The sequence below is a fragment of the Oncorhynchus mykiss genome, chromosome 5 (genome assembly GCF_057628025.1).
Source record: "Oncorhynchus mykiss isolate SJ-2025 chromosome 5, ASM5762802v1, whole genome shotgun sequence".
In the NCBI taxonomy this organism is placed as follows: Eukaryota; Metazoa; Chordata; class Actinopteri; order Salmoniformes; family Salmonidae; genus Oncorhynchus; species Oncorhynchus mykiss.
Window position 1 is genome coordinate 51,985,205 of NC_143026.1, and position 288,358 is coordinate 52,273,562.

The 288,358-nt window shown below is 33.4% G+C and overlaps 2 protein-coding genes, 1 non-coding gene and 1 pseudogene across 4 annotated transcripts; all 4 read left to right on the forward strand.

Annotated features, from left to right (window-relative positions):
- Window positions 1–12,387: 12,387 nt before the first annotated feature.
- LOC118964752 (U7 small nuclear RNA) lies at window positions 12,388–12,442 on the forward strand. Its single transcript, XR_005051945.1, has one exon. It is a non-coding gene; the product is annotated as a U7 small nuclear RNA (small nuclear RNA).
- A 16,321-nt stretch (window positions 12,443–28,763) lies between these two features.
- LOC149983509 (uncharacterized) lies at window positions 28,764–30,218 on the forward strand (annotated as a pseudogene).
- A 6,002-nt stretch (window positions 30,219–36,220) lies between these two features.
- On the forward strand, window positions 36,221–57,938 carry LOC110524007 (protein phosphatase inhibitor 2). 2 transcript variants are annotated; one of them, XR_016496133.1, is made up of 7 exons: window positions 36,244–36,808; window positions 43,071–43,178; window positions 51,513–51,584; window positions 51,876–51,919; window positions 52,194–52,285; window positions 54,804–54,968; window positions 55,692–57,938. XR_016496133.1 is itself a non-coding variant. In XM_090235143.1 (6 exons), exons 1-6 carry the CDS (start codon window positions 36,672–36,674, stop codon window positions 55,703–55,705), a joined length of 588 nt encoding a protein of 195 aa, XP_090091269.1. In that variant the 5' UTR covers window positions 36,221–36,671; the 3' UTR covers window positions 55,706–57,938. The 2 variants fall into 2 exon arrangements, 1 of the variants encoding a protein (XP_090091269.1); XM_090235143.1 differs by lacking the exon at window positions 51,876–51,919 and having other exon boundaries at window positions 36,221–36,808.
- Window positions 57,939–58,479: 541 nt separating this feature from the next.
- LOC110522961 (arf-GAP with coiled-coil, ANK repeat and PH domain-containing protein 2) lies at window positions 58,480–181,816 on the forward strand. Its single transcript, XM_090235144.1, is given in 26 exon segments — window positions 58,480–58,847; window positions 98,993–99,050; window positions 101,795–101,914; window positions 102,918–102,971; window positions 106,554–106,630; window positions 107,950–108,133; window positions 114,419–114,463; window positions 114,567–114,662; window positions 140,263–140,337; window positions 146,535–146,546; window positions 147,843–147,902; window positions 164,544–164,656; window positions 165,636–165,687; window positions 167,224–167,324; window positions 170,436–170,541; window positions 170,932–171,140; window positions 171,581–171,650; window positions 172,455–172,549; window positions 173,001–173,203; window positions 173,730–173,831; window positions 174,222–174,314; window positions 174,535–174,770; window positions 176,461–176,570; window positions 176,954–177,064; window positions 177,283–177,344; window positions 180,769–181,816. Coding segments are annotated over 26 exon segments (2,604 nt in total). The 5' UTR covers window positions 58,480–58,794; the 3' UTR covers window positions 180,876–181,816.
- Window positions 181,817–288,358: the final 106,542 nt, after the last annotated feature.

Here is a 288,358-nt window from a genome sequence, read left to right on the forward strand (position 1 = left end):
ACTTCAACTGTAGGTCCTGGATGGCAGGAAGTTTGGCCGCAATGATGTACTGGGCCGTACGCACTACCCTCTGTAGCGCCTTATGGTCAGATGCCTAGCAGTTGCCATACCAGGCAGTAATGCAACTGGTCAAGATGCTCTCGGTGGTGCAGCTGTAGAATTTTTGTTGTTGTTGTTGTACTTTTTACCCCTGTTTCTTCCCAATGTCGTGATATCCAATTGGTAGTTACAGTCTTGTCCCATCGCTGCAACTTCCGTATGGACTCTGGAGAGACAAAGGTCGAAACACGGCCCTGCCAAGCCGCACTGCTTTAAACACTGCTCCCTTAACCCGGAAGCCAGACGCACCAATGTGTCAGAGCAAACACCGTATAACTGGCGACCAAAGTCACTGTGAATGCGCCCAGCCCGCCACAGGAGTCGCTAGAGTGGGATGGGACAAGGACATCCCTCCTTTTCCTATTGTCCACGATCAGCCTTTTTCTCTTGCTCACATTGAAGGAGAGGTTGTTGTCCTGGAACCACACTGCCAGGTCTCTGACCTCCTCCCCATAGTCTGTCTCATCGTTGTCGGTCATGAGTCATGCTTGGCCATGCAGTCGTGGGTGAACAGGGAGTACAGGATGGGACTAAGCACACACCCCTGAGGGCCCCCAGTGTTGAGGATCAGCTTGGCAGATGTGTTGTTGCATACCCTTACCACCTGGAGGCTGCCCGTCAGGAAGTCTAGGGTCCAGTTGCAGAGGGAGGTGTTTAGTCCCAGGGTCCTTAGCTTAGTGATGAGTTTTGTGGGCAACATGGTGTTGAACGCTGAACTGTAGTCAATGAACAGTTTTCTCACATAGGTATTCCTTTTGTCCAGGTGGGAAAAGGGCAGTGTGGAGTGCGATTAAGATTGCGTCATCTGTGGATCTGTCAGGGCGGTATGCAAATTGGAGTGGTTCTAGAGTTTCCGGCATGATGGTGTTGATGTGAGCCATGACCAGCCTTTCAGGCTTCAGGGAGTTGTAGCGATGAGACAAGATAGTAGCTACTACAACAATTGGACACCACGAAATTGTGGAGAAAAAGGGAAAAAAAAATAAATAAATGTCAGTTAAGACACTTGCCAGTTGGTCCGTGCATGATTTGAGTACACGTCCTGGTAATCCGTCTGGCCCCGCAGCTTTGTGAATGTTGCTTTGTTTAAAGGTCTTGCTCACATCGGCTTCAGAGAGTGTGACCACACAGTTGTCCGGAACAGCTGGTGCTCTCATGCATGCTTCAGTGTTGCTTGCCTCGACACGAGCACATAAGGCATTTAGCTCGTCTGGTAGGCTCACATCACTGGGCAGCTTGTGGCTGGGTTTCCCTTTGTAGTCCATAAAAGTTTGCAAGCCCTGCCACATCTGACAAGCATCAGAGCCGGTGTAGTAGGATTCAATCTTAGTCCTGTATTGACGCTTTGCCTGTTTGATGGTTCGTCTGAGGGCATAGCGGGATTTCTTATAAGTATCCGGATTAGTGTCCCGCTCGTTGAAAGTAGCAGCTTTTAGCTCGTTGCGGATGTTGACTTAATCCATGGCTTCTGGTTGGGATATGTACGTATGGTCACTGTGGGGACGACATTTGATGATGAAGCCGGTGACTGAGGTGGTTTACTCCACAATACCATTGGATGAATCCCGGAACATATGCTATGTCTGTGCTAGCAAAACAGTCCTGTAGCATAGCATCTGTGTCATCTGACCACTTCCGTATTGAGCAAGTCACTGGTACTTCCTGCTTTAGTGTTTGCTTGTAAGAAGGAATCAGGAGTATATAATTATGGTCAGATTTACCAAATGGGGGGTAGAGTCTCTGTGTGTGGCGTAAAGGAGGTGTAGAGGTTTTTTTTCAGTTGCAGTTTCTTTTCGTCTGGTTGCACATATCAAAATGGCTCTAACTTTACATTTGGCCTCACCTTTACCCAGTGGAACATTAATATCAATATTATTTAGTTTCAAAGAAAGCTCTTTTGGCTAACTGGTCTACAATTTCATTCCCTTCAACACCCAAATGTGCTGGGACCCAGCAGAATCTCACTACTTCTCCGTCTCAATTCTCCATAATAACATTAATACCTCCAATAGTAGATCATTCCTATTAGATTTACCTGATGATAAACTTTTCAATACAGACAGAGAATCTGAGCACACCATAATTCTAATAGGTTGTACATCCTCCACCCACTGGAGGGCAACTACTATCGCCAACAGTTCAATTGAGTATGTTGACAGTTCATCTGTTAGTCTTCTACATATTTGTACACCAAATTCAGAATTGTAAACACCCGCTCCTGTGCGTTCACTATCTGGGTCCTTGAATCCATCTGTAAAAAGCATTAAAAAATCATAAAAACATCTACCAATGTAATTGTCAACCAGTTTCCCTATATCACTGACTTCTGAACAATCTTTGCTATGTCAAATGTAGGCGACAGTCCGCAATGATTAAAACAGTAACACGTTGATAGTCATGGTCATATGTAAAACATTTATGCAGCGTTTGGCACCGTGCATCTCCGACATCAATTAAAGATTAATACCTCAACTGAATAATGAGGAAATGATCAAATGATGGTGTAATGCGTTATTGTTTCAAGTTAAAGACATGGCAGCTTATTGAAATGGAGTGAATGTATTGTAACTGTAATGATTGTCGTCGGGAGAAGGAGAAGAGGACCAAAGTGCAGCGTGGTACATATTCATAATAATTTAATAAAGAATGAATACTGAACAAAACAACAAACCGACAAACAAACAGTTTTGCAAGGTGCAACAAAAACGCTAAACAGAAAATAACTACCCACACCCATAGTGGGAAAACAGGCTGCCTAAGTATGGTTCTCAATCATAGACAACGATTGCCAGCTGCCTCTGATTGGGAACCATACCAGGCCAAACACATAGAAATAGAAAACATAGAACACAAAACGTAGAATGCCCACCCCAACTCACACCCTGACCAAACTAAAATCAAATCAAATCAAATTCGTACATCAGCTGATATCTCAAAGCCCCCAGTCCACCTGGCCGTGCTGCTGCTCCAGTTTCAACTGTTCTGCCTTATTATTATTCGACCATGCTGGTCATTTATGAACATTTGAACATCTTGGCCATCTTCTGTTATAATCTCCACCCGGCTCAGCCAGAAGAGGACTGGCCACCCCACATGTGCTCTCTCTAATTCTCTCTTTCTCTCTTTCTTTCTCTCTCTCGGAGGACCTGAGCCCTAGGACCATGCCCCAGGACTACCTGACATGATGACTCCTTGCTCTCCCCAGTCCACCTGGCCATGCTGCTGCTCCAGTTTCAACTGTTCTGCCTTATTATTATTCGACCATGCTGGTCATTTATGAACATTTGAACATCTTGGCCATGTTCTGTTATAATCTCCACCCGACACAGCCAGAAGAGGACTGGCCACCCCACATAGCCTGGTTCCTCTCTAGGTTTCTTCCTAGGTTTTGGCCTTTCTAGAGAGTTTTTCCTAGCCACCGTGCTACTACACCTGCATTGCTTGCTGTTTGGGGTTTTAGGCTGGGTTTCTGTACAGCACTTTGAGATATCAGCTGATGTACGATAAATACATTTGATTTGATTTGATTTGATTTAGACCAATTTGGGTTTCCAATCTTTCCAAAAGAATATGGTGATCGATGGTATCAAAAGCAGCACTAACGTCTAGGAGCACGAGGACAGATGCAGAGCCTCGGTCTGATGCCATTAAAAGGTAATTTACCACCTTCACAAGTGCAGTCTCAGTGCTATGATGGGGTCTAAAACCAGACTGAAGCATTTCGTATACATTGTTTGTCTTCAGGAAGGCAGTGAGTTGCTGCGCAACAGCCTTTTCTAAAACTTTTGAGAGGAATGGAAGATTCGATATAGGCCGATAGTTTTTTATATTTTCTGGGTCAAGGATTGGCTTTTTCAAGAGAGGCTTTATAACTGCCACTTTTAGTGAGTTTGGTACACATCCGGTGGATAGAGAGCCGTTTATTATGTTCAACATAGGAGGGTCAAGCACAGGAAGCAGCTCTTTCAGTAGTTTAGTTGGAGTAGGGTCCAGTATGCAGCTTGAAGATTTAGAGGCCATGATTATTTTCATCATTGTGTCAAGAGATATAGTACTAAAACACTTGAGCGTCTCTTGATCCTAGGTCCTGGCAGAGTTGTGCAGACTCAGGACAACTGAGCTTTGAAGGAATACGCAGATTTAAAGAGGAGTCCGTAATTTGCTTTCTAATAATCATGATCTTTTCCTCAAAGAAGTTCATGAATTTATCACTGCTGAAGTGAAAGCCATCCTCTCTTGGGGAATGCTGCTTTTTAGTTAGCATAGCGACAGTATCAAAATGGAATTTTGGATTGTTCTTATTTTCCTCAATTAAATTGGAAAAATAGGATGATCAAGCAGCAGTAAGGGCTCTTCGGTACTGCACGGTACTGTCTTTCCAAGCTAGTCGGAAGACTTCCAGTTTGGTGTGGCGCCATTTCCGTTCCAATTTTCTGGAAGCTTGCTTCAGAGCTCGGCTATTTTCTGTGTACCAGGGAGCTAGTTTCTTATGAGAAATGTTTTTAGTTTTTAGGGGTGCAACTGCATCTAGGGTATTGCGCAAGGTTAAATTGAGTTCCTCAGTTAGGTGGTTAACTGATTTTTGTCCTCTGGCGTCCTTGGGTATACAGAGGGAATCTGGAAGGACATCAAGGAATCTTTGTGTTGTCTGTGAATTTATAGCACAACTTTTGATGTTCCTTGGTTGGGGTCTGAGCAGATTATTTGTTGCAATTGCAAACGTAATAAAATGGTGGTCCGATAGTCCAGGATTATGAGGAAAAACATTAAGATCCACAACATTTATTCCATGGGACAAAACTAGGTCCAGAGTATGACTGTGACAGTGAGTGGGTCCAGAGACATGTTGGACAAAACCCACTGAGTCGATGATGGCTCCGAAAGCCTTTTGGAGTGGGTCTGTGGACTTCTCCATGTGAACATTAAAGTCACCAAAGATCCAAATATTATCTGCTATGACTGCAAGGTCCGATGGGAATTCAGGGAACTCAATGAGGAACGCTGTATATGGCCCAGGAGGTCTGTAAACAGTAGCTATAAAAAGTGATTGAGTAGGCTGCATAGATTTCATGACTTTGTAAATTGAAATTTGCTATCGTAAATGTTAGCAACACCTCCGCCTTTGCGGGATGCACTAGTGTAGCCAGGAGGTGAGGCCTCATTTAACACAGTAAATGCATCAGGCTTAAGCCATGTTTCAGTCAGGCCAATCACATCAAGATTGTGATCAGTGATTAGTTCATTGACTATAATTGCCTTTGAAGTAAGGGATCTAACATTAAGTAGCCCTATTTTGAGATGTGAGGTATCATGATCTCTTTCAATAAGAGTCGGGAAGCAAGTTCAGGGAGTGAGTACAAAACAAGAAACACTAACAGCACACAGACAAGAAACAGAAACAATGATGCCTGGGGAAGGAACCAAAGGGAGTGACATATATAGGGAAGGTAATCAGGGAAGTGATGTAGTCCAGGTGAGTCTGACGACACGCAGGTGCGTGTAAAGATGGTGACAGGTTTGAGCCATAACAAGCAGCCTAGTTTACTGTAGAATACTTTACTACACAACACACTGTAGTATCCCCCTCAACGGTGTAGTTCTTACTAAATAATTTTGTAGTATACTGTAGAGTACTATACTACATACTACTATCCCTCGATCATGTAGTGCTTACTATAGAATCTTGTAGTATACTGTAGAATACTATACTCAACACTGTAGTATCCCTTGAGCATGTGTAGTGCTTACTTTAGCATTTTGTAGTACTCGGTGATAATGCAGAGAAGCCGGTGTTTGGAGGATATATTGGCAAGTGTGTTGTTAGAAAATTGCCTCTGTGAATTCAAAGTGCCAATAATTATATCCTCCTAACACCGGCTTCGAGGGCATTATCACTTTTATACAACTGGTTACCAACATAACAAGAATAAGGATGGACATGTTTTCATTAAAAAACGTTATTTTTATGAATTTATTCATACTATTTCATCCTTCCACAAGATATGGTCCGGACACAAATATAGGGTTGCTATCCAAGCCGGCGTTCTATCGGTTTGGGTTGGCTGAGAGAACGACCCAGTTGTTCAGTCTTTTTGTTCTATATCTATGGACGCCACCCAGTTGTTCGTTGTAAATGTTCCATTGCCATACTGGCTGGAATCATTCTTATCCCTTGCTTGCTAGCCAACTACGGCTAACTTACAGTCACGTCAAACAGTGTAGCCAGAATAACAGCAGTAGCGCATTTCCATTTGTTTAAACAGTTTTCTAGGGACATTTATTTGGACATATCCACAACAAAGAGCTTATGAGGCGCGATTTTGCCTGGCATAGTAAATGTGCTCTCTCGTCAGGACACTTTTGTTCGGAGGAGCTAGCCAACAACACAGCTAACACAATCACTTCAAAGTGAAGCTGGAAAGACTGCAAACTAGCAGCATTTCGTTTCGTTTGACCTTTTTTTGTATATATCATAAAAATTATGCCAGCTGATTCATGATTTCGACTGGCTGAAAAACGCTGCCTGCCTGTCTGTCTCATCCCGACTCGCGACACGTTTATTACTATGCAACAGCTGGAAATCTAATTTGAATATTGAAACAATGCTGCAAATGTCAGAGAGACAGACAGGTCGGTTTATGCAAATCTCCGCTGTAGTCTAAATCAAATGTGAGATAATTTCTAGTTGCTTTTTATAGTGGACGTTTATATAAATTGCCTGGTTGGGCTGATGAGATAGTGGATTGCGCAGTCAGATGGAACAGAGTAAATAGGCATTTTTAACATAGATTTAGCCAGTGGTAACTTCATAGATTTAGCCAGTGGTAACTTGTGGAATAGACACTGGCTGGAATGCGGTTTTAACCAATCAGCATTCAGAATAAACCCACCGTATAATGGACAATACTATACTACACACTATAGTATCCTTCAATCATGTGTAGTACTTACTATATAATTTGCTGTAAACTGTAAATTCTACAGTATTATCCGTTAAAAAAACACTGTCGTAAAAAACAAAGGTGTCCGCAAAAACAGTACAGCTGTCACGTATTAACAAGGTGGGTGGAATCAGGCGCAGAGAGCAGGTGCAGTGAGTCGATAGTTTATTCTCCGGAACCAAACACGGTCAACCCAAAATACAGGGTGAAATAATCCAACACAGGATTAAATATATCGGAGCAAATAACCAAATACGTATTCACGAAAACACATGAAACCAAAACAATCCCGCACGAAACAAGGGCGGGACAACCTACTACATATAAGGACGTCAATAAACTAAAATACACACAGGTGAAACTAATAAGACAAAACCAACAGACAAACGAAAAAGGGATCGATGGTGGCTAGTAGGACGGTGACGACGACCGCCGAGCACCGCCCGAACAGGCAGGAGAGCCAACTTCGGCGGAAGTCGTGACAGTACCCCCCCCCCCCCCTGACGCGCGGCCCACGCAGCGCGCCGCCACCGTCCTCGAGGACGACCCGGAGGACGAGGTGCTGGGCGATCCAGGTGGAGGCGGTGGAAATCTCTCAGGAGAGAAGGGTCCAAAATGTCCCTCACCGGAACCCAGCATCTCTCCTCCGGACCATACCCCTCCCAGTCCACGAGGTACTGTAGGCCCCCCACCCGGCGTCTCGAATCCAGAATGCCCCGAACTGTGTACGCCGGGGACCCCTCGATGTCCAGGGGGGGCGGAGGGACCTCAGGCACCTCACCTTCTTGCAGGGGACCAGCCACCACCGGCCTGAGGAGAGACACATGAAACGAGGGGTTAATACGGTAATACCTAGGAAGTTGTAACCTGTAACACACCTCGTTTATTCTCCTCAGGACTTTGAACGGCCCCACACACTGCGGCCCCAGCTTCCGACAGGGCAGGCGGAGGGGCAGGTTCTGGGTTGAGAGCCAGACCCTGTCCCCCGGTGCAAATACGGGGGCCTCACTGCGGTGCTGGTCAGCGCTCCTCTTCTGCCGTTCGCCCGCTAACCGTAGTGAGTCCTGAACGGCTTTCCATGTGTCCTTGGAGCGCTGTACCCATTCCTCCACCGCAGGAGCCTCGGTCTGGCTCTGATGCCATGGGGCCAGGACCGGCTGGTAACCTAACACACACTCAAAAGGAGACAAGTTAGTTGAGGAGTGGCGTAGGGAGTTCTGAGCTAGTTCAGCCCAGGGAACATACCTTGCCCACTCACCAGGCCGGTCCCGGCAATAGGACCGCAGAAACCTGCCCACCTCTTGGTTTACGCGCTCCACCTGCCCATTACTCTCGGGGTGAAAACCTGAGGTTAAGCTGACCGAGACCCCCAGTCTCTCCATAAACGCCCTCCATACTCTGGACGTGAATTGGGGACCCCGATCAGAAACGATGTCCTCAGGCACCCCATAGTGCCGGAAGACATGGGTAAACAAGGCCTCCGCAGTCTGCAGGGCCGTAGGGAGACCGGGCAACGGGATGAGACGACAGGACTTAGAAAACCGATCCACAACGACCAGGATCGTAGTACTTCCCTGGGACGGGGGAAGGTCGGTAAGAAAGTCCACCGATAAGTGTGTCCACGGCCGTTGTGGAACGGGGAGGGGTTGTAATTTCCCTCTAGGCAGGTGCCGAGGAACCTTGCTCTGAGCACACACGGAGCAGGAGGAGACATAAAATCTCACGTCTTTAGCTAGCGTGGGCCACCAGTATCTCACTCTCACACTCCGCACTGTCCTCTCGATGCCAGGATGACCCGGGGAGGGGAGAGTATGAGCCCACCGAATCAGCTTGTCCCGGACCCCCCTCGGTACGTACTGGGTTCCTACTGGACAGTTGGGGGGGGCCTGCTCTGACCGTGAGGCCTCCTCTATCTCCGCGTCCACCTCCCATACCACCGGTGCCACGAGACATGACGGTGAAATGATGGGCGTTGGCTCAACGGGCCGCTCCTCGGTATCATAGAGGCGGGACAGCGCGTCGGCCTTGGTGTTTTGGGAGCCGGGCCGGTATGAGAGGGTAAACCGGAACCTGGTAAAAAACATGGCCCATCTAGCCTGACGTGGATTTAGTCTCTTCGCTGCCCGGATATACTCGAGATTACGATGGTCAGTCCAGATGAGAAAGGGGTGTTTAGCCCCCTCAAGCCAATGTCTCCACACCTTCAGAGCCTTGACTACAGCTAACAACTCCCGGTCCCCCACATCATAGTTTCGCTCCGCTGGGCTGAGCTTGCTCGAAAAGAAAGCACAAGGGCGAAGTTTGGGTGGCACGCCCGAGCGTTGGGACAGCACGGCTCCGACCCCAGCCTCGGACGCATCCACCTCCACTATGAACGCTAAAGAGGGGTCCGGATGCGCCAACACGGGCGCATTGGTGAACAGCTCCTTCAAACGAGTGAATGCTCTGCCCGCCTCTGCTGACCAGCGCAAGCGCACCGGTCCTCCCTTCAGCAGCGAGGTGATGGGAGCAGCCACCTGACCAAAACCCCGGATAAACCTCCGGTAGTAATTGGCAAACCCTAAAAACCTCTGCACCTCTTTCACCGTGGTCGGAGTCGGCCAATTACGCACGGCTGTAACGCGGTCATCCTCCATCACCACCCCAGAGGTGGAAATACGATATCCCAGGAAGGAAACGGACTGTTTGAAAAACTCACATTTCTCCGCCTTGCAATACAGGTCATGCTCCAGCAGTCGCCCAAGTACCTTACGCACCAGAGACACATGCGCCGCGCGTGTGGCAGAATAGATCAAGATGTCATCGATGTACACTACCACCCCCTGCCCGAGCAGGTCTCGGAGAATCTCGTCTACGAAGGATTGGAAGACGGCTGGAGCATTCTTCAACCCGTATGGCATGACGCGGTACTCATAATGACCAGATGTAGTACTAAATGCAGTTTTCCACTCATCTCCTCCCCGGATACGCACCAGATTTTACGCGCTCCTCAGGTCCAGTTTTGTGAAGAAGCGCGCCCCGTGAAATGATTCCACCGCCGTAGCGATGAGAGGTAGTGGGTAACTAAACCCCACTGTGATGGAATTTAGACCTCTATAATCAATGCACGGACGCAGACCTCCATCCTTCTTCACAAAAAAGAAGCTTGAGGAGACGGGTGATGCGGAGGGCCGAATGTACCCCTGTCTCAGCGATTCAGCAACGTATGTTTCCATCGCTACCGTCTCCTCCTGGGACAATGGATACACGTGACTCCTAGGAAGTGCAGCGTTCTCCAGAAGGTTTATCACGCAGTCCTCTCGACGATGAGGTGGTAATTGGGTCGCCTTCTTTTTACTGAAGGCGATAGCCAAATCGGCATATTCAGAGGGAATGCGCACGGTGGAAACTTGGTCTGGACTCTCCACCGTAGTCGCACCAACGGCAACTCCTCTACACCTACCTGAACACTCCTCTGACCACCCCTTAAGAGCCCCCTGTCGCCAGGAAATCACCGGGTTGTGTTGAGCTAACCAGGGAACCCCCAACACCACCGGAAACACAGGTGAATCTATAAGGAACAGACTAATCTGCTCCTTATGATCCCCCTGCGTTACCATGTCCAGTGGCACCGTAGCCTCCCTAATCACTCCTGACCCTAATGGTCGGCTATCTAAGGAGTGCACGGGGAAAGGTTGGTCTACCGACACCAGGGGAATCCCTAGCCTTAACGCAAGCCCACAATCCATGAAATTCCCAGCTGCGCCTGAATCGACTAGCGCCTTATGCTGTAGAGAGGGAAAAAACCCAGGGAAAGAAATCAAAACATACACATGACCGACAGGAGGCTCTGGGTGAGTCTGGTGCTTACTCACCTGGGGTGATCGAGCAGTGCTCCGCCTGCCCTCCCGACTCCCAGACGAGTTCCTCCAGCACCGGTCTGACGTGTGCCCTCGTCGACCACAACTGGTGCAGGAGGACACTCCTCCTCCGGTCTCCCTCGAAGCTGCCCCTCCTAATTCCATAGGGATAGGGGCAGGAGGGCTGGGAAGTGGAAACGACAGGGCCTGATCCGAACGCCCGCGGGCAGCCAGCAGATTGTCGAGATGGATAGCCAAGTCAATGAGCTCATCCAGTGTGCAGGTGGTGTCCCGACATGCCAGCTCCCTGCGGACGTCCTCCCTGAGACTGCATCTGAAATGGTCGACCAAGGCCCTGTCGTTCCATCCTGCTCCTGCGGCCAAGGTCCTGAACTCCAGAGCAAAGTCCTGTGCGCTCCTCGTCTCCTGCCGCAGGTGGAACAGCCGTTCACCCGCCGCCCGACCCTCTGGTGGATGGTCAAAAACAGCTCGGAATCGGCGGGTGAACTCTGGGTAATTATCCCTCGCCGAGTCCGGACCATTCCATACTGCGTTGGCCCACTTGAGGGCTCGCCCAGTCAAGCAGGAGACGAGGGCGCTCACGCTCTCCTCTCCAGAGGGAGCAGGACGCACGGTAGCCAGGTATAGTTCCAGTTGAAGGAGGAAACCCTGGCAGCCAGCCGCCGTTCCGTCATACTCCCGTGGGAGTGTCAACCGCAGAGCCCCGGAGCCAGATGTGGTCGCAGGAACAGGAGGTGCTGGAGAAGGGGGTGCTAGCGATGATGTGGGAAGACCACTCCTCTCCCATCGATCCATCCTCTCCATCATTTGGTCCATGGCAGAACCAATCCGATGGAGCACGCTGGTGTGGTGGAGGACTCTCTCCTCCATCGATGGGAGAGGAGACGCGGCTGCTCCTGCTGATTCCATCGTGGTGGTGCGGGATTCTGTCACGTATTAACAAGGTGGGTGGAATCAGGCGCAGAGAGCAGGTGCAGTGAGTCGATAGTTTATTCTCCGGAACCAAACACGGTCAACCCAAAATACAGGGTGAAATAATCCAACACAGGATTAAATATATCGGAGCAAATAACCAAATACGTATTCACGAAAACACATGAAACCAAAACAATCCCGCACGAAACAAGGGCGGGACAACCTACTACATATAAGGACGTCAATAAACTAAAATACACACAGGTGAAACTAATAAGACAAAACCAACAGACAAACGAAAAAGGGATCGATGGTGGCTAGTAGGACGGTGACGACGACCGCCGAGCACCGCCCGAACAGGCAGGAGAGCCAACTTCGGCGGAAGTCGTGACAACAGCTTTTTTTACTATAGTAATATTACAGTATTTAATTTGCACATACCCCACCTATTCCCATCCCCCTTATCCCTATTTGTATCTATTATATTGTGTTCCATAAAGGTTATTGAAAAGTGCAGAAGCGCTGAAATATCCGTTCAGACTCCAGTCCTACCTACCTACCTACAGGTTATGGAAAATTTGCTCTTTTAGTATTTGACCAGTAGGTTTCCTTAAGGAGAAAGCCCCCACTTCTATGTCAAAGATAATAAAACAAAAACACTATAGTAACTAAATGCTACAGTAATGTCTTCAAAAACACTACAGTAATTACTACAATATACTGCAATCATGTCCACATACAGAAAAAATTTGAAAATCAGTCAATATCTGGTGTGACCACCATTTTCCTCATCCAGCGTGGCGCATCTCCTTCGCATAGAGTTGATCAGGCTGTTGATTGTGGCCTGTGAAATGTTGTCCCACTCCTCTTCAATGGCTGTGAGAATTTGTTAGATATTGGCGGGAACTGGAACACACTGTTGAAAATCTCAATCCAGAGCATCCCAAACATACTCAATTGGTGACATGTCTGGTGAGTATGCATGCCATGGAAGGACAGGGACATTTTCAGCTTCCAGGAATTGTGTACAGATCCTTGCGTCATGGGGCCGTGCATTACCATGCTGAAACATGAGATGACGGCGACGGATGAATGATATGACAAGGGGCCTCAGGACCTCGTCACGGTACCTCTGTGCATTCAAATTGCCATCAAATTGTTCAAATTCCATAGCTTATGCCTGCCCATATCATAACCCCACTGCCACCATGGGGCACTCTGTTCACAACGTTGACAAACCACTTTCCCACATGTTGCCCACATGTCGCCATCTGCCTGGTAGAGTTAAATCCCGGGATTCTTCCGTGAAGAGCCCACTTTTCCAGCGTACCAGTGGCCATCCAAGGTGAGCATGTGCACACCGATCTGTAAGTGAGGACAACGAGCAGGCAGATGAGCATCACTCAGGCCGTTTCTGACAGAAATGATTTGGTTGTGCAAACCCACAGTTTAATCAGCTTTCTGGGTGACTGGTCTCAGACAATCCCGCAGGTAAAGAAGCCAGATGTGGAGGTCCTGAGCTGGAGTGGTTACACGTAGTCTGCGGTTGTGAGGCCGGTTGGACGTACTGCCAAATTCTCTAAAACAACATTTCAGGCGTCTTATGGTAGAGAAATGAACACAACATTTTTTGGTCAACAGCTCTGGTGGGCATTCCTGCAGTCAGCATTCCAATTGCACACTCCCGCAGAACTTGAGATGTGTGGTGTTGTGTGACAAAACTGCACATTTTAGAGTGGCCTTTTATTGTCCCCAGCACAAGGTGCACCTGTGTAATGATCATGCTGTTTTATCAGCTTCTTGATATGCCATATATTTGTGGCATAACAGTGCATGGATAATGGGGGTATTTCCATGAATTGTACATATTGTCACGAACCGGCTCAAAGCCCGTAACAAAGGGAGACAACGTGGAGATAAGGAGTAACAAAAGATATTTATTAACTAAAGCAACTAAGGAAAATATACAATGATGTGTGTAATCAGTAATCAGTAGCGTAAGTGAGTGTTTTGCATGCATGAATGTGATAATGCAGGGTGTTGAAAGGTGCCAAAGCAAACAAACAAAAAGCCAACAAGAACCACAACACAATCTACAAATGTCTGCATGGAGAGAGTCTCCTCCATGAATGGGGAAGGGGTGTATTTATCCTGGGAAACACCTGGGCCCAGGTGTTTCCCATGTAGCTGACGACCCTCTCAACTCCGCCCACCGGCATCCTAATAAGGAAACAAGAACAAACACAAAATACGGCAGACAGAGTGGGAGGGTCGTCACATTCCCCCCCATAAAACCGGGGACCAACAAGGACCCCGGAACAACATACCAGCCCCTGCAGTCCCAAATTGGTGAGGGGTTGTGTGTTCACACTTACAATTTGCCCCAGCCAACCTCCTCCCCAAACCTCAGCAACCTTCGCACAGGAAGCAACATTTAAGAGGAACGAAGAAAACAAGACCAGGAGGGAGCAGACAGGACAGAGAGAACATGACAATAGGAAGCAATGGTCAGTCCCGTAAACATTTAGGAGCAGGGTGCACGAGAGAGAGCGCATCAGCAATCACGTTTTCAGATCCCCTGATGTTTATTTTTTTTTTTTTATTTTACCTTTATTTAACCAGGTAGGCAAGTTGAGAACAAGTTCTCATTTACAATTGCGACCTGGCCAAGATAAAGCAAAGCAGTTAGACAGATACAACAACACAGAGTTACACATGGAGTAAAACAAACATACAGTCAATAATAAAGTATAAACAAGTCTATATACAATGTGAGCAAATGAGGTGAGAAGGGAGGTAAAGGCAAAAAAGGCCTTGGTGGCAAGGTAAATACAATATAGCAAGTAAAACACTGGAATGGTAGTTTTGCAATGGAAGAATGTGCAAAGTAGAAATAAAAATAATGGGGTGCAAAGGAGCAAAATAAATAAATAAATTAAATACAGTTGGGAAAGAGGTAGTTGATAGGGCTAAATTATAGGTGGGCTATGTACAGGTGCAGTAATCTGTGAGCTGCTCTGACAGTTGGTGCTTAAAGCTAGTGAGGGAGATAAGTGTTTCCAGTTTCAGAGATTTTTGTAGTTCGTTCCAGTCATTGGCAGCAGAGAACTGGAAAGAGAGGCGGCCAAAGAAAGAATTGGTTTTGGGGGTGACTAGAGAGATATACCTGCTGGAGCGTGTGCTACAGGTGGGAGATGCTATGGTGACCAGCGAGCTGAGATAAGGGGGGACTTTACCTAGCAGGGTCTTGTAGATGACATGGAGCCAGTGGGTTTGGCGACGAGTATGAAGCGAGGGCCAGCCAACGAGAGCGTACAGGTCGCAATGGTGGGTAGTATATGGGGCTTTGGTGACAAAACGGATTGCACTGTGATAGACTGCATCCAATTTGTTGAGTAGGGTATTGGAGGCTATTTTGTAAATTACATCGCCAAAGTCGAGGATTGGTAGGATGGTCAGTTTTACAAGGGTATGTTTGGCAGCATGAGTGAAGGATGCTTTGTTGCGAAATAGGAAGCCAATTCTAGATTTAACTTTGGATTGGAGATGTTTGATATGGGTCTGGAAGGAGAGTTTACAGTCTAACCAGACACCTAAGTATTTGTAGTTGTCCACGTATTCTAAGTCAGAGCCGTCCAGAGTAGTGATGTTGGACAGGCGGGTAGGTGCAGGTAGCGATCGGTTGAAGAGCATGCATTTAGTTTTACTTGTATTTAAGAGCAATTGGAGGCCACGGAAGGAGAGTTGTATGGCATTGAAGCTTGCCTGGAGGGTTGTTAACACAGTGTCCAAAGAAGGGCCGGAAGTATACAGAATGGTGTCGTCTGCGTAGAGGTGGATCAGAGACTCACCAGCAGCAAGAGCGACCTCATTGATGTATACAGAGAAGAGAGTCGGTCCAAGAATTGAACCCTGTGGCACCCCCATAGAGACTGCCAGAGGTCCGGACAACAGACCCTCCGATTTGACACACTGAACTCTATCAGAGAAGTAGTTGGTGAACCAGGCGAGGCAATCATTTGAGAAACCAAGGCTGTTGAGTCTGCCGATGAGGATGTGGTGATTGACAGAGTCGAAAGCCTTGGCCAGATCAATGAATACGGCTGCACAGTAATGTTTCTTATCGATGGCGGTTAAGATATCGTTTAGGACCTTGAGCGTGGCTGAGGTGCACCCATGACCAGCTCTGAAACCAGATTGCATAGCAGAGAAGGTATGGTGAGATTCAAAATGGTCGGTAATCTGTTTGTTGACTTGGCTTTCGAAGACCTTAGAAAGGCATGGTAGGATAGATATAGGTCTGTAGCAGTTTGGGTCAAGAGTGTCCCCCCCTTTGAAGAGGGGGATGACCGCAGCTGCTTTCCAATCTTTGGGAATCTCAGACGACACGAAAGAGAGGTTGAACAGGCTAGTAATAGGGGTGGCAACAATTTCGGCAGATAATTTTAGAAAGAAAGGGTCCAGATTGTCTAGCCCGGCTGATTTGTAGGGGTCCAGATTTTGCAGCTCTTTCAGAACATCAGCTGAATGGATTTGGGAGAAGGAGAAATGGGGAAGGCTTGGGCGAGTTGCTGTTGGGGGTGCAGTGCTGTTGACAGGGGTAGGAGTAGCCAGGTGGAAAGCATGGCCAGCAGTAGAAAAATGCTTATTGAAATTTTCAATTATGGTGGATTTATCAGTGATGTGCCGCACATCGAGATGGAATGATTGTAAAAATAAACACCATCGCATTATCCTCTGGTTTGGACACATCATGGACCTCAAAAAAGTGAGGGGGTTATGGTCGGTGTAGACCACAATAGGTACTACCCCCGACCCGACATACACTTCGAAGTGTTGTAGCGCCCAAATGAGTGCTAGTGCTTCCTTTTCAATAACCGAATAGTTCAACTGATAATCGTTAAACTTTTTGGAAAAGAAACTAACAGGCCTCTCAACCCCAGACACATCTGCTTGCAGCAAAACTGCACCTGCCCCCACATGACTAGCATCCACCTGCAAGGTAAATGACGAATCCATGCGAGGAGCAGCCAGCACCGGAGTTGAGGTAAGCAACCTCTTTGCATCTTCAAAAGCGTGTTGACAACGAGTAGACCAAACGTAAACAGCCTTAGCTTTCAGCATATCGGTCAAGGGAGCGACCACAGTAGAGAAGTTACTACAAAAACTACGGTAATAACCAATCATGCCCAAGAAACGCATCAGTTCCTTTTTAGTAGTTGGTGATGGAAAAGCATCAATAGCCACCACTTTCGCCCGAACAGGACGCACTTCACCCTGCCCAACCACTTTTCCAAGGTATGTAACGGTTGCCTGAGCAAACTCACATTTAGCCAGATTGATTGTGAGGCGAGCCGCAGCCAGACGCTCGAACAAGGCTTGAATACGGGACAGATGTTCTTCCCAAGTATCTGCATATATCACTACATCGTCCAAATAAACAGCGCACCCGGTCAGACCGGCGACAACCCTGTTCATAAGTCGCTGAAAAGTCGCAGGTGCATTACGCAGACCGAAACTCATAACCGAATATGAGTACAGACCAAAGGGTGTAATAAAGGCAGAGATTTCACGTGCCCTAGTCGTCAGTGGCACCTGCCAATAGCCTTTTAACAGGTCAAATTTGCTCACAAACTTAGCTGCACCGACTTGATCAACACAGTCCTCCATCCTAGGAAGAGGAAATGAATCTGGCTTTGTGACACTGTTTACCTTACGGTAGTCCGTACAAAATCGGTTTGTTCCATCCGGTTTACTGACCAAGATACAGGGAGAAGCCCAACTGGAGAAAGAAGGCTCTGCTATCTTACTCTCCAGCATGTACTTGACCTCAGCATCCAGACAACGTAGTTTCTCTGAAGAAACTCTATAGAACCGCTGACGAATGGGGTCAGCATCTCCAATGTCAATATCATGTTCCATTAAGTTTGTACGTGTAGGTGTATCAGAAAACAAACCTGGAAATCTCTGAATCAGACCAACCATCTCTTTCCGCCCATCAACAGGTAGGTGAGTGAGAAGACTGTCTAAGATATCCAGTGTTTCTGAATTTTTCAATCTACCCTGCAATATACAATCGTCAGGACCAGGAACATCTTCCTCCTCATGCACAGATCTAGCACGACAAGAACCCAAGGAAACAACGGTATCAGCCAAAAGAACAGGTTTAGCGTCCTCTGCAGAATCCCACTGTTCAGTCTCAGAGGAACGTGCATAATAGGGTTTTAACAGATTTACATGGCACAGCTGGTGTGCTTTCCTTCGTTCTGGAGTGGCCACTAGATAATTTTGCTCAGTGTACTGGCGCAACACTGTATATGGACCTTGAAACTTGGCTTGAAAAGGAGAACCAACAATTGGCAGCAGAGCAAGAACCTGGTCACCCGGACTAAATTGACGAGGCTCAGCTCGGCGATCAAATATGCCCTTCATCCTCTCCTGTGAAGATGATAACTTCTCTTTAGCCATTTCACCAGCGGCATACAGCCGTCTCCGGAAATCACACACATACGATAACAGGGACTGAGGAGGCTCGGGAGACTTCCAGTCATCCTGGAGAACAGATAAAAGTCCACGCACCCTATGTCCAAACACAAGGTCATTTGGACTGAAACCCGTGCTCTCCTGTGAAACCTCCCTAGCGGCTAACAGTAACCAAGGCAACCCCTCCTCCCAATCCTTATCCATCTCAGTACAATAAGCTCTCAATAAAGACTTTAGAGTTTGATGGAAACGTTCCAGTGCTCCTTGACTTTGCGCGTGATAGGCGCTAGACAAATTGTGTTTAATATGGAGCTGTTGAAGAACCTGACTAAACAGATTAGAGGTGAAATTCGATCCTTGATCACTCTGAATGACCTTAGGGATTCCAAACAATGAGAGAAACTGAGTCAAAGCTTTTAACACAGATTTAGTTGTGATAGATCGGAGAGGATAGGCAGCAGGAAACCTAGTGGTCTGACACATCACAGTGAACAGGTAACTGCTACCCTTTTTAGAACGAGGCAGGGGACCCACACAGTCAATAATCAGATACTCAAAAGGTTGGCTGAGTACAGGAATAGGAAACAATGGTACCGGTTTAATAGCTTGATTAGGCTTACCAGTTAATTGACAGGTGTGACAAGTTTTTATAAAATCAGAAACATCCCTCTTTAATCTAGGCCAAAAGAAATGTCTCAAAATGCGATTGTAGGTTTTCCTCACCCCCATATGTCCAGCAACGTCGCTGTGGGAAGTTTCCAACACCAAGTCACGAAGCTTAACTCGTACAACAACCTGACTAATTGCCTCGCCCAGAAAACAACTATCATGAGACACCCACTTTCTCATCAGGACATCCTCTTGGAGAAAATAGCCATGGGCGACATCTCCCAACTATTCTACAGGCACAATTTGGTCACGCAATTCTTCTAACGTGGGGTCATCCCGTTGCGCATTAATTAAATCTGAGCGGGTTACAGATAACGGAATAACAGGGAAAACAGTGGCATACTTCTTTGTATTATTATCATTAGTCGGCGCAGTGACCAATTCGCCACGGCTCATAGAACGTGTCACTGCACACGCAGAGAACACCTCTGGGAAACTCTGTACACTCTCATCAGGAATCCCAACAAATGACGGCTTAGTGGAAACCACTAGAGATGGAAACACGGCAGGCCATACACGCTCACCAGCCAAGTTATTCCCAAGGATAACGTCGATACCCTCAATAGGCAACGAAGGCCGCACTCCCACAACAACTTCACCTTTCACCAGTCCACAATCCAGCATCAGTTTATGCAATGGAACTGACAGAGTGTTCAAACCTATTCCCCTAATTAGAACACTATTCCCCGAATCAGTCTTAGCAGAAAAGGGTAACACAGATTCCAACACAAACGATTCAGAGGCACCTGTGTCTCTCAGGATCTTCACTGGCACTAGGTCTTTACTTCCTAACATAGACACAAAACCTTCCGTAATAAAAGGTAAATAGTCTGGATCAATATGGACTTTCACATTCTCCTGGGCCTGAGGAAATGAGTCATGAGTGAACTGATGTGGAACAGGTGCAGCTAACGCGGTAGGCTTGGATTTAGCGTAAGCACCCTTTGACCTGAGAAGTGGACATTCGTTTTTCCAATGACCTGAACCTTGACAGTAGTGACACTCCTGCCCAAAGTCAGCTTTACCATGGGAGTCAGGCTCAACCTTAGTTGAATAGAACTCTGCCCGTGAACCAAAGTATCTCGGTGAGCGAAGCCCAAATCTATCCGAACGCCCCCACTCTTTCCGAATACGAGGCTCTGCAAAGACACTTTTGTGAGTCAACACATACTCGTCCGCCAAAACCGCAGCTTCAGCGACATTCTTTACTTTCTGTTCGTTAATATACGTGGCAATACGATCAGGAATTGTGTCCTTAAATTGTTCTAACATAATCAGATCACACAGCCCTTGGAAAGTCACAACTGCAGAGGCGGAACACCAGCGGTTAAACTGTAAAGATAATTGTCGCGCAAATTCAACATGAGATTGCTTATCATCCCTTTTTAATGTTCTAAATCGTTGGCGGTAAGCCTCAGGGACCAATTCATAAATCTGTAACACAGCTCCTAGCTCCTAGCGTCAGCAACACACTCAAACAACGAAAATAATGTCTCGGGATCCCTTTCATTAAACTGAGGCAATAACCGTAAGTTCCCAACAATATCAAATGTCTCTGGGGCACAACCAAAAGAGGAAATACCCCTAGGTAAATCTGGATCACCTTCCCAAAACAAACTCTCCCCTGAGATCTTTCCTTCCCTAACCAACTCCAACTCTATACGTTCTTGTTGCAACTTGATTTTAGCACGCTCCATATCTTGTTTAAATGCCAATTCCTTTTCATACTTCACACGATCATGCTCTAGCTTCTCACGATCATGCTCTAGCTTCTCACGATTACTTTGCCGATCATGCTCTAGCTGTAACAAAAGCAGTTCTTTCTGCTGTTCAAAAAGAAGACTACTTGGACTAACCGATGGAATGGCCATTGTAACGTTATGGGGAGACGACAAACTCTCAGCAGAGGCTGGCTCAGTGGTAACTTCAAGAATACCACTCTCCATCAGATTGGCCTTCAATATCAACCTAATAGAATTCTTTAGACGTTTATCACTAATCTCAACGTTGTAGTGTTCAGCGACCTTCAACAGCTGTTCTTTAGTACCTAAATCTAACAATTTCTCCGATGGAAAGCGAATGAATTCATCTATATAAGATGCCATAGTTACAACAACAAAACAAAAAAAAAAATCTCGCTCTTCCCCTCTGCTGAGCACACCAGACCATAACCCGAGAATTGACAATCACCCTGAGCACCACAGAAGAGAGATGAGTTACGGAGCTTCCCCAAAACCTACAATAACTCAACCCTAGTCTTCGTGCAGATTTGCAGTGGGAATTTACGCACTGTAGCCCGCTGGCAAGGAAAAACTCCCCAGCATGCTGGTAAATTCCACCAAGCCACGGATGTGCCCCCGAGACAACTGCTCAGTCCACAGACACCACACAAAAATAACAAACATTAACCATGCCCAACATATTCCAAAAATGAAACATGTCGCTAAGCCTATCAGGGGAAAAAAGCTATAGCTCCAGGTAGCAAGTTCCACTACCCTACCCAAATCTCCCACTGAGGTACACAGCCGATTACGCACCTCAGGCTGATGTCCCAAAAGAAAGTAGAACAAACGTTTCCAGGCTAGGCAGGGCCTGGAAACTAACCATTATACTTATACTCTCTCCAACGCAGCACACAACCCAAACAAAGGCAACCAATACTGGGCCTATTAAACTCAAACACAATATACAAACAAACACGTACTTCCACGGTCTCCCAAACCAACAGTTCAAATATCCCGGATGAGCCCCCACTTGTCACGAACCGGCTCAAAGCCCGTAACAAAGGGAGACAATGTGGAGATAAGGAGTAACAAAAGATATTTATTAACTAAAGCAACTAAGGAAAATATACAATGATGTGTGTAATCAGTAATCAGTAGCGTAAGTGAGTGTTTTGCATGCATGAATGTGATAATGCAGGGTGTTGAAAGGTGCCAAAGCAAACAAACAAAAAGCCAACAAGAACCACAACACAATCTACAAATGTCTGCATGGAGAGAGTCTCCTCCATGAATGGGGAAGGGGTGTATTTATCCTGGGAAACACCTGGGCCCAGGTGTTTCCCATGTAGCTGACGACCCTCTCAACTGCGCCCACCGGCATCCTAATAAGGAAACAAGAACAAAGACAAAATACGGCAGACAGAGTGGGAGGGTCGTCACAATATAAATGACAATTGTTTTAGATATATTGTACCTTATAATTGCTGGAGACAAATGTGAAACCAGTCATATATGGCAGCAAACTTTCCCACAGTAAAGTTTATGAAATGCTGTGCCATTAGGCAGAATTTAAATTGTAAGGATGGGCACTCTCAAATGTCTTAATTATAGGCTTTCTCCGTTTACTATTTATATCATGTTAAATAGCACTATCAGTACCGAAGTCAATAGGCCTAATAACAACATATTCAACTGCCAATTTACTGTTAGTTCACTTAATTTGGTAGAACCTACTGTACATTATCATTACATTTCATTAAATGTTTTTGTTTACCTTCAATTGCTTCCTTTGTTAACGCCATCACAGCCATGTGGTTGTTGCTGAGGATCATTAGTAACAGTTAATAATATAAAACATTTTAAAAGGCTAATTAAAATGTTATGGAGCAGAACGCAGACCAAGCCTTAACAGTTTGAACCTGACACATGGCGCAATACTTGGCTGTGTCATCACACAGTTCCATGGTTAGTGCGGGCAATGGATGAGTGTATAGCCTACTATTGTACAATATTCTCCCTATCATAATTCTATATAAACTCATTTCCAAAAATACAATGGGTTAACAAACTGAATGCGGCAATTTTCAGAATCACTCAAATCACTGTATTTTTTATTCATCAAAATATTTTGTGCGTAAAGGCTCTCCAACCCTGTTTAATACTTTGCTAACCCTATAATTTGCCTACATAATCTACAAGATCAGAGTATTTTTAAATCTACCAGTTGGTGTTGAAACTGAGAAGAATATGCATATATTTAGATGTCTTTTTTTCATTGATCTCTATTTTCTGAACCCGTTCTTTCGATGTCTTCTAGTCTGTCAACAAAATTCTAATTAGAGGTACACCGTATTTAGAGGGATGGCTTAAGATTTTTTTTATTTTTTATTTCACCTTTATTTAACCAGGTAGGCTAGTTGAGAACAAGTTCTCATTTGCAACTGCGACCTGGCCAAGATAAGGCATAGCAGTGTGAACAGACAACACAGAGTTACACATGGAGTAAACAATTAACAAGTCAATAACACAGTAGAAAAAAGGGGAGTCTATATATACATTGTGTGCAAAAGGCATGAGAAGGTAGGCAAATAATTACAATTATGCAGATTAACACTGGAGTGATAAATGATCAGATGGTTATGTAAAGGTAGAGATATTGGTGTGCAAAAGAGCAGAAAAATAAATAAATAAAAACAGTATGGGGATGAGGTAGGTGAAAATGGGTGGGCTATTTACCAATAGACTATGTACAGCTGCAGCGATCGGTTAGCTGCTCAGATAGCAGATGTTTGAAGTTGGTGAGGGAGATAAAAGTCTCCAACTTCAGCGATTTTTGCAATTCGTTCCAATCACAGGCAGCAGAGAACTGGAACGAAAGGCGGCCAAATGAGGTGTTGGCTTTAGGGATGATCAGTGAGATACACCTGCTGGAGCGCGTGCTACGGATGGGTGTTGCCATCGTAACCAGTGAACTGAGATAAGGCGGAGCTTTACCTAGCATGGACTTGTAGATGACCTGGAGCCAGTGGGTCTGGCGACGAATATGTAGCGAGGGCCAGCCGACTAGAGCATACAAGTCGCAGTGGTGGGTGGTATAAGGTGCTTTAGTGACAAAACGGATGGCACTGTGATAAACTGCATCCAGTTTGCTGAGTAGAGTGTTGGAAGCAATTTTGTAGATGACATCGCCGAAGTCGAGGATCGGTAGGATAGTCAGTTTTACTAGGGTAAGTTTGGCGGCGTGAGTGAAGGAGGCTTTGTTGCGGAATAGAAAGCCGACTCTTGATTTGATTTTCGATTGGAGATGTTTGATATGGGTCTGGAAGGAGAGTTTAGAGTCTAGCCAGACACCTAGGTACTTATAGATGTCCACATATTCAAGGTCGGAACCATCCAGGGTGGTGATGCTGGTCAGGCGTGTGGGTGCAGGCAGCGAACGGTTGAAAAGCATGCATTTGGTTTTACTAGCGTTTAAGAGCAGTTGGAGGCCACGGAAGGAGTGCTGTATGGCATTGAAGCTCGTTTGGAGGTTAGATAGCACAGTGTCCAAGGACGGGCCGGAAGTATATAGAATGGTGTCGTCTGCGTAGAGGTGGATCAGGGAATCGCCCGCAGCATGAGAAACATCATTGATATATACAGAGAAAAGAATCGGCCCGAGAATTGAACCCTGTGGCACCCCCATAGAGACTGCCAGAGGACCGGACAGCATGCCCTCCGATTTGACACACTGAACTCTGTCTGCAAAGTAATTGGTGAATCAGGCAAGGCAGTCATCCGAAAAACCGAGGCTACTGAGTCTGCCAATAAGAATACGGTGATTGACAGAGTCGAAAGCCTTGGCAAGGTCTATGAAGACGGCTGCACAGTACTGTCTTTTATCGATGGCGGTTATGATATCGTTTAGTACCTTGAGCGTGGCTGAGGTACACCCGTGACCGGCTCGGAAACCAGATTGCACAGCGGAGAAGGTACGGTGGGATTCAAGATGGTCAGTGATCTGTTTGTTGACTTGGCTTTCGAAGACCTTAGATAGGCAGGGCAGGATGGATATTGGTCTGTAACAGTTTGGGTCCAGGGTGTCGCCCCCTTTGAAGAGGGGGATGACTGCGGCAGCTTTCCAATCCTTGGGGATCTCAGACGATATGAAAGAGAGGTTGAACAGGCTGGTAATAGGGGTTGCGACAATGGCGGCGGATAGTTTCAGGAATAGAGGGTCCAGATTGTCAAGCCCAGCTGATTTGTACGGGTCCAGGTTTTGCAGCTCTTTCAGAACATCTGCTATCTGGATTTGGGTAAAGGAGAACCTGGAGAGGCTTGGGCGAGTAGCTGCGGGGGGGGGGGAGCTGTTGGACGAGGTTGGAGTAGCCAGGCGGAAGGCATGGCCAGCCGTTGAGAAATGCTTGTTGAAGTTTTCGATAATCATGGATTTATCGGTGGTGACCGTGTTACCTAGCCTCAGTGCAGTGGGCAGCTGGGAGGAGGTGCTCTTGTTCTCCATGGACTTCACAGTGTCCCAGAACTTTTTGGAGTTGGAGCTACAGGATGCAAACTTCTGCCTGAAGAAGTTGGCTTTAGCTTTCCTGACTGACTGTGTGTATTGGTTCCTGACTTCCCTGAACAGTTGCATATCGCGGGGACTGTTCGATGTTAGTGCAGTCCGCCACAGGATGTTTTTGTGCTGGTCGAGGGCAGTCAGGTCTGGAGTGAACCAGGGGCTATATCTGTTCTTAGTTCTGCATTTTTTGAACGGAGCATGCTTATCTAAAATGGTGAGGAAGTTACTTTTAAAGAAAGACCAGGCATCCTCAACTGACGGGATGAGGTCAATGTCCTTCCAGGATACCCGGGCCAGGTCGATTAGAAAGGCCTGCTCACAGAAGTGTTTTAGGGAGCGTTTGACAGTGATGAGGGGTGGTCGTTTGACTGCGGCTCCGTAGCGGATACAGGCAATGAGGCAGTGATCGCTGAGATCCTGGTTGAAGACAGCGGAGGTGTATTTGGAGGGCCAGTTGGTCAGGATGACGTCAATGAGGGTGCCCTTGTTTACAGAGTTAGGGTTGTACCTGGTGGGTTCCTTGATGATTTGAGTGAGATTGAGGGCATCTAGCTTAGATTGTAGGACTGCCGGGGTGTTAAGCATATCCCAGTTTAGGTCACCTAACAGAACAAACTCTGAAGCTAGATGGGGGGCGATCAATTCACAAATGGTGTCCAGGGCACAGCTGGGAGCTGAGGGGGGTCGGTAGCAGGCGGCAACAGTGAGAGACTTATTTCTGGAGAGAGTAATTTTCAAAATTAGTAGTTCGAACTGTTTGGGTATGGACCTGGAAAGTATGACATTACTTTGCAGGCTATCTCTGCAGTAGACTGCAACTCCTCCTCCTTTGGCAGTTCTATCTTGACGGAAGATGTTATAGTTGGGTATGGAAATCTCAGAATTTTTGGTGGCCTTCCTGAGCCAGGATTCAGACACGGCAAGGACATCAGGGTTAGCAGAGTGTGCTAGAGCAGTGAGTAAGACAAACTTAGGGAGGAGGCTTCTGATGTTGACATGCATGAAACCAAGGCTTTTTCGATCACAGAAGTCGACAAATGAGGGTGCCTGGGGACATGCAGGGCCTGGGTTTACCTCCACATCACCCGCGGAACAGAGAAGGAGTAGTATGAGGGTGCGGCTGAAGGCTATCAAAACTGGTCGCCTAGGTCGTTGGGGACAGAGAATAAGAGGAGCAGGTTTCTGGGCATGGTAGAATATATTCAGGGCATAATGCGCAAACAGGGGTATGGTGGGGTGCGGGTACAGCGGAGGTAAGCCCAGGCACTGGGTGATGATGAGAGAGGTTGTATCTCTGGACATGCTGGTTGTAATGGGTGAGGTCACCGCATGTGTGGGGGGTGGGACAAAGGAGGTAACAGGGGTATAAAGAGTGGAACTAGGGGCTCCATTGTAAACTAAAACAATGATAACTAACCTGCACAACAGTATACAAGGCATATTGACATTTGAGAGAGACATACAGCGAGGCATACAGTAATCACAGGTGTTGAATTGGGAGAGCTAGCTAAAACAGTAGGTGAGACAACAGCTAATCAGCTAGCACAACAACAGCAGGTAGAATGGCGATTGACTAGGCAGAGGGGGGCTCGGATTAACTACACACAGAGCCTAAGTGCGGCTGGGGCCGACAGATAAAACATAAACAAGCAGAATGGATTACCGTGATTAATGGACAGTCCAGCATGCATCAGCTATGTAGCCAAGTGATCAGTGTCCAAGGGGCAGCGGTGGATGGGGCAGGGAAGCTGGACTGGCGAGTGTTATCCAGGTTAGAAAACTAACAATGACCAAATAGCTTGTAGCCAGTTAGCTGGTTAGCTTCTGGAGGTTCTTGAGTGTGTTCTAAAAATGTAAAGATAATAGCGGTTCCGTATCACATTGGGTGAGGCAGGTTACCGGAAGGTATAAACAAATTAAAAATCGAAAAGGGATAGAAAGTAAATATGGGTTCAGTGAGTGTTTGGGACGCGGCGATTCAGACGGTTAGCAGGCCTGTGCTAACAAGCTAACAGTTAGTAGACGGTGCTAAACACGGTAGCAGTTAGCGGACCGGGCTAAACAAGCTAGCAGTTAGCAGGCCGAATTTGCAAGCAAGGAGATAGCAAGGGCTAGAGAGTTAGCCTTTGGGGACGTCGCGATGGGGGTATCTGTTTATTCCTCTTCATGCAGTGACATCGATGGACCGGTCATGGGTCTGGATATTGAAGCCCAGGAGCTCAAAATGTTCCGTTTGCGATGGGAATCCGGGGATGAAAAATAAAATAAAATAATAAATAGGTCCGTTATGCTCTGGTTAGAGTCGCGTTGTTCGAACTGGCGAGAGCTTTCCGAGCTAAAGGTTAGCTGATGACCGGTTAGCTGAAGACCGCTAGCAGTGTTTTGCTGAAGCTGGTAGTTAGTTGGCTAGCTTCAGTTGAGGGGTTCCAGGTCCGACGTAAATATAAATACTTTAGGAAAAATAGCTACGTTGGGTGAGGCGGGTTGCAGGAGAGTATTTAGAAGAAGTTGAGGTTCAGCAAAAAGTTTTAAAGATATGTGAAGAAAAAAAAAAAAAAAGAAAACAAACGATATATACAAGGGACACGACACGACAATACGTCCTACAATACGTCCTACGTCCACTAGGTGTACTGATAAATGTACTGAAAATGTACTGAAAACCCTATTGAATGAAAACTCCATGACAAAATCTGTTGGCCAGAAAGTGCAAGGGTTTTCAAAGGTTGAATTACATTTATTCAGCTCACACAAGGGAACCACGTCTGCAAAGGCCGTTACACACCTTCATAAGGTAAGTCTGAATACCAACTACTGAGAAGTACGTATGAAAGGCGTACGTAAGAAATGCGTAGTTTCCTAAGTCGGAATCGGGCCCTATGTGAGTAGTACTTACAGTAGGAGGCATGGTTATGTGATGGGGATTGAAATTATGATGATAAATGATGTTTATGTAGATTTAGTTGTCTATTTTACTATTGTACACCAGTGTAATCTTTTCCAATTATGGCTCTCTCTGTATGGCACACCATCCATTGACCTGTGTCTGAGTGGAACACCCTCCATAATGGCTCTGTATGTGTGGGACACCCTCCATTACTATTCCATCAGTATTGAGCCCTCTTTCTCTGATTGTACTGTATTGTTCTGGCCCTGGGGTCATCTCTCCCCGCTACCATATAGAACAGAAACATTAACTCATGCTCTGGAATGCGGTCTCTTTAGGTTTTATCACCCAAAAGACATCGTAAACCTCCTGTCAGTGTTATCTCCCATCCTCATCCTCAGATGAACACACACACAATAGTTATAAGAACCCTCTATTCTGTTGCTTAAAACATCCATTTGATACAATAAAAGTATTATAACATAATCTCGCAATTTTGCTCACACCTACCCTAGGTGTTGTAGGTCTTTTATTTATGTATTTATTTTGGTGCTACCCGTTCCAGGGTTAGCACTGTAACCACCAGAGGACTTGAAAATGAGCCAGAGCTGAAAGGATCACCAAAACTAAAGGTATTTTGGTATCAGTGCATTTTCTTTAAAAAATATATATATAATCTATCAATGTGTAGGCATACTGTGTAATAAAATCAATAATTGTGTCCTAAAAACGTGAATGTGTTTTTGCAGAGCATACAACCATGCCGACAACCATCCGTAGATCAGTGGACAAAGAGCTTGTCACGTTCTGACCTTAGTTCCTTTTTTATATCTTTGTGTCAGGTTGGTCAGGGCGTGAGTTGGGGTGGGTAGTCTATGTTTTTTTTTCTATGTTGTTATATTTCTATGTGTTTGGCCTAGTATGGTTCTCAATCAGACGCAGGTGTCGTTCGTGGTCTCTGATTGAGAATCATACTTAGGTAGCCTGTTTTCCCCATTTTGGTTGTGGGTGTTTAATTTCTGTTCAGTGTCTGTTCACCTGGCAGAACTGTTTCGTTTTCTCTTCGTTGTTATTTTGTTTATTGTTCAGTTTTTTCAATTAAAATATGACGAACACTTACCACGCTGCATTTTGGTCCTCCTCTCCTTCCACCAACGAGAATCGCTACAGAAACACCCACCAAAAAAGGACCAAGCAGCGTGGTAACCTGGAGCAGAGGGTTCTGGACTCCTGGACTTGGGAGGAGAGTTTGAAGGGTAAGGGACCCTGGGCACAGGCTGGGGAATATCGCCTCCCCAAGGAAGAACTGGAGGCAGTGAAAGCTGAGTGGCGGCGATATGAGGAGGTAGCACAGCAGCGTGACAGGCACGAGAGGCAGCCTCCAAAAAACTTTTGGGGGCAGCACACGGGGAGTTTGGCAGAGTCAGGTTGGAGACCTGAGCCCACTCCTCGTGCTTACCGAAGGCAGCGGTTGTACTGGTCAGGCACCGTGTTATGAGGGGGAGCGCACGGTGTCGCCGGTACGCGCTCATAGCACAGAGCGCTATAGGCCAGCCCCCCGTAAGTGCCATGCGAGAGTGGGCATCCAGCCAGGGCGTGTTGTGCCAACTCAGCGTGTCTGGTCTCCGGTACGCCGTTTCGGTCCAGGGTATCCTGCGCCGGCTCTGCGTGCTGTGTCTCCGGGGCGCTGGGAGGGTGCAGTGCGTCCTATGCCTGCGCTCCGCCCGTGCCGGGTGAATGTGGGCATTGAGCCTAAGGGAGAGATGCGAGTAGTATGCACCAGATCTCCAGTGCTCACCCACAGCTCGGTTCAAGCTGTGCCTGCACTCTGGATGGTCCGGGCTAAAGTGGTCATCCAGCCTGGAGGAGTAGTGCCAAGGCTGCGCACCAGAGCTCCAGTGGTCCCCCACAGCCCGGTCCATCCGGTGCCTCCTCCACGCACCAGGCCACCTATAGGTCTATCCGTCTCCTCCCTCCAGGTTCGCCCGTCTGTCCTAAGCTGCCAGAGCCGCCGTCTGTCCTGAGCTGCCAGAGCAGCTAGAGCCGCCACCGCGGACAGACGTCCATCCAGACCCTCCCCTATCGGTTCAGGTTTTGCGGCCAGAGTCCGCACCTTTGGGGGTGGGTACTGTCACGTTCTGACCTTAGTTCCATTTTTATGTCTTTGTGTTAGGTTGATCAGGGTGTGAGTTGAGGTGGGTAGTCTATGTTCTGTTATATTTCTATGTGTTTGGCCTAGTATGGTTCTCAATCAGAGGCAGGTGTCGTTCGTGGTCTCTGATTGAGAATCATACTTAGGTAGCCTGTTTCCCAATTTGGTTGTGGGTGTTTAATTTCTGTTTAGTGTCTGTTCACCTGGCAGAACTGTTTCGTTTTCTCTTCGTTGTTATTTTGTGTAGTGTTCATTTTTTCAATTAAAATATGATGAACACTTACCACGCTGCATTTTGGTCCTCCTCAGTTACCTTACAGATAATGTGTGGTACAGAGATGAGAACTTATTTAGGCATGCCATAACAAAGGTGTTAGATACTTATTGACTTATTGATTACATTTCAGTTTTTCATTTTTAATTAATTTGTAAAAGACTCTAAAAACATAATTCCACTTTGACATTATGGGGTATTGTGTGTAGGCAGCTGACACAAAATTAGGCTGTAGCACAAGCAGATGTGGAAAAAGAGGTGTGAAGACTTTCTGAAGGCACTGTATACAATGCATTAGGAAAGTATTCAGACCCCTTCACTTTTCTACATTTTGTAACATTACAGCCTTATTCTAAAATGGATTACATAGTTTTTTCCCCTCATCAATCTACACACAATACCCCATAATGACAAAGCAAAAATAGAATTTAGAATAGAATTTTTGCAAATTTATTAAAAATAAAAAACTGAAATGTATGGTAATGTGAATCCAGAGTTCCCCATGGGTTCCCCAAATACACTGAAGAAGTCTATAAGGTCTACTTGTTACAGTTTAGTCAGAGTATGGTTAATTTGTACTGCAGGGTTTATTACAATGATCTACGGGGAAAGGAATCAGAGCAGCAAGGAAAGCCCCAACCTACAGTCAAACCAATATTTTTTTCTCCAAAAAACAAAAATTGGAGAATTTAAAAGGATTGATACAAATTTAAATCACCTCATACTTATTATTTTCTTCCTTCTGGCAATATCATGTTAAGAGCAAATACACACACACGCATGCATTTGTAGGCCAATTAAAATGTATAATAAAGTCTGCCTCAAAGTATGCATGTCATTATTTATGCAATCATAAAGGTGTGAGTATCACATTCAAAATAAAGTCTAAAACAAAACAAAGCTATTTTCAATAAACATGTTTCCTTATTATTTTCTATGCATGTTAGATCACAGCCACACTTCACCTCAAGTCAGAAGCTTGCAACAGGGCTATAGGCCTATGTGTTCAGTTTTGTTCTCTGTTTTATGTACATAGCCTATGTGACCTAAATTCAGAAGATGTATGTCTACCACATATTAATGGGAGCTGGCTAAAATAATGATAAAAAGGGGATGTCCACTCTCTATTTTTATGCTCCCAAACATGATCTTTTAGTAATGCTTTAGTAATTCATATTTATTTCAAAGCAGTCTCACAAACCAAACCCTTTTTTAAATAGGCTGTTATTTGGCAAATGCATAAATGCAACTATGGGGCAAAACAGATGGGGTTGGCTTAGAATGTTGACAACATGTAAACTACATTTCCTCTCCAATGTTTGTTTATTGAAAACATACATTTGCAAAATGAGCACTTGTTGTCTCTTAAATACATCGTTACAGTTGTTGGTTAGCTAGCTAGCAAATTTTAGGCATATTAACATTAGAAGTGACATCAGTCAAAACAACTCAAAACAAGATATGGTATCAAGAACAAGATAAAAGTAGCTGAAACGAGCCACCATGGCAGCTTCCTGTCATTGTTGCTAGCTATCTGGGCATCCAGAATCACAGCAACACACATACTTCTGCCCCATTGAAGCATGCACATTGTTTTCGTCACGTTGTCAGCTAACCTGTCTATATCACTTCAGTCTCTATTGGCAAATACATTTGCTTTTAAGAGCACAACATGGTGTCAGAAGTGGTAGAAGAGTGGCTGTAATCAGACATTATCATCTATCAAAGAACAAAGAGAGAACATTCCAGTGCTAAGGTTAGCTGCATGAGTGAGGACGTTGACCTTCCCATCAGACTACTACGACAAGTGGCTAGTTAGCATACTAAGAGCTAACGCTTTTTGGACATGAGTGAATGAAAATACTTTCTTGTCATTAGCAATCGAGTTTGGGATTAGCAGCAGTGCAGTCGTTTACATCACCATCACCGTTGTTATTGAATGGAAACCGTTCAGAAAATTGGCAGAAATGGGAACAAAGACTGAACCTGTACTACTTAGTCAGTGGGCTAAATTACAAGTCGGAGGATAGGTAAATAGCAGTTTTGCTACACTGCATTGGAGAGGACGCGCTGGAGATCGACAACATGATGGAGATTTCATATGCCGATTCGGAAAACAAGAAACTGGCAGAGGCAATGAAAGCGTTTTAAAACTACTGCGCACCACATTGGAATACTGTGTTTGAGAGACATCAGTTTTGGGCAATGCAGACATAGAAGCACAGTGGCTTGGAAAAACTCCCTAGAAAGGCTGGAACCTAGGAAGAAACCTAGAGAGGAACCAGGCTCTGAGGGGTGGCCAATCTTCTTCTGTCTGTGCCGGGTGGAGATTATAAGAATAGGCCAGAACGTTCTTCAAGATGTTCAAACGTTCATAGATAACCAGCAGGGCTAATAACAACAACAGTGGTTATAGATGGTGAAAAAGGTCAGCACCTCAGGAGTAGATGTCCGTTGGCTTTTCATAGCCGAGCATTCAGAGGTCGCGACAGCAGGTGCGGTAGAGAGAGAGAGAGAGAGAGAGAGAGAGAGAGAGAGAGAGAGAGAGAGAGAGAGAGAGCGAGAGAGTCAAAACAGCAGGTCTGGGACAGGGTAGCATGACTGATGAACAGGTGAGGGTTCCATTTTGCCGAAGGCAGAGCAGCAGAAACTGGATCAGCAGCACGGCCAGTTGGACTGGAGACAAGGACAGCCAGGAGTTGTCAGGCCAAGTAATCCTGAGGCATGGTCCTATACAGTGGATATGTATTATGTACAAATTAATGTGAAATTTGAGTCTCTCTCTCCCAAATTGATAGTAATGTACACACATATTTAAAGTTTGAGTGCGTGATATGGGGGTTGGAGACATGTTTATTTCGACATTACAAAGAAAAACGTCTATAAACAATGGCAACATTGACATGTTGCACTGTGCCTTGCTGTTAAAAAAAACACCTGCGTCCGACTTTCGGCTGTAGCCTAGTAGATGGACCTCCCTGACTTCACTCCTCTACTTTCAGCCTTACAACTCAAACAGGCCCGCAGTTTCTGCTTATCTTCATACTGCCAGAGAGGAAGGGAGAGGCATGCAGAAAATCGGACTGCAGTCCAAACAGGTTACTTGTACCCCCTCAGCCCTTGTGCTAGCCACTTTCCCTTGGGGATTCGGGGGAATCCCAGTCCCGAAACCAGATGCAGTTTGATTGCCAACTTAAGGGACGGTCCAAATCACAAACATTGCCCCCTCAACCCTTGATTTAACTTGCGGAGTTGATATGACCCACAAATCAATGCAAACTGTAGTCACATGTCAAACTCTGATGGCTGCAAAGTGTCTGCATTTTCGGCATGTCAGAAAAAATAATGAAACTTGTTTGCTAAAATATTATATATATACAGTGGGGCAAAAAAAATATTTTTTTGTGCAATTGTGCAAGTTCTCCCACATAAAAAGATGAGAGAGGCCTGTAATTTTCATCATAGGTACACTTCAACTATGACAGACAAATGAGAAAAAAAATTCCAGAAAATCACATTGTAGGATTTGTAATGAATTTATTTGCAAATTATGGTGGAAAATAAGTATTTGTTCACCTACAAACAAGCAAGATTTCTGGCTCTCACAGACCTGTACATTCTTCTTTAAGAGGCTCCTCTGTCCTCCACTCGTTACCTGTATTAATAGCACCTGTTTGAACTTGTTATCAGTATAAAAGACACCTGTCCACAACCTCAAACAGTCACACTCCAAACTTCACTATGGCCAAGACCAAAGGACACCAGAAACAAAATTGACAGAATCTGCAATAGGTAAGCAGCTTGGTTTGAAGAAATCAACTGTGGGAGCAATTATTAGGAAATGGAAGACATACAAGACCACTGATAATCTCCCTCGATGTGGGGCGCCACGCAAGATCTCACCCCGTGGGGTCAAAATGATCACAAGAACAGTGAGCAAAAATCCCAGAACCACACGGGGGGACCTAGTGAATGACCTGCAGAGAGCTGGGACCAAATTAACAAAGCCTACCATCAGTAACACACTACGCTGCCAGGGACTCAAATCCTGCAATGCCAGACGTGTCCCCCTGCTTAAGCCAGTACATGTCCAGGCCCGTCTGAAGTTTGCTAGAGAGCATTTGGATGATCCAGAAGAAGATTGAGAGAATGTCATATGGTCAGATGAAACCAAAATATAACTTTTTGGTAAAAACTCAACTCGTCGTGTTTGGAGGACAAAGAATGCTGAGTTGCATCCAAAGAACACCATACCTACTGTGAAGCATGGGGGTGGAAACATCATGCTTTGGGGCTGTTTTTCTGCAAAGGGACCAGGGCGACTGATCCGTGTAAAGGAAAGAATGAATGGCCATGTATCGTGAGATTTTAAGTGAAAACCTCCTTCCATCAGCAAGGGCATTGAAGATGAAACGTGGCTGGGTCTTACAGCATGACAATGATCCCAAACACACGCCCGGGCAACAAAGGAGTGGCTTCGTAAGAAGCATTTCAAGGTCCTGGAGTGGCCTAGCCAGTCTCCAGATCTCAACCCCATAGAAAATATTTGGAGGGAGTTGAAAGTCCGTGTTGCCCAGCAACAGCCCCAAAACATCACTGCTCTAGAGGAGATCTGCATGGAGGAATGGGCCAAAATACCAGCAACAGTGTGTGAAAACCTTGTGAAGACTTACAGAAAACGTTTGACCTCTGTCATTGCCAACAAAGGGTATATAACAAAGTATTGAGATAAACTTTTGTTATTGACCAAATACTTATTTTCCACCATAATTTGCAAATAAATTCATTAAAAATCCTACAATGTGATTTTCTGGAATTTTTCTCTCTCATTTTGTCTGTCATAGTTGAAGTGTACCTATGATGAAAATTACAGGCCTCTCTGATCTTTTTAAGTGGGAGAACTTACACAATTGGTGGCTGACTAAATATTTTTTTTTGCCCCACTGTATATATATATATATATATATATATATATTTATATAATATTTTAGCAAGCAAGTTTCATTATTTTTTAAATATTTATATGTATTGTAGCGACCCGCACAGACAGCTGTGTGTTATGTGTTAGGCTAGTAGGTGGTTGTGTTGTACTTCGTACCCAGTGTTCGCAGGGTCCGACATGCCAATCAACCTGCTATCTGCCAATCACGGGAATGCCTGGAATGTTCTGATGTCGGGCGTCCTGGCGGTTGGCGGAGTGGCATAGAGGGGGGTTGGGCAGGGGGAAGTTAAGTTAAGACAAGGTTTAGCCTTTGTTCTCTCTCTTACAAGAGAAGGTCACGATTGGCTTGTGGGTTATCTTTCATTTATTTGGCGTGGGCTACGGCCAAACAGTTGCCTGTGTAAAGTTGGTTTAATAAACCGTCAATTCGTAAACTCCATCCTCTGTCTGGACAATTGTTCCTTTATGATCTAGTCAGGTCATTACAGTATATATATGGAGATTGATTTTAGAATTTGCAAATTGTCTCATAGTGATGAGCCTATAAAACGTAGTGCACTTGACATCCCGACAATTTTGAGAAAAAAACACTTTATATCGGAGTTGTCTATTCATGACATAGGAGGTGAGGAGGTTGACAACCCTAATCAAATATTCAAAAATGTATTACAATAATGAGATGTATCCACCAATCCAAAGAAAGGATAGGCGGGAGCTAGACAGCCCGCGGTGCCGCTTTGTGGACAACGACTCCCATTTTTATGGCTGGGTCGAGACATGTATCTTATCTGAATATCCATGAACTTTGATACTGTAGTGTATTTACATATATTCTCGCGATGATTACAAAATAAGAAGTTTCGGCGACAGATGCTTTTTAAAAAATATATATATATATATATATATTTTTTTACCGCCAGTGGCCACACACAGACAAAAAAGCGCACCGGCGGAGTCTGGGACATGCCAGTAGTTTCAATAGTTTCAGCTATCACAGCTATAGCGTGTGTTTACAAGTTAACCAGGTGTTTGAAGTGCAGGCGGAGTTGCAGCTTTGTCGGGTTCTGCTTTTTGAATCATAAAAGCAAAGTTTACTAAATAGAGGTGCTGCGCGTACCAGCCAGTTTTGAACATTGACAACCACGCCAGTGACCTAGCGCATGTGGAATGGCAGCTTCCCGGCTGATAAAAGGTATTCTGAAGAACAAGAACAGCGGGACAGGCATCAAAGTGGGCCCGTCCGAAGAAGTACCAGTAGAGACTTCAGAACAAGCGGCGCTTGGACTTCTGGAGGATGACCCACAGTGAGTATATAGTCAGTTAGCTAGCTTACAGTCTTGACACGGACAGTCAGGCTAGGTATCTAAGGCTAGCTAAGTTAGCTATTCCAGTTTGTTAGGCTTGGGTGCTGCCCTGACTAAAAACGGTATAGACTTGTTAACGTCGTCAGCAATGTTCCAGGGGTTGCACATAATTAGCCAGTTAGCTAGTAAGTTGTCATGCTTGCTTTTCTGATTTCCTCGTCTCGTTCTTTCTATGGCTGTTATAACGTTAGTTAGCTAACGTTACCGTGCCAGTTAATATTTGCTAACCAATTTACTAGTTATTTTGCCCAATACGTTAGATAATTAGCAACAAGCCCAATGTCTGCTTATCAGCTGAGAAAATGCTAAAGTATCTAAAATCTTATCCGGCTTCTGACCTGTAAACAAGTGTAAATGTGTCTGTGTCATCAGGCAATTTGTTAAAGGTTGCGGAATGGGCTGGTTGACCTGCAGTTGGCATTTGGCACAGCCATTTTTACCAGCAAAAAACTACGTCCCTATTTAGAATAGGGGAGTCGAATGAATAGGCTGCTGCAGGAGCTCTTTCTAGAGCGCCCGGTTATTAAACTGTTTTTAAAGCTAATTTTCACATGGCTTATGTCCAGGGTGGAATATTCCATATTTTTAAAATCACAGGTCAGCAGGATTCTTTTAAAGTTGAATAGATGGGTTAGCTGACAATGTCACAAACGATGCGCACGCTTCAATGGTGCAGAAGCCCATGTGTTGTTGTGTTTCTTGATGGCCAGATAGCTAGCAAAAATGACAAGAAGCTGCCATGTGGGGAATCGTAGGTGGTTTGGCTCAGCTAGTTTTTTTTTTATCTTGTTCTTGATTTTTTAAACATTGAAAAAAAATCTCTAACAACTGTAACTATGTATTTGAGACAAGTGCTCATTGTGCAAATGTATTTGTTTTCAATAAACATTGTAGATTAAGTATAGTATACATGTCAACAATCTAAGCCAACCCTGTCTGTTTTGCCCCATAGTTGAGCATGGGTTGGTTTTGTTGTTAAACAACCAACCCGTCTATACACACTCAAAACTCTGACGACTTGGTTTGTGTTTACTATTTGGGCATGACATTTAGAGTATGTTCAATGGGGGTCATTGAATTACATCGTTTTTTTGGTTAGAATATGGTAATATTAATGGTTGGTGGCAGTGGCTAACCATAGGATGAATTACAGTCACTCCTTGTTCATAACATGTAAATATGTAATTTATTTGGGTGAACTATCCCTATAAATTAAGACTGTAGAAAATTCTGCCTAGATGGTGGTTCTTCAAGAGTTTTGGCCACCAACCCCTGATCTGTTTTTCTCAACTACTGGTGTTTTGAATATGTTAATGTGGCAAATTACCCCACATTCAAGAATAATCAAATTAATATCAATCAATGGTTGTTATCATATCAATGGTTGAGGCTGATTTGCAAAACGTGGCTATCATCTTACATAGACAAGGCATTTATGCGTAGCAGCTTGTGCACAATGCTAAAATGACATAACAGGATATTTGAGGTAAGATGCATTAGTCAATATTTTTTTTTGCCCATTGTAGGAGATGGGAATTGTTCTAATGACTAGGCCTATCAGCTATTGTGAAAGGCCCAATTTTAAAATAGTCTCCTGAAGACAAGATGACAGTCTAAATCTGACCCACCCTACACCCAAACAAAATTATTTTTCAATGTGTTATCCCCCCACTAGTATAGTAGTTACATATTTGTGTTCACAATCGGTTTCGGCAAAATGTTCATAATAGTTATCAGGTCACACTACGAAAATTCATGCTGAATGCTGTTTTTTCGTTGTTACAGCCTAATGAACCTTGTGCTAAATTGACAATGACTAAATTAGATGATATTTGATAGAGCGTTCTTACTGAGTGGTGGATGGCAGCTGCAGGCTCGTAAGCATTCATTCAAACAGGACTTTCCTGCATTTGCCAGCAGCTCTTCGCTGTGCTTCAAGCTTAGATTAGGCTGGCAATACTATAGTGCCTATAAGAACATCCAATAGTTAAAGGTATATGAAATACACATGGCATAGAGAGCGAGAGTCCTATAATAACTACAACCTAAAATGTCTTACCTGGGAATATTGAAGACTCGTGTTAAAAGGAACCACCAGCTTTCATATGTTTTGAGCAAGGAACTTAAACGTTAGCTTTTTTACATGGCAAATATTGCACTTTTACTTTATCCTCCAACACTTTGTTTTTGCATTATTTAAACCAAATTGAACAGTTTTCATTATTTATTTGAGACCACATTTATTTTATTGATGTATTATATTAAGTTAAAATAAGTGTTAATTCAGTATTGTTGTAATTGGCCGATTGTTTTTATATAAAAACAATAATAATGATGATTAATCGGTATCTGCTTTTTTTGGTCCTCCAGTAATCGGTATCGGCGTTGAAAAATCATTTTAGTGAAATTCACTTTAGTGAATTACACTTACTGCATTGGCGACCAGCTTCAATGAAAATGCAACACTTAAATGTAGCTGGCTGTCTTCTATGAGTTGTCCTCAAAGAGTGATAAAGTCATTTTTGCCAGATTCCGTGTGGTTTTTGAGCTGTGCTAGTTGTATTTTTTTATTAGTTGTCACATTGCTGGAATTCCCCAATGGGCTCGGAATTGACCAGGTAGAATGTGCAGCTTGCACAAGTGCAACGGGTAAAACATGTAAATCGCACAGCCAAGTTAAAGGGTTGCAAAATGTGACTAAATGGTCGCGGTCTGGAACCCTGCTTATGATAGATAGTTAAATGAAATATCAAAATAAAGTTGCACATCATGTATAAACTCCCATCAATTGAATGGGTATATACCTATGTTTCGGCATCACTGTGCCTTTCTCAGGGTAATGTCATGATTACTTGAACCAGGTTATGAAGACAAACAGTGCAATTAGTGCAACCGATGACAATAGTGAGGTGTGTCATAATGATTAATTTAATTAAAATTAATTTGTGAAACTTAAACTAGTTTTTTTTATGAAAAAAATAAATAATAATATAAAATATATTAGGTTATCATATAGAAACATCATTTAATATTGTACATCATATTAGCATCAACATACATTTTAATTCAATTTCACAATTGTTTCGTATTTCATATTTGTTACATGTAAATGTTTGAGAAAATGGCCCTTGAATGTTTTGGTACCTACTGGAGAGCTCTTCTTTGTCTACACCCATTCAGCATCGTTCACACCCTCCTAAGCTTTAGCCCCACCCATCTCTTTAAGGCTTTACATGTCAGGCTATGTACTAAACAACCAAAGATTCCAAGACTAAAGGCTGGTTTATACTACGGTTGTGTTCGTACATTTTTCATCTGGAATGCCAGAGTGTGCTCTGGGCGTTTGTAAATTCAGAGCGTTTCGCTCTCGAAGTGCACACTGGATGCTCTGGCTGAAACGTAGGGTTGATCCGAGCGCTCTGACCTAACAACAGTCAAGCACCCAAGCTAACATTGGCTAGCTTGATAGCTACATCCAGACACAAATGAGAGAACAGCACACGCTGACCATTTTACTTGCCCTAGCAGAGCTGGTTAGGCTGTTTTTATGTTATCCAGAGTGTTGGTGACTGCAACTGTGCTGCTGGCAATAATTTTTTTAATTACCCTTTTTTTTGGCAACGTTTACTGACACTGGCCATATTCAATGGGTGTTGAGCATTTGTAAATTCGTTAGTTATTCTGCGCTCCGGCACACTCGTACGAGAGGGCTCTGAAATCGGAGTAGCTAGCCAGAGCGAATTTACCAGCTACGTCTATTTACGTCTAGCAAAATAATTAATCACAACTCATATTGTTAATACCTTGCATGAATCTGCAGGTAGCTAACCAACCAGGTTCAATGTTAGCTAGCTAATATTAGGCTATAACTAGCAATGCAAATAGCGCTGAGATATGAATAATATTACTACACAGATCATACACCTAATGTTAGCTAGTCACCCAGCTAACGTTAGCTAGCTAACGATACACTAACTGACGTTTAGAAACGCATGTAATATCTGAAAATGTAGCTAGCTAGACTCTCTTACCTGTTTTACATGGATGGATGCTTCTCCCTCTGTCACAGATTTCATGGTTGCCCTTAGTTTGAAGATATAATCTGGATAAAAGTGTTTTATACAACACCAGTGTTCTCTTTTCGACTCTGTCTGCATATTTGCAATCAAACGGCAGAATTATCATACTCATACTCTAATTCCACTGATTTCCAAACTCGGTCCTCCTGAAAGTGGAGAGCAACACTTATGCAGTTCTACTATGTGATATCTTTCAAAAAAGCAGCCTTGGAGAGGATTACCTAAACATACTGACCAGCTCCTATTATAGACCGACGTGTGCTACATGGCAGATGAATCCGAACTCATCTCTCGGCATATCCAGCCCACTCATTATCTCAGCCAATCATGGTAAGCGAGAAGGTTGCTGACTTTTTCCATGGCTAAACCAACTAGGCTCGTCATTTAACAATTTTATTCATATTTACAGACGGCATACAAGTTTGTTCTTAAGGCACATGTTCACATTTTCCAGAAGGCATTTCTGCCCAAAAATGCATTTAGATACAAATTTAAAAAAAGTTTACGTTCAAATGGTGCTCCTGTGAAGCAATGACGCACGACATATGCCTGTTTTCCTGAAACGAGTCACATGTTCAGTTTCCCCCAAAAAGCTTGCCCATGTCATGACATCCATAACATCTGTCCATTTTAAGCTTTATTTCTCCAACATGCCCATATGTAGAAGTCCCGTTTTTGGGGTATACACTCCCCCCAAGTGGTACAATACACATCAAACGTTTTGTTTCTATTTTGTATGTCAAAGTTGTGATTTTGAGTGCAAATGTAACACCCATACTGCTGTAATCACCCAGATATAGATCTGATAAGTCTGACAATCTATTGTGTAGTGAAAGTGTTTTTCCTGTCATGCATCCCATGGGATATAGGCCTACATATTATGAAACATTGCTTAGCCTAGTGGTTAGAGTGTTGGACTAGTAACCGAAAGGTTGCTGGAATGAATCACCGAGCTGACAAGGTAAAAATCTGTCGCTCTGCCCCTGAGCAAGGCAGTTAACCCACTGTTCCCCGGGCGCCGAAGACATGAATGTTGATTTATAGCAGGCCCCAGCACCTCTCTGATTCAGAGGGGTTGGGTTAAATGCGGAAGACACATTTCAGTTGAATGCGTTGTTGTACAACTAACTAGGTATCCCCTTTTAGAGTCAGGCTTGCTGAGGTACAATAGCCTAACTGAGCAGTATGCATATGTGCCATATCCAATGATTTGACATGTTAGTCTGAGACACAGCAGGACAGGGCATGTCCCCAGTGCCATCGACACAGTCAAACTGCCTGCTGTGCGCCTGACTTATTGAGAACCTGTGTGCGCATGTGGGAGAGGTGTCTGTGTGAGTTAGCAGCTAGGGGAAGCTCTACAGGATTACTGCAGCAGGTAGTAGATTTATTGCCCTCTCCCCCTGCCTTTCTCTTTCATGATGGAAGGCCTCTCCCTCCATTAACACGCCCGCGAGGCTGCTTTATGACACGAGGGGAGCTCCAGCAGAGACAGTTTAACGGCTGTATTTGGCACAGTCTCTGAGTCCAGACTGTGATGATAGAGGACTCCAACCAGAATCCCAGAGAGCCTACAATTTGTACCTCGGAAAGTACATTCCTTAGCAGGACAGCTAGGTGCACACTCGAGGAAGAAGTTACCTTTAACCACAGATCTAGGGTCAGAATACACTACCCTTAGTTGCTTAGTCCTAACCTTAACCATTAAGGGAATTAATTGTCTGACCCTGTATGTTCGGGTAGAGCCAACTTCTACCTTCTCCTAGGGCCACAACTTCTTCTTGTCCTTTCCCCAAAAATGTACCTTGAGTTCAGTGTCAGAATAGACTAGTCTCCTGACCTCATTCGCACCTGAAGGAAAAGCACTTCCTCCACTCATTCAGTCACCCTCAGCATTATCCTGAAGGTGATGTGAACCACCTCTGTATAAGGCCATCGTAAATTTCCGAACAATTACTAATTAAATTGCAGAGAATGAGACCGTTATTATTTAATTGCCATGTTTGTTTCAGTTAATATAGGACAGTGGAGTCCTATATTAAATGTGACAGGTCTCTAGTGTAATATCTTTGGTTGGTTTTAAATGCCACCCTGAGCTCTCCTCTCTGGTCCCATTCTTTCAGGAAGAAGTCACAGAAATGGGACGAGATGAACATACTGGCAACGTACCACCCGGTAGACAAGGACTACGGGATGATGAAGATCGATGAGCCTAGCACACCCTACAACAGGTGAGTTGCTCCATTCATTCTCATGAACAGGTAAGGACATAGTTAGCCAGAGACTGCAAAAATTGCTTCCCAGTATTGGGAACAGATAGAACTGTGCCGAAATGTGTTTTGGATTCATGTTAGAGGGTAAATCCATTTCAAATCAAATCAAATGTATTTATATAGCCTTGATATCTCAGTGCTGTACAGAAACCCAGCCTAAAACCCCAAACAGCAAGCAATGCAGGTGTAGAAGCACGGTGGCTAGGAAAAACTCCCTAGAAAGGCCGAAGCCTGGTTCCTCTCTAGGTTATGTGGGGTGGCCAGTCCTCTTCTGGCTGTGCCGGGTGGAGATTATAACAGAACATGGCCAAGATGTTCAAATGTTCATAAATGACCAGCATGGTCGAATAATAATAAGGCAGAACAGTTGAAACTGGAGCAGCAGCACGGCCAGGTGGACTGGGGACAGCAAGGAGTCATCATGTCAGGTAGTCCTGGGGCATGGTCCTAGGGCTCAGGTCTTCCGAGAGAGAGAAAGGAGGAGAGAATTAGAGAACGCACACTTAGATTCACACAGGACACCGAATAGGACAGGAGAAGTACTCCAGATATAACAAACTGACCCTAGCCCCCCGACACAAACTACTGCAGCATAAATACTGGAGGCTGAGACAGGAGGGGTCAGGAGACACTGTGGCCCCATCCGAGGATACCCCCGGACAGGGCCAAACAGGAAGGATATAACCCCACCCACTTTGCCAAAGCACAGCCCCCACACCACTAGAGGGATATCTTCAACCACCAACTTACCATCCTGAGACAAGGCTGAATTTGAATTCAATCACTTTTTGACAGCACCCCTTTGAATGAAACCTCCCATAAATATTTGCCCATTGTAGAAGTACTCAAGGTTACTTTTTGGACCTGAATGCCAAAACCATTCAAGAGATAAAGGTGTTCACCTGTTTTGCATATACCACCATACCATGAGAAATCTTTGTCCTCATCACTGGAAAAGATAAACAGTTGAGAAAAAGTTTGCTAATAAAACAAATTGACATTTTTTTGTAGCTCTACGGCTCAGTGTCCCTAAACCGGGGCAGCTGTTGCTCAAATTGCGCTGATGTGACTAGAATGACATTGTAAACAGCCAATTCCCGGGACATAGACATGTCTTATGTGGGCAGAAAGCTTAAATTATTGTTATTGTCCAATTATTGTCCAATTTACAGTAGCTGTTACAACAAAAAAAGGCAGTGCACAACAACAAAACACTTATCATGGCAACTGGTTTGATACATTCACCTCTGAAGGTAAATAATGCACTCACATTCAGTAATATTTCTCTGATTTGTCATTCCGAGGATCCCAGAGATAAAATGTATAGTTTGTTTGGATTTTTTTATTTAAAAAAAATTCAAATGTAGGAACTGAGTTCGAACAGTTTGACCCCGCTGCTGTCTCTGGATCCTCATATGTTGTAGCTTCGACTCTATTTTACAGCATCTGAGGTTTTAGTGTTGTGCCCACCATCGGTTAAGACACAACATGCTCTTGAATACCGACCGGGAGTATTGGTTAGCGAAAAATACAAGCTGCATAGCACTCAGAATTAAAAAAGTTTTTACCAGTTATTGTTCATCCTGATCGCAAGTTTTTTTTACATGGACGATACATTGGAGATAATCTAGAACAACACAAAACATCTAAAAAGCCAGGCCTGGTATTTATAGCGGATTTAAAAAAAGGCCTTTGATAAAGTAAGACTGAATTTTATTTATAAATGCCTGGATTATTTTTTCAATTTTGGTGAGTCTCTTTATAAAATGGGTATAAGTAATATATAGCAACCCCAGGTGTAAAATAGTAAATAGAGGCTACTTCTAGTTTTGAATTGTCATAAGGAGTTAAACAAGGGTGTCTGCTGTCACTATATGTATTTGTAATGGCCATTGAAATGCTAGCTTTTAAAATCAGGTCAAATAACAACAGAAGATTAGAAAGCCAAGGCTTAAAAACAAAGGTGTCCATGTTTGCCTGTCTATTTATGGAAAACGTACCTGATTAACTACTTAGTCAAATCTCAGTTTACTCACTCACTTATGGCGCTGCCTATTCCTGGTGATTCGTTTTTTCAAATCATATTAGATACTAAACCAGACATGATAAAGTGTGCTTATAAAATAAATAAAAATAAATAAAATGAATATGAACTGGGCAGGTTGAGATGATTAAATATAAAAGCACTAAACGTCTCTCAATGCTTCACTTAGACAAGTTTTACTTGAACCCTAAATGGTTCTTAAGTAGATTACCAAGAAAAGCTCATCCAGTGTTTCAAAATGGCCTTTTTGCTTTTTGTGTAGATACACTTTGAAAAATGCTTAATTTTCAATTTATCTCTTTTCCAAACGAGCTGGCTACAATTTAAATTTCATCCCCCTGAAAAGAGAATACATTTTACAACAAATATTATGGATGAACTCAAATGTGCTGGTTGATAAAATACCTGTATTGATGTGAAAGTGTTTGAAAATAGTATTTTGTTTTTAAAGGGTATTATAAATTGAAATGGTAGAGTTATGTCTTATATAGAATTGTCCGGGAAGGTCTGCTCAATCCAAGATTACAATCAATTGATTACAGCATTACCCCAAAAATAGAGGCAGCAGGTGGCAGTGGGAGGAGGTAGGGAAATGGTCTGTCTGCCCAATATAAAGGATCAAAACTGGCAGAGGAATGAAAAATAGGGAAGTATACCAGTTTAATTTGAGGACCAGGATGTTGACAGCTGTGCCATACAGATTGCAAAATAGTTGGTAAGAGATTTTTGATGTACCGATTCCATGGTACAGGGTGTATGAGTTGATGTTTAAAACAACTCAAGATTCAAGACTGTGCTTTTCAGCTAAAATTGTTGCATAAATGTTGAATATTTGGGCCATACAGTCATCACAGCTCTGCAGGCACACAATCATTGCCCTCAGGTAGCCTGTTTCTGGTCTCAGGTTCTGGAATGGCTGAAAAATGCATAACATTGATCTAAAATTGACCCTAGAAATAGTATTGTCGGGAGATCCGGAGAGACCCGGTCAGTCAAATACTTTTACTAAGAGTGTTAGTAATTATCTTCAACTCGCAATCTGTGGATTGTATTAGATTAGATTCAAATTGTATGTTATACATCACAACATAGTTTAAAGGTGTATGGTGTGTAGAAAAGTGGGATGGGCTGAGGGGTTGGAATGTGGAATTGAAGACAAGTGGGAGTGGAGTTGCTGGGGGAGGGAAATGACGGTCAAAGATAAAACAAAACAAAAAGTATGTTTGAATGACACTGACACCATGCCCGAACCGGACGTGCACAAATTAATTTTGTCCCCCCACACGAAACGTGATCACGACATGAGGGTTGAAATATCAAAACATATTCTGAACCAATTATATTAATTTGGGCACAGTTCGAAAACATTAAACATTTATGGCAATTTAGCTAGCTAGCTTGCAGTTGCTAGCTAATTTGTCCTATTTAGCGAGCTAGCTAGCTTGCTGTTGCTAGCTAATTTGTCCTGGGATATAAACATTGAGTTGTTATTTTACCTGAAATGTACAAGGTCCTCTACTCCGACAATTAATCCACATAAAACCGTCAACCGAATCGGTTTTAGTCATCTCTCCTCCTTTCATGCTTCTTTTTCTTCTTTGGACTTTATATGGTGATTTGGTAACTAACGTTCATAATAAGGTGCATTACCATAATCGACTTCTGTTCATCTTTCAATCACCCACTTGGGTATATGTTCCTAAAAACCAATGAGAAGATGGTACGTGGGTTATGCTTCTAAAAACCAATGATGAGATGGGAGAGGCAGGACTTGCAGCGTGTTCTGCGTCACAAATAGAACCCACTTCTATTTTAGCGCCTGGCAACGCAGACACTCGTTGGCGCAATGATTGAATAACATGTATGTGTAAATTAATTTTGCAACGCTCGTTCACAAGGTGCATCTGGTTTGGGCATGGTGTAAGGGGCAATGTTACAGGCTGACTTTTATATTCACATCACCAATCTGAGGTAAAAGGAATGTGTAAAACCACTTTGGTGCAATAACAAATTGTTTTTAATTGTCACACACCAGATAGGTGCAGTGAAATGTGTTGTTTTACAGGGTCAGCCATAGTAGTACGGCACCTCTTGAGCACATTAGGGTTAAGTGCTTTGTTCAGGGGGCATAAGGACAAGTTTTCACCTTGTCTGTCCGGGTATTCAAACCTGCTACCTTTCGGTGACTGGCCCAACTGTCCACATTAGGGAAATTGGCACAATATAAAATAATTTAATATGTCAAAATAATTCAACATTTCAGTTAAGGATGATAGTACTCACAAATTATTGCCACAATGGCATCTATTTTAATAAATTTAACCATTTAGAGAGTTTAAATGTCCAATGCAGCCATTTTTATCTCAATATCTGGGTAACAATTAAGTACCTTATTGTGATTGTTTTCAGTTGAAATGGTCAAAAAGAAACAAAAATGGGTTCTTAGCAAAGAGTAATTTCTCAAGCAAGAATTTTGCTAGGAGGGGAAAACTGAAAACTGTTGTTGGCAGAGAGGTTTGGAACTCTTTCTTATTTGTCTTATGTCACCAGACAGGCCAAAACGCCACCCCACCAAAACGGACTTAATTGTCAGGCAGTCTTTTCAAACCACTTTTCCACTAAAAGGGCATTATCCTAATTTTCACAATTGCACAGTATTATTCCAACCGCGTAGTGTGGAAATGTATATAAAGTACAGGAAAATCACGTTTTTGACTGCACTGGGCGTTTTAACCCCAGGCTAAGTGCAGTGTGAACATGACTAGTGTGAGTATGAAAAGAGATGACTCTGGATTGATAATTGTTGTACATAATATGTTCACTTTAGATTAGAGACCTCAGTTCCCATGAAGCAGTGTGGCAGTGCAGGTTCAGCGGGTGGAATGCGTTTCTGCCCTTGTAGGGCTCTAAGATTTCCGTGATGTGGAACACACGGATGGAATCGCAGAATTTGGTAATAAAAATGGAATCAACTGTAAAACGTGGAATATTGCAGAATTTTCCATATTTTGTCTGAAAGGTTATGTATATGTATATATATGTATGTATATATGTATATGTGTATATGTAGTCGTAATTATTGTAGGAACCTAAACGATTTCATAATTGTAAAATTACAGAGAAGTAGGCCTAAAGAAATAATTAAGTTTTCGATTGGGGTATTTTGAGAGGGGGTCGGTCGTGCGTGGGACCCATACGTCAACTCACAACTTGGCTGTCACTTTGAGAAACATGTCAAAGAGGCTGTCTGAGAGGGCAAAGTCCTCAATTCTTATTTTTTTTTTTTACCCTAACCCCAAAATTCAGAGCAGAGCAATACCCAAGGGATTGAGTCAGGCGATAAGCTGTTTTGCAAATTCTGTCAACATACTATAGATTTCATTTATAATGAAACACTCGCCCCCCTTTCGGAAAAGCTGACCACGACTCCATTTTGTTGATCCCTGCCTACAGACAGAAACTAAAACAAGAGGCTCCCACGCTGAGGTCTGTCCAACGCTGGTCCGACCAAGCTGACTCCACACTCCAAGACTGCTTCCACCACGTGGACTGGGACATGTTTCGTATTGCGTCAGACAACAACATTGACGAATACGCTGATTCGGTGTGTGAGTTCATTAGAACGTGCGTTGAAGATGTCGTTCCCATAGCAACGATTAAAACATTCCCTAACCAGAAACCGTGGATTGATGGCAGCATTCGCGTGAAACTGAAAGCGCGAACCACTGCTTTTAATCAGGGGAAGGTGTCTGGTAACATGACCGAATACAAACAGTGCAGCTATTCCCTCCGCAAGGCTATCAAACAAGCTAAGCGTCAGTACAGAGACAAAGTAGAATCTCAATTCAACGGCTCAGACACGAGGCATGTGGCAGGGTCTACAGTCAATCACGGACTACAGGAAGAAATCCAGCCCAGTCACGGACCAGGATGTCCTGCTCCCAGGCAGACTAAATAACTTTTTTGCCCGCTTTGAGGACAATACAGTGCCACTGACACGGCCTGCAACGAAAACATGCAGTCTCTCCTTCACTGCAGCCGAGGTGAGTAAGACATTTAAACGTGTTAACCCTCGCAAGGCTGCAGGCCCAGACGGCATCCCCAGCCGTGCCCTCAGAGCATGCGCAGACCAGCTGGCCGGTGTGTTTACGGACATATTCAATCAATCCCTATACCAGTCTGCTGTTCCCACATGCTTCAAGAGGGCCACCATTGTTCCTGTTCCCAAGAAAGCTAAGGTAACTGAGCTAAACGACTACCGCCCCGTAGCACTCACTTCCGTCATCATGAAGTGCTTTGAGAGACTAGTCAAGGACCATATCACCTCCACCCTACCTGACACCCTAGACCCACTCCAATTTGCTTACCGCCCAAATAGGTCCACAGACGATGCAATCTCAACCACACTGCACACCGCCCTAACCCATCTGGACAAGAGGAATACCTATGTGAGAATGCTGTTCATTGACTACAGCTCGGCATTCAACACCATAGTACCCTCCAAGCTCGTCATCAAGCTCGAGACCCTGGGTCTCGACCCCGCCCTGTGCAACTGGGTACTGGACTTCCTGACGGGCCGCCCCCAGGTGGTGAGGGTAGGCAACAACATCTCCTCCCCGCTGATCCTCAACACTGGGGCCCCACAAGGGTGCGTTCTGAGCCCTCTCCTGTACTCCCTGTTCACCCACGACTGCGTGGCCACGCACGCCTCCAACTCAATCATCAAGTTTGCGGACGACACAACAGTGGTAGGCTTGATTACCAACAACGACGAGACGGCCTACAGGGAGGAGGTGAGGGCCCTCGGAGTGTGGTGTCAGGAAAATAACCTCACACTCAACGTCAACAAAACTAAGGAGATGATTGTGGACTTCAGGAAACAGCAGAGGGAACACCCCCCTATCCACATCGATGGAACAGTAGTGGAGAGGGTAGCAAGTTTTAAGTTCCTCGGCATACACATCACAGACAAACTGAATTGGTCCACTCACACAGACAGCATTGTGAAGAAGGCGCAGCAGCGCCTCTTCAACCTCAGGAGGCTGAAGAAATTTGGCTTGTCACCAAAAGCACTCACAAACTTCTACAGATGCACAATCGAGAGCATCCTGGCGGGCTGTATCACCGCCTGGTACGGCAACTGCTCCGCCCTCAACCGTAAGGCTCTCCAGAGGGTGGCGAGGTCTGCACAACGCATCACCGGGGGCAAACTACCTGCCCTCCAGGACACCTACACCACCCGATGTCACAGGAAGGCCATAAAGATCATCAAGGACATCAACCACCCGAGCCACTGCCTGTTCACCCCGCTATCATCCAGAAGGCGAGGTCAGTACAGGTGCATCAAAGCTGGGACCGAGAGACTGAAAAACAGCTTCTATCTCAAGGCCATCAGACTGTTAAACAGCCACCACTAACACTGAGTGGCTGCTGCCAACACACTGACACTGACTCAACTCCAGCCACTTTAATAATGGGAATTGATGGGAAATGATGTAAATATATCACTAGCCACTTTAAACAATGCTACCTTATATAATGTTACTTACCCTACATTATTAATCTCATATGCATACGTATATACTGTACTCTATATCATTGACTGTATCCTTATGTAATACATGTATCACTAGCCACTTTAAACTATGCCACTTTGTTTACATACTCATCTCATTTGTACATACTGTACTCGATACCATCTACTGTATCTTGCCTATGCTGCTCTGTACCATCACTCATTCATATATCCTTATGTACATATTCTTTATCCCCTTACACTGTGTACAAGACAGTAGTTTTGGAATTGTTAGTTAGATTACTTGTTGGTTATTACTGCATTGTCGGAACTAGAAGCACAAGCATTTCGCTACACTCGCATTAACATCTGCTAACCATGTGTATGTGACAAATAAAATTTGATTTGATAAAAAATAGTGCAATGTGTTGCTTCATTACAAATGTACTGTTATATCTTATTAAATGGTTGACTTTTTATTAATTCACATTATTAGACACTCTTTCTGATAATAAAATTAGTGTAAATCGGAAATCACAGAATTCAGAAAAATGGAATTTGGGTGAAAATATTAAGGTTTCATAGGGCCCTAGCCCTGTCTGGGTTATGAGCCCCCCCTGCAATCTGCCAAGGCCGCTGCATAGGTCACCCCTGTGACACTGTTCTGTCCTTCTCTCCCGCCCCCTCTCACTTTACCTCACTCATTCTCTTTTTCTCTCTCCCTCTTCCTCAGGATGGTGGAGGACGAAGGGGCGCACAGCGACTCGGAGGGCAACGTGCCCAACGTGGACGACCTGGCCACGAAGTAAGTCAACATCACTGACTGGATAGGTTTGGGAGAGAGGAGGATATTCTTCCTCAAAGGTTTGGAAGGTTCTGACACTTATCGAGGGTCACATCAGAATTTCAAATTTAAGCGGAGGGCTGAGAGATTTTCTGGACAATTTGTTTGTCAAAAGCAATTTGCCCACCAGAGAAAGGGCAGTTATTTTTAAACTTATAGGTCCATTATAATTTCTACATTTTCTATCTAGTTTTTTTACTCAAACCTCCCCCGGGTCAGATTGAATGCTTATGTTTCCCACCCCTGCTATAGGAGGAGGGAAGTTATGCAGTGATCTGGGCCTTATGAGACTGAAGGTGGGGACTCTCAATATGGTTTATGGCTTGGATATACTGTATAACAGAATGTACTCTTTGTATATTATCTGGATTTGAACTATTTGAGGTCAAGGGCATTTGATGTCCCGCCGTTAACATGGCGTATAGGCCTAGATGGCATTTCGCTCTAAGGAGCCCTCTGTTGACCTTCGGACCAGTTGAGTTTACAGTAGAGATGTAAACTGAATCACTCACTTTCTATTGCTCCTTCGCTCGGTTCACTTTCTCTCTCCTCTTCCCCCCCCCCCCCCAGATTGGCAGCAGCAGAGGGAAAGGAACCGCGCTTCATGAGAGAGGAGGAGAGTAGTGAAGAAGAGGAAGATGAACTAACCCCAGAGGATCAAGGTGGGCTGTCTCCCTCTTCCCCCTCTTTGTCGACCTCCTCTCATCCCCACCATGTCTCTATTCCCATTGGGTGTCTGGCCCTGACATTTCCCTGACCTCTCCATGTGTTGTCATGTCAAGCCCTGTGTGCTCTAATAATGGATTCTCACAGCTCAGTGGCCACGAGCACGGCCAATGGTTCAAACGGAGCTCACTCCCGGAGACTGTTCCAGTTGACTCTGGTCCATTTTGGCTCCAGACCCACACGTCTCCCTCAGCCCTTTCCCACATTTTTATCTCTGCAGTACAGGGAGAAGCAAGAGCCGAAAATATAAATTCTTCCAAAATACTGAAACGTGTGTGGTACGTTGATGTCGATGTCATCACCATGTAGGTTGCTTTACTAGGTGTCCAGACAGACACGTCATAACTGTCAATACCATAGAACATTGCAAATATGGTGCTTTTTTGCACCTGTAATAGCAACCTTGTATACACTACATTACCAAAAGTATGTGGACAACTGCTCATCGAACATCTCATTACAAAATCATGGGCATTAATATGGAGTTGCTCCCCTCTTTGCTGCTATAACAGCCTCTACTCTTCTGGGAAGGCTTTACACTAGATGTTGGAACATTGCTGCAGGGACTTGCTTCCATTCAGCCATGAGCATTAGTGAGGTTGGGCACTGATGTTGGGAGATTAGGCCTGGCTCGCAGTCTGTTCCAATTCATCCCAAAGGTGTTCGATGGGGTTGAGGTCAGGGATCTGTGCAGACTAGTCAAGTTCTTCCACATCGATCTCGACAAACCATTTTTGTATGGACCTCGCTTTGTGCATGGGGGCATTGTCATGCTGAAACAGGAAAGGACCTTCCTCAAACTGTTGCCACAAAGTTGGAAACACAGAATTGTCGAGAATGTCATTGTATGCTGTAGCGTTAACATTTCCCTTCACTGGAACTAAGGGGCCTAGCCTGAACCTTGAAAAACAGCTCCAGAACATTATTCCTCCTTTACCAAACTTTACAGTTGGGACTATGCATTTGGGCAGGTAGTGTTCTTCTGGCATCCGCCAAACCCAGATTCGTCCATCGGACTGCCAGATGGTGAAGCGTGTTTCATAACTACAGAGAACGCGTTTCCACTGCTCCAGAGTCCAATGGCGGCGAGCTTTACCTCTCCAGCCGACGCTTGGCATTGTGCATGGTGATCTTCGGTTTGTGTGTGGCTGCTCAGCCATGGAAACTCATTTCATGAAGCTCCTGAAGAACAGTTCTGGCGTTGCTTCCAGAGGCAGTTTTGAACTCAGTAGTGGGTGTTGCAAATAATTTTTATGCGCTTCAGCACTCGGCAGTTGTTTTGTGAGCTTGTGTGGCCTACCACTTCGCAGCTGAGCTGTTGTTGCTCCAAGACGTTTCCACTTCACAATAACTTCAGGTGACTGGGTCAGCTCTAGCAGGGCAGAAATTTGACAAACTGACTTGTTGGGAAGGTGGCATGTTTTTGCTATGGAGATTGCATGGCTGTGTGCTTGATTTTATACATCTGTCAGCAGCGAGTGTGGCTGAAATGGATAAATCCTCTAATTTGAAGGGGTGTCCACATACTTTTGTGTGTGTATAGGGTATGAGACCTGGTAAAAAGCACTCACCCATACTATTCATTAGAGTTAGATGTGCCTTCAACTTATATAAAATGTATTTAATATTAGATCATTTTTTTTTAAAGATTTGTAAAAGCATGAGTGACCTGAATTTGAAGTAGTTATTTCCTCCAGTGTGAATCTACCAGTATAGTGGTGCCCTTGCAGGCTAGCACGCAGGACAGACCCTTTGCTTCAATCCTTTTTCCAGTTGACAACTCTCAGTAAATATGCACAGCCCCCTATTTTATTTATGCTGCAAGCACCGGAATGGAGTTGGTTTAGAATTCTACCTGAATGGTGTTGCCTTTTAGTTTTGATCAGACATAACTTTACTTTAAAATTAGTTGGATAAAATGTGTGCTTGGAACAAACAGGGGAATTGATTGCAGTGACCTTGATGTCTAGTAGTAGTTGTTTACTAAGAAAATAGGCCTTGCCTGCCTCTTACAGCACTGTAGTGCTGATTTAGTAGTAGATGCTATATGCATAGTTTGATGCTATATGCCCTTGAATTGGAAAGCAATTATTATTAATATTTTTTTAAGTTTTTCATTTCTGAACCATGTCCTTGAAAGTAGATTAGATTCTACTGGAACTGTTCAGCCAGGATCCTCATAAAAATAGTTTGACGTATTCGTCCTTGAAGCACCATTTGAGGATGAGCGTGTTAACTCTCTCCCTTCTCTTTAAACTGAAACCCCCCTTTTAGCTTTTGAACGCTCCATCTGAGCCTCCCCTAATGTAGCTCTATCGCTCTATTTCCTCCACACGGAGGAATCGTGATGTTTACACGTCTGAGTTGTGGCTCTCCTAGCCTCCCTCTGCACCACATACGATCTTCTCTCTGTCTTTCTCTAGCTTTCTCTCTCACTCACTATCTCCCCCTCAGCGAAAAAGAAGCAGTTTCAAATTATGAGGAAGATGCATTACAACGAGGGCCTCAACATCAGGATGGCCAGGCAACTCATAGCTAACGAATTGGCGGAAGAAGTGGACAAGGACGAAGAGATGAGAGACGAAACGGAGGACATCAACGTAGACTCGCCGCAAGCAGGTTAGAGAAATGGGGGTACTCAGAAATCTTATAATGGCAGGGCATTCCCATGGTGAATAATCAGAAAAAGAAAATCGGGAGCTCTCACCAGTTAAATCCATTGATGCCGATAAAATGCTTGATTCACCAACGGGTTGGTCATCGACACTGGGAGTTTTTTTTTTTTTGAGCAGCAAGCCGACAGCATGCTAGGTATTGATGGGTATCAACAGCCAATTCGGCCCGGGCTGGAAGCTATAGCGAGCTTCATTATTTAATGTTCAGCTTTCAAGTTTTTACTAGTTGTATGTACAGGATACACTCCAACTAAATGCTTACTTGCAGGTTCCTTCTTGACAATGCGACAATAAGAAATATAAGATAAGAATAAAAACAAAGTAAATGGCTTAAGAAGACATTTTAAGCATAATGTCAAGTTGATACTTGGAGGGTTAGATAAGTGTAAGCTCCACACAGAAGGTTACTGGGCCCTGATTTAGTAGGCCATGCAAATGTCAGAGGTCAAACAGTCCTCAGCAAGGGTGTGGTAAACTGTGGATAATGTTGAAAGTCTTAATACTGGACTCAGCAAAGTTGTTGATAGAACAGTCTGAAATGAGAGCTGTTCCCACTCCTATAAGACTACTAAAATATTAGCGTTTCACCTGTTTCTCTGTTAGATTTGATGTCGTATTAATTAACACTTAAGGTGATTTCACTCACATGGCTCTCTTTGGATTACAGCTCTGGATTCCTAGAGGAGGACGTGCCACCTCTCCTGTCCCCAGCCTGTCTCGGCTTCAGACACATTTAAGAGACACTTAGCCACACAGTGCCGGGCCATAGAGCAGACGGACACCGCTTCACAATCTTCCCTCAAACAACCCCTGTTCATGCGTGTGTATATTTCCCAGTAACACTGAAATGCAAAGCATTTTGACCCTGCTGGTTGCTTCTCTTCATTGCCAAGAGTCCCTCACAAAAAGTTGTCATTGCCTCAAAGGAACCAGACCTCAAGGAACTGAGACCTAAAAAAGACTTATTATCAGTGAGGACTCCTGCCTTGCTCGCTCTCTGTCTATCTCTTTGTCCCGGCTCCTCCTGAGCACCTGGTCGAATGCTGTCAGAAAGAACAGCAGCACCCATTGGATTTCTCATTGAATGAAAGTGGTGGAATTTTTTGCTGACGGTGGTAGGGAGGTAGGAGGATTTTGGTCTCTTGATTTTTGTCTTGTTCCTTCTGTCCCCATACCTGTTTTTGTTTAATTTTTTATTTGTTTTAACTACCACCAGAACCTTCATTGGAGAAATCTGAAACCTTTTTTTCGCAATTTCCTCCTCCGTTCCAATCTTGGATTTGGTGTTATCTGGAATGGATATAGGAACGGCAGACTGCATTTTTAACCAGCCTACAGGGCATCTCGATATCTAAGGTGACCAGCATTCGACTCAGTCGTACACATATTTACGCCCACTATAGGATTTGGTACAGACGCATGTGCACTGACTAATAGGAATAGCTATGTTTCCAAAACGTACCATTATCTTAATATGGTGGCTAATGTACTGACATTGACAGCTAAACCTATGTATTCTCATGCAATAAAATGATATTCATTTATTATGTATTGCCTTGAAATGAGGTAATTTCACACAGGACTACTGCATTGATACACCAGGTTTGCCATTATACTTATGGAACCCAGCTGTATTAAACATGGCTACTAAAGCCTTGTGGCCATCAGCACTAATGCGACATTTGCTCACTAAGCTAATGAGGGATAGCATTGGGGAAATGAACCCCAGAGAAGGTTTGTACTACTGATAAGCAGGGGTGTATTTGCTAGGAACCAAACAGCTAAAATGGCAAGGGATTAATCTGCACTTGTCCAATAACAAAATATTTTTGCTACAGTGTCCACTAAGGAATACACCCCAGGATTGTGTCCAATACAATATCAATAGGACTGGGGGTGTGTAGGTTGAACGGCGGGTTTTCTGGGATATGTACTGTAGTTGATATGATGCTCACTGACATTTTGTATTAAGTGTATGGTATTGTAGCATGTCCTTGATTAGGAACAATTATCCCCCATTTTCGTTTTTGCGACCTGCTACCTTGCTGATAAAATGAGTGATATCTGGGCAACCAAGACAGTTAGCTATTGTGTATGATGGATTTTGAATCATAGCACCTTGATCTACATGTGAACTTTTGAGAACCACAGTCCTCTCATGATGACTAAGTTTCTCTTTTCTTTTTATAGGCACATAAGAAAAAATATATTGTTTTAATAGGACATGTAGAGATGGTTTCATCTTTTCTTCTCAGAACTAGACTTGAGCCCTTTCGTTTCACCTGTCTAAATGGCCATAAGAGGCTATCCATTGGATTCTGTCCTTACAATCTCAAAAGCTCACTACTGGATCCTTTTGGAAAATACAACACCCACAGGAAATACTGACTGATACACTGCATGACTGTTCCCACTTTGTTTTTTAGATATTTTTTATCATGTCTATGTTAAGGAAAGATTTATTGACAAAAACCAACAAATTAATTTGAGTAATTATCTTAACTTATGACTAGCTTTTTGTAAAAAAACAACAACTTGTATGATACTAACTATTGGTCGATATTACAAGGCATATGTGCCTATATAATGTATTTATGTACATGTCTAAGTGAATAGGCTACGCTCAATTTTACCTGTGCAGTTCAACGGCTTGGATTCCCCTGCCTATTTGTTGTTTAGCTGAATTTTTACCATGTTTTCTTGACACATTTCAGTTGAATGCATTCAGTTGAACTGACTAGGTATCCCAGCCGCTTTCCCTTTCTTTACTAGGGACAGTGGACTAAGATTCTGTCTCACATGATCATTTATCTGTCCCCAAATAATGGGGACTTGTTTTTTTTTGAGCTCTTAAATGTGCATGTTAATTATAAGTGTTTTATTTTTGTCTCACATTAAAATGTTGTTTTATGGACCCATTTGCTTTTTTTTTTTTGTCTTGTTTAATGTGGAACTTTGGCCCTTTGTTTATTATTTACTCTGTTTTTGAACCAGGTACCTTTTGCAGAAATGCCCAGTACTTTTGTGTGGCCACTAGAAAGCAGTAGTCTACAATAAATCTAACTTTCATGTTGACTGTAATAATATAAGGGGAACTGCTGAGTGTAAAGGTTTCTAGTTCTCTGGCTTCATATTTTCTAGTTTGTCATTTGCATAATAACATATTGGCAGATACAGCAATTAAGGGTAGAATACATATATTTAATTGAAAGCTAAATATGCACTGTGTGTGTGTGTACCACTAATCCTCATCACTAATTGTTACATTTTCTATATTGGCTAAATCAAGTTGTCGTAGGAGTAGAGTACATGCGGGGGAAAAAAAAAAAAAAGTCCAGCCTCTAATCCTGAAGAAAGCGTTCTCGTTGGTTGTTTCAAGTATCACTCACGTGCGTTTTTCATGGACCGGTAAGCAGTAGCACTTGTCTTGACACGATTATATAATATGTTGATTCAGTTTGTACTGTTTTGTGTGAAAGGAGCCAGTGGGAGGCGTTTCTATCACCTAGCTATTGAAGTGTTTTTCATTTTTTAAATTTTGAATTAGACCAAAAATGGAATATTTTAGTCAAACGTTTTATATTTAAGTATTTATTTTACTTGTTTATGGTTACATTTGTCGCGAGCCAATTATTAGCTAGCCAGCCATACAGGCTAGATAGCCGAGGTCTTGTGGATTGATAGCCCAGCTAGCGTTAGCTAGTAGCCTGTAGCCAAGTCCAGGGTATACAGCAACTGCTTTTAACCCCTGTTTTTACTTGTTAAAGAAAATGAAGATAACGGTGGAATTCGAGGAATGTCTCAAAGACTCTCCAAGATTCAGGTAGGCTAAGTGACCTCATCTTTGTTCCCACACGACAAGTCATGGTTTTATGACGGTACCTGCTAGCAGCATGTGTTCCCAGTCCAAAACGACCTCCGTAATCGTTTGACGCTACCACCTCACCTCAAGGAAAAAATCTGTCGTTCTGCCCCTGAACAAGGCAGTTAACCCACTGTTCCTAGGCCGTAATTGAAAATAATAATTTTAACTGACTAGCCTAGTTAAATAAAGGTAAAAAAAACACATGGATTCCATCTTGTCTCGCATGTCGCGAACACCTGGTCATATATATATATATATATATATATATATTTTTACACATTATACAAAACAGAAGTTTATACACATTTAAACCAAAATGCTTAGCTTTTTAAGGCTTCACAGGCATTTTAGGATGAGCTTTGATAACCATTTTCAAATGTATGCATTCACCAATTTTAAAGCTGCAATAAGTAACTTTTTGAGCAAACCCACCAAATGTAAACACATTTATTGTCAGTGAAAGCAAGTCTAAGAGACTTCTGTTCTGTTCATTCTGTTCTATGTACGGTATTTTTTTTAAAAAAATGCGGTTCCCAAGATCTATCTTGGTGCAAATACAATAAATTACTAGTTTTAATTTTCAATTTGACAACACATCTATTTTGAATCTTGACAGTACCTGCCTGGTTAACTGAATAATAATAAACACTTCAGACTTTGTTAGTGACAATATTTTATTTTTCAATCCCATTCAGCATTCAAATTAATGTTAAAACCTCTACAGGATCCGTGGGTCCCCCGCCGGGACGGTTGAGCTAAAGTAGGCTAATGGGGATAAGCGTGAGGTTCTAAGTAACGAACATTTCCCAGGACGTCGACATATCTGATATTGGCAGAAAGCTTAAATTATTGGTAATCTAACTGCACTGTCCAATTTACAGTAGCTGTTACAGTGAAATAATACCATGCTATTGTTTGAGAGTGCACAGTTATGAATTTAAAGTTTTTAATAAACCAATTAGGCACATTTGGGCAGTCTTGATATTGCATTTTGAACAGAAATAAAATGCTTCATTGGATCAGTCTAAAACTTTGCACATACACTGCTGCCATGTAGTGGCCAAAATCTAAATGGTGCCTGGGCTGGAATAATACATTATGGTCTTTCTCTTGTGTTTCAAAGATGGTACAAAAAAAAAGCATTTTCCACCATAATTTGCAAATAAATTTATAAAAAATCCTACAATGTGTTTTTCTGGATTTTTTTTCCTTCTCATTTTGTCTGTCATAGTTGAAGTGTACCTATGATGAAAATTACAGGCCTCTCATCTTTTTAAGTGGGAGAACTTGCACAATTGGTGGCTGACTAAATACTTTTTTGCCCCACTGTATCCTGATGTTAACAGCAGATGGGAGTTGTATTCATAATAATGCTAGCTAACATACATACAAGTTATATTAAGTGGCTAGTTAGCGTTAGCAACGTTTGGTAGTCAATGAGTCTGAGGGCTAGCTTAACCACCTGAGCTAGCAAACAATATAACAAAAGTATAATTTAGGATTTGTAAAATACTCTCAACAGGCTCTACATTTCAGCAATCACAGAAGCAAGTTAAATTATTTAGCCATTTTAAACATTTATTTTCAGACAAGGAATTCAGTTTTTGTCATAGCACTCACTGGCATTCATGTGATTTTAAACATGAGCTTATCCGAGATGTCGGACTCGACGACAATTGCTATCCATTGGAGCGCTGCAATTGATTTCCCAAAATTCTGTGGCGGGGCTTAGTGAAGGGTCAATTGGGTTTCCAATAGGTTGCACAGCCACAAAAGCAAAATTGTCTATATTGTAAAAATGTATGTACAATTGTTTAGCTTTTTGAGGAAAGATTTTAGGGTAGGGACTTTCTAAGGATTCCGGACGGCACTGACCGAGCGTGTTCGCGCAAACATTGAAATCTATTTTTGGTTTTGATTTGGAGGGGTGTGGTAACATCAAACAACTGGATTGAATATGTTCTTGGGCATTGCCTTTCCACCAGAACAATCTACCGATTATGGATACCGTCCAACGCGGGACATGTGCTGCTATAACCGGTACAATCACTGGTCGAGTACTAATCTTGCAGGCTTCAATGTAATGGCCTACTGTTAAGATAACTGTACTTAATGTTAACTGTATACGTGACAGCGAGCTTCGTTGGGCTAAGTGAAAATTATTGTCCTATTAATTTCCACTGTCAGGGTCAACTTCCAGTTGTACCTGCATTGTCACCTCAGTATCACAAGCCCATATTTTCTTTGACTTGGGTCATGGGATGGATGGGATGTTGTCATGCCAAGTGCCAACGAGGCAATATCAAGATAAACATTCAGAGAGATGCCTCAACTGGCCACAATAAAGTAGAAAGTTTTAGCTAACATTGCAGCTTGGTTCTAGGTTTTCAACAGAGTTGTCATTGATCTCATTGTTCTTGAAAGATATAGGCAGTTGACAATTGATATCTCTGTAATATAGGCTAATGCACTGTGCTTGCTTCGAAGAAGATGTACATGTGTGCCTTGCCTGCCATGCAGCTATTAAAGGGATTGACACCTGATGTCGTCTAATTGTTTTGCTTTTTTTCCAATGCATACTCTCTTGCCCTATTGCCTAACGTTAACTTTGCTCAAATTAAGTGTTATTTCATCCTATTCAGTCAAGGTTGGGCTTTCCAAGCTTTGGGAAAGGGTCAACCCTCTCCTCTGTCCCCCCTCCCTCCCTCCTGCTCTGAACATTATTCTAACAAAATGAGGAGCAGATGTTAGAAAGTTGTTTGCAATAAACTTGGAAAGAGGCTTTCTTTTTTCATCAAGGATCAGCTTGTGGGATGAACAAAAGCCTTCCAATCAGCTGAGCGTGGAACGATGACTGGCACAAACTCTGGTTGGCACTTGTCGTGGCACCTGTGCTTTCGTTTGGCTCCTTCACTAGACTTTTGATTTAAAATCCTTGCCCTATCTTTCTCTTAGGCAAACTAGGCTATATAATATGACTGTGAATCATCTGTGAATGATGCCTACACTCCCTCACTGACCCACAAACAATCATTACCTACAGTGATTCTCTTTCCACCAGGTTTCTACGGAGGGTTATCGTTTCCATTAGCCCTTAACCTCAGCACCGCTGGGGTTCATTGTGATTAAGGATTTACCATAGATCCTTAAACAACATACATTATTTCCACTTTGACCACCATTGCATCACTCTCATTTTTCCATTGTCTTTGAATTGGCAGAGAAGAGGACACAGAGAGAGCTGGAGAGTAAAAGATGAAAACGGATGCAGACCAGCGAGGAATAACTCTGTCTCTTGACATCTGTTTCCATTTGTGTGTGTGCTTTCAACTCTGTGCCAGTGAATGTGGAGCCCCCAAATGTGGGATGTTTTTTTCCCCAAGTCGGTAGGCTACACCCCACAATCCCTCTCTCTAAGGTCTCTTTTTAGATGTAGCAAAAGTTATCATGTAGCCCTGAAACCTGTTTTCAACGACTGGTCTGGGACTCGGATGCAAATTCTGCTGATTCTGTAGACCTACTGTAATTTGCATTACGCTATGAGATTGCTGAAATATCAACTCTAGCAGCCTATTGCTCACTGAAAGCTTTTCACTGCAGTTATGCTGGCTCCTCTTCAAATATGCAACTTGTAATTCCCTGAAGAGTAGGCCTATCATAAGTCATCTTTTCTCTGAACTGTGGAATTTGGTTCTTATCTGCTTTACAGATTAGGCTAAACACAACGTAACTTTCCTACGAAGTCATTATTAAAGTTGTCCCCCTTCACCCACAGTACAGTGGCAATGACAGTTGGGCCGGGCCTAGACTAGACAATGTGTCAGTTATGACTGACTTTGAACCACATTTAAGGCTTTAAAGAAATAAAAAGCACAGTAAAAATGGTTGAGAATTTAAGTAATTTTTGTGACCGTTTGGTTTTGCACCCATTCATTTCGGCCTATATCAAGCACTTGTGAGGAGCTTGTCTTTCATTTAGCAATTATGGATTGTCCTTTTATGTTCTCTCTCTCCTCTTTACCCTGTTAACATGCGGTGTAATTGAAAGTCATTCAGAAACCAAGCTTGGCAGTGCGCCACCTACATGATGTCATACATAGGCCACTCGATAGTGGTAGCAATTTGTTCTGCCTCATTGACGACCCCACAGCTGGCACCTCATCACTAGCCTTGATAATGCAGAGGACAGTGCCAGATAATTCCATTTGAGTTAAAGAACGTTAATGGTGGGCTAGTCGCTGGACTAACTGCAGTTAGCTTTTCAGGTTGTCAACAAGAAAGTCTTCAGGTGATCTCATTTGCACACCCAATATAGCCTTAGCCTAATCTACGATTCCCTCGTGACTTTACGGGATACCATTAGCAATGAACACACACAACATATTTTTTAATAAGAATGAGCAGCTGGGACACTACTGAGTACAGTAGCTTATTCATCTTTTTAAAAGGGTGTCATCAAGGTGGCGGTTTATGTGGATATGACTGACTTTTGGGTGTGCCTCTGGATATAGCCTACAGTTGAGCAGATTTCTTGAGACGTTGTCTGTCAGCCTATTACGCTATTACAAGAGGTGGAATCCTCATCGGAGAGTTCTGGGTGGGGTCAGAGGACATGGTAGTCTATTCAAGCGATCTTTGAATGTTTGATCTGCTTAAACTATTTTGTATTGGCTTGAAGTATTGTGATTTTTATTTTTTTGTTGCAGAATTGTTTTGTTTTCTACCTTATGTACATTGAGCATCTATTATGGTCCATTGTGAAGCACTAACATACACATAGTTTCACTCTTGAACTGGCTCCCTAGTTACTGTAACTGAATCACGCTTGTGGTGTTCCCAATTACGTCGACTGGTCGATTGTTTGGTCGATCGGGATTTCTTTTAGTTGCGCAGTAGCAAAAAAAATATCATGGTTAACAAGACACTTGTCTGATTTGTGCTGAGTGGCCTGATCCATTGTGGAGGCTGTGGGGATGGCACAGTCCATCAGTCTAAGATGTGCTACTGAAATTGTATATGGTTATATTGCATAACAAAAATTATATTATTTTGTAACAAATGTGCTTTCTCCCTCGCTGGACAGCGGTTGCTGTCCACAGTTCTGAAACGGATCAGTGCGCTGTTGAATTGGCGTTTTTTCCTAGACTGTGTTGCTATGTCCATAATCAAAACGTTAAGCAGCATATTGGGGTTGAGAACTAATAGGCAGCAGCAGAATGAGATGAGAAAACAGCCCGTGCCTTATTGTCTTAAGAAAAGTGATGAAAGAAGAAACCTGAACTTAATTAGGCCTATAATCAATAGCCTAACTGTTAAATGTGCCTGGCTTTATGAATCATCAATATATCTACAGAAATAAGACATATCCTGCTTATGTTGCCTGTTTGAGTGTTTGTTTAATAGCCTACTGATTTCGTTAACACCAATCCTCACGCGACAACATATCAAGTAAATAATTTCACAAATTCGCCTGTTTTTAATCTTTTGCTTTGCTGTAATAAAGGCTTTACACTTTTTTTTTCTCATTAAAACAGCCTCTAGTATTATTTATCATTTATTTGGTGTTTACACTGTTCCAAGTGGTCTGAAATTATATTTATTATAATAACCTATTTCAATACTTCTATAGTGTATCAATCAATCACTTATTAATTAATTCATGTCATCACACGAGTCATTCATGATTTGAAATGCAATCAAGTATTTTTATTTTAAAATTAAATAAAGCGAGCCTTGAATAATTTGCTGAAACAATATAATAACTGTTTAATTTTGGGAGTTGCATTCACAAATGAGCGTGACTGTTTTTAGTCTTTGCTGTAAAAACATTTATTACAAGACTTTCTGGCACGCTTATATTTTCTTTAAGGTTTACATTGTTCCAAACGGTCTGAAAAATTATATTGTAATCCTGGGGCGGCAGGGTAGCCTAGTGGTTAGAGCGTTGGACTTGTAACCGGAAGGTTACAAGTTCAAACCCCCGAGCTGACAAGTTACAAATCTGTCGTTCGGCAGTTCCTAGGCCGTCATTGAAAATAAGAATTTGTTCTTAACTGACTTGCCTAGTTAAATAAAGGTACAAAAAAATACAGCACCTGTTTGGCACACATAGTATGCACTCAGCACTTGCTCCTTACCTTTTTCTCGATCTCCAGTATTTTCCTCAACCGATTACATTTATTCTGCACATTTGACTTTCCCATTACCTCCTGAGCGACCTATAAATATTCCTCTGTTTCCAGTTTTTTTGTCACGTCCTCTGCATCCATTTTGCTGTCACATGAGTTTATAACCAATTTATTGATGTGAATATGATATGCTATAAGCACGGCTTGCCCGCTTATTAGGCATGATTAGGCGATTGACAAGGGTGGCATTTTCGGAGCTAAATTGACCAAGGCGCACCTCCAACACACACAACCTCACGTAAATCTGCCCAAAAACAATGACAATGTCTCTCAACGGTGGCATATGGGCTTTTTAGGTGAGTGCTGATGCCACCCTTTGATAAGCAGTGCCCACTTTGTCAAAGGCAGGGTCCTTGTCCGTTCCCAGCATGCCTCCAAGGTGCTGTTGGAGAGATGCATCTCTGCAGCACTCCACCAACGTTCAGTAAAAAATTATCTATCATGTAGCAGATATAGGAAATGGTAGAAAGAGTGTGTAGTCTTTTCTGTAACATACAGGCTGGAGATAAAATGAATGGCAATGTAATGACGCAGACACTTTTTACATCATGCAGGTTTCTCAGCTCAAATAGCCTAACCTAAATGGCTCCTCAATCCCCCCCAAAAAATGAGCTGTCATGTTAACAAAGCAACATATCCTAAAAACAGGACAGGTCAAAGTAAAATGGACAATCCCAACTGTTGTCCAAGAATTTCACGCCATTAGTGGTTTCAAGTTTATCCCTAAAATTTTTGACAAGCTGATCATAGTGAAAAGAAAATACCAATGCATTTCCCACTGTGTAAACGCATTGCAAATAGACTCGCAATAACTCCGTCACCAGCAAAGCACCATCACACCAAGTCCTCCATGCTTCATGGTGGGAGCCACACATGTGAAGATCATCCGTTCACCTACTCTGCGTCTCACAAAGACACCGGTTAGAACCAAAAATCTCAAATTTGAACTCATCAGACCAAATGACCAAAAGTCAATTTCTTGTGTTTCTTGGCCTAAGCAAGTCTCTTCTTATTGGTGTCCTTTAGTAGTGGTTTCTTTGCAGCAATTGTACCATGAAGGCCTGATTTCACGCAGTCTCTTCTGAACAGTTGATGTTGATGAGTCTGTTACTCTGTGAAGCATTTTTTGGGGCTGAAATTTCTGAGGCTGGTAACTAATTAACTTATCCTCTGCAGTAGAGGTAACTTTGGGTCTTCATGAAAGCAGGTTCATCATAGTGCTTGATGGTTTTTGTGACTGCACTTGAAGACACTTTCAAAGTTCTTGACATTTTCCTGATTGACTGACCTTCATGTGTTAAAGTAATGATGGACTGTCATTTCTCTTGGCTTATTTGAGCTGTTCTTGGCATAATATGGACTTGGTCTTTTTCGAAATAGGGCTATCCTCTGTATACCACCCCTACCTTGTCACAACACAACTGATTGGCTCAAGCACATTAAGAAGGAAAGAAATTCCACAAATGAACTTTTAACAAGGCACCTGTTAATTGAAATGCATTCCAGGTGACTACCTCATGAAGCTGGTTGAGAGAATGCCAAGAGTTTGCAAAGCTGTCATCAAGTCAATGGGTGGCTACTTTGAAGAATCTCAAATATAAAATATATTTTGATTTGTTTAACACTTTTTTTCATCACTACATGATTCCATATTTGTTTTCATATTTTTGATATCTTCACTATTATTCTACTATTTAAAAAAAAAACAACAACCCTTGATTGAGTAGGTGTGTCCAAACATTTGACTGGTACTGTTAATGTTGTTTTTTTACCCTTGAGGGACCCCCCCCCCCCCACTATCAACACATCCCCACTCTAACAATGACAGGATATATGCCACGGCACAGGGGCTCGGCCTAGTCCTGCACTTTTCTATTGAGCGCCATCGAGAAGTATGAATATCATCATTTGCCCCTTAAACCCCACTCTCGGCTCGTAAGATCCTACAGGAAATTGATGTCCTTACAAGTTGTCAGGCAGAGGCTGTGCAACACGGCATTTGATTTGGGAGATGTTTTGAAGTACTACTCAGATCGGTGCCTCAGATTCACTGTGTCGGTCCCCACATGGGAGGCCATTGTGTGTGTGTGTGACTAGGCCTAAACTTTTGAACTACCTCACTCCCACTCTAAGGATAACACACAACTCCCTCTTGGCAAACAGCCAACAAAACTCAACTTAAGTAGCCAGAGCCTTTCTCTGGAAACCCTCAATGAGTCAGTGTTCCTAATGGTTTGTACACTCGTTGTAGGTCTACCTTCATTATGGCCTTTTGATTCAGTCCGAGTCTTTGTGGTGTGGACATATTATAGCGGGTGCAGCAACAAAATGTTTGTTACTGGCTCCTAACAATGCAGTAAAATGTCAAACAAGTACACAAAAAAAAAAAAAAAAAAAATGCCAGAACGAATCCAATTAGCCCAAATAGCACTGTAACAGGTGTCCAATTTCAAGCTATAAGTATATACAGTGCATTTGGAGTATTCCAACCCCTTGACTTTATCCACATTTTGTTGCGTTACAGCCTTACTCTGAGAATTATTTTTATTTAATCAATTTTAATCTACACACTAATGACAAATCAAAAATGGGTTTTTAGAAATGTAAGCAAATTCATAAACTGATACCTTATTTACCTTATGTATTCATACCCTTTGCTATGAGACTCGAAATTGAGCTCTGATGCATCCTGTTTCCATTGATCATCCTTGATGATTCTACAACTGGATTGTAGTCCACCTGTGGTAAATTCAATTGATTGGACATGATTTGGAAAGACACACACCTGTCAGTAAAAGGCACATGACAGCCCATTTGGAGTTTTGCCAAAAGGCACCTGAAGGCCTCTTAAACCATGAGAAACAAGATTTTCTAGTCTGATGAAACCAAGGTTGAACTCTTTGGCCTGAGTGCCAAGCGTCAGGTCTGGAAAACCAGGCACCGCTCATCACCTGGCCAATACCATCCCTACGGTGAAGCATGGTGGTGTCAGCATCATGCTGTGAGGATGTTTTTCAGCAGCAGGGACCGGGAGACTAGTCAGGATTGAGGGAAAGGTGAACAGAACAAAGTACAGAGATCCTTGATGAAAACCTGTCTAGAGCGCTCAGGACCTCAGACTGGGGTGACGGTTCACCTTCCAACAAGACAACTACCCTAAGCACACAGCCAAGACAACACAGGAGGGGCTTCAGGACAAGTCTCTGAATGTCCTCGAGTGGCCCAGCCAGAGCCCGGACTTGAACCCGATCAAACATCTCTGGAGAGACCTGCAAATAGCTGTGCAGCAACTTGACAGAGCATGGACAGCTTGCAGAGAAGGATGGGAGAAACTCTCCAAATACAAGTGTGCCAAGCTTGTAGAGCGTCACACCCAAGAATACTCAAAGCTTTAATTGCTGCCAAGGCGGCTTCAACAAATTACTGAGTAAACGGTCTGAATACTTATTTAAATGTGATATTTTTTTTTTAATCGCAATAATTTCTAATCCTGTTTTTTCTTTGTCATTATGGGGTATTGTGTGTAGATGAGAAAAAAAAACGACATTCTAATCCAGTTTAGAATAAAGCTGTAACGTAACAAAATGGTGAAAAAGTGAAGGGGTCTGAAGTGAAGGGGTCCAAACTCACCAGTGGCGGCTGGTTGGAGGATCTATTGGAGAACGGGCTCATTGTAATTGCTGGAATGGAATTCATGGAACGGAGTCAAATGTGGTTTCTATATATTTTGATATTGTTCCATTTATTCCATTCCAGCCATTACAGTGACCCTTTCCTCCTATAGCTCATCCCACCAGCCTCCTATGGAATGCACTGTAAGGATGATTACGTGCCAGCCAGTGTGACTCCACAGTAGTTTTGTATGAACATGGTGGGAAATGTCCAGGATCAGTATTTCACACCTAGTCAACTGAATCCAAACTAGAGGAGCCTTGACCAAACATTGCCTTTGACCTGCGCCTTGAGGCTGCTTCTACCTCTAGGCCTACCTCCCCTCTGTAATGCTGAGTTGGCCTTCTGTTATTGATGTAGTTTTCCCAGGCCTGTCTGAAATGTTTATTCATGGGCCTGTTTCAGTCTCCCTCATACCACACAAAAGTCTGAATATAGCTTCTCACTCACACCCAAACTGCACTAAACACAGAGAAAGTTTATTTCTCAATTCTTGCCTGTATTCTTGCTTTTTCATTCTGCAATAAAGAGCTATAAGGTTAAACATGTGCTGTTGCTTCTAAACCAGAATTGTTCTGTCTGGCCTCTTCTGAAAGGGAAATCTTAGCAATCAAATGAACAACCCTTAATCTATCACTTTTTGACTGCAGCCCCTTTTGACTTGATCGAAACCTTCCATACATGTTTCACCATGCTAGAAGGGTTGAGAAAGTTACTTTTTGGAACTGAATGACAAAACATTCAGGAGTTGGCGGTGCTCGAAGTTGACCCATTTTGCATAACCCACTATACCATTAGACAACCGTTTATCAACAGTTTATCATTTGAAAACGTACAAATAGGGTCGTTAAACTTTTATTAAAAGTTGTCCAATTTAAATGTCCAGTGAACTCAACATGATTTTCTTGTGTTTTATATACTCCGTGGCCAGTTTATTACACCACCCTGTTCACGAAAATGGTTCACTCCTACAGACAGTGAGTGTCTTGTTATTTAAAGCAGTCAGATGAGCATTGACGCATTCTGTTAATGTTCGATTGAATGTTAAATGGGCAAAACGAGGGACCTAAGCGACTGAGTGTGGTATGATCGTTGGTGCCAGGCGTACCAGTTCCAGTAGCTCAGAAACGGTCTGCCTCCTGGGCTTTACACGCACAAGTGTCTCGGGTTTACCCGGAATGGTGCGACAAACAAAAAACATCCAGTCAGCGGCAGTCCTGTGGGCGAAAACAGCTCATTGATGAGAGGTCGAGGGAGAATGGCAAGAATCGTGCAAGCTAACCGGCGGGCCACAAACAGAGAAATAAAAGGGCAGTACAAACATGGTGTGTAGAGCGGCATCTCGGAGTGCACAACTTGTTAGTCCTCATCACGGATGGACTATTGTGGCAGATGACCACACCGGGTTCCACTCCTATCAGCTAAAAACAAGAAACAGCAGCTCTAGTGGGTACGCGATCACCAATACAGGACAATTGAGTGGAAAACCATTGCCTGGTCCAACGAATCCCGGTTCCTGTAGCGTCATGGTGATGGCAGAGTCATCATTTGGCGTAAGCAGCCTTAGTCCATGGTCCCATCCTGCTTGGTGTCAATGGTACAGGCTGGTAATGGTTTTCCTGGCACACATTACGTCCCTTGATACCAATTGACCAATGTTTCCATTCCCTGAAGATTTCAGTCTGTTTCATTTTCACATACATTACCAGTCAAAAGTATTTTATATTTGAGATTCTTCAAAGTAGCCACCTTTGCCTTTGACAGCTTTGCACACTCTCTTGGCATTTCTCTCAACCAGCTTAACCTGGAAAGCTTTTCAGGTGTTTCTGATTTATTTAACAATGCCATGCTGGTGGGTGGTAACAATCAAATAAAACCCAGTCCGGAAAATAAGCGTAGACTGAAAAGTATTAGCACGTCATATCTTAAGGGAAACGCATGGAAAATATCAGAAGTTACAAATTCGGCTTTCCCACTTCAACCCCAAATATATCATACTTTGACTAAAACGATGACTTAATGATTTAAACCGTTGTGCAACATCATGGGTGAACTATGGGCATCATCTTTCAGCTGAAAATAAATTAATTTCTGCTCTTGTGGGTGTTTTTAAAGGTAAAACATCAATAAATTATGGAATAGATTAAAACCCCTGTTTGTAAGCTTTCAAATGGCATAATTCAACTGTTGTTTTTCAGTGACAAAGACATGGATGTCTCGTGGTGGGGTACACAAAATGGGTTAACTTTTAGCACCTCTATCTCCTGAATGTTTTTGCAATCAGTTTCTGTCCACTTCTTCCATGGGCAAACAAGTATGGAAGGTTTTGGTCAAATTAAAAGGGTTGTTGTCAAATCAAGAGGGGTGTGGTCAAAAAGTGATTGAATTCATATGGAACGACCCAGAAGAGTCTAAGCTCTTACAAAGAAAAGGTCAGCGAGTGTGCTGGTTTTGCCAGTCCCTTTCCTGTAGGGCTGATCCCAATTAGTGGACTGGTTGATTATTTGGTCGATAGGCTGTTGGTCGACCAAGGTTTTTGTTAGTTGAGCAGTAGCAAATATAATTTTTTTGTTATGGCACATGAGACACCCGTCTGATTCGTGCCCATCTCAGAGAACTAATCCATTGCGGAGGCTGCAGGGAAGAATGGGATTGTGGCTAAAATGCATTTGTGAATATTCATTGTTTCATAACTTCCAATTTGTGAATATTCATTGTTTCATAACTTCACTGCATATTGTTTGCATTTGATTGTTCATGTCTATCAATTCCCCATGACATTTACTGTTAATTCCTATAATTTGTAATTTACCATGTTTGATTGATTATGTTAATTTCTGTTATATCATTCAATATATTATTTCAGTCTCTTACTGTTGTCATTGTCGGTGTGGACAAGTTGTTTGCAGAGCGTACAACCTGTGCTACACTTGTGAGAAACATGTTTTAGTTTTTCATTCCATTTACGAGTCTTTTGTCTGGAGCGCTCCTGTCAATGTTGAGTATGGACACGCACCTAATTACGCAAAGTAGGCCTATAGGCCACCTGTCCTGCGGGCAAATGTAGGCATATGAATGCGCTCATATGAATGCGCTCATTTGCGTATCTGATATTATTTCTGTTTGGCTTAACGCACCAGCACTAATGAGCTGTGGAGCTTCTCAAAGTAATGTTTTCTTCATCTCAGCAAGCAAATTAAGTATTTTTTTCTCTTAAGGCCTGCCTGTTTGTTTCAATTTTTGCCTAAAATGACATACCCAAATCTAGCTGTCTGTAGCTAAGGCCCTGAACAAGGATATGCATATTCTTGGTACCATTTGAAAGTAAACACTTTGAAGTTTGTGGAAATGTGAAAGGGATGTAGGAGAATATAACACAATAGATCTGGTAAAAGATAATACAAAGAAAAAAACAACCGTTATTTTTTTGTACCTTCTTTGAAAAGCAAGGGAAAGACCATAATGTATTATTCCAGCCCAGGTTCAATTTAGATTTTGGCTACAAGATGGCAGCAGTGTATGTGCAAAATTTTTAACTGTTCCATTGAAACATTGTATTTATTTTCAAAATGTTGTATGAAGACTGCCCAAATGTGCCTAATGTGTTTATGAATAACTTTTCATGTTCAAAATTGTGCTCTCCTCAAACAATAGCATGGTATTATTTCACTGCTACTATAAATTGGACAGTGCATTTAGATTAACAAGAATTTAAGCTTTCTGCCAATATCAGATATATGTTTATTTATTTTTTTAATTTTCTTGTGACTTAGAACCTCATGCTAATCGCATTAGCTTACGTTAGCTCAACCGTCCTGTGGAAGGGACACCAATCCCGAATAAGTTTTAATGTATTTAAAACATCTTTCCAGCTCTCTCCCGTCATAAAATAGGCCTACCTGATGAGCTAGCACTTTGGGTCAGACCCAAGTTGATAGTTGATGCAATGTTTCAAGTTCATTGCAGACAGGCCAGTCATAGCCCATGTGATTTATAGGATATTTAGATTATCAGCATATTTTCTACCTGCAGGCTCCAATGTTTTGATTTGTTGGCTTTATCTAGGCTATTTTCATATAGTTGGCCATGGCAATTAAAGTAACTTTTTAGTTATGTATAATTTTCATTTAGATAGTTAATTCGGAGATACGAAGATGTCATTATAAGTGAAATGAAACTGTTCCACAAAAAATGTGCATATGAAAACCATAACTAGCATGCAGATTGGTAGACATGGTAAGATAAATTGGCATTCCACATTTGAAAGGTTGCCGACTCCTTGTGTGGCCTATTACCTGCAACTTCAGGAGAGAAATGTCAGAATCTGCAAAAGGCAGCAGGAGGAGGATGGTCAGGTTTTTCTTCTTCTTCTGGTTATCTTGATCTCTAGCTCCCTCTTGAGTCATTTGTGTCTTATTTCATCAACCGGTGCACTTAAAGCATCAGACAAGCTCAATGCATATAGTTGATTTTATTAAAACACAAGGTGTGTCTATATATGGAAAAATACATAACATTTCGACCAACTGATTGGTCGAAAGAGCAGCTGACTTTCATTAAGCCAAGATTTGTTTTAGTCAGGGACAACCCTTATTTCCTTTCTCCCTGGCGTGGATTGCGAAATGGTAGTAGATTTGGACCCTATTACCTCTTCCCCCTGTGTGCCTTTTTGTTAGCTAGATGTCTTTATTTTTAGATCGCGAGAGACTGATACCTGTATTTTGTCCAAGATCCCTTTGAGAGGAAAACAGGACAATGCTATCTCCCTAGTGTTGCTTTCATCACCCATCAGCGTGAGTTCTCGTGTTGCAGGGATGGAAGCTGGACATTTTGGAGCCATTATGAAATGCAGTACAACAATTAAGACCAGCTTAAGCAAGTTAAAACCACAGTAATCAGTCTGTTGAAAGGATCATTACTAACCAACAATATTATTTTGTGTGCGTCCAATTTCATTATTCAGCACCAATCTTGTTGCATAGTTTCCTTTCAGTTTCCTTTTGACTATTTAAAGGATGTCTAACTCTACAGACCTGTATCTGTAACTTTACCAATGCATTGTTACGATTGGATATCCTTTTGTCTAGGCTATATTTCACATGGTTCCTTTATGCTCTTCTCAGTTTTAGTGGATATGATTAACAAGCCTGTATCACCAATGGGGTCTTGCTCAGAGTGAAATATCGAATACATTTTCATGCCTGTAAATGTTCTTGAGCTTGTTTTTGGTCTTTCAGTGTTGTTTGGAAGTATTCAGGAAATGTCGCTGGGAAGATCCTGATTGGCAAGGAGCATGAACATGATTTGCATGGTAAATGGGTAGCCTAGACGTTTCCTTCACCCTCCTGTCAATCCTAAAGTCTCCCTCCGGTGTCATGGCGTCAGTAGCCTATAGATTTTGGTCAGCAAAAACGTCATTGCGTTGCTATTATTGCTGTTGTTCCATTTTGCCCTCTCACAGTTAACTTTTGACACAGAAGCAAATCAAGTGTTCTTGTTAGTTTTGTTGCTCTAACGCCACTATCAGTACTCAGGAACTTGAGAGAACACTTGGAGGTTGTTTATCTCAAGGCTCAGTAAAATCTTGCTATTTTCTTTCATTCTAATCAGTCTGCTTTGTTTTAGAATGGTTCAAGGACATGGTACTGTAAACATTACATTTGGAGTGTCCTTGCTGAAAGGAGAAGTTTACTTTATTTGAACCAAATCTGTATTTTGGATGTCTATTGAATAAAAATATGAACCCAACATGTTTAAATGATAGTCCTATTAACTGCAAACCAGATGGGATGGCGTATAACTGCAGAATGCTGTGGTAGCCATGCTGGTTAAGTGTGCCTTGAATTGTCAGTAAATCACAGTCAGTGTCACCAGCAAAGCAACCCCACACCTCCACCTCCATGCTTCACGGTGGGAACCAAACATGCGAAGAATATCCGATCATCTCCTCTGCGTCTCACAGACACCGCAGTTGGAACTAAAAATGTCAAATCTGGACAGATTTCCACCGGTCCATTACTCGTGTTTCTTGGCCCAAGCAAGTCTAAATAAGCAAGTCTCTTCTCTTCTTGGTGTCCTTTAGTAGTGGTTTCTTTGCAGCAATTGACCACGAAGGGCTGATTCACACAGTCTCCTCTGAACAGTTGATGTTGAGATGTGTCTGTTGCTTGAACTCTGACGCATTTATTTGGGCTTCAATTTCTGAGGCTGGTAACTAATTAACTTATCCTCTGCAGCAGAGGCAACTCTGGATCTTCCTTTCCTGTGGTGCTCTTCATGAGAACCAGTTTCATCATAGCGCTTGATGGTTTTTCGACTGCACTTGAAGAAACCTTCAAAGTTCTTGACATTTTCCAGATTGACTGACCTTCATGTCTTCAAGTAATGATGGACTGCTGTTTCTCTTTGCTTGTTTGAGCTGTTCTTTCCATAATATGGACTTGGTCTTTAACCAAATAGGGCTATCATCTGTATGCCACCCCTACCTTGTCACAACACAATTGATTGACTCAAATGCATTAAGAAGGAAAGAAATTCAACAAATGTACTTTTAACAATGGCACACCTGTTAATTGAAATTACATTCCAGGTGACTACCACATGAAGCTGGTTGAGAGAATGCCAAGAGTTTCCAAAGCTGTCATCAAGTCAAAGGGTGGCTACTTTGAAGAATCTCAAATATATAATATATTTGGAGTTAACACTGTATTGGCTACGATATGATTCCATATGTGTTATTTCATATTTTTGATGTCTTCACTATTCTACAATGTAGAAATTAGTAAAAATAAAGAAAACCCTTGAATGAGTAGGTGTGTCCAAACTTTTGATTGGTACTGTGTATGTATATTTTCAAGTTCTGTAAAGTTGGTTGTTGATCATTGCTAGAAAGCCATTTTCAAGTCTTGACATAGATGTTCAATCATATTTAAGTCAAAACTGTTTCTAGGCCACTCAGTAACGTTCAATGCAGTCTTGGTAAGCAGCTCCAGTGTAGATTTGGCCTTGTGTTTTAGGCTATTGCCTTGCTGAAATGTAAATTTGTCTCTGTGTCTGTTGCAAAGCAGACTGAACCAGGTTTGCCTATAGGATTTTACCTGAGCTTAGCTCCATTTCTTTGTATCCAGTAAAACTCCCCAGCCATTGCCGATGACAAGCATACCCATAACACTATGCAGCCACCACCATGCTTGAAAAGATGAAGTGGTACTCCGTTGTGTTGGATTTGCCACAAACATAACACTTTGTATTCAGGACAAAAAGTTAAGTTCTTCGTTAAATATTTATTACATTAGTGCCTTGTTACATTAGTGCCTTGTTGCAAACAGGATGTATGTTTTGGAATATTTTTAAATCGGTATCGGCGTTGAAAAATCATAATCGATCGACCTCTAGCTTTGATACTCTGATCGGTTAGAAAGGATCCAATCACTGATCACTTTGTTTTGTACAACACCCCTCATTTTGACGTCGCCACAAACAACTTCAATGATGGCAATATCAGACTGAAGTACAATATATATACAAAAGTAAGCAGTTCTATTTTCGTTTCATCAGACCAGAGGACATTTCTCCAAAAAGTATGATCTTTGTCCCATGTGCAGTTGCAAACTGTAGTCTGGCTTTTTTATGGCGGTTTTGGAGCAGTGGCTTCTTCCTTGCTGAGCGGCCTTTCAGCTTATGTCGATATAGGACTCGTTTTACTGTGGATATAGATACTTTTGTACCTGTTTCCTCTTGCATCTTCACAGGGTCCTTTGCTGTTGTTATCGGATTTATTTGCACTTGTTGATTAGGGGCTCGTAAGTAAGCATTTCACTGTACCTGTTGTATTCGGCACATGTGACTAATATTATTTGATTTGAATTTGATTTGAGTCTGAGTTTTTGTCACAATCCGGCTCGTGGGAAGTGACAAAGAGCTCAGGGCACAAATAATAATACAATAATGATAATTTATTTATCCATCTAAAATGTTGAATAACTCACCACAGGTTAATGAGAAGGGTGTGCTTGAAAGGATGCACATAACTCTGCAATGCCGGGTTGTATTGGAGAGAGTCTATCTTAAATCATTTTCCACACACAGTCTGTGCCTGTATTGAGTTTTCATGCTTGTTATTGCCGAGAATCCACTCTCACATAACTACGTGGGTGCATCATTGTCTTAACCGTATGATTTGCCAAGGCAGGATACTCTGAGCGCTGCCCAATCCAGAAATCTGGCAGTTGCTTCTGATTTAAATTACATTTTCACAGAACCGCATGTTGCAATTTCAATGAGGCTCTCTTGTTCAGATATCGGTAAGTGGACTGGAGGCAGGGCATGAAAGGGATAACGAATCCAGTTTGTTTAATCCGTTTTGGGAAAGTAATTGCTCACCCAACTCACTCAGGTGCTTTGCTATATCACGTTTGACATTGTCTGTAAGCTTCATTCATTTGCACACACAAAATCATACAATGATGGAAATACCTGAGCATTGTCCTTGTAAATGCAGCCAGAGAAGAGCTCCAACTTCTTAATCATAGCCTCAATTTTGTCCCGCACATCGAATATCGTTGCGGAGAGTCCCTGTAATCCTAGATTCAGATCATTCAGGAGAGAAAAAACATCACCCAGATAGGCCAGTCGTGTGAGAAACTAGTCATCATGCAAGCTGTCAGACAAGTGAAAATTGTGGTCAGTAAAGAGAACTTTAAGCTAGTCTCTCAATGAAAAAAAAAACTTGTCAATACTTTGCCCCTTGATAATCAGCGTTGTAAAAGCGTTACATGGTCGCTGCCCATATCATTGCATAGTGCAGAAAATACACGAGTTGCTTTAACAAAGTTAACCATTTTCACTGTAGTGTCCAAAACGTATTTCAAGCTGTCAGGCATTCCCTTGGCAGCAAGAGGCTCTCGGTGGATGCTACAGTGTACCCAAGTGGCGTCGGGAGCAACTGCTCGCATGCGTGTTACCACTCCACGATGTCTCCCTGTCATGGCTTTTGCGCCATCAGTACAGATACCAACATGAGCAGCAGGTACATTTTGCTACATGCGGACCGTTAGTGGAATTCCTGCGAGAGGGTACCGGTTAATGTGAGTGGATGTTAATTATTTGACTAGGCTACCTGTATTTGACATTGTGTTGTTATTTCGTGGACACTAGATGGTTTAATTTTATGTTTGGCAGTGAAACGAGGTTACTCAGGCGAGAAATAGCTCACCCAAATCTTTAGCCCCGTTTAAAAAAAATGTATAATGACCATCGTTTTGTTCGGAGGAAAAAGGTGGAGGCTTGCACGCTGAATAACACCATCCCAACCGTGAAGCACGGGAGTGGCAGCATCATGTTGTGGGAGTGCTTTGCTGCAGGAGGGACTGGTGCACTTCACAAAATAGATGGCATAATGAGGGAGGAAAATTATGTGGATATATTGCAGCAACATCTCAAGACATCAGTCAGGAAGTTAAAGCTTGGTCGCAAATGGGTTTTCCAAATGAACAATGACCCCAAGCATACTTCCAAAGTTGTGGCAAAACGTCTTAAGGACAACAAAGTCAAGGTATTGGAGTGGCCATCACAAATCCCTGACCTCAATCCTATAGAAAATTTGTGGGCAGAACTGAAAAAGCGTGTGCGAGCAAGAAGGCCTACAAACCTGACTCAGTTACACCAGCTCTGTCAGGAGGAATGGGCCAAAATTCACCCAACTTATTGTGGGAAGCTATTGTGAAAGGCTACCTGAAATGTTTGACCCAAGTTAAACAATTTAAAGGCAATGCTACCAAATACTAATTCAGTGTATGTAAACTTCTGACCCACTGGGAATCCTATTATTCTGACATTTCACATTCTTAAAATGAAGTGGTGATCATAACTGACCTAAGACAGGGAATACCCAGCCACTGAGTTGTAATAGTTAGAACTGTTATTTCCTTGACGTGTCACTGAATTCCTGGTCTAAAGTGATGCCTTTGTGTCTCTGTGAACTTCCCTCATTAGTGTGACTCTTGCTCTCTGCTCATTATACAGATATACACTGTGCATTCTCGAAGGCTGTGAGGCAACGTCCTAGATTTCGTTAGCCAGAATCCCTTCTATTTTGTCATCCGTCAGCACTTTCACAAGTTCTCCCTCCAGAGTTTCATATTAAAAGAAAACTTTCACATTCTCGTGGCTAGACAGAGCTTGAAAGTGGACCAATTCATTTACATTTGGGTTAGATGGCAGCTATTGGGAATTTTTTTAAAGGAATTGACTAGAACAGATCACCAATGACTACTAACCTTGACTACTTACAAATGAGATTATTTTTACAGTCTTTGGCCTTAAGACTAAATTTATCAGGCCTAAATATCGTTAGTTGTGGCCAAGCGTAGGCTACTTTGCTTGTTGTCATCGCAGTTTTAATTTTTTGTAATTTAGGCCAATGCCCATGTCATCTGTCTCCCAGTGATATTTTCCAGGAGGCATAGCCATTCAACTTAACCTTTTTTTAAGTAAATGAAATGGCATTTCTCTGTGGCTGCCTAGACAGTCATTTTGATTTAGTTACCCTTTAAATGCAAGTGTGCAGCAGCAAGAAACCGTTGTTTTGGTTAGCAATGTTTCCGTAGTGCTCTTGTGATTGCAGAGTTTGTAAAACAAATGGCCACTGACTGGATTGATGCAGATAATCATGATATCATTCTTCCAGGTAGGCATAGGCTAATTTGTAGTTTACATCTACACGAAACAAAAATATACATGCAACATGCAACAATTTTAAAGATTTTACTGAGTGCAGAAATCAGTCATTTGAAATAAATGAATAGGGCCTTGCCATATGACTGGGAATACAGATACGCATCTACGCATCTGTTGTTCACAGATTCAGGATCAGAACCAGTCAGTATCAATTTACTTCATGCAGCGTGACATTTTTTTTATTTTACTAGGCAAGTCAGTTAAGAACAAATTCTTATTTACAATGACGGCCTAGGAACAGTGGGTTAACTGCCTGTTCAGGGGCAGAACGACAGATTTGTACCTTGTCAGCTCGGGGGTTTGAACTTGCAACCTTCCGGTTACTAGTCCAACGCTCTAACCACTAGGCTACCACCCCCCCAAAGCCTTCGGAAAATATTCAGACCCCTTGACTTTTTCCACATTTGTTACATTACAGCCTTATTCTAAAATGTCTATATTTTTAAAAACCTCATCAATCTACAGACGTGGCCAAAAGTTTTGAGACTGACGCATATTAATTTCCACAAAGTTTGCAGCTTCGGTGCCTTTGGATATTTTTGTCAGATGTTACAGTGGAATACTGAAGTATAATTACAAGCATTTCATAAGTGTCAGGATTTTATTGACAATTACATAAATTTGATGCAACGAGTCAATATTTGCAGCGTTGACCCTTCTTTTTCAAGACCTCTGCAATCCGCCCTGGCATGCTGTCAATTAACTTCAGGGCCACATCCTGACTGATGACAGCCCATTCTTGCATAATCAATGCTTGGAGTTTGTCAGAATTTGTGGGTTTTTGTTTGTCCACCCGCATCTTGAGGATTGTGTCCGATTTCAAAAATGCTTTACAGCTAAAGCACAACATATGATTATGTTAGATCACCGCCAAGTCGAAAAAAGACACAGCCATTTTTCCAGCCAAAGATAGGAGTCACAAAAAGCAGAAATATAGATAAAATGAATCACTAACCTTTGATGATCTTCATCAGATGACACTCATAGGACATCATGTTACACAATACTTGTATGTTTTGTTCGATAATGTGCATATTTATATCTCAGTTTACATTGGCGCCTTACGTGAAGTAATGTTTTGATTCCAAAACATCCGGTGATTTTTCAGAAATACTCATAATAAACATTGATAAAAGATACTAGTGTTATTCACAGAATTAAAGAGACTTCTCCTTAATGCAACCGCGGTGTCAGATTTAAAAAAACTTTACGGAAAAAGCATAGTCTTGAGTACGGCGCTCAGAACACAAAACAGCTAGAGGATTATCCGCCATTTTGGAATCAACAGTTAGAAACACCATAAATATTCACTTACCTTTGATCTTCATCAGAAGGCACTCCCAGGAATCCCAGTATGTCAATAAATGACAAATTATGTAACTTTATGGAAAAAATCTATGTCCAAATAGCCACTTGTTGTGAGCGTGTTCAGCCCAGTAATCCATCTTCATGAGGTGCAGGCACTTCATCCAGACAAAAACTCAAAAAGTTCCGTTACATCGTTTGACATGTTTCTATGTTTCTACTGTATGGAATCAATCGTTAGGATGTTTTTAACATAAAACATCAATAATGTTCCAACCGGAGAATTCCTTTGTCTTCAGAAAAGCACTGGAACACGAGGTAACTCTGTTGGGAGCGCGCGTCATGAGACCAAGGCTCTCTGCCAGACCACTGACTCAAAGAGGTCTCATGAGCCCCTCCTTTATAGTAGAATCCTCATTCAAGTTTCAAAAGACTGTTGACATCTAGTGGAAGCCGTAGGAACTTTATCCATATCTCAATGTGTATTCGGTAGGCCAAGCTTTGAAAAACTACAAACCTCAGATTTTTCTAAGGTTTTCGCCTGCCATATGAGTTCTGTTATACTCACAGACATCATTCAAACAGTTTTAGAAACTTCAGTGTTTTCTATCCAATACTGCTAATAATATGCAAATATTAGCATCTGGGACAGAGTAGGAGGCAGTTCACTCTGGGCACACTATTCATCCAAAAGTGAAAATGCTGCCCCCTATCCCAAAATATCAATGTTTTGTTCCCCGAGCCACTTAGTTATCACTTTTGCTCCATCATGCTGGAAAAGGCATTGTTCGTCACCAAACTGTTCCTGGATGGTTGGGAGAAGTTGCTCCCGGGGGGGGATGTGTTGGTACCATTGTTTATTTATGACTGTGTTCTTAGGCAAAATTGTGAGAGATCCCAATCTCTTGGCTGAGAAGCAACCCCACACATGAATTGTCTCAGGTTGCTTTACTGTTGGCATGACACAGGACTGATGGTAGCGCTCACCTTGTCTTCTCCGGACAGGCTTTTTTCCCGGATGCCCCAAACAATCGGAAAGGGAATTCATCAGAGAAAATCACTTTACCCCAGTCCTCAGCAGTCCAATCCCTGTACCTTTTGCAGAATATCAGGCTGTCCCTGATGTTTCTCCTGGAGAGAAGTGGCTTCTTTGCTGCCCTTCTTGACACCAGACCATCCTCCAAGTCTTCGCCTCACTGTGCGTGCAGATGCACTCACACCTGCCTGCTGCCATTCCTGAGAAAGCTCTGTACTAGCAGTGCCCCGATCCCGCAACTGAATCAACTTTAGGAGATAGTCCTTGCGCTTGCTGGACTTTCGTGGGCGCCCTGAAGCCTTCTTCACAACAATTGAACCGCTCTCCTTAAAGTTCTTGATGATCTGATAAATGGTTGATTTAGGTACAATCCTACTGGCAGCAATATCCTTGCCTGTGAAGCCCTTTTTGAGCAAAGCAATGATGACGGCATGTGTTTCCTTGCAGGTAACCATGTTTGACAGAGGAAGAACAAGGATTCCAAACACAACCCTCCTTTTGAAGCTTCCAGTCTGTTATTCAAACTCAATCAGCATGACATGATCTCTAGCCTTGTCCTCGTCAACACTCACACCTGTGTTAACAAGATAATTACTGACATGTCAGCTGGTCCTTTTGTGGCAGGGTTGAAATGCAGTGTATATGTTTTTGGGGGATTCAGTTCCTTTGCATTGCAAAGAGGGACTTTGCAATTAATTGCAATTCATCTGATCACTCGTCATAACATTCTGGAGTATATGCAAATCATACGGGGCGGCAGGGTAGCCTAGTGGTTAGAGCGTTGGACTAGTAACCGGAAGGTTGTGAGTTCAAACCCCCGAGCTGACAAGGTACAAATCTGTCGTTCTGCCCCTGAACAGGCAGTTAACCCACTGTTCCCAGGCTGTCATTGAAAATAAGAATTTGTTCTTAACTGACTTGCCTGGTTAAATAAAGGTAAAATAAAAAATAAAAAAAAATACAAACTGAGGCAGCAGACTTTGTGAATTTTTTAATTGTGTGTCATTCTCAAAACTTTTGGCCACGACTGTACACACTACCCCATAATGGCAAAGCAAATACTGGTTTTAGAAATGTTTGCAAATTTATTATAAAATGTAAACAAATACCTTATTTACATACGTTTTCAGACCCTTTGTTATGAGACACAAATTTGAGGTCAGGTGCATCCTGTTTCCATCGATCATTCTTGAGATGTTTCTACAACTTGATTGGAGTCCACCTGTGGTAAACAAAATTTTGGACGTGATTTGGAAAAGCACACACCCATCTATATAAGGTCTGACAGTTGACAGTGCATGTCAAGGCAAAAACCAAGCCATGAGATCGAAGGACTTGTCCGTAGAGCTCCGAGACAGGATTGTGTCGAGGCACTGATCTCGGGAAGTGTACCAAAAAATTCTGCAGCATTGAAGATCCCCAAGAACACAGTGGCTTCCATCTTTCTTAAATTGAAGAAGTTTGGAACCACCAAGACTCTGGCCGTCCGGCCACACTGAGCAATTGGGGGAAAAGGGTCTTGGTCAGGGAGGTGACCAAGAACCCGATGGTCACTCTGACAGAGCTCTAGAGTTCCTCTGTGGAGATTGAAGAACCTTCCAGAAGGACAACCATCTCTGCAGCACTCCACCAATCGGGCCTTTTATGTTAGCGTGGCCAGACGAAAGCCACTCCTCAGTAAAAGGCACATGACAGCCCACTTGGAGTTTGCCAAAAGGCACCTAAAGACTCTGACCATGAGGAACAAGATTCTCTGGTCTGATTAAACCGTTGCATTCTTTGGCCTGAGTGGCAAGCGTTACGTCTGGAGGAAACCAGGCACCATCCCTATGGTGACGCATGGTTTTGGCAGCTCATGCTGTCAGGATGTTTTTCAGCAGCAGGGACTGGGAGACCAGTCAGGATCGAGGCAAGGATAAACGGAGTGGAGTACAGAGATCTTTGATGAAAACCTGCTCCAGAGCATTCAGGACCTCAGACTGGGGTTAAGGTTCACTTTCCAACAGGACAATGACCCCAATCACACATCCAAGACAACACAGGAGTGGCTTCAGGACAAGTCTCAATGTCCTTGAGTGGCCCAGCCAGAGCCCGGACTTGAACCCGATCAAACATCTCTGGAGAGACCTGAAAATAGCTGTGCAGCAACGCTCCCCATCCAACCTCACTGATCTTGAGAGGATCTGCAGAGAAGAGTTGGAGAAACTCCCCAAATACAGATGGCCAAGCTTGTAGCGTTATACCCAATAAAACTTGAGGTTGTACTCGCTGTCATTATGGGGTTTTGTGTGTAGATTGATGAGGAAAAAAACCTATTTAATCACTTTCAGAATAAGGCTGTAAACTAACAAAATGTGGAAAAAGTAAAGGGGTCTGAATACTTTCCGAAGGCACTGTATCTCATTCGCATTGAGTTTATCAGGCTGTTGATTGTAACCTGTGGAATGTTGTCCCACACTTCTTCAATGGCTGTGCCATGTTGCTGGATATTGGCGGGAACTGGAACACGCTGTCGCACACGTTGATCCAGGGCATCCCAAAACTGCTGTATGGGTGACATGTCTGGTGGGTATGCAGGCCATGGAAGAACTGGAACATTTTCAGCTTCCAGGAATTGTGTACAGGTCCTTGCGACATGGGGCCGTGCATTATCATGCTGAAACATGAGGTGATGGCGTGGTTGAATGGCACGACTATGGGTCTGTGGATCTCGTCACGATATCTCTGTGCATTCAAATTACAATTGATAAAATGCAATTGTGTTCGTTGTCTGTAGCTTATACCGCCCCATACCATAACCACACAGCCAACATGAGGCACTCTGTTCACAACATTGACATCTGCAAACCGCTCGCCAACATGACACTGCCATCTACCCAGTAGAGTTGAAATTGGGATTCATCTATGACGAGCACACTTCCCCAACATGCCAGTGGATGAGCTTCCCTGAGATGGTTTCTGACAGGTTGTGCAGAAATTCTTCAGTTGTGCATGCATTCCCACAGTTTCATCAGCTGTCCTGGTGGCTGGTCTGACCCTGCAGGTAAAGAAGCTGGATGTGGAGGTCCTGGGTTGGTGTGGTTACACGTGGTCTGCGGTTGTGAGGCCGGTTGGACGTCCTGCCAAATTCTAAAAAACGACGTTGGAGACTGCTTAAGATACATAAATGAACATTTAATTTTCTGGCAACATCTCTGGTGGACATTTCTGCAGTCAGCATGCCAATTGCACTCTCGCTTAAAACTTGAGACATCTGTTCCATTGTGTGACAAAACTGCACATTTTAGAGGTGCCTTTTATTGTCCCTGGCACAAGGTGCACCTGTGTAATGATCATGCTATTTAATCAGCTTCTTGATATGTCACACCTGTCAGGTATATGGATTATGTATATGGAGAATGTCTCACTAACTACTTTTGTTTTCACTACTTTAAAAAAAAAATAAGCTTGGAACGTTTCTGGGATCTTTTTTTTTCAGCTCATGAACGATGTTGCATTTTAGATTTTTGTTCAGCATGAATTAAAGGTTTTTCGGAAAGCCTTTCCATCTATCAGAAGATGGTTGTCAATGCATTATCAATAGCGCTAACTAGAGGTCGACCGATTATGATCTTTCAACCAATATCGATTATTGGAGGACCAAAAAAGCCAATACCAATTTTATTTTATTTTTTATTTATTTATTTGTAATAATGACAATTACAACAATATTGAATGAACACTTATTTTAACTTAATATCATACATCAATAAAATCAATTTAGCCTCAAATAAATTAAACATGTTCAATTTGGTTTAAATAATGCAAAAACAAAGTGTTGGAGAAGAAAGTAAAAGTGCAATATGTGCCATGTAAGAAAGCTAACGTTTAAGTTCCTTGCTCAGAACATGAGAACACATGAAAGCTTGTGGTTCCTTTTTAACATGAGTCTTCAATATTCCCAGGTAAGAAGTTTTAGGTTGTAGTTATTATAGGAATTATAGGACTATTTCTCTCTATACCATTTGTATTTCATTAACTTTGGACTATTGGATGTTCTTATAGGCACTTTAGTATTGCCAGTGTAACAGTATATCTCCTCGCTCCTGCCTGGGCTCGACCCAGGAACACAACGACAACAGCCACCCTCGAAGCAGCGTTACCCATGCAGAGCAAGGGGAACAACCACTCCAAGTCTCAGAGCGAGTGATATTTGAAAAGATATTAGCGCGCACCCCGCTAACTAGCTAGCCATTTCACATCGGTTACACCAGCCTAATCTCAGGAGTTGATAGGCTTGAAGTCATAAACAGCCGCAGGCAAACACACAAAAGTGCTGTTTGAATGAATGCTTACGAGCCTGCTGCTGCTTACCATCGCTCAGTCAGACTGCTCTATCAAATCATAGACTTAGTTATAACATGATAACACACAGAAATTTTTTATTTTTTTTACCTTTATTTAACTAGGCAAGTCAGTTAAGAACAAATTCTTATTTTCAATGACGGCCTAGGAACAATGGGTTAACTGCCTGTTCAGGGGCAGAACGACAGATGTCAGCTTGGGGGTTTGAACTTGCAACCTTGCGGTTACTAGTCCAACGCTCTAACCACTAGGCTACGAGCCTTAGGTCATTAATATGGTCGAATCTGGAAACGATCATCTCGAAAACAAGACGTTGTATTCCTTCAGTGAAATACAGAACCGTTCCGTATTTCATCTAACGGGTGGCATCCATAAGTCTAAATATTCCTGTAACATTACACAACCTTTAATGGTGTGTCATAATTACATAAAATTCTGGCAAGTTAGGTGGCCCAAACTGTTGCATATACCCTGACTCTGCGTGCAATGAACGCAAGAGAAGTGACACAATTTCACCTGGTTAATATTGCCTGCTAACCTGGATTTATTTTAGCTAAATATGCAGGTTTAAAAATATATACTTCTGTGTATTGATTTCAAGAAAGGCGTTGATGTTTATGGTTAGGTACACATTGGAGCAACCACATCGATTATATGCAACGCAGGACACGCTAGATTAACTAATAATTTCATCAACCATGTGTAGTTAACTAGTGATTATGATTGATTGATTGTTTTTTACAAGATAAGTTTACCTTGGCTTACTGCATTCGCGTAACAAGCAGTCTCCTTGTAGAGTGCAATGTAATCAGGTGGTTAGAGCGTTGGACTAGTTGTAAGGTTGCAAAATTGAATCCCCCGAGCTGACAAGGTAAAAATCTGTTGTTCTGCCTCTGAACAAGGCAGTTAACCCACCGTTCCTAGGCCGTCATTGAAAATAAGAATGTGTTCTTAACTGACTTGCCTAGTTAAATTAAGATTAAATAAAGGTGTAACAAAAAAAAAAAAAATATATATATATATATATATATATAGTCCAAATCGGTGTCCAAAAATACCGATTTCCGATTGTTATGAAAACTTGAAATCTGCCCTAATTAATCTGCCATTCCGATTAATCGGTCGACCTCTAGGCTAACGTCTACACAAAGTGGTAGAGAAATGTGTGCACACAGACGTACTGACATTTCAGTGCCATTAGCTCTTTAGGAGTTTAAGGAAAATGCGTATCACTGATCCGTTTTGTTATGATCATCTTGTGCAAAATATTGAATGTTCTTATAAGTTCAATACATTTGGTTGATTTCTAACTAAGTTGAATACATTTGGAAATATTGTTGAATCTGTTTTAATGTCTGGATTCTCTGCAGCACAGATTTTATAGGGCCCTGGGGATTCTCCAATTTAAAATAGGCCACCGATCTCCCTCCTCCTACGGGCACCATATTCCTTATTTAATGCACTACTTTTGACCAGGGCCCTAACTAGTATTTTTGGTAGGTGGGATAGAATCTATGGCTTCAGCTGGAATGTGCAGTCTACCATCATATTTGATATCGGTCTATAATGCATTGTGGAAGAAGTCAACAGTGGCAGCCCATGTCAAGCCATAACTGCCCAGCAGAATTATTGTAAAGCAAACAACAAAGGAATGGAGCCTTAATTATTCAGGGTGGGTGACGTGACAACTCAATCATAGCTCTTTGGACTCAGCCAGCTCCTTATGAGAGAAACTCATTTCGAAAGTTCTGACTGTGGGATGCATGCATCTGTAAAGAGGCTTGTACAACTCTTGACTGTTTGTGTTATATTTAGAGTTTGGTGTAGATGCATAAAATAGTTGTTTGGCTCCATTTTTTGGGGGGGCCAGTAGCCAGAAAATATATTTTTAACATAGTTCCATTCTATGACTACTTGGTGTCATTGCTGTCTATCTGTGCATGTCTTTCAGAAACACACAGCCAGACACAGAAAGACAGGCACACGCACAATTTCAGTGAGATGGAAAAAATACCCTAAAATATTCAAGGGGAGCAGGCTCTTCCACGCATCCTTTCAATTTGGGACGAGTCGACAGAGACATGCTTGCATCTCGTTATTCTCACTCTGTGGCCAGATGTTGTGGCATAGCGGTGCTGTGCGGGACATGACAGCCATAGAAACAGCCAGAGGGGGTTTGGATGGACCATCCCGCCTGGTCCACCCTGGGTGTCACTGTAATCCCACCCCCCCCACCCCTGCACCACTATCTTCATTTGATTATGCTGGGTGCGCCATACAATCCCAATGGCAGCACATCGAACTAAAACGACCCCGGGGGAATAATCCCTTATTCCCCAATCGCTTATTCAGACTGTCACTGATTCCTATCGGTGCCTCATTGTCCCGATGAGGAACCATAGCTAGGATGTGTGGAGAGAACAAGATAAGCTTTCACTGCCGTATGTGTTCGTAGTACTGTGGAAAAACCCAGGCCGGGACTGCAATTCTGCACTCAGTAACCCATGTTCTTTTCACTCTATTTTCAAGCCATAGGCTTTGTGCCTAATTACATCAGTAGTTTAGGCCTTAACGATTCTGATACTAGGCTGCATTGCAGAATGTCTATGTTCTGCCACCTTTTTAACCCCACCTTGTTATCTCGGGACTCAGTATGCCATCTGGGATAATACCTTGACCAGACATACGGCCAGGTTTGTCTGGCCAGCAGCAGCCAAGAAGGGGGAGTGTCTGAACTCAAGGTTGCTTGAGCATACAGTCAGCACTTTGGCTGTGCTGCAGCCTGCATAACGGCCGGAGATCATACTGACTCAAATCTCTAGCCACTAATCATTACAAATTGGATGTAATAAGTGTATCACTAGTCACTTTAAACAATGCCACTTTATATAATGTTTACATACCCTAAATTACTCATATGTATGTACTGTACTCTATACCATCTACTGCATCTTGCCTATGCCGTTCGGCCAACGCTCATCCATATATTTATATGTACATATTATTTTTAATTCCTTTACACCTGTGTGTGTATAAGGTAGTTGTTGTTAAATTGCTTATTAGATATTACTGCATGTTCGGAACTAGAAGCAGAAGCATTTTGCAACACTCGCATTAACATCTGCTAACCATGTGTATTTTTGAGATCATTCCCTTGATATTAAGGAGAGGCTTGCTGGGTACCATAGTTTAATATGGAACTCTAGAATAGATTGAAAGTGATTCCTCAAATTACTCCTATGCTTGGTCCTCTTTATGTTGTTAACTTGTGACCTTACATCAGGGTTTTCAACTCCTACCCTTCGAGGTCTGGAGCCTTCTGGTTTTCTGTTCTACCTGATAATTAATTGCCCCCACCTTGTGTCCCGGGGGGGGGGGGGGGGGGGGGGTCTTCTTTTACTGGGGTGTGTCGTAAGTATAAGGAGAGATCACCTTCACCAGACAAGATCTGCCTTTATTCTCTTGCAAATAGATTGGTACCACACTGCAACGAGCTAAGCTTGTACTGTGTCCATTCTACTATCTGTTCAAATGTAGATATTGTGAGGCCTAAAGTGCTAACATCTCAAGCAAATGCATTTGTGAGGGATTTATCAGTGTTCTGTCGCAATGGTCTCCAATTTCTTTCAAGAGCATGTCCCCAATTTGCAACGAATAGTGCATAATTCTGAGCTATTGGTCTGCTGTTCTGAGCTACTGCTGTTCCCAAAAGGGCTCAAGTTTGTCCGTCTAATGGAGATTCTCAAGCGACGCCACTGTTCTTAATAGAACCTTGAGATGCTGTCATTCCAGTTTCCGTTTCCTCTCCTGTGGCATTCTGCTCAAAGTATATTGTTCCCAGGAAGGCCAAGCTGTGTCATGTTTATTCTAGCAAAATGCCAGATATAGGCCCGTGGCGTTGTGGAATCTCTCAATCTGGCCGTGTGTGTGTGCAGGGTTTTTTCTGTATCAAAAAGGGGCTTAGGTGGTATGGGTGCGGTCAGCCCAGCTGAATTTTAGAGAACGTTTTAGATAATCCCATCTTGGAGGTGTAGCAAAATCTGTGAATTTAAGGCAATTTCCTGCAACCATACACATTTCTCCATTGAGCTGAGAGACATTTCTGCAGTTTAAAAGCTAGTTTCCTGCAATTCTATGCATTTTGCCATGTCTAATGCTATGTTATTTTGCTCAATCAAAATAACAAAATCAATAACACTAAATTCATTGTTTTGGGAGTTTTTGATTTTTCCTGACTGTCTAGCTTTTATTTTGGTGATTGATAGTTTGCAAAGATAATATTATGTAAACAGTATACAGGCCCATTTATATTTTCTACATGCTGGTTTTTGACATTTCATTTTACACGGAAAGTGTGTTTCCATCCTGGAAATGTCAAAAGTTTGTATACACCTACTCATTCAAGGATTTTTCTTTATTTTTACTGTTTTATACATTGTAGAATAATAGTGATGACATCAACTATGGAATAACACATATGCAATCATGAAGTAACCAAAAAAGTGTTAAACAAGATTCTTCAAAGTAGCCACCTGTTGCGTTGATGACAGCTTGCACAATCTTGGCATTCTCTCAACCAGCTTCACCTGGAATGCTTTTCAAACAGTCTTGAAGGAGTTCCCTCATATGTTGGCTGCTTTTCCTTCACTCTGCGGTCCAACTCATCCCAAACCATCTGTTGGGTTGAGGTCGGGCAATTGTGGAGGCCAGGTCATCTGATGCAGCACTCCGTCGCTCTCCTTCTTGGTCAAATAGCACTTACACAGTCTGGGAGTGTGTTGGGTCATTGTCCTGCTGAAAAATAAATGATAGTCCCACTAAGCGCAAACCAGATGGGATGGCGTATCGCTGCAGAATGCTGTGCTAGCCATGCTGGTTAAGTGTGCCTGGAATTTTAAATAAATCAAGACAGTGTCACCAGCAAAGCACCATCACACCTTTTCCTCCATGCTTCATGTTGGGAACCACATCATCCGTTTACCTACTAAGACATGACGATTAGAACCAAAAATCTAAAATTTGGACTCCAGACGAAAGGGCAGATTTCCACCGGTCTAATGAACATTGCTTGTGTTTCTTGGCCTAAGCAAGTCTCTTATTATTATTGGTGTCCTTTAGTAGTGGTCCCTTTGCAGCAATTCGACAATAAAGGCCTGATTCATGTAGTCTCCTCTGAACAGTTGAGATGTGTATGTTACTTGAACTCTGTGAAGCATTTATTTGGGCTGCAATTTGAGGCTTGTAACTCTAATTAACTTATCCTCTGCAGCAGAGGTACAGTTGAAGTAGGGAAGTTTACATACACTTAGGTTGGTGTCATTAAAACTAGCTTTTCAACCACTCCACAAATTTCTTGTTAACAAACCCTGGTTTTGGTAAGGACATCTACTTTGTGCATGACACAAGTCATTTTTCCAACAATTGCTTGCAGACAGATTATTTCACTTATAATTCACTGTATCACAATTCCAGTGGGTCAGAAGTTTACATACACTAAGTTGACTGTGCCTTTAAACAGCTTGGGAAATTCCCCAAAATGATGTCATGGCTTTAGAAGCTTCTGATAGGCTAATTGACATTATTTGACTCAATTGGAGGTGTACCTGTGAATGTATTTCAAGGCCTACCTTCCAACTCAGTGCCTCTTTGCCTGACATCATGGGGAAAATCTAAAGAAATCAGCCAAGGCCTCAGAAAAAAAATTGTGGACTGGTTCATCCTTAGGAGCAATTTCCAAATGCCTGAAGGTACCACGTTCATCTGTACAAACAATAGTACGCAAGTATAAACACCATGGGACCACGCAACCATCATACCGCTCAGGATGGAGACGCGTTCTGTCTCCTAGAGATTAACGTACTTTGGTGCGAAAAGTGCAAGTAAATTTGGGAACAACAAAGGACCTTGTGAAGATGGAGGAAACGAGTACAAAAGTATCTATATCCACAGTAAAACGAGTCCTATATCGATTTAACCTGAAAGACCGCTCAGCAAGGACGAAGCCACTGCTCCAAAACCTCCATAAAAAAGCCGGACTACGGTTTGCAGCTGCACATGGGGACAAAGATCGTACATTTTGGAGAAATGTCCTCTGGTCTAATGAACAAAAATAGAACTGTTCGGCCATAATGACCATCGTTATGTTTGGAGGAAAAAGGGGGAGGCTTGCAAGCCGAAGAACACCATCCCAACCGTGAAGCACGGGTTGGCAGCATCATGTTGTGTGGGGGTGCTTTGCTGCAGGAGGGACTGGTGCACTTCACAAAATAGATGGCATAATGAGGGAGGAAAATTATGTGGATATATTGAATCAACATCTCAAGGCATCAGTCAGGAAGTTAAAGCTTGGTCATCAATGGGTCTTCCAAATGGATACTTCCAAAAGCATACTTCCAAAGTTGTGGCAAAATGGCTTAAGGACAACAAAGTCAAGGTATTGGAGTGGCCGTCACAAAGCCCTGACCTCAATCCTATAGAACATTTGTGGGCAGAAATTAAAGAAGCGTGTGCGAGCAAGGAGGCCTACAAACCTTACACAAGCTCTGTCAGGAGAAAATGGCCAAAATTCACCCAATTCATTGTGGGAAGCTTGTGGAAGGCTACCTGACACGTTTGACCCAAGTTGAACAATTTAAAGGCAATGCTACCGAATACTAATTGACTATATACATTTTTGATCCACTGGGAATGTGATGAAAGAAATAAAAGCTGAAATAAATCATTATCTCTACTATTATTCTGACATTTCACATTCTTAAAATGAAGTGGTCATCCTAACTGACCATGGACAGGGAATTTTTACTCTGATTAAATGTAAGGAATTGTGAAAAACTGAGTTTAAATATATTTGGCTACGGTAAGCTTTCGACTTCATGTGTATATGTACACACCACACACACAAACACACACACACGCGCACGCACACACACACAGTGCATTCAGAAAGTTTTCAGACCAATTCCCTTTTCCACATTTTGTTATGTTACAGCCTTATTGTAAAATGGATCACATTTTAAAAAAAAACACACGATACCCCATAATGATAAAATGATAACCGGTTTTACTTTTTTGTGTGCAAATGGATTAAAAATATAAAAAAGTTATTTACATAATTATTTACATAATTATTCCGAACCTTTGCTATGAGACTCGAAATTGAGCTCAGGTGCACCCTGTTTCCATTGATCATCCTTGAGATGTTTCTACAACTTAATTGGAGTCTACCTGTGGTAAATTCAATTGATTGGACGTGATTTGGAAAGGATCACACCTGCCTATATAAGGTCCCACAGCTGACAGTGCATCTCAGAGCAAAAACCATGCCGTGAGGTCAAAGGAATTGTCCGTAGAGCTCTGAGACAGCATTGTGTCAAGGCACAGATCTGGGGAATTGTTCCAAAACATTTTTGCAGCATTGAAGGTCCCCATGAACACAGTGGCTTTCTTTCTTTCTTAAATTGAAGAAGTTTGGAGCCACCAAGACTCTTCCTAGAGCTGGCTGCCCGGCCAAACTGAGCAATTGGGGGAGAAGGACCTTGGTCAGGGAGGTGACCAAGACCTTGATGGCCACTCCGATAGAGCTCTAGAGTTCCTCTGTGTAGATGGGAGAACCTTCCAGAAGGACAACCATCGCTGTAGGACTCCACCAATAAGGCTTTTATTGAAGCCACTCCTCAGTAAAAGGCACATGACAGCCCGCTTGGAGTTTGCCAAAAGGCACCTAAAGACTCTGGCAATGAGAAACAAGATTCCCTGGTCTGATGAAACCAAGATTGAACTCCTTGGCCTCAATGTGAAGTGTCACATCTGGAGGAAACCTGGCACCATCCTTACAGTGAAGCATGGTGGTGGTGGCAGCATCATGCTGTGGGGATGTTTTTCAGCGGCAGGGACTGGGAGGCTAGTCAGGATCGAGGGAAAGCTGAACGGAGCAAAGTACAGAGAGCTCCTTGATGAAAACTTGCTCCAGAGCACCCAGAACCAGGACAACGACCGTAAGCCCATAGCCAAGACAACACCGGAGTGGCTTCAGGTCAAGTCTCTGAATTTCCTTGAGTGGCCCAGCCAGAGCCCGGACTTGAACCCGATCTAACATATCTGAAGAGACCTGAAAATAGCTGTGCAGCGACGCTCCCCATACAACCTGACAGAGCTTGAGAGGATCTACTGAAAAAAATTGGATATACTCCCCATATACAGGCGGGCCAAGCTTGTGGCGTCATACCCAAGAAGTCTTGAGGCTATGATCGCTGCCAAAGTTGCTTCAATAAAGTGCTGAGTAAAGGGTCTGAATACCTTTGTATATGTGATACTTTTTTTATATATATTTTTTTATAAATCTGCATTGTTGTTATGGGATATTGTGTGTAGATTGAGGGGGGAAACCATTTTATCAATTTTGGAATAAGGCTATAGGTTAACAAAATGAGGATAAAGTCAAGGTGTCTGAATACTTTCAGAATTCTCTCTCCATCTCTCTATCTATCCACACACATACAACCGTTCAAAGGTTTGGGCTCACTTAGAAATGTCATTGTTTTCCATTAAAACATACGTGAAATGAGTTGCAAAATGAATCGGAAATATAGTCAAGACGTTGACAAGGTTATAAATAATTATTTTGAATTGAAATAATAATTGTGTCCTTCAAACTTTGCTTTCATCAAAGAATCCTCCATTTGCAGCAATTACTGCCTTGCAGACCTTTTGGCATTCTAGTTGTCAATTTGTTGAGGTAATCTGAAGAGATTTCACCGCATGCTTCCCGATGCACCTCCCACAAATTGGATTGGCTTGATGGGCACATCTTACATACCATACGGTCAAGCTGCTCCCACAACAGCTCAATAGGGTTGAGATTCGGTGAATGTGCTGGCCACTCCATTATAGACAGAATACCAGCTGACAGCTTCTTCCCTAAATAGTTATTGCATAGTTTGGAGCTGTGCTTTCGGTCATTGTCCTGTTGTAGAAGGAAATTGGCTCCAATTAAGCGCCGTCCACAAGGTATGGCATGGCATTGCAAAATGGAGTGATAGCCTTCCTTCTTCAAGATCCCTTTTACCCTGTACAAATCTCCCACTTTACCACCACCAAAGAACCCCCAGACCATCACATTGCCTCCACAATGCTTGACAGATGGCGTCAAGCACTCCTCCAGCATCTTTTCATTATTTCTGTCTCACGAATGTTCTTCTTTGTGATCCGAACACCTCAAACTTAGATTTGTCTGTCCATAACACTTTTTTCCAATCTTCCTCTGTCCAGTGTCTATGTACTTCTGCCCACCTTAATCTTTTATTTTTATTGGCCAGTCTCAGAGATGGCTTTTTATTTGCAACACTGAATTTCCAACTTTATTTGCAACTCTCTAGAAGGCCAGCATCCCCGAGTCGCCTCTTCACTGTGGACATTGAGACTGGTGTTTTGCGGGTACTATTTAACCTCTCTGGGATATGTGGGACGCTAGCTTCCCACCTGGCCAAAAGTGCAGAGCGCCAAATTCAAATAAATTACTATAAAAATCTAACTTTCATGAAATCACACATGTAAGATACCAATTTAAAGCTGCATGTGTTGTGAATCCAGCCAACATGTCAGATTTCAAAAAGGCTTTTCGGCGAAAGCAAACGATGCTATTATCTGAGAGTAGCACCTCCGTAAACAAAAAGAGAAAACTAATTTCAACCCTGCAGGCGCAACACAAACCGCAGAAATAAACATATAAATCATGTCTTTGACGAGCTTCTTTTGTTGGCACTCCAATATGTCCCATAAACATCACAAATGGTCCTTTTTGTTCGATTAATTCCGTTGATATATTTCCAAAATGTCATTTTATTTGGCGCATTTGATCCAGAAAAACACCGGTTCAATCTTGCGCAACTTGACTACAAAATATCTTAAAAGTTACCTGTAAAAAAACAAAAAATGTCAAACTACTTTTGTAATACAATTTTACGTATTTTAAAAAAGTAAATAATCGATAAAATTGAAGATGGGATGATCTGTGTTCAACACAGGAAGAAAACGCTAGAAGACGCTACCTTTCTGGTCACGCGCCTCTATCTAACAGTAAACTTGAAGTGACCCTCGTTTTGAACAGGGCTACTTCTTCATTACACAAAGGAAAAACCTCAACCAATTTTTAAAGACTGATGACATCCAGTGGAAGCGGTAGGAACTGCAAGAAGGTCCCTTAGAAATCTGGATTCCCAATGAAATCCCATTGATAAGAGAGTGACCTCCAAAAAAAAAAAAAAAAATATGAATGGTTTTTCCTCTGGGTTTCGCCTGCTACATAAGTTCTGTTATACTCACAGACATGATTCAAACAGTTTTAGAAACTTCAGAGTGTTTTCTATCCTATCTTCTGGGGATGAGTAGCAGGCAGTTTAATTTGGGCATGCATTTCATCCCGACGTGAAAATACTGCCCCCTGTCACCATGAAGCTGCCAGTTGATGACTTGTGAGGCATCTGTTTCTCAAACTAGACACTAGTAATGTACTTGTCCTCTTGCTCAGTTGTGCACCGGGGCTTCCCACAACTCTTTCTATTCTGGTTAGGAGTAGTACCCGGCATTGTACGAAATCTTCAGTTTCTTGGCAATTTTTCACATGGAATAGCCTTCATTTCTCAGAACAAGAATAGACTGACAAGTTTCAGAAGAAAGTTCTTTGTTTTTGGCCGTTTTGAGCCTGTAATCGAACACACAAATGCTGATGCTCCAGATACTCAACTAGTCTAAAACGTTGATGGTTGCTGATAATGGGCCTCTGTACGCCTATGTAGATATTCCATTTGAAAAAATCTGCCGTTTCCAGCTATAGTAGTCATTTCCATCATTAACAATGTCTACCCCATATTTCTGATCAATATCGTGTTATTTTAATGGACAAAAATGTTGCTTTTCTTTCAAAAACAATGACATTTCTAAGTGAGACAAAACTTTGGAACGGTTGTGTATATTTGGACTTGCGAAAGTATTCGGCCTCCTTGAACTTTGCGACCTTTTGCCACATTTCAGGCTTCAAACATAAAGATATAAAACTGTATTTTTTTGTGAAGAATCAACAACAAGTGGGACACAATCATGAAGTGGAACGACATTTATTGGATATTTCAAACTTTTTAACAAATCAAAAACTGAAAAATTGGGCGTGCAAAATTATTCAGCCCCCTTAAGTTAATACTTTGTAGCGCCACCTTTTGCTGCGATTACAGCTGTAAGTCGCTTGGGGTATGTCTCTATCAGTTTTGCACATCGAGAGACTGACATTTTTTCCCATTCCTCCTTGCAAAACAGCTTGAGCTCAGTGAGGTTGGATGGAGAGCATTTGTGAACAGCAGTTTTCAGTTCTTTCCACAGATTCTCGATTGGATTCAGGTCTGGACTTTGACTTGGCCATTCTAACACCTGGATATGTTTTTTTGAACCATTCCATTGTAGATTTTGCTTTATGTTTTGGATCATTGTCTTGTTGGAAGACAAATCTCCGTCCCAGTCTCAGGTCTTTTGCAGACTCCATCCGGTTTTCTTCCAGAATGGTCCTGTATTTGGCTCCATCCATCTTCCCATCAATTTTAACCATCTTCCCTGTCCCTGCTGAAGAAAAGCAGGCCCAAACCATGATGCTGCCACCACCATGTTTGACAGTGGGCATGGTGTGTTCAGGGTGATGAGCTGTGTTGCTTTTACGCCAAACATAACGTTTTGCATTGTTGCCAAAAAGTTCAATTTTGCTTTCATCTGACCAGAGCACCTTCTTCCACATGTTTGGTGTGTCTCCCAGGTGGCTTGTGGCAAACTTTAAACAACACTTTTTATGGATATCTTTAAGAAATGGCTTTCTTCTTGCCACTCTTCCATAAAGGCCAGATTTGTGCGGATTGTTGTCCTATGGACAGAGTCTCCCACCTCAGCTGTAGATCTCTGCAGTTCATCCAGAGTGATCATGGGCCTCTTGGCTACATCTCTGATCAGTCTTCTCCTTGTACGAGCTGAAAGTTTAGAGGGACGGCCAGGTCTTGGTAGATTTGCAGTGGTCTGATACTCCTTCCATTTCAATATTATCGCTTGCACAGTGCTCCTTGGGATGTTTAAAGCTTGGGAAATCTTTTTGTATCCAAATCCGGCTTTAAACTTCTTCACAACAGTATCTCGGACCTGCCTGGTGTGTTCCTTGTTCTTCATGATGCTCTCTGCGCTTTTAACGGACCTCTGAGACTATCACAGTGCAGGTGCATTTATACGGAGACTTGATTACACACAGGTGGATTGTATTTATCATCATTAGTCATTTAGGTCAACATTGGATCATTCAGAGATCCTCACTGAACTTCTGGAGAGAGTTTGCTGCACTGAAAGTAAAGGGGCAGAATAATTTTGCACGCCCAATTTGTCAGTTTTTGATTTGTTAAAAAAGTTTGAAATATCCAATAAATGTCGTACCACTTCATGATTGTGTCCCACTTGTTGTTGATTCTTCACAAAAAAATACAGTTTTATATCTTTATGTTTGAAGCCTGAAATGTGGCAAAAGGTCGCAAAGTTCAAGGGGGCCGAATACTTTCGCAAGGCACTGTAGGTGGATTAAATGTCTTTTTCCTCTGCTTTTCGCTTCCTTTCTTCGTTGGTCCTACGCATTGCCCCACCCTCACGTGGAATGCTCATTTCAGTCTGACTCACCTTCCAGTGCAAAGCAATCGACTGTTCATTTTCCCTTGTAGCTTGTTTGCCATTGACTGTTTTATCTATTGAAATGTAGCAGCCCCTTCTGCCAGTAGAGTGACTGAAATGTGTTGTTTTTCTCCTCATAGGGCCACTGTAGAGGAGGTGGAGGGGGATGTCGGGGAACTGGAGTCCAAACTTGACAAGGTGAGTAGGGTCCAGTTTTGGGTTTGGAGTAGGCTTGTGCAGTATACCACACATACAGGGGTATTTAGAAATAGCCACAGGATGGTTTTTCAAAACTATTTATTTGAAGTTTTTTTTATATGTTAGAATATTTGTTGCTAGCCTACTTAGTCAACTTGGGCAATATGTTAAGAGATAAATCTGATTGCATACTTCATTTGACCTGTTACTTTATTTTACATTATAAAGCTTACCGTAGTTCCTCAGAACAGTTGAGCCAATTTATTTATGGAACTTATTTTTTGCAAGTTCACTCACTGTTTATTTTTAAATAGTCCAGCTGTGTATTTGGTTTAATTTGCTAATTAAGTGGCCAAATCAATAAGGAGTTGTTTTTTGTTTTTAGCGGCTCCTTGTGTACTAATACGGTACTACCATAAATCCTGGGATGAGAGAAGGACAGTATGACAATATAAACATTTGGATACTGCCCAACCCTAGTTTGGAGCAAAGATGATGGAAATCCTATTGTTTGCATTATGAACCACTCCCTGTTTATAAAAACCCTGTGTCTCGGTCCCCTATAACTGGCCTGCGATCAGTACGAGATCACACCGAGTGATGCGGTGAGAGTCTCAAACTGTGAAGGTATGTACATAAGAGAGGTGTGAAGAAATCCCACTGGTAGGTCTATAAAGACCCTGCAGCCAGTTACTGGAGTATTTCAATGGTTTGTTGGTGGAATTTATTTATGGAACTTATTTTTTGCAAGTTCACTCACTGATCCTGGATCTCCTGTGATTGCCACTGCATTGTTCTAGTCTCCCACCCTTTGGTCATCATGTATCTGACTCATTCCATACCCTGGTGTCACTTCCCTGTTGCGTTGTAGTGGAAGGATCTGCTCCAGATGGGTTTGGTGTGACAGCAGGGTGGGGGGGTGGAGGGTGCCTTGAATAGGAGGCTAAAGTTCAGTCTTTTCTTAGAAACTAAGCCTTGCCATTGAGATAGAGAAAGCCCCCCACACAGCCAAGTTGATTATTAAAACAACACAGGCTTTATTGGGCCAATATTAAGTCTCTTGAAGCACATTTCCCCTTGGATATAAAGTAAATAAACTTCAGACAATAACATCCCCTCATTACGATAATTTACTATGGTGATATTGTCTAAATCAGGGATGGGCAATTGGCGGTCCCCCTTTTGTAGACCTGCGGACCAATAAAACATTTTTTTGGGGGGGGGGGGGGGTGCCACTCAGTCTCATCTGTACTGTTACACAAGGTGCAATTTCAAATTTGGTTGTGCATCAGCAGTCACTTAAATAGCCCATGTCAGCATTTGTTTTTTAGATTGGTAACTTAGTCTAGCAGCCAGCTTTCTAAACATGTAATAAGCATGGTTGAATTACCGACCGGGGTGGGGCCCATTAGATAATTTAGTTATCACATTTAAAACCTCCACCCTATGACAAAATGTGTAGTATTGCAGGAAATGAAGCACGTGAAAGCTGGGGACCTCTTTAAAATAGTGGCCAGTCAACTCTGTTTTCACACACGATTGCGCAATGACTGGGATTATCAGAACATATGTTTCGCTAAGCTCTGTGGGCTTGGGCCCTCCAACACTGTTCCAGGGGTCCTATGCGCTTAGTTATTTGGCCACTTTAGTTTTGATAAAACGTATCAAAACATATGGCCTATGGGCATGAAACATGCAACTATGATTTTTAATATAGTCCATCAAAACTATTGTTTTTTCACACAATTGCATAGCCTATAGAAATGTTGAGCATTATGGGCTTATAGGATCACTTATTTCATTCCATACGTCAACTAGCTATGAGGAGCTGGCTCTTGCTGCGCAACAGGTTGCCCTATATTCCGCTCGAACTCTAAATGCCAAGGTTCTCATGAAGTGTTTGAATTTCGATTTAATTTGCATTGATTTCAGAGTGATTAGAGGGACAATGGAGCACTGAGCACCAGGCCATTAGCAACTGGCCGTTAGCAAGTTGGGTAGGCTACTAATGACCATCCGCGGCATCAGAGCTCGGTTTTGGAGAAGCCTAGTTACCGTGACTCAACGGTCAGGTGGAATATGACTGCGGTCATGACTCGTGACTGCAGGTGTGGTGGTAACGTAGCGACCCTATTTGTGAGCAGCAGTCAATGATGGCAGTAAGGGAAGTGAGCAGCTTTCTTCAAGGGGGAAATGCTAACTAAGCAAAGGTATCACAAGTGTCCTTAAAATTAGGCATATAAACCGGTCCAATTTCACCTTAAACTACAGAATCTCTACTAAAGGCTCTCGCTTTTGGTCATAGACCATGTCATGGAGTGAGGCTGTTTCTCGTAAGCACTAAAGCTATCAGACAGACCATAGCGGAACATTTAGCCTCTCCGCTTCCTTGCTTACTCTTGTGTGGGAGTGCATGAATAAAGTCCAGCGTGTGTTTGTGGGATTACTTAACATTGAATTATGTCTGCCCGCAATGAGTAAAAAAAAAGTGTTAAATGTAGAGGGTTGCTTGTTAGTCAAATTACTGGTAGCTACTTTCTGATGAAGATATGTTTGCACAAGCAAACAGCTGTTTCATTTTCAAACCTCTGAATTGTTTTGTTTATGTATCAAACTGCTATCTTTTGTCAGGAACACATTTCCAGTGTTAGAACACTGAACAGTGTCCTAAAGGGATGGCATGGAAAGTAAGCACTATTTCATCCATTAGTCACTTCTGTCATCCCTCTCTCTCTCCTCTCTAGCTGGTGAAGCTATGCATCGGGATGATCGATGCCGGCAAGGCCTACAACACTGCCAATAAACAGTTTGTCAATGGAATCCGCGAGCTCGCTGCAAGCTCCACCAAAGATGACGTCATCGAGGTAAAAGAGCTACAGTAACCTAGCTTGAGCCTCGCAAGTCAAAACTGACCGCTTCTACTGTTAGAAAACCGTTGTGGGCTTGTGGGGCTCCTCTGTTATTTTCTCACACACATTTTTGCGTTGAGTGGCCTGCATTTCCGCTCCTTTGTATATTTCCTTTACTTCCTGGGTCTGAAGTTCAGCCACAGTGCATTTTTCTGAAAGAATGTCCTTATTGTTGAAAAATTCTCCCTGAAGGCACCATTGTTGCTCAAATGGCTAAAGCGGCATAGCAGCACACGAGCAGGGTATTCAACCAGGGTCTGCAAAAAAAAGTATATATATTTTTTTAGAATTGTCTTCTTTCTAATGATGTCAACTTTATTTCTAAACTCCTAATATTGAGCAAGTTATACTCATTGAAGTCTATGACACAGGCTTTGAAAAAGCACCCATAAGTACAGGGCACGACAAAGCTTTCATGGCGTTGCCATACATTTTTGCCAACAAATAGCTCACCTTTGTTTACCAGTTAAACGGCTGCATTTAGCGTCAATATGTTTGAATATAAATTTTTCTAGCTAATAGGCTATGTTCCAATTATGTGGGTAGGCCAAAATAATGAAACTAACTACCAAATCTGTTCATTTTAAAATGTTGATTTACTTTTCCTTGCCATTATCATTTATCAGATAAGACAAGATGTGAAAATTCTTAACGTCTAACATGGGGGTCCCTGGGCAAGAAAAGGTTGAAGACCCCTGCACTAGAGCATTTCCTCATACACATACCTCAGTTACTGTTAGTAGGTTTTACTAGTCTGGAATTCAGTATTTATTATACCCTGTCGTGTGACTGAGATGGTGGGACTAGTTCATACAATAGGACTATTTTACATTGATGGATAGGTGTATAATTTATGGATAATACATTCTACTCTGAGACCAATGATTTACATATAACTGTTCTATCCCATGTGTCTGTACATATTTATTTACTTTATCTCTGTTTTACACTCCCACAGTCCAGTCTCACAAAGTTTGCCGAGAGTCTGCAGGAGATGATCAACTATCACACGGTAAGGCGACATTTGATGTGAAACAGAACTTGGTGTGCTATACAGTATCTTTTTACAGCCTGAATTTAAAGTGGATTACATTGAGATTTTGTCACTGATCTACTAACAATAACCCATAATGTCAAAGTGGAATTATGTTTTTAGAAATGTTTACAAATTAATAACAATTTAAAGCTGAGATGTCTTGAGTCAATAAGTATTCAACCCTTTTGTTATGGCAAGCCTAAATTATTTCAGGAGTAAAAATGGACTTAACAAGTCACGTAATACGTTGCATGGACTCACTCTGTGTGCAATAATAGTGTTTAACATGATTTTTAAATTACCCTGTTCCCCACACATACAATTATGTGTAAGGTCCCTCAGTCGAGCAGTGAATGTCAAGCACAGATTCCACCCACAAAGACCTGGGAGGTTTTCCAATGGTTCACAAAGAAGGGCACCTAATTGGTAGATGGGTAAAAAAGGCAGACATTGAATATCCCTTTGAGCATGGTGCAATTATTACACTTTGGATGGTGTATCAATACACCCAATCATGACAAAGATACAGGCGTCCTTCCTAACTCAGTTGCCGGAGAGGAAGGAAAATGCTCAGGGATTTAACCATGAGGCCAAGGGTGATTTTAAAACAGTTGGAGTTTAATGGCTGTGATAGAAAACTGAGGATGGATCAACAACATTTGTTACTCCACAATACTAGCATAAACGACATAGTGAAAAGAAGGAAGCCTGTACAGAATACAATTATGACTTAACATGGATCCTGTTTGCAATAAGGCACTAAAATAATACTGCAAAAAAATGGCAAAGAAATTAACTTTTTGTCAAGAATAAAAATATTTTGGGCAAATCCAACACAATACATAACTGAGTACCACTCTTAATATTTTCAAGCACGGTGATGGCTGCATCATGTTATGGGTATACTCCTCATCGGCAAGGGCTAGAATGTTTTTTTGGGGGGGTAAAAAGAAACGGAATAGCGCTAAGCACAGTCAAACTCCTAGAGGAAAACTTGGTTCAGTCTGCTTTCCAACAGAAACTGGGAGACATATTCACCTTTCAGCAGGACAATAGCCTAAAACACAAGGCTAAATATACACTGCAGTTGCTTACCAAGATGTCATTGAATGTTCCTGAGTGGCCTAGTTACAGTGTTGACTTAAATTGGCTTGAAAATCTATGGCAAAACTTGAAAATGGCGGTCTAGCAATGATCAACAACAACTTGGTGGCTGACTAAATACTTTTTTGCCCCACTGTATTTATTAATTTAATGGTTCTCCCATCGATCGGGTTCCCGCCTATAAATATCAGAGCTTTTGGATTGACAAGGATTTTTTTTTACATACATCTTACATCCCTAAACAGCAGGAAGCAGATTGTACAGTCAATTTTCTGCCAGTACTTGACTATGGTGACACCATTACCAGAATGCAGCAGCCACTACTCTTAAACCTTTGGATGCCGTCTACCATAGCACCCTTCGCTTTTTCACAAGTGACATTTTGAATACTCATCACTGCATCCTGTGTCAAAAGGTTGGCTGGTCCTCATTTAACGTCCCATAGATCACTTCACTATTCCCTTTTTGTTTCCGAGTTACCTAACTTCGTTGTTGAAGTATGAAAAATCAGTTACCAATCCCGTTCACAGGGTTGGTTACCCCTTGAGGTTCCTCGGGTAAAACCACTTTTAGTTTTAATGCGCTTCACTGCTGGAACAACTTGCAAAACTCATTACAATTAGATGTTCAGGTGCTACTCAGGCAGTCTATGGTGTTTTAATTGAGGACCTAGTAGCTGAGGACTGTAACTGTCATTTTGTGTTTTGTATTGATTGCTGTTTTGTTTTACATTATATTGGTTGTTGTGTTGTTGTGATCAGGGCACCATTGGGAATGAGACCATGGACTCAATGGGTTTTCCCTGAATAAATAAATAAATAAATAATAGTAATACATAAAAAAAAACTGTGCTTCCTAAACTCTAGAGCCCTCAAACTGAACTCTGGACCTCGAAGCCAGTTCCACTGCATTTTTTAATTGTTCCCCTCTAATCAGGGACTAATATCGACATTGGACACCAGGTGAGTGCAATTAGAACAGGAAGAACATAACACCAGCAGGCTCTGAACCTCATAGGGTAAGAGTTGAATACCCCTGCCATAAAGTCTGAGACCGTGACTCATCACTGGAGAGACCTCCCTAGTCCCGTCTTAGTGTCCTTCTTCCTCTCTATACTCCCTAAACCCCTGAGGGCCACAGATCTAAGACTGTGACTCAACACTGGAGACTGCAGTGAGATCAGCTGACTGATGGTTATAGTTTACCATTCAGCGCTAACCCGAGCACATGATCCTTAAAGCACAGAGCCGAATCTGTTTGTCATATTGTCTGGCCCTGCATCAGCAGGCTTAAATCAAATCACATTTATTTATATAGCCCTTCGTACATCAGCTGATATCTCAAAGTGCTGTACAGAAACCCAGCCTAAAACCCCAAACAGCAAGCAATGCAGGTGTAGAAGCACTGTGGCTAGGAAAAACTCCCTAGAAAGGCCAAAACCTAGGAAGAAACCTAGAGAGGAACCAGGCTATGTGGGGTGGCCAGTCCTCTTCTGGCTGTGCCGGGTGGAGATTATAACAGAACATGGCCAAGATGTTCAAATGTTCATAAATGACCAGCGTGGTCCAATAATAATAAGGCAGAACAGTTGAAACTGGAGCAGCAGCACGGCCAGGTGGACTGGGGACAGCAAGGAGTCATCATGTCAGGGTAGTCCTGAGGCATGGTCCTAGGGCTCAGGTCCTCCGGGAGAGAGAAAGAAAGAGAGAATTAGAGAGAGCACACTTAAATTCACACAGGACACCGAATAGGACAGGAGAAGTACTCCAGATATAACAAACTGACCCTAGCCCCCCGACACATAAACTACTGCAGCATAAATACTGGAGGCTGAGACAGGAGGGGTCAGGAGACACTGTGGCCCCATCCGAGGACACCCCCGGACAGGGCCAAATAGGAAGGATATAACCCCACCCACTTTGCCAAAGCACAGCCCCCACACCACTAGAGGGATATCTTCAACCACCAACCTACCATCCTGAGACAAGGCTGAGTATAGCCCACGGCACAACCCACGGGGGCGGGGGGGCTTAACACCATGAGGGCTTCATCTTCGATGTCTCTGATGCTAATTTTGCTGGCTGTCTGTTTGAAGGCGGTAGAAGTTTTATGAGTCTGTGGCCTCTAACTAGTGAGAATGAACACAGCAACACAGAATGTCATTATTGAGCTGAAACCAGTAGGCTGTTGTGCTGGTGTGCAGTAAAAAAGTACTCCTGAAAGGTACAAAGTCAGCCCGATCTATGCTGATTTTTTTATGTGTTTTGTGAGCCCACCTTTGAAGTACAGGTACACACCCTGGTTAGAGGTGCTAACTTGCAGAACACACACACCATTCCCTGTAAAGAAATTTGTTTCATACACACTTCAGCTTGTAATAATTAAAATGTGAAAAGCTTGTGACTGTTACCCGGTTGCATAAAGTACTAATCAGTCATGTTTCTCTGCTTATAGATTTTGTTTGACCAGGCCCAGCGATCAGTCAAGGCCCAGCGATCAGTCAAGACCCAGCTTCTAACTTTTGTGAAGGAGTAAGTAGGTCGAAATGAATGCTCCCTCATCATATTACTGCTAGTTGTATTCTTATTTTACACAATAACAATGGACAGTGTCTCTATTCAACATTCAAATTATTTGTGATAGATCATGGTCTAGGACTAAAATAACTAAGGAAGGAAATGACATAAATAAATTCACACAGCACAATAGCACAAGGAGGAATCTCAGTCACACAAACAGTACATGAATATGTATGAGGCGATCGGCGGCAGTGTATCCGATACAATAAAGGATGGGATGACACACGGTCTGCAACGCATTGTGGAATACTATATTATTTGCTCAGTATTAAAGGGTGTGTAAAAGTACAGCTTCTAAATGTTTCCTAACCTATTAGCTAATGCACCCACATTTTCCCAGACAGTTTATGTAAGAGTTTAAGCCTGCAGGGAAACCTCATTTGTTTCATTATGCAGGATTAGCCCGCTGCCTTTGCCCACACCACACACGGGCTAAACTCCTACATCAGCATTCTGCCCTATAAATGAAGAGCTCAAAACCATGTTCCCAAACAATTACTCACTCCTCCTTCTGTGGTCCAAAGGTGTCTTTATTTCACTCAAACAGTACAAGCCAAAGAACAAGATGTGGGCACTTGAGTTTAAGCTGTGTCCTTTGTCCCTCCGTTTGGAGTAAATAGTGTCCTCATATCTGTGCCAATTCATTCTAAATGTACAATTCACATTGCGAACACTAGCAAATGATTCAAGCTTTGTCAGGGTGCATGTGAGGCAAATTTCCAAATAGTCATTAATTGCTTTGTCAAATGATACTGCTGGTTACAAATCACCCCCAAAGCCTTTTGTAGACACATTTGTGAGGGAAATTAGATTTTTAGGGCAATTGCTTCCCTTTAGTCATACACCTAATAAACTGAGAAGACCTTTAAATAGATGATAGACTATTTCCTCTAATGATTGACATTAGCTAGATTGTTTGTTCAATGTTTCCCATTTCTTCTTTTCGGCTTTGTGAGTGGCTTCATTCCACTCACAAAGGCGAAAATCAGAAATGTGATCCTTCTTGCTTACCGGTATTTGGGCGATTATGCGATTGTAGCCACTTGCTCTGGTTGTTTTTCAAACCGTGTAAAACCACAAAACCTTCTCTATACAACTCATACAACCAAAACATGACTACAAATAAACAATTGAATGCCTTCGAGAGAAAGGTCTATACTCCTGGATTAGAATTTTTTTAAAAACATTTTTATTAGATTGACAAAGATTTAGCAGAGGTGTGACTTCCTCATTATCATACCTGTTTCTTATGTTTCACCTCCCGCCCTTAGGGACCTACGTAAGTTCAAAGAGTCCAAGAAGCAGTTTGACAAGGTGAGCGAGGAAAAGGAGGCGGCGCTGACTAAGAATGCCCAGGTGCCACGCAACAAGCAGCACGAGGTGGAGGAGGCCACCAACATCCTGACGGCCACACGCAAGTGCTTCCGCCACATCGTCCTCGACTATGTCCTTCAGGTACAGATCCAGGATCAGCTTACTTTAGAAATCCTTAACTTAACCTTCAGAGTGTTAACTCTTAAACTGACCTCAGATCAATTTCTAAGGGATAACTTTATCCTTCTATGAAGAATTAAACACAGACTGAGGTTCACCAACCACGTGGAAAGCAACATCGGTGTGAATGTTTTTGTAGCATTTCGCTACACTCGCATTAACATCTGCTAACCATGTGTATGTGACAAATAAAATTTGATTTGATTTGTTTCAGCCCTGCTCTAAAACTTGGTTCAGCTAATCAAGATTTTTCTGAGCAGTTGATTGATTTAATCAGGTGTGACAGTGTTAGGCTGAAACACTAGACCGTACTCTCCAGGACTAGGGTTGGTGACCACTATTGTTCAGCAGCATTTTACGTATGGTGAGTGGTCTGGCACAAGGGTGAGTTTACCCCCCATTCCAATGTTAAACTTCTTTAAGCATCTTTGATGAAAGGCTGTAGCCTGAAAGTAAGGCCAGCTATCAATTATGTCCGTACAATGCCATACAGACCCTGAATAGAGGCTTAACACTTGGGTATATTCCGTCTACAGGTCCAACACGAACAGAAATTTTCACGGTGCCTCAGTCTTTTTTTCTTCTGATAGATACAAAATGTTATAGGCCTTTCTTTCATACTATTCTGATGTTCCTAGCTTGTCAAACCCACATGGCTCTACAGTTTGTGCTATGTTCCCCCGATTGCTAAGCTGACCTTTCACATTGGAGAGTAGTCATGTATACAGCCGTACCTTCATTGCCTCGTCTTCTCCTGGGCTGCAATGATGATGAATGGGCCATGTCGGCTGATAAGGGGGCCAGGCAGCTTAGCATTACCTACAGTGCCTTGCAAAAGTATTCGGCCCCCTTGAACTTTGCGACCTTTTGCCACATTTCAGGCTTCAAACATAAAGATATAAAACTGTATTTTTTTGTGAAGAATCAACAACAATTGGGACACAATCATGAAGTGGAATGACATTTATTGGATGTTTCAAACTTTTTTAACAGATCAAAAACTGAAAAATTGGGCGTGCAAAATTATTCAGCCCCCTTAAGTTAATACTTTGTAGCGCCACCTTTTGCTGCGATTACAGCTGTAAGTCGCTTGGGGTATGTCTCTATCAGTTTTGCACATCGAGAGACTGACATTTTTTCCCATTCCTCCTTGCAAAACAGCTCGAGCTCAGTGAGGTTGGATGGAGAGCATTTGTGAACAGCACTTTTCAGTTCTTTCCACAGATTCTTGATTGGATTCAGGTCTGGACTTTGACTTGGCCATTCTAACACCTGGATATGTTTATTTTTGAACCATTCCATTGTAGATTTTGCTTTATGTTTTGGATCATTGTCTTGTTGGAAGACAAATCTCCATCCCAGTCTCAGGTCTTTTGCAGACTCCATCAGGTTTTCTTCCAGAATGGTCCTGTATTTGGCTCCATCCATCTTCCCATCAATTTTAACCATCTTCCCTGTCCCTGCTGAAGAAAAGCAGGCCCAAACCATGATGCTGCCACCACCATGTTTGACAGTGGGGATGGTGTGTTCAGCTGTGTTGCTTTTACGCCAAACATAACGTTTTGCATTGTTGCCAAAAAGTTCAATTTTGCTTTCATCTGACCAGAGCACCTTCTTCCACATGTTTGGTGTGTCTCCCAGGTGGCTTGTGGCAAACTTTAAACAACACTTTTTATGGATATCTTTAAGAAATGTCTTTCTTCTTGCCACTCTTCCATAAAGGCCAGATTTGTGCGGATTGTTGTCCTATGGACAGAGTCTCCCACCTCAGCTGTAGATCTCTGCAGTTCATCCAGAGTGATCATGGGCCTCTTGGCTACATCTCTGATCAGTCTTCTCCTTGTACGAGCTGAAAGTTTAGAGGGACGGCCAGGTCTTGGTAGATTTGCAGTGGTCTGATACTCCTTCCATTTCAATATTATCGCTTGCACAGTGCTCCTTGGGATGTTTAAAGCTTGGGAAATCTTTTTGTATCCAAATCCGGCTTTAAACTTCTTCACAACAGTATCTCGGACCTGCCTGGTGTGTTCCTTGTTCTTCATGATGCTCTCTGCGCTTTTAACGGACCTCTGAGACTATCACAGTGCAGGTGCATTTATACGGAGACTTGATTACACACAGGTGGATTGTATTTATCATCATTAGTCATTTAGGTCAACATTGGATCATTCAGAGATCCTCACTGAACTTCTGGAGAGAGTTTGCTGCACTGAAAGTAAAGGGGCTGAATAATTTTGCACGCCCAATTTTTCAGTTTTTGTTTTGTTAAAAAAGTTTGAAATATCCAATAAATGTCGTTCCACTTCATGATTGTGTCCCACTTGTTGTTGATTCTTCACAAAAAAATACAGTTTTATATCTTCATGTTTGAAGCCTGAAATGTGGCAAAAGGTCGCAAAGTTCAAGGGGGCCGAATACTTTCGCAAGGCACTGTATAGCTTGGGTTTCATAGTGTTGCTGTGAATGGGGAAGTTGACTGCATTTACTAGCACATAGGGTTGCACATTTTGGGGAATATTCATAGGTGGAAACTTTCTGTGGGAATTAACAGGAATATATGGGAATTAACAGAAATATATGCAAATTAATATTAATACCGTTTAAATGTAGATTTTTTGCATTGGATATATTTACCATATCATATGGAGACAGAAACATACAATTTTTACAGAAGTATTTTTTTTTTTACAGAAGTATCATAAGTATACATGATTGCAAATGATTAAATACTTCCAATAGAAGAAAGAAAAATGTTGCGAATTTAACTTTAATTAAATGAGATGATTCATCACATGGGATGATTTCACCGAACAACAAAAGAAAGGGAATATGGAATGATCCCCAATGATCCATTGCATCTCACAAAAAGTGTTTTCAACATACAGTGGGGAGAACAAGTATTTGACACACTGCCGATTTTGCAATGTAATAAAATGCAAATTAATTACTTAAAAATCATACAACGTGATTTTCTGGATTTTTGTTTTAGATTCCGTCTCTCACAGTTGAAGTGTACCTATGATAAACAATTACTTACTACATGCTTTGTAAGTAGGAAATCCTGAAAAATCGGCAGTGTATCAAATACTTTTTCTCCTCCCCACTGTACATCTGTAAAATGATAGTCTAGAAACTAAAGCTTTGGTTGTCTTCCTCTCAGGCTTCCATGTTTTCTCCCTGGACCTCCTCAATGTCCACCTCTTGAACATCAGACTCTGAGGCCTCATCTTCACTGTCACTTTCCAACCTTGTTGAGGATGGCTCGTTGTCAGGCTCAAAAAGCATAAAATTTGCCCGGTTGGCCACCAATTTTCCAACCCTTATATTGGTCAGCCTGTTGCGTGCTCTGGTGTGTGTGTTCCCAAACAAGGACCAGTTGCGTTCTGAGTGGGCTGATGTTGGTGGGATTTGAAGGATGATGGAGGCAACGGGGGAAAGAGCCTCAGATCCACAAAGTCCCTTCCACCAGGTGGCTGATGAGATATGTTGGCACAACTGTCATATTGTATCTCCATCCCAAAGCCTTTGCTTGGAAGTGTACTTCGCCAGACTGCCAAGAACCTTACCTTCATCCAGGCCAAGGTAGTGATGACACCATAGGCCTTGTTGATCTCTGCACCAGACAGGATGCTTTTGCCAGCATACTTGGGGTCCAACATGTACGCTGCAGCGTGTATGGGCTTCAGGCAGAAGTCTTCACACTTTTTGATGTATTTCAGAACTGCAGTTTCCTCTGCATGTAGCAACAGTTAAGTGGGCAGGGCAGTACGGATTTCTTCTCTTACATCTGCAAGCAGAGTCTGAACATCAGCCAGGATGGCATTGTCTTCCTCAATCTGCAATGGCTACTGCTATAGGTTTCAGGAGTTTCAGGCTGCTTACCACGCTCTCCCAAAATACATAATCCAGGAGGATCCTCTTGATGGCGCTGTCCATATTGGCAGACTGTGATATATGGCCATTTCTTGGAGAGACTCCTTCCCCTCCAGGAGACTGTCAAACATGATGACAACACTACCCCAACGGGTGTTGCTGGGCAGCTTCAATGTGGTGCTCGTATTCTTCTCACTTTGCTTGGTGAGGTAGATTTCTGCTATAACTTGATGACCCTTCACATACCTAACCATTTCCTTGGCTCTCTTGTAGAGTGTATCCATTGTTTTCAGTGCCATGATGTTCTTGGGGAGTAGATTCAATGCATGAGCAGCACAGCCAATGGGTGTGATGTGAGGGTAGGACTCCTACACTTTAGACCAAGCAGCCTTCATGTTCGCAGCATTGTCTGCACCAGTGAAAATACCTTCTGTGGTCCAAGGTCAATGATGACTGCCTTCAACTCATCTGCAATATAGAGACCGGTGTATCTGTTGTCCCTTGTGTCTGTGCTCTTGTAGAATACTGGTTGACGGGTGGAGATTATGTTGTTAATTATTCCTTGCCCACGAACATTTGACCACCCATCAGAGATGATTGCAATACAGTCTGCTTTCTCTATGATTTGCTTGACCTTCACTTGAACTCTGTTGAACTCTGTATCCAGCAAATGAGTAGATAAAGCATGTCTGGTTGGAGAGGTGTATGCTGGGTGAAGAACATTCAGAGATCTCTTCCAATACACATTGACTGTGAGCATCAGAGGTCAGCATTTCTCTGACTACATTTCTCCATTGAGTCAAAAAATCTTCTGATTCCAGGAGGACCATGTCGTTATGGTGTCTGATTCATCATTTTCACCTCGAATTGAAGTAGAGGAGAGCCTTTTGTCAGAGGTTGCTTGTTGTGAGCGCTGAGGGAACTTTATGCACTTGGCCAGATGATTCTTCATCTTTGTTGCATTCTTCACATATTATTTGGCACAGTATTTGCAAATGTACACAGCTTTTCCTTCATTAGCTGCAGCGAAATGTCTCACATCAGATAGTGCCCCTGGCATTTTCCTGTAAAGATTAGAAAAAAAAATGTTTAAAAAACCTAAATACAATTCCATGCACAGATAAATAGTTAAGCAGTTAGATTAAACAACTCCTTTGTAAGATTAAAAAAACACTCTTCAGTTAGCAGGCTCAAGCAAGCTAAACCCCACATGGTTGTAAAAACTATCTAGCAGAAATGGTTAACAAGTAAAAAAGTATTTAAACAGGTTTTGCAGTAGGCTGCTGTTTACTAGTTAACAAAAACTCATGTATTTATATAAAATATATTCACCTTTCCAAATATTGTAATCAAAACTTACCAGAAAGCATGTAGACCTTGGCTCAAACAGGTAGTGTGGGCTCAATAACATCTCAGTAGTGTGCAAGATCTTGAGAAACAGCTGTACATGTGATGGAAGAGTGCACTTCACATATGATGGAAGAATGCATGCAGGGGGTTGCAATTCCATTGAATTGGGGATATTTTAACCAAAATATGCCACAAGACTTAGAATTGCCTTGTGTATCTCACAAATTTGTTGAATTTAAGCAAATTTCCCCAAATTCCAGGGCTTAACTCCCCATGGAAAATTTCCTGGAAAGTGTCCGACCCTTTGCAACCATACTAGCATGCACGTTTTACAATAACAGCAGTGTTCTGCAAGGGCTGCCCAATAATTTATCAAAGTCTTCCCCTTGAAGAGGTAGTGCGGTATCGAGCTCGCTTGCTATCAATCAAGTGCTCCGAAAATCTATAAGCCCGGAAAGCAAGGCTGATTTTAAAGGGGCATTCCATTGAAGTTCCACATTTTAATATGTTGTTATTTTCCACATGAGAGTCCTCAGCATGTCAACAACACCTTCCTTAGCAGCTATAATGGGACATTTAGATGTTTATCAATTGACATGGACACAGTTATTTTAAGTTGCTCAATGTCCTCTCAACTGCCCAGCCTGAAAAAAACCTTCCACTGGTCTCAAACCATTCCGCTTTTGCAGATTTATGAAAGAAAGTAAAAGCATTAGTAGAAGCGAGGAGAGTAGAATTGAGTAAATGCAATACACCTATCCCATTCCTAGGGCCTGCTTCTACCTATCCAGTTCCTACAACATCTATAGTGATGTAGTTCTGGCTAATTATACATTATTCATGATGCCCATTTAATGGGAACCAATTAACTTTAAATGCATTTGAAGTTTATTGGTGTGAACTAGGAGGAGTATTTGATTTGATCATTTCACTAGTACAGTGCTCTCTTTTTCTCATATACACATGCGCTCACACACACTGGTGACCCAATCTAACCGTGAGCTTTTCTTTCTACCCACACAGATCAATGTACTCCAGTCTAAGAGAAGATCGGAAATCCTCAAATCGGTAAATATTGTTTTCTATGAAAATAACCATATGAACTTAACTGTTGTTCCCATGTCTTTTGCCTCGTGTACGACGTCTTAGATTGGTATGTTCCTGTCCGTAGATGCTGTCCTTCATGTACGCCCACCTGACCTTCTTCCACTAGGGTTACGACCTCTTCAGTGAACTACAACCTCTCATGAAACAGCTGGGGGGACAGGTAGGCCTTTATCCCATTTACTCCCATTAAACTGTAACTGTATCTCCACCTGGCCCATCCGAACGCATAGTGCTTCTTAAACCTCTCCTCGGGGATCCCCAGATGTTTTACAATTCACCTAGTTAAGGCCTTGATGATGATAAGTTGCCAAGTTGAATCAGATGTGCTAGCTCTGGGGGGGTTCCCCGATGAGATGTTTGAAAACCACTGTCCCCTCAGCGCTAACACACCTGATTCAACTTGGCAGCTTATCATCAAGCTCTTACTCTCTATACAGAAAGGTAAAGCCATGCCAGGCAACGCTTTTCCTCCCTGCCAAGGAGTTGAACTAGGGTGAAAAGTAATTGCTTCGGCCCACAAACCAAACTGTTGTCCATTATTTTTGCTGGGTGCACACATGTACAAAAATGTGCCCTAGTTTAGTTCAGTGGCACTAGGTGGAGCCAATCAACACTAGGCCTGTGGCCAGTGATGATGCACTTTCATTGTGTGTGTCATGGTCACTGGTAGCGCTGACCTGATGCGATACTATCATGATCCTTAGGTGCCGATACTGTATGTATTGCAATTTGATATTGCTCACTATATGTCTGCTGAAGAGAAAGCATGAGAAAACTAGTTTTGATCAGTCAGGCAAAAAAAAGTACTGAAGAGTTATTGGCTCACTATTTAAAAAGAAGATGGAGAACATGCTTTTGGATAAAACAAACTGGAGTTTCGGCTCAGGCACAGACAACTAGCACTAGCTAACGCTACCCACTGTAGCAAATGTTAATAATTGGCACTAGGTGGGGTGAAATATGGAGTGAAATATCGATGTAATATCATCCAAAAAGAATATGTAACTATCGATCACCCCCCCCCCCCATCACTGGTCAGATATATCAGCAGCTTCCTCTGGACCAGGGGAGGTTTAAACTAGGGTTGGGCGAAATGGCCAAAGTATCATATCACATATTGACGGTTTGACAGCATTTTATGTTTTGTGAGTAGTGCGTGACCCCAGGGTGGCAGCACAAACATTCTAAGTGATTTCAATGGGTCTTTCTCCATTCTTATTGTTTTATACTGTTCAGTTCAACTTCAAACTAAAAATGATTTCCTGCATTTTCATACATTTCTACATTTCCTGCACTCATTTGAGATCATTTCCACACTGCCACGTAGGGCTGCATGATATGGGCAAACAATTTAGGCTTTATTTTTAACCAAATGTTGCAATTGATTTAGAGCAAAACACTTGGGTGAACTGTTGGAATCATGGAAATATAATGATTATTCTAATTCTATAGTTATAATATAATAGTGGGCACTTTAAATAGTGTTTTTTGACATGACACCGAATGAAAATGCCAGGGAGGAGTTATTGTGACAGGGTAGGATCCAAAGTTTTTCCTAGAGGACACTATAATCTTTGGCTACGTTGAATGTTTTCTCTTAGCTACTTCATGTAGCTAACATATTCATGCTTCGCATATTCCTCTTTGATTTAGAAGATACTGTTGCACAAACAACATGCTGATTTATACCATCACTGGTATTATCTGGCTGTGTAGCTAATTACGTTTGCTCTGACTCGGTACATTTATTAGCTAGCTAGCCAGCTAACTAGAGATTAGCTTTAGCGGCTATCAAAATTTAGTCCCAACTTGCTAATAAAAGACAAATTAGCTGTTTGCAGATGTAAGGAAAACAAACTAATAGTGTAATGATAGAATGCTAGTAAATTTATATTAAGAAGCACATTTAAAGTAGCATCGTTGTCATCAACATTGTTGCATGTGCTGCATTGACCATGAAGACTGAACGCAAATGTTGCGTGGTCGAGGAACAACAAATGCACTCCTTGAGTGACGGAGCGAGACTAGGTCTGTGTGGAAAGCGGCATGGCGAGAGCGGAGAGAGATGACTCAAGTAGTGAAGTAAACTATAAAAATTGACTTTACACACGGCAAATCACATTTAACATCTCTAGGGTAGGGGGCAGCATTCGGAATTTTGGATGAAAAGCATGCCCAAATTAAACCGCCTGCTACTCGGGCCCAGAAGATATGATATGCATATAACTGGTAGATTTGGATAGAAAACACTGTAAAGTTTCCAAAACTGTTAAAATATTGTCTGAGTATAACAAAACTGATTTGGCAGGTGAAAACCTGAGAAAAATCCACTCAGGAAGTATTTTTTGGGGGGGGGTTTGTAGTTTTATATTCAATGCCATTACAGTATCCATTAACTTAGGACACAATTTGCAGTTCCTATGCCTTCTTTAACCGTCTTTAGAAATTGTTTCAGGCTGTATTCTTATAAATGAGGGAGTAAGACCAGTCTGAATGAGTGGACCCTGACGTGTCACAGAGCTTTTTCATGCGCAATCCCGAGAGAGTGCATTTCTTGTTTACCTTTTATATTGACGACGTTATTGTCCGGTTGAAATATTATAGATAATTTAGGCTAAAACAACCTGAGGATGGAATTTAAAAATCTTTTGACATGTTTCTATGAACTTTGCGGATACAATTTTGATTTTTTTTGGTCTGCCTGTTTTGACTGGGTTTGAGCCTGTGGATTACTGAAGAAAACGCGCAAAGTTTTTGGATATAAAGAGACTTTATCGAACAAAAGGAAAATGTATTGAGTAAATGAATGTCTTCTGAGTGCCACTATATGAAGATCATCAATTAATTAATTAATTGTATCTATATTTCTGAGTTTTGTAACGCTTCTGCTTGGCTGGTTACTCTTTGTAATAATTTGTCAACTGGGCTATGTTCTGGGCTAGGTATGTTCTGGGCTAGGTATGCTTTCGCTGAAAAGCATTTTATAAAGCATTTTATAAATCTGACACTGTGGTTGGATTAACAAGAAGTCAATCTTTAAACCTATGTAAAATATGTTTTGTTTTCTGAATTTTTATAATGAGCATTTCTGTATTTAGGGCAGTACGGATTTCTTCTCTTACATCTGCAAGCAGAGTCTGAACATCAGCCAGGATGGCATTGTCTTCCTCAATCTGCAATGGCTACTGCTATAGGTTTCAGGAGTTTCAGGCTGCTTACCACGCTCTCCCAAAATACATAATCCAGGAGGATCCTCTTGATGGCGCTGTCCATATTGGCAGACTGTGATATATGGCCATTTCTTGGAGAGACTCCTTCCCCTCCAGGAGACTGTCAAACATGATGACAACACTACCCCAACGGGTGTTGCTGGGCAGCTTCAATGTGGTGCTCGTATTCTTCTCACTTTGCTTGGTGAGGTAGATTTCTGCTATAACTTGATGACCCTTCACATACCTAACCATTTCCTTGGCTCTCTTGTAGAGTGTATCCATTGTTTTCAGTGCCATGATGTTCTTGGGGAGTAGATTCAATGCATGAGCAGCACAGCCAATGGGTGTGATGTGAGGGTAGGACTCCTACACTTTAGACCAAGCAGCCTTCATGTTCGCAGCATTGTCTGCACCAGTGAAAATACCTTCTGTGGTCCAAGGTCAATGATGACTGCCTTCAACTCATCTGCAATATAGAGACCGGTGTATCTGTTGTCCCTTGTGTCTGTGCTCTTGTAGAATACTGGTTGACGGGTGGAGATTATGTTGTTAATTATTCCTTGCCCACGAACATTTGACCACCCATCAGAGATGATTGCAATACAGTCTGCTTTCTCTATGATTTGCTTGACCTTCACTTGAACTCTGTTGAACTCTGTATCCAGCAAATGAGTAGATAAAGCATGTCTGGTTGGAGAGGTGTATGCTGGGTGAAGAACATTCAGAGATCTCTTCCAATACACATTGACTGTGAGCATCAGAGGTCAGCATTTCTCTGACTACATTTCTCCATTGAGTCAAAAAATCTTCTGATTCCAGGAGGACCATGTCGTTATGGTGTCTGATTCATCATTTTCACCTCGAATTGAAGTAGAGGAGAGCCTTTTGTCAGAGGTTGCTTGTTGTGAGCGCTGAGGGAACTTTATGCACTTGGCCAGATGATTCTTCATCTTTGTTGCATTCTTCACATATTATTTGGCACAGTATTTGCAAATGTACACAGCTTTTCCTTCATTAGCTGCAGCGAAATGTCTCACATCAGATAGTGCCCCTGGCATTTTCCTGTAAAGATTAGAAAAAAAAATGTTTAAAAAACCTAAATACAATTCCATGCACAGATAAATAGTTAAGCAGTTAGATTAAACAACTCCTTTGTAAGATTAAAAAAACACTCTTCAGTTAGCAGGCTCAAGCAAGCTAAACCCCACATGGTTGTAAAAACTATCTAGCAGAAATGGTTAACAAGTAAAAAAAGTATTTAAACAGGTTTTGCAGTAGGCTGCTGTTTACTAGTTAACAAAAACTCATGTATTTATATAAAATATATTCACCTTTCCAAATATTGTAATCAAAACTTACCAGAAAGCATGTAGACCTTGGCTCAAACAGGTAGAGTGGGCTCAATAACATCTCATTAGTGTGCAAGATCTTGAGAAACAGCTGTACATGTGATGGAAGAGTGCACTTCACATATGATGGAAGAATGCATGCAGGGGGTTGCAATTCCATTGAATTGGGGATATTTTAACCAAAATATGCCACAAGACTTAGAATTGCCTTGTGTATCTCACAAATTTGTTGAATTTAAGCAAATTTCCCCAAATTCCAGGGCTTAACTCCCCATGGAAAATTTCCTGGAAAGTGTCCGACCCTTTGCAACCATACTAGCATGCACGTTTTACAATAACAGCAGTGTTCTGCAAGGGCTGCCCAATAATTTATCAAAGTCTTCCCCTTGAAGAGGTAGTGCGGTATCGAGCTCGCTTGCTATCAATCAAGTGCTCCGAAAATCTATAAGCCCGGAAAGCAAGGCTGATTTTAAAGGGGCATTCCATTGAAGTTCCACATTTTAATATGTTGTTATTTTCCACATGAGAGTCCTCAGCATGTCAACAACACCTTCCTTAGCAGCTATAATGGGACATTTAGATGTTTATCAATTGACATGGACACAGTTATTTTAAGTTGCTCAATGTCCTCTCAACTGCCCAGCCTGAAAAAAACCTTCCACTGGTCTCAAACCATTCCGCTTTTGCAGATTTATGAAAGAAAGTAAAAGCATTAGTAGAAGCGAGGAGAGTAGAATTGAGTAAATGCAATACACCTATCCCATTCCTAGGGCCTGCTTCTACCTATCCAGTTCCTACAACATCTATAGTGATGTAGTTCTGGCTAATTATACATTATTCATGATGCCCATTTAATGGGAACCAATTAACTTTAAATGCATTTGAAGTTTATTGGTGTGAACTAGGAGGAGTATTTGATTTGATCATTTCACTAGTACAGTGCTCTCTTTTTCTCATATACACATGCGCTCACACACACTGGTGACCCAATCTAACCGTGAGCTTTTCTTTCTACCCACACAGATCAATGTACTCCAGTCTAAGAGAAGATCGGAAATCCTCAAATCGGTAAATATTGTTTTCTATGAAAATAACCATATGAACTTAACTGTTGTTCCCATGTCTTTTGCCTCGTGTACGACGTCTTAGATTGGTATGTTCCTGTCCGTAGATGCTGTCCTTCATGTACGCCCACCTGACCTTCTTCCACTAGGGTTACGACCTCTTCAGTGAACTACAACCTCTCATGAAACAGCTGGGGGGACAGGTAGGCCTTTATCCCATTTACTCCCATTAAACTGTAACTGTATCTCCACCTGGCCCATCCGAACGCATAGTGCTTCTTAAACCTCTCCTCGGGGATCCCCAGATGTTTTACAATTCACCTAGTTAAGGGCTTGATGATGATAAGTTGCCAAGTTGAATCAGATGTGCTAGCTCTGGGGGGGGTTCCCCGATGAGATGTTTGAAAACCACTGTCCCCTCAGCGCTAACACACCTGATTCAACTTGGCAGCTTATCATCAAGCTCTTACTCTCTATACAGAAAGGTAAAGCCATGCCAGGCAACGCTTTTCCTCCCTGCCAAGGAGTTGAACTAGGGTGAAAAGTAATTGCTTCGGCCCACAAACCAAACTGTTGTCCATTATTTTTGCTGGGTGCACACATGTACAAAAATGTGCCCTAGTTTAGTTCAGTGGCACTAGGTGGAGCCAATCAACACTAGGCCTGTGGCCAGTGATGATGCACTTTCATTGTGTGTGTCATGGTCACTGGTAGCGCTGACCTGATGCGATACTATCATGATCCTTAGGTGCCGATACTGTATGTATTGCAATTTGATATTGCTCACTATATGTCTGCTGAAGAGAAAGCATGAGAAAACTAGTTTTGATCAGTCAGGCAAAAAAAAGTACTGAAGAGTTATTGGCTCACTATTTAAAAAGAAGATGGAGAACATGCTTTTGGATAAAACAAACTGGAGTTTCGGCTCAGGCACAGACAACTAGCACTAGCTAACGCTACCCACTGTAGCAAATGTTAATAATTGGCACTAGGTGGGGTGAAATATGGAGTGAAATATCGATGTAATATCATCCAAAAAGAATATGTAACTATCGATCACCCCCCCCCCATCACTGGTCAGATATATCAGCAGCTTCCTCTGGACCAGGGGAGGTTTAAACTAGGGTTGGGCGAAATGGCCAAAGTATCATATCACATATTGACGGTTTGACAGCATTTTATGTTTTGTGAGTAGTGCGTGACCCCAGGGTGGCAACACAAACATTCTAAGTGATTTCAATGGGTCTTTCTCCATTCTTATTGTTTTATACTGTTCAGTTCAACTTCAAACTAAAAATGATTTCCTGCATTTTCATACATTTCTACATTTCCTGCACTCATTTGAGATCATTTCCACACTGCCACGTAGGGCTGCATGATATGGGCAAACAATGTAGGCTTTATTTTTAACCAAATGTTGCAATTGATTTAGAGCAAAACACTTGGGTGAACTGTTGGAATCATGGAAATATAATGATTATTCTAATTCTATAGTTATAATATAATAGTGGGCACTTTAAATAGTGTTTTTTGACATGACACCGAATGAAAATGCCAGGGAGGAGTTATTGTGACAGGGTAGGATCCAAAGTGTTTCCTAGAGGACACTATAATCTTTGGCTACGTTGAATGTTTTCTCTTAGCTACTTCATGTAGCTAACATATTCATGCTTCGCATATTCCTCTTTGATTTAGAAGATACTGTTGCACAAACAACATGCTGATTTATACCATCACTGGTATTATCTGGCTGTGTAGCTAATTACGTTTGCTCTGACTCGGTACATTTATTAGCTAGCTAGCCAGCTAACTAGAGATTAGCTTTAGCGGCTATCAAAATTTAGTCCCAACTTGCTAATAAAAGACAAATTAGCTGTTTGCAGATGTAAGGAAAACAAACTAATAGTGTAATGATAGAATGCTAGTAAATTTATATTAAGAAGCACATTTAAAGTAGCATCGTTGTCATCAACATTGTTGCATGTGCTGCATTGACCATGAAGACTGAACGCAAATGTTGCGTGGTCGAGGAACAACAAATGCACTCCTTGAGTGACGGAGCGAGACTAGGTCTGTGTGGAAAGCGGCATGGCGAGAGCGGAGAGAGGTGACTCAAGTAGTGAAGTAAACTATAAAAATTGACTTTACACACGGCAAATCACATTTAACATCTCTAGGGTAGGGGGCAGCATTCGGAATTTTGGATGAAAAGCATGCCCAAATTAAACCGCCTGCTACTCGGGCCCAGAAGATATGATATGCATATAACTGGTAGATTTGGATAGAAAACACTGTAAAGTTTCCAAAACTGTTAAAATATTGTCTGAGTATAACAAAACTGATTTGGCAGGTGAAAACCTGAGAAAAATCCACTCAGGAAGTATTTTTTTGGGGGGGGGTTTGTAGTTTTCTATTCAATGCCATTACAGTATCCATTAACTTAGGACACAATTTGCAGTTCCTATGCCTTCTTTAACCGTCTTTAGAAATTGTTTCAGGCTTGTATTCTTATAAATGAGGGAGTAAGACCAGTCTGAATGAGTGGACCCTGACGTGTCACAGAGCTTTTTCATGCGCAATCCCGAGAGAGTGCATTTCTTGTTTACCTTTTATATTGACAACGTTATTGTCCGGTTGAAATATTATAGATAATTTAGGCTAAAACAACCTGAGGATGGAATTTAAAAATCTTTTGACATGTTTCTATGAACTTTGCGGATACAATTTAGATTTTTTTTGGTCTGCCTGTTTTGACTGGGTTTGAGCCTGTGGATTACTGAAGAAAACGCGCAAAGAAAATGAAGGTTTTTGGATATAAAGAGACTTTATCGAACAAAAGGAAAATGTATTGAGTAAATGAATGTCTTCTGAGTGCCACTATATGAAGATCATCAATTAATTAATTAATTGTATCTATATTTCTGAGTTTTGTAACGCTTCTGCTTGGCTGGTTACTCTTTGTAATAATTTGTCAACTGGGCTATGTTCTGGGCTAGGTATGTTCTGGGCTAGGTATGCTTCGCTGAAAAGCATTTTATAAAGCATTTTATAAATCTGACACTGTGGTTGGATTAACAAGAAGTCAATCTTTAAACCTATGTAAAATATGTTTTGTTTTCTGAATTTTTATAATGAGCATTTCTGTATTTAGGCAGTACGGATTTCTTCTCTTACATCTGCAAGCAGAGTCTGAACATCAGCCAGGATGGCATTGTCTTCTTCAATCTGCAATGGCTACTGCTATAGGTTTCAGGAGTTTCAGGCTGTTTACCACGCTCTCCCAAAATACATAATCCAGGAGGATCCTCTTGATGGCGCTGTCCATATTGGGAGACTGTGATATATGGCCATTTCTTGGAGAGACTCCTTCCCCTCCAGGAGACTGTCAAACATGATGACAACACTACCCCAACGGGTGTTGCTGGGCAGCTTCAATGTGGTGCTCGTATTCTTCTCACTTTGCTTGGTGAGGTAGATTTCTGCTATAACTTGATGACCCTTCACATACCACATACATACCACATACAATTTTTATAATGAGCATTTCTGTATTTAAATTTGGCGCTCACTGGATGTTGGCCAGATGCGACGCTAGCGTCCCACATACCCTAAAGAGGTTTTAACAAACTAAACATTCAAATACTGTTATAGAAGGTAAAGTAAAAACCAAAACCGGTCTGTGCATCAATACTGGTATATTGTAAAATACGGTATACCACCCAGCCCTAGTTTAAACAGGGGAAACGTTGACCGATCTGCTGCTCCTGTGATGATTATTATCTTAGTAGAGCAGTGGGAATGAGGAAGCTGGAAGAGGAATGACAGGGTATTCCCACCCTGGGACTCAGAACGAGCTACCAACAGGGCTGAGCTTAACGACAACATTATCAGTTTGATATTGATAGAAAGATAGGACGATTGACAAGGCTTTAGCACTTTTAAGACTAATGCCGTTAGTTCCGTTGTACTAAGCAAATCAAGCAAAGCTGAAGTATTTGACATGTATTATGGCTGACCCCACTTAGTTGACTGGCTGATTGTTTGGTCGATAGGCTGTTGGTCGACCAAGATTTCTTTAGTCGAGCAGTCGCAATTTTCAACAACAAAAAAATCATGGTGCACAAGATTGATTTGCGCCTATCTCAGTGGACTAATCCATTGCGGATGACACAGTCCGCCCCTCTAAGACATGTGATACTGAAATTGTATTTGGTTATATTATGTAAAAATAATGGCGCAACACTAATAAATGTAATATTATTTTATAACATGCGCTTTCCCCCACGTTGGATATGGTCACTGACCGCAGTTCTGAAACATAATCTTCAGTGCGCCTTGCAATTGGAGCCTTTCCCTATGTTGCTATGTGCATAATAGCAAAATTAACCAGCATATTGGGATTGAAAACAATGCGTTGAAGGCACCAGCAGTGAGCTCCAAGGTCTTCTCATAATACTAGTCCCGTGCAAATCGACATCCCTGTATATTGAGAGAAATGTCTGAGTTTGACAGGTGTTGCTCACGGTTTGAGCAAGAAAACAATAACTGATAAAGTGCTGCGCATAGCCTATATGTGAAGTGCCTACGTACTGTGCTGGACTTGTTGGAATATACAAAAAATATAATTAAAGGGGGCATTTTGAAAGAAACGAACCGCGTCTGAATTGTCCTCAGAAATAACGGACAATCTGGGATAATAATTACGTAACCAACGTTCTCTAGTGATACTAGTCCCGTGTGAATAAGACAGCCTAATTGTCTTAGACAATTGAGGAGTGAGCAAACCTCAACTTAATTAGGTCTGTAAATAATAGCCTAACTGTTAAATGTGCCTGGCTTTATAAATCATCCATTTACAGTGCATTCGGAAAGTATCCAGACGCCTTGATTGTTTCCACATTTTGTTACGTTACAGCCTTATTCTAAAATGTATTAAATAGATTTTCCCCTCATCAATCTACACAATACCCCATTATGACAAAGCAAAAACTGTTTTTTAGAAATGTTTGCAAATGTAAAAAATTTATAAAAACTGATATCATATTTACATAATTATTCAGACCCTTACTCAGTGCTTTGTTGAAGCACCTTTGCCAGTGATTACAGCCTTGAGTCTTCTTGGGTATCATGCTACAAGCTTGACACACCTGCATTTGCGGAGTTTCTCCCATTCTTCTCTGCAGATCCTCTCAAGGCTGATCAGGTTGTTGCTGCACAGCTATCAGCTATCAGGTTCAAGCTCTGGCTGGGCCACTCAAGGACATTCATAGACTTGTCCTAAATTCACACTGTTTTGTCTAGGCTGTGTGCTTAGGATTGTTGTCCTGTTGGAAGGTGAATCTTCGCCCCAGTCTGAGGTTCTGAGCGCTCTGGCGTAGGTTTTCATCAAGGATCTCAGCGCTTTCCCTCGATTCTGACTAGTCTCCCAGTCCCTGCTGCTGAAAACATCACCCACAGCATTGTGCTGCCACCACCATGCTTCACCGTAGGGATGGTGCCAGGTTTCCTCCAGACGTGAAGCTTGGCATTCAGGCCAAAGAGATCAATCTTGATTTCCTCACACCAGAGAATCTTATTTCTCATGGTCTGAGAGTCCTTTAGGTGGATTTTGGCAAACTCCAAATGGGCTGTCATGTACCTCTTAATGAGGAGTGGCTTCCGTCTGGCCACTCTACCATAAAGGTCTGATTGGTGGAGTGCTGCAGAGATGGTTGTCCTTCTGAAACGTTCTCCCATCTCCACAGAGGACCTCTGAAGCTCTGTCAGTGACAGAGCTTGAATGACCAAGGCCCTTCTCCCCCGATTGCTCAGTTTGTTTGGGCGGCCAGCTCTAGGAAGAGTGTTGGTGGTTCTAAACTTCTTCCATTTAAGAATGATGGAGGCCACTGTGTTCTGCAGAAATATTTTGGTACCCTTCCCCAGATCTGTGCCTCAACACAATCCTGTCTCGGACCTCTACGGACAATTCCTTCAACCTCATGGCTTGGTTTTTGATCTGACATGCACTGTCAACTGTGGGAACGTATTGTTCCAAATGGTCAGAAAAAAATAATATATTGTAATCTAACAGGAACTGTTTGGCACACATAATACTCATGCAACACCTGCTCCTATACCTTCCTTTTTCTTGATCTCCAGTAGTTTCCACACTTATATCAAATGTCTTCCACAGATATGACTTCCCTTTTCCCTCCTGAGCAACCAGTAAACATTCCCCCATTTCAAGTTTATTTTTCACATCCTCCCCATAAATGTTGCTGTCGACATTACTGTGTTCAGAGTTTGTTTTAACCTATTTATTGATGTGATTATGTTAGGCAATTAAAAAATATATACATTTTATTTTATTTATGTAACTAGGCAAGTCATTTAAGAACAAAATTCTTATTTTCAATGCTGGCATAAGAAAAGTGGGTTTAACTGCCTTATTCAGGGGCAGAAGGACAGATTTTTACCTTGTCAGCTCGGGGATTCGATCTTGCAACCTTTCGGTTACTAGTCCAACACTAACCACTAGGCTTCCTGCCGCCCCACCTATAGGTCAGGCCCTATTGGTCAAATGCATGCAATACTGACATGTTTCATGTAAAGAGAGAAAGGGTATGGAATGTGTTTCCTAAACAATTTAGGGGTTTCAGTGACTGGACTTTTCATATCAGGAACTGAAAGATTGAAGCGATTGTCTTTCCAAGATGCTTTTAGCCTAGGTTGAATAACGAAATGTATTTATTTATACACTCAGAAATGAATAAATTAATTTACCATGACTATTCATCAGTCAAATGTCAGAAACAATATGCACACTGTAACTAGTGACTGATTTTCTACATGATGACAGAGTGAAAGGGAACAAAGATGCACAACCACCACCCTAGTGAGTCGTTTGAATTGTAGACCACGTCAGTCGGTGGTCGTGCAGTGGGTGAGTCAGAATCACAAGGCCTACTTCTGAATGGACCAGTTACAGTGATATAGCCTACACATAGAAATAGAATGACCAGAAGGGACTGTAATTCTGTGTTTATGGATATAGGCAAAATACTGTTAAAATACACTAGAAGCTGTAGTCTAATGGGCTGGTTGTTATGGAGGAGGGGGAAAACATTTCCAATCCAATCCAGCTGCCATTCCGACAACCGCCCACTTTCTGCTAAAACGAAACAAAATCTGTCCCCAAATATGTATCTCAGCTCCAGAGGCATCTAGTAATGGGCTTTAGTAGTGGGTGCAGGGAAAGGAAAGGGGAAAGAGGGATACCTAGTCAGTTGCACAACTGAATGCATTCAACCGAAATGTGTGTTCCGCATTTAACCCAACCCTCTGAATCAGAGAGGTACGGGGGGCTGTCTTAATCGATATGCACATCATCGGTGCCCAGAGAGAGGTTGTTGTTGGGGGTTAATTGCCTTGCTCAAGGGTGGAACAGCAGATTCGAACCAGTGACCTTTCGTTTACTGCCCTAACACTCCAGGTTTAGTGTGAGTGTAGTTGGATCCTGATTTAGGCTCCTTAGAATAATTTATTCCATAGTGTAGGCTTGTCTTGTATGAATTATGAAATTAGGCCTATGCTATGATGCACTTGTGGCGAATCTGTGCTGTAATTGTGCTCTTTGTTTCAATAAATCTCCCAGATAAATCTCCCAATCTCCCAGATTGCCATTAATGTATGTATTTTTCTTAACGTTACTTAGTACAGGGTTTATTGGAGTATAGATTCTGTGGAGTGTTAGCTAATCCTCCTCAGTGTATTCATTAATTTATAAGCATGTTGTTTAATAAGTTATAGAGAGAGATGACTCAAGTAGTGAAGTAAACTATAAAAATTGACTTTACACACGGCAAATCACATTTAACTTCTCTAGGGTAGGGGGCAGCATTCGGAATTTTGGATGAAAAGCATGCCCAAATTAAACCGCCTGCTACTCGGGCCCAGAAGATATGATATGCATATAACTGGTAGATTTGGATAGAAAACACTCTAAAGTTTCCAAAACTGTTAAAATATTGTCTGAGTATAACAAAACTGATTTGGCAGGTGAAAACCTGAGAAAAATCCACTCAGGAAGTATTTTTTGGGGGGGGTTTTGTAGTTTTCTATTCAATGCCATTACAGTATCCATTAACTTAGGACACAATTTGCAGTTCCTATGCCTTCTTTAACCGTCTTTAGAAATTGTTTCAGGCTTGTATTCTTATAAATGAGGGAGTAAGACCAGTCTGAATGAGTGGACCCTGACGTGTCACAGAGCTTTTTCATGCGCAATCCCGAGAGAGTGCATTTCTTGTTTACCTTTTATATTGACGACGTTATTGTCCGGTTGAAATATTATAGATAATTTAGGCTAAAACAACCTGAGGATGGAATTTAAAAATCTTTTGACATGTTTCTATGAACTTTGCGGATACAATTTAGATTTTTTTTGGTCTGCCTGTTTTGACTGGGTTTGAGCCTGTGGATTACTGAAGAAAACGCGCAAAGAAAATGAAGGTTTTTGGATATAAAGAGACTTTATCGAACAAAAGGAAAATGTATTGAGTAAATGAATGTCTTCTGAGTGCCACTATATGAAGATCATCAATTAATTAATTAATTGTATCTATATTTCTGAGTTTTGTAACGCTTCTGCTTGGCTGGTTACTCTTTGTAATAATTTGTCAACTGGGCTATGTTCTGGGCTAGGTATGTTCTGGGCTAGGTATGCTTTCGCTGAAAAGCATTTTATAAAGCATTTTATAAATCTGACACTGTGGTTGGATTAACAAGAAGTCAATCTTTAAACCTATGTAAAATATGTTTTGTTTTCTGAATTTTTATAATGAGCATTTCTGTATTTAGGGCAGTACGGATTTCTTCTCTTACATCTGCAAGCAGAGTCTGAACATCAGCCAGGATGGCATTGTCTTCCTCAATCTGCAATGGCTACTGCTATAGGTTTCAGGAGTTTCAGGCTGCTTACCACGCTCTCCCAAAATACATAATCCAGGAGGATCCTCTTGATGGCGCTGTCCATATTGGCAGACTGTGATATATGGCCATTTCTTGGAGAGACTCCTTCCCCTCCAGGAGACTGTCAAACATGATGACAACACTACCCCAACGGGTGTTGCTGGGCAGCTTCAATGTGGTGCTCGTATTCTTCTCACTTTGCTTGGTGAGGTAGATTTCTCTTATAACTTGATGACCCTTCACATACCTAACCATTTCCTTGGCTCTCTTGTAGAGTGTATCCATTGTTTTCAGTGCCATGATGTTCTTGGGGAGTAGATTCAATGCATGAGCAGCACAGCCAATGGGTGTGATGTGAGGGTAGGACTCCTACACTTTAGACCAAGCAGCCTTCATGTTCGCAGCATTGTCTGCACCAGTGAAAATACCTTCTGTGGTCCAAGGTCAATGATGACTGCCTTCAACTCATCTGCAATATAGAGACCGGTGTATCTGTTGTCCCTTGTGTCTGTGCTCTTGTAGAATACTGGTTGACGGGTGGAGATTATGTTGTTAATTATTCCTTGCCCACGAACATTTGACCACCCATCAGAGATGATTGCAATACAGTCTGCTTTCTCTATGATTTGCTTGACCTTCACTTGAACTCTGTTGAACTCTGTATCCAGCAAATGAGTAGATAAAGCATGTCTGGTTGGAGAGGTGTATGCTGGGTGAAGAACATTCAGAGATCTCTTCCAATACACATTGACTGTGAGCATCAGAGGTCAGCATTTCTCTGACTACATTTCTCCATTGAGTCAAAAAATCTTCTGATTCCAGGAGGACCATGTCGTTATGGTGTCTGATTCATCATTTTCACCTCGAATTGAAGTAGAGGACAGCCTTTTGTCAGAGGTTGCTTGTTGTGAGCGCTGAGGGAACTTTATGCACTTGGCCAGATGATTCTTCATCTTTGTTGCATTCTTCACATATTATTTGGCACAGTATTTGCAAATGTACACAGCTTTTCCTTCATTAGCTGCAGCGAAATGTCTCACATCAGATAGTGCCCCTGGCATTTTCCTGTAAAGATTAGAAAAAAAAATGTTTAAAAAACCTAAATACAATTCCATGCACAGATAAATAGTTAAGCAGTTAGATTAAACAACTCCTTTGTAAGATTAAAAAAACACTCTTCAGTTAGCAGGCTCAAGCAAGCTAAACCCCACATGGTTGTAAAAACTATCTAGCAGAAATGGTTAACAAGTAAAAAAAGTATTTAAACAGGTTTTGCAGTAGGCTGCTGTTTACTAGTTAACAAAAACTCATGTATTTATATAAAATATATTCACCTTTCCAAATATTGTAATCAAAACTTACCAGAAAGCATGTAGACCTTGGCTCAAACAGGTAGAGTGGGCTCAATAACATCTCATTAGTGTGCAAGATCTTGAGAAACAGCTGTACATGTGATGGAAGAGTGCACTTCACATATGATGGAAGAATGCATGCAGGGGGTTGCAATTCCATTGAATTGGGGATATTTTAACCAAAATATGCCACAAGACTTAGAATTGCCTTGTGTATCTCACAAATTTGTTGAATTTAAGCAAATTTCCCCAAATTCCAGGGCTTAACTCCCCATGGAAAATTTCCTGGAAAGTGTCCGACCCTTTGCAACCATACTAGCATGCACGTTTTACAATAACAGCAGTGTTCTGCAAGGGCTGCCCAATAATTTATCAAAGTCTTCCCCTTGAAGAGGTAGTGCGGTATCGAGCTCGCTTGCTATCAATCAAGTGCTCCGAAAATCTATAAGCCCGGAAAGCAAGGCTGATTTTAAAGGGGCATTCCATTGAAGTTCCACATTTTAATATGTTGTTATTTTCCACATGAGAGTCCTCAGCATGTCAACAACACCTTCCTTAGCAGCTATAATGGGACATTTAGATGTTTATCAATTGACATGGACACAGTTATTTTAAGTTGCTCAATGTCCTCTCAACTGCCCAGCCTGAAAAAAACCTTCCACTGGTCTCAAACCATTCCGCTTTTGCAGATTTATGAAAGAAAGTAAAAGCATTAGTAGAAGCGAGGAGAGTAGAATTGAGTAAATGCAATACACCTATCCCATTCCTAGGGCCTGCTTCTACCTATCCAGTTCCTACAACATCTATAGTGATGTAGTTCTGGCTAATTATACATTATTCATGATGCCCATTTAATGGGAACCAATTAACTTTAAATGCATTTGAAGTTTATTGGTGTGAACTAGGAGGAGTATTTGATTTGATCATTTCACTAGTACAGTGCTCTCTTTTTCTCATATACACATGCGCTCACACACACTGGTGACCCAATCTAACCGTGAGCTTTTCTTTCTACCCACACAGATCAATGTACTCCAGTCTAAGAGAAGATCGGAAATCCTCAAATCGGTAAATATTGTTTTCTATGAAAATAACCATATGAACTTAACTGTTGTTCCCATGTCTTTTGCCTCGTGTACGACGTCTTAGATTGGTATGTTCCTGTCCGTAGATGCTGTCCTTCATGTACGCCCACCTGACCTTCTTCCACTAGGGTTACGACCTCTTCAGTGAACTACAACCTCTCATGAAACAGCTGGGGGGACAGGTAGGCCTTTATCCCATTTACTCCCATTAAACTGTAACTGTATCTCCACCTGGCCCATCCGAACGCATAGTGCTTCTTAAACCTCTCCTCGGGGATCCCCAGATGTTTTACAATTCACCTAGTTAAGGGCTTGATGATGATAAGTTGCCAAGTTGAATCAGATGTGCTAGCTCTGGGGGGGGTTCCCCGATGAGATGTTTGAAAACCACTGTCCCCTCAGCGCTAACACACCTGATTCAACTTGGCAGCTTATCATCAAGCTCTTACTCTCTATACAGAAAGGTAAAGCCATGCCAGGCAACGCTTTTCCTCCCTGCCAAGGAGTTGAACTAGGGTGAAAAGTAATTGCTTCGGCCCACAAACCAAACTGTTGTCCATTATTTTTGCTGGGTGCACACATGTACAAAAATGTGCCCTAGTTTAGTTCAGTGGCACTAGGTGGAGCCAATCAACACTAGGCCTGTGGCCAGTGATGATGCACTTTCATTGTGTGTGTCATGGTCACTGGTAGCGCTGACCTGATGCGATACTATCATGATCCTTAGGTGCCGATACTGTATGTATTGCAATTTGATATTGCTCACTATATGTCTGCTGAAGAGAAAGCATGAGAAAACTAGTTTTGATCAGTCAGGCAAAAAAAAGTACTGAAGAGTTATTGGCTCACTATTTAAAAAGAAGATGGAGAACATGCTTTTGGATAAAACAAACTGGAGTTTCGGCTCAGGCACAGACAACTAGCACTAGCTAACGCTACCCACTGTAGCAAATGTTAATAATTGGCACTAGGTGGGGTGAAATATGGAGTGAAATATCGATGTAATATCATCCAAAAAGAATATGTAACTATCGATCACCCCCCCCCCATCACTGGTCAGATATATCAGCAGCTTCCTCTGGACCAGGGGAGGTTTAAACTAGGGTTGGGCGAAATGGCCAAAGTATCATATCACATATTGACGGTTTGACAGCATTTTATGTTTTGTGAGTAGTGCGTGACCCCAGGGTGGCAACACAAACATTCTAAGTGATTTCAATGGGTCTTTCTCCATTCTTATTGTTTTATACTGTTCAGTTCAACTTCAAACTAAAAATGATTTCCTGCATTTTCATACATTTCTACATTTCCTGCACTCATTTGAGATCATTTCCACACTGCCACGTAGGGCTGCATGATATGGGCAAACAATTTAGGCTTTATTTTTAACCAAATGTTGCAATTGATTTAGAGCAAAACACTTGGGTGAACTGTTGGAATCATGGAAATATAATGATTATTCTAATTCTATAGTTATAATATAATAGTGGGCACTTTAAATAGTGTTTTTTGACATGACACCGAATGAAAATGCCAGGGAGGAGTTATTGTGACAGGGTAGGATCCAAAGTGTTTCCTAGAGGACACTATAATCTTTGGCTACGTTGAATGTTTTCTCTTAGCTACTTCATGTAGCTAACATATTCATGCTTCGCATATTCCTCTTTGATTTAGAAGATACTGTTGCACAAACAACATGCTGATTTATACCATCACTGGTATTATCTGGCTGTGTAGCTAATTACGTTTGCTCTGACTCGGTACATTTATTAGCTAGCTAGCCAGCTAACTAGAGATTAGCTTTAGCGGCTATCAAAATTTAGTCCCAACTTGCTAATAAAAGACAAATTAGCTGTTTGCAGATGTAAGGAAAACAAACTAATAGTGTAATGATAGAATGCTAGTAAATTTATATTAAGAAGCACATTTAAAGTAGCATCGTTGTCATCAACATTGTTGCATGTGCTGCATTGACCATGAAGACTGAACGCAAATGTTGCGTGGTCGAGGAACAACAAATGCACTTCTTGAGTGACGGAGCGAGACTAGGTCTGTGTGGAAAGCGGCATGGCGAGAGCGGAGAGAGATGACTCAAGTAGTGAAGTAAACTATAAAAATTGACTTTACACACGGCAAATCACATTTAACATCTCTAGGGTAGGGGGCAGCATTCGGAATTTTGGATGAAAAGCATGCCCAAATTAAACCGCCTGCTACTCGGGCCCAGAAGATATGATATGCATATAACTGGTAGATTTGGATAGAAAACACTCTAAAGTTTCCAAAACTGTTAAAATATTGTCTGAGTATAACAAAACTGATTTGGCAGGTGAAAACCTGAGAAAAATCCACTCAGGAAGTATTTTTTTGGGGGGGGGTTTGTAGTTTTCTATTCAATGCCATTACAGTATCCATTAACTTAGGACACAATTTGCAGTTCCTATGCCTTCTTTAACCGTCTTTAGAAATTGTTTCAGGCTTGTATTCTTATAAATGAGGGAGTAAGACCAGTCTGAATGAGTGGACCCTGACGTGTCACAGAGCTTTTTCATGCGCAATCCCGAGAGAGTGCATTTCTTGTTTACCTTTTATATTGACAACGTTATTGTCCGGTTGAAATATTATAGATAATTTAGGCTAAAACAACCTGAGGATGGAATTTAAAAATCTTTTGACATGTTTCTATGAACTTTGCGGATACAATTTAGATTTTTTTTGGTCTGCCTGTTTTGACTGGGTTTGAGCCTGTGGATTACTGAAGAAAACGCGCAAAGAAAATGAAGGTTTTTGGATATAAAGAGACTTTATCGAACAAAAGGAAAATGTATTGAGTAAATGAATGTCTTCTGAGTGCCACTATATGAAGATCATCAATTAATTAATTAATTGTATCTATATTTCTGAGTTTTGTAACGCTTCTGCTTGGCTGGTTACTCTTTGTAATAATTTGTCAACTGGGCTATGTTCTGGGCTAGGTATGTTCTGGGCTAGGTATGCTTCGCTGAAAAGCATTTTATAAAGCATTTTATAAATCTGACACTGTGGTTGGATTAACAAGAAGTCAATCTTTAAACCTATGTAAAATATGTTTTGTTTTCTGAATTTTTATAATGAGCATTTCTGTATTTAGGCAGTACGGATTTCTTCTCTTACATCTGCAAGCAGAGTCTGAACATCAGCCAGGATGGCATTGTCTTCTTCAATCTGCAATGGCTACTGCTATAGGTTTCAGGAGTTTCAGGCTGTTTACCACGCTCTCCCAAAATACATAATCCAGGAGGATCCTCTTGATGGCGCTGTCCATATTGGGAGACTGTGATATATGGCCATTTCTTGGAGAGACTCCTTCCCCTCCAGGAGACTGTCAAACATGATGACAACACTACCCCAACGGGTGTTGCTGGGCAGCTTCAATGTGGTGCTCGTATTCTTCTCACTTTGCTTGGTGAGGTAGATTTCTGCTATAACTTGATGACCCTTCACATACCACATACATACCACATACAATTTTTATAATGAGCATTTCTGTATTTAAATTTGGCGCTCACTGGATGTTGGCCAGATGCGACGCTAGCGTCCCACATACCCTAAAGAGGTTTTAACAAACTAAACATTCAAATACTGTTATAGAAGGTAAAGTAAAAACCAAAACCGGTCTGTGCATCAATACTGGTATATTGTAAAATACGGTATACCACCCAGCCCTAGTTTAAACAGGGGAAACGTTGACCGATCTGCTGCTCCTGTGATGATTATTATCTTAGTAGAGCAGTGGGAATGAGGAAGCTGGAAGAGGAATGACAGGGTATTCCCACCCTGGGACTCAGAACGTAGGCTTATTAGTGAAGGAGAGAGCGGTGTGGAGGAGCTACCAACAGGGCTGAGCTTAACGACAACATTATCAGTTTGATATTGATAGAAAGATAGGAGGATTGACAAGGCTTTAGCACTTTTAAGACTAATGCCGTTAGTTCCGTTGTACTAAGCAAATCAAGCAAAGCTGAAGTATTTGACATGTATTATGGCTGACCCCACTTAGTTGACTGGCTGATTGTTTGGTCGATAGGCTGTTGGTCGACCAAGATTTCTTTAGTCGAGCAGTCGCAATTTTCAACAACAAAAAAATCATGGTGCACAAGATTGATTTGCGCCTATCTCAGTGGACTAATCCATTGCGGATGACACAGTCCGCCCCTCTAAGACATGTGATACTGAAATTGTATTTGGTTATATTATGTAAAAATAATGGCGCAACACTAATAAATGTAATATTATTTTATAACATGCGCTTTCCCCCACGTTGGATATGGTCGCTGACCGCAGTTCTGAAACATAATCTTCAGTGCGCCTTGCAATTGGAGCCTTTCCCTATGTTGCTATGTGCATAATAGCAAAATTAACCAGCATATTGGGATTGAAAACAATGCGTTGAAGGCACCAGCAGTGAGCTCCAAGGTCTTCTCATAATACTAGTCCCGTGCAAATCGACATCCCTGTATATTGAGAGAAATGTCTGAGTTTGACAGGTGTTGCTCACGGTTTGAGCAAGAAAACAATAACTGATAAAGTGCTGCGCATAGCCTATATGTGAAGTGCCTACGTACAGTGCTGGACTTGTTGGAATATACAAAAAATATAATTAAAGGGGGCATTTTGAAAGAAACGAACCGCGTCTGAATTGTCCTCAGAAATAACGGACAATCTGGGATAATAATTACGTAACCAACGTTCTCTAGTGATACTAGTCCCGTGTGAATAAGACAGCCTAATTGTCTTAGACAATTGAGGAGTGAGCAAACCTCAACTTAATTAGGTCTGTAAATAATAGCCTAACTGTTAAATGTGCCTGGCTTTATAAATCATCCATTTACAGTGCATTCGGAAAGTATCCAGACGCCTTGATTGTTTCCACATTTTGTTACGTTACAGCCTTATTCTAAAATGTATTAAATAGATTTTCCCCTCATCAATCTACACAATACCCCATTATGACAAAGCAAAAACTGTTTTTTAGAAATGTTTGCAAATGTAAAAAATTTATAAAAACTGATATCATATTTACATAATTATTCAGACCCTTACTCAGTGCTTTGTTGAAGCACCTTTGCCAGTGATTACAGCCTTGAGTCTTCTTGGGTATCATGCTACAAGCTTGACACACCTGCATTTGCGGAGTTTCTCCCATTCTTCTCTGCAGATCCTCTCAAGGCTGATCAGGTTGTTGCTGCACAGCTATCAGCTATCAGGTTCAAGCTCTGGCTGGGCCACTCAAGGACATTCATAGACTTGTCCTAAATTCACACTGTTTTGTCTAGGCTGTGTGCTTAGGATTGTTGTCCTGTTGGAAGGTGAATCTTCGCCCCAGTCTGAGGTTCTGAGCGCTCTGGCGTAGGTTTTCATCAAGGATCTCAGCGCTTTCCCTCGATTCTGACTAGTCTCCCAGTCCCTGCTGCTGAAAACATCACCCACAGCATTGTGCTGCCACCACCATGCTTCACCGTAGGGATGGTGCCAGGTTTCCTCCAGACGTGAAGCTTGGCATTCAGGCCAAAGAGATCAATCTTGATTTCCTCACACCAGAGAATCTTATTTCTCATGGTCTGAGAGTCCTTTAGGTGGATTTTGGCAAACTCCAAATGGGCTGTCATGTACCTCTTAATGAGGAGTGGCTTCCGTCTGGCCACTCTACCATAAAGGTCTGATTGGTGGAGTGCTGCAGAGATGGTTGTCCTTCTGAAACGTTCTCCCATCTCCACAGAGGACCTCTGAAGCTCTGTCAGTGACAGAGCTTGAATGACCAAGGCCCTTCTCCCCCGATTGCTCAGTTTGTTTGGGCGGCCAGCTCTAGGAAGAGTGTTGGTGGTTCTAAACTTCTTCCATTTAAGAATGATGGAGGCCACTGTGTTCTGCAGAAATATTTTGGTACCCTTCCCCAGATCTGTGCCTCAACACAATCCTGTCTCGGACCTCTACGGACAATTCCTTCAACCTCATGGCTTGGTTTTTGATCTGACATGCACTGTCAACTGTGGGAACGTATTGTTCCAAATGGTCAGAAAAAAATAATATATTGTAATCTAACAGGAACTGTTTGGCACACATAATACTCATGCAACACCTGCTCCTATACCTTCCTTTTTCTTGATCTCCAGTAGTTTCCACACTTATATCAAATGTCTTCCACAGATATGACTTCCCTTTTCCCTCCTGAGCAACCAGTAAACATTCCCCCATTTCAAGTTTATTTTTCACATCCTCCCCATAAATGTTGCTGTCAACATTACTGTGTTCAGAGTTTGTTTTAACCTATTTATTGATGTGATTATGTTAGGCAATTAAAAAATATATACATTTTATTTTATTTATGTAACTAGGCAAGTCATTTAAGAACAAAATTCTTATTTTCAATGCTGGCATAAGAAAAGTGGGTTTAACTGCCTTATTCAGGGGCAGAAGGACAGATTTTTACCTTGTCAGCTCGGGGATTCGATCTTGCAACCTTTCGGTTACTAGTCCAACACTAACCACTAGGCTTCCTGCCGCCCCACCTATAGGTCAGGCCCTATTGGTCAAATGCATGCAATACTGACATGTTTCATGTAAAGAGAGAAAGGGTATGGAATGTGTTTCCTAAACAATTTAGGGGTTTCAGTGACTGGACTTTTCATATCAGGAACTGAAAGATTGAAGCGATTGTCTTTCCAAGATGCTTTTAGCCTAGGTTGAATAACGAAATGTATTTATTTATACACTCAGAAATGAATAAATTAATTTACCATGACTATTCATCAGTCAAATGTCAGAAACAATATGCACACTGTAACTAGTGACTGATTTTCTACATGATGACAGAGTGAAAGGGAACAAAGATGCACAACCACCACCCTAGTGAGTCGTTTGAATTGTAGACCACGTCAGTCGGTGGTCGTGCAGTGGGTGAGTCAGAATCACAAGGCCTACTTCTGAATGGACCAGTTACAGTGATATAGCCTACACATAGAAATAGAATGACCAGAAGGGACTGTAATTCTGTGTTTATGGATATAGGCAAAATACTGTTAAAATACACTAGAAGCTGTAGTCTAATGGGCTGGTTGTTATGGAGGAGGGGGAAAACATTTCCAATCCAATCCAGCTGCCATTCCGACAACCGCCCACTTTCTGCTAAAACGAAACAAAATCTGTCCCCAAATATGTATCTCAGCTCCAGAGGCATCTAGTAATGGGCTTTAGTAGTGGGTGCAGGGAAAGGAAAGGGGAAAGAGGGATACCTAGTCAGTTGCACAACTGAATGCATTCAACCGAAATGTGTGTTCCGCATTTAACCCAACCCTCTGAATCAGAGAGGTACGGGGGGCTGTCTTAATCGATATGCACATCATCGGTGCCCAGAGAGAGGTTGTTGTTGGGGGTTAATTGCCTTGCTCAAGGGCGGAACAGCAGATTCGAACCAGTGACCTTTCGTTTACTGGCCTAACACTCCAGGTTTAGTGTGAGTGTAGTTGGATCCTGATTTAGGCTCCTTAGAATAATTTATTCCATAGTGTAGGCTTGTCTTGTATGAATTATGAAATTAGGCCTATGCTATGCTGCACTTGTGGCGAATCTGTGCTGTAATTGTGCTCTTTGTTTCAATAAATCTCCCAGATAAATCTCCCAATCTCCCAGATTGCCATTAATGTATGTATTTTTCTTAACGTTACTTAGTACAGGGTTTATTGGAGTATAGATTCTGTGGAGTGTTAGCTAATCCTCCTCAGTGTATTCATTAATTTATAAGCATGTTGTTTAATAAGTTATATCAGTGAGGTTGTTTATGCTTTAATTTACAGCCCTAGTATTTACTTAGACATTGCATGAAAAATGGTTATTACAAATCGACTACCTACTTTTTGATTCTTTGGGGTTCATTGAAACTCTAAAGCTACTGTAAGTAATAGGTTGTTTCTTAGTTAATACCAAGACTAAAACAGAACTGTAAAATAAAGTGTAATGTCCCATAGTTCCCTTAGGTTAGATCATTTCTGTAGGTTGTAATGATACAGGAGTTCCATTAGACACACATTCGCTGCATCCTGGTTCCTTTCTCGACAAATGATCTTTGTTACCAGATAGTGTTTGCTTGAGATGAGATATCGTAGATGCTGATTTAGGCTGTTTGCAGCCAAAAACCCTCTGAAGCGGAGACTAGAATTACACTGATGTAGGAAACAAACTCTGGGGTCATCAAACGACCTACTCAAACAGTCTTCAAGTTCCTCAATCTGAAGGAGGAGAGCTCATCTCGTAGTGGAGCAGTTCTTTATCCAAGGGACACCTTTATGGTCCAAGTTTGAAAGAGAGCATAGACTACAGACTGCAATATTGCTTTCATGCGTTTTTAGAACAGTGCTAAATTCAGGACAGCAGATGAGTAGAGGAAGCCACTTCAGATAACCAAGTATTTTGCATATGAACTCTATTTGTAGGGGAAACTGGAAGTTCATTAGCAACTACAGACACAAAAACCCTTACAAACTAGCCTTGAACCCTTTACTGTAGCTAGAGAGGATAGAGGCCTACTGGGGATTGTGGGGTCATTAGGCACAAAACGTACAGATATCTGACTGAAATAGAGGGGGACTGACTACCTGAACTTGTCCAATAAGGAACGGTCATATTCTTTAGACTATTGCAACCTGTTTAAAAATATGGCACACACACAATTGATGCTTTCAAACAATCCTTACCTGTGCTCTGTGTGTTTCAGCTGGACCAGCTGGTGGTTGATGCAGCCAAAGAGAAGAGGGACATGGAGCAGAAACACTCCACCATTCAACAGAAGGTAACACACACACAGAAACATGACTCACCTTTTTTGGCACACTTGCGCTATACACTGAGTGTACAAAACATTAAGAACACCTTCCAAATCTTGAGTTGCACCACCACTTTTGCCTTTAGAACAGCCTCAATTCAACGGGACAAGGACTCAAAAAGGTGACAAGCATTCCACAAGGGATGCTGGCCCATGTTGACTCCAATGCTTCCCAAGTTGGCTGGATGTCCTTTGGCACTGGCAGGATAGAGTTTGGGAAACCCTGCTCTAGCTATCCTTGAGCGAGCACACACACACCCTCCCTGTCTCTAGCCTTGGGGAGCTCTGGTTTAAAGCAGTGATTTGACTGAGGTGGATAGCCATAAAGCCTTTCTTATTGCACTCCAACCCATTCTATTAAAGGATCAGCCCTGAAACTGGGATTTTCAGAAAGCCTCACCAATATACCCCCAGTTACTCATCCACTTCTGCCCTTCTTCACTCTAATCATAGAAATTGAGGATCTGTCTACTTCTATGAGTACAGCATGTATTGTAATGAAAAAAAGTAATTATTAATGACTAACTATGATGTATTTTGTCATTGTATTTTGTCACCCCCTTACCCATTCACTTCTGTACCTGTCTACTCACTCTAATACACACGCTATCATTATATTTATCATTCTATTTCTATGCAAACAGTATGAATGGTAATTCATTATTTCATTATTTCATTAATGTGACAAATAAAATTAGATTTGATTTGATAATGGTTTATTTAGCGCTATGAAACACAGAACTGCAACTTACTAATGTGTTGTGTAACACTAGAAGAGTAGAGGAGTCATTGGGCAGGCGTTGATGATGGGATCTCACAGGCTAGGTCCTAAATGGCACCCTAATAAGTCACCGACACACAGGCACACACCATGCTTTATTCAAGTGGGTCGGACGCTTCGGGGCTCACTTACCAAACGACAGGGATACTCGCTACTCTCCCTGTAGTTTTTATAGATGCTCCCCAGCCCGTGGCTGCAACCCATGTGGAATTCCTAGTGTCTGGCATCCTTTAGAACTGCCGATTTGTGGTCACTAAGGCTGCCCTTAAGTCCCTACACTTTTTGGCCCTGATGGAGACATGGATTACCCCAGAAAACACTGCTACTCCAGCTGCTCTCTCGTCATCTGACTGTGTTCGCTCATAATCCGAGAGCATCTGGTCGTGGTGGCACTGGGCTACTAACTTCTCCTAATTGGAGATTTTCTCTTTTTCCTCTCTCTCACCAGTATCTCCTCATTTGAATTCCATCTGGTCACTGTTACTTGTCCACTCAAGCTTAACATTGTTTTTGTCTATCGCCACCAGGTGTCCTTGGAGAGGTCTTGATAAGCTAAATTCCCGACGATGGCTCACCAGTCATCGTACTGGGTCACTTTAAACTCCCGACGCCTTACTGCAATTAATTTATTTCCAACTCTTTCTTTGCACTCTTTTCAGGGTTTCATGAAAATCCTGAAAAGCCTGTTTTCCAGGCCTGGAAAAGTCTTGGAAAATTATAAAATCAGAAATGTTTAGGAAAAGTCCATGGAAATTAAATAATTTCAGTTCATGTAATTTATTTAGGTACTGTGTTTAAATATTTTATGAATCAAATAAAAATATCAGCCAGAATCGGAATGAGCGCGTCTGTGTTAGCGACTGTGTTAGCGAGTATCACCTGCATGCATGTGTGAGCCGAGACGATTGGGCCGTTGCTCAAGGAGAGAGAGGCAGTCGGACAATATGGTAGAGAACAGACTAATAAATAGGTAGCCAATTCAAAACATATCTTGTAGTTAAATGTTTTCGTCATGACCCAAAAATTTACACCGACACTTGCGAGTGCGGGTTTGCCTCAGCTGAAAATCCATTTGATCTTTGATATATTAAATGAGTGAATTATTTCAAAAAGCATAAAACGTATTTGGTTGTAATGTTATGTCACAATGTTGTACATCAAGGGTGGTCAACCATCCTCCAGGAGAGCTAATGGGTGTGCAGGCTTTTATTCCAGTGCCCCTCTAACAAACCAAATTTTAGAAATTAGCTGCTCAACCGGATCTTGATAAAACTGGCTCTGTGTTTGAGCAGAGCTTGATCAAAATCCTGCACACCCAGTACCTCTCCAGACTGAGGGTAGACCACGTGTTTTATACCGTTGCCTAACAGGTGTTCTACTTTAGGAGGGGAGGGGGGATAAAAGTAATGGAGAAATCATGGAAAAGTCATGAAGTTCCATCTGTCAAAATGTGTATGAACCCTGCCCTTTACTCTTGTGACCACTTTCCCAGTCCCCTTCCACTCACAAGGCAGGCAATATGCTTAACCTCATCTTCACAAGAGGCTGTTTGCTTTCTAATCTCTCTGCAACCCCACTCCATGTGGAGCACTACTCCTCCAACCCTTCCCACTCGGCCCCTACCTAGATGGTCATGCGCCGCCGCAATCTTTGCTCTCTCTCTCCCACTACTGTCTCCTTCTATCCTATCCTCTTTTCCTTTGGCTTAATCCTTCTCCCTCCTGTCTCCTGACTCTGCCTCTTCGACAGTACTCTCCTCCCTTTCCGCAATCTTCGACTCCCACTGTCCCCTTTCCTCCCAGCCGGCTCGACCTTCTCCTCTTGCTCCGTGGCTGAGTGACTCACTGTGTGCTTACAGAACAGGGCTGCGGGAAGCTGGGCGGAAATGGAGGATAACTAAACTTCTGTCCTTCTACTCTCCCTTCTGTACCTTCTCTTCCTCTGTATCTGCTGCTAAAGCCACTTTCTATCACTCTAAATTTAAAGCTTTTTTCCACTTTCTCCTCCACCTTCTCCCTCCTCCCGCTCTGTGGACGACTTTGTCAACCACTTTGTAGAAAAGGTTAACAATATCCATCCCTCATTCTCTCAGGCTACTGATCCCACTCACACAGAACTACCCTACGCCTTGACCTCTTTCTCCCCTCTCTCTCTAGATGATATCCTGTGACTAGTGATGTCTGGCTGCTCGACAACCTGCCCACTTGACCCCATCCCTCCTCCCTTCTCCAGACCATCTCTGGAGACCTTCGCCCATTCTTCATCTCCCTCAACTCATCCCAGATATAAAAAACTACAGACCTGTATCCCTTCTTTCTTTTCTTTCCTAAACACTTGAGCATGCTGTCTCTGACCAACTCTTTCGTTATCTCTCTCAGAATTATCTTCTTGACCCTAACCAGGCAACTCACTCAACCGAGACCTCTCTCCTCTGTGTCACGGAGGCTCTCCGCTCTGCCAAAGCTGACTCTCTCATCTGCGACTAAATCTAACTGCTCCCTTCGACGCCGTGAACCATCAGATCCTCCTCTCCATCCTCTCAGGGTTGGGTGTCTCAGGTTCTGCACAATCCTGGATTGCGTCATACCTGGCAGGTCGTCCCTACCAGGTGGAGTGAAAATAATCTGTGTCTGCACCACGTGCTCTCACTACTGCTGTCCCCCAGGGTTCGATTCTAGGCCTTATCCTTTTTTCTCTTTACACCCTGGCAAACTTCTCAGCTTGGATGTCGGCCCACCAACTCAAGGTCAACCTCGACAATACACAGCTGCTCTTCCTCCTGGGCAGTGTTCATTTTGGAAATCTTTTTAGTCTATCATTTTTCTGCATAACATCCTATTCTCTCCCAACAGAAGAAATATGAGGATATATCTGGCCATGAATTCCCAAGCCTACATAGATATTAAAGAGCGATGGAGGGGGAGACGTTGCACCTCTGTCACTCGATCGCGCCATTATCAATGTTCCACAGACGCCGAAGCCACATTGATGTCCAAAAGTCAAACGGAGGCTAATGACTTTGAATGGGAACTAATGAGCTAAAAGCCCAGTAATGTAGTCCCCTGCTAGCAAATGTTTGCATATAGGCTCCCAGGGCCACGTTCAGTTGCAAAACGTTCTCTAACGTTGCAGATAAAGATTCCATGAATAGAGCCAACGTTATTCCTTATTCAACATGTCAGAGGGAGATTTTTGTTTGTTCTACATAGCATATTTATATCTGAATGTACCAAAACATTGCGTCCTGCTGAACGTGCCCCAGCTATAACTAGCTAATGAGATAACAAGCCTGAACAAGGTGACGCCTAAACAAATTTTTAGCAGCCCCGTCCGCAGTTCTTTCGGAAAGTATTCAGACCCCTTGACTTTTCCCACATTTTGTTACATTACTGCCTTTTTCTAAAATGTATTAAATCGTTTTTTCTTCTCATTAATCTAGACACAATACCCCATAATGAGCTCTGCCAGGATGTATGGGGAGCGATACTGCACACCTTTTTTCAAGTCTCTCCAGAGATGGTCGATCGGGTTCAAGTCCGGGCTCTGGCTGGGCCACTCAAGGACATTCAGAGACTTGTCCCGAAGCAACTCATGCGTTGTTTTGGCTGTGTGCTTACGGTCGTTGTCCTGTTGGCTCTGGAGCAGGTTTTCATAAAGTATCTCTCTGTACTTTTCTCCGTTCATCGTTCCCTCCGTCTGGCCACTCTACCATAAAGGCTTGATTGGTGGAGTGCTACAGCGATGGTTGTCCTTCTGGGAGGTTCTCCCATCTCCACAGAGGACCTCTGCCAGAGTGAACATCGGGTTCTTGGTCACCTGTCTGACCAAGGCCCTTCTCCCCCGATTGCTCAGTTTGGCCAGCTCTAGGAAGAGTCTTAGGTGTTCTTAACTTCTTTTATTTAAGAATGTGTTCTCGGGGACCTTCAATGCTGCAGACTTTTTTGTACCTGTGCCTTGACACAGTCCTGTCTTCTCTGTGCTCTACGGACTATTCCTTCCACCTCATGGCTTGGTTTTTGCTCTGACATGCACTGTCAACTGTGGGACCTTATAGAGACCGTGTAGACCGTTGTAGAAAATTCTCAAGGGTGATCAATGGAAAAAGAATGCACCTGAGCTTTGCAAAGGGTCTGATACCCTTTGCAACAGCTTCTATCTCAAGGCCATCAGACTGTTAAACAGCCACCACTAACATTGAGTGGCTGCTGCCAACATACTGACTCAACTCCAGCCACTTTAATAATGGGAATTGATGGGAAATGATGTAAAATATATCACTAGCCACTTTAAACAATGCTACCTAATATAATGTTTACATACCCTACATTATTCATCTCATATGTATATGTATATACTGTACTCTATATCATCTACTGCATCTTTATGTAATACATGTATCACTAGCCACTTTAACTATGCCACTTTGTTTACATACTCATCTCATATGTATATACTGCACTCAATACCATCTACTGTATCTTGCCTATGCCGCTCTGTACCATCACTCATTCATATATCTTTATGTACATATTCTTTATCCCCTTACACTTGTGTCTATAAGGTAGTAGTTTTGGAATTGTTAGCTAGATTACTTGTTGGTTATTACTGCATTGTCGGAACTAGAAGCACAAGCATTTCGCTACACTCGCATTAACATCTGCTAACCATGTGTATGTGACAAATAAAATTTGATTTGATTTGATACTTATGTAAATAAGGTATTTCATTTATTATTATTTTTTTATACATTTGCAAACATTTCTAAAAAAACAGTTTTCGGCTTGTCATTATGGGGTATTGTGTATAGATTGCTGAGAAAAATAATTATTAAATCGATTTTAGAAAAAGTCTGTAACGTAACAAAATGTAGATAACGTCAAGGCGTCTGAATACATTTCGAATGCATATATCTCAAATTTAAAAAAAGGAAACGCAATGGATAAGTTTCACTGGAACCTGTTTTTGTACATGAGTGAGTTTGTTGGTATTTGTTGTCTGTGTATGTATGCCTGTCTGGCCTCTTAGTATGTCTGTCAGTCTGTGTCTGTATGTAAATCTTTTTCCAGCTCCCTTTTTTTGTGTCTGTGTGAGAGTGTGTGCATGTCTGTCTGTGTGTGTGAGCGGAACATGGCAAGCAGCAGCTTGCTCTCCAGCATGAGCAGCACTTCCAGCCAGGAGCCCTCTCATTCGCAGCCCATGCAAATTTACGCTCATCCTTGTGCGTCTTGCATCCCAGCGCCCTCCCTGTCCAACCCCCTCCCCTTTACTAGATGCTATTTTTATGTTGTCTCGCTCCCTCCCTCTCTCTTTCTCTTTCTGCCACTATGTATCAGCAGTTCTAACCTCTCCTCTTTTTCTTCCACCTCTCTCCACTGTTCCCCAGGCTGCTCTGCAGGTAAGCCTTTTTCCTCTGTGTATTTCTGTGCTTTTTCTGTTCTTTCTGCATGTTGATAGTCTGAAGTAATCATGATATATTATTGACACATACATGACGTGACCGGGTTAAGACCACTCAGTCCTCGTCACAGGTTTGCTCGTGTCTGTTGAATTCCATGCATGGCGGTTGTGTTATATACCAGTCATTCATTCACTTAATGTGTTTATGATACAGCATATTGCGACAGTCTAGTCTTTATGCCTTACTGCAAAGGGAATGTGAGAGGCAAGTTTGATATCGGTCTAATTGCAACGTTGCAGAACATTACGAAAATGTGTTGTGCTAGCTGGGATAGGCTGAATCTATAACATACAAGCTAATTGCTCAATTGAAATATTCACCTAGACTCATGTGCATTTCATTTCCTCATGACTGCGTTTTTTAGAGTGTGCTTAGTATGCCTTATTTCTACCTGTGTGAATTATTAATACATTTCTAGAGGGCTCCATCGTGTTACAGATTGTCCCCATTGGACGGAGGGGGGTTCTAAGTTTTGCTCAAAGTATTAGCTTTTCTGCTTCTCAGAGGAGAAGGCAGTGGATTGTGAACTGGAAAGGGTTCATTTTGGTTTTGTGGTTTGTGCATGCTGCAGGAGAACATGAGTCTACATACATACACACACTGGGAGAAGTAGAGTACATGGCTTTCAAATAGAGGCTGTATAAATGTTTCATGCTGGAGCTAATCTGCACGGGGTACGGTTTGTTATTCTAAACCCATTGCGCCAGCCAGCATTGACCTACACACACACACATTCGCATCCCAATGAGTTTGCATGCCGCTGCAGCCTCAGCGGAAGGGGGAGGTGCCAAACTCAGCCAGCAGCAGTGACGAGTGTTGATGAGGAACGGACCGACACGCACACACAGGGTAATGGGGAGGCTTGTTTTGGAGAGAGGGTGCTAGTCCGAGTATGACAGGGCTGTCACTTGAGATGCTGCGGGAGGACAGCAGAGGTAGCTACTGCTAGCTAGCCATTGTCAAGGTGACTGGGACACCGACAAACACACTGACCTGCTGTCACAGACATGAAGATGAAGATCTTCAGCAGATTCCACTATGTGTGGCATCTGGTGAGTCCGCTGAAAGATGGGGGCAAAACATGTTTATTTTTAGCTTCATATGGCTCTGTGCCATGGTCATGCTCTCTTGTGTGTGTGTGTGTGTGTGTTCAACTATCTCCAATTGTAATCAATTGTCTCCTCTTTCTCAGTTTCTCAGCCCTTTCTCAGTCTTCTGGTGTTACTCTTTTAGGAGGTGACAGAGGTTGAACCTTTTCCCGATGGACGCAGCTTTTGTGCGTGGAGGTCCTCCGTATGTAATAATTGATTTTCATTTGCTATTTGGTTTCCATTGACCCCCAACCGCCAACTCCCTCCTCTTTTCCCTGCATAACTAGAGTGATGAGGGATTCCATTGTCATGCTGTACATTCATGTGGTTTTCTCATTCTAAAGTATGTCTCCCACGGTTTACCTTCTGACTACAAAGCAATGGTCTGATCCCAGATCTGTTTGTGCTGTCTTGCCAATTCCTTGTCACTCATGGTCCAGTCAAGACAGCCCAATTGGATCTGGGATCAGGCTAAAGAAGCATGGGTTTGACGTCTGCTTACATGTGAGTTCTGAGCTCTGGTTGTTGTCATTACTTGTTTCCTGTTTGACACCTTTATTACCTCCGTTCCTTGAAGCAATATCTGATCTGACATGGATGGATTGATATATGATGCAACCCATGCTTTCACCTATCCAATCTTGTCAGATCATTATTTTTTTTAAAATTTTTTACAGGTCCACGTTTTGCCCACACAGTCGATTATTGCCTTGTCCTTTGACCGGTTGGGGATTGGATTCTATGTCCCTTGTCTGTCTTGAGTCCTGGCTGTATGGCTGTTTTACAGTTGTATGGCTTTGTGTGTGGGTATTGTGGACAGGATACAGGTTTAGTGGTGTGTAAGTAGAGGGATGCCATGTTTTTATCCCTGCCCAAGAGTAACAACTATTTTATTCCTCTCCAGGGCTGGGACAGAGGCCTTGAATAATACATACAGCCTAAAAATACATCTTAGAGAGTATAGTCTGTTTGAGTAGGCTACACACTGTTACATTGCAAAATGATTCCTTAGTTTAAGTGTACTGTACAGTGTACATACTAGGGTAAATTGTTTTGGATTGGGTTGGGTGATATTACGATAGTATCATCTATTGACGATGATTGAGAGCCATTGTTCATGGTGAATGATATGACAGATATGATAGCCTATTAACTTTTTATTTTATTTATTTTTCCTTTATTTTACTAGGCAAGTCAGTTAAGAACAAATTCTTATTTTCAATGACGGCCTAGGAACAGTGCCTGTCTGTTCTGCCTGTTCAGGGGCAGAACGACAGATTTTGTACCTTGTCAGCTCTGGGATTTGAACTTGCAACCTTTCGGTTACTAGTCCAATGCACTAGGCTACCCTGCCGCCCCGCAGTAAAGAACAAAATCTCGCACAGCAGGGCAGCACACAAGTGACATTCTGAGTAATTAGCTTTTTCCTATTTGCTATAACCTATTTCAATAAATATGTTGTATACGGAATGCAAGAGAGGAATGTAGGGTAACGGGGCAGAGAATTCCACCAAAGCAGCGCAAAATGTCGAATCATAAATATTGTTTCTCTCTGTCGGATGCATGGGCCTTATATAGCCTAAACCTATTCATTTTTTTATATACTGTGGGGTCTGGAATTTTTGGATCCATTGATAAACAAGTGCAAAAAAGACTAGAAAATAAATACAAATACTGTATTTGTATGCAATTGTATACTTTATTTGTATATTATTTTATACTTATGCAATTGCTCAGAGAAAGATTTTGTTGAACAAGTAATAACAAATAAATACAAAAACATCTAAGGGTCAAAATGATTGTATCCCCTGCAGAAGGGGAGCTAGCTTGAGGGCCTCGGGTGCGACCGTCCCAAGCACCTGTAATTGCTGATTTTTATTTGTTTGACCGTTCGGGACCTTTAAATCTAATTCCCATGTAAAATAGCCATTTGAGTGACTAAAATATAACCCATCATATTTTTGGGGGATAGCAATGCTAAATAATTGAGAAAGTATTTTTTTTCTCCCATGACTAACTACCAGGAAGTATGAAAAGACCGGCTGAGTGAGCGGGGAACTTATATTCGTTGGCTCACAGTTCTTTGACAGTTCTTTGAAACTCATGTCGAGAAACTTGGATGCATTGAGCAGTGTTTCAGTATAATCATCTCAAGCAAATTTGGTGATACACAAAGCAAGTCCAGCAACATGGAAATTACATCAATTATGTATTTTTTTTTTATACATCTCCCGTTTGGCTCTTGTGATGCGGTTCATAGCAGCAGTTTTGAATGAACCCCCCCTTTGTTCCATGCTGGCTGAAGACCTAGCTAGCCAGTAACTACATGGACATGGATGAAAGGGGAGACATATGTGTCTTTGCCATAGATGAATAGCGTAAACTTTTATAATTGCTGGAACCCTATAGTCGAGTAGCTATCTAGCTATATAAACCACGCCCCTCCGCAAAGACACCTTTTCCAATGTTGGTTAAAAGGCAGTACTTATTTAAATTAAGTAAGGGAATATCATGTTACCATTGATGTATTAAAATGACAGTAAGGGTGATGTCACCCTATTCCCTTAATAATCCGGCCTCCTGAATCCAAGGATTGCCGTAGCTATCCCTGTCAGTATCTTTCTTTGATTAACATCTGATGACTTGAGTACAGAACAGTGTGTGTGTACAGTGCCTTCGGAAAGTATTCATACCCATTTACTTTTTCCACATCTTGTTACATAACAGCCTTATTGTAAAATGTATATTAAAAAAAACAGCAAATCTCAGCAGTCTACACCCATAATGACCCATAATGACAAAGCGAAAAAAAAGAAGGAAAAAAATGTTTTGCAGATGTATTCAAAATAAACAGATATACCTTATTTACATACGTATTCAGACCCTTTGCTACGCGACTCGAAATTGAGCTCATGTGCATCCTGTTTCCATTGATCATCCTTAATGTTTCTATAACTTGGAATCCACCTGTGGTAAATTCAATTGATTGGACATGATTTGAAAAAGCACACACCTTTCTATATAAGATCCCACAGTTGACAGTACATGTCAGAGCAAAAACCTAGCCATGAGGTCGAAGGAATTGTCTGTAAAGCTCAGAGACAGGATTGTGTCAAGGCACAGATCTGGGGAAGGTTACCAAAAACATTCTGCAGCATTGAGGTCCCCAAGAACCTGATGGTCACTGACAGAGCTCCAGAGTTCCTCTGTGGAGATGGGAGAACCTTCCAGAAGGACAACCATTTCTTCAGCACTCCACCAATCAGGCCATTATGGTAGTGGCCAGACGGAAGCCACTCCGTAAAAGGCACATGACAGCCAGCTTGGAGTTTGCCTAAAGGCACCTAAGACTCTCAGACCATGAGAAACAAGATTTTCTAGTTTGATGAAACCAAGATTGAACTTTTTGACCTGACTTTAAAGTGTCACATCTGGGGGAAACCTGGCACCCTCCCTACGGTTAAGCATGGTGGTGGCAGCATCATGCTGTGGGGATGTTTTTCTGCGGCAGGGACTGGGAGACTAGTCAAGATCGAGGAAAAGATGAACAAAGCAAAGATCAGAGATCCTTAATGAAATCCTGCTCCAGAGTGCTCAGGCCCTCAGACTGGGGCAAAGGTTCACCTTCCTACAGGACATGTCCTTGAGTGGTCCATCCAGAGCCTGTACTTGAACCAGATCGAACATCTCTGGTGAGACCTGGAAATACCTGTGTAGGTGCTTCAAGCTTGTAGCGTCATATCCAAGAAAACTCGAGGCTGTAATCGCTGCCAAAGGTGCTTCAAAAAAGTACTGAGTAAAGGGTCTGAATACTTTCCAAATGCACTGTATACAGTTGAAGTTGGAAGTTTACATACACCTTAGCCAAATACATTTAAACTCAGTTTTTCACAATTCTTGACATTTAGTCCTAGCAAGAATTGCCTGTCTTAGGTCAGTTAGGATCACCACTTTATTTTAAGAATGTGAAATGTCAGAATAATAGTAGAGAGAATGATTTATTTATTTTTTCATCACATTCCCAGTGGGTCAGAAGTTTACATACACTCAATTAGTATTTGTTAGCATTGCCTTTAAAATAGTTTAACTTGGGTCAAACATTTTGGGTAGCCTTCCACAATCTTCCCACAATAAGTTGGGTGAATTTTGGCCCATTCCTCCTGACAGAGCTGGTGTAACTGAGTCAGGTCTGTAAGGCCTTTTTGCTCGCACATGCTTTTTCAGTTTTGCCCCCATATTTTCTGTAGGATAGAGGTTAGGGCTTTGGGATGGCCACTCCAAAACCTTGACTTTGTTGTCCTTAAGCCATTTTGCCACAACTTTGGAAGTATGCTTGGGGTCATTGTCCGTTTGGAAGACCCATTTGCGACCAAGCTTTAACTTCCTGACTAATATCTTGAGATGTTGCTTCAATATATCCACATAATAGTCCTTCCTTATGAAGCCATCTATTTTGTGAAGTGCACCAGTCCCTCCTGCAGCAAACACCCGCCTTAACATGATGCTGCCACCTCCGTGCTTCACGGTTGGGATGGTGTACTTCGGCTTGCAAGCCTCCACCATTTTCCTCCAAACATAACGATGGTCATTTTGTCCAAACAGTTCTATTTTTGTATCTTCAGTACGATATTTGTACCCATGTGCAGTTGCAAACCGTAGTCTGGCTATTTTTATGGCGGTTTTGGAGCAGTGGCTTCTTCCTTGCTGAGCGGCCTTTCAGGTTATTTTGATTATAGGACTCGTTTGACTGTGGATATAGATACTTTTGTACCCGTTTCCTCCAGCATCTTCACAAGGTCCTTTGCTGTTGCTCTGGGATTGATTTGCACTTTTTGCACTGGAGTACGTTCATCTCTAGCAGACAGAGCACGTCTTCTTCCTGAGCGGTATGACGGCTGTGTGGTCCCATGGTTTTTATACTTGCGTACTATTGTTTGTACAGATGAACGTGGTACCTTCAGGCATTTGGAAATTGCTCCCAAGGATGGTGGAGGTCTTGTGGAGGTCTACAATTATTTTCTGAGGTCTTGGCTGATTTCTTTTGATTTTCCCATGATGTCAAGCAAAGAGGCACTGAGTTTGAAGGTAGACCTTGAAATACATCCACAGGTACACCTCCAATTGACTCAAATTATGTCAATTAGCCTATCAGAAGCTTCTAATGCCATGACACAATTTTCTGGAATTTTCCAAGCTGTTTAAAGACACAACTTAGTGTATGCAAACTTCTGACCCACTAGAATTTTGATACATTGAAATAAACTGTCTGTGAACAATTGTTGTAAAAATGACTGACTTGTGTCATGCACAAAGTAGATGTCCTAACCGACTTGCCAAAACTATAGTTTGTTAACAAGCGTGGAGTGTGTCATGTATTGTCATGTTGTGTGTTTCTGTCCTTTCCCTTCACCCTGTCTCCCTCTGCTGGTCGTTGTTAGGTTACCATTTCTCCCCCTCTTTTCCCTAGCTGTGCCTTGTCTCCTCCTAACTACCCAGTCACCCCGTTTCCCACCTGTTCCCTTTTTCCCTCTGATTAGGTCCCTATATCTCTCTCTGTTTTTGTTCCTGTCCTTGTCGGATTCTTGTTTGTTGTGTTTCATGCCTGAACCAGACTATCGTCCTGTTTGCTGTAACCTTGTCCTGTCCTGTCGGAATCTGCCGGTCTATCTGAGCCTACCTACGTTTGGTTATTAAAGAAGCTCTGTTTAAGTTAGTTCGCTTTTGGGTCCTCATTCACTCACCGTAACAGAAGAATCCGACCAAGAATGGACCCAGCGACTTCGGATCCTCTCCACTCAGCCGTCGAGATCCAGGGAGCGATGCTAGGCAGACACGAGCAGGAATTGTCTGCTGCTCGACATGCCGTTGAGACCCTGGCCACCCAAGTCTCCAACCTCACAGAACAGGTTCACCATCTCCGCCTCGATCCACCGGCCACTTCCAGGGCTTTCGAATCTCCGGAGCCCAGAATCAATAACCCGCCGTGTTACTCTGGGGAGCCCACTGAATGCCGCTCGTTCCTCACCCAGTGTGATATTGTGTTTTCTCTCCAGCCCAACACTTACGCCAGGAGCACTGCTCGTGTCGCCTACGTCATATCTCTCCTTACTGGACGGGCTCGTGAGTGGGGCACGGCAATCTGGGAGGCAAGGGCTGAGTGTACTAACCAGTATCAGGACTTTAAGGAGGAGATGATACGGGTTTTTGATCGATCTGTTTTTGGGGAGGAGGCTTCCAGGGCCCTGTCTTCCCTATGTCAAGGCAATCGATCCATAACTGACTACTCTATTGAGTTTCGCACTCTTGCTGCCTCCAGTGGCTGGAACGAGCCGGCTTTGCTCTCTCGTCTTCTGGAGGGTCTCCGCGCAGAGGTAAAGGATGAGATTCTCTCCCGGGAGGTTCCTTCCAGCGTGGATTCCTTGATTGAACTCGCTATTCGCATTGAGCGACGGGTTGATCTTCGTCACCGAGCTCGTGGAAAGGAGCTCGCGTTCTCCGTTGCCCCCCTCTCCGCATCACTACCATCTTCCTCTGCCGGCTCGGGAGCTGAGCCTATGCAGCTGGGAGGTATCCGCATCTCGACTAAGGAGAGGGAACGGAGAATCACCAACCGCCTCTGTCTCTATTGCGGTTCTGCTGGCCATTTTGTCACTTCATGTCCAGTAAAAGCCAGAGCTCATCAGTAAGCGGAGGGCTACTGGTGAGCGCTACTACTCCTGTCTCTCCTTCAAGATCCTGCACTACCTTGTCGGTCCATCTACGCTGGACCGGTTCGTCAGCTTCCTGCAGTGCCTTAATAGACTCTGGGGCCGAGGGCTGTTTTATGGACGAGACCTGGGCTCGGGAACATGACATTCCTCTCAGACAGTTAAGGGAGTCCACGGCCTTGTTCGCCCTGGATGGTAGTCCTCTCCCCAGGATTCAGCGTGAGACGCTACCTTTAACCCTCACTGTTTCTGGTAATCATAGCGAAACCATTTATTTTTTGATTTTTCGTTCACCTTTTACACCTGTTGTTTTGGGCCATCCCTGGCTAGTTTGTCATAATCCTTCCATTAATTGGTCTAGTAATTCTATCCTCTCCTGGAACGTCTCTTGTCATGTGAAATGTTTAATGTCTGCTATCCCTCCTGTTTCCTCTGTCTCTTCTTCACAGGAGGAGCCTGGTGATTTGACAGGGGTGCCGGAGGAATATCACGATCTGCGCACGGTGTTCAGTCGGTCCAGGGCCACCTCTCTTCCTCCACACCGGTCGTATGATTGTAGTATTGATCTCCTTCCGGGAACCACTCCCCCCCGGGGTAGACTATACTCTCTGTCGGCTCCCGAACGTAAGGCTCTCGAGGATTATTTGTCTGTAGCTCTTGACGCCGGTACCATAGTCCCCTCCTCCTCTCCCGCCGGAGCGGGGGTTTTTTTTGTCAAGAAGAAGGACGGGTCTCTGCGCCCCTGCATAGATTATCGAGGGCTGAATGACATAACAGTTAAGAATCGTTATCCGCTTCCTCTTATGTCCTCAGCCTTCGAGATCCTGCAGGGAGCCAGGTTTTTCACTAAGTTGGACCTTCGTAACGCTTACCATCTCGTGCGCATCAGGGAGGGGGACGAGTGGAAGACGGCGTTTAACACTCCGTTAGGGCACTTTGAATACCGGGTTCTTCCTTTCGGCCTCGCTAACGCTCCAGCTGTCTTTCAGGCATTAGTCAATGATGTCCTGAGAGACATGCTGAACATCTTTGTTTTCGTTTACCTTGACGATATCCTGATTTTTTCACCGTCACTCCAGATTCATCTTCAGCACGTTCGACGTGTCCTCCAGCGCCTTTTAGAGAATTGTCTTTTTGTGAAGGCTGAGAAGTGCACTTTTCATGCCTCCTCCGTCACATTTCTCGGTTCTGTTATTTCCGCTGAAGGCATTAAGATGGATCCCGCTAAGGTTCAAGCTGTCATTGATTGGCCCGCCCCTAAGTCACGCGTCGAGCTGCAGCGCTTTCTCGGCTTCGCGAACTTCTATCGTCGTTTCATCCGTAATTTCGGTCAGGTGGCAGCTCCTCTCACAGCCCTTACTTCTGTCAAGACGTGCTTTAAGTGGTCCGTTTCCGCCCAGGGAGCTTTTGATCTCCTCAAGAATCGTTTTACATCCGCTCCTATCCTTGTTACACCTGACGTCTCTAGACAGTTCGTTGTCGAGGTTGACGCGTCAGAGGTGGGCGTGGGAGCCATTCTTTCTCAGCGCTCCCTCTCTGACGACAAGGTCCACCCATGCGCGTATTTTTCTCATCGCCTGTCCCCGTCGGAACGTAACTATGATGTGGGAAACCGCGAACTGCTCGCCATCCGGTTAGCCCTAGGCGAATGGCGACAGTGGTTGGAGGGGGCGACCGTTCCTTTTGTCGTTTGGACTGACCATAGGAACCTTGAGTACATCCGTTCTGCCAAACGACTTAATGCGCGTCAGGCGCGTTGGGCGCTGTTTTTCGCTCGTTTCGAGTTCGTGATTTCTTATCGTCCGGGCTCTAAGAACACCAAGCCTGATGCTTTATCTCGTCTCTTCAGTTCTTCAGTAGCCTCCACTGACCCCGAGGGGATTCTCCCTGAGGGGCGTGTTGTCGGGTTGACTGTCTGGGGAATTGAGAGGCAGGTAAAGCAAGCGCTCACTCACACTCCGTCGCCGCGCGCTTGTCCTAGGAACCTTCTTTTCGTTCCCGTTCCTACTCGTCTGGCCGTTCTTCAGTGGGCTCACTCTGCCAAGTTAGCCGGCCACCCTGGCGTTCGGGGTACGCTTGCTTCCATTCGCCAGCGTTTTTGGTGGCCCACCCGGGAGCATGACACGCGTCGTTTCGTGGCTGCTTGTTCGGTCTGCGCGCAGACTAAGTCCGGTAACTCCCCTCCTGCCGGCCGTCTCAGGCCGCTTCCCATTCCCTCTCGACCGTGGTCTCACATCGCCTTAGATTTTGTCACCGGACTGCCTTCGTCAGCGGGGAAGACTGTTATTCTTACGGTTGTCGATAGGTTCTCTAAGGCGGCTCATTTCATTCCCCTTGCTAAGCTTCCTTCTGCTAAAGAGACGGCACAAATCATCATCGAGAATGTTTTCAGAATTCATGGCCTTCCGTCAGACGTCGTTTCGGACAGAGGTCCGCAATTCACGTCTCAATTTTGGAGGGAGTTTTGCCGTTTGATTGGGGCTTCCGTCAGTCTCTCTTCCGGCTTTCACCCCCAGTCTAACGGTCAAGCAGAACGGGCCAATCAGACTATTGGTCGCATCTTACGCAGTCTTTCTTTTCGCAACCCTGCGTCTTGGTCAGAACAGCTCCCCTGGGCAGAATACGCCCACAACTCGCTTCCTTCGTCTGCGACCGGGCTATCTCCTTTTCAGAGTAGCCTCGGGTACCAGCCTCCGCTGTTCTCATCTCAGTTCGCCGAGTCCAGCGTCCCCTCCGCTCAGGCTTTTGTCCAACGTTGCGAGCGCACCTGGAAGAGGGTCAGGTCTGCACTTTGCCGTTATAGGACGCAGACTGTGAGGGCTGCTAATAAGCGTAGAACTAAGAGTCCTAGATATTGTCGCGGTCAGAGAGTTTGGCTCTCCACTCAGAACCTTCCCCTTAAGACGGCTTCTCGCAAGTTGACCCCGCGGTTCATTGGTCCGTTCCGTATTTCTCGGATCATTAATCCTGTCGCAGTTCGACTTCTTCTTCCGCGATACCTTCGTCGCGTCCACCCGGTCTTCCATGTCTCCTGTATTAAGCCCGTTCTTCGCGCCCCCGCTCGTCTTCCCCCCCCCCCCCCATCCTTGTCGAGGGCGCACCCATCTACAGGGTCCGCAGGATTTTGGACATGCGTCCTCGGGGCCGTGGTCACCAGTACCTCGTTGATTGGGAGGGGTACGGTCCTGAGGAGAGGAGTTGGGTTCCCTCTCGGGACGTGCTGGACCGTGCGCTGATCGAGGATTTCCTCCGTTGCCGCCAGGTTTCCTCCTCGAGTGCGCCAGGAGGCGCTCGGTGAGTGGGGGGGTACTGTCATGTATTGTCATGTTGTGTGTTTCTGTCCTTTCCCTTCACCCTGTCTCCCTCTGCTGGTCGTTGTTAGGTTACCTTTTCTCCCCCTCTTTTCCCCAGCTGTGCCTTGTCTCCTCCTAACTACCCAGTCACCCCGTTTCCCACCTGTTCCCTTTTTCCCTCTGATTAGGTCCCTATATCTCTCTCTGTTTTTGTTCCTGTCCTTGTCGGATTCTTGTTTGTTGTGTTTCATGCCTGAACCAGACTATCGTCCTGTTTGCTGTAACCTTGTCCTGTCCTGTCGGAATCTGCCGGTCTATCTGAGCCTACCTACGTTTGGTTATTAAAGAAGCTCTGTTTAAGTTAGTTCGCTTTTGGGTCCTCATTCACTCACCGTAACAGAGTGGTTGAAAAACGAGTTTTAATGACTCCCAAGCTAAGGGTATGTTAGCTAAGGGTAACTTCCCTACTTCAACTGTATGAATGTACTGTACCAGTCAAAGGTTTGGACTCACTCATTCCAGTTTTTTGTTGTTGTGCTATTTTCTAATAGTGAAGACATCAAAACTATGAAGTAACACGTATGGGATCATGAAGTAACCAAAAAATTGTTCAACAAATCAAAATATATTTTAGATTTTAGATTTTTGCCTTGATGACAGCTTTGCACTCTTGACTGCTTTTCCTTCACTCTGCGGTCCAACTCATCCCAAACAGCGGCAGTTAGCCTAGTGGTTAAAGCGTTGGGTCTGTAACCGAAAGGTTGCTGGATCGAATCCTTGAGTTGACAATTTAGTTATCCCACTGTTTCCCGGTAGGCCGTCATTGTGAATAAGAATTTGTTCTTAACTGACTTGCCTAGTTAAATAAAGGTTAAATTACAAAAACCCATCTCAATTAGGTTGAGGTCGGGTGAATGTGGAGGCCAGGTCATCTGATGCAGCACTCCATCACTGTGTTTTGGGCCATTGTCCTGTTGAAAAACAAATGATCGTCCCACTAAGAGCAAACCAGATGGGATGACGTATCGCTGCAGAATTCTGTGGTAGCCATGCTGGTTAAGTGTGCCTTGAATTCTAAATAAATCACTGACGGTGTCACCAGCAAAGTACCCCCATACCATCACATCTCATCCTCCATACTTCACGGTGGGAACCACACATGCAGAGATCATCCATTCACGTGCTCTGTGTCGCACAAAGACACTGCGTTTGGATCCAAAAATCTCAAATTTGGACTCATCAGACCAAACAACAGATTACCACTGGTCTAATGTCCATTGCTCGTGTTTCTTGCCCGAAGCAAGTCTCTTCTTCTTATTGGTGTCTTTTAGTAGTGTTTTCTTTGTAGCAATGGTACCATGAGGTCTGATTCACACAGTCTCCTCTGAGCAGTTGAGATGTCTGTTACTTGAACTCTGTGAAGCATTTATTTGGACTGCAATCTTAGGTGCAGAGGTAACTTCTGGGTCTTCCTGTCCTGTGGTGGTCCTCATGAGAGCCAGTTTCATCATGGTTTTTGTGACTGTACTTGAAGAAACTTTCAAAGTTCTTGACATCTTCCGGGTTGACTGTTTCATGTCTTAATGTAGTGATCATGATGATCATTTCTCTTTGCATAGTTGAGCTGTTCTTGCCATAATATGGGCTTGGTATTTCACCAAATAGGGCTATCTTCTGTATACTAACCCTACATTAAGAAGAAAATAAATTCTACAAATTCATTTTTAACAAGGCATAAAAAGAAAAACCCTTGAAAAACCCTTGACTAGGTAGGTAGGTAGGTAGATAGGTAGGTAGGTAGGTAGGTATCCGCTGAATTGCAGAGCGCCAAATTAAATTACTAAAAATATTTAATTTTCATGAAATCACAAGTGCAATATAGCAAAACACAGTTTAGCTTGTTGTTAATCCACCTGGCGTTTCCGATTTCAATAAAGCTTTTCGGCGAAAGCATACCAAGTGTTTATGTAAGAACATCTCTCTCAGTAGACAAAATATTACAAACAGCTAGCAGCCAAGTAGATTGGTCACGAAAGTCAGAAAAGCAATACATTAAATCGCTTACCTTTGATGATCTTCTGATGTTTGCACTCACGAGACTCCCAGTTACACAATAAATGTTCCTTTTGTTCCATAAAGATTATTTTTATATCCAAAATACCTCCATTTGTTTGGCGCGTTATGTTCAGAAATCCACAGGCTCAAGCGCAGACGAAAATTCCAAATAGTATCCGTAACGTGCGTAGAAAGATGTCAAATGTTTTTTATAATCAATCCTCAGGTTGTTTTTACAATATATAATCGATAATATGTCAACCGGAATGTAGCTTCTTCCATAGGAAGTTGCGCATGAAAAACTCTGCTGGCATCCAGCCATCCACTGACGCGATGGGTTCTTTCTCGCTCATTTTTCAAAATAAAAGCCTGAAACTATGTCTAAAGACTCTTCACACCTTGAGGAAGCCGTAGGAAAAGGATATCCTTTGCAACACATATAAAATATCCCTTTAAATGGAGGCAAGGCATCCAATGGAACAGAGAGCTTTCAGGAAAAACAGCACTTCTTTGTTGGATTTTCATATCAGTTCTGTTATACTCACAAACAATATTTTGAGTGTTTTCTATCCTAATCTGACAATTATATGCATATCCTAGTTTCTGGGCCTGAGAAATAGGCAGTTTCAAATGTGTACGTTTTTAAGCCAAAAACAACACTCAATAGGTTAAAGGCTCAAAATGGATAGAAACAAAGACTTTTCTTCTGAAACTCAACAGTCTATTCTTGTTCTGAGAAAGGAAGGCTTTTCTATGCAAGAAATTGCCAAGAAAGATCTTGTTCAATACTGTGTACTACTCCCATTACAGAACAGGGCAAACTGGCTCTAACCAGAATAGAAAGAGGAGTGGGAGGCCCCGGTGCACAACTGAGCAAGAGGACAAGTACTTTAGTGTCTAGTTTGAGAAACAGACGCCTCACAAGTCCTCAACTGTCAGCTTCATTAAATAGTACCAGCAAAACACCAGTCTCAACGTCAACAGTGAAGAGGCCACTCCGGGAAGCTGCCCTTATTTTAGAAATTAACATTAAATTCACTGGCAATACCTCTTGTGGACATTCCTGCAGTCAGCATGCCAAATGCACGCTCACTCAAAACTTGAGACGTCTGTGACATTGTATTGTGACAAATCGGCACATTTTATTGTGGCTTTTTTGGGGGCCCCAGCACAAGTTGCACCTGTGTAATGATCATGCTTATTAATCAACTTCTCGATATGCCACACCTGTCAGGTGGATGAATTATCTTAGCAAAGGAGAAAGGCTCACAAACAGGGATGTAAACACATCTGTGCACCAAATTTGAGAGAAATAAGCTTTTTGTGGACAATTTTGGGGATCTTTTATTTCAGCTCATGAAACATGGGACCAACACTTTACATGTTGCTTTTCTATTTTTGTTCAATGTAGTAGCTGGCTCGTTTTGCCTCTTGACTTTCCCCTAACCCTGGACCAAGTTTTGGAAACCCTGCTTTAGAGCATAAATACCATCTGGGATATAAACATGTTTGTCTCACCGGAATAAGCTACTACCGCACTATTCATTAACTGTGCGATCGAAAGCACCCCATTTGACCGGCATGTGTCATGCCGCTAGCGACACCCCTCGACAATATTCCGCTGAAAAGGCAGCGCGCGAAATTCAAAAATATTTTGCATTAACAAGTGCAATACACCAAATGAAAGGTAAACTTCTTGTTAATCTAGCCATCCTGTCTGATTTCAAAAAGGCTTTACAGCGAAAGCACAACATATGATTATGTTAGGTCAGAGCCGAGTCACAAAAACACACACAGCCATTTTTCCAGCCAAAGAGAGGAGTCACAAAAAGCAGAAATATAGATAAAATGAATCACTAACCTTTGATGATCTTCATTAGATGACACTCATAGGACTTCATGTTACACAATACATGTACGTTTTGCTCGATAAAGTGCATTTTTATATCCAAAAATCTGTTTACATTGGCGCGTTAAGTTCAGTAATGTTTTGCTTCCAAAACATCCAGTGATTTTGCAGAGAGCCACATCAGTATAAACATTGATACAAGATACAAGTGTTATTCACAGAATTAAATATATACTTCTCCTTAATGCAACCGCTGTGTCAGATTTCAAAAAAACTTTACAGAAAAAGCAAACCATGCAATAATCTGAGTACCTCGCTCAGACAACAAATCAAGCCAAACAGATATCCACCATGTTGGAGTCAACAGAAGTCAGAAATAGCATTATAAATATTCACTTACCTTTGATGATCTTCATCAGAATGCACTCCCAGGAATCCCAGGTCCACAATAAATGTTTGATTTGTTCGATAAAGTTCATCTTTATGTCCAAATACCTCCTTTTTGTTCGCACGTTTAGCCCAGTACTCCAAATTCATGACGCACGACCACTAGGAGCAGACAAAGTCAACAAGTTCCGTTACAGTCTGTAGAAACATGTCAAACGGAGGATAGAATCAATCTTTAGGATGTTTTTAACATAAATCTTCAATAATGTTCCAACCGGAGAATTCCTTTGTCTTCGGAAATGCAATGGAACTCAAGCTAACTCTCCGGTGAACGCGCGTGGCCAGCTCGTGGCTCTCTGCCAGACCACTGACTCAAAGAGCCCTCATTCCCCCCTCCTTCACAGTAGAAGCATCAAACAAGGTTCTAAAGACTGTTGACTTCTAGTGGAAGCCTTAGGAAGTGCAATTTGACCCCATAGACACTGTGTATTCGATAGGCCAAGAGTTGAAAAACTGCAAACCTCAGATTTCCCACTTCCTGGTTGGATTTTTTTCAGGGTTTCGCCTGCCATATGAGTTCTGTTATACTCACAGACATCATTCAAACAGTTTTAGAAACTTTAGTGTTTTCTAGCCAAATCTACTAATAATATGCATATATTAGCAACTGGGACTGAGTAGCAGGCATTTTACTCTGGGCACGCTTTTCATCCAAACGTGAAAATGCTGCCCCCTATCCCAAACAGGTTAACGTTTCAATTGCTAAACATGATCACATTATATAGGTAACTTCTGATCATTGCATAGCCTACGTGATAAGAAAGTAACAGTTTACGGGGAGATGCACAAAAATAGGTTTTGGCGCAAAACCAGTTGCCGGTGCTCCAAACTCTTTTACATGTTTCTTCTTTTACTGGTGATCAGCAACAATCAGTAGGACATCGCTAACCCACTTTATTATAAATAAATACATGTGCTCATCAACCGTAAATCATCTGTGTCTGGTTATTCATATAAGCATGTCTTTAGATTAAGTGACGGAGGACATAGGACCATCGTCACACTTGGGTTAGGGAATTGCCGCATTCAAAACAACTGGGAACTCAAAGTTCGGTGCGTTCAAGACAACAGGGACCTTGAAAAAAAAAACGAGCTCCAACTGGGGATTTTTATATTTTTTACTTGTCATCCAACTTAGAATTCCAAGTCGGCTCCTGTATAAACAGAGTTATGGTAATGTGGCTGTATTGACTTTCATGAGGTCACAAACATGGAACAAAACGGACCGGGTCGTAGCTGGCTTCTCCACCGACCGTTTACACATTCTCTAAAACATGGATATTGTTCAGTTCTCAAGTTCTGTGATGTCGAAGAAGTTCCTTTGTTCTCACTATGTGTCTCTTTCTGCATGACCAGGAGGAAAGAGTCTCCTCCAGGAATTTACGACCTGAGATAACAGAACCTGGGTGTAGGAGATTGAGAGGAGGAAGCCACTCACTATACCCAAAGAGGGCCACGTCATGACAATCTACTCCACATCTCCAAATCATAAAACTCATCTCATATACAGTGTCAATATTTATGATCTCTGTTTGTTACAAAATGACATGTCGTCATAGCCTGGGTTCTGAACAGAATGAGCCTATGAAGGACATTTGCTTCATCACACGCACCTGAATCCGCTCATGACTACTTTCTATGGACACCAAAATTACGATCTGTTTCTCCGAATTACCTTGTGAAAGCCTAACACTGTAACATCGTATGTTGACAAGAGATCAAGCTTTCAAATCATGCACACATTACCCAGATTATGATTTATAATGTACAGAAATTGTGTGCATGGCAGGGATGCAGGGTTGTGTTCCAAAATAAATAACTACAAGTGTGCTTGCTCTAGGTCCTCAACGACACAGCTCGGAGAGCTCAAAAAAGTACCTCATAGTTGAAGATTTCTTTGTCATAAAAGTGCATTGAAATTGCTTCGAAACTGCACACTTTGAAGTGGTTTATGGCCACTTGGAGACACCAGTTATTCGTCTCACTCAAACCCTTGTAATTTTTTTTGTCTTATGCTGCACCTTCCCCTACATTTTTCATGCTACTGAATGTATCCAGAGAATTTTAAGATTTCGTTATCAGCAAATGTTATGAAAAGTACAGTAAATGTAAAATGCACAAAGTGAACCGTGTAATATTTGGATCCAGACTTGTCAGGTAAACTGTTGTGTACTCACCTTTGGTTAAAAACAAACTGTTTCCTATCAATTGCTACCATGGATGCATTTTCATATTTGTTATGTAAGAGACATTTCAATTTAGTTCTATACATGTAGGCCAATTCCCACGAGTGCAACGGGTTAACGCCCACCGTAGCAAAACGGGCATTTCTTATTAAACTAGCTCAGGTGGTACCTCCTTGTTCTGGACCCCAGATGTGTGGCTCAGTGGCACAGAGTACTGAGTCACTCATCGTCCTCAACTGGCCACCCCCACAGTGAATCAGGATCAGACTGTTTCTGTTGACCCTCCTGACTGACTCTCTCTTGCAGGACTTCTCGAATGACGACACCAAGCTGGAGTACAATGTGGACGCAGACAATGGCATCGCGATGGAGGGCTACCTGTTTAAGAGGGCCAGCAATGCCTTCAAGACATGGAACAGGTCAGCTGCAAGGAATTATGCTCTTTCTTATTTCCTCCCTCATTCTCTGACATTCCCTCTTTTTTTCTCTCTCTCCTTCTCCCCCTTGTCTCTCTTTATCGTTCTCCCCCGTTTCTCTCTTTCGCGCTCTCTCTCCCTTCACCTCCCCCCCCCCCCCTGTCTCTTTCTGGTCAAGCTGATATGTCCCCTAGCACAGCTTCACCAGTGCACTAAACTCCACAATACATGTCCAGTATGTAGAACATGCATGGAAGAAGTAATCTTTATGTCCTCTAACTGTATGGTGATTAGGGTGGAGAGGTGATAATTCTCTGTTTAGTATGAATCCGCCCAGGGCCCTAGTCAGCCAGGTGGGAAGGATGGAGGGAGGTAGGGATGGTGAGAGGGAGGGATTCAAGCTGCTGAGGCGGCGTCTCCATGGCGATCAATAGTGAGTGACATGTGACGTAGTCAACTGACACGACGGGGAGCGCTGCCTGATTGGCGCATGGCTCTGTGTGCTGCATGGAGTTAGCAAGTAGACCTCCAGCTCTTTATTGTCCTGTAGCCTCCAAAGCCATTCACTGTACTGCAAGATGGAGGTCTCTGGAACCATGCCTTTTGAGAATAACTTGTAATATCTACTCAACTATTTGTCTCAGGCAAAACAATTGGGTTTCAAACGTTACAAAGTTAAATATTACCACACACACAACTTTTCCCCCGATATTTTCTGTCAAACCATGACAAACAGCATAGTTTTCTAGAATAGGAATCCAGGATTTAAAAACCATTTCATAATCTATTTATTTATATTTAATTAAATCTATAACCATTTCAATTTACTTTCTTAACTAACTTGTTTCTCTGACTACTGAGAATAGTTGGAATGCTTGCATGCATTTCAGAAGTCAACCTTCAGCCTCTGAGATAAATGCAATAAATTGTGTCACCCATTTATTTACCTGTGACCGTGACTGCTGGTGTGATCTCCTTTCAGGCGCTGGTTCTCCATTCAAAACAATCAGTTAGTTTACCAGAAGAAATTCAAGGTAAGTCCGATGACTCCAGCAGTGTCCCAAATGGCACCCTATTCCCTATAGGCCCTGGTCAAAAGTAGTGCACTTAATAGGGCCATGTTCTGTTATAATCTCCACCCGGCACAGCCAGAAGAAGACTGGCCACCCCTCAGAGCCTGGTTCCTCTCTAGGTTTCTTCCTAGGTTCTGGCCTTCGTAGGGTGTTTTTCCTAGCCACCGTGCTTCTACATCTGCATTGCATGCTGGTTGGAGTTTTAGGCTGGGTTTCTGTACAGCACTTTGACATCGGTTGATGTAAAAATGGCTTAATAAATAAATTTGATTGATTGAAATAAATAAATTTGATTACCACCCACCATCAAATATACACTACTGTTCAAGTTTGGGGTTTGGGGTCACTTAGAAATTTCCTCAACTGGTAGATTCATTAAATAGTACCAGTCTCAACGTCAACAGGGAAGAGGCGACTCCGGGATGCTGGCCTTCTAGGCAGAGTTCCTCTGTCCAATGTCCTTTTGCCCATTTTAATCTTTTTATTGGCCAGTCTGAGATATGGCTTTCTCTTTGCAACTCTGCCTGAAGGCCAGCATCCCGGAGCCACTTCTTCACTGTTGACATTGAGACTGGTGTTTTGCAGGTACTATTTAATGAAGCTGCCAGTTGAGGACTTGTCTGTTTCTCGAACTAGACACTAATGTACTTGTCCTCTTGCTCAGTTGTGCACCGGGGCCTCCCACTCCTCTTTCTATTCTGGTTATAGCCAGTTTGCACTGTTTTGTAATGGGAGTAGTACACAGCCTTGTGCAAAATCTTCAGTTTCTTGGCAATTTCTCGCATGGATTAGCCGTCATTTCTCTTAACAAGAATAGACTGACGAGTTTCAGAAAAAAGTTATTTGTTTCTGGCCATTTTGAGCCTGTAATCGAACCCACAAATGCTGATGCTACAGATACTCAACTAGTCTAAAGAAGGCCCGTTTTATTGTTTCTTTAATCAGCACAGTTTTAAGCTGTGCTAACATAATCACAAAATAGTTTTCTAATGATCAATTAGCCTTTTCAAATTATAAACTTGGATTAGCTAACACAACGTGCCATTGGAACACAAGTGATAATGGGCCTATGTAGATATTCCATAAAAAATCTGCTGTTTCCAGCTACAATAGTCATTTACAACATTAACAATGTCTACACTGCATTTCTCATCAATTTTATGTTATTTTAATGGACCATTTTTTTTTTTCAAAAACAAAGACATTTCTAAGTGACACCAAACTTTGGTACTATACATGTTTCACTTCCAGCCAATATTCCCCTTACATTTTTTATGTACTGAAGTAGCGTTGAATAAGGAGCACAGTTAACAGATACGTTTGTGGAATGTGGAGGAAAACAATTCACTCTGCTGCTGGTTACAATGTGAAATCAGAGTCTATGCAGTGTTGTGAAGCATTTCCATTTGCGCATGTGGGTCAGAGCGCTGAGTGTGTGTGTATTGTGCATTGTAGTGTGTTCGTTTTACTAAGACTGTGTGTGTTTTCCTTTCCCAGGATAATCCCACAGTGGTGGTGGAGGACTTGCGGCTATGCACAGTCAAACACTGTGAGGATATCGAACGCCGCTTCTGCTTTGAAGTGGTGTCCCCCACCAAGTGAGTACACACACACCCAATATATTGCACATATAGTTGAGGTCAGAAGTTACATACACTTAGGTTGGAGTCATTAAAACTCGTTTTTCAACCACTCCACAAATTTCTTGTTAACAAACCCTAGTTTTGGCAAGTCTTTTAGGACATCTATTGTGTGCATGACACAAGTAATTTTCCCAACAATTGTTTACAGACAGGTTATTTCATTTATTTCACTGTATCATAATTCCAGTGGGTCAGAAGTTTACATACACTAAGTTGACTGTGCCTTGAAACAGCATGGAAAATTCCAGAAAATGATGTCATGGCTTCTGAAGCTTCTGATAGGCTAATTGACATCATTTGAGTCAATTGGAGGTGTACCTGTGGATGTATTTCAAGGCCTACCTTCAAACTCAGTGCCTCTTTGCTTGACATCATTGGAAAATCAAAAGAAATCAGCCAAGACCTCAGAAAAAAAATTGTAGACCTCCAAGTCTGGTTCATCCTTGGGAGCAATTTCCAAATGCCTGAAGGTACCACATTCATCTGTACAAACAATAGTATGCAAGTATAAACACCATGGGACCACGCAGCCCGTCAAACCTCTCAGGAAGGAGACGCGTTCTGTCTCCTAGAGATAAATGTACTTTGGTGCGAAAAGTGCAACTCAATCCCAGAACAACAGCAAAGAACCTTGTGAAGATTCTGGAGGAAACCGGTACAAAAGTATCTGTATCCACAGTCAAATGAGTACTATAATCGAAATAACCTGAAAGGCCGCTCAGCAAGGAAGAAGCCACTGCTCCAAAACCACCATAAAAAGCCAGACTACTGTTTGCAGCTGCACATGGAGACAAAGATCATACATTTTGGAGAAATGTCCTCTGGTCTGATGAAACAAAACTAGAACTGTTTCGCCATAATGACCATCATTATGTTAGGAGGAGAAAGGTGGAGGCTTGCAAGCCGAAGAACACCATCCCAACCGTGAAGCACAGGGGTGGCAGCATCATGTTGTGTGGGGGTGCTTTGCTGTTATGTGGCTATATTGAAGCAACATCTCAAGACATCAGTCAGGAAGTTAAAGCTTTGTTGCAAATAGGTCTTCCAAATGGCCAAGCATACTTCCAAAGTTGTGGCAAAATGACTTAAGGACAACAAAGTCAAGATATTGGGGTGGCCATCACAAAGATCTGACCTCAATCCTATAGAAAATTTGGGGGCAGAACTGAAAAAGTGTGTGCGAGCAAGGAGGCCTACAAACCTGACTCAGTTTCACCAGCTCTTTCACCAGCTCTGTCAGGAGGAATTCACCCAACTCATTGTGGGAAGCTTGTGGAAGGCTACCCGAAACATTTGACCAAAGTTTAACAATTTAAAGGCAATGCTACCAAATACTAATTGAGTGTATGTAAACTTCTGACCCACTGGGAATGTGATGAAAGAAATAAAAGCTGAAATAAATCCTTCTCTCCACTATTATTCTGACATTTCACATTCTTAAAATAAAGTGGTAATCCTAACTGACCTAAAACAGGGAGTTTTTACTAGGTCAGGCCCTTTTGCAGCACTCCACCAATCAGGCTTTTATGGTAGAGTTGCCAGACGGAAGCCACTCCTCATTAAAAGGCACATGACAGCCCACTTGGCATTTGCCAAAAGGCACCTAAAGGACTCTGACCATGAAAAACAAGATTCTCTCGTCTGGTGAAACCAAGATTGATCCTTGATGAAAACCTGTTCCAGAGCGCTCAGGACCTCAGACTGGGGCGAAGGTTCACATTCCAACAGGACAGCGACCCTAAGCACACAGCCAAGAAAACGCAGGAGTGTCTTCGGGACAAGTCTCTGAATGTCCTTGAGCGGCCCAGCCAGAGCCTGGACTTCAACCCGATCTAACATCTCGTAGACACCTAAAAATAGCTGTTCAGAGATGCTCCCCATCCAACCTGACAAAAGTCAAAGGGCCTGAATACTTTCCGAATTCACAGTGCCTTCAGGAAGTATTCACACCCCGTTGACTCCTTCCACATTTTGTTTTGTTACAGCCTGCATTTAAAATGGATAAAATTTAGATTTTCTTTTGTCACTGTCCTATACACAATACCCCATAATGTCAAAGTGTAATTATGTTTTTCAACATTTTTACAAATGAATGAAAAACTGAAATGTCTTGAGTCGATTACTATTCAGGTTGAGGATGGGTCAACAACATTGTAGTTACTCCACAAAACAAACATAATTGACAGTGAAAAGAAGGAAGCCTGTATAGAATAACAAATATTAAAAGAAAATGCATCCTGTTTTGAAATAAGGCAAAAACTGCAAGAAATTTACTTTTTGTCCAGAATATAAAGCATTTGGGGCAAATCCAACACAACACATCACTGAGTACCACTCCTCATATTTTCAAGCATGGGTTTATTTTCAAGTGTCATGTTATGGGTATGCTTGTCATCGGCAAGGACTAGGGAGGTTGTTATGATAAAAATAAACTGAATAGAGCTAAGCACAAGTAAAATTCTAGATGAAAACCTGGTTGTCTGCTTTCCATCAGATCTTGGGAGATAAATTCACCTTTCAGCAGGACAATAACCTAAAACACAAGGCCAAATATACACTGGAGTTGCTTACCAAGATGACATTGAATGTTCCTGAGTGGCCTAGTTACAGTTTTGACTCAATTTTCAGCCAGGTGTACAAAGTTGTTAGACTTACTCAGAAAGACTGCCAAAGGATATTTTAATGTATTGACTCAGGGGGTTGAATACTTATACTCATGAATACTCAGTATATATTAGTAGTATTTTTAATTGTATTTTTTCCAAATGTTGTTGTTATTACTTTTTTATCCACTTTGACAGAGTATTTTGTGTAGATCATTGACCAAAAATATCACACTTTGTAACACAGCAAAATGTGCAAGAAGTCTAGGTGTGTATACATTCATAGATACAAGTGCACACAGAGTACCTAGACACATGACTCAAACTCAGAAATGCGCACACACACAGAGAGAGAGAGACACACACATACACAAACGCACACACACACAGCAACACATAGTGAAGAGCTCCAGTAGCAGGCCAGGGAACAGGCTGATGTCTCTTGGTGTCCCTCCCCTCTCAGGAGCTGTATGATGCAGGCGGACTCTGAGAAGCTGAGGAAGGCCTGGATCAAAGCTGTCCAGAACAGCATCGCCACTGCCTTCAGGGAGCAGGGAGAGGACGCTGAGGTGAGTCACCTCATAGATTTGTCAAGCAAGACAGATACGCACAGACACCCGGAGGGGTTGCAGCACACTAGAGGGATATCCTTTATTTTTGTTCACATATTTTGTCTATGAGGTATGTCTGATTATTTTTTCCCTGGCTTAACTTATGCAATCAATCCATTATCTCAATGTCAGGCCGAAAATAATCAGACATACCTCATAGACAAAATATGTGAACAAAAATAAATGATATCCCTCTAGTGTGCTGCAACCCCTCCGGGTGTCTGTGCGTATCTGTCTTGCTTGACAAATCTATGTGGTCTGTGACAATAGGCAATAAAGTAATCTTCTTCTAGAGAGAGTGTGTGTGTGTCTTGTGTATAACATCATGTACTCGACTTTCCACGCCAGAAGCTGGACCGGAAGTCTTCCACGTCGACTGGCAGCCTGGAATCAGGCGGCGAGCCCAAAGAGAAGTCACTAAAGGGGGAGAGTGCCCTCCAGAGGGTCATGGTCATTGGGGGCAATGCCTGCTGCTGCGACTGTGGCCAGCCTGACCCTCGCTGGGCCAGCATCAACCTGGGCATCACCCTCTGCATCCAGTGCTCCGGAATACACAGGTACATTCCTATCACTGCAAATACTACACACCAAGGCACTACTGTATACAAGTACCAAACTTCATATGTATTCACCAACGTACTATACCGAAGTACCATCAAGATGACACTGAGATAATACTTTGGACTTATCTTACCATGGTATTATAAAGGTACTATACAACAAGGTACTAGACTGGTGCTATACAACAGTACAAATGTTCAATGTTTTTTTATTAGATGTGAATAACAATTCAAAAAATCAAAGGCTCTGCAAATTTGGCCCCAAGTACATTTTGGACTGTAGACTTACTGACTGTATACTCCCACCTTGTGGCCACAGCACACATTACACCCACGATGGACCAGCATGTAATGCAAACAACACAGCCTTTGAAGCTGTGTGGAGTCATTTAGTTATTTTTAGACAATATCATTGATGTATGAGTTGCTATCTGCAGGAGTCTGGGGGTCCATTTCTCCAAGGTGCGCTCGCTCACCCTGGACTCATGGGAACCGGAACTACTCAAGGTGAGAAAAGAGAGTGGGAGGAGGGTTTGCCTAACAGATGGGCCTAAAGGTGTCCACATGCTTCCCAGACGAAACAGTTCGGAACAGTTCCTTCATATATTATGACAACATTTTGTGGCCTTTTTTGTCTATGCCCGCCCCTTTGCCGGTGATTGGTCAACAGTAGGGATTCTTCAATAAAGTCTTTGTTGTCATTCAATTGAGAAAAACTGCACCAAACAGATGTAAAAGTGCATGAATGACAGATTTCAGTGTCATTTTAGATTAATTCAGACTTTTGAGGAAGTGTATACTGGCTGTGGCGTCTCAAAATGGACAAACAATACTATTGCTGCTTTTTTTCTTGTTTTTCAAGCGAAGTTCTTTTAAGGGAGTATGCAAGGACACTTGTTTGGCCAGCTGAACTGAAGCATGCAGAAGCCTTAAGGCAGCTCACATACTTAAGTGTCTCTTTCAGACTTTCACATACTCAGACTCTTTTACATTCATTGGTGACAAATAAATGCTCAAATGTAATGGTTACAGATTGCAGCGGACTTCGCGTCATGACTTTATGGCTGCGTTTACACAGGCAGCCCAATTCTGATCTTTGGCCCAATTATTGAGGGGGAAAATCTGGATTTGGTGACCTATATAAACACAGCCATAACGTCATGACTTAACAGATTTTTTATATGGCAGGATTTTACATGGCTGACTTTATATGTCACTTTACATTAGATGTGGCATGTTGTCCTCTGAATGTGCTGGTTAATTTTGACACAGAGTAACTTTATTCCTTGTTTGTGTGTGTGTGGTACACAGCTGATGTGTGAGCTGGGGAACGGGGTCATCAACCAGATCTACGAGGCTCGGAGAGAGGAACTGGGAGCCAGGAAGCCAAGGCCAGCAGACCCCAGGTACGGTACTGCAACTTCTCTGTCTACCATCATGGAGACAAGGGGAGGGGGGGGGGCGATGGTTAACATTAACCATTGGTTTGGCCATTGATTGGATTGATTGATGATGACGAATATTAACATTAAAGGGCAAATTCATGGCACTTGCAACATTAGAGTTGTGGATTATTCCTCCATGAACCTCATTAAATAAACACTGTACAGCTAGTCAATTTGGATAAAAGCATCAGAAAAATTACATGATATTTCTATTAAATAAATAAAGGGTAGTCCCACATAAGTAGCAAGTGTGCAATAGTATTGCTCAAAGACTGCCTTCTTTCCTTGAGTAGCCAGATTGGTGTAATTTGATAAATTCACTCTCAAGATTGCTTTCCGTCTTTGCCTGGGTTGCCAGATTTGTTCAGTTTGTTGAATTCACTTTCCCTCTGCATCCCATGTTTTTCCCCAGGCAGGAGATCGAGGCCTACATCAGGGCCAAGTACGTGGACAGACATTTCGTGCTGCGCCCGTCTGACGAGGAGCTGCGCTCCAAGGTGGTGTCCCTGTCCAAGCAAGAGAAGAGGCTGAGCAGCAGTTCGGAGCACCTGCCTCCCCGGCCGCCCCCACCCACGCCCAAACTCCGGCCCGCCTCCAATGCCTCAAGTCAGTCAGGTAGGTGTCAACAAGTCCCGGATCCAGTCTCTTAAAGGTGCAGCACAAAAACGCCAATCATAGCACCTGTTCCTCTTCCTCTTTGATTTTACGCTTGCGAAGACCCCATCCCTCTCAGTCCTCCAAAACAAAAACAAACAAGCATTAGGGCCTGTTAATGTTATTACTATTGACCAAAAATACAGTACCAGCGAAGGAGTTTGCCTTTTAAAGGTACGGCAACAGAATTGTGCTACACTAGTATAATAGAACAACACCATGTCATGCTCAGGACACACAAAAGAAGGCACCTTCTCTTCCATCTTCACCCTTTTTTGCTCTCTCTCTTTGAGGTAGCCTAGCCTGTAGTCTAACTGCTTGTATCTTGCTTCTATCCTCTCCTTTCAATCCCTCTCTTCCCCACCCTCCTCCGGCTGCTCTGTACTTCTGGACTAACCCCTTCCCCCTCGCTGCCTTTTATTCTTTCCTTCCTACCCTTCCACCTCGTGCCCTTTACTCTCCGACACCATCCATTGCCCTTGCCTAGCTGCCACCAAGGGCTTGGAGGCCCGCCGTGACTCTCTCTTCTGTCCAGACGAGCTTGACTCGCTCTTCTCCTACTTTGACACCTCCGCCAAGCTTAGGAGCAGTAAGTACGGCTCTGTGTGTTTCGCTCTCCACCTCCTTCCTTCGCTCCCTCCACCCATCTGTACTCACCGCTCAGGTTGTCGACTAATACCCATTCCATCCCCCTCACACAACCCCAATCTCACTCTCTAAATGGATAGTGCAGTCATCTTGAATGTAATTGGTGTGGAGTATACCATGTGTTCCTCTCAGGGTTGTCTCATCACGTGGTTGTGGTCAGTGACTTGTTTATGGGTTATTGTGGCTGTGGGGTCAGCCGGGAAATGGCTTCACTGGGTGTGGCGGCCAAAGTGCTCTGAATTCTCTAACCACTTGGTTGAAGTTGGTGAATGTGTGTGCGCTGCTGTTGTTTAGTGACTGTGAGTGATTGTGACTGTTTGGTCCCCCGCAGTAAGAAGTGCGGACAGTGGCATCCAGAACAGTGCTGATGGGAGTAGGGAGATGCTGGTCACCATCCCCTCCACGAACAGCTTGGCTGAAGCAGGTAAGACACATACACACCAGCCTGATGAGTCTCACTTGTACCCAGCATATTGTGAAATATTAGCTGTTCAATAGCCCTACATGTGCACACATTGAAACTAGAACACCATACATTATTTAAATTCCTTTATTTAAATATATTCCTGATTTGCCATGACAAACAACAATTTACACCTTGATAACCCTTTTACTCCCTCTCTCTTTTTCTACCCCACCCCTAGAAGCTGCCGAGGCACCTCCCATGACTATGCCTGCCACCCTGCCCCCTCCGTCGCCCTGTAAGGAGGTGGTGATATTCTCGGAGCCCAAGGAGTACTCCCCGGGACTGCAGCTGTACTGGGCCTCATGTGCCCGCAGCCTGCCTGACATGGCCGAGGCCCTGGCCCATGGAGAGGAGGTCAACTGGGTCAACACCGATGACGATAAGAGGACCCCCCTCATCATGGCTGTGCAGGGGGTGAGGTGGATGGATAGGATACTTGAGTATTGTGGACAAAATCAAATCAAATGTATTTGTCACATACACATGGTTAGCAGATGTTAATGCGAGTGTAGCGAAATGCTTGTGCTTCTAGTTCCGACAATGCAGTAATAGCCAACGAGTAATCTAGCATAACAATTCCAAAACTACTACCTTATACACACAAGTGTAAAGGGATAAAGAATATGTACATAAAGATATATGAATGAGTGATGGTACAGAACGGCATAGGCAAGATGCAGTAGATGGTATCGAGTACAGTATATACATATGACATGAGTAATGTAGGGTATGTAAACAAAGTGGCATAGTTTAAAGTGGCTAGTGATACATGTATTACATAAAGATGCAGTAGATGATATAGAGTACCTTATATACAAGTAGCATTGTTTAAAGTGGCTAGTGATGTATTTTACATCAATTTCCATCAATTCCCATTATTTAAGTGGCTGGAGTTGAGTCAGTGTGTTGGCAGCAGCCACTCAATGTTAGTGGTGTCTGTTTAACAGTTTGATGGCCTTGAGAATAGAAGCTGTTTTTCAGTCTCTGCTTTGATGCACCTGTACTGACCTCGCCTTCTGGGTGATAGCGGGGTGAACAGGCAGTGGCTCGGGTGGTTGTTGTCCTTGATGATCTTTATGGCCTTCCTGTGACATCGGGTGGTGTAGGTGTCCTGGAGGCAGGTAGTTTGCCCCCGGTGATGCGTTGTGCAGACCTCAGTACCCTCTGGAGAGCCTTACGGTTGTGGGTGGAGCAGTTGCCGTACCAGGCGGTGATACAGCCCGACAGGATGCTCTCGAGTGTGCATCTGTAGAAGTTTGTGAGTGCTTTTGGTGACAAGCCAAATTTCTTCAGCCTCCTGAGGTTGAAGAGGCGCTGCTGCGCCTTCTTCACAACACTGTCTGTGTGGGTGGACCAATTCAGTTTGTCTGTGATGTGTACGCCGAGGAACTTAAAACTTACGACTGTCCCATCGATGTGGATAGGGGGGTGCTCTCTCTGCTGTTTCCTGAAGTCCACCGTCATATCCTTAGTTTTGTTGACGTTGAGTGTGAGGTTATTTTCCTGACACCACACTCCGACCTCCTCCCTGTAGGACGTCTCGTCGTTGTTGGTAATCAAGCCTACCACTGTAGTGTCGTCCGCAAACTTGATGATTGAGTTGGAGGCGTGCATGGCCACGCAGTCGTGGGTGAACAGGGAGTACAGGAGAAGGCTCAGAACGCACCTTTGTTGGGCCCCAGTGTTGAGGATCAGCGGGGTGGAGATGTTGTTACCTACCCTCACCACCTGGGGGCGGCCTGTCAGGAAGTCCAGTACCCAGTTGCACAGGGCGGGGTCGAGACCCAGGGTCTCAAGCTTGATGACGAGTTTGGTGGGTACTATGGTGTTAAATGCTGAGCTGTAGTCGATGAACAGCATTCTCACATAGGTATTCCTCTTGTCCAGATGGGTTAGGGCAGTGTGCAGTGTGCAGTGTGGTTGAGATTGCATCGTCTGTGGACCTATTTGGGCGGTAAGCAAATTGGAGTGGGTCTAGGGTGTCAGGTAGGGTGGAGGTGATATGGTCAGCCATGGGGAGTGTGTGTTAAATGGACTGTTCCTTTTCTAAACATCTGTCACCTGTATGCGTGTGTAAATTTGCATTTCATATCTATTATTCCAGGGCTCTTTAGTGACCTGTGAGTTCCTTCTCCAAAATGCGGCCAACGTGAACCAGCAGGACGCCCAGGGCCGAGGACCACTTCACCACGCCACCATCCTGGGTCACACTGGGTCAGTCTCCCCCTCACACTACTTACCACTACCACATTGTCCACTTTTTTACTAGGCCCGTTAAAGACCCATACAATGACTGCTCTTATACAGGCCTGTACAAAAAAAACAGCTCTAGCATTAAAAGTCTGTTATTCCTAGACGATTTCACTTGGCTTAATAAAATTATACTGCTTCTTTGACTCCATCTCAATCATCTGACCTTTTTTTTGTGTTTTGGTTTAGCCATTATGTCGAGCCTCCGCTAAGGCGGTTTGTAAAATATTTGACCATAATAGACCAGGGTAGTATTTGAGGTTAATTGTGGTGACCCAAGTTGACAGTCTTAGTTAATGTTGGGGTAAAATTGATTGGTTCCTTTTGAATTTCTTTCTCCAATACAGACAAGTGTGTTTATTCCTGAAACGAGGAGCCAATCAGAAAGCGGCAGACATTGAAGAGAAAACGCCACTATCCATGGCAGTGGACGCTGCCAATGCAGACATTGTCACATTGTGAGTGTTGTGCCTGTTGGCCTTTTTTAATAGAATATGTACAGTAGATAGTGCATTTCTTTTTAAATGGTATAATGGATACCTGTAACCTTTAAATAAATGTGTTTGCATCATTAAAATTGTATTGTACACAGGTTGGCAAAAGATGAAAGAATTCAGTGACTGTTCTTTCCCCATATCAATCTCTTAACTTTTGTTAAAATCTCCCTTTTTCCCAGGTTGCGATTGGCCAAGATGAATGAGGAGATGCGGGAGGCGGAGGGGCCCTACATGCAGTCAGGTCAATATTCCACCTACAGCCCCACCGAGATGCAATACAGGAAGTGCATGCAGGAGTTTATTAACCTGCAGCTGGATTAACCCTAGAGACAGTAGAGCCCCAATAGACAGACAGGAGTAGCATCATATGTTTAATAAGCAGACATTTGATGTCCTGTATTGTTGTTCAATACCTCTATGAAGACTCCGGTCAGCCAGGTGGTAAGCTAAGCTGCATCTTGTGTCTGCAGAAAGGTGCTAGACTTTTATTTACTTGACCGGGGTCAAAGCCATTAGCCGTAGAGCCAGTGTTTTAACTACTGAACAGCTGAAGACTCGCTGCTTCCTTTGAAGTCGTGGCTGTTGTTGTCTGATGATGCGTTCCAACTTTCAAACAGCCATGTCTTTATTAGTTGCAATGTCTTTTCAAAGAGAACTTGCAACAGAGGTTGTCATGACTATCAAATAGCAGTCACATCAGGCAATAATCCTGACTTTTGACCATCAGACTGTTGAGTAGCTAACAGTGTCTTGCCATGCACCAGGTGTGATTATTAGTGATTTTACTTTAGGGAATATTTATATGCGTATTCCTGATATGCTTATGCAATATTTCAGTGTGTTACATGCTTGTATGTTTCCCACAGTGAGTCTTAAACTCCTGTGTAAAAGACCTTGTCTTGTTTGACATTTTTATCGTTACAATTAAGTATCAATCTTGGCAAATTTTACGTATGAATTTTACTTTTGTGAAATTGAGTTCAGAAAGAATCTATTTTAAAACAACAATTGGATCCATATTTAGCATACAAATTGTTGTAAATTATGTATTGTACATACATTTCTATATCATAACAGTATTAAGCAGAATAGGGAGTAAGGTTGAGAGAGATTCTCTGAAGCGGTAATGTAAAACAACACTGGGTTGAGTGCTGTGGCTTCTGTGCTTGCGTCCTTGTATGAGTTTTTTTGTATTGTGTGGTATTTTATACACCGGTTTTAATTATTAAGCTTTGATTTGATTTTTAGTCTACCTGGTTACAGTATGATGCCTGTCAAAATTGAACATTTTCCCCCACTGGGAATCCTGTTCTTTGTCTGACCTTTGACAACAATTGTCTGTCCTTAATGTTAGCTGACACTATTTAGGGTGCGAATTTAAGTTTAGATAAGGGATATCAAGATGGTAGAGGGCAGTAAGTATAGAAAAGTATCCATATTTACAGCATTTTACCACATGCTAATTATATAATTACCTTAAACTTATTGGAGCGTAAAAAAAAAGTTAACTGAGAATGTCAATATAGAACAGTGCTCACTCGAGAGAGAGAGAGCTCACTCGAGTATTGTTGGAAAATAATGAATGAATGAAATGTACCCCTCTTTCATCCTTCATCTCCCCGCTCTTGTAGTCTGTGCCCTTGGCAATGCCCCCGGGCCAGATGGGTCATTAAACAGGACAAAAAGCACTTTTATCAGACCTCATCATTATTGACGCATCAGACTGCTCCTAGAAGTCCATATAAGACTCCCCTGAGTACTACTGTACCCTGGCCAAAGGGGATGGATATCAGCTGAGAGAGAATACAGAGACTACACTGTGTATCCAGTCAGCCATGTTGAGCAGGTTGTCTGATATATGTCAATGGTGGTCTCATGTACCAAGTAGTCCTCTGTGACTAGCCAGTGTGTGTGAGTGTGCACTGAGGAGATTGAGTATCAGTTAAAAAAGTGATTTTAATGATTGTGATGAATAGCGCTGTTCCTGAAAAGTTTTGTCTAAGTATGTCGGATTCAGTTTTTGACGATTATATCACATTATTATTCAAACTGTGCTACCAAATTGGCCACGTCAGTAGACGTAGGCTACATCAACTGCATCGGTGTATTTAATCTGCACGTGAACCAGCACACTGCTTCTCTGCGAGTGAAATGAGTTCGGGAAAAACTAGAAGTATGCCAACTTTAAATGTCCAAACTCAGAATCAAATAGGCTTTCCAAAAATAAAACGGACGCTGTGGTATAACGTTTATTTTGATTGCCGATTTTCTGCCGATTGCGTGCATTTATCAAAATCCCATCAGGTAGCCTGATTTCAGGTAAACAAGATTATTAGGGAAAACGCATGCACAGCATGTACATGTTTAAATATAACAATTATATTAATCATTAGTGCTGGCTGTGTTCCTATTGGTCTGTCACCGTGGATCGGCTCGTAACACCAGCTGAGCCTACGACCGCACGTAGTGGTACTTAATTGGCAGACCCTACGAGCCAAGATGTCCGACAATCGTTTACGACCTAAGAATTTGCCCACGACTTGGAAACTTTGTCGGGGGCGACAAAATCATGACATAAGATGAGTAAAATCGTACTGTCTGGAAAGGCCTTAAAGGCTAGAGTTTGCAGTGTGAGTCTGACAGGGTAAGGAAACAACTTGTGCAAATACCTCTGGTGGCCTCAAGAGTGCTGCATTTAGAAATGATTCACTGAATGAGTGGAATATACAGAGGGCTAACAGTTGCGTTTGAAAAGCAGCCTAGGTGACAGCATGTTGCTCTTTGGACTTGACGTAATGTAGGCTACTGGATATTGTTCCTCCATTTCAAATGTGTTTGGCAATTTCTCACTATGTAGATTCAGTCAATGACCATAGATTGGACCTGTAACAAGGATACTTGATTGAATACGACTGTCCACGTACCGTTTTCTTCAATATAACTTCTGTCATGCTTTAAAAATGCGATGTGAGTGATTATCATTGCCTTAAGGTCAAGAGCAAATACAGTAGTGTTGATTACAAAGACAATGCTTTACACTTTGTTAGTGAAGGAATCTGAAGTGTTGTAGGGAAGGGATCCAATTGAAGTGTGGAACGAGGCTGTCTTGTTACTTAGTCTTTCTTTAACTTCACTTTTCTTTGTTCTGTACTGTTCTGTTTTTTCCTCTCTCCTCCCCAGAGTTTGTGCCTTTCTTCTGTTCTCTTGTTTCTTTTGGGTGCTGAGGCCAACACAGCTGTATTTTTGTACATAAATCCTGCACTTTAAATACAATACAGTTGCTAACAAAAACTAATCTTGTGATAATTTTTTCCCGCATCACAATTCACTGCAAAGAGAGGGCTCCTTATCTTGGTATTGCTTCAGGCCTTCACACTGCTCAAACATTGTGGTGCTGCTTCTTTCTTTCATTCTGTCACTGCTTTCTCTCTACTGAGCCACAGTGACACTAACAGGTATGGACAACTTTCTATATTTCTTTCCCTCGCTCTTCAACCCCCTCACCTGTATCATGTGCATGAATGTCTGTGACAACCGTTTGAGCTCTCAAACTTTCCTTCCGCAGTCTTGCATTGTATTTATTATACAATAGCAACTTGTTTTCTTCTCTGTAAGTCTCTGCTAGTCTTGTACTTACACTGTAATAGTTTACTTTGTACTTGCAGGAGATGAAACCTACCAAGACATTTTCCAGGACTTTTCCCAGATGGCGTCAAACGACCCGGAGAAGCTGAACCGCTACCAGCAGTACGACTCGCAACAGAGGCCATGAGGGAGGGAGATGCTACAACTCAGGAGGACCCACTTTGAAGTGGCAGATAGGTCTGGAATTCTAACGGGGTGTGCTCAGCACCAGTATCAGAAGGCCGTTTCTCCAGAACCTTAATGTCATCACTGATGTTTACAGTAAAACTTTGAAGTGTGAGTCGATGTACAGTGCACGTTGCTGGTTTGTCACTCTTCCGATAAAAGCCCATAAATGTGGCACATGCAAAGATTGATAGTGGGTGATTTTAGGGGTAAAAATGTATTGTCAGATTCTCCATGTTTGACACCAGACTAGTTATCTGTTTGTGAGGGGATTGGGGGGTAGTCAGTAGTGTTTTTGTTTTGTTGGGGAAAATAAGCCGTATGTTGTTTAAGAGTATCATTTCATATTCAATCTCATGTTGGGATTGAACCTGGAAGCCAGCCGCACCAATGTGTCGGAGGAAACAAGTCAGTGTGCATGCGCCCGGTCCGCCACACGAGTTGCTAGAGTGCGATGGGACATGGACATCCCGGCCGGCCAAACCCTCCACTAACCCGGACGATGCTGGACCAATTGTGCGCCGCATCTCAGTCGCAACCGGCTGCAACCCAGGTCTGTAGTGAAGCATCTAGCACTGCCTTAGACCGCTGCGCCACTTGGGAGGCCCTGTGTTTGTCCGTTTCTGTATGTTCATGTTTGAGTTAAAGTACCCGCTGTTTCTGAAATGCTCACTATTATATTTCAAGCTCAAGTATTTTTGACTCCTGCTCATTGGATAGCAAAAAACAACACCTACAAACAATCAGTGTAGATGAAGAGGAGGAGACCGGTAACCTTTTACTGTACTGGGCAAAATCATGGTCACCTTAAACAAGAGTATACACCTCATGGTTATGGACTTTAAAAAAATACACCTGTACCATGTCAGAGTTTAAAAGTATTAAATTGTGTTTGTATCCCAATATTTAACTTTATATACACATCACAGAAGACTGAAATATAACTGTTTGAGATACACCAGATTTTTGTTTCGAATTATGAAAATAATTAACATTCCACCCATGAGGCCAAAGGTTCTTTTGGTCATAGACTGCAGGAAAGTGCCACAGAAGGATTTCTAAGCCTTGAGACAAGGAGCCATTGAGGGTGAATGGGCAAGACAAAAGATTTAAGTGCCTTTGAATGGGGTATGGTAGTACTGTAGGTGCCAGGCGCACCGGATTGAGTGTGTCAAGACCTGCAATGCTGATGGGTTTTTCACACACAAATGTCCAGTGTGTATCAGGAATCGTCCACCAACCAACCACTGTGGGAAGCAGTGGAGTCAACATGGGCCAGTATCCCTGTAGAATGCTTTCGACAACTTGTAGAGTCCATGCCCCGAAAAATTGAGTCTTTTCTGAGGGCAACTCAATATTCTGTCAATCTTTTCGGAATTGCATTTACAATACGAAGAGCTCTTCAGCCAATTATACCTGGTGCTAACATGCTCACATGCTCACACTCCGTTATTTTAATCGTTTTGGCAGGTATAATTAGGTATAAGGTATAATTAGAATGAGGATCTGTGTCCGATCTGATACGGACACAGATCCTCATTCTAATTATACCTTATACCTAATTATACCTGCCAAAACGATTAAAATAACGGAGTGTGATCAAATTTTCCTGACTACCTCTGGATGTAACATTGCTTTGACTCTCACCTGTAAAAACGCGCCCACTGAGCTTTCATCCAACCAATCAATTCATCCCTGACTGTCTGGAGGTGGTCAGGAAGATCTGTTCTTTAAATTGTCTATACCTGTCTAAAAATGTGAGCACAATCAGAATGTGGACAAGATCAGGACATGTTATGTGCAGGTATAAACGGGACTATACTTAAATACAACATATAGCTGTTCATTTTCTGAAATTGTCTTTTTATATTTTCTCTCCCTATACAACTCATATGTATACTATCCATGTAATTAAGGACTATATTATATTAACTGCAAATAGTGGACTGAAAACGTATTGCTGAATGTTGGATTGTTTGTTTGATTTTATAAATACATTTTCCGTTGCGATTTTGTCTTAATGAATTTCAACATCAATTACAGCAATAATTAAGGACTTTATTATACACAAAATTGAGTTTGGCTTCCATATTAAATGTCCTGTCCTCATTTTATCTCTGATACATTGATGTTATCGGATCCTTCTGAGAAATGTCACCCACTCTCTTCCAAGCAGAGTCCTTACCTCATGAAGGATTTATGTTCCTCCATGGAAGGCGGGCGAATACAAACAATTGCATGCGTCGCATCCTCACCTGCCGTCCTTACAGTCAGCAACATAGTGAACACATTTTGGTAACTGCCAAAATAAAGGAAATAATTGAGTAAATTAGGGATACAAAGTATATTGAAAGCAGGTGCTCCCACACAAGTGTTTCCTGAGTTAATTAATCAATTAACATCCCATCATGCTTTGTCATGTATAAAAATGCCCAGTTGCCCATTATTTTTTGCTGAGAATGGCTATAAAAAGAGCTGACTTTGAAAGAGGGGCATATAGGGGGTGTGTCAGTATCCAGCTCTCAACCTAATTGAAAACCTACAATTAATTAATTTGTTATTTAACTAACTAGGCAAGTCAGTCAAGAACACATTCTTATTTAAAATGATGCCTACCAAAAGGCCTCCTGCGGGGACGGGATCAGGGATTGTAAATAGGACAAAACCATAAAGAGAGACCTAAAGACAACGACATGGTACAAACATTGGGCACAGACAACACAAAGGGCAAGAAGGTAGCGACAATAAATCGCGCAAAGCAGCCACAACTGTCAGTGTCCATGATTAAAGAGATTGCATAAAACTGACCGGTTTGAGTGTCACATCCGTTTCCAGTCACTAGCTGCAGCGAACTGAAAAGAGGAGCGACCCAGGGATGTGTGCGCTGGGGACCTTTAACAGAATGTGACTGGCAGAACGGGTGTTGTATGTGGAGGATGATGGCTGCAATAGATATCTCGGGGGAGTGAGGGCTAAGGGTGTAATATGGAAGCATCAACCAGTGGGTCTTGCGACGGGGATACAGAGATGACCAGTTTACAGAGGAGTATAGAGTGCAGTGATGTGTCCTATAAGGAGCCTTGGTGGCAATTCTGATGCCCGAATGGTAAAGAACATCTAGCCGATCTATAAATTACGTTTCCGTCATCTAGCATGGTCATCTAAATCGGGGTTTGTTTGGCAGTGAAAGAGGGGTGATTACAATAGAGGAAACCAAGTCTAGATTTAGCTTTAGCCTGCAGCTTTGATATGTGCTGAGAAGGACAGTGTACAATCTAGCCATACTCCCAACTTGTATGAGTTGACTACCTCAAGCTTTAAACCCTCAGAGATAGTAATCAGACCATGGGGAGAGGGGCATTCTACCGAACCACATTACCTTTGTGGAGAGATCTGCTTCTTAAAGTAACTAACTTTGGCCTTCCAGATAGCCCGAGTGCACTTATTTCTCATTTGCCTGAACGAAAGCCAGTCAGCCTGAATATGCGTGTGCCGAGCCTTTCGACAAATGCAATTCTTGAGGTGGAGTAACTCTGCAAGATCACGGGCGAACCAGAGGCTGAACCTGTTTTTAATTCTCATTTTCTTTTTGGGGGTGTGTTTGACAATAACACTGAAAATATCAAAAAAGAAGGTCCAAGCGTCTTCGACAGAGGCCAGTTCATGAAGGAAGGCTTGCTCATTAAAGTTTCTTAGCAAGCATCTATGACAAATCAGGACAGGTCGTTTCACTGAGCAGCCATTACGAGCACAGGCTGTAAAACTGATCACTAAGGTCATTATGTGACAGGTTAAAGGGAATATTCATAGCCTGTTATACATTAAAAAGTATTAGTAAGTTTATAGTATGTGAGGATCATAAAACATATAAGGTTAAAAATATGCATTCAGTATTAGTTGATAGAGATTGATAACATTCATATAATTGTGTTAAAGTTAAAATCTGTCAAAGGGTACGAATTGTGAGAGTAATGTGTAAACGTTATATTGATTACTTTATTTTGTGGTGCCTAACAATGTGCATCTGTGATCTACGAAATGCTCTTAATCTATGAGCCGGAGACCCATATTCCTGGGGAAAATCGTGGTATTTTCTCATTACACTAAACGTTGAATTGAGAATACAACACCGTATCACACTCGTGATTATTTCTCCCCTGTTTTCAGGGGCGTAACAATTACAGAAAACACCAGACTGATACCTTATCAGGATTATTTGTGAGGATAACATCAAGAAGAGTAGCCTTTTCTGGGTGTCATGCCTGACTAGACCGGGCACACGTTTGCCATCCCGCGCTTGTTGATTTTGTCTATTAACACCAGACGCAACTAGGACACGCAGGTTGAAATATCAAAACAAACTTTGAACCACCTATATTAATTTGGGGACAGGTCGAAACACATGAAACATTCATGGCCAATTAGCTAGCCAATTTGTCCTGGGATATAAACATTGGGTTGTTATTTTACCTGAAATCCACAAGGTCATTTGTAGATTTTTGAACCATTTAGTTTTCTCTACTCTGACAATTAATGCAAAGATAAAACCGGAAACTTAGTTGGTTTCTAGTAATCTCTCCTCCTTCAGTCTTCTTCTGTGGACTTTATATGGCGGTTGGCAACCAACTTTAAGTTGTATTATCACTACCAACTGGACTGGAGTGTGGGTCTCAATTCATCTACCCACGTGGGTATATTCTCCTAAAAAGGTGGGACTTGCAGCGTGTCACTCGTCAAAAATAGAACCAAGTTCTATTTTAGCGCCTGGCTTAGAGGACACACAAGCAATTTGGATGAAATTATTGAATAACGTGCACATTTATTTTATGTGGTCAGCATGTAATGGGAGCGGCACCTGAGATAGCCTTTTCCACCACCGTCAACAAAACACCAAATAATGGAATTTCTCGTGGAAGAATGGTGTCGCATCCCTTCAATAGAGTTCCAGACACTTGTAGAACCTATGCCTGGGGTGTCAAACTCATTCCATGGAGGGTCTCGTGTCTGCAGGTGTTTACTTTCAATTAACCCCTAGACAACCAGGTGTGGGGAGCTCTTTACTAATTAGTGACCTTAATTCATCAATCAAGTAAAAGGGAGGAGCAAAAACTCACACACACTCGGTCCTCAGTGGAATGAGTTTGACACCTGTTGATCTACGCCAAGGCTCATTGAAGCTGTTCGGGTGGCTCGTGGTGGCCCAATGCCATTTTAAAGACACTTCCGGTTGAGGTTTTCCTTTACTTTGGCAGTACATCCCTGATGGCTTAACCACTTAAATAATTACTTTGTTTATTTCACCTTGTGCAAAAATGTAAGGCATCCAGTCCTCTATTCCTCTGATGAGTGTGTTTAGTCTGTTCCAAAACCATTGTCCTGGAACACATCACAATATGTACTGCTATCCTGGTCACATGTATGTGCTATTGGCAATGGAATTACATCTGCTGTGTAGGCCTGTTACTCATAGTTAATTATTTGGTACTGTATGTAAAAAAAAAAAAAAAGAAGTTTCAAATAAAGAATAAATCACATTTTGAAAAAACAAAACCTGAATTTATGAGCCTGGGGGAACTGTTATTTAAGAGCATGATACCATAATGCAGACTCAGCCTGTATAGATGTACCTGTCGAGCTCTAGACAAAGTTTGTGGTGGTAAAGGCCATCTTTCCAGTCTGTACCCAGCCACAGGTCCTAGATCCTAGGCTTTTTTTGGAGAAGTCTGCGCTCGACTCCCCTGCAGAGAGGCAGAGGGCCGCTGCTGGAGACGTTTCCTCTCCATAAAAGAGTCAGAGCCATTAATGTCACTCACCCAGTCACAACATCCAAGGGTCTCCTCGGTACACTGAGCCTGCCAGGGATTACAGCTATCTGGGCAGAGACTGGCTCGACACACTCAGTTTTCCACCACAAAACACCAGAAAATGACCTTCATAAACAAGGGAAAGCTAGCTCGCGTGAGCACAGCCACTCTTGTGACTAGGCCGTAACCTCCAGTGAAAAAGCTGCAGGTTAAAGAAGAGCACTGAACTCAGTTGCACTTTATTGTAACTGGGGATAAAGTGGCTCGATTTTGTTTTCATGTGAAGAACACAAGCCAAGTCCTTCAGAAGAAATGATGATGCAGGCATGCAAACAAACCTCAGCATGATGAACATGCCGTTTCGTGCTATCATCACTTCATGATGTGTCATCTCTTCATGTTTTTCTTGATGATGTCCGATGTACTCTGCCCTCTAGTTATCAGAGATACCAGGCCACATCAGCCAAGATCCACAACATCCCACCCCATCTCAAGTCATCAACCAGGTCACATCGTCAAGAGGAGTCAAAACAGTCTGCCCTGTCCAGAGTCCCATGAACCACCTACACGTCACTTGCTGGCCCATAAGTCAAGTGAATAGCCACACACTCAATTTCACAACCCTCCTCTCCGAAGACTACTGGCCCATGCTGATCTGGTGGGTCTGCTCGTTTGCCTAAACAACATGAGTATGCTGTTGAGCCGCCATCCTTTCATCGACACTTACTACTCACCAATGTTCCAGCAGACGGTGACTACACGGGCGAAGGTATGCACATTGCTACTCTTCCTTCGATTTCTCCTCCCCTGCCCTCATTTGTTTGTCAGTTTGCTGACAGGCACTGGATGCACCGGTCTACTGCCTGCCCATAACTTCTCCCCAGGGTTCACAGCTTGGCCTGGCTGGACACAACCTCAGAATTATTTTTTTTTGCCTTGTTATGGTGTTGTGATTTTGGCCCCATAACCAACCAATTTTAGAAAAGGCCGATTGTTGCTCTGGATATTGATTCATAAAGACAAGTTTAGAACTTGTTTAGAACTTGTTAAGATTACAGGAAGAGTTCATGAAGTCACAGAACAAGGTCATGGTTGATATAGAATTATAGAACCTATAGAATTATTCCATGTGGCAATACTGGGGTCATAAAAAGGTTGATTACTTAAGTGATGATGGAGAGGGTTTTTGTGCGCACGTCATTACTCTGTTCAATTACTTGGTCAGACAAGTGAGCGCCAAGTACAGGATGTTGAGGCAGAAGAAAACAAGAAGCAAAGCTGAAATAAACATTAAAGTCAATGTTAACTATTTAAAATGTATAAGTTTCTTTCAGGAATTGAGATGATTTTCCACTTTTTTTTTTTCCATAAATCTACAATATCCCACCCGCATAGCACAGACATACGGGAAGTGAAACATTGGCAGTCCGCTCATCTTTGGGAAACCGGGTGGAGAGAAGGCAGGCTCATAGTGTGACTAAACATTTCCTCCCGTCAGTTGGGGAGTACAGGGTGTTATAGAGTCCTGTGTTGTTTGAGGTTAGGTATACCCCTGAAACCCACAATTTGGCCCATGTAACTAGCTCAGTCTATAATCAGAACAGGCTTTCGATAGTCCATTATTTAAGGGAGGCATCTACAATCTCATTAGTTGTGTATTCCAAGATGGTGAATGATGATAGCAACTGTACCTCAAAAAGAATAGAGACCGGATTCACATGAGTAAAGATTTAGGAACTTTCACTCTCAATAAAAGGCTATTATGAAGACATCCATGACTCAATATCTGGGCCAAAAACATACTGGTAATATTACTGACAATCCATTTCATTAATGGGAATTGACAGCTACAAAAAATTAATGAGTAGCACTGGACTCTTCCACTAGTTTTTATGGATAAAAATTTAAGTACCAATACTTTTATCCCCAGAGTTCCATATCATGCAGAAAAACTGCCCATTATTATCATTTCCCAAAAGCTTAACATTCCCTCCATAATAAACATGCATTTCAGTCGTTCCACAAAAAGAGTGCCTTTTGCATCCCTTTGATATTTTAAGTATAAACTGTGCTCCAATATTGCATTTTAAAAAGCCTGTTATATTACATGAAGTGTCCATTAAAATTTAGAACTCAATAAATCAAAATTCAGCATTTTGACATTTCCCTCCGTGTACCCTCTGACTTCTAAAAAATCGGAAAAAAAAATCGGAAAAAAAAATCGGAAAACAAAACCCGAAAAAAAATCCGAAAAAAAAAACTAGAAAAAAAATCTGAAAACAAACCCGAAAAAAAAATCGGGAAAAAAAATCTGAAAAAATTAGGGAAAAAAAAACGAAAAAAAAATAAAAATAAAAAAATCGGGAAAAAAAACCCGAAAAAAAATCGGGAAAAAAAATCGGAAAAAAAATCCGAAAAAAAATCCGAAAAAAAATCGGGGAAAAAAACCCGAAAGAAAATCGGGAAAAAAAAATCGAAAAAAAAAACAGAAAAAAAATCGGAAAAAAAATCCGAAAAAAAAAATCGGAAAAAAAAATCAAAAAAATAAACCTGAAAAAAAATCGAAAAAAAATCGGAAAAAAACCCCCGAAAAAAAAACGGAAAAAAAATCCGAAAAAGAAATCGGGGAAAAAAACCCGAAAGAAAATCGGGAAAAAAATCGGAAAAAAAAAAAAGAAAAAAAATCCGAAAAAAAAAATCGGAAAAAAAAATCAAAAAAATAAACCTGAAAAAAAATCGAAAAAAAATCGGAAAAAACCCCCGAAAAAAAAACGGAAAAAAAATCCGAAAAAGAAATCGGGGAAAAAAACCCGAAAGAAAATCGGGAAAAAAATCGAAAAAAAAAAACAGAAAAAAAATCAGGAAAAAAAACCCGAAAGAAAATCGGGAAAAAAAAATCGGAAAAAAAATCAGAAAAAAAATCGGAAAAAAAATCCGAAAAAAAAATTCGGAAAAAAAAATCAAAAAAATAAACCTGAAAAAAAATCGAAAAAAAATCGGAAAAAAACCCCCGAAAAAAAAACGGAAAAAAAATCCGAAAAAGAAATCGGGGAAAAAAACCCGAAAGAAAATCGGGAAAAAAATCGGAAAAAAAAACCAGAAAAAAAATCAGGAAAAAAAATCGGCAAAAAAAACCGGAAAAAAAAAACCGGAAAAAAATCAGAAAAAAAAACCCGAAAAAAAATCGGGAAAAAAAATCGGAAAAAAAACGAAAAAAATTCAGAAAAAAAAATGAAAAAAAAAACCCGAAAAAAAATCTGAAAAAAAAAACGGAAAAAAAATCGGAAAAGAAAAACCAGAAAAACAACCCGAAAAGAAATCAGAAAAAAAATCGGGAAAAAAAATAGGAAAAAAAAACCCGAAAAAAAATCAGAAAAAAAAATAGAGAAAAAAAATCAGAAAAAAACAAACGGGAAAAAAATTCGGAAAAAAAACCCCGAAAAAAAATCGGAAAAAAAATCGGAAAAAAAAACCCGAAAAAAATTCCGGAAAAAAAATCGGCAAAAAAACCCCGAAAAAAAATCTGGAAAAAAAATCGGAAAAAAAACTGAAAAAAATCAGAAAAAAAAAAAATCAGAAAAAAAAATCGGGGAAAAAAACCCGAAAAAAAATTGGGAGAAAAAATCAGGAAAAAAAATCATAAAATCGAAAAAAAACGGAAAAAAATCCGAAAAAAATCCGAAAAAAAATCGGGGAAAAAAAACACGAAAAAAAATTGGGAAAAAAATTCCGAAAAAAAAAATCCGAAAAAAAAACCCCGAAAAAAAATCGGAAAAAAAAACAGAAAAAAAATCGGAAAAGAAAAAACGGAAAAAAAATCGGAAAAAAAAACCCCGAAATAAAATCCCGAAAAAAAATCAGAAAAAAAAAATTCGGGAAAAAAAATAAGAAAAAAAAATCGGGAAAAAAAATCGGAAAAACAACCCGAAAAAAAATCAGAAAAAAAATCGGAAAAAAAATCGGAAAAAAAAACCTGAAAAAAAAAATTGGGAAAAAAAATCGGAAAAGAAACCCGAAAAAAAATCGGGAAAAAAAATCCGAAAAAAATCCGAAAAAAAATTGGAAAAAAACCCACGAAAAAAAAAACAGAAAAATAATGAGAAAAAAACAATCGGGAAAAAAAATTAGAAAAAAAAACCCGAAAAAAAATCGGAAAAAAAACCCGAAAAAAATCAATAAAAAAAAATCCGGAAAAAAAATCGGGGAAAAAAAAAAAAAAAAAAAATCGGTAAAAAAAACCTGAAAAAAAAATTGGGAAAAAAAATCGGAAAAAAAACCCGAAAAAAAATCGGAAAAAAAAATCAGAAAAAAATCGGAAAAAAAATCGGAAAAAAACCCACGAAAAAAAATCGGAAAAAAAAATCGGAAAAATAAACCCGAAAAAAATCGGAAAAAAAAACAGAAAAATAATCAGAAAAAAACAATCGGGAAAAAAAATTGGAAAAAAAAACCCGAAAAAAAATCGGAAAAAAAATCGGAAAAAAAACCAGAAAAAAATCAGAAAAAAAAAATCCGGAAAAAAAATCGGGGAAAAAAACCCGAAAAAAAATCGGGAAAAAAAATTGGGAAAAAAAATCGGAAAAAATCGAAAAAAATCGGAAAAAAATCAGAAAAAAAATCAGAAAAGAAATCGGGGAAAAAAAACCGAAAAAAAATCGGGAAAAAAATCCGAAAAAAAAATTCCGAAAAAAAAACGAAAAAAAAAATCCGAAAAAAAATCGGAAAAAAAAAACGGAAAAAAAATCGGAAAAGATTTTCTCTAGATTTTTTTTCTAGATTTTTTTTCTAGATGTTTTTCTAGATGTTTTCCTAGATTTTTTTCTAGATTTTCTTTCTAGATTTTTTTTCTAGATGTTTTTCTAGATTTTTTTCTAGATTTTTTTTCTAGATTTTTTTTCTAGATTTTTTTTTAGATTTTTTTCTAGATTTTTTTTCTAGATTTTTTTTCTAGATTTTTTTTTTAGATTTTTTTCTAGATTTTTTTTCTGGATTTATTTCTAGATTTTTTTCTAGATTTTTTTTCTAGATTTTTTTTCTAGATTTTTTTTCTAGATGTTTTTCTAGATTTTTTTTTTAGATTTTTTTCTAGATTTTTTTTCTAGATTTTTTTTCTAGATTTTTTTTCTAGATTTTTTTCTAGATTTTTTTCTAGATTTTTTTTCTAGATTTTTTTTCTAGATTTTTTTTTGGATTTTTTTCTAGATTTTTATTCTAGATTTTTTTTCTAGATTTTTTTTCTAGATTTTTTTCTAGATATTTTTTTCTAGATTTTTTTCTAGATTTTATTTCTAGATTTTTTTTCTAACTTTTTTTCTAGATTTTTTTTCTAGATTTTTTTTCTACATTTTTTTCTACATTTTTTTTCTAGATTTTTTTTCTAGATTTTTTTTCTAGATTTTTTTCTAGATTTTTTTTTAGATTTTTTTTCTAGATTTTTTTTCTAGATTTTTTTCTAGATTTTTTTCTAGATGTTTTTCTAGATTTTTTTCTAGATTTTCTTTCTAGATTTTTTTTCTAGATGTTTTTCTAGATTTTTTTCTAGATTTTTTTTCTAGATTTTTTTTCTAGATTTTTTTTTTAGATTTTTTTCTAGATTTTTTTCTAGATTTTTTTTCTAGATTTTTTTTTTAGATTTTTTTCTAGATTTTTTTTCTAGATTTTTTTCTAGATTTTTTTCTAGATTTTTTTTCTAGATTTTTTTTCTAGATTTTTTTTTTTGATTTTTTTCTAGATTTTTATTCTAGATTTTTTTTCTAGATTTTTTTTCTAGATTTTTTTCTAGATATTTTTTCTACATTTTTTTCTACATTTTTTTTCTACATTTTTTTTCTAGATTTTTTTTCTAGATTTTTTTTCTAGATTTTTTTCTAGATTTTTTTTCTACATTTTTTTCTACATTTTTTTTCTACATTTTTTTTCTACATTTTTTTTCTAGATTTTTTTCTAGATTTTTTTTTAGATTTTTTTTCTAGATTTTTTTTTTTGATTTTTTTCTAGATTTTTATTCTAGATTTTTTTTCTAGATTTTTTTTCTAGATTTTTTTCTAGATATTTTTTCTACATTTTTTTCTACATTTTTTTTCTACATTTTTTTTCTAGATTTTTTTTCTAGATTTTTTTTCTAGATTTTTTTCTAGATTTTTTTTCTAGATTTTTTTCTAGATTTTTTTTCTACATTTTTTTTCTAGATTTTTTTTCTAGATTTTTTTCTAGATTTTTTTTTAGATTTTTTTTCTAGATTTTTTTTTTTGATTTTTTTCTAGATTTTTATTCTAGATTTTTTTTCTAGATTTTTTTTCTAGATTTTTTTCTATATATTTTTTCTACATTTTTTTCTACATTTTTTTTCTACATTTTTTTTCTAGATTTTTTTTCTAGATTTTTTTTCTAGATTTTTTTCTAGATTTTTTTTCTACATTTTTTTCTACATTTTTTTTCTACATTTTTTTTCTAAATTTTTTTTCTAGATTTTTTTCTAGATTTTTTTTTAGATTTTTTTTCTAGATTTTTTTTCCAGATTTTTTTCTAGATTTTTTTTTTAGATTTTTTTCTAGATTTTTTTTCTAGATTTTTTTCTAGATTTTTTTTTTAGATTTTTTTCTAGATTTTTTTCTAGATTTTTTTCTAGATTTTTTTCTATATTTTTTTTCTAGATTTTTTTCTAGATTTTTTTTCTACATTTTTTTTCTACATTTTTTTTCTACATTTTTTTTCTACATTTTTTTTCTAGATCTTTTTCTAGATTTTTTTTTTTGATTTTTTTCTAGATTTTTTCTCTAGATTTTTTTTCTAGATTTTTTTTCTAGATTTTTTTCTAGATTTTTTTTCTAGATTTTTTTTCTAGATTTTTTTCTAGATTTTTTTTTTAGATTTTTTTCTAGATTTTTTTTCTAGATTTTTTTCTAGATTTTTTTTTTTGATTTTTTTCTAGATTGTTTTCTAGATTTTTTTCTAGATTTTTTTTCTAGATTTTTTTCTAGATTTTTTTCTAGATTTTTTTTTCTAGATTTTTTTCTAGATTTTTTTCTAGATTTTTTTTCTAGATTTTTTTCTAGATTTTTTTTCTAGATTTTTTTCTAGATTTTTTTCTAGATTTTTTTTCTAGATTTTTTTTTTTGATTTTTTTCTAGATTTTTTTTCTAGATTTGTTTCTAGATTTTTTTCTAGATTTTTTTTTCTAGATTTTTTTTCTAGATTTTTTTTCTAGATTTGTTTCTAGATTTTTTTCTAGATTTTTTTTCTAGATTTTTTTTCTAGATTTTTTTTTTTAGATTTTTTTCTAGATTTTTTTTCTAGATTTTTTTTCTAGATTTTTTTTTAGATTTTTTTCTAGATTTTTTTTCTAGATTTTTTTTCTAGATTTTTTTTCTAGATTTTTTTTCTAGATTTTTTTCTAGATTTTTTTTCTAGATTTTTTTCTAGATTTTTTTTCTAGATTTTTTTTTAGATTTTTTTTCTAGATTTTTATTCTAGATTTTTTTTCTAGATTTTTTCTAGATTTTTTTTCTAGATTTTTTTTCTAGATTTTTTTCTAGATTTTTTTCGAACTTTTTTTTCTAGATTTTTTTTCTAGATTTTTTTTTGGATTTTTTTCTTGATTTTTTTCTAGATTTTTTTTTCTAGATTTTTTTCTAGATTTTTTTTCTAGATTTTTTTTCGAACTTTTTTTCTAGATTTTTTTTCTACATTTTTTTTCTACATTTTTTTCTAGATTTTTTTCTACATTTTTTTTCTACATTTTTTTCTAGATTTTTTTTTTCTAGATTTTTTTCTAGATTTTTTTCTAGATTTTTTTTCTAGATTTTTTTCTAGATTTTTTTTCTAGATTTTTTTCTAGATTTTTTTTTTAGATTTTTTTCTAGATTTTTTTCTAGATTTTTTTCTAGATTTTTTTTCTAGATTTTTTTCTAGATTTTTTTCTAGATTTTTTTTCTAGATTTTTTTCTAGATTTTTTTCTAGATTGTTTTCTAGATTTTTTTTCTAGATTTTTTTCTAGATTTTTTTCTAGATTTTTTTACTAGATTTTTTTCTAGATTTTTTTCTAGATTTTTTTTCTAGATTTTTTTTTTGTGATTTCTTTCTCGATTTTTATTCTAGATTTTTTTTCTAGATGTTTTTCTACATGTTTTTCTAGATTTTTTTCTAGAATTTTTTTCTAGATTTTTTTTCTAGATGTTTTTCTAGATTTTTTTCTAGATTTTTTTTCTAGATTTTTTTTCTAGATTTTTTTTTAAAGATTTTTTTCTAGATTTTTTTTCTAGATTTTTTTTCTAGATTTTTTTTTAGATTTTTTTTCTAGATTTTTTTCTAGATTTTTTTTTTAGATTTTTTTCTAGATTTTTTTCTAGATTTTTTTCTAGATTTTTTTTCTAGATTTTTTTCTAGATTTTTTTCTAGATTTTTTTTCTAGATTTTTTTCTAGATTTTTTTCTAGATTGTTTTCTAGATTTTTTTTCTAGATTTTTTTCTAGATTTTTTTCTAGATTTTTTTACTAGATTTTTTTCTAGATTTTTTTCTAGATTTTTTTTCTAGATTTTTTTTTTGTGATTTCTTTCTCGATTTTTATTCTAGATTTTTTTTCTAGATGTTTTTCTACATGTTTTTCTAGATTTTTTTCTAGAATTTTTTTCTAGATTTTTTTTCTAGATGTTTTTCTAGATTTTTTTCTAGATTTTTTTTCTAGATTTTTTTTCTAGATTTTTTTTTAAAGATTTTTTTCTAGATTTTTTTTCTAGATTTTTTTTCTAGATTTTTTTTTAGATTTTTTTCTAGATTTTTTTTCTAGATTTTTTTTCTAGATTTTTTTTCTAGATTTTTTTTCTAGATTTTTTTCTAGATTTTTTTTTTCTAGATTTTTTTCTAGATTTTTTTTCTAGATTTTTTTTCTAACTTTTTTTCTAGATTTTTTTTCTACATTTTTTTCTAACTTTTTTTCTAGATTTTTATTCTAGATTTTTTTTCTAGATTTTTTTTCTAGATTTTTCTTCTAGATTTTTTTTCTAGATTTTTTTTCTAGATTTTCTTCTAGATTCTTTTTTCTAGATTTTTTTCTAGATTTTTTTTCTAGATTTTTTTCTAGATTTTTTTTCTAGATTTTTTTTTAGATTTTTTTTCTAGATTTTTATTCTAGATTTTTTTTCTAGATTTTTTCTAGATTTTTTTTCTAGATTTTTTTTCTAGATTTTTTTCTAGATTTTTTTCGAACTTTTTTTTCTAGATTTTTTTTCTAGATTTTTTTTTAGATTTTTTTCTAGATTTTTTTTTCTAGATTTTTTTTTCTAGATTTTTTTCTAGATTTTTTTTCTAGATTTTTTTTCGAACTTTTTTTCTAGATTTTTTTTCTAGATTTTTTTTCTACATTTTTTTCTAGATTTTTTTCTACATTTTTTTCTACATTTTTTTCTAGATTTTTTTTTTCTAGATTTTTTTCTAGATTTTTTTCTAGATTTTTTTTCTAGATTTTTTTCTAGATTTTTTTTCTAGATTTTTTTCTAGATTTTTTTTTTAGATTTTTTTCTAGATTTTTTTCTAGATTTTTTTCTAGATTTTTTTTCTAGATTTTTTTCTAGATTTTTTTTCTAGATTTTTTTCTAGATTTTTTTTTGGATTTTTTTCTAGATTTTTTTCTAGATTTTTTTTTCTAGATTTTTTTCTAGATTTTTTTCTAGATTTTTTTTTTAGATTTTTTTCTAGATTATTTTTCTAGATTTTTTTTTTTTTACATTTTTTTCTACATTTTTTTTCTACATTTTTTTTCTAGATTTTTTTTCTAGATTTTTTTTCTAGATTTTTTTCTAGATTTTTTTTCTACATTTTTTTCTACATTTTTTTTCTACATTTTTTTTCTAGATTTTTTTTCTAGATTTTTTTCTAGATTTTTTTTTAGATTTTTTTTCTAGATTTTTTTTTTTGATTTTTTTCTAGATTTTTATTCTAGATTTTTTTTCTAGATTTTTTTTCTAGATTTTTTTCTAGATATTTTTTCTACATTTTTTTCTACATTTTTTTTTTACATTTTTTTTCTAGATTTTTTTTCTACATTTTTTTTCTAGATTTTTTTCTAGATTTTTTTTCTACATTTTTTTCTACATTTTTTTTCTACATTTTTTTTCTAGATTTTTTTTCTAGATTTTTTTCTAGATTTTTTTTTAGATTTTTTTTCTAGATTTTTTTTTTTGATTTTTTTCTAGATTTTTATTCTAGATTTTTTTTCTAGATTTTTTTTCTAGATTTTTTTTTTTGATTTTTTTCTAGATTTTTATTCTAGATTTTTTTTCTAGATTTTTTTCTAGATTTTTTTTCTAGATTTTTTTTTAGATTTTTTTTCTAGATTTTTATTCTAGATTTTTTTTCTAGATTTTTTCTAGATTTTTTTTCTAGATTTTTTTTCTAGATTTTTTTCTAGATTTTTTTCGAACTTTTTTTTCTAGATTTTTTTTCTAGATTTTTTTTTGGATTTTTTTCTTGATTTTTTTCTAGATTTTTTTTTCTAGATTTTTTTCTAGATTTTTTTTCTAGATTTTTTTTCGAACTTTTTTTCTAGATTTTTTTTCTACATTTTTTTTCTACATTTTTTTCTAGATTTTTTTCTACATTTTTTTTCTACATTTTTTTCTAGATTTTTTTTTTCTAGATTTTTTTCTAGATTTTTTTCTAGATTTTTTTTCTAGATTTTTTTCTAGATTTTTTTTCTAGATTTTTTTCTAGATTTTTTTTTTAGATTTTTTTCTAGATTTTTTTCTAGATTTTTTTCTAGATTTTTTTTCTAGATTTTTTTCTAGATTTTTTTCTAGATTTTTTTTCTAGATTTTTTTCTAGATTTTTTTCTAGATTGTTTTCTAGATTTTTTTTCTAGATTTTTTTCTAGATTTTTTTCTAGATTTTTTTACTAGATTTTTTTCTAGATTTTTTTCTAGATTTTTTTTCTAGATTTTTTTTTTGTGATTTCTTTCTCGATTTTTATTCTAGATTTTTTTTCTAGATGTTTTTCTACATGTTTTTCTAGATTTTTTTCTAGAATTTTTTTCTAGATTTTTTTTCTAGATGTTTTTCTAGATTTTTTTCTAGATTTTTTTTCTAGATTTTTTTTCTAGATTTTTTTTTAAAGATTTTTTTCTAGATTTTTTTTCTAGATTTTTTTTCTAGATTTTTTTTTAGATTTTTTTCTAGATTTTTTTTCTAGATTTTTTTTCTAGATTTTTTTTCTAGATTTTTTTTCTAGATTTTTTTCAAGATTTTTTTTTCTAGATTTTTTTCTAGATTTTTTTTCTAGATTTTTTTTCTAACTTTTTTTCTAGATTTTTTTTCTACATTTTTTTCTAACTTTTTTTCTAGATTTTTCTTCTAGATTTTTTTTCTAGATTTTTTTTCTAGATTTTTCTTCTAGATTTTTTTCTAGATTTTTTTCTAGATTTTTTTACTAGATTTTTTTCTAGATTTTTTTCTAGATTTTTTTTCTAGATTTTTTTTTTGTGATTTCTTTCTCGATTTTTATTCTAGATTTTTTTTCTAGATGTTTTTCTACATGTTTTTCTAGATTTTTTTCTAGAATTTTTTTCTAGATTTTTTTTCTAGATGTTTTTCTAGATTTTTTTCTAGATTTTTTTTCTAGATTTTTTTTCTAGATTTTTTTTTAAAGATTTTTTTCTAGATTTTTTTTCTAGATTTTTTTTCTAGATTTTTTTTTAGATTTTTTTCTAGATTTTTTTTCTAGATTTTTTTTCTAGATTTTTTTTCTAGATTTTTTTTCTAGATTTTTTTCTAGATTTTTTTTTCTAGATTTTTTTCTAGATTTTTTTTCTAGATTTTTTTTCTAACTTTTTTTCTAGATTTTTTTTCTACATTTTTTTCTAACTTTTTTTCTAGATTTTTATTCTAGATTTTTTTTCTAGATTTTTTTTCTAGATTTTTCTTCTAGATTTTTTTTCTAGATTTTTTTTCTAGATTTTCTTCTAGATTCTTTTTTCTAGATTTTTTTCTAGATTTTTTTTCTAGATTTTTTTCTAGATTTTTTTTCTAGATTTTTTTTTTGATTTTTTTTCTAGATTTTTATTCTAGATTTTTTTTCTAGATTTTTTCTAGATTTTTTTTCTAGATTTTTTTTCTAGATTTTTTTCTAGATTTTTTTCGAACTTTTTTTTCTAGATTTTTTTTCTAGATTTTTTTTTAGATTTTTTTCTAGATTTTTTTTTCTAGATTTTTTTTTCTAGATTTTTTTCTAGATTTTTTTTCTAGATTTTTTTTCGAACTTTTTTTCTAGATTTTTTTTCTAGATTTTTTTTCTACATTTTTTTCTAGATTTTTTTCTACATTTTTTTCTACATTTTTTTCTAGATTTTTTTTTTCTAGATTTTTTTCTAGATTTTTTTCTAGATTTTTTTTCTAGATTTTTTTCTAGATTTTTTTTCTAGATTTTTTTCTAGATTTTTTTTTTAGATTTTTTTCTAGATTTTTTTCTAGATTTTTTTCTAGATTTTTTTTCTAGATTTTTTTCTAGATTTTTTTTCTAGATTTTTTTCTAGATTTTTTTTTGGATTTTTTTCTAGATTTTTTTCTAGATTTTTTTTTCTAGATTTTTTTCTAGATTTTTTTCTAGATTTTTTTTTTAGATTTTTTTCTAGATTATTTTTCTAGATTTTTTTTTTTTACATTTTTTTCTACATTTTTTTTCTACATTTTTTTTCTAGATTTTTTTTCTAGATTTTTTTTCTAGATTTTTTTCTAGATTTTTTTTCTACATTTTTTTCTACATTTTTTTTCTACATTTTTTTTCTAGATTTTTTTTCTAGATTTTTTTCTAGATTTTTTTTTAGATTTTTTTTCTAGATTTTTTTTTTTGATTTTTTTCTAGATTTTTATTCTAGATTTTTTTTCTAGATTTTTTTTCTAGATTTTTTTCTAGATATTTTTTCTACATTTTTTTCTACATTTTTTTTCTACATTTTTTTTCTAGATTTTTTTTCTACATTTTTTTTCTAGATTTTTTTCTAGATTTTTTTTCTACATTTTTTTCTACATTTTTTTTCTACATTTTTTTTCTAGATTTTTTTTCTAGATTTTTTTCTAGATTTTTTTTTAGATTTTTTTTCTAGATTTTTTTTTTTGATTTTTTTCTAGATTTTTATTCTAGATTTTTTTTCTAGATTTTTTTTCTAGATTTTTTTCTATATATTTTTTCTACATTTTTTTCTACATTTTTTTTCTACATTTTTTTTCTAGATTTTTTTTCTAGATTTTTTTTCTAGATTTTTTTCTAGATTTTTTTTCTACATTTTTTTCTACATTTTTTTTCTACATTTTTTTTCTAAATTTTTTTTCTAGATTTTTTTCTAGATTTTTTTTTAGATTTTTTTTCTAGATTTTTTTTCCAGATTTTTTTCTAGATTTTTTTTTTAGATTTTTTTCTAGATTTTTTTTCTAGATTTTTTTCTAGATTTTTTTCTAGATTTTTTTCTAGATTTTTTTCTATATTTTTTTTCTAGATTTTTTTCTAGATTTTTTTTCTACATTTTTTTTCTACATTTTTTTTCTACATTTTTTTTCTACATTTTTTTTCTAGATCTTTTTCTAGATTTTTTTTTTTGATTTTTTTCTAGATTTTTTCTCTAGATTTTTTTTCTAGATTTTTTTTCTAGATTTTTTTCTAGATTTTTTTTCTAGATTTTTTTTCTAGATTTTTTTCTAGATTTTTTTTTTAGATTTTTTTCTAGATTTTTTTTCTAGATTTTTTTCTAGATTTTTTTTTTTGATTTTTTTCTAGATTGTTTTCTAGATTTTTTTCTAGATTTTTTTTCTAGATTTTTTTTCTAGATTTTTTTCTAGATTTTTTTTCTAGATTTTTTTCTAGATTTTTTTCTAGATTTTTTTTTCTAGATTTTTTTCTAGATTTTTTTCTAGATTTTTTTTCTAGATTTTTTTCTAGATTTTTTTTCTAGATTTTTTTCTAGATTTTTTTCTAGATTTTTTTTCTAGATTTTTTTTTTTGATTTTTTTCTAGATTTTTTTTCTAGATTTGTTTCTAGATTTTTTTCTAGATTTTTTTTTCTAGATTTTTTTTCTAGATTTTTTTCTAGATTTTTTTCTAGATTTTTTTTCTAGATTTTTTTTTTTGATTTTTTTCTAGATTTTTTTTCTAGATTTGTTTCTAGATTTTTTTCTAGATTTTTTTTTCTAGATTTTTTTTCTAGATTTTTTTTCTAGATTTGTTTCTAGATTTTTTTCTAGATTTTTTTTCTAGATTTTTTTTCTAGATTTTTTTTTTTAGATTTTTTTCTAGATTTTTTTTCTAGATTTTTTTTCTAGATTTTTTTTTAGATTTTTTTCTAGATTTTTTTTCTAGATTTTTTTTCTAGATTTTTTTTCTAGATTTTTTTTCTAGATTTTTTTCTAGATTTTTTTTCTAGATTTTTTTCTAGATTTTTTTTCTAGATTTTTTTTTAGATTTTTTTTCTAGATTTTTATTCTAGATTTTTTTTCTAGATTTTTTCTAGATTTTTTTTCTAGATTTTTTTTCTAGATTTTTTTCTAGATTTTTTTCGAACTTTTTTTTCTAGATTTTTTTTCTAGATTTTTTTTTGGATTTTTTTCTTGATTTTTTTCTAGATTTTTTTTTCTAGATTTTTTTCTAGATTTTTTTTCTAGATTTTTTTTCGAACTTTTTTTCTAGATTTTTTTTCTACATTTTTTTTCTACATTTTTTTCTAGATTTTTTTCTACATTTTTTTTCTACATTTTTTTCTAGATTTTTTTTTTCTAGATTTTTTTCTAGATTTTTTTCTAGATTTTTTTTCTAGATTTTTTTCTAGATTTTTTTTCTAGATTTTTTTCTAGATTTTTTTTTTAGATTTTTTTCTAGATTTTTTTCTAGATTTTTTTCTAGATTTTTTTTCTAGATTTTTTTCTAGATTTTTTTCTAGATTTTTTTTCTAGATTTTTTTCTAGATTTTTTTCTAGATTGTTTTCTAGATTTTTTTTCTAGATTTTTTTCTAGATTTTTTTCTAGATTTTTTTACTAGATTTTTTTCTAGATTTTTTTCTAGATTTTTTTTCTAGATTTTTTTTTTGTGATTTCTTTCTCGATTTTTATTCTAGATTTTTTTTCTAGATGTTTTTCTACATGTTTTTCTAGATTTTTTTCTAGAATTTTTTTCTAGATTTTTTTTCTAGATGTTTTTCTAGATTTTTTTCTAGATTTTTTTTCTAGATTTTTTTTCTAGATTTTTTTTTAAAGATTTTTTTCTAGATTTTTTTTCTAGATTTTTTTTCTAGATTTTTTTTTAGATTTTTTTCTAGATTTTTTTTCTAGATTTTTTTTCTAGATTTTTTTTCTAGATTTTTTTTCTAGATTTTTTTCTAGATTTTTTTTTCTAGATTTTTTTCTAGATTTTTTTTCTAGATTTTTTTTCTAACTTTTTTTCTAGATTTTTTTTCTACATTTTTTTCTAACTTTTTTTCTAGATTTTTCTTCTAGATTTTTTTTCTAGATTTTTTTTCTAGATTTTTCTTCTAGATTTTTTTTCTAGATTTTTTTTCTAGATTTTCTTCTAGATTCTTTTTTCTAGATTTTTTTCTAGATTTTTTTTCTAGATTTTTTTCTAGATTTTTTTTCTAGATTTTTTTTTAGATTTTTTTTCTAGATTTTTATTCTAGATTTTTTTTCTAGATTTTTTCTAGATTTTTTTTCTAGTTTTTTTTTCTAGATTTTTTTCTAGATTTTTTTCGAACTTTTTTTTCTAGATTTTTTTTCTAGATTTTTTTTTAGATTTTTTTCTAGATTTTTTTTTCTAGATTTTTTTTTCTAGATTTTTTTTTTTGATTTTTTTCTAGATTTTTTTTCTAGATTTGTTTCTAGATTTTTTTCTAGATTTTTTTTTCTAGATTTTTTTTCTAGATTTTTTTTCTAGATTTGTTTCTAGATTTTTTTCTAGATTTTTTTTCTAGATTTTTTTTCTAGATTTTTTTTTTTAGATTTTTTTCTAGATTTTTTTTCTAGATTTTTTTTCTAGATTTTTTTTTAGATTTTTTTCTAGATTTTTTTTCTAGATTTTTTTTCTAGATTTTTTTTCTAGATTTTTTTTCTAGATTTTTTTCTAGATTTTTTTTCTAGATTTTTTTCTAGATTTTTTTTCTAGATTTTTTTTTAGATTTTTTTTCTAGATTTTTATTCTAGATTTTTTTTCTAGATTTTTTCTAGATTTTTTTTCTAGATTTTTTTTCTAGATTTTTTTCTAGATTTTTTTCGAACTTTTTTTTCTAGATTTTTTTTCTAGATTTTTTTTTGGATTTTTTTCTTGATTTTTTTCTAGATTTTTTTTTCTAGATTTTTTTCTAGATTTTTTTTCTAGATTTTTTTTCGAACTTTTTTTCTAGATTTTTTTTCTACATTTTTTTTCTACATTTTTTTCTAGATTTTTTTCTACATTTTTTTTCTACATTTTTTTCTAGATTTTTTTTTTCTAGATTTTTTTCTAGATTTTTTTCTAGATTTTTTTTCTAGATTTTTTTCTAGATTTTTTTTCTAGATTTTTTTCTAGATTTTTTTTTTAGATTTTTTTCTAGATTTTTTTCTAGATTTTTTTCTAGATTTTTTTTCTAGATTTTTTTCTAGATTTTTTTCTAGATTTTTTTTCTAGATTTTTTTCTAGATTTTTTTCTAGATTGTTTTCTAGATTTTTTTTCTAGATTTTTTTCTAGATTTTTTTCTAGATTTTTTTACTAGATTTTTTTCTAGATTTTTTTCTAGATTTTTTTTCTAGATTTTTTTTTTGTGATTTCTTTCTCGATTTTTATTCTAGATTTTTTTTCTAGATGTTTTTCTACATGTTTTTCTAGATTTTTTTCTAGAATTTTTTTCTAGATTTTTTTTCTAGATGTTTTTCTAGATTTTTTTCTAGATTTTTTTTCTAGATTTTTTTTCTAGATTTTTTTTTAAAGATTTTTTTCTAGATTTTTTTTCTAGATTTTTTTTCTAGATTTTTTTTTAGATTTTTTTCTAGATTTTTTTTCTAGATTTTTTTTCTAGATTTTTTTTCTAGATTTTTTTTCTAGATTTTTTTCTAGATTTTTTTTTCTAGATTTTTTTCTAGATTTTTTTTCTAGATTTTTTTTCTAACTTTTTTTCTAGATTTTTTTTCTACATTTTTTTCTAACTTTTTTTCTAGATTTTTCTTCTAGATTTTTTTTCTAGATTTTTTTTCTAGATTTTTCTTCTAGATTTTTTTTCTAGATTTTTTTTCTAGATTTTCTTCTAGATTCTTTTTTCTAGATTTTTTTCTAGATTTTTTTTCTAGATTTTTTTCTAGATTTTTTTTCTAGATTTTTTTTTAGATTTTTTTTCTAGATTTTTATTCTAGATTTTTTTTCTAGATTTTTTTCTAGATTTTTTTTCTAGATTTTTTTTCTAACTTTTTTTCTAGATTTTTTTTCTACATTTTTTTCTAACTTTTTTTCTAGATTTTTATTCTAGATTTTTTTTCTAGATTTTTTTTCTAGATTTTTCTTCTAGATTTTTTTTCTAGATTTTTTTTCTAGATTTTCTTCTAGATTCTTTTTTCTAGATTTTTTTCTAGATTTTTTTTCTAGATTTTTTTCTAGATTTTTTTTCTAGATTTTTTTTTTGATTTTTTTTCTAGATTTTTATTCTAGATTTTTTTTCTAGATTTTTTCTAGATTTTTTTTCTAGATTTTTTTTCTAGATTTTTTTCTAGATTTTTTTCGAACTTTTTTTTCTAGATTTTTTTTCTAGATTTTTTTTTAGATTTTTTTCTAGATTTTTTTTTCTAGATTTTTTTTTCTAGATTTTTTTCTAGATTTTTTTTCTAGATTTTTTTTCGAACTTTTTTTCTAGATTTTTTTTCTAGATTTTTTTTCTACATTTTTTTCTAGATTTTTTTCTACATTTTTTTCTACATTTTTTTCTAGATTTTTTTTTTCTAGATTTTTTTCTAGATTTTTTTCTAGATTTTTTTTCTAGATTTTTTTCTAGATTTTTTTTCTAGATTTTTTTCTAGATTTTTTTTTTAGATTTTTTTCTAGATTTTTTTCTAGATTTTTTTCTAGATTTTTTTTCTAGATTTTTTTCTAGATTTTTTTTCTAGATTTTTTTCTAGATTTTTTTTTGGATTTTTTTCTAGATTTTTTTCTAGATTTTTTTTTCTAGATTTTTTTCTAGATTTTTTTCTAGATTTTTTTTTTAGATTTTTTTCTAGATTATTTTTCTAGATTTTTTTTTTTTACATTTTTTTCTACATTTTTTTCTACATTTTTTTTCTAGATTTTTTTTCTAGATTTTTTTTCTAGATTTTTTTCTAGATTTTTTTTCTACATTTTTTTCTACATTTTTTTTCTACATTTTTTTTCTACATTTTTTTTCTAGATTTTTTTCTAGATTTTTTTTTAGATTTTTTTTCTAGATTTTTTTTTTTGATTTTTTTCTAGATTTTTATTCTAGATTTTTTTTCTAGATTTTTTTTCTAGATTTTTTTCTAGATATTTTTTCTACATTTTTTTCTACATTTTTTTTCTACATTTTTTTTCTAGATTTTTTTTCTACATTTTTTTTCTAGATTTTTTTCTAGATTTTTTTTCTACATTTTTTTCTACATTTTTTTTCTACATTTTTTTTCTAGATTTTTTTTCTAGATTTTTTTCTAGATTTTTTTTTAGATTTTTTTTCTAGATTTTTTTTTTTGATTTTTTTCTAGATTTTTATTCTAGATTTTTTTTCTAGATTTTTTTTCTAGATTTTTTTCTATATATTTTTTCTACATTTTTTTCTACATTTTTTTTCTACATTTTTTTTCTAGATTTTTTTTCTAGATTTTTTTTCTAGATTTTTTTCTAGATTTTTTTTCTACATTTTTTTCTACATTTTTTTTCTACATTTTTTTTCTAAATTTTTTTTCTAGATTTTTTTCTAGATTTTTTTTTAGATTTTTTTTCTAGATTTTTTTTCCAGATTTTTTTCTAGATTTTTTTTTTAGATTTTTTTCTAGATTTTTTTTCTAGATTTTTTTCTAGATTTTTTTCTAGATTTTTTTCTAGATTTTTTTCTATATTTTTTTTCTAGATTTTTTTCTAGATTTTTTTTCTACATTTTTTTTCTACATTTTTTTTCTACATTTTTTTTCTACATTTTTTTTCTAGATCTTTTTCTAGATTTTTTTTTTTGATTTTTTTCTAGATTTTTTCTCTAGATTTTTTTTCTAGATTTTTTTTCTAGATTTTTTTCTAGATTTTTTTTCTAGATTTTTTTTCTAGATTTTTTTCTAGATTTTTTTTTTAGATTTTTTTCTAGATTTTTTTTCTAGATTTTTTTCTAGATTTTTTTTTTTGATTTTTTTCTAGATTGTTTTCTAGATTTTTTTCTAGATTTTTTTTCTAGATTTTTTTTCTAGATTTTTTTCTAGATTTTTTTTCTAGATTTTTTTCTAGATTTTTTTCTAGATTTTTTTTTCTAGATTTTTTTCTAGATTTTTTTCTAGATTTTTTTTCTAGATTTTTTTCTAGATTTTTTTTCTAGATTTTTTTCTAGATTTTTTTCTAGATTTTTTTTCTAGATTTTTTTTTTTGATTTTTTTCTAGATTTTTTTTCTAGATTTGTTTCTAGATTTTTTTCTAGATTTTTTTTTCTAGATTTTTTTTCTAGATTTTTTTTCTAGATTTGTTTCTAGATTTTTTTCTAGATTTTTTTTCTAGATTTTTTTTCTAGATTTTTTTTTTTAGATTTTTTTCTAGATTTTTTTTCTAGATTTTTTTTCTAGATTTTTTTTTAGATTTTTTTCTAGATTTTTTTTCTAGATTTTTTTTCTAGATTTTTTTTCTAGATTTTTTTTCTAGATTTTTTTCTAGATTTTTTTTCTAGATTTTTTTCTAGATTTTTTTTCTAGATTTTTTTTTAGATTTTTTTTCTAGATTTTTATTCTAGATTTTTTTTCTAGATTTTTTCTAGATTTTTTTTCTAGATTTTTTTTCTAGATTTTTTTCTAGATTTTTTTCGAACTTTTTTTTCTAGATTTTTTTTCTAGATTTTTTTTTGGATTTTTTTCTTGATTTTTTTCTAGATTTTTTTTTCTAGATTTTTTTCTAGATTTTTTTTCTAGATTTTTTTTCGAACTTTTTTTCTAGATTTTTTTTCTACATTTTTTTTCTACATTTTTTTCTAGATTTTTTTCTACATTTTTTTTCTACATTTTTTTCTAGATTTTTTTTTTCTAGATTTTTTTCTAGATTTTTTTCTAGATTTTTTTTCTAGATTTTTTTCTAGATTTTTTTTCTAGATTTTTTTCTAGATTTTTTTTTTAGATTTTTTTCTAGATTTTTTTCTAGATTTTTTTCTAGATTTTTTTTCTAGATTTTTTTCTAGATTTTTTTCTAGATTTTTTTTCTAGATTTTTTTCTAGATTTTTTTCTAGATTGTTTTCTAGATTTTTTTTCTAGATTTTTTTCTAGATTTTTTTCTAGATTTTTTTACTAGATTTTTTTCTAGATTTTTTTCTAGATTTTTTTTCTAGATTTTTTTTTTGTGATTTCTTTCTCGATTTTTATTCTAGATTTTTTTTCTAGATGTTTTTCTACATGTTTTTCTAGATTTTTTTCTAGAATTTTTTTCTAGATTTTTTTTCTAGATGTTTTTCTAGATTTTTTTCTAGATTTTTTTTCTAGATTTTTTTTCTAGATTTTTTTTTAAAGATTTTTTTCTAGATTTTTTTTCTAGATTTTTTTTCTAGATTTTTTTTTAGATTTTTTTCTAGATTTTTTTTCTAGATTTTTTTTCTAGATTTTTTTTCTAGATTTTTTTTCTAGATTTTTTTCTAGATTTTTTTTTCTAGATTTTTTTCTAGATTTTTTTTCTAGATTTTTTTTCTAACTTTTTTTCTAGATTTTTTTTCTACATTTTTTTCTAACTTTTTTTCTAGATTTTTCTTCTAGATTTTTTTTCTAGATTTTTTTTCTAGATTTTTCTTCTAGATTTTTTTTCTAGATTTTTTTTCTAGATTTTCTTCTAGATTCTTTTTTCTAGATTTTTTTCTAGATTTTTTTTCTAGATTTTTTTCTAGATTTTTTTTCTAGATTTTTTTTTAGATTTTTTTTCTAGATTTTTATTCTAGATTTTTTTTCTAGATTTTTTCTAGATTTTTTTTCTAGTTTTTTTTTCTAGATTTTTTTCTAGATTTTTTTCGAACTTTTTTTTCTAGATTTTTTTTCTAGATTTTTTTTTAGATTTTTTTCTAGATTTTTTTTTCTAGATTTTTTTTTCTAGATTTTTTTTTTTGATTTTTTTCTAGATTTTTTTTCTAGATTTGTTTCTAGATTTTTTTCTAGATTTTTTTTTCTAGATTTTTTTTCTAGATTTTTTTTCTAGATTTGTTTCTAGATTTTTTTCTAGATTTTTTTTCTAGATTTTTTTTCTAGATTTTTTTTTTTAGATTTTTTTCTAGATTTTTTTTCTAGATTTTTTTTCTAGATTTTTTTTTAGATTTTTTTCTAGATTTTTTTTCTAGATTTTTTTTCTAGATTTTTTTTCTAGATTTTTTTTCTAGATTTTTTTCTAGATTTTTTTTCTAGATTTTTTTCTAGATTTTTTTTCTAGATTTTTTTTTAGATTTTTTTTCTAGATTTTTATTCTAGATTTTTTTTCTAGATTTTTTCTAGATTTTTTTTCTAGATTTTTTTTCTAGATTTTTTTCTAGATTTTTTTCGAACTTTTTTTTCTAGATTTTTTTTCTAGATTTTTTTTTGGATTTTTTTCTTGATTTTTTTCTAGATTTTTTTTTCTAGATTTTTTTCTAGATTTTTTTTCTAGATTTTTTTTCGAACTTTTTTTCTAGATTTTTTTTCTACATTTTTTTTCTACATTTTTTTCTAGATTTTTTTCTACATTTTTTTTCTACATTTTTTTCTAGATTTTTTTTTTCTAGATTTTTTTCTAGATTTTTTTCTAGATTTTTTTTCTAGATTTTTTTCTAGATTTTTTTTCTAGATTTTTTTCTAGATTTTTTTTTTAGATTTTTTTCTAGATTTTTTTCTAGATTTTTTTCTAGATTTTTTTTCTAGATTTTTTTCTAGATTTTTTTCTAGATTTTTTTTCTAGATTTTTTTCTAGATTTTTTTCTAGATTGTTTTCTAGATTTTTTTTCTAGATTTTTTTCTAGATTTTTTTCTAGATTTTTTTACTAGATTTTTTTCTAGATTTTTTTCTAGATTTTTTTTCTAGATTTTTTTTTTGTGATTTCTTTCTCGATTTTTATTCTAGATTTTTTTTCTAGATGTTTTTCTACATGTTTTTCTAGATTTTTTTCTAGAATTTTTTTCTAGATTTTTTTTCTAGATGTTTTTCTAGATTTTTTTCTAGATTTTTTTTCTAGATTTTTTTTCTAGATTTTTTTTTAAAGATTTTTTTCTAGATTTTTTTTCTAGATTTTTTTTCTAGATTTTTTTTTAGATTTTTTTCTAGATTTTTTTTCTAGATTTTTTTTCTAGATTTTTTTTCTAGATTTTTTTTCTAGATTTTTTTCTAGATTTTTTTTTCTAGATTTTTTTCTAGATTTTTTTTCTAGATTTTTTTTCTAACTTTTTTTCTAGATTTTTTTTCTACATTTTTTTCTAACTTTTTTTCTAGATTTTTCTTCTAGATTTTTTTTCTAGATTTTTTTTCTAGATTTTTCTTCTAGATTTTTTTTCTAGATTTTTTTTCTAGATTTTCTTCTAGATTCTTTTTTCTAGATTTTTTTCTAGATTTTTTTTCTAGATTTTTTTCTAGATTTTTTTTCTAGATTTTTTTTTAGATTTTTTTTCTAGATTTTTATTCTAGATTTTTTTTCTAGATTTTTTCTAGATTTTTTTTCTAGTTTTTTTTTCTAGATTTTTTTCTAGATTTTTTTCGAACTTTTTTTTCTAGATTTTTTTTCTAGATTTTTTTTTAGATTTTTTTCTAGATTTTTTTTTCTAGATTTTTTTTTCTAGATTTTTTTCTAGATTTTTTTTCTAGATTTTTTTTCGAACTTTTTTTCTAGATTTTTTTTCTAGATTTTTTTTCTACATTTTTTTCTAGATTTTTTTCTACATTTTTTTCTACATTTTTTTCTAGATTTTTTTTTTCTAGATTTTTTTCTAGATTTTTTTCTAGATTTTTTTTCTAGATTTTTTTCTAGATTTTTTTTCTAGATTTTTTTCTAGATTTTTTTTTTAGATTTTTTTCTAGATTTTTTTCTAGATTTTTTTCTAGATTTTTTTTCTAGATTTTTTTCTAGATTTTTTTTCTAGATTTTTTTCTAGATTTTTTTTTGGATTTTTTTCTAGATTTTTTTCTAGATTTTTTTTTCTAGATTTTTTTCTAGATTTTTTTCTAGATTTTTTTCTAGATTTTTTTACTAGATTTTTTTCTAGATTTTTTTCTAGATTTTTTTTCTAGATTTTTTTTTTGTGATTTCTTTCTCGATTTTTATTCTAGATTTTTTTTCTAGATGTTTTTCTACATGTTTTTCTAGATTTTTTTCTAGAATTTTTTTCTAGATTTTTTTTCTAGATGTTTTTCTAGATTTTTTTCTAGAATTTTTTTCTAGATTTTTTTTCTAGATTTTTTTTTAAAGATTTTTTTCTAGATTTTTTTTCTAGATTTTTTTTCTAGATTTTTTTTTAGATTTTTTTCTAGATTTTTTTTCTAGATTTTTTTTCTAGATTTTTTTTCTAGATTTTTTTTCTAGATTTTTTTTTAGATTTTTTTCTAGATTTTTTTTCTAGATTTTTTTTCTAGATTTTTTTTCTAGATTTTTTTTCTAACTTTTTTTCTAGATTTTTTTTCTACATTTTTTTCTAACTTTTTTTCTAGATTTTTATTCTAGATTTTTTTTCTAGATTTTTTTTCTAGATTTTTCTTCTAGATTTTTTTTCTAGATTTTTTTTCTAGATTTTCTTCTAGATTCTTTTTTCTAGATTTTTTTCTAGATTTTTTTTCTAGATTTTTTTCTAGATTTTTTTTCTAGATTTTTTTTTAGATTTTTTTTCTAGATTTTTATTCTAGATTTTTTTTCTAGATTTTTTCTAGATTTTTTTTCTAGATTTTTTTTCTAGATTTTTTTCTAGATTTTTTTCGAACTTTTTTTTCTAGATTTTTTTTCTAGATTTTTTTTTAGATTTTTTTCTAGATTTTTTTTTCTAGATTTTTTTTTCTAGATTTTTTTCTAGATTTTTTTTCTAGATTTTTTTTCGAACTTTTTTTCTAGATTTTTTTTCTAGATTTTTTTTCTACATTTTTTTCTAGATTTTTTTCTACATTTTTTTCTACATTTTTTTCTAGATTTTTTTTTTCTAGATTTTTTTCTAGATTTTTTTCTAGATTTTTTTTCTAGATTTTTTTCTAGATTTTTTTTCTAGATTTTTTTCTAGATTTTTTTTTTAGATTTTTTTCTAGATTTTTTTCTAGATTTTTTTCTAGATTTTTTTTCTAGATTTTTTTCTAGATTTTTTTTCTAGATTTTTTTCTAGATTTTTTTTTGGATTTTTTTCTAGATTTTTTTCTAGATTTTTTTTTCTAGATTTTTTTCTAGATTTTTTTCTAGATTTTTTTTTTAGATTTTTTTCTAGATTATTTTTCTAGATTTTTTTTTTAGATTTTTTTCTAGATTTTTTTCTAGATTTTTTTCTAGATTTTTTTTCTAGATTTTTTTCTAGATTTTTTTTTTAGATTTTTTTCTAGATTTTTTTCTAGATTTTTTTTTAGATTTTTTTCTAGATTTTTTTCTAGATTTTTTTCTAGATTTTTTCTAGATTTTTTTTCTAGATTTTTTTTCTAGATTTTTTTCTAGATTTTTTTCTAACTTTTTTTTCTAGATTTTTTTTCTAGGTTTTTTTTTGAGTTTTTTCTAGATTTTTTTTTTAGATTTTTTTCTAGATTTTTTTTCTAGATTTTTTTCTAGATTTTTTTTTTAGATTTTTTTCTAGATTTTTTCTAGATTTTTTTCTAGATTTTTTTTCTAGATTTTTTTTTTTGATTTTTTTCTAGATTTTTTTTCTAGATTTGTTTCTAGATTTTTTTCTAGATTTTTTTTTAGATTTTTTTCTAGATTTTTTTTCTAGATTTTTTTTCTAGATTTTTTTTTTTAGATTTTTTTCTAGATTTTTTTTCTAGATTTTTTTTCTAGATTTTTTTTTAGATTTTTTTCTAGATTTTTTTTCTAGATTTTTTTTCTAGATTTTTTTTCTAGATTTTTTTTCTAGATTTTTTTTCTAGATTTTTTTCTAGATTTTTTTTTCTAGATTTTTTTCTAGATTCTTTTTTCTAGATTTTTTTCTAGATTTTTTTTCTAGATTTTTTTCTAGATTTTTTTTCTAGATTTTTTTTTAGATTTTTTTTCTAGATTTTTATTCTAGATTTTTTCTAGATTTTTTTTCTAGATTTTTTTTCTAGATTTTTTTCTAGATTTTTTTCGAACTTTTTTTTCTAGATTTTTTTTCTAGATTTTTTTTTTGATTTTTTTCTAGATTATTTTTCTAGATTTTTTTTTCTAGATTTTTTTCTAGATTTTTTTTCTAGATTATTTTTCTAACTTTTTTTCTAGATTTTTTTTCTACATTTTTTTTCTACATTTTTTTCTAGATTTTTTTCTACATTTTTTTTCTACATTTTTTTTCTACATTTTTTTTCTAGATTTGTTTTCTAGATTTTTTTTCTAGATTTTTTTTCTACATTTTTTTTCTACATTTTTTTCTAGATTTTTTTCTACATTTTTTTTCTACATTTTTTTTCTACATTTTTTTTCTACATTTTTTTTCTAGATTTTTTTCTAGATTGTTTTTCTAGATTTTTTTTCTACATTTTTTTCTACATTTTTTTTCTAGATTTTTTTCTAGATTTTTTTTTTCTAGATTTTTTTCTAGATTTTTTTTCTAGATTTTTTTTCTAGATTTTTTTTTAAAGATTTTTTTCTAGATTTTTTTTCTAGATTTTTTTTCTAGATTTTTTTTTAGATTTTTTTCTAGATTTTTTTTCTAGATTTTTTTTCTAGATTTTTTTTCTAGATTTTTTTTCTAGATTTTTTTCTAGATTTTTTTTTCTAGATTTTTTTCTAGATTTTTTTTCTAGATTTTTTTTCTAACTTTTTTTCTAGATTTTTTTTCTACATTTTTTTCTAACTTTTTTTCTAGATTTTTATTCTAGATTTTTTTTCTAGATTTTTTTTCTAGATTTTTCTTCTAGATTTTTTTTCTAGATTTTTTTTCTAGATTTTCTTCTAGATTCTTTTTTCTAGATTTTTTTCTAGATTTTTTTTCTAGATTTTTTTCTAGATTTTTTTTCTAGATTTTTTTTTAGATTTTTTTTCTAGATTTTTATTCTAGATTTTTTTTCTAGATTTTTTCTAGATTTTTTTTCTAGATTTTTTTTCTAGATTTTTTTCTAGATTTTTTTCGAACTTTTTTTTCTAGATTTTTTTTCTAGATTTTTTTTTAGATTTTTTTCTAGATTTTTTTTTCTAGATTTTTTTTTCTAGATTTTTTTCTAGATTTTTTTTCTAGATTTTTTTTCGAACTTTTTTTCTAGATTTTTTTTCTACATTTTTTTTCTACATTTTTTTCTAGATTTTTTTCTACATTTTTTTCTACATTTTTTTCTAGATTTTTTTCTAGATTTTTTTCTAGATTTTTTTCTAGATTTTTTTTCTAGATTTTTTTCTAGATTTTTTTTCTAGATTTTTTTCTAGATTTTTTTTTTAGATTTTTTTCTAGATTTTTTTCTAGATTTTTTTCTAGATTTTTTTTCTAGATTTTTTTCTAGATTTTTTTTCTAGATTTTTTTCTAGATTTTTTTTTGGATTTTTTTCTAGATTTTTTTCTAGATTTTTTTTTCTAGATTTTTTTCTAGATTTTTTTCTAGATTTTTTTTTTAGATTTTTTTCTAGATTATTTTTCTAGATTTTTTTTTTAGATTTTTTTCTAGATTTTTTTCTAGATTTTTTTCTAGATTTTTTTTCTAGATTTTTTTCTAGATTTTTTTTTTAGATTTTTTTCTAGATTTTTTTCTAGATTTTTTTTTAGATTTTTTTCTAGATTTTTTTCTAGATTTTTTTCTAGATTTTTTCTAGATTTTTTTTCTAGATTTTTTTTCTAGATTTTTTTCTAGATTTTTTTCTAACTTTTTTTTCTAGATTTTTTTTCTAGGTTTTTTTTTGAGTTTTTTCTAGATTTTTTTTTTAGATTTTTTTCTAGATTTTTTTTCTAGATTTTTTTCTAGATTTTTTTTTTAGATTTTTTTCTAGATTTTTTTCTAGATTTTTTTCTAGATTTTTTTTCTAGATTTTTTTTTTTGATTTTTTTCTAGATTTTTTTTCTAGATTTGTTTCTAGATTTTTTTCTAGATTTTTTTTTAGATTTTTTTCTAGATTTTTTTTCTAGATTTTTTTTCTAGATTTTTTTTTTTAGATTTTTTTCTAGATTTTTTTTCTAGATTTTTTTTCTAGATTTTTTTTTAGATTTTTTTCTAGATTTTTTTTCTAGATTTTTTTTCTAGATTTTTTTTCTAGATTTTTTTTCTAGATTTTTTTCTAGATTTTTTTTTCTAGATTTTTTTCTATATTCTTTTTTCTAGATTTTTTTCTAGATTTTTTTTCTAGATTTTTTTTTAGATTTTTTTCTAGATTTTTATTCTAGATTTTTTTTCTAGATTTTTTCTAGATTTTTTTTCTAGATTTTTTTTCTAGATTTTTTTCTAGATTTTTTTCGAACTTTTTTTTCTAGATTTTTTTTCTAGATTTTTTTTTTGATTTTTTTCTAGATTTTTTTCTAGATTTTTTTTTCTAGATTTTTTTCTAGATTTTTTTTCTAGATTATTTTTCTAACTTTTTTTCTAGATTTTTTTTCTACATTTTTTTTCTACATTTTTTTCTAGATTTTTTTCTACATTTTTTTTCTACATTTTTTTTCTACATTTTTTTTCTAGATTTGTTTTCTAGATTTTTTTTCTAGATTTTTTTTCTAGATTTTTTTTCTACATTTTTTTCTAGATTTTTTTCTACATTTTTTTTCTACATTTTTTTTCTACATTTTTTTTCTAGATTTTTTTCTAGATTTTTTTTTTCTAGATTTTTTTCTAGATTTTTTTCTAGATTTTTTTTCTAGATTTTTTTCTAGATTTTTTTTCTAGATTTTTTTCTAGATTTTTTTTTTAGATTTTTTTCTAGATTTTTTTCTAGATTTTTTTCTAGATTTTTTTTCTAGATTTTTTTCTAGATTTTTTTTCTAGATTTTTTTCTAGATTTTTTTTTGGATTTTTTTCTAGATTTTTTTCTAGATTTTTTTTTCTAGATTTTTTTCTAGATTTTTTTCTAGATTTTTTTTTTAGATTTTTTTCTAGATTTTTTTTCTAGATTTTTTTTTTAGATTTTTTTCTAGATTTTTTTCTAGATTTTTTTTCTAGATTTTTTTCTAGATTTTTTTTTTAGATTTTTTTCTAGATTTTTTTCTAGATTTTTTTCTAGATTTTTTTTCTAGATTTTTTTCTAGATTTTTTTTTTAGATTTTTTTCTAGATTTTTTTCTAGATTTTTTTTTAGATTTTTTTCTAGATTTTTTTCTAGATTTTTTTCTAGATTTTTTCTAGATTTTTTTTCTAGATTTTTTTTCTAGATTTTTTTCTAGATTTTTTTCTAACTTTTTTTTCTAGATTTTTTTTCTAGGTTTTTTTTTTGAGTTTTTTCTAGATTTTTATTCTAGATTTTTTTTCTACATTTTTTTTCTAGATTTTTTTCTAGATTTTTTTTTCTAGATTTTTTTCTAGATTTTTTTCTAGATTTTTTTTTTAGATTTTTTTCTAGATTTTTTTTCTAGATTTTTTTCTAGATTTTTTTTTTAGATTTTTTTCTAGATTTTTTTCTAGATTTTTTTCTAGATTTTTTTTATAGATTTTTTTTTGGATTTTTTTCTAGATTTTTTTTCTAGATTTGTTTCTAGATTTTTTTCTAGATTTTTTTTTCTAGATTTTTTTTCTAGATTTTTTTCTAGATTTTTTTTCTAGATTTTTTTCTAGATTTTTTTCTAGATTGTTTTCTAGATTTTTTTTCTAGATTTTTTTCTAGATTTTTTTTTGGATTTTTTTCTAGATTTTTTTCTAGATTTTTTTTCTAGATTTTTTTCTAGATTTTTTTTTTAGATTTTTTTCTAGATTTTTTTCTAGATTTTTTTTTAGATTTTTTTCTAGATTTTTTTCTAGATTTTTTTCTAGATTTTTTCTAGATTTTTTTTCTAGATTTTTTTTCTAGATTTTTTCTAGATTTTTTTTCTAGATTTTTTTTCTAGATTTTTTTCTAGATTTTTTTCTAACTTTTTTTTCTAGATTTTTTTTCTAGGTTTTTTTTTTGAGTTTTTTCTAGATTTTTATTCTACATTTTTTTTCTACATTTTTTTTCTACATTTTTTTCTACATTTTTTTCTAGATTTTTTTTCTAGATTTTTTTTGTTGATTTTTTTCTAGATTTTTTTTCTAGATTTTTTTTCTAGATGTTTTTCTAGATGTTTTTCTAGATTTTTTTCTAGATTTTTTTTCTAGATTTTTTTTCTAGATTTTTTTTCTAGATTTTTTTTTTGGATTTTTTTCTAGATTTTTTTCTAGATTTTTTTTTCTAGATTTTTTTCTAGATTTTTTTCTAGATTTTTTTTTTAGATTTTTCTCTAGATTTTTTTTCTAGATTTTTTTTCTAGATTTTTTTTTTAGATTTTTTTCTAGATTTTTTTCTAGATTTTTTTCTAGATTTTTTTTCTAGATTTTTTTCTAGATTTTTTTTTTAGATTTTTTTCTAGATTTTTTTCTAGATTTTTTTTTAGATTTTTTTCTAGATTTTTTTCTAGATTTTTTCTAGATTTTTTTTCTAGATTTTTTTTCTAGATTTTTTCTAGATTTTTTTTCTAGATTTTTTTTCTAGATTTTTTTCTAGATTTTTTTCTAACTTTTTTTTCTAGATTTTTTTTCTAGGTTTTTTTTTTGAGTTTTTTCTAGATTTTTATTCTAGATTTTTTTTCTACATTTTTTTTCTACATTTTTTTCTAGATTTTTTTCTAGATTTTTTTTCTAGATTTTTTTTTTTGATTTTTTTCTAGATTTTTTTTCTAGATTTTTTTTCTAGATGTTTTTCTAGATGTTTTTCTAGAATTTTTTCTAGATTTTTTTTCTAGATTTTTTTTCTAACTTTTTTTCTAGATTTTTTTTCTACATTTTTTTCTACATTTTTTTCTATATTTCTTTTTTTGATTTTTGTCTAGATTTTTTTTTTAGATTTTTTTCTAGATTTTTTTTCTAGATTTATTTCTAGATTTTTTTTTTAGATTTTTTTCTAGATTTTTTTCTAGATTTTTTTTCTAGATTTTTTTTTTTGATTTTTTTCTAGATTTTTTTTCTAGATTTTTTTTCTAGATTTTTTTCTAGATTTTTTTTCTAGATTTTTTTCTAGATTTTTTTCTAGATTGTTTTCTAGATTTTTTTTCTAGATTTTTTTCTAACTTTTTTTTCTAGATTTTTTTTCTAGGATTTTTTTTTGAGTTTTTTCTAGATTTTTATTCTAGAATTTTTTTCTACATTTTTTTTCTAGATTTTTTTCTAGATTTTTTTCTAGATTTTTTTTCTAGATTTTTTTTTTTGATTTTTTTCTAGATTTTTTTTCTAGATTTTTTTTCTAGATTTTTTTCTAGATTTTTTTTCTAGATTTTTTTCTAGATTTTTTTCTAGATTGTTTTCTAGATTTTTTTCTAGATTTTTTTCTAACTTTTTTTTCTAGATTTTTTTCTAGATTTTTTTTTTAGATTTTTTTCTAGATTTTTTTCTAGATTTTTTTTTAGATTTTTTTCTAGATTTTTTTTTTAGATTTTTTTCTAGATTTTTTTCTAGATTTTTTTTTAGATTTTTTTCTAGATTTTTTTCTAGATTTTTTTCTAGATTTTTTCTAGATTTTTTTTCTAGATTTTTCTTCTAGATTTTTTCTAGATTTTTTTTCTAGATTTTTTTTCTAGATGTTTTTCTAGATTTTTTTCTAGATTTTTTTTCTAGATTTTTTTTCTAACTTTTTTTCTAGATTTTTTTTCTACATTTTTTTTCTACATTTTTTTCTATATTTTTTTTTTAGATTTTTGTCTAGATTTTTTTTTTAGATTTTTTTCTAGATTTTTTTTCTAGATTTATTTCTAGATTTTTTTTTTAGATTTTTTTCTAGATTTTTTTCTAGATTTTTTTTCTAGATTTTTTTTTTTGATTTTTTTCTAGATTTTTTTTCTAGATTTTTTTTCTAGATTTTTTTCTAGATTTTTTTTCTAGATTTTTTTCTAGATTTTTTTCTAGATTGTTTTCTAGATTTTTTTTCTAGATTTTTTTCTAGATTTTTTTTTTAGATTTTTTTCTAGATTTTTTTCTAGATTTTTTTTTAGATTTTTTTCTAGATTTTTTTTTTAGATTTTTTTCTAGATTTTTTTCTAGATTTTTTTTTAGATTTTTTTCTAGATTTTTTTCTAGATTTTTTTCTAGATTTTTTCTAGATTTTTTTTCTAGATTTTTCTTCTAGATTTTTTCTAGATTTTTTTTCTAGATTTTTTTTCTAGATTTTTTTCTAGATTTTTTTCTAACTTTTTTTTCTAGATTTTTTTCTAGATTTTTTTTTGATTTTTTTCTAGATTTTTTTCTAGATTTTTTTCTAGATTTTTTTTCTAGATTTTTTTTTTTGATTTTTTTCTAGATTTTTTTTCTAGATTTGTTTCTAGATTTTTTTCTAGATTTTTTTTTCTAGATTTTTTTTCTAGATTTTTTTCTAGATTTTTTTTCTAGATTTTTTTCTAGATTTTTTTCTAGATTGTTTTCTAGATTTTTTTTCTAGAATTTTTTCTAGATTTTTTTTTGGATTTTTTTCTAGATTTTTTTCTAGATTTTTTTTCTAGATTTTTTTCTAGATTTTTTTTTTAGATTTTTTTCTAGATTTTTTTCTAGATTTTTTTTTAGATTTTTTTCTAGATTTTTTTCTAGATTTTTTTCTAGATTTTTTCTAGATTTTTTTTCTAGATTTTTTTTTCTAGATTTTTTCTAGATTTTTTTTCTAGATTTTTTTTCTAGATTTTTTTCTAGATTTTTTTCTAACTTTTTTTTCTAGATTTTTTTTCTAGGTTTTTTTTTTGAGTTTTTTCTAGATTTTTATTCTAGATTTTTTTTCTACAATTTTTTTCTACATTTTTTTCTAGATTTTTTTCTAGATTTTTTTTCTAGATTTTTTTTCTAGATTTTTTTTCTAGATGTTTTTCTAGATGTTTTTCTAGATTTTTTTCTAGATTTTTTTTCTAGATTTTTTTTCTAACTTTTTTTCTAGATTTTTTTTCTAGATTTTTTTTCTAGGTTTTTTTTTTGAGTTTTTTCTAGATTTTTATTCTAGATTTTTTTTCTACAATTTTTTTCTACATTTTTTTCTAGATTTTTTTCTAGATTTTTTTTCTAGATTTTTTTTCTAGATTTTTTTTCTAGATGTTTTTCTAGATGTTTTTCTAGATTTTTTTCTAGATTTTTTTTCTAGATTTTTTTTCTAACTTTTTTTCTAGATTTTTTTTCTAGATTTTTTTTCTAGATTTTTTTTTGGATTTTTTTCTAGATTTTTTTCTAGATTTTTTTTCTAGATTTTTTTCTAGATTTTTTTCTAGATTTTTTTTTTAGATTTTTCTCTAGATTTTTTTTCTAGATTTTTTTTCTAGATTTTTTTTTTAGATTTTTTTCTAGATTTTTTTCTAGATTTTTTTCTAGATTTTTTTTCTAGATTTTTTTCTAGATTTTTTTTTTAGATTTTTTTCTAGATTTTTTTCTAGATTTTTTTCTAGATTTTTTTTCTAGATTTTTTTTTTTGATTTTTTTCTAGATTTTTTTTCTAGATTTTTTTTCTAGATTTTTTTCTAGATTTTTTTTCTAGATTTTTTTCTAGATTTTTTTCTAGATTGTTTTCTAGATTTTTTTCTAGATTTTTTTCTAGATTTTTTTCTAGATTGTTTTCTAGATTTTTTTCTAGATTTTTTTCTAGATTTTTTTTCTAGATTTTTTTTCTAGATTTTTTTTCTAACTTTTTTTCTAGATTTTTTTTCTACATTTTTTTTCTACATTTTTTTCTATATTTTTTTTTTAGATTTTTGTCTAGATTTTTTTTTTAGATTTTTTTCTAGATTTTTTTTCTAGATTTTTTTCTAGATTTTTTTTTTAGATTTTTTTCTAGATTTTTTTCTAGATTTTTTTTCTAGATTTTTTTTTTTGATTTTTTTCTAGATTTTTTTTCTAGATTTTTTTTCTAGATTTTTTTCTAGATTTTTTTTCTAGATTTTTTTCTAGATTTTTTTCTAGATTGTTTTCTAGATTTTTTTTCTAGATTTTTTTCTAGATTTTTTTTTAAGATTTTTTTCTAGATTTTTTTCTAGATTTTTTTTTAGATTTTTTTCTAGATTTTTTTTTTAGATTTTTTTCTAGATTTTTTTCTAGATTTTTTTTTAGATTTTTTTCTAGATTTTTTTCTAGATTTTTTTCTAGATTTTTTCTAGATTTTTTTTCTAGATTTTTCTTCTAGATTTTTTCTAGATTTTTTTTCTAGATTTTTTTTCTAGATTTTTTTCTAGATTTTTTTCTAACTTTTTTTTCTAGATTTTTTTCTAGATTTTTTTTTTTGATTTTTTTCTAGATTTTTTTCTAGATTTTTTTCTAGATTTTTTTTCTAGATTTTTTTTTTTGATTTTTTTCTAGATTTTTTTTCTAGATTTGTTTCTAGATTTTTTTCTAGATTTTTTTTTCTAGATTTTTTTTCTAGATTTTTTTCTAGATTTTTTTTCTAGATTTTTTTCTAGATTTTTTTCTAGATTGTTTTCTAGATTTTTTTTCTAGATTTTTTTCTAGATTTTTTTTTGGATTTTTTTCTAGATTTTTTTCTAGATTTTTTTTCTAGATTTTTTTCTAGATTTTTTTTTTAGATTTTTTTCTAGATTTTTTTCTAGATTTTTTTTTAGATTTTTTTCTAGATTTTTTTCTAGATTTTTTTCTAGATTTTTTCTAGATTTTTTTTCTAGATTTTTTTTTCTAGATTTTTTCTAGATTTTTTTTCTAGATTTTTTTTCTAGATTTTTTTCTAGATTTTTTTCTAACTTTTTTTTCTAGATTTTTTTTCTAGGTTTTTTTTTTGAGTTTTTTCTAGATTTTTATTCTAGATTTTTTTTCTACAATTTTTTTCTACATTTTTTTCTAGATTTTTTTCTAGATTTTTTTTCTAGATTTTTTTTCTAGATTTTTTTTCTAGATGTTTTTCTAGATGTTTTTCTAGATTTTTTTCTAGATTTTTTTTCTAGATTTTTTTTCTAACTTTTTTTCTAGATTTTTTTTCTAGATTTTTTTTCTAGGTTTTTTTTTTGAGTTTTTTCTAGATTTTTATTCTAGATTTTTTTTCTACAATTTTTTTCTACATTTTTTTCTAGATTTTTTTCTAGATTTTTTTTCTAGATTTTTTTTCTAGATTTTTTTTCTAGATGTTTTTCTAGATGTTTTTCTAGATTTTTTTCTAGATTTTTTTTCTAGATTTTTTTTCTAACTTTTTTTCTAGATTTTTTTTCTAGATTTTTTTTCTAGATTTTTTTTTGGATTTTTTTCTAGATTTTTTTCTAGATTTTTTTTCTAGATTTTTTTCTAGATTTTTTTCTAGATTTTTTTTTTAGATTTTTCTCTAGATTTTTTTTCTAGATTTTTTTTCTAGATTTTTTTTTTAGATTTTTTTCTAGATTTTTTTCTAGATTTTTTTCTAGATTTTTTTTCTAGATTTTTTTCTAGATTTTTTTTTTAGATTTTTTTCTAGATTTTTTTCTAGATTTTTTTCTAGATTTTTTTTCTAGATTTTTTTCTAGATTTTTTTTTTAGATTTTTTTCTAGATTTTTTTCTAGATTTTTTTTTAGATTTTTTTCTAGATTTTTTTCTAGATTTTTTTCTAGATTTTTTCTAGATTTTTTTTCTAGATTTTTTTTCTAGATTTTTTTCTAGATTTTTTTCTAACTTTTTTTTCTAGATTTTTTTTCTAGGTTTTTTTTTTGAGTTTTTTCTAGATTTTTATTCTAGATTTTTTTTCTACATTTTTTTTCTAGATTTTTTTCTAGATTTTTTTTTCTAGATTTTTTTCTAGATTTTTTTCTAGATTTTTTTTTTAGATTTTTTTCTAGATTTTTTTTCTAGATTTTTTTCTAGATTTTTTTTTTAGATTTTTTTCTAGATTTTTTTCTAGATTTTTTTCTAGATTTTTTTTATAGATTTTTTTTTGGATTTTTTTCTAGATTTTTTTTCTAGATTTGTTTCTAGATTTTTTTCTAGATTTTTTTTTCTAGATTTTTTTTCTAGATTTTTTTCTAGATTTTTTTTCTAGATTTTTTTCTAGATTTTTTTCTAGATTGTTTTCTAGATTTTTTTTCTAGATTTTTTTCTAGATTTTTTTTTGGATTTTTTTCTAGATTTTTTTTCTAGATTTTTTTCTAGATTTTTTTTTTAGATTTTTTTCTAGATTTTTTTCTAGATTTTTTTTTAGATTTTTTCTAGATTTTTTTTCTAGATTTTTTTTCTAGATTTTTTCTAGATTTTTTTTCTAGATTTTTTTTCTAGATTTTTTTCTAGATTTTTTTCTAACTTTTTTTTCTAGATTTTTTTTCTAGGTTTTTTTTTTGAGTTTTTTCTAGATTTTTATTCTACATTTTTTTTCTACATTTTTTTTCTACATTTTTTTCTACATTTTTTTCTAGATTTTTTTTCTAGATTTTTTTTGTTGATTTTTTTCTAGATTTTTTTTCTAGATTTTTTTTCTAGATGTTTTTCTAGATGTTTTTCTAGATTTTTTTCTAGATTTTTTTTCTAGATTTTTTTTCTAGATTTTTTTTCTAGATTTTTTTTTTGGATTTTTTTCTAGATTTTTTTCTAGATTTTTTTTTCTAGATTTTTTTCTAGATTTTTTTCTAGATTTTTTTTTTAGATTTTTCTCTAGATTTTTTTTCTAGATTTTTTTTCTAGATTTTTTTTTTAGATTTTTTTCTAGATTTTTTTCTAGATTTTTTTCTAGATTTTTTTTCTAGATTTTTTTTCTAGATTTTTTTTTTGGATTTTTTTCTAGATTTTTTTCTAGATTTTTTTTTCTAGATTTTTTTCTAGATTTTTTTCTAGATTTTTTTTTTAGATTTTTCTCTAGATTTTTTTTCTAGATTTTTTTTCTAGATTTTTTTTTTAGATTTTTTTCTAGATTTTTTTCTAGATTTTTTTCTAGATTTTTTTTCTAGATTTTTTTCTAGATTTTTTTTTTAGATTTTTTTCTAGATTTTTTTCTAGATTTTTTTTTAGATTTTTTTCTAGATTTTTTTCTAGATTTTTTCTAGATTTTTTTTCTAGATTTTTTTTCTAGATTTTTTCTAGATTTTTTTTCTAGATTTTTTTTCTAGATTTTTTTCTAGATTTTTTTCTAACTTTTTTTTCTAGATTTTTTTTCTAGGTTTTTTTTTTGAGTTTTTTCTAGATTTTTATTCTAGATTTTTTTTCTACATTTTTTTTCTACATTTTTTTCTAGATTTTTTTCTAGATTTTTTTTCTAGATTTTTTTTTTTGATTTTTTTCTAGATTTTTTTTCTAGATTTTTTTTCTAGATGTTTTTCTAGATGTTTTTCTAGATTTTTTTCTAGATTTTTTTTCTAGATTTTTTTTCTAACTTTTTTTCTAGATTTTTTTTCTACATTTTTTTCTACATTTTTTTCTATATTTTTTTTTTTGATTTTTGTCTAGATTTTTTTTTTAGATTTTTTTCTAGATTTTTTTTCTAGATTTATTTCTAGATTTTTTTTTTAGATTTTTTTCTAGATTTTTTTCTAGATTTTTTTTCTAGATTTTTTTTTTTGATTTTTTTCTAGATTTTTTTTCTAGATTTTTTTTCTAGATTTTTTTCTAGATTTTTTTTCTAGATTTTTTTTCTAGATTTTTTTTCTAGGATTTTTTTTTGAGTTTTTTCTAGATTTTTATTCTAGATTTTTTTTCTACATTTTTTTTCTAGATTTTTTTCTAGATTTTTTTCTAGATTTTTTTTCTAGATTTTTTTTTTAGATTTTTTTCTAGATTTTTTTTCTAGATTTTTTTTCTAGATTTTTTTCTAGATTTTTTTTCTAGATTTTTTTCTAGATTTTTTTCTAGATTGTTTTCTAGATTTTTTTCTAGATTTTTTTCTAACTTTTTTTTCTAGATTTTTTTCTAGATTTTTTTTTTAGATTTTTTTCTAGATTTTTTTCTAGATTTTTTTTTAGATTTTTTTCTAGATTTTTTTTTTAGATTTTTTTCTAGATTTTTTTCTAGATTTTTTTTTAGATTTTTTTCTAGATTTTTTTCTAGATTTTTTTCTAGATTTTTTCTAGATTTTTTTTCTAGATTTTTCTTCTAGATTTTTTCTAGATTTTTTTTCTAGATTTTTTTTCTAGATGTTTTTCTAGATTTTTTTCTAGATTTTTTTTCTAGATTTTTTTTCTAACTTTTTTTCTAGATTTTTTTTCTACATTTTTTTTCTACATTTTTTTCTATATTTTTTTTTTAGATTTTTGTCTAGATTTTTTTTTTAGATTTTTTTCTAGATTTTTTTTCTAGATTTATTTCTAGATTTTTTTTTTAGATTTTTTTCTAGATTTTTTTCTAGATTTTTTTTCTAGATTTTTTTTTTTGATTTTTTTCTAGATTTTTTTTCTAGATTTTTTTTCTAGATTTTTTTCTAGATTTTTTTTCTAGATTTTTTTCTAGATTTTTTTCTAGATTGTTTTCTAGATTTTTTTTCTAGATTTTTTTCTAGATTTTTTTTTTAGATTTTTTTCTAGATTTTTTTCTAGATTTTTTTTTAGATATTTTTCTAGATTTTTTTTTTAGATTTTTTTCTAGATTTTTTTCTAGATTTTTTTTTAGATTTTTTTCTAGATTTTTTTCTAGATTTTTTTCTAGATTTTTTCTAGATTTTTTTTCTAGATTTTTCTTCTAGATTTTTTCTAGATTTTTTTTCTAGATTTTTTTTCTAGATTTTTTTCTAGATTTTTTTCTAACTTTTTTTTCTAGATTTTTTTCTAGATTTTTTTTTTTGATTTTTTTCTAGATTTTTTTCTAGATTTTTTTCTAGATTTTTTTTCTAGATTTTTTTTTTTGATTTTTTTCTAGATTTTTTTTCTAGATTTGTTTCTAGATTTTTTTCTAGATTTTTTTTCTAGATTTTTTTTCTAGATTTTTTTCTAGATTTTTTTTCTAGATTTTTTTCTAGATTTTTTTCTAGATTGTTTTCTAGATTTTTTTTCTAGATTTTTTTCTAGATTTTTTTTTGGATTTTTTTCTAGATTTTTTTCTAGATTTTTTTTCTAGATTTTTTTTCTAGATTTTTTTTTCTAGATTTTTTCTAGATTTTTTTTCTAGATTTTTTTTCTAGATTTTTTTCTAGATTTTTTTCTAACTTTTTTTTCTAGATTTTTTTTCTAGGTTTTTTTTTTGAGTTTTTTCTAGATTTTTATTCTAGATTTTTTTCTAGATTTTTTTCTAGATTTTTTCTAGATTTTTTTTCTAGATTTTTTTCTAGATTTTTTTCTAGATTTTTTTTCTAGATTTTTTTTTTTGATTTTTTTTCTAACTTTTTTTCTAGATTTTTTTTCTACATTTTTTTTCTACATTTTTTTCTATATTTTTTTTTTAGATTTTTGTCTAGATTTTTTTTTTAGATTTTTTTCTATATTTTTTTTTTTGATTTTTGTCTAGATTTTTTTTTTAGATTTTTTTCTAGATTTTTTTTCTAGATTTATTTCTAGATTTTTTTTTTAGATTTTTTTCTAGATTTTTTTCTAGATTTTTTTTCTAGATTTTTTTTTTTGATTTTTTTCTAGATTTTTTTTCTAGATTTTTTTTCTAGATTTTTTTCTAGATTTTTTTTCTAGATTTTTTTCTAGATTTTTTTCTAGATTGTTTTCTAGATTTTTTTTCTAGATTTTTTTCTAACTTTTTTTCTAGATTTTTATTCTAGATTTTTTTTCTACATTTTTTTTCTAGATTTTTTTCTAGATTTTTTTCTAGATTTTTTTTCTAGATTTTTTTTTTTGATTTTTTTCTAGATTTTTTTTCTAGATTTTTTTTCTAGATTTTTTTCTAGATTTTTTTTCTAGATTTTTTTCTAGATTTTTTTCTAGATTGTTTTCTAGATTTTTTTCTAGATTTTTTTCTAACTTTTTTTTCTAGATTTTTTTCTAGATTTTTTTTTTAGATTTTTTTCTAGATTTTTTTCTACATTTTTTTCTACATTTTTTTCTATATTTTTTTTTTTGATTTTTGTCTAGATTTTTTTTTTAGATTTTTTTCTAGATTTTTTTTCTAGATTTATTTCTAGATTTTTTTTTGAGATTTTTTTCTAGATTTTTTTCTAGATTTTTTTTCTAGATTTTTTTTTTTGATTTTTTTTCTAGATTTTTTTTCTAGATTTTTTTCTAGATTTTTTTTCTAGATTTTTTTCTAGATTTTTTTCTAGATTGTTTTCTAGATTTTTTTCTAGATTTTTTTTCTAGATTTTTTTCTAACTTTTTTTTCTAGATTTTTATTCTAGATTTTTTTTCTACATTTTTTTTCTAGATTTTTTTCTAGATTTTTTTTCTAGATTTTTTTTTTTGATTTTTTTCTAGATTTTTTTTCTAGATTTTTTTTCTAGATTTTTTTTCTAGATTTTTTTCTAGATTTTTTTTCTAGATTTTTTTCTAGATTTTTTTCTAGATTGTTTTCTAGATTTTTTTCTAGATTTTTTTCTAACTTTTTTTTCTAGATTTTTTTCTAGATTTTTTTTTTAGATTTTTTTCTAGATTTTTTTCTAGATTTTTTTTTAGATTTTTTTCTAGATTTTTTTTTTAGATTTTTTTCTAGATTTTTTTCTAGATTTTTTTTTAGATTTTTTTCTAGATTTTTTTCTAGATTTTTTTCTAGATTTTTTCTAGATTTTTTTTCTAGATTTTTCTTCTAGATTTTTTCTAGATTTTTTTTCTAGATTTTTTTTCTAGATGTTTTTCTAGATTTTTTTCTAGATTTTTTTTCTAGATTTTTTTTCTAACTTTTTTTCTAGATTTTTTTTCTACATTTTTTTTCTACATTTTTTTCTATATTTTTTTTTTAGATTTTTGTCTAGATTTTTTTTTTAGATTTTTTTCTAGATTTTTTTTCTAGATTTATTTCTAGATTTTTTTTTTAGATTTTTTTCTAGATTTTTTTCTAGATTTTTTTTCTAGATTTTTTTTTTTGATTTTTTTCTAGATTTTTTTTCTAGATTTTTTTTCTAGATTTTTTTCTAGATTTTTTTTCTAGATTTTTTTCTAGATTTTTTTCTAGATTGTTTTCTAGATTTTTTTTCTAGATTTTTTTCTAGATTTTTTTTTTAGATTTTTTTCTAGATTTTTTTCTAGATTTTTTTTTAGATTTTTTTCTAGATTTTTTTTTTAGATTTTTTTCTAGATTTTTTTCTAGATTTTTTTTAAGATTTTTTTCTAGATTTTTTTCTAGATTTTTTTCTAGATTTTTTCTAGATTTTTTTTCTAGATTTTTCTTCTAGATTTTTTCTAGATTTTTTTTCTAGATTTTTTTTCTAGATTTTTTTCTAGATTTTTTTCTAACTTTTTTTTCTAGATTTTTTTCTAGATTTTTTTTTTTGATTTTTTTCTAGATTTTTTTCTAGATTTTTTTCTAGATTTTTTTTCTAGATTTTTTTTTTTGATTTTTTTCTAGATTTTTTTTCTAGATTTGTTTCTAGATTGTTTTCTAGATTTTTTTTCTAGATTTTTTTCTAGATTTTTTTTTTAGATTTTTTTCTAGATTTTTTTCTAGATTTTTTTTTAGATTTTTTTCTAGATTTTTTTTTTAGATTTTTTTCTAGATTTTTTTCTAGATTTTTTTTAAGATTTTTTTCTAGATTTTTTTCTAGATTTTTTTCTAGATTTTTTCTAGATTTTTTTTCTAGATTTTTCTTCTAGATTTTTTCTAGATTTTTTTTCTAGATTTTTTTTCTAGATTTTTTTCTAGATTTTTTTCTAACTTTTTTTTCTAGATTTTTTTCTAGATTTTTTTTTTTGATTTTTTTCTAGATTTTTTTCTAGATTTTTTTCTAGATTTTTTTTCTAGATTTTTTTTTTTGATTTTTTTCTTGATTTTTTTTCTAGATTTGTTTCTAGATTTTTTTCTAGATTTTTTTCTAGATTTTTTTTCTAGATTTTTTTCTAGATTTTTTTTTTAGATTTTTTTCTAGATTTTTTTCTAGATTTTTTTTTAGATTTTTTTCTAGATTTTTTTCTAGATTTTTTTCTAGATTTTTTCTAGATTTTTTTCTAGATTTTTTTTTCTAGATTTTTTCTAGATTTTTTTTCTAGATTTTTTTTCTAGATTTTTTTCTAGATTTTTTTCTAACTTTTTTTTCTAGATTTTTTTTCTAGGTTTTTTTTTTGAGTTTTTTCTAGATTTTTATTCTAGATTTTTTTCTAGATTTTTTTCTAGATTTTTTCTAGATTTTTTTTCTAGATTTTTTTCTAGATTTTTTTCTAGATTTTTTTTCTAGATTTTTTTTTTTGATTTTTTTTCTAACTTTTTTTCTAGATTTTTTTCTAGATTTTTTTCTAACTTTTTTTTCTAGATTTTTTTTCTAGGTTTTTTTTTTGAGTTTTTTCTAGATTTTTATTCTAGATTTTTTTCTAGATTTTTTTCTAGATTTTTTCTAGATTTTTTTTCTAGATTTTTTTCTAGATTTTTTTCTAGATTTTTTTTCTAGATTTTTTTTTTTGATTTTTTTTCTAACTTTTTTTCTAGATTTTTTTTCTACATTTTTTTTCTACATTTTTTTCTATATTTTTTTTTTAGATTTTTGTCTAGATTTTTTTTTTTGATTTTTTTCTATATTTTTTTTTTTGATTTTTGTCTAGATTTTTTTTTTAGATTTTTTTCTAGATTTTTTTTCTAGATTTATTTCTAGATTTTTTTTTGAGATTTTTTTCTAGATTTTTTTCTAGATTTTTTTTCTAGATTTTTTTTTTTGATTTTTTTCTAGATTTTTTTTCTAGATTTTTTTTCTAGATTTTTTTCTAGATTTTTTTTCTAGATTTTTTTCTAGATTTTTTTCTAGATTGTTTTCTAGATTTTTTTTCTAGATTTTTTTCTAACTTTTTTTCTAGATTTTTATTCTAGATTTTTTTTCTACATTTTTTTTCTAGATTTTTTTCTAGATTTTTTTCTAGATTTTTTTTCTAGATTTTTTTTTTTGATTTTTTTCTAGATTTTTTTTCTAGATTTTTTTTCTAGATTTTTTTCTAGATTTTTTTTCTAGATTTTTTTCTAGATTTTTTTCTAGATTGTTTTCTAGATTTTTTTCTAGATTTTTTTCTAACTTTTTTTTCTAGATTTTTTTCTAGATTTTTTTTTTAGATTTTTTTCTAGATTTTTTTCTACATTTTTTTCTACATTTTTTTCTATATTTTTTTTTTTGATTTTTGTCTAGATTTTTTTTTTAGATTTTTTTCTAGATTTTTTTTCTAGATTTATTTCTAGATTTTTTTTTGAGATTTTTTTCTAGATTTTTTTCTAGATTTTTTTTCTAGATTTTTTTTTTTGATTTTTTTTCTAGATTTTTTTTCTAGATTTTTTTCTAGATTTTTTTTCTAGATTTTTTTCTAGATTTTTTTCTAGATTGTTTTCTAGATTTTTTTCTAGATTTTTTTCTAACTTTTTTTCTAGATTTTTATTCTAGATTTTTTTTCTACATTTTTTTTCTAGATTTTTTTCTAGATTTTTTTTCTAGATTTTTTTTTTTGATTTTTTTCTAGATTTTTTTTCTAGATTTTTTTTCTAGATTTTTTTTCTAGATTTTTTTCTAGATTTTTTTTCTAGATTTTTTTCTAGATTTTTTTCTAGATTGTTTTCTAGATTTTTTTCTAGATTTTTTTCTAACTTTTTTTTCTAGATTTTTTTCTAGATTTTTTTTTTAGATTTTTTTCTAGATTTTTTTCTAGATTTTTTTTTAGATTTTTTTCTAGATTTTTTTTTTAGATTTTTTTCTAGATTTTTTTCTAGATTTTTTTTTAGATTTTTTTCTAGATTTTTTTCTAGATTTTTTTCTAGATTTTTTCTAGATTTTTTTTCTAGATTTTTCTTCTAGATTTTTTCTAGATTTTTTTTCTAGATTTTTTTTCTAGATGTTTTTCTAGATTTTTTTCTAGATTTTTTTTCTAGATTTTTTTTCTAACTTTTTTTCTAGATTTTTTTTCTACATTTTTTTTCTACATTTTTTTCTATATTTTTTTTTTAGATTTTTGTCTAGATTTTTTTTTTAGATTTTTTTCTAGATTTTTTTTCTAGATTTATTTCTAGATTTTTTTTTTAGATTTTTTTCTAGATTTTTTTCTAGATTTTTTTTCTAGATTTTTTTTTTTGATTTTTTTCTAGATTTTTTTTCTAGATTTTTTTTCTAGATTTTTTTCTAGATTTTTTTTCTAGATTTTTTTCTAGATTTTTTTCTAGATTGTTTTCTAGATTTTTTTTCTAGATTTGTTTCTAGATTTTTTTTTTAGATTTTTTTCTAGATTTTTTTCTAGATTTTTTTTTAGATTTTTTTCTAGATTTTTTTTTTAGATTTTTTTCTAGATTTTTTTCTAGATTTTTTTAAAGATTTTTTTCTAGATTTTTTTCTAGATTTTTTTCTAGATTTTTTCTAGATTTTTTTTCTAGATTTTTCTTCTAGATTTTTTCTAGATTTTTTTTCTAGATTTTTTTTCTAGATTTTTTTCTAGATTTTTTTCTAACTTTTTTTTCTAGATTTTTTTCTAGATTTTTTTTTTTGATTTTTTTCTAGATTTTTTTCTAGATTTTTTTCTAGATTTTTTTTCTAGATTTTTTTTTTTGATTTTTTTCTAGATTTTTTTTCTAGATTTGTTTCTAGATTGTTTTCTAGATTTTTTTTCTAGATTTTTTTCTAGATTTTTTTTTTAGATTTTTTTCTAGATTTTTTTCTAGATTTTTTTTTAGATTTTTTTCTAGATTTTTTTTTTAGATTTTTTTCTAGATTTTTTTCTAGATTTTTTTTAAGATTTTTTTCTAGATTTTTTTCTAGATTTTTTTCTAGATTTTTTCTAGATTTTTTTTCTAGATTTTTCTTCTAGATTTTTTCTAGATTTTTTTTCTAGATTTTTTTTCTAGATTTTTTTCTAGATTTTTTTCTAACTTTTTTTTCTAGATTTTTTTCTAGATTTTTTTTTTTGATTTTTTTCTAGATTTTTTTCTAGATTTTTTTCTAGATTTTTTTTCTAGATTTTTTTTTTTGATTTTTTTCTAGATTTTTTTTCTAGATTTGTTTCTAGATTTTTTTCTAGATTTTTTTTTCTAGATTTTTTTTCTAGATTTTTTTCTAGATTTTTTTTCTAGATTTTTTTCTAGATTTTTTTCTAGATTTTTTTTCTAGATTTTTTTCTAGATTTTTTTTTGGATTTTTTTCTAGATTTTTTTCTAGATTTTTTTTCTAGATTTTTTTCTAGATTTTTTTTTTAGATTTTTTTCTAGATTTTTTTCTAGATTTTTTTTTAGATTTTTTTCTAGATTTTTTTCTAGATTTTTTTCTAGATTTTTTCTAGATTTTTTTTCTAGATTTTTTTTTCTAGATTTTTTCTAGATTTTTTTTCTAGATTTTTTTTCTAGATTTTTTTCTAGATTTTTTTCTAACTTTTTTTTCTAGATTTTTTTTCTAGGTTTTTTTTTGAGTTTTTTCTAGATTTTTATTCTAGATTTTTTTTCTACAATTTTTTTCTACATTTTTTTCTAGATTTTTTTCTAGATTTTTTTTCTAGATTTTTTTTTTGATTTTTTTCTAGATTTTTTTTCTAGATTTTTTTTCTAGATGTTTTTCTAGATGTTTTTCTAGATTTTTTTCTAGATTTTTTTTCTAGATTTTTTTTCTAACTTTTTTTCTAGATTTTTTTTCTAGATTTTTTTTCTAGATTTTTTTTTGGATTTTTTTCTAGATTTTTTTCTAGATTTTTTTTCTAGATTTTTTTCTAGATTTTTTTCTAGATTTTTTTTTTAGATTTTTCTCTAGATTTTTTTTCTAGATTTTTCTTCTAGATTTATTTTTTAGATTTCTTTCTAGATTTTTTTCTAGATTTTTTTCTAGATTTTTTTTCTAGATTTTTTTCTAGATTTTTTTTTTAGATTTTTTTCTAGATTTTTTTCTAGATTTTTTTCTAGATTTTTTTTCTAGATTTTTTTCTAGATTTTTTTTTTAGATTTTTTTCTAGATTTTTTTCTAGATTTTTTTTTAGATTTTTTTCTAGATTTTTTTCTAGATTTTTTTCTAGATTTTTTCTAGATTTTTTTTCTAGATTTTTTTCTAGATTTTTTTCTAACTTTTTTTTCTAGATTTTTTTTCTAGGTTTTTTTTTTGAGTTTTTTCTAGATTTTTATTCTAGATTTTTTTCTAGATTTTTTTCTAGATTTTTTCTAGATTTTTTTTCTAGATTTTTTTTTCTAGATTTTTTCTAGATTTTTTTTCTAGATTTTTTTTCTAGATTTTTTTCTAGATTTTTTTCTAACTTTTTTTTCTAGATTTTTTTTCTAGGTTTTTTTTTGAGTTTTTTCTAGATTTTTATTCTAGATTTTTTTTCTACAATTTTTTTCTACATTTTTTTCTAGATTTTTTTCTAGATTTTTTTTCTAGATTTTTTTTCTAGATTTTTTCTAGATTTTTTTTCTAGATTTTTTTCTAGATTTTTTTTCTAGATTTTTTTCTAGATTTTTTTCTAGATTTTTTTTTTAGATTTTTCTCTAGATTTTTTTTCTAGATTTTTTTTCTAGATTTTTTTTTTAGATTTTTTTCTAGATTTTTTTCTAGATTTTTTTCTAGATTTTTTTTCTAGATTTTTTTTCTAGATTTTTTTTTTAGATTTTTTTCTAGATTTTTTTCTAGATTTTTTTAAAGATTTTTTTCTAGATTTTTTTCTAGATTTTTTTCTAGATTTTTTCTAGATTTTTTTTCTAGATTTTTTTTCTAGATTTTTTCTAGATTTTTTTTCTAGATTTTTTTTCTAGATTTTTTTCTAGATTTTTTTCTAACTTTTTTTTCTAGATTTTTTTCCAGGTTTTTTTTTTGAGTTTTTTCTAGATTTTTATTCTAGATTTTTTTTCTACATTTTTTTTCTAGATTTTTTTCTAGATTTTTTTTCTAGATTTTTTTTTTGATTTTTTTCTAGATTTTTTTTCTAGATTTTTTTTCTAGATGTTTTTCTAGATGTTTTTCTAGATTTTTTTCTAGATTTTTTTTCTAGATTTTTTTTCTAACTTTTTTTCTAGATTTTTTTTCTACATTTTTTTCTATATTTTTTTTTTTGATTTTTGTCTAGATTTTTTTTTTTGATTTTTTTCTAGATTTTTTTTCTAGATTTATTTCTAGATTTTTTTTTTAGATTTTTTTCTAGATTTTTTTCAAGATTTTTTTTCTAGATTTTTTTTTTTGATTTTTTTCTAGATTTTTTTTCTAGATTTTTTTTCTAGATTTTTTTCTAGATTTTTTTTCTAGATTTTTTTCTAGATTTTTTTCTAGATTGTTTTCTAGATTTTTTTTCTAGATTTTTTTCTAACTTTTTTTTCTAGATTTTTTTTCTAGGATTTTTTTTTGAGTTTTTTCTAGATTTTTATTCTAGATTTTTTTTCTACATTTTTTTTCTAGATTTTTTTCTAGATTTTTTTCTAGATTTTTTTTCTAGATTTTTTTTTTTGATTTTTTTCTAGATTTTTTTTCTAGATTTTTTTTCTAGATGTTTTTCTAGATGTTTTTCTAGATTTTTTTCTAGATTTTTTTTCTAGATTTTTTTTCTAACTTTTTTTCTAGATTTTTTTCTACATTTTTTTTCTACATTTTTTTCTATATTTTTTTTTTAGATTTTTGTCTACATTTTTTTTTTAGATTTTTTTCTAGATTTTTTTTCTAGATTTATTTCTAGATTTTTTTTTTAGATTTTTTTCTAGATTTTTTTCTAGATTTTTTTTCTAGATTTTTTTTTTTGATTTTTTTCTAGATTTTTTTTCTAGATTTTTTTTCTAGATTTTTTTCTAGATTTTTTTTCTAGATTTTTTTCTAGATTTTTTTCTAGATTGTTTTCTAGATTTTTTTTCTAGATTTTTTTCTAGATTTTTTTTTGGATTTTTTTCTAGATTTTTTTCAAGATTTTTTTTTCTAGATTTTTTTCTAGATTTTTTTCTAGATTTTTTTTAAAGATTTTTTTCTAGATTTTTTTCTAGATTTTTTTCTAGATTTTTTTTCTAGATTTTTTTCTAGATTTTTTTTTTAGATTTTTTTCTAGATTTTTTTTCTAGATTTATTTCTAGATTTTTTTTTTAGATTTTTTTCTAGATTTTTTTTTTAGATTTTTTTCTAGATTTTTTCTAGATTTTTTTTCTAGATTTTTCTTCTAGATTTTTTCTAGATTTTTTTTCTAGATTTTTTTTCTAGATTTTTTTCTAGATTTTTTTCTAACTTTTTTTTCTAGATTTTTTTCTAGATTTTTTTTTTTGATTTTTTTCTAGATTTTTTTCTAGATTTTTTTCTAGATTTTTTTTCTAGATTTTTTTTTTTGATTTTTTTCTAGATTTTTTTTCTAGATTTGTTTCTAGATTGTTTTCTAGATTTTTTTTCTAGATTTTTTTCTAGATTTTTTTTTTAGATTTTTTTCTAGATTTTTTTCTAGATTTTTTTTTAGATTTTTTTCTAGATTTTTTTTTTAGATTTTTTTCTAGATTTTTTTCTAGATTTTTTTTAAGATTTTTTTCTAGATTTTTTTCTAGATTTTTTTCTAGATTTTTTCTAGATTTTTTTTCTAGATTTTTCTTCTAGATTTTTTCTAGATTTTTTTTCTAGATTTTTTTTCTAGATTTTTTTCTAGATTTTTTTCTAACTTTTTTTTCTAGATTTTTTTCTAGATTTTTTTTTTTGATTTTTTTCTAGATTTTTTTCTAGATTTTTTTCTAGATTTTTTTTCTAGATTTTTTTTTTTGATTTTTTTCTAGATTTTTTTTCTAGATTTGTTTCTAGATTTTTTTCTAGATTTTTTTTTCTAGATTTTTTTTCTAGATTTTTTTCTAGATTTTTTTTCTAGATTTTTTTCTAGATTTTTTTCTAGATTGTTTTCTAGATTTTTTTTCTAGATTTTTTTCTAGATTTTTTTTTGGATTTTTTTCTAGATTTTTTTCTAGATTTTTTTTCTAGATTTTTTTCTAGATTTTTTTTTTAGATTTTTTTCTAGATTTTTTTCTAGATTTTTTTTTAGATTTTTTTCTAGATTTTTTTCTAGATTTTTTTCTAGATTTTTTCTAGATTTTTTTTCTAGATTTTTTTTTCTAGATTTTTTCTAGATTTTTTTTCTAGATTTTTTTTCTAGATTTTTTTCTAGATTTTTTTCTAACTTTTTTTTCTAGATTTTTTTTCTAGGTTTTTTTTTGAGTTTTTTCTAGATTTTTATTCTAGATTTTTTTTCTACAATTTTTTTCTACATTTTTTTCTAGATTTTTTTCTAGATTTTTTTTCTAGATTTTTTTTTTGATTTTTTTCTAGATTTTTTTTCTAGATTTTTTTTCTAGATGTTTTTCTAGATGTTTTTCTAGATTTTTTTCTAGATTTTTTTTCTAGATTTTTTTTCTAACTTTTTTTCTAGATTTTTTTTCTAGATTTTTTTTCTAGATTTTTTTTTGGATTTTTTTCTAGATTTTTTTCTAGATTTTTTTTCTAGATTTTTTTCTAGATTTTTTTCTAGATTTTTTTTTTAGATTTTTCTCTAGATTTTTTTTCTAGATTTTTTTTCTAGATTTTTTTTTTAGATTTTTTTCTAGATTTTTTTCTAGATTTTTTTCTAGATTTTTTTTCTAGATTTTTTTCTAGATTTTTTTTTTAGATTTTTTTCTAGATTTTTTTCTAGATTTTTTTTTAGATTTTTTTCTAGATTTTTTTCTAGATTTTTTTCTAGATTTTTTCTAGATTTTTTTTCTAGATTTTTTTTCTAGATTTTTTCTAGATTTTTTTTCTAGATTTTTTTTCTAGATTTTTTTCTAGATTTTTTTCTAACTTTTTTTTCTAGATTTTTTTTCTAGGTTTTTTTTTTGAGTTTTTTCTAGATTTTTATTCTAGATTTTTTTCTAGATTTTTTTCTAGATTTTTTCTAGATTTTTTTTCTAGATTTTTTTTTCTAGATTTTTTCTAGATTTTTTTTCTAGATTTTTTTTCTAGATTTTTTTCTAGATTTTTTTCTAACTTTTTTTTCTAGATTTTTTTTCTAGGTTTTTTTTTGAGTTTTTTCTAGATTTTTATTCTAGATTTTTTTTCTACAATTTTTTTCTACATTTTTTTCTAGATTTTTTTCTAGATTTTTTTTCTAGATTTTTTTTCTAGATTTTTTCTAGATTTTTTTTCTAGATTTTTTTCTAGATTTTTTTTCTAGATTTTTTTCTAGATTTTTTTCTAGATTTTTTTTTTAGATTTTTCTCTAGATTTTTTTTCTAGATTTTTTTTCTAGATTTTTTTTTTAGATTTTTTTCTAGATTTTTTTCTAGATTTTTTTCTAGATTTTTTTTCTAGATTTTTTTTCTAGATTTTTTTTTTAGATTTTTTTCTAGATTTTTTTCTAGATTTTTTTAAAGATTTTTTTCTAGATTTTTTTCTAGATTTTTTTCTAGATTTTTTCTAGATTTTTTTTCTAGATTTTTTTTCTAGATTTTTTCTAGATTTTTTTTCTAGATTTTTTTTCTAGATTTTTTTCTAGATTTTTTTCTAACTTTTTTTTCTAGATTTTTTTCCAGGTTTTTTTTTTGAGTTTTTTCTAGATTTTTATTCTAGATTTTTTTTCTACATTTTTTTTCTAGATTTTTTTCTAGATTTTTTTTCTAGATTTTTTTTTTGATTTTTTTCTAGATTTTTTTTCTAGATTTTTTTTCTAGATGTTTTTCTAGATGTTTTTCTAGATTTTTTTCTAGATTTTTTTTCTAGATTTTTTTTCTAACTTTTTTTCTAGATTTTTTTTCTACATTTTTTTCTATATTTTTTTTTTTGATTTTTGTCTAGATTTTTTTTTTTTTTTTTTTTCTAGATTTTTTTTCTAGATTTATTTCTAGATTTTTTTTTTAGATTTTTTTCTAGATTTTTTTCAAGATTTTTTTTCTAGATTTTTTTTTTTGATTTTTTTCTAGATTTTTTTTCTAGATTTTTTTTCTAGATTTTTTTCTAGATTTTTTTTCTAGATTTTTTTCTAGATTTTTTTCTAGATTGTTTTCTAGATTTTTTTTCTAGATTTTTTTCTAACTTTTTTTTCTAGATTTTTTTTCTAGGATTTTTTTTTGAGTTTTTTCTAGATTTTTATTCTAGATTTTTTTTCTACATTTTTTTTCTAGATTTTTTTCTAGATTTTTTTCTAGATTTTTTTTCTAGATTTTTTTTTTTGATTTTTTTCTAGATTTTTTTTCTAGATTTTTTTTCTAGATGTTTTTCTAGATGTTTTTCTAGATTTTTTTCTAGATTTTTTTTCTAGATTTTTTTTCTAACTTTTTTTCTAGATTTTTTTTCTACATTTTTTTTCTACATTTTTTTCTATATTTTTTTTTTAGATTTTTGTCTACATTTTTTTTTTAGATTTTTTTCTAGATTTTTTTTCTAGATTTATTTCTAGATTTTTTTTTTAGATTTTTTTCTAGATTTTTTTCTAGATTTTTTTTCTAGATTTTTTTTTTTGATTTTTTTCTAGATTTTTTTTCTAGATTTTTTTTCTAGATTTTTTTCTAGATTTTTTTTCTAGATTTTTTTCTAGATTTTTTTCTAGATTGTTTTCTAGATTTTTTTTCTAGATTTTTTTCTAGATTTTTTTTTGGATTTTTTTCTAGATTTTTTTCAAGATTTTTTTTTCTAGATTTTTTTCTAGATTTTTTTCTAGATTTTTTTTAAAGATTTTTTTCTAGATTTTTTTCTAGATTTTTTTCTAGATTTTTTTTCTAGATTTTTTTCTAGATTTTTTTTTTAGATTTTTTTCTAGATTTTTTTTCTAGATTTATTTCTAGATTTTTTTTTTAGATTTTTTTCTAGATTTTTTTTTTAGATTTTTTTCTAGATTTTTTTCTAGATTTTTTTTTTAGATTTTTTTCTAGATTTTTTTTCTAGATTTTTTTTCTAGATTTTTTTTTTAGATTTTTTTATAGATTTTTTTCTAGATTTTTTTCTAGATTTTTTTTTTAGATTTTTTTCTAGATTTTTTTTCTAGATTTTTTTCTAACTTTTTTTTCTAGATTTTTTTTCTAGGTTTTTTTTTGAGTTTTTTCTAGATTTTTTTCTAGATTTTTTTCTAGATTTTTTTCAAGATTTTTTTTTCTAGATTTTTTTCTAGATTTTTTTCTAGATTTTTTTTTTAGATTTTTTTCTAGATTTTTTTTCTAGATTTATTTCTAGATTTTTTTTTTAGATTTTTTTCTAGATTTTTTTTTTAGATTTTTTTCTAGATTTTTTTCTAGATTTTTTTTTTAGATTTTTTTCTAGATTTTTTTTCTAGATTTTTTTTCTAGATTTTTTTTTTAGATTTTTTTATAGATTTTTTTCTAGATTTTTTTCTAGATTTTTTTTTTAGATTTTTTTCTAGATTTTTTTTCTAGATTTTTTTCTAACTTTTTTTTCTAGATTTTTTTTCTAGGTTTTTTTTTGAGTTTTTTCTAGATTTTTATTCTAGATTTTTTTTCTACAATTTTTTTCTACATTTTTTTCTAGATTTTTTTCTAGATTTTTTTTCTAGATTTTTTTTCTAGATTTTTTCTAGATTTTTTTTCTAGATTTTTTTCTAGATTTTTTTTCTAGATTTTTTTTTTAGATTTTTTTATAGATTTTTTTCTAGATTTTTTTCTAGATTTTTTTTCTAGATTTTTTTCTAGATTTTTTTTTTAGATTTTTTTCTAGATTTTTTTTCTAGATTTATTTCTAGATTTTTTTTTTAGATTTTTTTCTAGATTTTTTTTTTAGATTTTTTTCTAGATTTTTTTCTAGATTTTTTTTTTAGATTTTTTTCTAGATTTTTTTTCTAGATTTTTTTTCTAGATTTTTTTTTTAGATTTTTTTATAGATTTTTTTCTAGATTTTTTTCTAGATTTTTTTTTTAGATTTTTTTCTAGATTTTTTTTCTAGATTTTTTTCTAACTTTTTTTTCTAGATTTTTTTTCTAGGTTTTTTTTTGAGTTTTTTCTAGATTTTTTTTTTAGATTTTTTTATAGATTTTTTTCTAGATTTTTTTCTAGATTTTTTTTTAGATTTTTCTCTAGATTTTTTTTCTAGATTTTTTTTCTAGATTTTTTTTTTAGATTTTTTTCTAGATTTTTTTCTAGATTTTTTTCTAGATTTTTTTTCTAGATTTTTTTTCTAGATTTTTTTTTTAGATTTTTTTCTAGATTTTTTTCTAGATTTTTTTAAAGATTTTTTTCTAGATTTTTTTCTAGATTTTTTTCTAGATTTTTTCTAGATTTTTTTTCTAGATTTTTTTTCTAGATTTTTTCTAGATTTTTTTTCTAGATTTTTTTTCTAGATTTTTTTCTAGATTTTTTTCTAACTTTTTTTTCTAGATTTTTTTCCAGGTTTTTTTTTTGAGTTTTTTCTAGATTTTTATTCTAGATTTTTTTTCTACATTTTTTTTCTAGATTTTTTTCTAGATTTTTTTTCTAGATTTTTTTTTTGATTTTTTTCTAGATTTTTTTTCTAGATTTTTTTTCTAGATGTTTTTCTAGATGTTTTTCTAGATTTTTTTCTAGATTTTTTTTCTAGATTTTTTTTCTAACTTTTTTTCTAGATTTTTTTTCTACATTTTTTTCTATATTTTTTTTTTTGATTTTTGTCTAGATTTTTTTTTTTGATTTTTTTCTAGATTTTTTTTCTAGATTTATTTCTAGATTTTTTTTTTAGATTTTTTTCTAGATTTTTTTCAAGATTTTTTTTCTAGATTTTTTTTTTTGATTTTTTTCTAGATTTTTTTTCTAGATTTTTTTTCTAGATTTTTTTCTAGATTTTTTTTCTAGATTTTTTTCTAGATTTTTTTCTAGATTGTTTTCTAGATTTTTTTTCTAGATTTTTATTCTAGATTTTTTTTCTACATTTTTTTTCTAGATTTTTTTCTAGATTTTTTTCTAGATTTTTTTTCTAGATTTTTTTTTTTGATTTTTTTCTAGATTTTTTTTCTAGATTTTTTTTCTAGATGTTTTTCTAGATGTTTTTCTAGATTTTTTTCTAGATTTTTTTTCTAGATTTTTTTTCTAACTTTTTTTCTAGATTTTTTTTCTACATTTTTTTTCTACATTTTTTTCTATATTTTTTTTTTAGATTTTTGTCTACATTTTTTTTTTAGATTTTTTTCTAGATTTTTTTTCTAGATTTATTTCTAGATTTTTTTTTTAGATTTTTTTCTAGATTTTTTTCTAGATTTTTTTTCTAGATTTTTTTTTTTGATTTTTTTCTAGATTTTTTTTCTAGATTTTTTTTCTAGATTTTTTTCTAGATTTTTTTTCTAGATTTTTTTCTAGATTTTTTTCTAGATTGTTTTCTAGATTTTTTTTCTAGATTTTTTTCTAGATTTTTTTTTGGATTTTTTTCTAGATTTTTTTCAAGATTTTTTTTTCTAGATTTTTTTCTAGATTTTTTTCTAGATTTTTTTTTTAGATTTTTTTCTAGATTTTTTTTCTAGATTTTTTTTCTAGATTTTTTTTTTAGATTTTTTTATAGATTTTTTTCTAGATTTTTTTCTAGATTTTTTTTCTAGATTTTTTTCTAGATTTTTTTTTTAGATTTTTTTCTAGATTTTTTTTCTAGATTTATTTCTAGATTTTTTTTTTAGATTTTTTTCTAGATTTTTTTCTAGATTTTTTTTCTAGATTTTTTTTTTTGATTTTTTTCTAGATTTTTTTTCTAGATTTTTTTTCTAGATTTTTTTCTAGATTTTTTTTCTAGATTTTTTTCTAGATTTTTTTCTAGATTGTTTTCTAGATTTTTTTTCTAGATTTTTTTCTAGATTTTTTTTTGGATTTTTTTCTAGATTTTTTTCAAGATTTTTTTTTCTAGATTTTTTTCTAGATTTTTTTCTAGATTTTTTTTTTAGATTTTTTTCTAGATTTTTTTTCTAGATTTTTTTTCTAGATTTTTTTTTTAGATTTTTTTATAGATTTTTTTCTAGATTTTTTTCTAGATTTTTTTTCTAGATTTTTTTCTAGATTTTTTTTTTAGATTTTTTTCTAGATTTTTTTTCTAGATTTATTTCTAGATTTTTTTTTTAGATTTTTTTCTAGATTTTTTTCTAGATTTTTTTTCTAGATTTTTTTTTTTGATTTTTTTCTAGATTTTTTTTCTAGATTTTTTTTCTAGATTTTTTTCTAGATTTTTTTTCTAGATTTTTTTCTAGATTTTTTTCTAGATTGTTTTCTAGATTTTTTTTCTAGATTTTTTTCTAGATTTTTTTTTGGATTTTTTTCTAGATTTTTTTCAAGATTTTTTTTTCTAGATTTTTTTCTAGATTTTTTTCTAGATTTTTTTTTTAGATTTTTTTCTAGATTTTTTTTCTAGATTTTTTTTCTAGATTTTTTTTTTAGATTTTTTTATAGATTTTTTTCTAGATTTTTTTCTAGATTTTTTTTCTAGATTTTTTTCTAGATTTTTTTTTTAGATTTTTTTCTAGATTTTTTTCTAGATTTTTTTTTAGATTTTTTTCTAGATTTTTTTCTAGATTTTTTTCTAGATTTTTTCTAGATTTTTTTTCTAGATTTTTTTTCTAGATTTTTTCTAGATTTTTTTTCTAGATTTTTTTTCTAGATTTTTTTCTAGATTTTTTTCTAACTTTTTTTTCTAGATTTTTTTTCTAGGTTTTTTTTTTGAGTTTTTTCTAGATTTTTATTCTAGATTTTTTTTCTACATTTTTTTTCTACATTTTTTTCTAGATTTTTTTCTAGATTTTTTTTCTAGATTTTTTTTTTTGATTTTTTTCTAGATTTTTTTTCTAGATTTTTTTTCTAGATGTTTTTCTAGATGTTTTTCTAGATTTTTTTCTAGATTTTTTTTCTAGATTTTTTTTCAAACTTTTTTTCTAGATTTTTTTTCTAGATTTTTTTTCTACATTTTTTTCTATATTTTTTTTTTAGATTTTTGTCTAGATTTTTTTTTTTAGATTTTTTTCTAGATTTTTTTTCTAGATTTATTTCTAGATTTTTTTTTGAGATTTTTTTCTAGATTTTTTTCTAGATTTTTTTTCTAGAATTTTTTTTTTGATTTTTTTCTAGATTTTTTTTCTAGAATTTTTTTCTAGATTTTTTTCTAGATTTTTTTTCTAGATTTTTTTCTAGATTGTTTTCTAGATTTTTTTCTAGATTTTTTTTCTAGATTTTTTTTCTAGATTTTTTTCTAGATTTTTTTTCTAGATTTATTTCTAGATTTTTTTTTTAGATTTTTTTCTAGATTTTTTTCTAGATTTTTTTTCTAGATTTTTTTTTTTGATTTTTTTCTAGATTTTTTTTCTAGATTTTTTTTCTAGATTTTTTTCTAGATTTTTTTTCTAGATTTTTTTCTAGATTTTTTTCTAGATTGTTTTCTAGATTTTTTTTCTAGATTTTTTTCTAGATTTTTTTTTGGATTTTTTTCTAGATTTTTTTCAAGATTTTTTTTTCTAGATTTTTTTCTAGATTTTTTTCTAGATTTTTTTTTTAGATTTTTTTCTAGATTTTTTTTCTAGATTTTTTTTCTAGATTTTTTTTTTAGATTTTTTTATAGATTTTTTTCTAGATTTTTTTCTAGATTTTTTTTCTAGATTTTTTTCTAGATTTTTTTTTTAGATTTTTTTCTAGATTTTTTTTCTAGATTTATTTCTAGATTTTTTTTTTAGATTTTTTTCTAGATTTTTTTCTAGATTTTTTTTCTAGATTTTTTTTTTTGATTTTTTTCTAGATTTTTTTTCTAGATTTTTTTTCTAGATTTTTTTCTAGATTTTTTTTCTAGATTTTTTTCTAGATTTTTTTCTAGATTGTTTTCTAAATTTTTTTTCTAGATTTTTTTCTAGATTTTTTTTTGGATTTTTTTCTAGATTTTTTTCAAGATTTTTTTTTCTAGATTTTTTTCTAGATTTTTTTCTAGATTTTTTTTTTAGATTTTTTTCTAGATTTTTTTTCTAGATTTTTTTTCTAGATTTTTTTTTTAGATTTTTTTATAGATTTTTTTCTAGATTTTTTTCTAGATTTTTTTTCTAGATTTTTTTCTAGATTTTTTTTTTAGATTTTTTTCTAGATTTTTTTCTAGATTTTTTTTTAGATTTTTTTCTAGATTTTTTTCTAGATTTTTTTCTAGATTTTTTCTAGATTTTTTTTCTAGATTTTTTTTCTAGATTTTTTCTAGATTTTTTTTCTAGATTTTTTTTCTAGATTTTTTTCTAGATTTTTTTCTAACTTTTTTTTCTAGATTTTTTTTCTAGGTTTTTTTTTTGAGTTTTTTCTAGATTTTTATTCTAGATTTTTTTTCTACATTTTTTTTCTACATTTTTTTCTAGATTTTTTTCTAGATTTTTTTTCTAGATTTTTTTTTTTGATTTTTTTCTAGATTTTTTTTCTAGATTTTTTTTCTAGATGTTTTTCTAGATGTTTTTCTAGATTTTTTTCTAGATTTTTTTTCTAGATTTTTTTTCAAACTTTTTTTCTAGATTTTTTTTCTAGATTTTTTTTCTACATTTTTTTCTATATTTTTTTTTTAGATTTTTGTCTAGATTTTTTTTTTAGATTTTTTTCTAGATTTTTTTTCTAGATTTATTTCTAGATTTTTTTTTGAGATTTTTTTCTAGATTTTTTTCTAGATTTTTTTTCTAGAATTTTTTTTTTGATTTTTTTCTAGATTTTTTTTCTATATTTTTTTTCTAGATTTTTTTCTAGATTTTTTTTCTAGATTTTTTTCTAGATTGTTTTCTAGATTTTTTTCTAGATTTTTTTTCTAGATTTTTTTTCTAGATTTTTTTCTAGATTTTTTTTCTAGATTTTTTTCTAGATTTTTTTCTAGATTTTTTTTTCTAGATTTTTTTCTAGATTTTTTTCTAGATTTTTTTTCTAGATTTTTTTCTAGATTTTTTTTCTAGATTTTTTTCTAGATTTTTTTTTGGATTTTTTTCTAGATTTTTATTCTAGATTTTTTTTCTAGATTTTTTTTCTAGATTTTTTTCTAGATTTTTTTTTCTAGATTTTTTTCTAGATTTTTTTCTAGATTTTTTTTTTAGATTTTTTTCTAGATTTTTTTTCTAGATTTTTTTCTAGATTTTTTTTTTAGATTTTTTTCTAGATTTTTTTCTAGATTTTTTTCTAGATTTTTTTTCTAGATTTTTTTTTTTGATTTTTTTCTAGATTTTTTTTCTAGATTTGTTTCTAGATTTTTTTCTAGATTTTTTTTTCTAGATTTTTTTTCTAGATTTTTTTTCTAGATTTGTTTCTAGATTTTTTTCTAGATTTTTTTTCTAGATTTTTTTTCTAGATTTTTTTTTTTAGATTTTTTTCTAGATTTTTTTTCTAGATTTTTTTTCTAGATTTTTTTTTGGATTTTTTTCTTGATTTTTTTCTAGATTTTTTTTTCTAGATTTTTTTCTAGATTTTTTTTCTAGATTTTTTTTCGAACTTTTTTTCTAGATTTTTTTTCTAGATTTTTTTTCTAGATTTTTTTCTACATTTTTTTTCTACATTTTTTTCTAGATTTTTTTTTTCTAGATTTTTTTCTAGATTTTTTTCTAGATTTTTTTTCTAGATTTTTTTCTAGATTTTTTTTCTAGATTTTTTTCTAGATTTTTTTTTTAGATTTTTTTCTAGATTTTTTTCTAGATTTTTTTCTAGATTTTTTTTCTAGATTTTTTTCTAGATTTTTTTCTAGATTTTTTTCTAGATTGTTTTCTAGATTTTTTTTCTAGATTTTTTTCTAACTTTTTTTTCTAGATTTTTTTTCTAGGATTTTTTTTTGAGTTTTTTCTAGATTTTTATTCTAGATTTTTTTTCTACATTTTTTTTCTAGATTTTTTTCTAGATTTTTTTCTAGATTTTTTTTCTAGATTTTTTTTTTAGATTTTTTTCTAGATTTTTTTTCTAGATTTTTTTTCTAGATTTTTTTCTAGATTTTTTTTCTAGATTTTTTTCTAGATTTTTTTCTAGATTGTTTTCTAGATTTTTTTCTAGATTTTTTTCTAACTTTTTTTTCTAGATTTTTTTCTAGATTTTTTTTTTAGATTTTTTTCTAGATTTTTTTCTAGATTTTTTTTTAGATTTTTTTCTAGATTTTTTTTTTAGATTTTTTTCTAGATTTTTTTCTAGATTTTTTTTTAGATTTTTTTCTAGATTTTTTTCTAGATTTTTTTCTAGATTTTTTCTAGATTTTTTTTCTAGATTTTTCTTCTAGATTTTTTCTAGATTTTTTTTCTAGATTTTTTTTCTAGATGTTTTTCTAGATTTTTTTCTAGATTTTTTTTCTAGATTTTTTTTCTAACTTTTTTTCTAGATTTTTTTTCTACATTTTTTTTCTACATTTTTTTCTATATTTTTTTTTTAGATTTTTGTCTAGATTTTTTTTTTAGATTTTTTTCTAGATTTTTTTTCTAGATTTATTTCTAGATTTTTTTTTTAGATTTTTTTCTAGATTTTTTTCTAGATTTTTTTTCTAGATTTTTTTTTTTGATTTTTTTCTAGATTTTTTTTCTAGATTTTTTTTCTAGATTTTTTTCTAGATTTTTTTTCTAGATTTTTTTCTAGATTTTTTTCTAGATTGTTTTCTAGATTTTTTTTCTAGATTTTTTTCTAGATTTTTTTTTTAGATTTTTTTCTAGATTTTTTTCTAGATTTTTTTTTAGATATTTTTCTAGATTTTTTTTTTAGATTTTTTTCTAGATTTTTTTCTAGATTTTTTTTTAGATTTTTTTCTAGATTTTTTTCTAGATTTTTTTCTAGATTTTTTCTAGATTTTTTTTCTAGATTTTTCTTCTAGATTTTTTCTAGATTTTTTTTCTAGATTTTTTTTCTAGATTTTTTTCTAGATTTTTTTTTTTGATTTTTTTCTAGATTTTTTTCTAGATTTTTTTCTAGATTTTTTTTCTAGATTTTTTTTTTTGATTTTTTTCTAGATTTTTTTTCTAGATTTGTTTCTAGATTTTTTTCTAGATTTTTTTTCTAGATTTTTTTTCTAGATTTTTTTCTAGATTTTTTTTCTAGATTTTTTTCTAGATTTTTTTCTAGATTGTTTTCTAGATTTTTTTTCTAGATTTTTTTCTAGATTTTTTTTCTAGATTTTTTTCTAGATTTTTTTTCTAGATTTTTTTTTTTGATTTTTTTCTAGATTTTTTTTCTAGATTTTTTTTCTAGATTTTTTTCTAGATTTTTTTTCTAGATTTTTTTCTAGATTTTTTTCTAGATTGTTTTCTAGATTTTTTTTCTAGATTTTTTTCTAGATTTTTTTTTTAGATTTTTTTCTAGATTTTTTTCTAGATTTTTTTTTAGATATTTTTCTAGATTTTTTTTTTAGATTTTTTTCTAGATTTTTTTCTAGATTTTTTTTTAGATTTTTTTCTAGATTTTTTTCTAGATTTTTTTCTAGATTTTTTCTAGATTTTTTTTCTAGATTTTTCTTCTAGATTTTTTCTAGATTTTTTTTCTAGATTTTTTTTCTAGATTTTTTTCTAGATTTTTTTTTTTGATTTTTTTCTAGATTTTTTTCTAGATTTTTTTCTAGATTTTTTTTCTAGATTTTTTTTTTTGATTTTTTTCTAGATTTTTTTTCTAGATTTGTTTCTAGATTTTTTTCTAGATTTTTTTTCTAGATTTTTTTTCTAGATTTTTTTCTAGATTTTTTTTCTAGATTTTTTTCTAGATTTTTTTCTAGATTGTTTTCTAGATTTTTTTTCTAGATTTTTTTCTAGATTTTTTTTTGGATTTTTTTCTAGATTTTTTTCTAGATTTTTTTTCTAGATTTTTTTCTAGATTTTTTTTTTAGATTTTTTTCTAGATTTTTTTCTAGATTTTTTTTTAGATTTTTTTCTAGATTTTTTTCTAGATTTTTTTCTAGATTTTTTCTAGATTTTTTTTCTAGATTTTTTTTTCTAGATTTTTTCTAGATTTTTTTTCTAGATTTTTTTTCTAGATTTTTTTCTAGATTTTTTTCTAACTTTTTTTTCTAGATTTTTTTTCTAGGTTTTTTTTTTGAGTTTTTTCTAGATTTTTATTCTAGATTTTTTTCTAGATTTTTTTCTAGATTTTTTCTAGATTTTTTTTCTAGATTTTTTTCTAGATTTTTTTCTAGATTTTTTTTCTAGATTTTTTTTTTTGATTTTTTTCTAGATTTTTTTTCTAGATTTTTTTTCTAGATTTTTTTCTAGATTTTTTTTCTAGATTTTTTTCTAGATTTTTTTCTAGATTGTTTTCTAGATTTTTTTTCTAGATTTTTTTCTAGATTTTTTTTTGGATTTTTTTCTAGATTTTTTTCAAGATTTTTTTTTCTAGATTTTTTTCTAGATTTTTTTCTAGATTTTTTTTTTAGATTTTTTTCTAGATTTTTTTTCTAGATTTTTTTTCTAGATTTTTTTTTTAGATTTTTTTATAGATTTTTTTCTAGATTTTTTTCTAGATTTTTTTTCTAGATTTTTTTCTAGATTTTTTTTTTAGATTTTTTTCTAGATTTTTTTCTAGATTTTTTTTTAGATTTTTTTCTAGATTTTTTTCTAGATTTTTTTCTAGATTTTTTCTAGATTTTTTTTCTAGATTTTTTTTCTAGATTTTTTCTAGATTTTTTTTCTAGATTTTTTTTCTAGATTTTTTTCTAGATTTTTTTCTAACTTTTTTTTCTAGATTTTTTTTCTAGGTTTTTTTTTTGAGTTTTTTCTAGATTTTTATTCTAGATTTTTTTTCTACATTTTTTTTCTACATTTTTTTCTAGATTTTTTTCTAGATTTTTTTTCTAGATTTTTTTTTTTGATTTTTTTCTAGATTTTTTTCTAGATTTTTTTCTAACTTTTTTTTCTAGATTTTTTTTCTAGGTTTTTTTTTGAGTTTTTTCTAGATTTTTATTCTAGATTTTTTTTCTACATTTTTTTTCTACATTTTTTTCTAGATTTTTTTCTAGATTTTTTTTCTAGATTTTTTTTTTTGATTTTTTTCTAGATTTTTTTTCTAGATTTTTTTTCTAGATGTTTTTCTAGATGTTTTTCTAGATTTTTTTCTAGATTTTTTTTCTAGATTTTTTTTCTAACTTTTTTTCTAGATTTTTTTTCTACATTTTTTTCTACATTTTTTTCTATATTTTTTTTTTTGATTTTTGTCTAGATTTTTTTTTTAGATTTTTTTCTAGATTTTTTTTCTAGATTTATTTCTAGATTTTTTTTTGAGATTTTTTTCTAGATTTTTTTCTAGATTTTTTTTCTAGATTTTTTTTTTTGATTTTTTTCTAGATTTTTTTTCTAGATTTTTTTTCTAGATTTTTTTCTAGATTTTTTTTCTAGATTTTTTTCTAGATTTTTTTCTAGATTGTTTTCTAGATTTTTTTTCTAGATTTTTTTCTAACTTTTTTTTCTAGATTTTTATTCTAGATTTTTTTTCTACATTTTTTTTCTAGATTTTTTTCTAGATTTTTTTCTAGATTTTTTTTCTAGATTTTTTTTTTTGATTTTTTTCTAGATTTTTTTTCTAGATTTTTTTTCTAGATTTTTTTCTAGATTTTTTTTCTAGATTTTTTTCTAGATTTTTTTCTAGATTGTTTTCTAGATTTTTTTCTAGATTTTTTTCTAACTTTTTTTTCTAGATTTTTTTATAGATTTTTTTTTTAGATTTTTTTCTAGATTTTTTTCTACATTTTTTTCTACATTTTTTTCTATATTTTTTTTTTTGATTTTTGTCTAGATTTTTTTTTTAGATTTTTTTCTAGATTTTTTTTCTAGATTTATTTCTAGATTTTTTTTTGAGATTTTTTTCTAGATTTTTTTCTAGATTTTTTTTCTAGATTTTTTTTTTTGATTTTTTTTCTAGATTTTTTTTCTAGATTTTTTTCTAGATTTTTTTTCTAGATTTTTTTCTAGATTTTTTTCTAGATTGTTTTCTAGATTTTTTTCTAGATTTTTTTTCTAGATTTTTTTCTAACTTTTTTTCTAGATTTTTATTCTAGATTTTTTTTCTACATTTTTTTTCTAGATTTTTTTCTAGATTTTTTTTCTAGATTTTTTTTTTTGATTTTTTTCTAGATTTTTTTTCTAGATTTTTTTTCTAGATTTTTTTTCTAGATTTTTTTCTAGATTTTTTTTCTAGATTTTTTTCTAGATTTTTTTCTAGATTGTTTTCTAGATTTTTTTCTAGATTTTTTTCTAACTTTTTTTTCTAGATTTTTTTCTAGATTTTTTTTTTAGATTTTTTTCTAGATTTTTTTCTAGATTTTTTTTTAGATTTTTTTCTAGATTTTTTTTTTAGATTTTTTTCTAGATTTTTTTCTAGATTTTTTTTTAGATTTTTTTCTAGATTTTTTTCTAGATTTTTTTCTAGATTTTTTCTAGATTTTTTTTCTAGATTTTTCTTCTAGATTTTTTCTAGATTTTTTTTCTAGATTTTTTTTCTAGATGTTTTTCTAGATTTTTTTCTAGATTTTTTTTCTAGATTTTTTTTCTAACTTTTTTTCTAGATTTTTTTTCTACATTTTTTTTCTACATTTTTTTCTATATTTTTTTTTTAGATTTTTGTCTAGATTTTTTTTTTAGATTTTTTTCTAGATTTTTTTTCTAGATTTATTTCTAGATTTTTTTTTTAGATTTTTTTCTAGATTTTTTTCTAGATTTTTTTTCTAGATTTTTTTTTTTGATTTTTTTCTAGATTTTTTTTCTAGATTTTTTTTCTAGATTTTTTTCTAGATTTTTTTTCTAGATTTTTTTCTAGATTTTTTTCTAGATTGTTTTCTAGATTTTTTTTCTAGATTTTTTTCTAGATTTTTTTTTTAGATTTTTTTCTAGATTTTTTTCTAGATTTTTTTTTAGATTTTTTTCTAGATTTTTTTTTTAGATTTTTTTCTAGATTTTTTTCTAGATTTTTTTTAAGATTTTTTTCTAGATTTTTTTCTAGATTTTTTTCTAGATTTTTTCTAGATTTTTTTTCTAGATTTTTCTTCTAGATTTTTTCTAGATTTTTTTTCTAGATTTTTTTTCTAGATTTTTTTCTAGATTTTTTTCTAACTTTTTTTTCTAGATTTTTTTCTAGATTTTTTTTTTTGATTTTTTTCTAGATTTTTTTCTAGATTTTTTTCTAGATTTTTTTTCTAGATTTTTTTTTTTGATTTTTTTCTAGATTTTTTTTCTAGATTTGTTTCTAGATTGTTTTCTAGATTTTTTTTCTAGATTTTTTTCTAGATTTTTTTTTTAGATTTTTTTCTAGATTTTTTTCTAGATTTTTTTTTAGATTTTTTTCTAGATTTTTTTTTTAGATTTTTTTCTAGATTTTTTTCTAGATTTTTTTTAAGATTTTTTTCTAGATTTTTTTCTAGATTTTTTTCTAGATTTTTTCTAGATTTTTTTTCTAGATTTTTCTTCTAGATTTTTTCTAGATTTTTTTTCTAGATTTTTTTTCTAGATTTTTTTCTAGATTTTTTTCTAACTTTTTTTTCTAGATTTTTTTCTAGATTTTTTTTTTTGATTTTTTTCTAGATTTTTTTCTAGATTTTTTTCTAGATTTTTTTTCTAGATTTTTTTTTTTGATTTTTTTCTAGATTTTTTTTCTAGATTTGTTTCTAGATTTTTTTCTAGATTTTTTTTTCTAGATTTTTTTTCTAGATTTTTTTCTAGATTTTTTTTCTAGATTTTTTTCTAGATTTTTTTCTAGATTGTTTTCTAGATTTTTTTTCTAGATTTTTTTCTAGATTTTTTTTTGGATTTTTTTCTAGATTTTTTTCTAGATTTTTTTTCTAGATTTTTTTCTAGATTTTTTTTTTAGATTTTTTTCTAGATTTTTTTCTAGATTTTTTTTTAGATTTTTTTCTAGATTTTTTTCTAGATTTTTTTCTAGATTTTTTCTAGATTTTTTTTCTAGATTTTTTTTTCTAGATTTTTTCTAGATTTTTTTTCTAGATTTTTTTTCTAGATTTTTTTCTAGATTTTTTTCTAACTTTTTTTTCTAGATTTTTTTTCTAGGTTTTTTTTTGAGTTTTTTCTAGATTTTTATTCTAGATTTTTTTTCTACAATTTTTTTCTACATTTTTTTCTAGATTTTTTTCTAGATTTTTTTTCTAGATTTTTTTTTTGATTTTTTTCTAGATTTTTTTTCTAGATTTTTTTTCTAGATGTTTTTCTAGATGTTTTTCTAGATTTTTTTCTAGATTTTTTTTCTAGATTTTTTTTCTAACTTTTTTTCTAGATTTTTTTTCTAGATTTTTTTTCTAGATTTTTTTTTTGATTTTTTTCTAGATTTTTTTCTAGATTTTTTTTCTAGATTTTTTTCTAGATTTTTTTCTAGATTTTTTTTTTAGATTTTTCTCTAGATTTTTTTTCTAGATTTTTTTTCTAGATTTTTTTTTTAGATTTTTTTCTAGATTTTTTTCTAGATTTTTTTCTAGATTTTTTTTCTAGATTTTTTTCTAGATTTTTTTTTTAGATTTTTTTCTAGATTTTTTTCTAACTTTTTTTTCTAGATTTTTTTTCTAGGTTTTTTTTTTGAGTTTTTTCTAGATTTTTATTCTAGATTTTTTTCTAGATTTTTTTCTAGATTTTTTCTAGATTTTTTTTCTAGATTTTTTTTTCTAGATTTTTTCTAGATTTTTTTTCTAGATTTTTTTTCTAGATTTTTTTCTAGATTTTTTTCTAACTTTTTTTTCTAGATTTTTTTTCTAGGTTTTTTTTTGAGTTTTTTCTAGATTTTTATTCTAGATTTTTTTTCTACAATTTTTTTCTACATTTTTTTCTAGATTTTTTTCTAGATTTTTTTTCTAGATTTTTTTTCTAGATTTTTTCTAGATTTTTTTTCTAGATTTTTTTCTAGATTTTTTTTCTAGATTTTTTTCTAGATTTTTTTCTAGATTTTTTTTTTAGATTTTTCTCTAGATTTTTTTTCTAGATTTTTTTTCTAGATTTTTTTTTTAGATTTTTTTCTAGATTTTTTTCTAGATTTTTTTCTAGATTTTTTTTCTAGATTTTTTTTCTAGATTTTTTTTTTAGATTTTTTTCTAGATTTTTTTCTAGATTTTTTTAAAGATTTTTTTCTAGATTTTTTTCTAGATTTTTTTCTAGATTTTTTCTAGATTTTTTTTCTAGATTTTTTTTCTAGATTTTTTCTAGATTTTTTTTCTAGATTTTTTTTCTAGATTTTTTTCTAGATTTTTTTCTAACTTTTTTTTCTAGATTTTTTTCCAGGTTTTTTTTTTGAGTTTTTTCTAGATTTTTATTCTAGATTTTTTTTCTACATTTTTTTTCTAGATTTTTTTCTAGATTTTTTTTCTAGATTTTTTTTTTGATTTTTTTCTAGATTTTTTTTCTAGATTTTTTTTCTAGATGTTTTTCTAGATGTTTTTCTAGATTTTTTTCTAGATTTTTTTTCTAGATTTTTTTTCTAACTTTTTTTCTAGATTTTTTTTCTACATTTTTTTCTATATTTTTTTTTTTGATTTTTGTCTAGATTTTTTTTTTTGATTTTTTTCTAGATTTTTTTTCTAGATTTATTTCTAGATTTTTTTTTTAGATTTTTTTCTAGATTTTTTTCAAGATTTTTTTTCTAGATTTTTTTTTTTGATTTTTTTCTAGATTTTTTTTCTAGATTTTTTTTCTAGATTTTTTTCTAGATTTTTTTTCTAGATTTTTTTCTAGATTTTTTTCTAGATTGTTTTCTAGATTTTTTTTCTAGATTTTTTTCTAACTTTTTTTTCTAGATTTTTTTTCTAGGATTTTTTTTTGAGTTTTTTCTAGATTTTTATTCTAGATTTTTTTTCTACATTTTTTTTCTAGATTTTTTTCTAGATTTTTTTCTAGATTTTTTTTCTAGATTTTTTTTTTTGATTTTTTTCTAGATTTTTTTTCTAGATTTTTTTTCTAGATGTTTTTCTAGATGTTTTTCTAGATTTTTTTCTAGATTTTTTTTCTAGATTTTTTTTCTAACTTTTTTTCTAGATTTTTTTTCTACATTTTTTTTCTACATTTTTTTCTATATTTTTTTTTTAGATTTTTGTCTACATTTTTTTTTTAGATTTTTTTCTAGATTTTTTTTCTAGATTTATTTCTAGATTTTTTTTTTAGATTTTTTTCTAGATTTTTTTCTAGATTTTTTTTCTAGATTTTTTTTTTGATTTTTTTCTAGATTTTTTTTCTAGATTTTTTTTCTAGATTTTTTTCTAGATTTTTTTTCTAGATTTTTTTCTAGATTTTTTTCTAGATTGTTTTCTAGATTTTTTTTCTAGATTTTTTTCTAGATTTTTTTTTGGATTTTTTTCTAGATTTTTTTCAAGATTTTTTTTTCTAGATTTTTTTCTAGATTTTTTTCTAGATTTTTTTTTTAGATTTTTTTCTAGATTTTTTTTCTAGATTTTTTTTCTAGATTTTTTTTTTAGATTTTTTTCTAGATTTTTTTCTAGATTTTTTTCTAGATTTTTTTTCTAGATTTTTTTCTAGATTTTTTTTTTAGATTTTTTTCTAGATTTTTTTTCTAGATTTATTTCTAGATTTTTTTTTTAGATTTTTTTCTAGATTTTTTTCTAGATTTTTTTTCTAGATTTTTTTTTTTGATTTTTTTCTAGATTTTTTTTCTAGATTTTTTTTCTAGATTTTTTTCTAGATTTTTTTTCTAGATTTTTTTCTAGATTTTTTTCTAGATTGTTTTCTAGATTTTTTTTCTAGATTTTTTTCTAGATTTTTTTTTGGATTTTTTTCTAGATTTTTTTCAAGATTTTTTTTTCTAGATTTTTTTCTAGATTTTTTTCTAGATTTTTTTTTTAGATTTTTTTCTAGATTTTTTTTCTAGATTTTTTTTCTAGATTTTTTTTTTAGATTTTTTTATAGATTTTTTTCTAGATTTTTTTCTAGATTTTTTTTCTAGATTTTTTTCTAGATTTTTTTTTTAGATTTTTTTCTAGATTTTTTTCTAGATTTTTTTTTAGATTTTTTTCTAGATTTTTTTCTAGATTTTTTTCTAGATTTTTTCTAGATTTTTTTTCTAGATTTTTTTTCTAGATTTTTTCTAGATTTTTTTTCTAGATTTTTTTTCTAGATTTTTTTCTAGATTTTTTTCTAACTTTTTTTTCTAGATTTTTTTTCTAGGTTTTTTTTTTGAGTTTTTTCTAGATTTTTATTCTAGATTTTTTTTCTACATTTTTTTTCTACATTTTTTTCTAGATTTTTTTCTAGATTTTTTTTCTAGATTTTTTTTTTTGATTTTTTTCTAGATTTTTTTTCTAGATTTTTTTTCTAGATGTTTTTCTAGATGTTTTTCTAGATTTTTTTCTAGATTTTTTTTCTAGATTTTTTTTCAAACTTTTTTTCTAGATTTTTTTTCTAGATTTTTTTTCTACATTTTTTTCTATATTTTTTTTTTAGATTTTTGTCTAGATTTTTTTTTTAGATTTTTTTCTAGATTTTTTTTCTAGATTTATTTCTAGATTTTTTTTAGAGATTTTTTTCTAGATTTTTTTCTAGATTTTTTTTCTAGAATTTTTTTTTTGATTTTTTTCTAGATTTTTTTTCTATATTTTTTTTCTAGATTTTTTTCTAGATTTTTTTTCTAGATTTTTTTCTAGATTGTTTTCTAGATTTTTTTCTAGATTTTTTTTCTAGATTTTTTTTCAAACTTTTTTTCTAGATTTTTTTTCTAGATTTTTTTCTAGATTTTTTTCTAGATTTTTTTTTCTAGATTTTTTTCTAGATTTTTTTCTAGATTTTTTTTCTAGATTTTTTTCTAGATTTTTTTTCTAGATTTTTTTCTAGATTTTTTTTTGGATTTTTTTCTAGATTTTTATTCTAGATTTTTTTTCTAGATTTTTTTTCTAGATTTTTTTCTAGATTTTTTTTTCTAGATTTTTTTCTAGATTTTTTTCTAGATTTTTTTTTTAGATTTTTTTCTAGATTTTTTTTCTAGATTTTTTTCTAGATTTTTTTTTTAGATTTTTTTCTAGATTTTTTTCTAGATTTTTTTTCTAGATTTTTTTTTTTGATTTTTTTCTAGATTTTTTTTCTAGATTTGTTTCTAGATTTTTTTCTAGATTTTTTTTTCTAGATTTTTTTTCTAGATTTTTTTTCTAGATTTGTTTCTAGATTTTTTTCTAGATTTTTTTTCTAGATTTTTTTTCTAGATTTTTTTTTTTAGATTTTTTTCTAGATTTTTTTTCTAGATTTTTTTTCTAGATTTTTTTTTAGATTTTTTTCTAGATTTTGTTTCTAGATTTTTTTTCTAGATTTTTTTTCTAGATTTTTTTTCTAGATTTTTTTCTAGATTTTTTTTCTAGATTTTTTTCTAGATTTTTTTTCTAGATTTTTTTTTAGATTTTTTTTCTAGATTTTTATTCTAGATTTTTTTTCTAGATTTTTTCTAGATTTTTTTTCTAGATTTTTTTTCTAGATTTTTTTCTAGATTTTTTTCGAACTTTTTTTTCTAGATTTTTTTTCTAGATTTTTTTTTGGATTTTTTTCTTGATTTTTTTCTAGATTTTTTTTTCTAGATTTTTTTCTAGATTTTTTTTCTAGATTTTTTTTCGAACTTTTTTTCTAGATTTTTTTTCTAGATTTTTTTTCTACATTTTTTTCTAGATTTTTTTCTACATTTTTTTTCTACATTTTTTTCTAGATTTTTTTTTTCTACATTTTTTTCTAGATTTTTTTCTAGATTTTTTTTCTAGATTTTTTTCTAGATTTTTTTTCTAGATTTTTTTCTAGATTTTTTTTTTAGATTTTTTTCTAGATTTTTTTCTAGATTTTTTTCTAGATTTTTTTTCTAGATTTTTTTTCTAGATTTTTTTCTAGATTTTTTTTCTAGATTTTTTTCTAGATTTTTTTCTAGATTGTTTTCTAGATTTTTTTTCTAGATTTTTTTCTAGATTTTTTTCTAGATTTTTTTACTAGATTTTTTTCTAGATTTTTTTCTAGATTTTTTTTCTAGATGTTTTTCTACATGTTTTTCTAGATTTTTTTCTAGAATTTTTTTCTAGATTTTTTTTCTAGATGTTTTTCTAGATTTTTTTCTAGATTTTTTTTCTAGATTTTTTTTCTAGATTTTTTTTTAAAGATTTTTTTCTAGATTTTTTTTCTAGATTTTTTTTCTAGATTTTTTTTTAGATTTTTTTCTAGATTTTTTTTCTAGATTTTTTTTCTAGATTTTTTTTCTAGATTTTTTTTCTAGATTTTTTTCTAGATTTTTTTTTCTAGATTTTTTTCTAGATTTTTTTTCTAGATTTTTTTTCTAACTTTTTTTCTAGATTTTTTTTCTACATTTTTTTCTAACTTTTTTTCTAGATTTTTATTCTAGATTTTTTTTCTAGATTTTTTTTCTAGATTTTTCTTCTAGATTTTTTTTCTAGATTTTTTTTCTAGATTTTCTTCTAGATTCTTTTTTCTAGATTTTTTTCTAGATTTTTTTTCTAGATTTTTTTCTAGATTTTTTTTCTAGATTTTTTTTTAGATTTTTTTTCTAGATTTTTATTCTAGATTTTTTTTCTAGATTTTTTCTAGATTTTTTTTCTAGATTTTTTTTCTAGATTTTTTTCTAGATTTTTTTCGAACTTTTTTTTCTAGATTTTTTTTCTAGATTTTTTTTTAGATTTTTTTCTAGATTTTTTTTTCTAGATTTTTTTTTCTAGATTTTTTTCTAGATTTTTTTTCTAGATTTTTTTTCGAACTTTTTTTCTATATTTTTTTTCTACATTTTTTTTCTACATTTTTTTCTAGATTTTTTTCTACATTTTTTTTCTACATTTTTTTCTAGATTTTTTTTTTCTAGATTTTTTTCTAGATTTTTTTCTAGATTTTTTTTCTAGATTTTTTTCTAGATTTTTTTTCTAGATTTTTTTCTAGATTTTTTTTTTAGATTTTTTTCTAGATTTCTTTCTAGATTTTTTTCTAGATTTTTTTTCTAGATTTTTTTCTAGATTTTTTTTCTAGATTTTTTTCTAGATTTTTTTTGGGATTTTTTTCTAGATTTTTTTCTAGATTTTTTTTTCAAGATTTTTTTCTAGATTTTTTTCTAGATTTTTTTTTTAGATTTTTTTCTAGATTATTTTTCTAGATTTTTTTTTTAGATTTTTTTCTAGATTTTTTTCTAGATTTTTTTCTAGATTTTTTTTCTAGATTTTTTTCTAGATTTTTTTTTTAGATTTTTTTCTAGATTTTTTTCTAGATTTTTTTTTAGATTTTTTTCTAGATTTTTTTCTAGATTTTTTTCTAGATTTTTTCTAGATTTTTTTTCTAGATTTTTTTTCTAGATTTTTTTCTAGATTTTTTTTTTAGATTTTTTTCTAGATTTTTTTTCTAGATTTTTTTCTAGATTTTTTTTTTAGATTTTTTTCTAGATTTTTTTCTAGATTTTTTTCTAGATTTTTTTTCTAGATTTTTTTTTTTGATTTTTTTCTAGATTTTTTTTCTAGATTTGTTTCTAGATTTTTTTCTAGATTTTTTTTTGTAGATTTTTTTTCTAGATTTTTTTCTAGATTTTTTTTCTAGATTTTTTTCTAGATTTTTTTCTAGATTGTTTTCTAGATTTTTTTCTAGATTTTTTTCTAGATTTTTTTCTAGATTTTTTTACTAGATTTTTTTCTAGATTTTTTTCTAGATTTTTTTTCTAGATTTTTTTTTTGTGATTTCTTTCTCGATTTTTATTCTAGATTTTGTTCTAGATTTTTTTTTAGATTTTTTTCTAGATTTTTTTCTAGATTTTTTTTCTAGATTTTTTTTCTAGATGTTTTTCTAGATTTTTTTCTAGATTTTTTTTCTAGATTTTTTTTCTAGATATTTTTTTTTAGATTTTTTTCTAGATTTTTTTTCTAGATTTTTTTTCTAGATTTTTTTTTAGATTTTTTTCTAGATTTTTTTTCTAGATTTTTTTTCTAGATGTTTTTCTAGATTTTTTTCTAGATTTTTTTTCTAGATTTTTTTTCTAGATTTTTTTTTTTAGATTTTTTTCTAGATTTTTTTTCTAGATTTTTTTTCTAGATTTTTTTTTAGATTTTTTTCTAGATTTTTTTCTAGATTTTTTTTTCTAGATTTTTTTCTAGATTCTTTTTTCTAGATTTTTTTTCTAGATTTTTTTCTAGATTTTTTTTCTAGATTTTTTTTTAGATTTTTTTTCTAGATTTTTATTCTAGATTTTTTTTCTAGATTTTTTCTAGATTTTTTTTCTAGATTTTTTTTCTAGATTTTTTTCTAGATTTTTTTCGAACTTTTTTTTCTAGATTTTTTTTCTAGATTTTTTTTTTGATTTTTTTCTAGATTTTTTTCTAGATTTTTTTTCTAGATTTTTTTCTAGATTTTTTTTCTAGATTATTTTTCTAACTTTTTTTCTAGATTTTTTTTCTACATTTTTTTTCTACATTTTTTTCTAGATTTTTTTCTACATTTTTTTTCTACATTTTTTTTCTACATTTTTTTTCTAGATTTGTTTTCTAGATTTTTTTTCTAGATTTTTTTTCTACATTTTTTTTCTACATTTTTTTCTAGATTTTTTTCTACATTTTTTTTCTACATTTTTTTTCTACATTTTTTTTCTACATTTTTTTTCTAGATTTTTTTCTAGATTGTTTTTCTAGATTTTTTTTCTACATTTTTTTCTACATTTTTTTTCTAGATTTTTTTCTAGATTTTTTTTTTCTAGATTTTTTTCTAGATTTTTTTCTAGATTTTTTTTCTAGATTTTTTTCTAGATTTTTTTTCTAGATTTTTTTCTAGATTTTTTTTTTAGATTTTTTTCTAGATTTTTTTCTAGATTTTTTTCTAGATTTTTTTTCTAGATTTTTTTCTAGATTTTTTTTCTAGATTTTTTTCTAGATTTTTTTTTGGATTTTTTTCTAGATTTTTTTCTAGATTTTTTTTTCTAGATTTTTTTCTAGATTTTTTTCTAGATTTTTTTTTTAGATTTTTTTCTAGATTTTTTTTCTAGATTTTTTTTTTAGATTTTTTTCTAGATTTTTTTCTAGATTTTTTTCTAGATTTTTTTTCTAGATTTTTTTCTAGATTTTTTTTTTAGATTTTTTTCTAGATTTTTTTCTAGATTTTTTTCTAGATTTTTTTTCTAGATTTTTTTCTAGAATTTTTTTTTAGATTTTTTTCTAGATTTTTTTCTAGATTTTTTTTTAGATTTTTTTCTAGATTTTTTTCTAGATTTTTTTCTAGATTTTTTCTAGATTTTTTTTCTAGATTTTTTTTCTAGATTTTTTTCTAGATTTTTTTCTAACTTTTTTTTCTAGATTTTTTTTCTAGGTTTTTTTTTGGAGTTTTTTCTAGATTTTTATTCTAGATTTTTTTTCTACATTTTTTTTCTAGATTTTTTTCTAGATTTTTTTTTCTAGATTTTTTTCTAGATTTTTTTCTAGATTTTTTTTTTAGATTTTTTTCTAGATTTTTTTTTTAGATTTTTTTCTAGATTTTTTTCTAGATTTTTTTCTAGATTTTTTTTCTAGATTTTTTTTTTTGATTTTTTTCTAGATTTTTTTTCTAGATTTGTTTCTAGATTTTTTTCTAGATTTTTTTTTCTAGATTTTTTTTCTAGATTTTTTTCTAGATTTTTTTTCTAGATTTTTTTCTAGATTTTTTTCTAGATTGTTTTCTAGATTTTTTTTCTAGATTTTTTTCTAGATTTTTTTTTGGATTTTTTTCTAGATTTTTTTCTAGATTTTTTTTCTAGATTTTTTTCTAGATTTTTTTCTAGATTTTTTCTAGATTTTTTTTCTAGATTTTTTTTCTAGATTTTTTCTAGATTTTTTTTCTAGATTTTTTTTCTAGATTTTTTTCTAGATTTTTTTCTAGATTTTTATTCTACATTTTTTTTCTACATTTTTTTTCTACATTTTTTTCTACATTTTTTTCTAGATTTTTTTTCTAGATTTTTTTTGTTGATTTTTTTCTAGATTTTTTTTCTAGATTTTTTTTCTAGATGTTTTTCTAGATGTTTTTCTAGATTTTTTTCTAGATTTTTTTTCTAGATTTTTTTCTAGATTTTTTTTTTAGATTTTTTTCTAGATTTTTTTCTAGATTTTTTTTTAGATTTTTTTCTAGATTTTTTTCTAGATTTTTTTCTAGATTTTTTCTAGATTTTTTTTCTAGATTTTTTTTCTAGATTTTTTCTAGATTTTTTTTCTAGATTTTTTTTCTAGATTTTTTTCTAGATTTTTTTCTAACTTTTTTTTCTAGATTTTTTTTCTAGGTTTTTTTTTTGAGTTTTTTCTAGATTTTTATTCTAGATTTTTTTTCTACATTTTTTTTCTACATTTTTTTCTAGATTTTTTTCTAGATTTTTTTTCTAGATTTTTTTTTTTGATTTTTTTCTAGATTTTTTTTCTAGATTTTTTTTCTAGATGTTTTTCTAGATGTTTTTCTAGATTTTTTTCTAGATTTTTTTTCTAGATTTTTTTTCAAACTTTTTTTCTAGATTTTTTTTCTAGATTTTTTTTCTACATTTTTTTCTATATTTTTTTTTTAGATTTTTGTCTAGATTTTTTTTTTTAGATTTTTTTCTAGATTTTTTTTCTAGATTTATTTCTAGATTTTTTTTTGAGATTTTTTTCTAGATTTTTTTCTAGATTTTTTTTCTAGAATTTTTTTTTTGATTTTTTTCTAGATTTTTTTTCTATATTTTTTTTCTAGATTTTTTTCTAGATTTTTTTTCTAGATTTTTTTCTAGATTGTTTTCTAGATTTTTTTCTAGATTTTTTTTCTAGATTTTTTTTCTAGATTTTTTTCTAGATTTTTTTTCTAGATTTTTTTCTAGATTTTTTTCTAGATTTTTTTTTCTAGATTTTTTTCTAGATTTTTTTCTAGATTTTTTTTCTAGATTTTTTTCTAGATTTTTATTCTAGATTTTTTTTCTAGATTTTTTCTAGATTTTTTTTCTAGATTTTTTTTCTAGATTTTTTTCTAGATTTTTTTCGAACTTTTTTTTCTAGATTTTTTTTCTAGATTTTTTTTGGGATTTTTTTCTTGATTTTTTTCTAGATTTTTTTTCTAGATTTTTTTTCGAACTTTTTTTCTAGATTTTTTTTCTACATTTTTTTTCTACATTTTTTTCTAGATTTTTTTCTACATTTTTTTTCTACATTTTTTTCTAGATTTTTTTTTTCTAGATTTTTTTCTAGATTTTTTTCTAGATTTTTTTTCTAGATTTTTTTCTAGATTTTTTTTCTAGATTTTTTTCTAGATTTTTTTTTTAGATTTTTTTCTAGATTTTTTTCTAGATTTTTTTCTAGATTTTTTTTCTAGATTTTTTTCTAGATTTTTTTCTAGATTTTTTTTCTAGATTTTTTTCTAGATTTTTTTCTAGATTGTTTTCTAGATTTTTTTTCTAGATTTTTTTCTAGATTTTTTTCTAGATTTTTTTACTAGATTTTTTTCTAGATTTTTTTCTAGATTTTTTTTCTAGATTTTTTTTTTGTGATTTCTTTCTCGATTTTTATTCTAGATTTTTTTTCTAGATGTTTTTCTACATGTTTTTCTAGATTTTTTTCTAGAATTTTTTTCTAGATTTTTTTTCTAGATGTTTTTCTAGATTTTTTTCTAGATTTTTTTTCTAGATTTTTTTTCTAGATTTTTTTTTAAAGATTTTTTTCTAGATTTTTTTTCTAGATTTTCTTTCTAGATTTTTTTTTAGATTTTTTTCTAGATTTTTTTTCTAGATTTTTTTTCTAGATTTTTTTTCTAGATTTTTTTTCTAGATTTTTTTCTAGATTTTTTTTTCTAGATTTTTTTCTAGATTTTTTTTCTAGATTTTTTTCTAACTTTTTTTCTAGATTTTTTTTCTACATTTTTTTCTAACTTTTTTTCTAGATTTTTATTCTAGATTTTTTTTCTACATTTTTTTTCTAGATTTTTCTTCTAGATTTTTTTTCTAGATTTTTTTTCTAGATTTTCTTCTAGATTCTTTTTTCTAGATTTTTTTCTAGATTTTTTTTCTAGATTTTTTTCTAGATTTTTTTTCTAGATTTTTTTTTAGATTTTTTTTCTAGATTTTTATTCTAGATTTTTTTTCTAGATTTTTTCTAGATTTTTTTTCTAGATTTTTTTTCTAGATTTTTTTCTAGATTTTTTTCGAACTTTTTTTTCTAGATTTTTTTTCTAGATTTTTTTTTAGATTTTTTTCTAGATTTTTTTTTCTAGATTTTTTTTTCTAGATTTTTTTCTAGATTTTTTTTCTAGATTTTTTTTCGAACTTTTTTTCTAGATTTTTTTTCTACATTTTTTTTCTACATTTTTTTCTAGATTTTTTTCTACATTTTTTTTCTACATTTTTTTCTAGATTTTTTTTTTCTAGATTTTTTTCTAGATTTTTTTCTAGATTTTTTTTCTAGATTTTTTTCTAGATTTTTTTTCTAGATTTTTTTCTAGATTTTTTTTTTAGATTTTTTTCTAGATTTCTTTCTAGATTTTTTTCTAGATTTTTTTTCTAGATTTTTTTCTAGATTTTTTTTCTAGATTTTTTTCTAGATTTTTTTTTGGATTTTTTTCTAGATTTTTTTCTAGATTTTTTTTCAAGATTTTTTTCTAGATTTTTTTCTAGATTTTTTTTTTAGATTTTTTTCTAGATTATTTTTCTAGATTTTTTTTTTAGATTTTTTTCTAGATTTTTTTCTAGATTTTTTTCTAGATTTTTTTTCTAGATTTTTTTCTAGATTTTTTTTTTAGATTTTTTTCTAGATTTTTTTCTAGATTTTTTTTTAGATTTTTTTCTAGATTTTTTTCTAGATTTTTTTCTAGATTTTTTCTAGATTTTTTTTCTAGATTTTTTTTCTAGATTTTTTTCTAGATTTTTTTCTAACTTTTTTTTCTAGATTTTTTTTCTAGGTTTTTTTTTGAGTTTTTTCTAGATTTTTTTTTTAGATTTTTTTCTAGATTTTTTTTCTAGATTTTTTTCTAGATTTTTTTTTTAGATTTTTTTCTAGATTTTTTTCTAGATTTTTTTCTAGATTTTTTTTCTAGATTTTTTTTTTTGATTTTTTTCTAGATTTTTTTTCTAGATTTGTTTCTAGATTTTTTTCTAGATTTTTTTTTGTAGATTTTTTTTCTAGATTTTTTTCTAGATTTTTTTCTAGATTTTTTTACTAGATTTTTTTCTAGATTTTTTTCTAGATTTTTTTTCTAGATTTTTTTTTTGTGATTTCTTTCTCGATTTTTATTCTAGATTTTGTTCTAGATTTTTTTTTAGATTTTTTTCTAGATTTTTTTCTAGATTTTTTTTCTAGATTTTTTTTCTAGATGTTTTTCTAGATTTTTTTCTAGATTTTTTTTCTAGATTTTTTTTCTAGATTTTTTTTTTTAGATTTTTTTCTAGATTTTTTTTCTAGATTTTTTTTCTAGATTTTTTTTTAGATTTTTTTCTAGATTTTTTTTCTAGATTTTTTTTCTAGATTTTTTTTCTAGATTTTTTTTCTAGATTTTTTTCTAGATTTTTTTTTCTAGATTTTTTTCTAGATTCTTTTTTCTAGATTTTTTTCTAGATTTTTTTTCTAGATTTTTTTCTAGATTTTTTTTCTAGATTTTTTTTTAGATTTTTTTTCTAGATTTTTATTCTAGATTTTTTTTCTAGATTTTTTCTAGATTTTTTTTCTAGATTTTTTTTCTAGATTTTTTTCTAGATTTTTTTCGAACTTTTTTTTCTAGATTTTTTTTCTAGATTTTTTTTTTGATTTTTTTCTAGATTTTTTTCTAGATTTTTTTTTCTAGATTTTTTTCTAGATTTTTTTTCTAGATTATTTTTCTAACTTTTTTTCTAGATTTTTTTTCTACATTTTTTTTCTACATTTTTTTCTAGATTTTTTTCTACATTTTTTTTCTACATTTTTTTTCTACATTTTTTTTCTAGATTTGTTTTCTAGATTTTTTTTCTAGATTTTTTTTCTACATTTTTTTTCTACATTTTTTTCTAGATTTTTTTCTACATTTTTTTTCTACATTTTTTTTCTACATTTTTTTTCTACATTTTTTTTCTAGATTTTTTTCTAGATTGTTTTTCTAGATTTTTTTTCTACATTTTTTTCTACATTTTTTTTCTAGATTTTTTTCTAGATTGTTTTTTCTAGATTTTTTTCTAGATTTTTTTCTAGATTTTTTTTCTAGATTTTTTTCTAGATTTTTTTTCTAGATTTTTTTCTAGATTTTTTTTTTAGATTTTTTTCTAGATTTTTTTCTAGATTTTTTTCTAGATTTTTTTTCTAGATTTTTTTCTAGATTTTTTTTCTAGATTTTTTTCTAGATTTTTTTTTGGATTTTTTTCTAGATTTTTTTCTAGATTTTTTTTTCTAGATTTTTTTCTAGATTTTTTTCTAGATTTTTTTTTTAGATTTTTTTCTAGATTTTTTTTCTAGATTTTTTTTTTAGATTTTTTTCTAGATTTTTTTCTAGATTTTTTTCTAGATTTTTTTTCTAGATTTTTTTCTAGATTTTTTTTTTAGATTTTTTTCTAGATTTTTTTCTAGATTTTTTTCTAGATTTTTTTTCTAGATTTTTTTCTAGAATTTTTTTTTAGATTTTTTTCTAGATTTTTTTCTAGATTTTTTTTTAGATTTTTTTCTAGATTTTTTTCTAGATTTTTTTCTAGATTTTTTCTAGATTTTTTTTCTAGATTTTTTTTCTAGATTTTTTTCTAGATTTTTTTCTAACTTTTTTTTCTAGATTTTTTTTCTAGGTTTTTTTTTGGAGTTTTTTCTAGATTTTTATTCTAGATTTTTTTTCTACATTTTTTTTCTAGATTTTTTTCTAGATTTTTTTTTCTAGATTTTTTTCTAGATTTTTTTCTAGATTTTTTTTTTAGATTTTTTTCTAGATTTTTTTTTTAGATTTTTTTCTAGATTTTTTTCTAGATTTTTTTCTAGATTTTTTTTCTAGATTTTTTTTTTGGATTTTTTTCTAGATTTTTTTTCTAGATTTGTTTCTAGATTTTTTTCTAGATTTTTTTTTCTAGATTTTTTTTCTAGATTTTTTTCTAGATTTTTTTTCTAGATTTTTTTCTAGATTTTTTTCTAGATTGTTTTCTAGATTTTTTTTCTAGATTTTTTTCTAGATTTTTTTTTGGATTTTTTTCTAGATTTTTTTCTAGATTTTTTTTCTAGATTTTTTTCTAGATTTTTTTTTTAGATTTTTTTCTAGATTTTTTTCTAGATTTTTTTTTAGATTTTTTTCTAGATTTTTTTCTAGATTTTTTTCTAGATTTTTTCTAGATTTTTTTTCTAGATTTTTTTTCTAGATTTTTTCTAGATTTTTTTTCTAGATTTTTTTTCTAGATTTTTTTCTAGATTTTTTTCTAACTTTTTTTTCTAGATTTTTTTTCTAGGTTTTTTTTTTGAGTTTTTTCTAGATTTTTATTCTACATTTTTTTTCTACATTTTTTTTCTACATTTTTTTCTACATTTTTTTCTAGATTTTTTTTCTAGATTTTTTTTGTTGATTTTTTTCTAGATTTTTTTTCTAGATTTTTTTTCTAGATGTTTTTCTAGATGTTTTTCTAGATTTTTTTCTAGATTTTTTTTCTAGATTTTTTTTCTAGATTTTTTTTCTAGATTTTTTTTTGGATTTTTTTCTAGATTTTTTTCTAGATTTTTTTTTCTAGATTTTTTTCTAGATTTTTTTCTAGATTTTTTTTTTAGATTTTTCTCTAGATTTTTTTTCTAGATTTTTTTTCTAGATTTTTTTTTTAGATTTTTTTCTAGATTTTTTTCTAGATTTTTTTCTAGATTTTTTTTCTAGATTTTTTTCTAGATTTTTTTTAAAGATTTTTTTCTAGATTTTTTTCTAGATTTTTTTTTAGATTTTTTTCTAGATTTTTTTCTAGATTTTTTCTAGATTTTTTTTCTAGATTTTTTTTCTAGATTTTTTCTAGATTTGTTTTCTAGATTTTTTTTCTAGATTTTTTTCTAGATTTTTTTCTAACTTTTTTTTCTAGATTTTTTTTCTAGGTTTTTTTTTGAGTTTTTTCTAGATTTTTATTCTAGATTTTTTTTCTACATTTTTTTTCTACATTTTTTTCTAGATTTTTTTCTAGATTTTTTTTCTAGATTTTTTTTTTTGATTTTTTTCTAGATTTTTTTTCTAGATTTTTTTTCTAGATGTTTTTCTAGATGTTTTTCTAGATTTTTTTCTAGATTTTTTTTCTAGATTTTTTTTCTAACTTTTTTTCTAGATTTTTTTTCTACATTTTTTTCTACATTTTTTTCTATATTTTTTTTTTTGATTTTTGTCTAGATTTTTTTTTTAGATTTTTTTCTAGATTTTTTTTCTAGATTTATTTCTAGATTTTTTTTTTAGATTTTTTTCTAGTTTTTTTTCTAGATTTTTTTTCTAGATTTTTTTTTTTGATTTTTTTCTAGATTTTTTTTCTAGATTTTTTTTCTAGATTTTTTTCTAGATTTTTTTTCTAGATTTTTTTCTAGATTTTTTTCTAGATTGTTTTCTAGATTTTTTTTCTAGATTTTTTTCTAACTTTTTTTTCTAGATTTTTTTTCTAGGATTTTTTTTTGAGTTTTTTCTAGATTTTTATTCTAGATTTTTTTTCTACATTTTTTTTCTAGATTTTTTTCTAGATTTTTTTTTCTAGATTTTTTTCTAGATTTTTTTCTAGATTTTTTTTTTAGATTTTTTTCTAGATTTTTTTTTTAGATTTTTTTCTAGATTTTTTTCTAGATTTTTTTCTAGATTTTTTTTCTAGATTTTTTTTTTGGATTTTTTTCTAGATTTTTTTTCTAGATTTGTTTCTAGATTTTTTTCTAGATTTTTTTTTCTAGATTTTTTTTCTAGATTTTTTTCTAGATTTTTTTTCTAGATTTTTTTCTAGATTTTTTTCTAGATTGTTTTCTAGATTTTTTTTCTAGATTTTTTTCTAGATTTTTTTTGGGATTTTTTTCTAGATTTTTTTCTAGATTTTTTTTCTAGATTTTTTTCTAGATTTTTTTTTTAGATTTTTTTCTAGATTTTTTTCTAGATTTTTTTTTAGATTTTTTTCTAGATTTTTTTCTAGATTTTTTTCTAGATTTTTTCTAGATTTTTTTTCTAGATTTTTTTTCTAGATTTTTTCTAGATTTTTTTTCTAGATTTTTTTTCTAGATTTTTTTCTAGATTTTTTTCTAACTTTTTTTTCTAGATTTTTTTTCTAGGTTTTTTTTTTGAGTTTTTTCTAGATTTTTATTCTACATTTTTTTTCTACATTTTTTTTCTACATTTTTTTCTACATTTTTTTCTAGATTTTTTTTCTAGATTTTTTTTGTTGATTTTTTTCTAGATTTTTTTTCTAGATTTTTTTTCTAGATGTTTTTCTAGATGTTTTTCTAGATTTTTTTCTAGATTTTTTTTCTAGATTTTTTTTCTAGATTTTTTTTCTAGATTTTTTTTTGGATTTTTTTCTAGATTTTTTTCTAGATTTTTTTTTCTAGATTTTTTTCTAGATTTTTTTCTAGATTTTTTTTTTAGATTTTTCTCTAGATTTTTTTTCTAGATTTTTTTTCTAGATTTTTTTTTTAGATTTTTTTCTAGATTTTTTTCTAGATTTTTTTCTAGATTTTTTTTCTAGATTTTTTTCTAGATTTTTTTTAAAGATTTTTTTCTAGATTTTTTTCTAGATTTTTTTTTAGATTTTTTTCTAGATTTTTTTCTAGATTTTTTCTAGATTTTTTTTCTAGATTTTTTTTCTAGATTTTTTCTAGATTTTTTTTCTAGATTTTTTTTCTAGATTTTTTTCTAGATTTTTTTCTAACTTTTTTTTCTAGATTTTTTTTCTAGGTTTTTTTTTGAGTTTTTTCTAGATTTTTATTCTAGATTTTTTTTCTACATTTTTTTTCTACATTTTTTTCTAGATTTTTTTCTAGATTTTTTTTCTAGATTTTTTTTTTTGATTTTTTTCTAGATTTTTTTTCTAGATTTTTTTTCTAGATGTTTTTCTAGATGTTTTTCTAGATTTTTTTCTAGATTTTTTTTCTAGATTTTTTTTCTAACTTTTTTTCTAGATTTTTTTTCTACATTTTTTTCTACATTTTTTTCTATATTTTTTTTTTTGATTTTTGTCTAGATTTTTTTTTTAGATTTTTTTCTAGATTTTTTTTCTAGATTTATTTCTAGATTTTTTTTTTAGATTTTTTTCTAGTTTTTTTTCTAGATTTTTTTTCTAGATTTTTTTTTTTGATTTTTTTCTAGATTTTTTTTCTAGATTTTTTTTCTAGATTTTTTTCTAGATTTTTTTTCTAGATTTTTTTCTAGATTTTTTTCTAGATTGTTTTCTAGATTTTTTTTCTAGATTTTTTTCTAACTTTTTTTTCTAGATTTTTTTTCTAGGATTTTTTTTTGAGTTTTTTCTAGATTTTTATTCTAGATTTTTTTTCTACATTTTTTTTCTAGATTTTTTTCTAGATTTTTTTCTAGATTTTTTTTCTAGATTTTTTTTTTTGATTTTTTTCTAGATTTTTTTTCTAGATTTTTTTTCTAGATGTTTTTCTAGATGTTTTTCTAGATTTTTTTCTAGATTTTTTTTCTAGATTTTTTTTCTAACTTTTTTTCTAGATTTTTTTTCTACATTTTTTTTCTACATTTTTTTCTATATTTTTTTTTTAGATTTTTGTCTAGATTTTTTTTTTAGATTTTTTTCTAGATTTTTTTTCTAGATTTATTTCTAGATTTTTTTTTTAGATTTTTTTCTAGATTTTTTTCTAGATTTTTTTTCTAGATTTTTTTTTTTGATTTTTTTCTAGATTTTTTTTCTAGATTATTTTTCTAGATTTTTTTCTAGATTTTTTTTCTAGATTTTTTTCTAGATTTTTTTCTAGATTGTTTTCTAGATTTTTTTCTAGATTTTTTTCTAACTTTTTTTTCTAGATTTTTTTCTAGATTTTTTTTTTAGATTTTTTTCTAGATTTTTTTCTAGATTTTTTTTTAGATTTTTTTCTAGATTTTTTTTTTAGATTTTTTTCTAGATTTTTTTCTAGATTTTTTTTTAGATTTTTTTCTAGATTTTTTTCTAGATTTTTTTCTAGATTTTTTCTAGATTTTTTTTCTAGATTTTTCTTCTAGATTTTTTCTAGATTTTTTTTCTAGATTTTTTTTCTAGATGTTTTTCTAGATTTTTTTCTAGATTTTTTTTCTAGATTTTTTTTCTAACTTTTTTTCTACATTTTTTTCTACATTTTTTTCTATATTTTTTTTTTTGATTTTTGTCTAGATTTTTTTTTTAGATTTTTTTCTAGATTTTTTTTCTAGATTTATTTCTAGATTTTTTTTTTAGATTTTTTTCTAGTTTTTTTTCTAGATTTTTTTTCTAGATTTTTTTTTTTGATTTTTTTCTAGATTTTTTTTCTAGATTTTTTTTCTAGATTTTTTTCTAGATTTTTTTTCTAGATTTTTTTCTAGATTTTTTTCTAGATTGTTTTCTAGATTTTTTTTCTAGATTTTTTTCTAACTTTTTTTTCTAGATTTTTTTTCTAGGATTTTTTTTTGAGTTTTTTCTAGATTTTTATTCTAGATTTTTTTTCTACATTTTTTTTCTAGATTTTTTTCTAGATTTTTTTCTAGATTTTTTTTCTAGATTTTTTTTTTTGATTTTTTTCTAGATTTTTTTTCTAGATTTTTTTTCTAGATGTTTTTCTAGATGTTTTTCTAGATTTTTTTCTAGATTTTTTTTCTAGATTTTTTTTCTAACTTTTTTTCTAGATTTTTTTTCTACATTTTTTTTCTACATTTTTTTCTATATTTTTTTTTTAGATTTTTGTCTAGATTTTTTTTTTAGATTTTTTTCTAGATTTTTTTTCTAGATTTATTTCTAGATTTTTTTTAAAGATTTTTTTCTAGATTTTTTTCTAGATTTTTTTTCTAGATTTTTTTTTTTGATTTTTTTCTAGATTTTTTTTCTAGATTTTTTTTCTAGATTTTTTTCTAGATTTTTTTTCTAGATTTTTTTCTAGATTTTTTTCTAGATTGTTTTCTAGATTTTTTTCTAGATTTTTTTCTAACTTTTTTTTCTAGATTTTTTTCTAGATTTTTTTTTTAGATTTTTTTCTAGATTTTTTTCTAGATTTTTTTTTAGATTTTTTTCTAGATTTTTTTTTTAGATTTTTTTCTAGATTTTTTTCTAGATTTTTTTTTAGATTTTTTTCTAGATTTTTTTCTAGATTTTTTTCTAGATTTTTTCTAGATTTTTTTTCTAGATTTTTCTTCTAGATTTTTTCTAGATTTTTTTTCTATATTTTTTTTCTAGATGTTTTTCTAGATTTTTTTCTAGATTTTTTTTCTAGATTTTTTTTCTAATTTTTTTCTAGATTTTTTTTCTACATTTTTTTTCTACATTTTTTTCTATATTTTTTTTTTAGATTTTTGTCTAGATTTTTTTTTTAGATTTTTTTCTAGATTTTTTTTCTAGATTTATTTCTAGATTTTTTTTTTAGATTTTTTTCTAGATTTTTTTCTAGATTTTTTTTCTAGATTTTTTTTTTTGATTTTTTTCTAGATTTTTTTTCTAGATTTTTTTTCTAGATTTTTTTCTAGATTTTTTTTCTAGATTTTTTTCTAGATTTTTTTCTAGATTGTTTTCTAGATTTTTTTTCTAGATTTTTTTCTAGAATTTTTTTTTAGATTTTTTTCTAGATTTTTTTCTAGATTTTTTTTTAGATTTTTTTCTAGATTTTTTTTTTAGATTTTTTTCTAGATTTTTTTCTAGATTTTTTTTTAGATTTTTTTCTAGATTTTTTTCTAGATTTTTTTCTAGATTTTTTCTAGATTTTTTTTCTAGATTTTTCTTCTAGATTTTTTCTAGATTTTTTTTCTAGATTTTTTTTCTAGATTTTTTTCTAGATTTTTTTCTAACTTTTTTTTCTAGATTTTTTTCTAGATTTTTTTTTTTGATTTTTTTCTAGATTTTTTTCTAGATTTTTTTCTAGATTTTTTTTCTAGATTTTTTTTTTTGATTTTTTTCTAGATTTTTTTCTAGATTTTTTTTTAGATTTTTTTCTAGATTTTTTTCTAGATTTTTTTCTAGATTTTTTCTAGATTTTTTTTCTAGATTTTTTTTCTAGATTTTTTCTAGATTTTTTTTCTAGATTTTTTTTCTAGATTTTTTTCTAGATTTTTTTCTAACTTTTTTTTCTAGATTTTTTTTCTAGGTTTTTTTTTTGAGTTTTTTCTAGATTTTTATTCTAGATTTTTTTTCTACATTTTTTTTCTACATTTTTTTCTAGATTTTTTTCTAGATTTTTTTTCTAGATTTTTTTTTTTGATTTTTTTCTAGATTTTTTTTCTAGATTTTTTTTCTAGATGTTTTTCTAGATGTTTTTCTAGATTTTTTTCTAGATTTTTTTTCTAGATTTTTTTTCTAACTTTTTTTCTAGATTTTTTTTCTACATTTTTTTCTACATTTTTTTCTATTTTTTTTTTTAGATTTTTGTCTAGATTTTTTTTTTTAGATTTTTTTCTAGATTGTTTTCTAGATTTTTTTTCTAGATTTTTTTCTAGATTTTTTTCTAGATTTTTTTACTAGATTTTTTTCTAGATTTTTTTCTAGATTTTTTTTGTAGATTTTTTTCTAGATTTTTTTTCTAGATTTTTTTCTAGATTTTTTTCTAGATTGTTTTCTAGATTTTTTTTCTAGATTTTTTTCTAGATTTTTTTCTAGATTTTTTTACTAGATTTTTTTCTAGATTTTTTTCTAGATTTTTTTTGTAGATTTTTTTCTAGATTTTTTTCTAGATTGTTTTCTAGATTTTTTTTCTAGATTTTTTTCTAGATTTTTTTCTAGATTTTTTTTCTAGATTTTTTTCTAGATTTTTTTCTAGATTGTTTTCTAGATTTTTTTTCTAGATTTTTTTCTAGATTTTTTTCTAGATTTTTTTACTAGATTTTTTTCTAGATTTTTTTTCTAGATTTTTTTTTTGTGATTTCTTTCTCGATTTTTATTCTAGATTTTTTTTCTAGATGTTTTTCTACATGTTTTTCTAGATTTTTTTCTAGATTTTTTTTCTAGATTTTTTTTCTAGATGTTTTTCTAGATTTTTTTCTAGATTTTTTTTCTAGATTTTTTTTCTAGATTTTTTTTTTTAGATTTTTTTCTAGATTTTTTTTCTAGATTTTTTTTCTAGATTTTTTTTTAGATTTTTTTCTAGATTTTTTTTCTAGATTTTTTTTTAGATTTTTTTCTAGATTTTTTTTCTAGATTTTTTTTCTAGATTTTTTTTCTAGATTTTTTTTCTACATTTTTTTCTAGATTTTTTTTCTAGATTTTTTTTCTAGATTTTTTTCTAGATTTTTTTTCTAGATTTTTTTTCTAGATTTTTTTTCTAGATTTTTTTTCTAGATTTTTTTTCTAGATTTTTTTTCTAGATTTTTTTTCTAACTTTTTTTCTAGATTTTTTTTCTAGATTTTTTTTTAGATTTTTTTTCTAGATTTTTATTCTAGATTTGTTTTCTAGATTTTTTCTAGATTTTTTTTCTAGATTTTTTTTCTAGATTTTTTTCTAGATTTTTTTCGAACATTTTTTTCTAGATTTTTTTTCTAGATTTTTTTTTTGATTTTTTTCTAGATTTTTTTCTAGATTTTTTTTTCTAGATTTTTCTCTAGATTTTTTTTCTAGATTTTTTTTCTAACTTTTTTTCTAGATTTTTTTTCTAGATTTTTTTTCTACATTTTTTTCTAGATTTTTTTCTACATTTTTTTTCTAGATTTTTTTTCTAGATTTTTTTTCTAGATTTTTTTTCTAGATTTTTTTTCTAGATTTTTTTTCTAGATTTTTTTTCTACATTTTTTTCTACATTTTTTTCTACATTTTTTTTCTACATTTTTTTTCTACATTTTTTTTCTAGATTTTTTTTCTACATTGTTTTTCTAGATTTTTTTCTAGATTTTTTTTTCTAGATTTTTTTTCTAGATGTTTTTCTAGATGTTTTTCTAGATTTTTTTCTAGATTTTTTTTCTAGATTTTTTTTCTAGATTTTTTTTCTAGATTTTTTTTTGGATTTTTTTCTAGATTTTTTTCTAGATTTTTTTTTCTAGATTTTTTTCTAGATTTTTTTCTAGATTTTTTTTTTAGATTTTTCTCTAGATTTTTTTTCTAGATTTTTTTTCTAGATTTTTTTTTAGATTTTTTTCTAGATTTTTTTCTAGATTTTTTTCTAGATTTTTTTTCTAGATTTTTTTCTAGATTTTTTTTAAAGATTTTTTTCTAGATTTTTTTCTAGATTTTTTTTTAGATTTTTTTCTAGATTTTTTTCTAGATTTTTTCTAGATTTTTTTTCTAGATTTTTTTTCTAGATTTTTTCTAGATTTTTTTTCTAGATTTTTTTTCTAGATTTTTTTCTAGATTTTTTTCTAACTTTTTTTTCTAGATTTTTTTTCTAGGTTTTTTTTTTGAGTTTTTTCTAGATTTTTATTCTAGATTTTTTTTCTACATTTTTTTTCTACATTTTTTTCTAGATTTTTTTCTAGATTTTTTTTCTAGATTTTTTTTTTTTATTTTTTTCTAGATTTTTTTTCTAGATTTTTTTTCTAGATGTTTTTCTAGATTTTTTTCTAGATTTTTTTTCTAGATTTTTTTTCTAACTTTTTTTCTAGATTTTTTTTCTACATTTTTTTCTACATTTTTTTCTATATTTTTTTTTTTGATTTTTGTCTAGATTTTTTTTTTAGATTTTTTTCTAGATTTTTTTTCTAGATTTATTTCTAGATTTTTTTTTTAGATTTTTTTCTAGTTTTTTTTCTAGATTTTTTTTCTAGATTTTTTTTTTTGATTTTTTTCTAGATTTTTTTTCTAGATTTTTTTTCTAGATTTTTTTCTAGATTTTTTTTCTAGATTTTTTTCTAGATTTTTTTCTAGATTGTTTTCTAGATTTTTTTTCTAGATTTTTTTCTAACTTTTTTTTCTAGATTTTTTTTCTAGGATTTTTTTTTGAGTTTTTTCTAGATTTTTATTCTAGATTTTTTTTCTACATTTTTTTTCTAGATTTTTTTCTAGATTTTTTTCTAGATTTTTTTTCTAGATTTTTTTTTTTGATTTTTTTCTAGATTTTTTTTCTAGATTTTTTTTCTAGATGTTTTTCTAGATGTTTTTCTAGATTTTTTTCTAGATTTTTTTTCTAGATTTTTTTTCTAACTTTTTTTCTAGATTTTTTTTCTACATTTTTTTTCTACATTTTTTTCTATATTTTTTTTTTAGATTTTTGTCTAGATTTTTTTTTTAGATTTTTTTCTAGATTTTTTTTCTAGATTTATTTCTAGATTTTTTTTTTAGATTTTTTTCTAGATTTTTTTCTAGATTTTTTTTCTAGATTTTTTTTTTTGATTTTTTTCTAGATTTTTTTTCTAGATTATTTTTCTAGATTTTTTTCTAGATTTTTTTTCTAGATTTTTTTCTAGATTTTTTTCTAGATTGTTTTCTAGATTTTTTTCTAGATTTTTTTCTAACTTTTTTTTCTAGATTTTTTTCTAGATTTTTTTTTTAGATTTTTTTCTAGATTTTTTTCTAGATTTTTTTTTAGATTTTTTTCTAGATTTTTTTTTTAGATTTTTTTCTAGATTTTTTTCTAGATTTTTTTTTAGATTTTTTTCTAGATTTTTTTCTAGATTTTTTTCTAGATTTTTTCTAGATTTTTTTTCTAGATTTTTCTTCTAGATTTTTTCTAGATTTTTTTTCTAGATTTTTTTTCTAGATGTTTTTCTAGATTTTTTTCTAGATTTTTTTTCTAGATTTTTTTTCTAACTTTTTTTCTACATTTTTTTCTACATTTTTTTCTATATTTTTTTTTTTGATTTTTGTCTAGATTTTTTTTTTAGATTTTTTTCTAGATTTTTTTTCTAGATTTATTTCTAGATTTTTTTTTTAGATTTTTTTCTAGTTTTTTTTCTAGATTTTTTTTCTAGATTTTTTTTTTTGATTTTTTTCTAGATTTTTTTTCTAGATTTTTTTTCTAGATTTTTTTCTAGATTTTTTTTCTAGATTTTTTTCTAGATTTTTTTCTAGATTGTTTTCTAGATTTTTTTTCTAGATTTTTTTCTAACTTTTTTTTCTAGATTTTTTTTCTAGGATTTTTTTTTGAGTTTTTTCTAGATTTTTATTCTAGATTTTTTTTCTACATTTTTTTTCTAGATTTTTTTCTAGATTTTTTTCTAGATTTTTTTTCTAGATTTTTTTTTTTGATTTTTTTCTAGATTTTTTTTCTAGATTTTTTTTCTAGATGTTTTTCTAGATGTTTTTCTAGATTTTTTTCTAGATTTTTTTTCTAGATTTTTTTTCTAACTTTTTTTCTAGATTTTTTTTCTACATTTTTTTTCTACATTTTTTTCTATATTTTTTTTTTAGATTTTTGTCTAGATTTTTTTTTTAGATTTTTTTCTAGATTTTTTTTCTAGATTTATTTCTAGATTTTTTTTTAAGATTTTTTTCTAGATTTTTTTCTAGATTTTTTTTCTAGATTTTTTTTTTTGATTTTTTTCTAGATTTTTTTTCTAGATTTTTTTTCTAGATTTTTTTCTAGATTTTTTTTCTAGATTTTTTTCTAGATTTTTTTCTAGATTGTTTTCTAGATTTTTTTCTAGATTTTTTTCTAACTTTTTTTTCTAGATTTTTTTCTAGATTTTTTTTTTAGATTTTTTTCTAGATTTTTTTCTAGATTTTTTTTTAGATTTTTTTCTAGATTTTTTTTTTAGATTTTTTTCTAGATTTTTTTCTAGATTTTTTTTTAGATTTTTTTCTAGATTTTTTTCTAGATTTTTTTCTAGATTTTTTCTAGATTTTTTTTCTAGATTTTTCTTCTAGATTTTTTCTAGATTTTTTTTCTAGATTTTTTTTCTAGATGTTTTTCTAGATTTTTTTCTAGATTTTTTTTCTAGATTTTTTTTCTAACTTTTTTTCTAGATTTTTTTTCTACATTTTTTTTCTACATTTTTTTCTATATTTTTTTTTTAGATTTTTGTCTAGATTTTTTTTTTAGATTTTTTTCTAGATTTTTTTTCTAGATTTATTTCTAGATTTTTTTTTTAGATTTTTTTCTAGATTTTTTTCTAGATTTTTTTTCTAGATTTTTTTTTTTGATTTTTTTCTAGATTTTTTTTCTAGATTTTTTTTCTAGATTTTTTTCTAGATTTTTTTTCTAGATTTTTTTCTAGATTTTTTTCTAGATTGTTTTCTAGATTTTTTTTCTAGATTTTTTTCTAGAATTTTTTTTTAGATTTTTTTTCTAGATTTTTTTCTAGATTTGTTTTTAGATTTTTTTCTAGATTTTTTTTTTAGATTTTTTTCTAGATTTTTTTCTAGATTTTTTTTTAGATTTTTTTCTAGATTTTTTTCTAGATTTTTTTCTAGATTTTTTCTAGATTTTTTTTCTAGATTTTTCTTCTAGATTTTTTCTAGATTTTTTTTCTAGATTTTTTTTCTAGATTTTTTTCTAGATTTTTTTCTAACTTTTTTTTCTAGATTTTTTTCTAGATTTTTTTTTTTGATTTTTTTCTAGATTTTTTTCTAGATTTTTTTCTAGATTTTTTTTCTAGATTTTTTTTTTTGATTTTTTTCTAGATTTTTTTCTAGATTTTTTTTTAGATTTTTTTCTAGATTTTTTTCTAGATTTTTTTCTAGATTTTTTCTAGATTTTTTTTCTAGATTTTTTTTCTAGATTTTTTCTAGATTTTTTTTCTAGATTTTTTTTCTAGATTTTTTTCTAGATTTTTTTCTAACTTTTTTTTCTAGATTTTTTTTCTAGGTTTTTTTTTTGAGTTTTTTCTAGATTTTTATTCTAGATTTTTTTTCTACATTTTTTTTCTACATTTTTTTCTAGATTTTTTTCTAGATTTTTTTTCTAGATTTTTTTTTTTGATTTTTTTCTAGATTTTTTTTCTAGATTTTTTTTCTAGATGTTTTTCTAGATGTTTTTCTAGATTTTTTTCTAGATTTTTTTTCTAGATTTTTTTTCTAACTTTTTTTCTAGATTTTTTTTCTACATTTTTTTCTACATTTTTTTCTATATTTTTTTTTTAGATTTTTGTCTAGATTTTTTTTTTAGATTTTTTTCTAGATTGTTTTCTAGATTTTTTTTCTAGATTTTTTTCTAGATTTTTTTCTAGATTTTTTTACTAGATTTTTTTCTAGATTTTTTTCTAGATTTTTTTTGTAGATTTTTTTCTAGATTTTTTTTCTAGATTTTTTTCTAGATTTTTTTCTAGATTGTTTTCTAGATTTTTTTTCTAGATTTTTTTCTAGATTTTTTTCTAGATTTTTTTACTAGATTTTTTTCTAGATTTTTTTCTAGATTTTTTTTGTAGATTTTTTTCTAGATTTTTTTCTAGATTGTTTTCTAGATTTTTTATCTAGATTTTTTTCTAGATTTTTTTCTAGATTTTTTTTCTAGATTTTTTTCTAGATTTTTTTCTAGATTGTTTTCTAGATTTTTTTTCTAGATTTTTTTCTAGATTTTTTTCTAGATTTTTTTACTAGATTTTTTTCTAGATTTTTTTTCTAGATTTTTTTTTTGTGATTTCTTTCTCGATTTTTATTCTAGATTTTTTTTCTAGATGTTTTTCTACATGTTTTTCTAGATTTTTTTCTAGATTTCTTTTCTAGATTTTTTTTCTAGATGTTTTTCTAGATTTTTTTCTAGATTTTTTTTCTAGATTTTTTTTCTAGATTTTTTTTTTTAGATTTTTTTCTAGATTTTTTTTCTAGATTTTTTTTCTAGATTTTTTTTTAGATTTTTTTCTAGATTTTTTTTCTAGATTTTTTTTTAGATTTTTTTCTAGATTTTTTTTCTAGATTTTTTTTCTAGATTTTTTTTCTACATTTTTTTTCTACATTTTTTTCTAGATTTTTTTTCTAGATTTTTTTTCTAGATTTTTTTCTAGATTTTTTTTCTAGATTTTTTTTCTAGATTTTTTTTCTAGATTTTTTTTCTAGATTTTTTTTCTAGATTTTTTTTCTAGATTTTTTTTCTAACTTTTTTTCTAGATTTTTTTTCTAGATTTTTTTTTAGATTTTTTTTCTAGATTTTTATTCTAGATTTGTTTTCTAGATTTTTTCTAGATTTTTTTTCTAGATTTTTTTTCTAGATTTTTTTCTAGATTTTTTTCGAACATTTTTTTCTAGATTTTTTTTCTAGATTTTTTTTTTGATTTTTTTCTAGATTTTTTTCTAGATTTTTTTTTCTAGATTTTTCTCTAGATTTTTTTTCTAGATTTTTTTTCTAACTTTTTTTCTAGATTTTTTTTCTAGATTTTTTTTCTAGATTTTTTTCTAGATTTTTTTCTACATTTTTTTTCTAGATTTTTTTTCTAGATTTTTTTTCTAGATTTTTTTTCTAGATTTTTTTTCTAGATTTTTTTTCTAGATTTTTTTTCTACATTTTTTTCTACATTTTTTTCTACATTTTTTTTCTACATTTTTTTTCTACATTTTTTTTCTAGATTTTTTTTCTACATTGTTTTTCTAGATTTTTTTCTAGATTTTTTTTTTCTAGATTTTTTTCTAGATTTTTTTCTAGATTTTTTTTCTAGATTTTTTTTCTAGATTTTTTTTTTAGATTTTTTTCTAGATTTTTTTCTAGATTTTTTTCTAGATTTTTTTTCTAGATTTTTTTCTAGATTTTTTTTTTAGATTTTTTTCTAGATTTTTTTCTAGATTTTTTTCTAGATTTTTTTCTAGATTTTTTTTAGATTTTTTTCTAGATTTTTTTTCTAGATTTTTTTCTAGATTTTTTTCTAGATTGTTTTCTAGATTTTTTTTCTAGATTTTTTTCTAGATTTTTTTCTAGATTTTTTTACTAGATTTTTTTCTAGATTTTTTTCTAGATTTTTTTTGTAGATTTTTTTCTAGATTTTTTTCTAGATTGTTTTCTAGATTTTTTTTCTAGATTTTTTTCTAGATTTTTTTCTAGATTTTTTTTCTAGATTTTTTTCTAGATTTTTTTCTAGATTGTTTTCTAGATTTTTTTTCTAGATTTTTTTCTAGATTTTTTTCTAGATTTTTTTACTAGATTTTTTTCTAGATTTTTTTTCTAGATTTTTTTTTTGTGATTTCTTTCTCGATTTTTATTCTCGATTTTTTTTCTAGATGTTTTTCTACATGTTTTTCTAGATTTTTTTCTAGATTTTTTTTCTAGATTTTTTTTCTAGATGTTTTTCTAGATTTTTTTCTAGATTTTTTTTCTAGATTTTATTTTAGATTTTTTTTCTAGATTTTTATTCTAGATTTTTTTTCTAGATTTTTTCTAGATTTTTTTTCTAGATTTTTTTTCTAGATTTTTTTCTAGATTTTTTTCGAACATTTTTTTCTAGATTTTTTTTCTAGATTTTTTTTTTGATTTTTTTCTAGATTTTTTTCTAGATTTTTTTTTCTAGATTTTTCTCTAGATTTTTTTTCTAGATTTTTTTTCTAACTTTTTTTCTAGATTTTTTTTCTAGATTTTTTTTCTACATTTTTTTCTAGATTTTTTTCTACATTTTTTTTCTAGATTTTTTTTCTAGATTTTTTTTCTAGATTTTTTTTCTAGATTTTTTTTCTACATTTTTTTTCTACATTTTTTTCTACATTTTTTTCTACATTTTTTTTCTACATTTTTTTTCTACATTTTTTTTCTAGATTTTTTTTCTACATTGTTTTTCTAGATTTTTTTCTAGATTTTTTTTTTCTAGATTTTTTTCTAGATTTTTTTCTAGATTTTTTTTCTAGATTTTTTTCTAGATTTTTTTTCTAGATTTTTTTCTAGATTTTTTGTTTAGATATTTTTCTAGATTTTTTTCTAGATTTTTTTCTAGATTTTTTTTCTAGATTTTTTTCTAGATTTTTTTTCTAGATTTTTTTCTAGATTTTTTTTTTGATTTTTTTCTAGATTTTTTTCTAGATTTTTTTTCTAGATTTTTTTTTTAGATTTTTTTCTAGATTTTTTTCTAGATTTTTTTCTAGATTTTTTTTCTAGATTTTTTTCTAGATTTTTTTTTTAGATTTTTTTCTAGATTTTTTTCTAGATTTTTTTCTAGATTTTTTTCTAGATTTTTTTTAGATTTTTTTCTAGATTTTTTTTCTAGATTTTTTTCTAGATTTTTTTCTAGATTGTTTTCTAGATTTTTTTTCTAGATTTTTTTCTAGATTTTTTTCTAGATTTTTTTACTAGATTTTTTTCTAGATTTTTTTCTAGATTTTTTTTGTAGATTTTTTTCTAGATTTTTTTCTAGATTGTTTTCTAGATTTTTTTTCTAGATTTTTTTCTAGATTTTTTTCTAGATTTTTTTCTAGATTTTTTTCTAGATTTTTTTCTAGATTGTTTTCTAGATTTTTTTTCTAGATTTTTTTCTAGATTTTTTTCTAGATTTTTTTACTAGATTTTTTTCTAGATTTTTTTTCTAGATTTTTTTTTTGTGATTTCTTTCTCGATTTTTATTCTCGATTTTTTTTCTAGATGTTTTTCTACATGTTTTTCTAGATTTTTTTCTAGATTTTTTTTCTAGATTTTTTTTCTAGATGTTTTTCTAGATTTTTTTCTAGATTTTTTTTCTAGATTTTTTTTCTAGATTTTTTTTTTTAGATTTTTTTCTAGATTTTTTTTCTAGATTTTTTTTCTAGATTTTTTTTCTAGATTTTTTTCTAGATTTTTATTCTAGATTTTTTTTCTAGATTTTTTTTCTAGATTTTTTTTCTAGATTTTTTTTCTAGATTTTTTTTCTAGATTTTTTTTCTAGATTTTTTTTCTACCTTTTTTTCTAGATTTTTTTTCTAGATTTTTTTTCTAGATTTTTTTCTAGATTTTTTTTCTAGATTTTTTTTTAGATTTTTTTTCTAGATTTTTATTCTAGATTTTTTTTCTAGATTTTTTCTAGATTTTTTTTCTAGATTTCTTTTCTAGATTTTTTTCTAGATTTTTTTCGAACATTTTTTTCTAGATTTTTTTTCTAGATTTTTTTTTTGATTTTTTTCTAGATTTTTTTCTAGATTTTTTTTTCTAGATTTTTTTTCTACATTTTTTTCTAGATTTTTTTCTACATTTTTTTTCTAGATTTTTTTTCTAGATTTTTTTTCTAGATTTTTTTTCTAGATTTTTTTTCTAGATTTTTTTTCTACATTTTTTTCTACATTTTTTTCTACATTTTTTTTCTACATTTTTTTTCTACATTTTTTTTCTAGATTTTTTTTCTACATTGTTTTTCTAGATTTTTTTCTAGATTTTTTTTTTCTAGATTTTTTTCTAGATTTTTTTCTAGATTTTTTTTCTAGATTTTTTTCTAGATTTTTTTTCTAGATTTTTTTCTAGATTTCTTTTTTAGATTTTTTTCTAGATTTTTTTCTAGATTTTTTTCTAGATTTTTTTTCTAGATTTTTTTCAAGATTTTTTTTTTGATTTTTTTCTAGATTTTTTTCTAGATTTTTTTTCTAGATTTTTTTTTTAGATTTTTTTCTAGATTTTTTTCTAGATTTTTTTTCTAGATTTTTTTCTAGATTTTTTTTTTAGATTTTTTTCTAGATTTTTTTCTAGATTTTTTTCTAGATTTTTTTCTAGATTTTTTCTAGATTTTTTTTCTAGATTTTTTTTCTAGATTTTTTCTAGATTTTTTTTCTAGATTTTTTTTCTAGATTTTTTTCTAGATTTTTTTCTAGATTTTTTTTGTAGATTTTTTTGTAGATTTTTTTCTAGATTGTTTTCTAGATTTTTTTTCTAGATTTTTTTCTAGATTTTTTTCTAGATTGTTTTCTAGATTTTTTTTCTAGATTTTTTTCTAGATTTTTTTCTAGATTTTTTTACTAGATTTTTTTCTAGATTTTTTTTCTAGATTTTTTTTTTGTGATTTCTTTCTCGATTTTTATTCTCGATTTTTTTTCTAGATGTTTTTCTACATGTTTTTCTAGATTTTTTTCTAGATTTTTTTTCTAGATTTTTTTTCTAGATGTTTTTCTAGATTTTTTTCTAGATTTTTTTTCTAGATTTTTTTTCTAGATTTTTTTTTTTAGATTTTTTTCTAGATTTTTTTTCTAGAATTTTTTTCTAGATTTTTTTTTAGATTTTTTTCTAGATTTTTTTTCTAGATTTTTTTTCTAGATTTTTTTTCTAGATTTTTTTTCTAGATTTTTTTCTAGATTTTTTTTTCTAGATTTTTTTCTAGATTTTTTTTCTAGATTTTTTTTCTAACTTTTTTTCTAGATTTTTTTTCTAGATTTTTTTTCTAGATTTTTTTCTAGATTTTTATTCTAGATTTTTTTTCTAGATTTTTTTTCTAGATTTTTTTTCTAGATTTTTTTTCTAGATTTTTTTTCTAGATTTTTTTTCTAGATTTTTTTTCTAACTTTTTTTCTAGATTTTTTTTCTAGATTTTTTTTTAGATTTTTTTTCTAGATTTTTATTCTAGATTTTTTTTCTAGATTTTTTCTAGATTTTTTTTCTAGATTTTTTTTCTAGATTTTTTTCTAGATTTTTTTCGAACATTTTTTTCTAGATTTTTTTTCTAGATTTTTTTTTTGATTTTTTTCTAGATTTTTTTCTAGATTTTTTTTCTAGATTTTTCTCTAATTTTTTTTCTAGATTTTTTTTCTAACTTTTTTTCTAGATTTTTTTTCTAGATTTTTTTTCTACATTTTTTTCTAGATTTTTTTCTACATTTTTTTTCTACATTTTTTTTCTAGATTTTTTTTCTAGATTTTTTTTCTAGATTTTTTTTCTAGATTTTTTTTCTACATTTTTTTCTACATTTTTTTCTACATTTTTTTTCTACATTTTTTTTCTACATTTTTTTCTAGATTTTTTTTCTACATTGTTTTTCTAGATTTTTTTCTAGATTTTTTTTTTCTAGATTTTTTTCTAGATTTTTTTCTAGATTTTTTTTCTAGATTTTTTTCTAGATTTTTTTTCTAGATTTTTTTCTAGATTTTTTGTTTAGATTTTTTTCTAGATTTTTTTTCTAGATTTTTTTTCTAGATTTTTTTTCTAGATTTTTTTTCTACATTTTTTTCTACATTTTTTTCTACATTTTTTTTCTACATTTTTTTTCTACATTTTTTTTCTAGATTTTTTTTCTACATTGTTTTTCTAGATTTTTTTCTAGATTTTTTTTTTCTAGATTTTTTTCTAGATTTTTTTCTAGATTTTTTTTCTAGATTTTTTTCTAGATTTTTTTTCTAGATTTTTTTCTAGATTTTTTGTTTAGATTTTTTTCTAGATTTTTTTCTAGATTTTTTTCTAGATTTTTTTTCTAGATTTTTTTCTAGATTTTTTTTCTAGATTTTTTTCTAGATTTTTTTTTTGATTTTTTTCTAGATTTTTTTCTAGATTTTTTTTCTAGATTTTTTTTTTAGATTTTTTTCTAGATTTTTTTCTAGATTTTTTTCTAGATTTTTTTTCTAGATTTTTTTCTAGATTTTTTTTTTAGATTTTTTTCTAGATTTTTTTTAGATTTTTTTCTAGATTTTTTTTCTAGATTTTTTTTCTAGATTTTTTTTCTAGATTTTTTTTCTAGATTTTTTTCTAGATTTTTTTTTCTAGATTTATTTCTAGATTTTTTTCTAGATTTTTATTCTAGATTATTTTTCTAGATTTTTTTTCTAGATTTTTTTTCTAGATTTTTTTTCTAGATTTTTTTTCTAGATTTTTTTTCTAGATTTTTTTTCTAACTTTTTTTCTAGATTTTCTTTCTAGATTTTTTTTCTAGATTTTTTTCTAGATTTTTTTTCTAGATTTTTTTTTAGATTTTTTTTCTAGATTTTTATTCTAGATTTTTTTTCTAGATTTTTTCTAGATTTTTTTTCTAGATTTTTTTTCTAGATTTTTTTCGAACATTTTTTTCTAGATTTTTTTTCTAGATTTTTTTTTTGATTTTTTTCTAGATTTTTTTCTAGATTTTTTTTTCTAGATTTTTTTCTAGATTTTTTTTCTAGATTTTTTTTCTAACTTTTTTTCTAGATTTTTTTTCTAGATTTTTTTTCTACATTTTTTTCTAGATTTTTTTCTACATTTTTTTTCTAGATTTTTTTTCTACATTTTTTTTCTAGATTTTTTTTCTAGATTTTTTTTCTAGATTTTTTTTCTAGATTTTTTTTCTACATTTTTTTCTACATTTTTTTCTACATTTTTTTTCTACATTTTTTTTCTACATTTTTTTTCTAGATTTTTTTTCTACATTGTTTTTCTAGATTTTTTTCTAGATTTTTTTTTTCTAGATTTTTTTCTAGATTTTTTTCTAGATTTTTTTTCTAGATTTTTTTCTAGATTTTTTTTCTAGATTTTTTTCTAGATTTTTTTTTTTGATTTTTTTCTAGATTTTTTTCTAGATTTTTTTCTAGATTTTTTTTCTAGATTTTTTTCTAGATTTTTTTGCTAGATTTTTTTCTAGATTTTTTTTTGATTTTTTTCTAGATTTTTTTCTAGATTTTTTTTCTAGATTTTTTTTTTAGATTTTTTTCTAGATTTTTTTCTAGATTTTTTTCTAGATTTTTTTTCTAGATTTTTTTCTAGATTTTTTTTTTAGATTTTTTTCTAGATTTTTTTCTAGATTTTTTTCTAGATTTTTTTCTAGATTTTTTCTAGATTTTTTTTCTAGATTTTTTTTCTAGATTTTTTCTAGATTTTTTTTCTAGATTTTTTTTCTAGATTTTTTTCTAGATTTTTTTCTAACTTTTTTTTCTAGATTTTTTTTCTAGATTTTTTTTTTTGATTTTTTTCTAGATTTTTTTTCTAGATTTTTTTTCTAGATGTTTTTCTAGATGTTTTTCTAGATTTTTTTTCTAGATTTTTTTTTTTGATTTTTTTCTAGATTTTTTTTCTAGATTTTTTTTCTAGATTTTTTTCTAGATTTTTTTTCTAGATTTTTTTCTAGATTTTTTTCTAGATTTTTTTACTAGATTTTTTTCTAGATTTTTTTCTAGATTTTTTTTGTAGATTTTTTTCTAGATTTTTTTCTAGATTGTTTTCTAGATTTTTGTTCTAGATTTTTTTCTAGATTTTTTTCTAGATTGTTTTCTAGAGTTTTTTTCTAGATTTTTTTCTAGATTTTTTTCTAGATTTTTTTACTAGATTTTTTTCTAGATTTTTTTCTAGATTTTTTTTCTAGATTTTTTTTTTGTGATTTCTTTCTAGATTTTTATTCTCGATTTTTTTTCTAGATGTTTTTCTACATGTTTTTCTAGATTTTTTTCTAGATTTTTTTTCTAGATTTTTTTTCTAGATTTTTTTTTAGATTTTTTTCTAGATTTTTTTTCTAGATTTTTTTTCTAGATTTTTTTTCTAGATTTTTTTTCTAGATTTTTTTCTAGATTTTTTTTTCTAGATTTTTTTCTAGATTTTTTTTCTAGATTTTTTTTCTAACTTTTTTTCTAGATTTTTTTTCTAGATTTTTTTTCTAGATTTTTTTCTAGATTTTTATTCTAGATTTTTTTTCTAGATTTTTTTTCTAGATTTTTTTTCTAGATTTTTTTCTAGATTTTTTTTCTAGATTTTTTTTCTAGATGTTTTTCTAGATTTTTTTTCTAGATTTTTTTCTAGATTTTTTTTCTAGATTTTTTTCTAGATTTTTTTTTTAGATTTTTTTCTAGATTTTTTTCTAGATTTTTTTCTAGATTTTTTTTCTAGATTTTTTTCTAGATTTTTTTTCTAGATTTTTTTCTAGATTTTTTTTTTGATTTTTTTCTAGATTTTTTTCTAGATTTTTTTTCTAGATTTTTTTTTTAGATTTTTTTCTAGATTTTTTTCTAGATTTTTTTCTAGATTTTTTTTCTAGATTTTTTTCTAGATTTTTTTTAAAGATTTTTTTCTAGATTTTTTTCTAGATTTTTTTCTAGATTTTTTTCTAGATTTTTTTTAGATTTTTTTCTAGATTTTTTTTCTAGATTTTTTTTCTAGATTTTTTTTCTAGATTTTTTTTCTAGATTTTTTTTCTAGATTGTTTTTCTAGATTTTTTTCTAGATTTTTTTTTTCTAGATTTTTTTCTAGATTTTTTTCTAGATTTTTTTTCTAGATTTTTTTCTAGATTTTTTTTCTAGATTTTTTTCTAGATTTTTTTTTTAGATTTTTTTCTACATTTTTTTCTAGATTTTTTTCTACATTTTTTTTCTAGATTTTTTTTTTTGATTTTTTTCTAGATTTTTTTTCTAGATTTTTTTTCTAGATGTTTTTCTAGATGTTTTTCTAGATTTTTTTTCTAGATTTTTTTTTTTGATTTTTTTCTAGATTTTTTTTCTAGATTTTTTTTCTAGATTTTTTTCTAGATTTTTTTTCTAGATTTTTTCTAGATTTTTTTCTAGATTGTTTTCTAGATTTTTTTTCTAGATTTTTTTCTAGATTGTTTTCTAGATTTTTTTTCTAGATTTTTTTCTAGATTTTTTTCTAGATTTTTTTACTAGATTTTTTTCTAGATTTTTTTCTAGATTTTTTTTGTAGATTTTTTTCTAGATTTTTTTTCTAGATTTTTTTCTAGATTTTTTTCTAGATTGTTTTCTAGATTTTTTTTCTAGATTTTTTTCTAGATTTTTTTCTAGATTTTTTTACTAGATTTTTTTCTAGATTTTTTTCTAGATTTTTTTTGTAGATTTTTTTCTAGATTTTTTTCTAGATTGTTTTCTAGATTTTTTTTCTAGATTTTTTTCTAGATTTTTTTCTAGATTTTTTTTCTAGATTTTTTTCTAGATTTTTTTCTAGATTGTTTTCTAGATTTTTTTCTAGATTTTTTTACTAGATTTTTTTCTAGATTTTTTTCTAGATTTTTTTTCTAGATTTTTTTTTTGTGATTTCTTTCTCGATTTTTATTCTCGATTTTTTTTCTAGATGTTTTTCTACATGTTTTTCTAGATTTTTTTCTAGATTTTTTTTCTAGATTTTTTTTCTAGATGTTTTTCTAGATTTTTTTCTAGATTTTTTTTCTAGATTTTTTTTCTAGATTATTTTTTTTAGATTTTTTTCTAGATTTTTTTTCTAGATTTTTTTTCTAGATTTTTTCTAGATTTTTTTCTAGATTTTTTTTCTAGATTTTTTTTCTAGATGTTTTTCTACATGTTTTTCTAGATTTTTTTCTAGATTTTTTTTCTAGATTTTTTTTCTAGATTTTTTTTTAGATTTTTTTCTAGATTTTTTTTCTAGATTTTTTTTCTAGATTTTTTTTCTAGATTTTTTTTCTAGATTTTTTTCTAGATTTTTTTTCTAGATTTTTTTTCTAGATTTTTTTCTAGATTTTTATTCTAGATTTTTTTTCTAGATTTTTTTTCTAGATTTTTTTTCTAGATTTTTTTCTAGATTTTTTTTCTAGATTTTTTTTCTAGATGTTTTTCTAGATTTTTTTTCTAGATTTTTTTCTAGATTTTTTTTCTAGATTTTTTTCTAGATTTTTTTTTTAGATTTTTTTCTAGATTTTTTTCTAGATTTTTTTCTAGATTTTTTTTCTAGATTTTTTTCTAGATTTTTTTTCTAGATTTTTTTCTAGATTTTTTTTTTGATTTTTTTCTAGATTTTTTTCTAGATTTTTTTTCTAGATTTTTTTTTTTGATTTTTTTCTAGATTTTTTTCTAGATTTTTTTCTAGATTTTTTTTCTAGATTTTTTTCTAGATTTTTTTTAAAGATTTTTTTCTAGATTTTTTTCTAGATTTTTTTCTAGATTTTTTTCTAGATTTTTTTTAGATTTTTTTCTAGATTTTTTTTCTAGATTTTTTTTCTAGATTTTTTTTCTAGATTTTTTTTCTAGATTTTTTTTCTAGATTTTTTTCTAGATTTTTTTTTTCTAGATTTTTTTCTAGATTTTTTTCTAGATTTTTTTTCTAGATTTTTTTCTAGATTTTTTTTCTAGATTTTTTTCTAGATTTTTTTTTTAGATTTTTTTCTACATTTTTTTCTAGATTTTTTTCTACATTTTTTTTCTAGATTTTTTTTTTTGATTTTTTTCTAGATTTTTTTTCTAGATTTTTTTTCTAGATGTTTTTCTAGATGTTTTTCTAGATTTTTTTTCTAGATTTTTTTTTTTGATTTTTTTCTAGATTTTTTTTCTAGATTTTTTTTCTAGATTTTTTTCTAGATTTTTTTTCTAGATTTTTTCTAGATTTTTTTCTAGATTGTTTTCTAGATTTTTTTTCTAGATTTTTTTCTAGATTGTTTTCTAGATTTTTTTTCTAGATTTTTTTCTAGATTTTTTTCTAGATTTTTTTACTAGATTTTTTTCTAGATTTTTTTCTAGATTTTTTTTCTAGATTTTTTTTCTAGATTTTTTTTCTAGATTTTTTTTCTAGATTTTTTTCTAGATTTTTTTTCTAGATTTTTTTTCTAGATTTTTTTCTAGATTTTTATTCTAGATTTTTTTTCTAGATTTTTTTTCTAGATTTTTTTTCTAGATTTTTTTCTAGATTTTTTTTCTAGATTTTTTTTCTAGATGTTTTTCTAGATTTTTTTTCTAGATTTTTTTCTAGATTTTTTTTCTAGATTTTTTTCTAGATTTTTTTTTTAGATTTTTTTCTAGATTTTTTTCTAGATTTTTTTCTAGATTTTTTTTCTAGATTTTTT

Bases quoted from the DNA above. Each gene is read 5' to 3' on its own strand.
- LOC110524007 (XM_090235143.1), top strand. From the start codon at position 36,672: ATGGCAGCTTCCCGGCTGATAAAAGGTATTCTGAAGAACAAGAACAGC. The intron at 43,179-51,512 runs GTGAGTTGCTCC...CCTCTTCCTCAG, and splicing joins CCTAGCACACCCTACAACAG to GATGGTGGAGGACGAAGGGG. The intron at 52,286-54,803 runs GTGGGCTGTCTC...TCTCCCCCTCAG, and splicing joins ACTAACCCCAGAGGATCAAG to CGAAAAAGAAGCAGTTTCAA.